This window comes from Cricetulus griseus, chromosome 6, assembly GCF_003668045.3.
Source record: "Cricetulus griseus strain 17A/GY chromosome 6, alternate assembly CriGri-PICRH-1.0, whole genome shotgun sequence".
NCBI lineage: Eukaryota > Metazoa > Chordata > Mammalia > Rodentia > Cricetidae > Cricetulus > Cricetulus griseus.
The window spans coordinates 114,730,751-114,982,527 of NC_048599.1; the positions used below are offsets into that span (position 1 = coordinate 114,730,751).

The window sequence follows — 251,777 nt, forward strand, 5'->3', positions numbered from 1 at the left end:
AGAGGCCTATGTGTCCTTTCTGTAGCTGTCATTGCTCCTAAAGTAGGGGCTGAGTGAGGGTCTGGTCCCTTCATTCCTAGAAGTGAAGCCTTTGAGTTTTGTTTACCCCTTTCAACCATAACAACAGTAAATAGTATCCAACAATAGTGTTATGAAATATAGCAAATATTTTAAAATATAACAACAGATTCCTAAAGAGATTAATGAAAAAATGATAAATCAAAAGGGAAATTAGAAAACACTTCTATCCAGGGGACATGAAAATACAGTGTACTTTGAAACCCCCTCCCCTCCAAAAAAAGAAAATACAGTGCACCAAAATTTTGAGAAGCAAGGTAGTATTTGCAGGTGACACAGCTCTACTTGCTTACATTAGGAAAGAAGGTAACTAGTTGTGTAGCTGAGTATGCTCAGCATTTTCTAGACCCCAGGTTAGATCCCATCACAGAAAAGAAAATTAACAAGGTCTAAAATAGACAGACTAAAATTACATCATAAATGAGATGTAATGAGCTACATGAGAAAAGACAAAGCAAATCCAGTAATAAAAGACAGATAAGAGTAGACATCAGCGATCCAAAACCAGAAAGTAGATAACCCAAAGTTGGACTCTTTGAACAAATAAAACTTCTGAGCTACGTGTGACCACACCTATAATCCAGCACTGGGGAGGCTGAGAGACCAGCCTGAACTATGGGTAAACCCTCCCTTAGAAAAGCAAAAACAAGCAACAAAAAAACCTAAACAAAATAATCCTAATTTTTTTTTTTTTCCGAGACAGGGTTTCTCTGTGTAGCTTTGGAGCCTGTCCTGGAACTAGCTCTTATAGACCAGGCTGGCCTCAAACTCACAGATCCGCCTGCCTCTGCCTCCCAGTGCTGGGATTAAAGGCCTGAGCCATCAACGCCTGGCTTGAAAAGTCCTAATTTCAAATATTCACAAACATTTTAGAAAATGGAAGCTCTTGAAAACACAGTTCAGTATAAAATTAGCTATAACACCAAAACCTTACAGACATTGCCAAAACAATTATTTCAGGGTAGTATCTGTTATGCAGAAGTATAACATAGATCAACCAATGGATAGATCATTAGCACGACGGACTTAGTGCAGCAATGTAAGGTTCAAAGTCAGCATGCAGCACTGCTGATGATAAAAACTCTATGCTAAAAAGAAAGACTACATGATTTCAAAATGTGCAAAGAAAACCGACAAATATTAACACACATTTGTAATAAAAACATGGTACATCAGAAATACAGGAACTTTCTTCCTCATATTTAGAAAACCCTCAGTTAATATCATACAGTTAGAAAAAGACCAAAGATAATAAACATGGAAACAGTGACTAATGTTACTATTCACATTTACTGTTGAACCAAATTAAGATTGATATACAGGAAGATCACAAGTGAGTAGGTAGCATCATGGCTTTTCAAATGTTTTACTTAAAACTTTAAGGAAGCTGGCTGGGGTTTGGTGGCGCATCCCTTTAATCCCAGCACTTGGGAGGCAGACACAGGCAGATCTCTGTGAGTTCGAGACCCACCTGGTCTACAAGAGCTAGTTCTAGGACAGCCTCAAAAGCCACAGAGAAATCCTGTCTTGAAAAACCAAAACTTTTTTTTTTTCCAGGTGGGAGGTCCTGGGTGTTGAATCCAATCTCTCATATGTATCTAAGTGTATGCTATATTTCAACTCCTAGATTTTGTTTTGTTTTTTTAATTTTGCTAGATAAATAGTACTTAGGAATAAGACAGAAACATGCTTTCTAGCTGAAAATTTTGAAATATTGTTCACAAATTTTTACTGTATGCACTGCCGAAGAAGGCGTAAGTTGAAATTTTTTGTTTTGTTTTTGTTTTTTTGAGACAGGGTTTCTCTGTAAGTTTAGAGCCAGTCCTGAAACTCTCTTTGAAGACCAGGCTGGCCTCAAACTCACATAGATCCACCTGCCTCTGCCTCCCGAGTGTTGGAATTAAAGGGGTGTGCCACCAACGCCTGGCTGTAAGTAGAAATTTTTAAATAACCTGAAATAGCAGATACACTATGTTTATAGGTTATAAAACTCAAGATTCTCGAGGTGCTACTTTTCACCATATTGATCATTCTAACTGACACAGTCTCAAAATTCCAGTAGGGAATTTGAGAGAACATGATAATTGGATCAAAAATGAATCTGGGAATTAAAGACCAAAACCAAGAGTAGGATATGTTCTTTTTAAATCATACATGCATATGTAGTGAGTTGTCACCAAGGACATGAATAGAGCATCTTCAATAAATGTTGTTGACACAAGTTGTCCAGTCCACACAGCATAAAGAATAGCTTTTCCCTCACTGAGTGAACAAAACTGCAAACATTGACTTAAAATTTAAACTGTACATCTCCAAGTTAAAACAAACAAACAGCAAACTGTTGGACAGTGGTGGTGCACACCTTTAATTCCAGCACTCAGTAGGCAGAGGCAGGAAGATCTCTGAATTTGAAACCAGCCTAGTCTATGAAGTGAGTTCCAGAACAGCCAAGGCTACACAGAGAAACCCTGTCTCAAAAAACCAAACCAAACCAAAAACAACAAAAGCAACTTAAAGGGAATAATTATTTGTTCAGTTTTCTTTTTTTATTTTCTTTTTATTTTATTTGTTCAGTCTTCAAGCATTTAGTACATGCGGTTGCTTGGCCCGATGGATTTAGGCAGAGTGTCATAACCCTAGGAATATATAGTTGATGTTGATGAACATTTTTACCCTGTGGTAGACAAAAAGCAAAGAGAAGGATCCCAGGACAAGATGTCTACTTCAAGGACACACCACCAGTGACCTACTTCCTCCAGCTAGTTCCTACCTCTCTAAAGTTTCCAGAACCTTGCAGAAATAGTGCTGCCAGCTGCAGACCAACCCTTAATATATGATATAAAAGGCTGTTGGGAGATATTTCATCATATCCAAGTGTAATGAAATTGAAAATGGGTATGTAAATATGTAAATCTTTTTGTTTGTTTCTGTTTTGGTTTTCTTTTTCTTTTCTTTTCTTTTCTTTTTTTTTTTTTTTTTGTGTGTGTGTGACAGGGTTTCTCTGTGGCTTTGGAGGCTGTCCTGGAACTAGCTCTTGTAGACCAGGCTGGTTTCGAACTCACAGAGATTCGCCTGCCTCTGGCTCCCGAGTGCTGGGATCAAAGGCGTGCACCACCAATGCCTGGTGTGTTTTGGTTTTCAAGACAAGGTTTCTCTGTAGCTTTGGAGTCTGTCTGTAGATCAAGCTGGCCTCAAACTCACAAAGATTGCCTAACTCTCCCTCTGTTAGACCCCTGGAAAACTCAGGTATCCAGGGTCCCAGGCCACGACCGAGGTCACCCCAATCACCAGGCAGATTCGAGAGCTTGCTGCAAACTGCATGAGGCTTTATTGTAATTTAACGAGCTAACCCATGTTAGCTTGGGTCTTTTGTCCACCCACCATGGTGATAGCTACAAAAGACACCTTGTAAGGGGAGTGTCTAGGGGTACGCACAGGCTCAGGATTGGTGTGCCTCCAGGCTTGGAGGGCTTGCCCTGTGTTGATTGGCCAACTGGTTGTTATGGCCCATAGGCCCTCCCAGGGTGGTTGCTATGCTCTGCGCATCATTGCTGTGCGCTTGTCCGTAAATCACACCCAGAGTCGTAAAGCATAGCACCACCAGCTAACTTCTGATTGGTTCCTTGCCATGAGGCAGGGATCTGACGTTCTAGTGACTAGGGCAAGGTCATAGCGAGCACATGTTACTGTCATGGCTGCCGAAATGGGGGGCGGTCCCTTTACCTCCTGAATTCTGGGATTAAAGGCATGCGCCACCACTGCCCACTACTGCCCAGCTAGGTATGTAAATTCTTATACAGCTGCACTCTTCACAGTAGCCACAAGACAGAAACAAACTACATGTTCTTTACTAAATGAATATATGAACAAATGGCGGTGTGTTCATTATGGTAAAATACTATTCAGCAAACAGAAAGGGATGAAATGCTGATAAGTGTGCTACAACACAAAAGAGCCTTGATACCATCATGTTAAATGAAAGAAGCAAGATATAAAAGCCATGTTTGTTAGTTCTGTTTATATGAAATATACAGAATAAGTACAAAGTAGATTGACAATTTCCAGTTCTTGGGAAAAGGATGGATAACATCTGTTTCATAGGTATGATATTTAACTATGTCATAATAAAATGTTTGTTATTAGGATTGCTGTTTCATAACATTATAAATGTACTAGATGCCACCAACTTGTTTCCTTTAAAATGGTCTATTTAATTTTTACCTGTGTGTGTGTACATGGGTTCATGTGTGACCCTGCATATCTAAACACAGAGCCTTAAAATTTGTGTTCTCCCACTGAGATGTATCTCAAAGCCTAACATGGATAATTTTATATTGCATAAATTCCCACATTAAAATGCATTCAGAGAGACAAGCTCACAAGAACACACCTTTGCAATGAAATAGATATAATTTAAAAGCCCAGTTCAGTATTGCATCTTGTTACCCATGCAGAGGAACTGAAATACTTTTTTGCTGCTCACAGGAATATAAAATTTTAAAATCACTTCGGTAAACAGCTTGTCAATTACATAAAAAAAAATTGGATGTAGGCCTGAGGAGATGGCTCAGTCAGTAATATGTTTGTCACATAAGCATGATCTGTCTTTAAAAAGAAACACAAACACACACGCACACGCACACACAAGAAAAACAACCTAACAACAACAATAAAACAAGCACAGTGCATCTGTATTCCTAGCTGGGGTGGGGAGTGTGGGAGTGGGGTGAGGGTGGGTAGGTTGGTGGCATGTATACAGGGGGTTTCCCATGATTGGATGACTAATCGGTGAGCTCTAGGTTCAGTGAGAGACACTGTCTCAAAAAATTAAGGTGGAGAGTGATTGAGAAAGATATGTGACATTAACCTCTGATCTTCACATGTATATACACATGCGTCCACATGTACCCCATTCACAGATGCACAGATACACGTGAACATACACCCCAGATTTCAACACAGATGAACCACATGATCCACAGTCATTCTTCTCTTAAGAATTTGCCCAAGAATAAAGAGTGTTTGTCCACACAGACTCCTGTACTCTGATACAGTGATGTACATAGAAGCTTTATTTATACTTTCTCATATTGGGAACATTTGAACTGTTTAGTAGTGGATACATGAATAAAGAAATTATAGACAAATCCATGCATATCATTGAAGCATAAAACAATTCTGCTAAATGAAGAAACCCACCCGTTTTTATTGTATGATTTCCTAAATAATGTGTCTGTAATTGCAGCACTATGATCCTGCTGTGGAAGACATAACTAACTGACTAAATGAATAAATAAATACTCTTTGAAAATAGAGTATCCCAGCATTTGTGGTGCACACCTTTAATCCCAGCACTCAGGAGGCAGAGGCAGAGGCAGGCAGATTTCTGTGAGCTTGGGGCCATTATAGTCAAAAAGCAAGTTCCAGAAGAACCAAAGCTACACAGAGAAACCCTGACTTGGAAAAAAAAGAAATATTGAAAAAAAAGTTGAGTGAAACATTCATACTACTTGATGTATCCATATATCAAAATGGGTTACTTTTTTATCATTATTGATTTTTGTATCTGTTTTTGTTTGTTTGTTTGTTTGTTTAAGACGGTGTCTCATGTTGTCCAGGCTAGTCTTGAACTCATCATACAGTCAAAGCTAACCTTGAACTCTTACAGTTTTGTTTTGTTTTTTTCCAAGACAGGGTTTCTCTGTGGCTTTGGAGGCTGTCCTGGAAATAACTCTTGTAGACCAGGCTGTTCTCAAACTCACAGAGATCCACCTGCCTCTGCCTCCTGAGTGCTGGGATCAAAGGTGTGTGCCACTGCCCGGCTAACCTTGAACTCTTAATTCTCCTGTTTGTACTTCACAAATGCTGGCCTTACAGGAATGTTCTGTCATGTCTACCTCATAATGCTAATTTAAAATTAAATATTGGAGAAGATATGGAGTAATTGAAACCCCCATACAATACTCACTGCAGTGAAAAAATGAACAATTGCCTTGTAAAATCAATTTGGCTATTCCTTAAAAGACTAGCCATAGGGTTATCATATAATCCATCAATTTTATACTTAAATGTGTAGTTAACAAAATGAAAATGTGACTGGGCTTGGAGGTACACGCCTTTAATCCCAGCACTTTGGAGGCAGAGGCAAGAGGATCTCTGGGAGTTTAATGCTAGCCTGAGCTACATAGATTCTGTCTCAGAACAACAAAACCCCCAAAATGAAAAAGTACCTCTGGAAGAAGTAACAATATAATATTCATAGCAGAATAGTTTGTAATAGACAAAAGGTAGGAACAAATTTGGTTTTACCAAATGAAGAAATAGAAACAAATGTGTTATACACATACATGAAGATGAATTAAGAACTGATGATACAGCTGGGTGGTAGTGGTAACATATCTTTAATGCCAACACTCACGAGGCAGAGGCAGGCAGATCTCTGTGAGTTCTAGACCATCCGGGTCTACCTGGTCTACAGAGAAAGTTCTAGGACATCCATGGCTACACAATGAAACTGTCTTGAGAAAAAATTAAAAAAGAAATGATGATACATGGTTAGTGGTAAGTGAAATAAGCCAGACATAAAAGAAGAAATGGTATATGATTACATTCATGTGATAGAGAATATCATCAAATTCTTAGGGCAGAAAGAAGAGTAGAGTTGGAGTGACATTATTGCTTAATGAGTACAGAGTTGCTGTTTGAGATGTTGAAATCTGTTTGGAAATCAGAAGTGATGATAATTGTATAGTGTTGTGAGTGCAAAGTGCCACTCAAGTGTGCAGCTAGAAATGGCTAAATGGTGTATTTTTACTTATTGTATCATGAAGTAATATACAAAATCATTATCGCATAATGAATAGGGACTTAACAGTTATATCAAGGCTATTCCACTCCACAATAAAACAAAACAAAAAACAAAACATTGAGAAAATTATTACTCCTTAAGAACAACCATAGTTGGGACAACCATATGTTGGGAAGCTATGGTCTTCTTACATCTCTGGCTCCTAGGAACATGGTCAACCAAATGTGAGATGTAGACATCAGTGCTACAGCTGAGCAAGTGCTCAGTGGTGGGGCACATGCTAAGGCTGTGTGAGGTTGTGACTTCTTTTCCCATGACCATTCAGCTAAGAACAGGACAAAGGGTCTTCTTTTGGCCTGAGTGTCATCTACCTCTTCCAGGCTCATGTATTGGTGTGCAATTAGTGAGACGTGGGACTTTCCAGAAGTGATTACATCATAATGGCTCACTTAATGAATGGATTAATCCATCGATGGACTTAAAATTTGATGGTATTGAGAAGTAGGGTCTGATTGGAGGATATGGATCACAGGTAGCAGATTTTGAAAGCAGTTTCTTTTCTTTGTCTTTTCCTTTCCATGTACCTCTCTTTGCTTCTCAGGATCAAAAAGTGAGCAACTTTGCACAGACTCCTCTGTGATGCTCTGTATGACTAAAAATACTGAAATGACCTGTACATGGTGAAAAAAAGACCTCTAATCCCAGCACCCGGGAGATGAAGCAGGAGTATCTCAGGTTCATGGGCAGCTTGGGCTATTTGGTGAGACCTTGTCTCAAAAAAACAAAACAAAATGAAAACAACTAAAAACATTATAAGGGAAGTGCCACTAAAACAACAAAAAACATTCATCAAAACAACGAAAACACATTTTTTTTTTTCCAGACAGGGTTTCACTGTGGCTTTGGAACCTATCCTGGCAATTGCTCTGTAGACCTTGCTGGCCTCAACTCACAGAGATCCCCTGTCTCTGCCTCCCGAGTGCTGGGATTGAAGGTGTGAACCACCAACGCCTGGCTTGAAAACACATTTTATAGATAAAAAATTTTATGAAAAATAAGTTACATTTCACTAGTTAAAAGGCAAAAATAATATATTCCTACCAATCCTAACAGCTGATCTCACAAATGTACTTGGGAAAACAGAGATACACAAAAATCTGCAATACTGAAGAGTGAACAAAGAGGGCGTGAGAGCTCAACAAGGAGTTCCTGTGAGAATGCACCAAGGGTTTTCACTAAGGAGAAAGAAGGTAGAATAAGAAAATGTAAATCACACGTTTATTAAGGGCACAGACAGTTTAGTTATTAGATAAAAGATGATTTGCAGTGGGTAAAGATGGTTTCCACCAAGCCGGATGACTTGAGTTCAATTCCTAGTTCACAAGGGTAGAAGGAGGGAACTGACCCTGCAAGCTGTCCTGTGACAATACATCTGTGCTACACACACATAATAAATAAGTTAAAAGGTAATGTAAACATTTTTAAAGGGCCAACATTTTCATCTGCTTCTAGCACCCCCTCTGATTGAAATGAGTTTTGTATTGTGCAGAAAGGTTCCCAGCTGTCCCATTAGTCCCTTTTCAGATAGCAATTATACTACAGCAACCCATTCTGATTTTTCTATATTCATACTCTATATTCATAAGAGCAATGATGAAATAAATACATTACAGACTTGAATATTATTTGTTAGAGCAGCTTACAGGCTGTGGGTCTGGCTATTACAACAATGGCTGTTTCCTGACAGAAAGCCAAGAATTTAGTAGTTGTTCAGTCCATGAAGCTGGATATCTCAGTTTGTCTCTGATTTATTTTGGAATCTCAAAGAGGTGAGTCTGTGCTGGTTTGAATCAAAATGGCCCCCATAGGCTCATAAAGAGTAACACCATTAGGAGGTGTGTTAGAGTAGTTATGGTCTTGTTGGAGGAAGTGTGTCACTGCAGTGAGCTTTGAGATTTCAAATGCTCAAGCCAGGCCTAGTGACTCTCCCTGCTGCCTGCCTATCCTAATGTGTCACTCTCAGCTACCTCTCCAGCACTTTGTCTTCATGCTGCCATACTTCTTGCTATTTTCCATTGCCCTAGGAACAAGAGGGGCAGTTAGGGTGTGTCAGTTCAAGAATCTTTTGAGGAATCCAATTCCTTCAATTCTTTTCTATTGTCAGAAAAGAGGTATTTTCCTGCCAAGCATCTACCATTTTATGCTGTAAATTGCTGTGAGCACTGTCCACCCTTAGGACTCCACAGGTAGTTCATCTGAATTTATGCAAGCCATCCAGGATAGAGGGACTTGTCCTTTACCCCAGGGGAGAACCCTTCAGAAGGAGGGTAACTTCCCTTAAAATGCCCATTTGGGCAGCCAGGGGTGGCCTTTCACCAGGAAGCTTTCAGGATTGCTTCCATCATTGAGACTTAGGGAGATCCTGCAAGCTTTTGTCAGTCAGGAGAGACTTCAGGCATTAGACAAGAGTTGAGAGAAGGCTTTTATTATAAGGGAAAGTGCATGCTCAGTGGTGATCACAGGAATTCTTGGCACCGGATTTCCACCAAGCTGGGGAGCACATCTTGTGGGCACATTTAGTTTTTTGTCGGGATAGTGTCAGCAAGAAGGAAATAAAGACAGTGTGGGCTTTTATTGGGGAGAAAGGGAAATGTGCAAAGAGGGTCTCTGGTGCAAAAGTGGAGCCTGCTGTTTCCCTTGTAGCTAGGGCTCTTACACAGAGAAAGGTTGGTAGGAAGGAGATTAAAAAATTTCTTTTTTGGAGCCTGAGGTTGGCCATTTCTAGGAGTAACCGGGGCATATTAAGTTAAAATTCCTTGGATGATGTAGACATCTCTCTTGGCTTATATACGATTACTAGGAGTTGATAGCACAGAGAAGATAAGAATCCAGAGAACAAATTATTTTTAGGAGACAATTTCCTGTAGGCACTTTTTTGTTTGTTTGTTTTTGGTTTGTTTGTTTTGGTTTTTCAAGACAGGGTTTCTCTGTATTGCTTTGGAGGCTGTCCTGGAACTAGCTCTTGTAGACCAGGCTGGTCTCGAAGTCACAGAGATCTGCCTGCCTCTGCCTCCCAAGTGCTGGGATTAAAGGCGTGCGCCACCAACGCCCAGCTTTCCTTTAGGTTTTGTAATTATCATTGTCAGACCAAACTGGAGGAGCTTTACAGGATGTCTTAGCCATGGTTAACACCAGGGGTTTTTCATCCCTTTCTTTTAACAAATGAAGAAAGGTAAAAGTCTAGTTCTGAAATTTTTTTCTTCCTTGTAGGTGCATGATGTAGGAAAGCAAGATGCACTATGGGTGTCTCTTAAATTAGAAACTGGAAAATGTGCAGGATCATCATTTTCGTGTGGGACTTTTGGAAGTATGGGAGTATGGAAGCTGTATATTTGACAGGTTAAAAATGAAAGAATTGCCATGTGGTAGTGGCTTGTGCCTTTAATCCCAGCACTTGTGAGGTAGAGGCAGCCACATCTTTGTGAGTGGGAGGCCAATCTGGTCTACAGAGCTAGTTCCAGGACAACTAAGGCTACACAGAGAAACCTTGTCTTGAAAAAAATTAAACTAAACTAAACTAAAAAAAGGATGAAGTATGAGGGGAGTGGAAGAGTCCTTACCAACCTGTTAGGTTGACTTCTTAAGTGTGGCTCAAATTGAACATTCCATTGTCTTTTCTTACTTAATGGAGCAATTGAGTTTTGTTGTATGGCCTTTATACCTCTTCCTGTGTCTGACTTGTAATGTTAATGAACATACAGCAGGAAGTATTAACAAGGACACAATATCTGCCTTGCTTAGATAGGATCCAGGGCACAGTTGTCCAAAGTCAGCATGAACCTATGAATGAATCTCATCACCTGCAGTGCTTTGAAGTCACTACCCGAAGGTCATATAATGGCATAAACATTGTGACAGTCTGTGACAGCCAGCATTGTTTGCTGTTTCTCCAACTGCCCCACTCAGTGCCATGGTGTAGATTGCAATTCTGATTATTGCAACAAGATGGAAGAGTAGTAGTGAGAATGAAGGCTTGTAAATAATTATGCTCTCATTTGAGAGGCCCAGTTGATTCACATGTACACTTTATATATCCCAACCTTACCCTGCCTGAAATTGATCATTTGAAGCAGAGGAAGCCATTCCCCAGAACTTGAAGGCTTGTAAATAATTATGCTCTCATTTGAGAGGCCCAGTTGATTCACATGTACACTTTATATATCCCAACCTTACCCTGCCTGAAATTGATCATTTGAAGCAGAGGAAGCCATTCCCCAGAACTAAGTTTCACTTGGAGGTAAGGTGGACTTTTGAGAAAAGAGGAGGAGGGCAATGAGTAGTGGAATCCAGGAACAGGCTGCTAAAAGTATGCCTTGATGAGAGGCTATGGTTTTGGTCCAGTTGAGCCACCTGTTTGGTGCCTCTCAGTATAGTGTAAGTATGTTTTTGATACAGGACAGTGTAATGGGAAGCTTTATCACACGTACCTGGGCACACCGTGAAGGGAAGAAATATGTAACACACCTGAGAATTATGGAATTCCTGAGGACTGTGTACATGAGAAGGTTTCGGGTCTCCTGGGGTTATCTGTGTAACATGAGCTCTTTTATATTGATGGGTCTATAGTGATACTGAAGTCAGCTCCAACATTAGTATCTGAAATAAAGTGTTTAAGTTGGAAACAAAAGGAACCCTTATCCCCTTTGTTGGTGTAAAGGGTACTGTATCATTAGTTTGAGGAAAGTTTGTTGGACTACTGTCCAAGAAGGCATCACTTATGGTTTGCAAAGGTTCCAAGAACAGATGGCCAGATTCCCAGTTGTGGTTGCTGGTTGTGTTCTAGGTGTGGATTTGAGTCCCAGGATACCCATTGGAGCACCAGAGACATGATTAGAAGGAGAAATAGAGACAGTTTATTAAGAAAGGAACACACTCCAGAGAAATGGGAGTGAGGTAGTCAGCTGAAGAAAAACCTGCTCAAAAAGCACTACCTCTCGCATGTTTGTATACTCCAGGCCTTTCTAAGGTATACTGTTTGTTGTATGTAGGCCAGGTAGGAGAGGGTTTTCAGTCTCTCTGCCAATTGTCTTTCATGTTAATGATGGTGTCTCTTTTTCCAACCTCAAAAAAGTGGTCGTATTTTGGCTCTTAAGTAAGAAAGGAGGACATAGACATTACTCCTTTGCCTTTGTTCGGAAGGCCTGGGGTAACATGAATAGGTAAAACATTAGTTGAAAGACCCAAATGAAATGGATCATGAGTGTAGACTGGACAAGATGGGCAATAGGAAAATCAGTTAAAGCACCTGGGGAGTGTATTGGGCATTTGCAAAAATAAATCAAATTGTCAACAGTGATGATTCAAGGACTTCCAGCTAGAAGCTGTTGAAATCATCTAAATTCTAAATGTTTACTTTTATGGTCCCTCATGGAGAAGGCTTAGATACTTAAGGTTATAGGTCCTGGCACAGAGGTGTTTTCTGTTCCTTGAGAAACCCAGAAAGATAGGTTTTATTTTAGAAAAGCAAATCCAAATGCTATTCTACTTAGCTTGACAGCACAGACTGTATTTAAAGAACCTGGTATGGCCAGGCAGCATGGCTCATGCCTTTCATCAAGCAGGATGGTGGTGGCACATGAGAAACCCTGTCTTGAAAAGCCAAAACCAGCCGGGTGTTGGTGGCACACGCCTTTAATCCCAGCACTCGGGAGGCAGAGGCAGGTGGATCTCTGTGAGTTCGAGACCAGCCTGGTCTACAAGAGCTAGTTCCAGGACAGCCTCCAAAGCCACAGAGAAACCCTGTCTCGAAAAAAAAAAAAAAAAAAAAAAAAAAAGAAGAAAAAAAAAAAAAGCCGAAACCAAAACCCAACCAAATAACAATAACAAAACCAACCAACAAACCTGGTGTGGCTATGAGAAGATGTGACTCTTATATGATGCAGATCTAAATCAGAAGTTCCTGAGTGAGGAGCTGTTTATGGCCTTGCAAAAAGTGATCCAAGTGAAGTCTATTTGCCATTTCCTACTAAGTAGTTATATCTCCTTTGGACTGAGTTAAAAAACAGTAGCTGACTTTTTTCTTTTTTCCTCCCTCCCTCCCTCCCTCCTTCCTTCTCTCTCCTGCTTTCTCTCTCTCTCTCCTCTCTCCTCTCCCCTCTCCTCTCTCTCTCTCTCTCTCTCTCTCTCTCTCTCTCTCTCTCTCTCTCTCTCTCTCTCCTCTCTCCTCTCTCTCTCTCTCCTCTCTGTCTGTCTCAGTGAGACAAGGTTTTACTATGTAACCCTGGTTGGTCTGGTACTTAGTCGCCTGAGTACGATCTTCCTGTTTCAGTCTCCTAAATGTTGGGATTACAGGTGTGTGCCACTGTGCCCAGCTGGGACCTTCTTTCCATATTATATTGTAGCTCCCTCCATCTATCCTAGATTCTCTCCATAATTGACAATCTCATGGTTCTCTGAGTCAAAATGTAAACATTTACTCAGGAAGGGCCTCTACATAGCATATCAAAAAGCTAAATTGCAAGGTATCTTTAGGCACTCTTATTCTGGGAAGGGCTGTGGGTAGCAATTTTAGCCAGGACTAGAAGTTTACTGACAAGATCTTTTAAAGGGTATGATTAGCCTTTCCAGTCTTTCTAGGGGACAGGTTTTCCATGCTGCAGGAAGGTGATAAGTGATACCAGGTGCAGTGGGAACTGTCCTGTTGTTTTTGCTGGGAAGGAAGATTGCTCAACACTCTGTAGGAATGATCCCTTAAAGTAACAGCCTTAGAAACTTCAGGTACCTTTTCAGTCCTATAGAATTCATTCCACCAGGTGAAGGTGCCAGTGAAGGTCTGTTTATAGTCTTGCACTATTTGAAAGTATTAGAATGTTTAGGAGGTGTGGCCTTGTTGGAGGAAGTGTATCTTGGGGTTGGGAAGTGGAGGGTAGCTCAAAGTCCTTCTTTCCACTGTCCCAGTCCCTGCCTGCATGCTGCCATGCATCCCACCATGATGATAATGGACTAAATCTCTGAACTGTAAGCAAGATCCAAATTCAGTACTTTCTCTTATAAGAGCTGCCTTGGTCATGTTGTCTCTTTACAGCAATAGAATCGTGTCTAAAGGCATTGGTTTTGTTTTACTGGCAATACAACAGTAGATACAAATAACTTCAAGCACAGGGACCAAAGAGGAGTAAGAAGTGATGAGGTCTGAAGTTTGTTTGTAATATATTGACTTTTAAGTTTGAAAATACTAATATTTTTAGTAGTAAATTTAGTAACCATCTTAAAAGGACCCTGAAAATTTTAGCATTTCAGTATCTTATCCTAGTGTCCATAGAGGATTGTTTTAGGAGCACTTCCATATTATGCATATGAAGCTGTAAATGCTTCAGATTCCATCCCCAGCATTGCAAAAGAACATCAGTGGGCTGCTCTTCCAGAAGACCTGGGTTCAACTTGAAGCACCCACATGACAGCTCACAACTCACTATCTGTAGCTGCAATCTCAGGAGATTTAACACCCTCTTCTGCCCTCCTCTGACACAACTTTGTTGCACAGACATACAGACAAGCAAATACCCATACACATAAAAGAAGCAAACAGATAAAAGAATAGCAACAACAAAACTGTATGGAACAAATAATCACTGGTTCCTGTTACACTTGCGAAAGAAAAAGTCCCCCTTAGGCTCATGAGTTTGAACTGTTGTTCTCCAGCTAGCAGAGTGTTTTAGGAGACTGTTCCCTTAGGAGGTGGTGCCAGCTTGAAGAAGTAGATCTCTTGGTGGCAGGCTGTGAACTTTATATCCTGGCTCTACTTCCTGTCTGCTCCTTGCTTCCTGTACATTGTTTCCTGTGGCCAACGGGAGATGTTCATATTGGTCTGCTCAAATCGGCTTCCAGGTCCTTTTGACAAGGCATCAACAATTGATAATCGCTTCCATACTTAGTATGGCAGGGTATTCCAAATCCTCTCCCTCCCTCCCTCCCTTCCTCCTTCCCTCCCTCCCCTCCCCCCCTCTCCCTCTCCCTCTCCCTCTTCCTCTCTCTTTCTCTTCCCGAGAAAGGATTCCCTATAGCTTTGGAGCCTGTCCTGGCACTAGCTCTCTACACCAGGCTGGCCTTGAACTCACAGAGATCCACCTGCCTCTGCTTCCCCAGTTCTGGGATTAAAGGCATGTGCAATCACTGCCCGCCCATCCTAAGCATTTCTGCCCCAAAGTTGGAATTAGCTTTCGCTTCTGGGAATTCTCACAAGCAGATGGTGTTTAGAGACTGTAACCTGAGTACTATGGTTGTGTGCTCCTTGAATTCTCACTAGTCCCTGCTTCTGGATATTTGCAGTGGGCAAATGCTAAGAAATAGGCAGTTTTAAATATAAACTATAGGATGAGTTGTTGATATTACCATAAAACAGTTTTTCATGTTTCTCATTTGTACCACACCAAAAGTTAATTTTCCCCAAACACAAATTCATTTGTTTACTCATTCTCAGACTATGCTTAAAGAGTATTACAGTAACCGTACTGGCAATAGCACCAGTGATAGAACAATGATATTGTTACTGTTAACCGAGTTGTTTTTGTTGTTAACCTTGAAATTCTTTCTTTTAGGTATTGCAGGAGGATTATATTGTTAGAGAAGATGATTCAGTTTTGTTTTCTTGGTGGCTGCTTCGAACTGAACATAGGCTCTCACACATATTAAGCATATGTTCCACATTGAGCCACATCCCCAACCCTCATTATAGTGTTTAAAAACGGCTCATTTTTTTCCGTACAGTTGTGCCACTAAACACAAGTTCATTATTTCATGTAGGTGTTTTTAGTACTCGAGTCTTTTATAATAGTTATCTTATATAGTTTGCCAACAATGTCTACTGAACAGATTTTATAAGAAATTCACAAACTACTTCTGTTTCTTTCACTGCTCTGCTCCCCTCATTCTCGCATAGGTAACTTGCTTTTGTTGTTTTACAATGTATCATTTCACTTGACATAAACCTCTGCAAAATATAGATTGTAGATAGCATACAAGTTTTTCCTCTAACCTGCTTTGTTTTAAATGCTATATTTTCCTAAATTTATGAAGTTATGTTAAGTACTCCCTTTCCTGGTCATTATCATTTCTGTGCATAGTATTTTGCTGTGTGGGTGTGCCATGAGTCATTCATCCATTATCCTACAGCAGACACTTGGTTTATTTCTAAGCTTTTTTCTATAACGAGAATGCTTCACTGAATAATCTCCTATATACCTATTTTCATCATTTTTTAGTCAGATTTTTAAGTGAGATTTGCTATCCCAAAAGTACATACATATGTAACTTCATTAGAAACTGTCAAATTCTCCCATGTTGGGATTTTCTTTTCTATTTTGTTCTCCAGTAAGCTAAAATATAAAAATGGGGTGTGGGCCACCCTATTTCTCACAAGAGCCTTACTAAGAGGCTGTGCAGTGAAACTTAGATTTTTTGTCAAACTAATGGATTAGAAACATATCTGAACAGTTTTATTTGTATTTCTCATTACAGAAAAGTTGTGATTGCTTTTATTTTTTATGTAAAAATGTTCTTTCTGTATCAGGTTATTAGTTGTTGGTATATGTGGGAAAGTGCTTTTCACAGTTTATCATTCATGTTTGTACTTTGCTCATCAGGGGTCTCCCTTTTTTCTATAAAGTTTACTTGATGTGATGAAATCCAGCAGTTTTTCACTTTATTGTATATGATTTTGACATGGCTAGGAAAGAATTTGCCTATAGTTGTCCACTACAAGATGTACATTTTGTATTCTCTCTCTCTCTCTCTCTCTCTCTCTCTCTCTCTCTGCTTTTTGAGGCAGAGTTTCTCCAGGCTGGCCTTGAACTCACAGAGATCTGTCTGCCGCTGCTTCCCAAGTGCTGGGATTAAAGGCATGCACCACCACTGCCCGACTGCATTTCTTTTTTAAAATTCATCTATTTATTTTACATCCTCCCCTAATCCTCCCCTCTCAGTCCCACTCCCCCATCCCCCTCCCTTCAACCCCCAAATCCCTCTTCTGCCTCCATCCAGAAATGTTAACTGCATTTCTTAATTTTATTTTATTATTATTATTTTGTGTTTTCTTTTCTTTCTTTTTTTTTTTGTTTTTTTTTTTTTTTGAGACAGGGTTTCTACAGCTTTGGAGCCTATCCTGGCACTCCCTCTGGAGACCAGGCTGGCCTTGAACTCATAGCGATCCGTCTGCTTCTGCCTCCTTAGTGCTGGGATTAAAGGTGTGTGCCACCAACGCCCAGCTCAAACATGGATTCTTAGACTCTTAGACTCTCCCCTCAATCCCTGACCTCTTTTTGTCAGGTAAACTCTCACTATGAGACCTTGTTCAAATGTAGTCTTTGATAAAGCTTTTGAAAATCTTGTAGTTAGAATTATTAACTCCATTTTTATTCTCACACAACTTTGTCATTTGTGTCTTTATAAAATGGTTTGTCTCTCAGGAATTCCACGCTTTCAACATCAAACAGAAAGTGAGTTCTTCATATTTCTGCAGCTTCTAACTCAAAGCATAGTATACAGCAAGCACTCAAATGTTTGTCCAATGAGTGAAAACAAATAGTGATTGAAACAGAATCAAGATATTACTTTGGACAGCTCAGTACACTATATAGAGCAGTGGTTCTCAAGCTTCCTTATGCTGTGACCCTTTAATACATAAAATTATTTTGTTGAATCCAGCGGTGGTAACATATGCTTTTAATCCCAGCACTTGGGAGGCAGAGGCAGTCAGATCTCTTTGAGTTCCAGGCCAGCTTGGTCTACAAGAGCTAGTTCCAGGTTAGGCTCCAAAGATACACAAGGAGAAACCCTGTCTCGAAAAGCCAAAATAAATAAATAAATCTTTTTATCATCTGTCATTCATCTATTTTTTGGTTTTGTTTTGTTTTGTTTTGTTTTGAGACTGGGTTTTCTCTGTATAGTTTTGGAGCCTGTCCTGTAGACCAGGCTAGCTTTCACAGAGATCCTCCTGCCTGTGCCTCCTGAGTGCTGGGATTAAAGGCGTGTACAACCAACGCCAGGCTTATTTTGCTACTTTTATGAATAGTAAAGTAAATATCTGATATTCTACCCCGGAGGGGTCATAACCCACAGGCTGGGAACCTCTGCTATAGCATTTTTCTTTGTTTAAACAGAATTCTTACTTGTTTGGGGACCACTGGCAGTAGTAAATGGGATCTGTCCATATCTCTGTCTAGGATCTAAAAACAGATATTTCTTTATGGAAACAAGTACCATATGCTAGTTCACAATGGTGGCATAATTAGTCTGTAGGGCAGGCAGATTATACATACAAGTTCAGAATTATCATAAGATTAGAAAAGATGGCTCCATCATTAAATCCTCTCACAATTGTGCACACAATTTAGGGCTAAACTAGGTTTTTTTGAACAGAAGACAAAGTGCTGTGGGAGGTGAATTATTGTATAACTAGAGTAATTTTATCTGATTTTTCTCATCTCTGTGCGATAATCAATGGTTGAATTTGTAAACATAAAAAAGGAACAACATGATCTCGACAAGACAGGAAGCATAGCTTTGTAAGGTGTTAAGTACTTGGAGTGATATACCTTAAGATTGCTAATACATCATTACTTTAAACTATCAATTTAAAAATAAAGGCTGAATTGTTCAGGTGTGGTGGCAAACGTCTTTGATTCTTGTACTGGGAGGTCGAGGCAGGTGGATCGATGTGAGTTCCAGGGCAGCCTCGTCTCAAACAAAACAATATGTATGTATGTATGTATGTTATATTGGATAAGTAATTCATTTCAATGACCAAATAAGATGAAGGACCTAAAGCTGTATTTTAATATTAAAATGTTTTTATTATTGATATGAAAATTTAGAAATTTATTTATAATTTTGGGTGTCAATTATTGATTTCCATCAAACTTTGTCTTTGAGAATGCCACAAAAATATTTCTGAGATTAGATAGGAAAGTCTTTATAAGTTTTCAGATTTTCTGAGAAGACATTTAAGTAAAATTCTTCACTATAATACTTTTCCTATTGTGTTCAAATCTTTTCAGGATGACAAGGCTTCTCACCAGGGAAAAGACAACTTTTTGCTGCTGGTGGCTTAAACTTAAATTGTGTGCATACATTTAAGATATTTTGAACTCTAGTTCTATAATAATCCAAAGGAATAATACCCTTTTATAGTAACTGATTACACACACACACACACACACACACACACACACACACACACACACAGTATGTTTCCACAATTTATTGTAAGAAACTTACCATAATTTTCCCCCACGGGTTTCCCCACCCCTCTAAAAGCCAAGCAATATAAATTACATATCCTTATGAAACCCATTATTTGGGGACCAACTTAGCATCTCTAGACCAAATTTTACTTTAAGCAGACTAACACTCCAGGCTGTACAAGTCATGGTGTACCTACCACTCCTCTGAGTTTAAGGAGAACTGCATCCCTAGTGAATTCAGAAACCAAGACAACTTGAAATCAGCCTAAACCCATGATAACTAGGCAAAGTGTCAGTAACATATACTAAAATAGTAACATTGAACTTTATGTACAGAAGTATCGATAAATTCCATTTGAGTAATCACCACCACTACAGAATAATACAAGAATTTTATAATGTGATTTAGGATCATAGTCTACATATTTACATTTTATTCTATTTTTCGTGCGGACATTATTAGTAAGTTTTGAGATGGTGGGATTGTTGACCTAGTCATACATGTCTAAAGCTTGGCCTCTGAGTTAGTTAAATATGAGTTAATAATATATTGTAAGGAAATTATTGTCTTTATTACAGTTATTAGGTAGTTACTGAAATTATAGTTTGAAAAGAATGCAGAGCATGGAAAACTGAGGATTAAATTATGCATTTGAACCTTAGGCCAGCTTTTACTATAGAGACAGTTTTCTGCTAAAAGAGAAATTGTATGTCATTGAAATTAAATGCTTTTCTGGGGATGGAAGATCCCAGTTTTTAATGAAATTACTGAGTGTGGTGTAGTGAAATGATTAAAATCTGTATTCCGGGAATGTGGCAGGGAAAAAATCAATACGTGCTAGCACAGCTTTGCTGCTCAATGTGAATCCTAAGATTGAAATAAACTACTACAAAAATAATAATTAAAAACATATCAGCACATTAATTTATTTAGCATCAGTCTCCGGAGACATCATCTTCACTAATTTTTAGCATACATTACTATGTAATGAGCAGTGTCTTTTCAGATGCCCCTATTAGACAGGCAGTATCTCTGCCCCTCCCCCAGGCTCCTGCCTGCAATCATTGTACTTGCGCTTATTATGTTACAAATGACCGAGGTAAGGCTGACATTCTCCGTGCATGCAGAAAGACCTAGTCTGCCAGCTTTTTTTCTTCCTAATGAAGCAGCTTTGTGAAATCTCCCCATGTGTTAATACTAATGAAGATCCTCCAGCACAATTAAAATCACAGCCAGTGGTTGAGGAGGAAACATAAAACAATAGCATCTTTTAAGATACATCTAGCCACATTATGTATGCATAAAATAATATATGGTCAAATATTCTCCAATAACTAAATTTTTACTTGGTCTTCATCCTGAAAACCAAATTACCTAATTTGTAACTATATAAACTTCAAGACTTTATTGTGTTCTAAAGGGAGAAAAACACCTTAATGAATATTTTTTTTAAATTACCTTTCTTCCTGGGTAATAAAGTGTACAATGGTTATGAATTTTTCTACCTTTTTTTTAAAAAATAGTTTTTTAGGAGGCCGCGGGTACACTGTTGAAGGGAACAGGCTGCACTTTACCTTTAGTTTAACTTGATTGGTTGAAGGGAATTGGGGAGTGGAAGGGTAAAAACTGAGTCAGCTGCCTGAAATTCTGGGGATCAGATAGTACACAGCGTGTTTAGTTGGTAATGGGCAACTGGTCTTTTAAAGTGTTTTTAGTTCTTACATTTAAACTAGTCCGTCCCCCCCCCCACCCCAACGGAAACTAGAAAAAAATTGAGACTGTGGCTTACAATTTATACCAGTAACTGCAAAAGGACTTAGTTTAAACGTCTTTAATTTGAATCTTAATCTTGACTCAAACCATGAACATTACAACCAGTTTAACTCCATGGAAAAGCAGTGGTATACCTTGCCTTGCGCCCTGCTTTTTGAGTCCTAGCATGCACAAATTCTTGGCACATTAATTTAGCTTGTTGGCTCCAACACAATTTCTAGTTTACAAACATAAAAGTTGGTGAAGATTGCTAATCTATGTTCCTTAATAGTCTTTACGTTTTTTTAAAAAATTAAATATTCAGTTCTGCCCCCTCCCCCTTTGAAAAGCAAAACAAAACATTTAAGTTTCTTAACTTTTTCCTGGGACGAGGAGCGGTGCAAACTCACATATACAGTATTCTTGGAATGAAGAAGCAGCCCCCTCCCCTGGATCCTTTTAGAGCTGATAGGTCATTTATTATTGGAACTGAAATGGTATAAACAATTCTCTCGCTCTTTTTCCCCTTGTTAACAGCAACTTTCATTGTTAGAGAGAGGAGAGAGAGAGAAGCCTTGTTGGTTGACGTCACTTGGTTCATGAAGCCTTCGCCTAGAAGTGAAGCTGCTGAACAAACCTTGAGAAGAATCATCTCCTGCTTCAATCTGCTGCTGGATAGGAACTAATCAGAGAGAGAGCGGCGGAAGACGGGGACGGAGGGAGCCAGGGCTTTCGCGATCACGGATCTCACCTCCACTCCAACTCCCTAGACTTTCTTGTAGAAATTATAAGAGAAATAAGGAGGCGGTGGGGATTCCGAAAAGCTTAACCTGCACCCGGGAAGGGCGAAAATCCCTTCCACCGCAACTCAGTTCGAAAGTGAAGGTGAGTTTGAGAGCCAGGGTGCAGGGGTGCGGGAGAGGTGGGATCCGGGCGGAGAGCGGCGGCTGCGGGCTGGAGCCCTCCCGAGGCGCCCGTCGCTGTTTACCGCGCCGCCTGGTGTGTCTCTTTGTTGTGCGGGCAGCGACGCCGCGATGGCTCTGGGGTCCTGAGTAGAGTTCCGGGCGGAGGGCGCAGGGACCTGGTCCCGGGCGGGGTGGGGGTGCGGGCTCGGCGGAACGGAAACTTTGCTGGGAGTGCGGGCGGGGATCGGGCGGCCGGGCCTCGTCCCTCCATTGTGCCGGCCGCCCTCGCCGCCGGCCTCGCGGCGTTCTCCTGCCCGGCCCGCTGCGGCGCCCCGCGGGGCAGTTGGCGAGGCCCCGGCCCTGCCCGCCTCCGTCCCCGGTCCGCAGCCTCGCGCCCGCGCCGCCGACCCTCGCCAGGCCGCCGGGTCTCCAGAGCCGGGGGGGTGGGGCTGCGGCCCGGCGCCGGGTACCTGGCACACCGGGTCGAGCGGGCTCCCCGCTTCCCGGGTCCCCGGCGGCCTGGCCAGCAGGTCCCGTCGTGGCGGGCTGGGCTCCCTGCCCTCGGTCTCCGCGCCCTCCCCCGCGACGTCCCGCTCCCCTCCCCTAAAGTAGTTCGGCGAACCCCAGAATTGGGATCTGGAAAGGCTGGGAAGTGTGCGGAGACTCGGAGCCGGCCCTGGGGGTGGGGGCTGGCTCCTCTGCCCCTTTCTCCCCTCAGTATTTATCTTTTGTGTGTTGTTTCCTTGTAAAGAGAGAAGCAGCTGCAGTCCGTGGCCGAGTTGTTGAAATTTATCCCTTTGTGTATATTACAATATCCTCCATTTTTCCCCCTGTCCTCTAAACAACAAGCGTTTCGCCATCTTGGGCAATTTTTATTCCCAAGTCTGTCTCTCTCTCTTTTAATTTTTAAGGAAGGGAAAGAAGCTATAGAAATGCAAAAAGTGTGTCTGGATAAGGCTCAAAGTTTAGGAACGGTTCAGGGGGCCATGTGACGTCATGTAAACTTTACCAGGAAAATTTCCCCAAAGTGTGTGTGTGTGTGTGTGTGTGTGTGTGTGTGTGTGTGTGTGTGTGTGTGTGTGTGTTTTGTGTTTTCCTCAAAATGTTCTCGTTTTATGGAATCGTGTTAGTTACTGTGTAAGTCTACCGATAAGTTAAGGGTTTATTTTTATTTTTTATTTTGCATTCAGAACGAATCGCAAAATCCGCACATTTAATGTTTGGTAGCAATAGGAAGATTATTTTAAAAAATTATCGAAACTTTTATTGTGCCACTTAGTATTCACCTAGTTTTGTGTATTCAGTTTTTATTCTTCAAATTTTCAAATGTATTTGTAAGAATATATTTCCTTTCTTATGTGGTTCCATAGAGTTAACAAATTTAGCTTAGTTAATATTTACATATCTTAGGTTATGTACCTTTCCTTTTGTAATTGTGGTCTAGTCTTTCGTGGGGTTTTTTTGTTTTGTTTTGTTTTGTTTTTTTTACATTTTAGAAGAACTATTCAGAATATCATGAGATTCTTGATGCTTTTACGTTTTAGTAGTAAATATTGAAGTCAAAAAGTTGGCAGAAAAACGTAGTTTAGCATATAAAAGGCAGAATTAACTTTAAAAGATAATTTTGCAACCTTTTGCTGTAAACTATCAACCATCATAAAAATAATGATAAAAAGTCTATTAAAATTGGTCTAAAGTAGTTTTTCACCTTACAAAAAAAAGTTGAGCTGGTCACATGACCACACTTAATGATACACTCACTGACGAGTATATAAATAGGCACAGTAAATTGAATGGGAAAGCGTAATTCTGTCTCCAGTAGTCATTTTCAGTCAGCATATTTACATCTCTTCTAACAAGGACATGAAACTGTCTGTCTTTAATTTGCATTCCCTTTGTCTTCTGTGTTGGGGAAAAACATTGACTACAATGAACTTAAAAAAAAAGCTAATAGAAAAAATTCTAAATACATTAAGATTTTCTAATATATGAAGACTTACATTGTAAATGGTATGTTTTTTAAAATTTCTGTAACAATATCCTTTGCTGTTTTCTGTTACTTATCCAGAAATTTGTTGAATGTAAAATGTTACATAGAAATCTTTACTGAATTGAATGTCTGCTATTTAGTGAATTGTAGGTAGGTGAAAAATGTTTAAATAGTTAAAAGCACATAGAACAGATGGTTCTAAATTATACATGCAACAAAGGACCAGAAGATTTGGCAGATTATAAATGGAAGCAACAGAGGATAAGCAGTTTAAGAAAATGGTAGTTAAGTACGGTGATGTCTCACACCTATTGTAAACACTGTGCACAATCAATAATTTAGATGACATTATGCTTTTGTGTGTTTCAGTAGAAAAGTAAGATTTTACAAATATTTGAAGCAAATGTTGAATGTAAAATTTTTTAAGCTATGGTGACAAAGAATTTTCTTTTAGGATATTAGATTGTATGTTTTTAAAACAGGAATTTGTTTATAAGAACTTAATATGGTCATATAATGGTTTACAGAGAAATAGGAATAGGTAAATATTTTTAAATCTAGATAATAGTATCTGTACTAATGTGGGTTAAACTAATAACATTGACTATGTTAACCTGTGCATTCTCTTTATACTAGTGAAAACAGTATCTTAGCTGCTCAATCTTGGGAAATGCATTGATTAAAATGCTGTCTGGCATCATTTGCTAAATAGTATGTAGTGAAAGGATATATTTTAGTTTTAATACTTGAATTTTGTACATAGGCTATAATACTGACTTGATGAATATAGTTTACTATTTATAAGTGTAAATATCTTGTGTAATTCTGGTCTCTCTGGAAGAATGTAAGTGTATTTGCTTTAAAAAAAAACATAGAATATCTTAAAAGTATTGAACTTTGCAGAAATTTGTTTTTAGTTTATATAAACCACTCATTTAAAATGCATATAAGCTGTAATGGAAAGCTTGGGTTTCTGATTCTGTTTCCCTTTCTCTCATTTCTTTGTTTGCATGTTTATTATAGAATTGCAGTGTAAAGGAGCAGATGTTTTGCCAAACATCCTGATGTGTTGCTTTTTCTTATGGGAGTGCATAGCTGCTCCTTCTGATGCATCAACTTGACAGCTGGTTGATTTCATGGAGCTGCTAAGAAGCCATTAGTGGTGTCATTGAATTGAAACAGAACAGTCACTCCCAGCTTGAACTGCAATTGTTAATGTCTTTGTTGCTACTTTTTTTGTTACTATACAAGATGTGGGATACCACAGTTGCACTAAGTTCAAGGTTTTTGTCTTATTTCCTTGAATTAGTGGAAGGTAGTGCATTAGACCTTGGTGACTCAAAGATGTAAAGTTTTCATGAAAGAAAGGGTTTCTGGGTGTTTGAACTAGCCCTTCTTAGAAAACTACTAAAAAAAGAAACACAGCATAGTATAAACAAAATCATAAGGTGGTATTGACCCCTGTAAGGAATTATGTAACCAGGGTTCAGTGATTTTTTAATATACTTAATTTCCTGAGGGATTAATCAAATTGTCTAGTAAGTATTTTAGGAGGTTTTTTAATTACATAAAATTAAATATTTTGAGTAATAAAGTCTTAAACTATTGTGGTTTATTTAACAAATATTGGCTCATTTGGCTTAATGTTTCTTTAAACTTTTACTGTGGGAAATGATCAGAAAAGAAATAATTATTGGCAAATAGACCCTTTTGCTTGTAATTTTCTAGTGAAGCCAAAATGCTGTTTAAAAATTCATAAGGTTGTTCTAATTTATTTTCCTAGTAGTTATTTAATGGTTTTCTTAAACTAAAATCATGTTTTTATTGTAGAAATAGTATTGTTTGTTTCAAGAGGCAAGGTCTTGCCTGTAGCTCTCCATCCGGCTTTGATTGAAGTCTATCCATGGCTTACCAAGGGCTGGCATCATAGGCTTGTTCCATTTCTACCTGTAGCTTCAGTTCTTACATAACTCAGTTTCCAAACATATTATTATCCTGGTGGTGCCTGAGCTTTGTACTTTTTCTAATTATTTGCATTATTTTGTTGGTGGAAGGAGAAAGGGTAAGAATAAATACTAATGGTCTCAGTAGACAGAAATATACTGTAAGAAAACTGGAAACAAAATAAAACTTTAAGATGATATGGTGCCAGAATGCATTGTATTTTCTTATTTTGTCAAGAACTTTTTTAGTCTCAGTATTTTTTCCAAAGTTTTAGATCTTAAAATAGAAAACAAATTTAACAACTCTTCAAAGAGCAAAGCTTACTTTAAAAAAAAAAAAGATACTTAAAATGTAAAACTGATCTTTGGAATATGTAATTTGCTGAAATAAGTTTAAGTCCTATTGAAAAGATATCTTTATAATATGAGCAAGTTTTCAATTTGTATGAGACATCTCTGAGTGATTCTCGGATTGTTTCTTGAAATCATAAGTTTGTGGAGTCTTTGATTTTAGGGAAGTCAGACATTAACTGTCATTAGAGCTAGATGTTAGTTATATTGAGGTAATGCAACATTTAAGCCTTTTTGTACTTTAGCCTTAACATTCCTTAAAAAGAAAACCATTATACTGCCTTAGACTGTCTGTGACTCATTTTTTGAGAAGGATTTATTTGTATTATTTTAAATTGTGTGCGTGCCCCCCCCACACACACACACATGATGGGTAGATTTTGTGCGAGTGAGTACAGGTGTCCCCAGAGGCTGGATGAGTCAAAGGAGTCAGATGTCCTGGAGCTGGAGTACAGGCTTTTATGAGCCATCTAATGTGGGTGCTGGCAACTGAACTCAGGTCCTCTGAATTGCTGAGATATCTCTCCAGCTCTGTGACTTGATTTTGAAGGAACATAACTATTTACCATGCGTGTATTTGTATCAAGGCAGATAGTCACACAAACTAAATTATGGTAAAATCAGTTGTTTATTAAAAATAAACTATTTTAAAAGAGCATGGAAGTTTAAATCAGTTAGAGACAGTATACCCTGCTATTTCAGTAGAGTTTTCAGCATGATGTTACGGGAGGACAATGGTGGACCAGTCTGTATGAGTTTGAACTTGAATTCACATGTTTTTCTGTTGCTCATATTACTTTGAAACTGTAGCTAGCTGGGTATGGTGGTGAACATCTTTAATTCCAGCACTTGGGAGGCAGAGGCACTTGAGACCAGCCTTGTCTACAGAGCAAGTTCCTTAGGACAGCCAAAAAGCCAGGGCTACACAGAGAAACCCTGTTTTGAAAAACCAAAAGAAAGAAACTATGATTAATAAGTATATTTATTTCATTTGCAAAAATAGACAATTATAAAATATTAGGAACATCTGCTGAAAGTAGGGAAATTAAATTAATTTATATGATTTTTACATCTGCTCTGAGTGTTGTTTGATTTGTGATAACTCAGAGATTGAGATGTAAAATACTTGAAAGTACAGATAAGTTAAACTTACAACATGCTATTCATTATGAAGTTTTAAGTTGTCAGTTAAGCATCCAGTTCTTAAAATTAATATGCTTTTATGAGAGTATAAAGTGAAATAGTTTTATCACACATATTTTGTTTTTGTTATATAGTTTTGAAAATAAAGTTTTAATAATATTTCTTATATAAAATTTGGCATGTAATTTGGCCTCTGAATGATTTTCATTCAAATAAAAATTGCCTGGCAGTGAGGATAATAGCAATGAAGGTAAGGTGTTGATATGAACCCTTAACTAATTTTCTGTAAGTGTAATAGTGTAAGAAAGTATAATAATAAGCGTAGTAAGTAATAATGTAAGAAAGAGACACATATAATTTGAAGACAGTTTCTGCCCTAGTACCTTCCTATAAGTCTACATAATTGTGTATTTTTTTCCCTCTTTCTGTTTTCTCCTCTTAACACTTTTCTACAAACATGCACTCATTAATCAAAGACCGTGCACTCCTGCTGAGGGCAGAGAGGTTCATCAAATTGGCAGTCAGCTTGGTGTAAAGAACGGTGTACTGAAGCTCTTAACTCACTGGGACATAAATAAATCTAAGGTCTTTGTATGCAAACCCTGGAGGTTAATACTGTATAATTCAATGTCCTGTCTTTGTTTTTATGATTGATGTTTTTAAATGTTTCAAGCTTAGTGCAAGTCTTCTAGTGGATCAGTTCTGCCCATCTGATTGGCTGTAGTAAGAAAGCATTAGGTTGTCAGAGGACTTTGGAGTATGCTGCAGAGATTTTGATTTTTTTCCCCCTGCAAGATCATTGTCATATTGCGTGAACTGTTATAGGAATGTACCAATGATTGACATTCCCTGCTGTGATAATGGACCCAGTGCATGAAATGCCAATAGTTTGGTTCTATTTGTTCAGAAGCTTACTGCTATTTGTATCCTTAACAGAGCTTACATGGAGAACAAGCAAAACTACTGGGATTTCTCTGTAGAAATAGTGCTGGGATTTGGCTTTAACATGAATTGGTTGCATATTCATAATTTAAGAACAGCTGGTTACAGCAAGCACATAGTCATTTGCAAGCTATTATAAACCATTCCACTCACATGGAGCCTGTGCTTGGTGATTTTTTTTTTTTTTATTGATCTACCTGCATTTAAAATCTAGTCACTGCTGCTATAGAAATTCTTCATTTTAGCTGTGTTTGCAACACAGAACAGCTTCAATTTTAAATAATCTACTTAAGTTGGATTTTGAATAAAACAAAGGACCTTAGAATAATACAAGTATAAAAGGTTGTATCTTATTTGCAAAATATTTAGTCTTGGCTAGAACCCAGCCAGCCACCTAACAAAACCTAAATTATACAACCATTACAATTTTGGACAGTAAGATTTTATAATTTTGTCCAGATAAATAACTGAGTTGATTTTAGTTGAGAATTTTATTATTAGTTATATTTTACTAGTTACATACAATTTGAGAAACAATAGATCAATACTAATTACTTTGTAAAATAATGTCTCATGTAGGAAAGAGGTAGTACTTTTAGTTTATAGGTAGTGTAAAAACCAGAGTAACAGTTGAGAAGACTTTGCCACTGGAAAAGCTATATAGCCACCCCAGTTTTTGGAAGTACTCGAATAAATAATTCTTTCTGCTTTGAGGGTATTTTACAAATTTTGGAAGGTACTGGTTAATCCAGCTTTCATAGCTTCCTGACTGTTGTCAGTCATAACTATAAGCAGAGAAAAGAAAACAAGACCTCAATATTCCAAGCTTCCAATTAGAGTGGGAGAAAACTGTGAAATGCTATTTTATATATCCTTTTAGGAATGACAGGGAGGAAGGCATTGTTTTATATATGTTACAGTAAGTACATACATGAGGGATTCATGATGATGCTGGTATCCTGAGCTTTCCACACAGCATGGTAGACACTTGTGCTTGCCTGTGTTTGTTCCTATGCTGGAATGATGAAGTAGCTCTCACACCTCAAGGTTGAGAAATAGTCCTAAGAGTGCATTTAGCTCTTTCTTGGCTTCACAAATGATTGGATATGTTGGTAATATAACAGAATATATGGCCAGGTTTAATGTGGTTGATAGTAGGTTATCCTTTTTTTCTAAATAATAAATTCAAAGGTTATTAAAGGACAAGGTGTTGCATTTTAGTTTTGGGTTGTATAGGATCACAATTTTATGCAGTTAAACTGCCATTATGTAGATTAGTCATTTTGTGAACTATTCTACGTCCTTCTTTTCCCTTTGGGCAATTGTCCATTCAGATATTTCTCTGCTCCACAGAGTTTCATCAATGAATAAACAAAGGAAATAAAATGATTTTGTTGTTGTTGTTTTGTTTTGCCCTGGGGATTAAACCCAGGGTCCCAGGTGAAGTAAAGGCTCAGTAACCCTGGCTTTCTCTACTAAAATGGAGAGCTGGGCGAGATTAGAGGTGGTGCACGCCTCTAATCCCAGCACAGAGGCAGGTGGATCTTTGACTCCAGGACAGCCAGGGAAACAGTGAATTCCAGGACAGCAAGGGCTACGCAGAGAAACCCTGTCTTGGAAAGCAAAACAAAACAACAAAAAGAGACTAAGATGTAGAGTTTTCCTGAGTATTTCACTGAAATGAAAGATTGGGATTTTGCCTTCCAGTTCTTATCACACAGGTAATTGAATGGAGAGAATCAGCAGGAGGTAAATCAGTAAAATACAAAATTTAGCATTTTTTTTAAATGAATGGACTCAACATCAGCCACAAGAGAAATTTTAGATACTCAATGCACTTTTATTGTTGTAGTAATAACAGAGGGAAGAGAGGCAGTGACTTTTAACTCTCCAAATTTATTTGAACCCTTTGTCTAAGCAAGCGTTTGGAGAGCTATAGATAAAAGCTTAATGTAAATTCAGAGTAGAAGCAAGGGAAATGTCTAAGGGAGTGAAAATGCTTGCTGTGCATGTCTGGCCATCTGAGTGAGGACTGAATTCTGATCTATGCCATGTAAAAAGCATGATTACAGTAGGCTTGTAACCCCAGTATTCCTATAGCTAGACAGGGCGTGGAGACTAGAAGATAGAGTGCACAGCCCAGTGACAGAAACAAGAGACCCTGCCTCAAGAACAAGATGGAAAGAGGGAACCAACTCCTCCAGGTTGCTGCTGACCTCACATCGATGCAGTGGCACACATTTGACTGCATTTATACACAAAATAAGTCTCTTTGACTTTCTCTGTAGCCCTGGCTATTCTGGACCTTATTATGTAAATGAGGTTGGCCTTGAGCTCAGCGATCCACCTGCCTCTGCCTTCTCCAAGTGCTGGGATTAGAGGTGTGTGTCACCACTGCTTACACGAAATAAGTCTTTGAAAGATCAAAACAGGAGAGAGATGGCTTATGCTTAGAATAATTTTAAAAGTCTCTTTGGAAGCACTAAATTAGTCAAGAAAAATGAATGAACTTTGAATACTCAGTGGTAAGGAGGGGCCCAACAAAAAGATGATAGTAGGAACTGAGCCTCTGTTAAGCACAAAGGATTCTACTGAGGATTTGGAGAGAGCATTGCAATTATCTTGAGATGATCTGAACTTACTTTTTTTTTTTTTGTTTTTTTTTTTTTGGTTTTTACCAGAAAGATGATATCATGGGAACTTTCCCTTCCTCCCTTGCTTTCAGAGTTGACTGGCTTTCTTTGAAGAAACTGGGTTAATGAGTCAGGCTATTCAGCTGTAGGCTTGACTCTGCAGGCCAGGTTTAAAAGCCTCCAAGCAGCAGCTTTTTCTGGTTAGAAGTATTTTGGCCTTTTTATGATGATTATTATTTCATTACCTGCTTTTGTGATTTTCTTTTTCTTTCTGATCTACTGTTCATACCTGCTATGAACAGTGAGCATGGTGGCTCAAGACCATTTTCTCCTTGTGGTATTGACAAGCTAACATTCTAAGAGAATTTGATAGCACTAACTTGAGAAACATTTCTCTTTCTTTTAGGCATACCAGTTTCGAAGTGCACCATAGCTACCTGTAAGGAAAAAAGGCAACAATACATGTCCCTTACTTTCAGTAGCACCAATATGGAGTTTCAATAAAACCACAAACTTGGCTGAAGGTCACCAAGCCTGATGACCTTAGTTTGATCCCTAGATCTGACTCTAAAGTTGTCCTTTGACCTTTACCTATGTACATATATACACATACGTACATGCACACAAAATAAAATAGGTAAGGTAATAAAAATTTAAGAGATAAGCTGGGGGTTGGTGGTGCACACCTTTAATCCCATCACTTGGGAGCAGAGGCAGGCTGATCTCTGTGAGTTGGACGCCAGCCTGGTGTCCAGAGTGAGCCAGGATAAGCTCTAAAGCTACATAGAGAAATCCTGTCTCTTGAAAAATCAAAAACAACAACTAAAAAGTTTAAGAAATGGCATTGAGTTCAGTGGAGTCATCAAATACTCAGACACAAAGGTGCGAAAAGGTCTTGTACAAAGTCTTGTTAGTTGGTAAAGGAGAGAAGGATGGAATATGGGGTGGTGGGGCAACAGCTCACCACCAGCCCTTCCAAAGGGCCTCTCAGTAGGTGTACTTGCCAAAACTAGGAAACTGCAGGAGTGTTGGGAGCATATGCAAATGTTTCTATATTATGTGTGAAATGAGAGGTAGGAAGAAAGGCCTCATAGAATGTGACTAGAATTTCAGGGTTTTTTTTGATAGCTCAGGCTAATCTAAAACTTGCCATTTTTTCCCTCCAGCCTTATGAGTATAGAGATTTGGTGTTTTTGTTTTTTTGTTTTTTTTTTCCCCCAGATGAAGTATCTTGAATTTGGGTTTTTCATTTTAATCTGAGAAACCTTTGTGAAAATTTTCAGCTTCTTACAAATTTTCAGTTGTTTTTTCTTTTAATGGATATCCTCATGTGTTTGTGTATGTGAGTGTATGTATACATGTACCACGTGTGGAGGACAGAGAACAGCCACAGATGTCTCATGTCTTGACCAACACATGTGTAGCCTAGTACAGCCTAGCGTATGCAGCAAGGGAGCTCAAGAAGACAGGAGCTCTTGTTTGCTGCTGCACATGCTAGGCTAGCCTGCACCAAGCTTCCTTCCCAGGAGGTGCTGTGCCCGCCTGTTAGCTGGCCATGGGAGCACTGGGACCAGAGAATGCTGAGAGTGGGATAGCAGAAATTTTGGAATATAAAACCACTTGGAAAAGAATAAACATGGGAAAGAGGTGATTGCAGTCATGATACTGGATACTCGGCCCTAATCCCAGCTACACCTAATGAATCTACAGAGGAAATTCCCACTTCAGACACACAGAATTGACAGGTGTGAAATATACCTATTAGAAAGATCTATCTGTATTGGAATTAACAGGTTTGTTCTCACTTAAACTGTTTACTAATGTGAGTTCTATAAAATAAATGAGTTTCATTAATTATCTTCATACATGTATATGATATACCTTGATCATCTCACCATGTGTATTACCCTCATTCGCCTACCTCCCACTGGCCCTTTCCCTCTTACATAGTCAGTCCCCCTTCTGCTTCCATGCTTTACTTAAGGTAAGGAGTGCCTGGAAGTTACTGTGCAGGCACTTGCAGTCCTCCCCCACCCTACCCCCCACCCCCGACTTCTGAGTACTGGGATTATAGGCATGCATCATCTACAGTTGTGTCTCATGCCTTGTTTTCATCTAGATTCTGTATTTGAGTTAAAATGTGATAATTCTTCTGAATATAGTTTTTCACTTAATATAGTCTCAGTTATATCCACTTTCCTGTAAATGACATGATTTTGTTCTTTATAACTGAATACTACATCATTGTGTGTATGTGTGTGTACGGGGGTGGGGAACACTTCTTAAGCATTGTTCACCATATTTTATGAGAAAAGATCTTTCATTGAGCTCCATGGCTCAACAAGTAGACTGGACTGGCTAGTCAGTGAGTCCCAAGGCTCCGCCTGCCTCCAGCTCTCTAGTGTGTTACTGGCACACAGTACTGTACCCAGCTCTTCATGTTGGTTCCAGGAGTTGAGCTTAGGTCCTCATGCTTGCAGGGCTAGTATTTTACCATCTGAACTATCTCCCCAGCTCCTATTTGTCCATGTATTAATTGTAGTATCCTTTTTCTGTATAATACTTATTTCTTATTAAATATTTAATATTCTAATATGCGTATGAGTTTGGGTTCATCCCCCATCCCCTTTCCTCCAATTCCTCTCCTATACTCCCCCAATTTCCCCCCCAACACTTTATGTGGTCTCTCTTAAAATGAATATCTACTGAATTTATTTAGTGCTGCTTGTATGTGTATGGGTGTGGGACTATTCATAGGAACATAGTTGGGCTCAGGGATTGCATCATACAGAAAAAGCAACTCTCCCTCCCAATAACTAGTAGTCATTAACTTCCAGTGGCTCCTCTGTGTGTATGTGTGTGTGTGTGTGGTGGCACGCAACTGGATAAGTCCCTCCTCCAACCATTTTGGGATTTTGGTTGACTTGAATCTTGGGTAGGTCTGGTGCATGCTGCCCTGATCTCTGTGAGTTCATGTGTGCTGTCAAACCCTACAAAAACTGCTTCTGTAGGACATCCACTCTCTGACTCCTCCAATCATTCTGTCCCCTCTTCCAAGATGATCCCTGAACCTTTTGGGGAGAGTGGGATATAGTCCTGTTGGGAGCTGAGCCGTCCACAGTCTAATTCTCTGCACACTGACTGGTTTTTACTCTCTGTAAATCGCCATCTGCTACAAAAAGCAGCTTCTCTAATGAGAGTTGAGACGCAGCAACTGTGTGTTCAAAAGAACTTAGAGACAGTTTATTACTGTGTCCATTTAGCAGGATAGGAGTTCTAGGGTCCCACCTATGGTCTGTGACCATGGGGTTTAGTGATATGGGCTCTATCTTAGGGAGTGGGCTTTTCTGAATTACTTATGTATTGTGGTTACTAATTCCCCATCAGGTGAGTAGTTGACAAATAGTTTCTCACATTTTGTGGCTCTGTCTATTCTGCTGATTGGTTTCTTTACTGTGCAGAAGTATTTTTAATTTGATGGATCTCCAATGTTAATTTTCATTATTTCCAGAACTGTTGGAGTCATTCATAAAGCAATTGTTTTCCTGTAGTAGTTTCAAAGCTCCAGCCTTATGTTAAGGTTGCTAAGGTTGTTGATATGTTTTGAATTTATTTTTGTGCAGGGAGGGCAGAAAAAGAAATCAGAAACCTGATTTCAGTTGTTTACATGTGAATCAGAAACTGAAATCAGAAACCTGATTTCAGTTGTTTACATGTGAATATCAATCTTTTCCAGCACCATTTCTCTCCATGAGACTGGGTTTCTCTGTGTAGCTCGGTAGACCAGGCTGGCCTGGAAATCAAAGATCCACCTGCCTCTGCCTCTTGAGAGCTGGGACTAAAGGCGTGCGCCACCACTGCCTGTCTTCCAGCACCATTTGTTAAAACTCTCCAAATGTGTTTTTAACACTTTTGTGGAGAAAATGATTGTAACTGGGTGAGTTTCTTTCTTAGTCCTCTGTTGCATTCTGCTGGATCTATGTTTCTGTTTTTCACCTGTACCAAGCTATTGTTACTGTGCATGTAGCATGATATGAAATCAGACGTTGTGATAACTGCAGCATGATTCTTTAAGTTCAGGGTTACTTTGGCTATTTGGAACCTTTTATGCTTCTATATGATTATGATGACTTTTTCTATTTCTGCAAGATATGTCATTAGTGTTTTGATGGGAACTACATTATTTCTGTAGATCACCTTTGGTAATATGGCATTTTTTACAGTATTAATTCTACCAGCACATGTTTATGTTAGGTCCTTTCATCCTGTAGTGACTTCTTTGTTTTCTTTCATTGTTATAGAATTTTCATTGTGTCTTATCTGCTTATATTTGTTTCTAGTTTTTTGATTGTTGTTTTTTGAGGCTAATGTAAATAGGATTGTTTTCCTCAGTTCTTTCTTGGCATGCTCAGTATTGGTATATAGAAAAGGTATTGATTCTTGTATGTTGACTTTGTATTCTGTTACTTTGATGAAAGTTATTTCTGAAATCTAAGGGTTTTCTGGTGGAGTCTTCTGAGACTTTTAGTATGGAACACTTGTGCAAATAGGGATAATTTGATTTCATCCTTTTTTATTTGAATCCTCTTTGTCTCTTCCTCTTGCTTTATTGCTCTGTCTAAAAATGTTAACACCTATGTAGACTAAGATGTTAGGAGTAGATCCTTCTCTTGGTTTAAATTAAGAATTTTTACCCTGGTTATGGTAGTGTCTTTAATCCTAATACTTGGGAGGTAGAGGCAGGCAGATCTCTTGAGTTCAAGGCCAGCCTGTTCTACAGAGTGAGTTCCAGGACAGCCAGGGCTATTACATAGAGAAACCCTGTCTCAAAAAATCAAAAAACAAGAAACTTCATTTTTTTTCTTCATTCAGTATAGTGCTGGGTATAGGTTTGGTGTATATGGCTTTTATGATGTTGACATGATATTTCTATACCTATATTCTTCAGGGATTTTTTTTTATCATTAAAAGCTGTGGAATTTTGTTGAAACCTTTTTCTGTATTTATGTTGTGTGATTTTTTTTTGTCTCTGATTCTATTTATATGCTCTAGTATGTTTATGATTTGTATATGCTGAAACAGCCTTATATCACTGGAATAAAAACTGCTTGACTCACTTTTAGAATTTAATTTTGGCATTTGTTCACTTGGTAGATGTGTATGGTATGTGTATGTGGGGTGTGGGAAGCACATGCTAGGCTGCATGTGTGGAGATCCAAGGACAGTTTGCAGGGGTACATTCTTGCCTTCCACTGAGTGGGTTCCAGAGATTGAATTTAGGCCTCCAGGCTTTGGAACAAATGTCTTTACCTGAAAAGTCATCGAACTGTTTCAATTTGTCTTTTTTTGATGAACTGTAAATTTTTCTTGTGGGGTGCTGTTTTCTTTAAGTCTGATTTGCTGGAAAATTTTAGAAATTTGGGGTTGGAAAGACGACTTAGTGGTTTAGAGCCCTCAGTGCTCTTACAGAGGACCCGGCTCTCACAGCTGCCTGTAACTCCATTTCTCAGGGATCTGATGCAGTGCTCTGACCTTTGCAGGCACCTGTGTACATGTGGTGAGCGCTCTCTCTCTCTCTCTCTCTCTCTCTCTCTCTCTCTCTCTCTCTCTCTCTCTGCACACACACACACACACACACACACACACACACACACACACACACACACACACACACACGTTCCTTACAAAATTTCAGAAATTCTTTCACTTATGGAATTGATTTTTCATGTGTGTGCATTGGGATTGAACCTACATCTTTGAATATGGATTGCATGTGTTGTTGGTTTGGGCTGCACCCTCAATTTACAATATTTTTCAGGATGAAGTCCTGTAAAATGGACTCTTTTTGGACTAGATTGTGCTTTCTTGTTAGAAAGATGCTTTGGAGTATGGATCGTCAACATAGGTATTTGTTTATAAATTGTGTAAACTTATCCCAGCAATTGATTTGTGGCTATACTATACACACAGTATAGCCACAAGTGTAAGACAGGATAGGCTAGGTATAATATAAATAATACTTTAAGATAATAAGATAGTTTGCTAATCGTGAAGACTTCTTTGTTATTTATTTATTTATTTTTTGGACATGATTTCTTTGTGTAGCTGTGTCTGCCCTGAGTATTCTTGAGTCAGGTCTCTCTTTTCACCATGTGGATTCTAAAGGTCAAAATTAGGTCGACAGCCTTGGCACCAAGTGACTTTACTCACTGAGCCATCTCACCAGTACAACTAGAAGGTATTTCTGATTTTTTTTGTTTGTTTGTTTGGTTTATTTGGAGACAGGATTTCTCTGTGTAGCCTTGGCTGTCTTGGAACTTACTTTGTAGATCAGGCTATCCTGCCTCTGACTCCCAAGTACTGGGGTTAAAGGTGTGTGCCACCACACCCAGCAACTAGAAGTATTTTAAATTCTTGAGTCCCCTCTCCTCCTATTATCTTTAAAGCCCTTTTTTCTTTATTTTGTTAAATGAAAGTTGACTTGAAATAGTTAATTTAACTTAAACATTTACCTCATGCATGTTGATTCTATGCAAGACATTGGGTTTCTCTGTAGTATGGACTCCATATTTTTTCCATCAATAGCTTTGGTATCTATATGAAACAAGAAGCTTGACATTCAATTCTGAGTGGTCTCATTCCACACATCATATGTCAATAGCACAGTTTTATCTAAGTCATGATAAAAATTGGCCTCCATGATTTCATCTTATACTAAACACTGCCTTCACTATTCCAATTTTACAAAATGTTCTTAATTTATTTATCATTATTTTATGTTTACATGTGTGTATGGTATATGTATGTGAATGTGAGCATGTGTGTACTAACTACATACAGTGCATGTGTGGAGGCCAGAGAACAATTTTTGGAAGTTGATTTTCTCCTTCCATTTCAACAGTGGAACTCAGGTCATTAGGCTAGGGGTTCTACCTACTGAACTGCCTCAACAGGTCCAATATTTCTCTTTTGTAAGCCACCATGTGGTTGCTGGGAATGAACTCAGGACCTTTGGAAGAGCAGGCAGTGCTCTTAACCACTGAGCCATCTCTCCAGCCCTCCAATATTTCACTTTTGAATGTACACTTTAACTTACCAAGAACAATAAGAACATTTTTTGTTGGATTCTACTGCTTCAGCCCAGCTTTATTGTTTTGTTGCCCATGTGAATCTCAGAAATACCATTTCTTAGTAGTGAACTTCAGACATGTAATGTTTTAGGAGAGCATTGGCAAGATAGGTCAGTTGATAAGAACACTTGCTGTGCAGGCATGAGGACCCGAGTTCAAATCCCCAGAGCCTACTAAAAAGTCATGATCACAATGTGCCTTTCAACTCTATTGCTGTGGGTGGATGGAGATGAGGATCTCTGGGACTTGTTGGTCAGGCTCCCCTCAGGTTCAGTGAGAGACCAGTCTCAATGGAATAAAGTGGAGCTTGTGAGAGGAACCCATGTTTTCCTCTGGGCTCTATGTGAATGCATGAGAATGCACACACATGGAAGTCACACCCAAATGCACACATTAAACCAGAAAACAAGTGGTAGATGGAGAATCTAAACCCATTTTTTTGTTTTTAGAGTTTGTGTTAGGTAAACTTATTCTAAGCATATTCAAGGTCACTTTCCTTTGCCCCCTGAGGGATTAAAGGCATGAGCCACCACACCTGGCTTTTGAAATAGTTTTAATAAGTCTTTTGTGATATTTGATTTTATAAATGTTCAAATGACCTCTTACTTATAATAAGTAATATAATGTTCAGGTACAGTACAGTATTGATATTCTTGTTTAAATTTTTTATCTTTTGGTTTTTCGAGGCAGGCTTTCTCTGTATTGTTTTGGCTGCTGTCCTGGAACTTGGTCTGTAGACCAGGCTGGCCTTGAACTCACAGAGATCCACCTGCCTCTGCCAAGTGCTGGGACTAAAGGCGTGCACTACCAACACCCGGCTAGTATTGATATTTTTGCTTAAATATTTTCAGTAAAACAAATATGACTGAAGTTGGTAAACTCAAACAAAGCATAGTGCATAGCAATTTTGTTAGCAAGTTTGTTTGTATATGGAAATGGCTAATTTGATTATATCTGCCAAGCAGATAACAACACAACAAAACAAGCAAATTGTTTGGGTTAGATATAAAATTCTAATTATAATGTCACTATTAAGATATAAATCATTAATAATATAAATCATTAATAAGTTAATACTTAAATGTAGTTTTATGCAGTTTTATGCCAGACTGTGGTGGTGCCTGTAATCCTGCTACACGTGAGGCAGAGGCAGGTGGATCTCAATGAGTTCGAGGCCAGTCTGGTCTATAAAGTGAGTTCAAGGATAGCCAGGGCTACACAGAGAAACCCTGTAGTCTTTTTTAAATATTAGTTTTATAGAAACAAATTAAAGTCCACAATTAGAAAAACAGAAAGGAGGGAAGAAGTGGAGGGAAGAAAGGATTCTAGTTCTGAATATTAAATCTGGCTTATTCATATTCAAAATAAAAACTTTCTGAGTTAGAATAGTAACAGTGACTTCTGTCATCAACATGCTTTAAATAGAATATATAAAGAAACAAATGTTTATTTAAACCAATAATGTTTTATTTGTTGAGTTTTTTCAGAGCCTAATATAGTCTGCCTTTGAATATTATTTTTCCTTTTGTTTTAAGAACTTGTTATTGTTTTGAAATTAGTAATCTGGTTTCTCTTTTGCTGGGCTCTCATTAGCCATACTCTTCATTGTGGATCCATGGTCAGCTTCTGATTGGTCTCTTTGAGACAGGGTCTAACTCTAACTCTGGCTGTCTTGGAACTCATATGTAGACCAGGCTTGCCTCTAACTCAGAGGCCTCCTCTACGTTCACCAAGTACTGGGATTAAAAGCATGCTTCATTACACCCAGTTAATTGATCTCATTACCAAGTACTGTTTTAGTTAAAAAAAAAAAAAAATCAGCCTCCTGTGTGTAGACAGCATGGGAACACTAATAACTGCCACTTTTGGTAGGATTTCTAAAGTTAGGAATTCTCAAACCCAAGTTTCCTCCTTCATCTGAGACTTTGATTCCTGTATTCACATGGTGTCCAGTTTAATGTGATCAGTGATGGGGAGTTAGACCAGTTATTCTCCCTAGTCTCTACCTCCCCACCAGTTTTTATCATCTTGGCAAGTGACAACTTTATTATTCTCCACAAGAATACCTCATGGGGGGGAGGCTTAGTGGGCAAATGTCATTTTTGCTACTAATCTTGGCTGTGTGAGTTTGAGTCCTGGGACCCACATGGTGGAACCAGAAGTGAAGGCCTTGAACTTGCTCTTCCCCCTCCCCCCACCAGCCTCCTTTGTGCTAGGATTGCAATCAGGAGTCACCATGTCCAACTTTACATGCTTTTTTAATACTTTATCTGGTTGACTTGGGCCAGCTAGATTAGCATCTTGGTTTGTTGGGTCAGATTTCAGACATACTCTTGTTCTAAGTTATTTACACTCACTATTCTTTGCTTTCAAACCCTTGCTGATATATCCTTCAGTGTGGCTTTCCCTTTTTATACTTTAATTTTTCCTCAAATATACTCTGCTTGTCTGTTTCCATAAAGAAAGTAAGACTTCCTTTTCATTTTTGTTTGCTACCAAGTAGCACTTTGACAGCAACTGTCACATTATAGGTGGCATACATTTTTTTTTTTTTGTATTAAATGAGTCAAATTTTACCTCTTTTTTTTTTTTTTTTTTTATACAAGGTCTCTACATAGCCCTGGCTATCTTGGAGTTCAGTATATAGAACAGGCTGGCCTCTAACTCAAATCTGCCTGCCTCTGCCTCCTGAGTGCTGGGATTAAAGGTGTGGGCTACTAAGCCCAGCCAGTAAAATATTTTATTATCTTTATTTTACTTGATACTAAACTGGAGAATCTTCCCCTACTCCATTAGACACTATCTAGCTAGGCCGGCATGGAACTCAGCATCTCCCAGCCTCAGCCTCCTCAGTGCTGGCATTACAAGTATGTGCCACCCTGCCCAACAATGCTAATATTCTTTTTTTGTTTGTTGGCTTTTGAGACAGGATTTCTCTGTAGCTTTGGAGCCTGTCCTGGAACTTGCTCTATAGACCAGGCTGTCTGCAACCTCATAGAGATTGGCTAGCCTTAGCCTCCCAAGTGCTGGGATTAAAGGCATGTGCTACCACCCAGCTAATGCTAAAATTCTTATGTGTATTATTATTTTTTCCCCCGGGAGTCTGTTCCTTCAGTGTTTAGCACATGTGGTTTGCATTGTACATCCGTAGTTTATAAAAGAATAATGCTTTTTTGTTTTATATACATCAGTCATAGCAAAACAACTTGTCAGAATTTTTTTCCTTTATGTGTATAAGTATTTTTGGTATTGTTGCTATATAGTCTATATAATTGTACTTAATACTGTTGAGTTTTCATATTATGTAGGCAGTTCATGAGGAAATTAGCTAACATTGAAAAATTCTCTTGGATTGAAGTTTAGTTATTTATTAATTTTTATGAGTATGTTTGTTTTGCTGACTCTTTCTTGTCACAAATAAGGATTAATGGGTGTTTATAAGTCTTTATTCCAGTCAGTCACAGATCAAGTCATAAGGAATGAAGATTATAGACGTCATATATAATAGACTGGGCTGTAGCTCAGTGGTAGAACTCTAGCCTAGCAAGAACAGACTTGGATTTCAATCCCCAGAACTTCAGTGAAGAAAAAAAAAAAAAAATGAATGTTTACAGTGTATCTACAATTTTTCTTTACTCTTTGTTTTTATTACAAAGGTTGCATTTTTATTGCAATACTCAAATATATCGGTTTATGAAGTAAACTGATTACCCATGATCTTGTCAGTTGCTATCCCTGAATTGTTTTTACTAGTTTGCTAGGCAGGGGATATCTTCGTAAGTTATGTGCTTGCTGTACAAGGATTGAGTTTGGATCCTCAGCACCCATGTCAAACTTGGAGTGTGTGGGTGGCTGTGTCTGGAGTCCCACAGCTGGGAGGTGGGAGGGTCTCATGGGCTCACTGGCCTCCAGACTAGCCAGGGTTGTGCTCCAGCTTCATCAAAAGACCTTGTCTCAACTAATGAGGTGAGAAAGATGGAGGAAGTGACACTGACCTCTGGCCACACATACATGCCCTCATGGGTATGTGCGCACACATCATTTGCTGTAGGCTCTTTTAGACTTTATAATATGTATTTTAAAAATTTGACTAATATGTATTAATTTGTAGTGTATTTTTTCTACTTGTGTTACAAAATGTCAGTATGTATAAAGCAATTTCCTCATAAAAGTACACAGTAGCACGTAAATATTTTTTAAGCATTCCTTTATGGAGAGCCACCAGAGACTAATACAGAGTTAAATATTTTTTTTTTTTTTTGCATTATAGATCTCCAAAGAGGATAAATGGTATATATAATTTTCTGAGCATACTTCACTATAGAATCACCCCCATCCCCCACCCCCCCACCCCCGTGTATTCTTTACAAAGAACAGACTTTACCAAGACAGAGTTTCTCTGTGTAGCCCTGAGTGTTCTGGAACTCACTCTGTAGACCATGATAGAGGTGCCTGCCTCTGTCTCGGGGAGTACTGGGACTACAGGCATGCGTCACCACACCCCGAGTAACTGATGCACCTTTACAAGTATTTGAGAATTAAGATCAAGTTAGTAGAAAGTCAGAACTGTAGTCCTAGCATCCTGAGTGCTGCACTTTTAAAAATTTTATTGCACTTATTTATTTGTTTGTTTGTTTATGGAGAGTGAGAGAGCAGATTTCTGAACTCTGAGCGTGTGCAGTGGCACATGTATGCAGGTCAGAGGACAGCTTTCAGGAACCCGTTCTCTCCTTCCCATGTGATGCCAGGACCAGATGCAAACCATCAGGTTTGAATGTTGGAGGAATAAGGTCCAAATGTTCTTTTTGTTGGTTTTGGTCTCTTCCAATTTTTAGTCTATTGACACTGTTTTAGTTTATCTTGTTTATTAGAGATCTAGAGTTCATATTTCTCATTTTATAGGTTAAGATCTTTAGACACAGAGAAGTTCAGTGATTAATTAGTGACAAATCTTTTTCATCTTTAAACAGTAATTTTACATATTTTATTTTGGGCTTTGTGGTGTTTGCCAGTTGGTGAGGCAGATTGCTAAGCTTCTCAACTTAATGAAGTGCCTATTCTATTTACTTTTATTTTAGTGCATAACTCTGTCTAGAATAAGCAGTTGGCCAATGCCTGCTGGATTAAACTCACTTCTATTTCCCCCATTTTTATTTGAATTCTTCATACTGTGAATTCTTACTGTGTGTGTGTGTGTGTGTGTGTGTGTGTGTGTGTGTGTGTGGTGTATTTGAGGCAGTGTCTTGCTGGATAGCCAGGGTGGTCTTGAACTTGAGTCCTCCTGCTAGTCCCATCTCCTGAGCCTTTAGATTAAAGGCTTGAGCCACTGGCTTGTCCATTGCACCTTTTCATTTTTTTTTCCCCTGCTATATTTCTTTAGGTCTTCAATTCTAATAGCTAGCTGTGTAGTGAAGAGTTTTCACTGAGTTCAGTGCCTTCCAGAATTCACACTGAACTTATAAATGCAGGTAAAAGAAAAAAAAATGATGCTAATTTAATTTAAATTTAAAGAGCAGTATAAGATCCAAATGTTTTAACGTTAATTCAATATCTATATAGCTTATATCCGAAGGAAGGTTTTGAAAATCCCATTGGTTTAGTACAGCCTGAAGCAGCAAAGCTATTTGTAATTCTTACTTAAAATATAATAGTGCTGCTTATAAATTTTTATAAAGATCTATACTGATGGTTTGGGTACTTTACACAATAATGCTGGAGTAAAACATAAAATCAAATAAGAAGCTTTTTCTGTGTATTTTTTTATTTTTCTTTTTAATGTACTCCTTTTTTTTTTTTTTTTTTGAAACTATGAGTGTTCTACCTACATGTTTGCCTACAGACCAGAATAGGGCATCAGATCCCATTATATATGGTTGTGAGCCCTCATGTGGTTGCTGGGAATTGAACTCAGAACCTCTGAAAGAGTAGCCATTACTCTTAACCACTGAGCCATCTCTCCAACCCCCAGTAGTTTATTCTTAATGTTCAAGATTAGTTGGGATACAGAGTCTCTAAACCACATGTCAGTCAACATTCATTTGTGGTTAATTTTTTAATTTCATTGCCAAGTCATGCATGCTATTGATTAAGCTTCTAAGAATAATCAAAATACTGAAATACTCAAAGTCAATCATGGAGATACATTATTATCTCCATGCATATTATTTTAAAATAGAAAGTGATGTCCATAGGGAGACATAGACTTCTCTTGTTTAGATCTTTGACATTCATTTTCTGAATTTATTCCTCAATTTTTGGAGACATTGAGATTTATTGTAGTTACTGAAGATATTTTAAGTAAATGCAAAGTGACAGGAAACTCTCTAAGTGCCTGTATTCTATCCATGACACGGTGCTAAGAATCCTGAGGGCTGTGAATATAGCTTGATTGTAGGGCACTTGCTTGGAGCTCTAGGTTCTATCCCCAGCACTCAAGAAAGAGGGGGTAAAGGGAGGGAGAGAAAGGGAGTGAAAGAGGCAGAGAGAGAGGGAGGGAGGGAGAGAGGAGAGAGAGAGAGAGAGAGAGAGAGAGAGAGAGAGAGAGAGAGAGAGAGAGAGAGAGAGAGGATCATGCTCATGAGTGCTGTGTTTGATAGCAAGACCCGTATAACATGATGGCTTATAAAAATCCTGACAACATGGGGCTAGAAAGATAGCTGCCAGTAGACTTATCTTGTAAGCATGAGGATGGAAGTTCAACCCCTAGAACCATGTAAAACTGCCAAATGTGGTATATATACCTGCAATCCCAGCACTAGGGAGGCTGTGACAGGAGCTACCTGGGACTAATTGGTGAGCTCCAGGCCAGTGAGAGACTTTTTACTCTCAAAGGAGTGGATGGCATTCCTAAGGATGACATCAAAGGTGGTCCATTGGCCTCCAGATGCACATGTACAGACTTGCATATACAACTACACATACATATTCCCATATACACACACTCAAATATATGCATACACAATTTAACAAAAAAGCAAAAGGAGCAATACCAGATATGTGTTATAGTAAGATAAATAGAAATGATTTCCATAATAATTATATAGACATATAAACTACTGTGGGAACTCTGTTAGGGACAGATGAGGAGGGTTTGTAGGCTTATACTGTGTAGTTATTAAGATGGGAGTCTAGATGAGCCTGGAAATTACCTTCGCTGTTATAATCCAGTTTGTGGCTTAAGCAGGTTTAAGGACGCAACTGTATAGGTTGATTGGGAACGCTGCATTCTACTGTAGCCTGTCTTGTACATCCTTGCTGTGCTGTTAGGTAGTTCTTTGGAAAGAACTTATTGCTAGCTGTGTGAGAAATTTTCAATCTTCATGTGAGCTTTCTTTGCAGAAATTGGCATACTGGCGCCCTCCCTTTGTGTTACTGTTTGTAAAGGAAATGACTCCTCCCACCCAGCTTTCACACTGTTATGGGAATTGGCGTATAGCTAAATGGTAGACAAAAGTGACAAAACCTGTATGTATATTTTCTTTTCTTTGTATTTATTTGACATCCTTTTTGTGAGTTGTTGACTGGACCTAGAAGCCTAGGTGCATCTAGGCTACCTCTACTGTGGAGATATTCCCAGACCAGAAATTGCACCTTTTTAAGTGTACCAAGCTGATTCACAGGCTCTTCATGGTGCTTTCTAAATTGCTGCTCCTCCTTCTCCTTTAAAAAAAAAAAATGACTTATTTTTATTTTATGTGCATTGGTGTTTTACCTGCATGTATGTCTCTATGAAGTTGTTGGATCCTCTGGAACTGCAGTTATGTGGTTGCTGGGAATTGAACGCAGGTCTTCTAGAAGAACAGCCAGTGCTTTTAAGCACTTAGCCCTCACTCCAGCCTCTCTAAATTGCTTCTTGATCATCTTGTTATTCCTCAGTACCACATTATTCACTGCTAACTCTGTGCATTTTGACTTTGCTTAAACTGTTTGCCATCTTTACACACTTACTTCAGCAAAGTTTTGGTTCATATACTTTTGCATGTTTTGATCATTTTGTCAGATTGCAGAATTTATCTGAACTTTAATTAAGACTGGGTTAAATTTACAAATTTTGCTTTGTACTACTGTCTTATTTAGTTTGTAACAATAAAAATTTCTTAGGTCATTTGGTTAGTGGTGGCGCACGCCTTTAATTCCAACCCTTAGGAAGCAGAGGCAGGCAGATCTCTGTGAGTTCAAGGCAAGCCTAGTCTAGAATGAGTTCCAGGACAGCCAGGGCTACACAGAGAAACCCTGTCTCCAAATCCCCGCCCGCCCGCCTCCCGCCCGCCTGAGCACCCTCACCCCCCAAAAAACATTCTTATGTCTTCATTATTTTCCAAGTATTGTCTTTGTTTCATGCTTTTAAATTTTATTGACTTTTATTGTGTATGTGCATATTCATGTGTGCACATATAATGTGCACATGTGGAGGGAAGAGAACAACTGTGGGGTAGCCTTTTTCTTTCTGTTTTTAGGCGGCATCCAGGGATTTAGCTCAGGTGACCAGGTTTTTCTGAGAAGTACTTTTACTCATTAAACCACCTTGTCAGCCCCATGCCATACCTTTTAATGACAGAATTTTTATTCAGCCCTCGTTTTTTCATGTGAGTGTGGGGAGGTTAACTCACCTGCATATAAGAGTATTCAGGCCATGCAATAGTTTGAATGACAGTGGCCCTGTAGGCACATAATGTATGTTTGAGTAATTGGGCCCCATTTGGTGGAACTGTTTGGAAAGGAGTAGGAGGTGTGGCCTCTTTGGAGGATATTTGTCACCAGGGCGGGCTTTGAGACTTGAGAAGCAAGACTCTTGCCATCCCCAGTGTGCTGTCTCCCTCCTCCTTGTGGTTTGAGATGTAAGCCCTTAACTGTTCCTGCCACCAGGCCTTTGGTCTGCCTTCGTGGACTTGAACCCTCTGAAACTGTAAGCCCAGTTAAATGCTTCTTTTAATAAGTTGCCTTGGTCGTGGTGTTTTATCACAGCAATAGAAAAGTAACAACAGTAATATGCATGTGAATACTTTTCAGCTTTCCCCTGCTGTTTGTCCACAGTCCTTGTTGGTATAGTTTTGTAGTTGTGAAAAGTAACTCTTCAGAAGACTAACATATATTTGTAGTTCTTCACAAGTATTTTTTATTTTAATTTTTGGATTTATTTTTCATTTCAAAATTATGTATTGGTGTGTGTCTGTGTGGGTACACCTAAGTTTGGGTGCCCTCAGAGGCCGGAAAAGGATATTAGATCCCTTGAAGCTAGATGGTTGGTTGTAAGCTGCCATGTGGGTTCTGGAAACTGGACCTGGGCCCTCTGCAAGAGCAGAAATAAGAATAAGCTGTAAGCACTAATCAGAATAAAATTGGAAGTAAATGCTAAAAAACTGCTAGGTTCATTTTCTTCCAGCCAAGCTTCTGCAACAGTGAATGTTTTGGATCCATGGCACGGGAAAGACTGGCAGGCCAGCCCTTCTTGGCTCCATTATAATGATAATGATACAAGCTAAAACTTGTCAGTGAAGAGCTTTCCCTAGAAGACTCAGAGCTGATGTCTGATATATTAGGCAATACTTACTACTTGTCTTCTTATTGAATTTCATGTGTGTGCTCCTAAAAAGTATGTTTGTTTTTCAAATCACTATTTAATTCAGAATCTTCTTACACAGTACAGTTTTACAAGTGAAACATGTATTTCTTGCAGAATGGTACAGAATGCAGTGCCAAAGCATCTGTGGTGCCATGAGGTGTCTAGGCAATATTGTAGAAAAAAATTTATTGATTTAGATCTTATAGGATAGTCACAGTACTGGATTTTTGCTTTTTGGTCTTTTCTCTTTCTTTCTTTCTTTCTTTCTTTCTTTCTTTCTTTCTTTCTTTCTTTTTTTTTTTTTTTTTGAGACAATCTATGTTTCACTCTGTATCTCTGCTTGTCCTGGAACTCATTCTGTAGATCAGGCTGGCCTGGAACTCACAGCGATTCACCTGCCACTGCCTCCTGAGTGCTGGGATTAAAGGTGTGCAACACCACTGCCGATCTCAAGTAGAATGCTTTATAAACATAAAATATTAAGTGGAATAGGGGGATCTAAAATAAGTAATTTTATAGTTTAATATTATTTCTCAGAACTTTCTTAAAAACTTAAAAATTTGTAAATATGTGTGTGTGTGAATAATACAATGAGCATAAATGTACCTACCACATATAAGGTTCAATGTAGATGCTACAAATTGCAACTGGGTCCTTTGTAAGAGCAGCAGATACTCTTAACTTCTGAGTGAATAGCTCCTGATCCGTTTCATCTTTTTTTTTTTTTTTTAGACAGGGTTTCTCTGTGGCTTTGGAGGCTGTCTTGGAACTAGCTCTTGTAGACCAGGCTGGTTTCAAACTCATAGAGATTCACCTATCTCTGCCTCCCCAGTACTAGGGTTGAAGGCATACGCCACCACCGCCCAGCAATTTCATCTTTTTTTAAAAAATTAAATAGTGAATAGACTTGGCCTTGGCTACTACCTTCTCAGTCTCCTGTGATATCTGTTAATTGCTCCTATGCAAGTATTTCTGCATCTTTGTACTACATGAGTATATCATTTGCAGGACTGCTTGGCATATGATAAAACTGCAAGTTGAGTATCTCTTATATAAGTGCAAATATTTCAGATTTCTTTTATTTTTAAATTTTAATGCATCCAGATATATATAATGAACTGTCTTAGGTTCAAGACCCAGCTCTAAGTATGGAATACATTTATGTCTCTGCTATTCCTTAATCTCATAACCTGAAGATAGTATTATATACAGTTGTTTTGTTCTTTGTTTGTTTTTTCCAAATGCCTACATCTTGACTCCAAACTGTTACATGAAGTCAGGTGTGGAATTAACAGTTTGTGGATTCCCATTGATGCTCAAATATTCTAGAATTGGAAGCATTTCAGATTTTGTTATTTTTTTAGTTTGGGGGTGCCTAATTTGTATGGCATTTTATTTCAACCTTGCCCTTTTCATAGTCTTTGCTCTTCATGTTTATATAGTTTATAGCTTGTGATTTTTCACTATTATGGTGTGTCTTATTCACTGTTTTATTTCTGTGAAGGGACACTAACCAAGGCAACTCTAAAAAAGAAAGCATTTAATTAGGGACTTGCTTACAGTTTCAGAGGCTTTGTCGATTATCATCATGGTAGAGAGCAAGGCAGGAGGCAGGAAGGCAGGGTACTGGAGATGTAACTGAGCAATACATCCAGATCTGTAAGCAGAGTGGTGGTAGAGGGAAGGAGAAGAAAGGGGAGAGGAAAGGAGAATGGGCTTAGCATGGGCTTTTGAAACTTCAAAGCCCATCCCTAGTGACATACTTCCTCCAACAAAGCCATGCCTCCTAATCCTTCTAATCCTTTTAAACAGTTCCATTTCCTGGTGACTAAGCATTCTAGTATATGGTTCTATTGGGGGTCATTCTTATACAAACCACATGATGAAAGGGATATTCTTTTTTAAAAAATTAATAAAATATGTGTTGATCATGTTTTTCTCATCCCAAATCCTCCCCACCCAATTTTATGTTCTAAAAAAAAAAAAAAAAAAAAGTAAGACCCCTCTCCCATGCACACATGCACACAAAAGTCAAAACATGTAAAATAGCTTGGTGGTAGCAGTGGTGGCACACGCCTTTAATCCCAGTACTTGGAAAGCGGAGGCAGTGAGTTTTAGGCCAGCCTGGTCTACAAGGTGAGTTCCAGAGCAGCCAGGATGTTACACAGAGAACCCTGTCTTGAAAACAAAACAAAGGAACCCCCCCCAAAAAAAAACCCAAGTAAAACAAAACAAAAGGTCCACAAAAACTATCATTCTGTGCATTTTGTGTTGGCAACTACTTCTAGGCATGGGATGTTCCCAGCAATATGGTTGGTATACCCAGTGGCACTCCATTGGAGAAAACTGATAATCTTTTTGCCAGTGTGTGCCAATTGTAAATAGCTCTTGGTTAGGGGTGGAACCCCATGTCTACTCCCAATCTCAGTGCAGGGACCCTACCTGGCTTGAATCTGTACCTGGCTTGAATCTGTACAGGTCTTGTGTGTATTGCCATAGTCTCTTAATGTATATGAAGGGACCAGCTCCCTGTTTTGGCAGCCATAACAGCCTAACATGTGCTTGCCCTGACCTTGCCTTGGTCACTAGGAGGTCAGATGCCTGCCTAGTGGCAAGGAACCAATCAGAAGTTAGCTGTTGGTGCTGTGCTTTACAGCTCTGGGTGTGCTTTACAGACAAGTGCACAGCAATGACATGCAGAGCATAGCAACCACCCTGGGAGGGCCTATGGGCCATAACAACTAGTTGACCAATCAACACAGGCCAAACCCTCCAAGCCTGGAGGTGTACCAATCCTGAGCCTGTGCATACCCCTAGACACTCCCCTTACGATGCCCTATAAGAGCTATGTCCCGTGGTTTCTCAGGGTCTTTTCCCAGCTATCTACCATGGTGGATGGATGAAAGGCCCAAGCTAATGGGGTTAGCTCGTTAAACAACTGCAATAAAGCCTCTTGCTGTTTGCATCAAGCTTTCGCCTCCACTTAGTGATTGGTGTCCCCGAAGTCCTGGGCCAAGATCCTGGGGGCCTGAGCCTCCAGGGGTCTTTCATATATGTGTATCAGACCTGTTATGTCTGGAAAAGGGATATTATTGAACTTGTGTTTTACAGTAAATAAAGGGTATTTATCTCAAATTTAGTTTGTACCCTGTAATTATTTGCTGTTGACAAGTTGATTTCTTTGATGGTTGAGCAGTTAACAGTTTATTAAAAGTATATGCAAGTTTTAATTTTTTTGCGATAAGGTTTTTCTGTATAGCCCTTGCTGTCCTATAACTTGTTCTGTAGACCAGGCTGGCCTTGAACTCACGCCAGGCGTTGGTGGCACATGCCTTTAATCTCAGCACTTGGGAAGCAGAGGCAGGCAGATCTCTGTGAGTTTGAGGCCAGACTGGTCTCCAGAGCGAGAGCCAGGATAGGCTCCAAAGCTAACCCCCCCCCCAAAAAAAAAAGAACTCATAGGTAGGCCTGCCTCTGCCTCCCGAGTGCTGGGATTAACCGCCACCTGGCCAAGTTTTAATTTCTTAAGGAGTCCTAAGTGAATAATTTAATAATGTTAAAATTATTAAATTTTTAATTTGACTGATTACAAACTGGTAGCTGATTATTTTTATTTCCCATCACCTCATTAGGTACCTTTTATAACTTTACTTTATAATTTACTTTATAATTTATTTGACAACTGTTTGTTCACATGCGCTTGATTCATTTTTTTATTTTTTTATTTTTTATTATATATACAGTGTTCTGCCTGCATGCCAGAAGAGGGCACCAGATCTCATTAAGGATGGTTGTAAACTACCATGTGGTTGCTGGGAATTGAACTCAGGACCTCTGGAAGAGCAGCCAGTGCTCTTAACCTCTGAGCCATCTCTCCAGCCCCTTGGTCCTTTTTTTTTTTTTTTTTTTTTTTTTAAAGTTCGTTTGTTTCTTATACAGTAGAATATTTTGTTGGAGATGTCTTTTCTCATCTCTTTCACTTTAGAGTGTTTTTGTTGTATGTTAGTTTTAAAACTATTCCATTAGGGCCAGTGAGATGGCTTAGTGGCTAAAAGCACTGGCCATGAAATCCTGATGACTTGATTTCTAGTACTCAGGGTAGAAAGGGAGAATTGACTCCTGAAAGTTGTTCTCTGACCTCCAGTACAGAGCCAAACTTACACTTGTGTCTTCTTCTCCCTCCCTCCCTCGTTCCCTCGTTCCCTCGTTCCCTCCCTCCCTCCCCTCTCTCTCTCTCTCTCTCTCTCTCTCTCTCTCTCTCTCTCTCTCACACACACACACACACACACACTTCACTTAAAAATTAAAATTATTCATTTAGTTAAAGTTACAAGGTTTTACACATATACATGTGGGGGCTTCATACATTAGTTATGCTTTTTATGTTTTGTTTTTTAAATCTTTATTATTCTCAGGAGTAGCTAAAAACTTAATGACTTGAAACAATGATTTTATTGTATGTCATGGTTTCTAGGTGTTAGGAATTCAGAGCCGACCTCGAAAGGCTGCTTTGTGTCTCTTCTGCAGAGCTCAGATTGGGGTTGGGGTGGGGGGTGGACAGCTGTGTCACATGGTTGACACTGGTGTGATTAGACTTCAGCTTGGCTTCCAGCCAGATATCCTACATACTTGTCCACATTGAGTAGCAAGTCAAAGGCCATGCTGAACAGAATTGATGGTAATAAACACGTAGTTTTTCTTGCCCATAATGGGAAAGCTCCTTAAATTCATCATTCATGACTGCTAATTCATGTTGGGTTTCCTGCTCCTAATCCTACTGGCCTCCTTTCTGTTACTGTAAATTAGATACGAGTTTTTAATCATGACTTGAATTTTTCCATATTTTGAAAGGATAATATAATTTTTCCATTTCATTCATTAATGTGGTCAGTGTTTATAGTATTTTTAAAAGAGACTTGTCCTTGCATTCTTCCAATTGAACTTACCCAATCATAAGATATTAATAATGTTTTCATATTTTGATGGACTTGATCTACCAAAACAGTTGGGTTTTGTAACTGAAATTGAATTTGCTTTGAAATTGTCCGAGCTTAATACAATGTCTTGCCTTTGCTTTCTCTCTTTTCACAATAATTCCAAAAGAATGATAAAGAAAAGAAGAAATAAAGAACATGTATAACAGAAAATGATGGTAAATTAAATCCAGCTATATCTCCAGTTAAACAGAATGTTAATGTCCTACATTTACCAATTAAGAGGAAATTGATTTCATCTTGGATGAAATACAAGATATAACTTTGTGCTATCAAAAAAGAAACCCATTGAAAATATCAAATATAAGTAGACTGAAAGTAAAAACTTCAAGATACACTCTGCACATATTAGTAACAGGAAACTGGAGTGGCTGTGTTAATTTCAGACAAGGTAGGTATTAGAATATTACAATAGAAGATAGACATTAATGATAATACCATCAGAAATTTCCAATAAATGACACATGTACCTAGAAAGTATATAAAATGATCAACTGTCTTAGTAAACTAAAACTCTGACCTAAAATGGATAATTTCCAAGAAATAGGTAAGTAAGCAAAATTATTTCAGGATTTAAAATCCCCATTAAATGGATAACCACTAAATAACTGGAGCAGGAGGTATGACCAGCTCATGGTAGAGCTTTTCATGCAGTACAAGGCTCTGAATTAAATTTCCAGCACTGAAAGAAAAATGATATTAGCAAGGCTGTATGTACACTTTAACAAAATAAACACCAATGATTTGTATCTGTTTACTTTTCACTCTTAATTCTCTAGTTCTATAATACTAACTGTGTGTCTGGCAATGTAAATCGTTTCTGACAGTCCAAGTTTAGGTCTTTTCCTAAAATGACTTCCCCCATCAAAGGTGTCAGCCACAAATGGGCATCCTGTCCATTTCATTTCTACCTGGATGACTACCATATTCCTTTATTTGGTAGACTGACACATTGAATTTTGGAAAGTGCTGTAGTTATTATTGCCAGTATTTTGAACAGATCTAAGTGAATACCTAGATAGAGGTATATAGGGCACGCTCCACAAGGGTATTGAGCATAGGGGCCTCTGTCTCCATGGAGTCAAGGTGTGCCATCCTCTCAATACCAATGGAGAAGCTCCCTAGCTTCCTTCCTTTGGCTTTTAAATGTGTTTCATTTTGCAAGAATAATTGGTTAAATTATGAGCTCCCATTCTATCTCCCCTTCCATCTCCTGCTGTTGGCCTTTCTATTGTGACGCCATTAGCACTTCCACCCCTTAAAAGTCATTTCAAGGTTGCAAAAGATGATATATTTTAGGGGTTTTAGGAGCTATGGGTTAGAAACAGAGGCCAAAGACTTGTGGGTAAACGTCTTGTGCATCCTGTTTTTCCAGATCCTCCAGCTTAAAGCACTGAGTGTGCCAGGGGTTTTATAGCAGGTTCTGAACTCTGTCCACAGCAACATAATTCTGACCACTGAGGAACTGGGGAGTCTAATGAAAGGAAACAAACTGGCTTCACCATTAGTGGGTTTGTTTTTGTTTGCTTCTTTGATGCTGGGGATGGAACCCAAGCCTTGGGCATAGAAGACTAGCTCCTTACTGCTGAGCTATATTCCCACCACTAAAAGGGAAATAAAACAAATTGATAAAGGAACAGTCTAGCTGGGCTTGGTGATAAATCCTTACATTTAGTGATAATCCTAACAATTAGTGGTTGGAGGCAGGAAGATTATGAGTTTGAGTAAAGCCAGTTCTCCATAGTAAGACTCTATCTCAAAAATGAAAAAAGAAACTAGTAGCAAGTTCTGACAACATTAAATTAGTGACTCTGGTGGTTATGTTGGTTGAGCCAGGACGAAGGAGATGCAGCCAAGTGTAGCTGCGATTGGAGGCTGCAAGGCAGAGGTTAAAGAGGTTTTTCTGGAGGATGCTGCTTTTCACAGCTAGAGGAAGGGGTGGGAGTCTATAGATGTTCTGAGCTATAGATGGCAGGAAAAGGTCAGTAAAGATAGGGCAAGTCACTCTCTCTTAGTGATGTGTATGGTAGATTTTCAAATTGAGTAACCCTAGTTTTTGTCTCTTATCCTTGTTTTAAATAAAAACTTAAACTCCTCTTACTTAAAAATCAATTTCACTCTTCAAAACTGACCGTTTTATTCCAGTATTTTAATGAAATTCCACTATATAGAAATGGTAAGAGACAAAAACTAGAGTCCATTTCCACACATCCGTGTTACACCACAGAGGAAGCAATTGACAACAACATCCTGCATGTTAGACACAATGCATAGGCTTCTATCACAGAGCTTCTGTTTGTGTTTTAATTGAGCTAGCATTTGGATTTAAGTAGAGAAATAGAAACATCTCCCAAGTGGATTGACTATTAATATTGGTCATTTTTTTAAAAAAATACATTTAAAAAACAGTATGACAATAAAGCAGTTGGAAAAGATAAGTCATTTAAAAAATTTGAGACCCAGAAATGCATTTTTATGAGTGTATTTTTTGTTTTTCTTTTAAAAAATCCCAACTCTTTCAGTTCCTTAAGCTAGTAAACATGTTTGTGGTGGTATGAGCTGATACTCATAGCACAGGGGTGCCAAGGCATGAGGATCATGAGTTTTGAAACCAGGTTTGAGTATATAGCGAGTGATTATAGAGACTAGCCTGCACTATGCAGTGGGGCATTATCTTCCCGAGGAAAAACAAAGTAAAATAGCAAATATTACATTTGTATCTTTTTGTGTTGTTTCTGTTTAGTGGTAGAGAATTTGCAGGTTGGTAAGCTAAATAATTATAAAATTATATAAAGGATAATTATAAAATTATAAAAAAAGTTAAGCCTTTTTGTACTTTTGTAGATCCTTCATAGTGTCTTGGTGTACAGTAGGAGACCAGAACACAGTCTGTTCATGTGACACTGTGTTGATGTTCTTTGAATTCTTCAAAAACAACCAATCTTTTTTTTTTAAGATTTTATTTATTTATTTATTATGTATACAACATTCTGCTTCCATGTATATCTGCACACCAGAAGAGGGCACCAGATCTCATAACGGGTGGTTGTGAGCCACCATATGGTTGCTGGGAATTGAACTCAGGACCTCTGGAAGAGCAGTCAGTCAGTGCTCTTAACCTCTGAGCCATCACTCCAGCCCCCTGAAACAACCAATCTTATCTTTAAAAAGTATTTATTTTTGTTTTGTTTTTTGAGACAGGGTTTTTTGGCTTAACTATTCTGGGTGTCTGGGAACTCCATTTGTAGATCAGGCTGGCCTCCCAAGTGCTGGGATTAAAGGTGTGCACCACCAGAGCCTAGCACCATTTTCATTTTTGATACGTCCACTCTCAATTATCTTAGAAACGAAGGTAGCTATTTTTTCTGAAGAATCCCAGCTTTTATGTTCATTTAATTTACTAGCAATTTGAAGACAATAATAGTTTTTTCATTTATTTCATTTTCTTATATTTAGATAGGGTTATATCATGTAAGTATAATGTTTCTGTATTATGGGTAGTATAATAAATACATGATTATATTAGAGGTCAAGACTTAATGGAGTGTGTGAGGGGATGACTCAGTGGCTGAGAGCGTTAAGAGGGCTTCCTGCTCAATTACGAGGACGAGTGTTTGGATACCAACTCTCATAGTAAGTGCTTATGACTGCCTATAATTCCAGCTTCAAGGGATCTAATGTTGTCTTCTGACCTCCTTGGGTACCTACCTATACATAGGGCGTCAGTCACATAGACACAAACCCTCTCTCTTCCAGAAAGTCCCTCCTATTCTCTTCTGCATAAAGCAATCAGAAAGTGCCTTAGGCAGAGACACATCTTCACAGTATACAAAATGATTGTTCCACAACAGGTGGTGGTGGTTCATGCCTTAGATCCTACCACTTGAGAGGCAGAGGCAGGTAGATCTCTGAGTTTGAGGCCAGTTTCGTCTACAGAGTGAGTTCCAGGACAGCTAGGGCAGTTAGACAAAGAAATCCTGTTTCAAACAACAACATAAAAACCTAACAAAAGAAAAAAGAAAGGAAGGAAGGAGGAAGAAAGAAAGAAAACAAAGGAGGAAGGAAGGAAGAAGAAAGAAAGGGAAAAGACATAATAGAGAAGAAAAAAATAGCCAGGTATGATGTCACATGACTAATTACAGCACTTGGGAGACTGAGGCAGGAGGATTGTCTTGAGTTTGACGCCAGCCTAGGCTGCACAGCAAGACTCTGTCTGAGCAAACAACAGATTAATTTGCTGTGGAGAAGAAGACATTGGTGTGTTCTTGAGTAAAGCTGCTTATGCATCTAATGGTAGACTAGGTGCAAGTAATGTGGGGACATCATAGAAACATGCATGTGAACAAACACTCTAAGTGGGACAAGAAAACTCACGGGCTTATTTACTATGACAGCGGTGAATTTAAAATGACATCTAGTAAAGTTTAGATATTCATCTACAAGTGTCAACCCGTCATTATCTTTCCTCTTCTGTCATCAAATCAAATCATATAATTTTAAATTAAGAAACTCAGTTAAGAAAAAGCAGTTAAGAAAAGCAGTTAAGAAACTCAGAAATCAAAGTAAGAACTTTTAAACTCATCAGTCTTCATGGAGAATTCTTTCTCATACATGACAGCTAAATTCACTCAGCTAACTTACAGTTAGCTTTATATAAATAAAAATATTTTCTGATTTATCAGTATTTGTTGCCCACCTTCATTAAGTGGGATCTGTAATCTACTGAGTTTGGTAGTTTCTACTGTGATGCAGACTGTTTTAATATCTATTTTTTTTTTTTTACTGAAAGTTTTAAGTTTCTGTTGAGCACTAAACAATATGCCTTTCTATAATACCATTTGATCAACAGGGCAATAGATCTTATGTGTGAGGGGAAGAGAACTTACCAGTTCTACAAAGTTCTACTTCTACAAAGAGTAGAAGACTGACTGCTTTAGTGATGTGTTTCTTTTGGTGGGGAGTAGTCATACAATACTCTGGAATTAGCCATGATAGTTACACCTCAATGTGTAAATTACAACACTACTGAATCACACTTTGAACTGATTAAAAGTTGAATTTTTATCTCAGTAAAAGGCACTGTAACTTTAAAAATTGAGTATTTCAGATCTTATTGATTTACAGTGATGGGCATCATAGCTGTTAAAGTGCTCAAGCCCTTGACTTGCTGACAGAAATTAAGTTGTTCTACAGAATGCATGGCTTTATCTTGTGTTTTTAAGAAGATGATTTTCCCTCATGAACATTGTAAATAACATTAAAGTGAAAACTGCACTGACAGCTCTTTCTTCCTTGCATTAAATGTAAATGTAAATGTAAAGGCATATGCCACTCTCCAAGTCATAAGTTATTGTAACATTGTCTTTGATTACAAAATTATTTTAGCTTCATTTATTTTCAACTTACTCAGTTCTCCTTTTATTTTGCATATTAAATTCCTTTATAAAATCTCTCCCATCTGATAGACTCAGGCAAATTATGAAGATACCAAATGCAAAAGAATCTTATAATTACAAGGAAAACATTTTTACATGTGAATTTTAGTAATGTACCTAAATTAATTCTATACCAATATGTAATTGATAGTTTTTTATAACTTAACTGTTTTTTGCTTTATTTTGTTTTGTTTTTTTCTTTTTGGTTTTTCAAGACAGGGTTTCTCTTTGTAGCTTTGGAGCCTATCCTAGCACTCGCTCTGTAGACCAGGCTGGTCTCGAACTCACAGAGATCCGACTGCCTCTGCCTTCCGAGTGCTGGGATTAAAAGCATGTACCACCAACGCCTGACTAACTTAACTGTTTTTTGGAGGCACGAGAACATGGTGGAGATCATGGGTAGAGGAAAGGGAGCTTGGAAGATGATGAATATTTGTATGAATGATGGATGAACTGTTTCCTCTTTGAGTGTTTGCTGATTTACAGAATAAGGGGATGAGGAAAATCGAAAAGTAGAAATGGGTCAATAAGAGTAGGACAAAGAAAAAGGATTGTGGAGATGCTTCTCATTCTTAATTGCTGCCATCACTCTTTGTCTAGTGTTGATCCTATTTAAATCCCACTGTATGTAATCAAATAAAAGCTGTGCTTGGCATTATTTTTATTCTCCACAGCTGCATGCATATCGTTTAGAAGGGCATTGTTGTCGTATCATGAGATACATCATTACACAATATTTTCAACATGACAGCCTCTATTATAAGATAATGTTTCTAAAGAAATTTTAATTTAGTTATCTATATGTGGTATATTCTCCCCAGATTCTCAATAGTTCTCAAATAACCCTTTAACTATCACATCTTATGTTCATTTATTTTACAGTAGCAAGGACAATTTTGTGCATTTATTAGGTATTTATTAATAATTAATCATGCTTCTGTAGCTTTTGCATCATTTTTCCTGTAGATCATATTGGCAGACAGATGTGCTGTCTTGGTCTTGTAAATTCAGGCCTTTGAGATCCTTTCCTTTTGAAAGTTATAGTCCCACCTGTGTGCCCTTCATGGGAAAATCCCTTGAAGAGTTTCAAGTGTGTGCTGCTTCATCCTTATCTTTTCTGCTTTGTTTACCATGCTCATGTCTTTGTTCTCTTGATTCCAGGAAAAACATTGTGGTCATGGATACCATTAAAATTTACCTTGCTAAATTCAGCCGTCAGGTGTTTTCCTGGAGGCATTTTCAAGCAAATTTATAAAGTTGCCTTTTCTATAAGTCTTCACTTTATTATTTAGCTTTGTGAAAACTAGACTCTTGATTTCTTACTCCTATCTCCAGGAGCATCACTTCCAGTGCTATGACGCTACTCAAGTATTCTGCATCTTATTGCTGGACAATGTAATCCTCAGTTCTTGTGCCTTTCCTCCAGTACTGACCATTGAGCCCTGAGCTTTGTACATGCATAAGTTATTCTGGTCTGTGTGCTGATTTTGAGGAAATACTTCCCAGAAGATTTCACTTCACTGATTCTAACCTCTTAGTGATCACAGCTGGTTTTTCAGCTTCAGCTAAGCATCCTCTGTTGTCCCAGGAAAGCAAAGTTTTCTCTTCTATGCTGCTGGATGCTTGTTAACCACAGCTGGTTCTTCAGCCCTGGTTAACCAGAAACCATGGATTCTTAATTCAAATGTATTTATCAAATGGATTCCCTGATAGAGTCTACTTCCTTCTGAAACTTCACAAGCCAGGTCTCTCTCATCTATAGTATTTCTTTCAACACTTTTATCTTCTAAGTGCCCACAGAACTGCACATTAATAGAACATTCAATGGCTTTTCCAGCTCAAACGCTTCGACAACATAGGTTTGTTACAGCAATACCCCAGTGCTGGTACCAGTTATATGACCTAGTTTGCTTTTCATTGTTGTGACACACTGTATGACCAAAAGTTACTTGGGGAGGGAAGAGTTTAGTTCATGTTACAGTTATAGGTAACAGTTCATCACTGAGGGAAGTCAGGGCACAAACTCAAGGCAGGAAGTGAAGCAGAACCACTGAGGAATGAATGCTGACTACTGGTTTGCTTCCCCTGGCTTGCTCAGTTGCTGTCTTATACAACTGAAGACCACCTTCCCTTGAGTGGCACCGCCCACAATGGACTCGGTCCACCTACATTCATCATTAATCAAGAAAATTCCCCCACAGACTTGTCTAACCAGTTCCTTCCCTGATGTTTCCTTTAGTTTGTGTAAAGTTGAAAAAAAAAATGGGCAGCATAATACTTTGTGATTTATATCCTGATTTTCACACATTAAAATTTGTGTTGTAACACATTAAATTTAAGATTTTAGGATGGGTGGTGGCAGTGCACATCTGTAATCCCACCACTCGCTAGGCAGAGGCAGGTAGATCTCTGTGAGTTCCAGGCCAGCCTGGTCTACAAAGCAAGTTCCAGGACAGGCTCCAAAGCTTCAGAAAAACCCTGTGTTGAAAAGAAAAAAAATTAGCCATTTAAATATGTGTTAGTGACTTTAAGCATATTCCTATAGCTGAACAACCAGTCACCCCTGTTTTTCCCCAGGACATTTTTTATATTCTCAGCTGAAATTCTGTACCCATTAAACATAACCTACTGTGTATTTTCCATATCTATGAATTGGACTTCCATAGTAATTTGTCTTTTGCGATTGGCTTATTCTACTGGTCATAACGTCATTGAGGTTCACCTACATTTTTGTTGTTGGTTGTTTTTTAGTAGCATGTTTCATCAGGTACATAGCAATTAATTGCATGTGGGCACACTGTTCTTTCATCTGTTTACCTCAACATATTTTATAATTCTAGTTAACTAAATTTTACAATTTCCCTGTGAAGCTAGTAATTCTAGTAAACTGAAGTACTGATAGATCACCTACACTTGAACATGTGGTCCAATTATAAGTAAGGACGAGAGTTACATAGTTCCTTGTTAACCAGAAAGCATTAAAGTATGATTTCTTATATAGCATAGCATCATTCTAAAAGTCCTAAGTGGTAAAAAAAAAAACCCAAGCCTGAGAAGTAATAATTGTCTAATATTCCTAATTAGTCATAACAGAATTAATTTTAATAGAAAAATGTTTAAATTTCCCACAGTCTAGTTCAGCTTAGTTCTAAGTATATATTTCTTTGACCTGTGTATTGTTATGTTGCACAATTGCCCCACCAGTCCTCCTAGCCAGCCTCTGAAGTGGATTTTTCATTTAAGTTGGAATAGCATCATTTCATTTTCTTAGCTATGTTACATAAAAGCTTTGTAAAATCTGTGATCATATGTTTGACTGGTTTCTGGCTTGTACTGTTACTGCCTACAATGTTTAGTTCTGAGGACCTTGTGCATGGGAGGCAAGCACTCTGCTCCCAAGCTAGTCCTCTAGCTGGGGGTCTTATGAATGGAAATAACTGTAGACCTGATATCTGTTGATGGGACTACGATGAGTTTTATTTGTTAAAATAAACTGCTTTTTCATATTCAGATTATGTGATTTAATTTAAAGTGGTTCTTGGATTGTTCCTTAGTTGCTACAATTTGAATTCCCTTAAGAACCTGTTGTTATAGAAATTAAAGGTATAGCTGAAACAATATATACTTATCTTCAAGTGAAACGCCTGTTACTTCTCGAAAGTGATTGGCTCACATTCGGATGTAACCTCTGTAATGTTTCAGCACCAGTTGGCAGTGCTCACACCTCCTTCCTCTAACGGATGCCCATTTGTGGCTCAGAAGTGGAACTGTGAACAAGTGAGTCAAGGTTTCTGAGACATGCTTGTTTGTGTTGAAAGAACAGAGTGGAAAAGTTTGGGAAGACAGGCAGTTTGTATGTACTTTTAAAAAAAGGTTGCCAGGTTCAGCAGACAGTTTTGCTCTGTAAGTTTTATGAACAACAGAAGGAAGCTGTCATTTGGATTCTAGCCAAAAGCATTGTACTGTATCCTAGAGAGGTTCTAGTCACATCATGGCAGTAGGTGAAGACAAATATTTGAAGATTCTGATACATTTTAAGAGAAGGAGTAGTGAGAGAGATTATTTTATACAATTTAGTAATTTGAGGAAAGAACCAATATAAAAATGTATAGTTATACTTAAAACAAATTGCTTAGTTTGAAGAAGTGGCCAAGAAAAACTTCCTCTGTTGTGTATGCTTCACTTGTGGAGGAAGCAGATGTGTTTCCCACACTAAGCCACTCTTTTAAGTCTGAACATCAGCAGCGTGTGTTGCTTAGAGTTAGCCTCAGATCCCACAAGTGAGACTCATTGCCACAATACTGCCCCCCCTCTTCAGATGCCAAATTCTGATCAATAAGTTGTGAATTAGGGGTTCTCCTTATGGTTCAGTAATTTGAGTTCACAGAACTCAGAAACATTTTCCTTACATTTACAGGTTTTTTAGAAAAATATTTATGTGTATGTACATGTGTCTGTGTGTGTATATGTTTGTGTTTGGGGAAGGAGGGTGCCTGCAGAGATCAGAAGAGAGTATTAGGTTCCTTGGAGCTGAGTTACAGGTGCTTGTAAGTCACCTTATGTAGATGTTGGGACTAGAACTCTGGTACTCTGGAAGAATGGCAAGCACTCTTATCCACTAGTCTGTTTGCTGGTTTTTATAAAGATTATTTTAAGGGATGCAGACAGACTGTCAAATGAAGAGGTGCATGGGACAGTGTCTTGTGTATGTCTAAAAGGGTTTGTTTCTCCTTGGAGTAGGGATGAAGTACCCTCCTGGTGATTTATTTAGAAGTGTATCAAATCATGTAAATCAGGTTTAGTAATCCCTGTAGCACTTAATCTCTAGTACCCATATCTCATTCCCTGAGATCAGTGGGTGAGCTAAAAGTTCAGACACTTGTTCTTTGGCAACTGACCCCATTCATTCTGAGGCTTTCCTGGGTGCTCTGCCCAGCCCTCTAATTAGCATAAACTCAAGTAAGATTAAAAAGAAAAGACTGGAAATTTTAAGAATTTTGAATTTTTAAAGAATGGGCATGAATAGCAAGTATATTTGTCATTTTATCAGTGAGAATTGAAATCTTGATAATGCATTGTTTTACATTTTTAGAGATTGTATTTGTGGTTCACTATTTTTCACCTTTGGTTTTATTTACTACTGAAGCAAATTTTCTTGTGAATAAATGTTCTTAAGAAAACTTAACAGTCTCGGGGCATTGGTGGCCTTTAAGCCCAGCATTCAGGAGACAGAGGCAGGTGCATCTCTGTGAGTTCGAGGCCAGCCTGGTCTTCAGAGTGAGTGCCAGGATAGGCTCCAAAGCTACACAGAGAAACCCTGTCTCGAAAAAAAACCCAACCAACCAAACAAACAAAAAAACAAAACAAACAAAAAAAACTTAACAGTCTTAGGTTGTGATTTGACCATCTGAGAATGGTTAAATAAGATTATCATATGATTTATTTCTAGACTTTTCATGAGAGGCTAGCTTTTTTAGCAACTCCAAATAGTGGAGTTTTTAAAGAATTAAGTAATTTTTTTTTTTGAGACTGGGTTTCTGTGTGTAATAGTCCTGGCTGTCCTGGTATGCGCTTTGTAGATTAGGCTGGTGGCTGGAATTCACAGAGATCCCCTGCTGACTCTGCATTCCCAGGTACTGGGAGGCTATATTGGACTCTGATAGCTCACCATTGCTGGACTATAATATCGGATTCTTAATGAATTCCCAGGGACAGATACTGAATTAGAGGTCTACATATCCTGTTACAAAAGCCCACTAGGGTCACCAAAGTACCCAACACAGAACTATGATATTGGTATTCTTGCTTTTGTTGATAAGGAATTGCCAACTGACTGCTCTTGCAGAGGACCCGGTTTCTGTTCCTAGCATATACATGATGACTCACAACCATCTGTAACTCCAGTTCCTGAGTTCTGACACCCTCATCTGGCCTCCATGGGTACCAGGCATACAGACACACCAGGCAAAATATCCATACGCATAAAAAAAAATGATAGCTTTGTATTGGCAAGCCCATAAAAAGTAAATTCCATTGTTACAGTGAATAAGTAGATTCAGTTATTCCCAACTTTAAGGCTATATTCTTTTATTAATTTCATTGTAGCTCAGCAGGTATTCATTTGCAACATCAGGAATCTTTGAAACTGTTGCCTTTATACCCCCTGTGAACCTTAAGTCATACTTTAATTTTGCCCTTCCTTGACCTGCAGTTTATACTTAAGAATAACCCAGTTCATTCTTGTACTACAGTGCAGGCTTGGAATTGGAACCATACTCATGCAATCTGGCTATTTCCCTTCTCTTTTTATTTTGTATGTGTTAATGGTTCTGTTTGTTTTGTAAATTAGGAAGGCAGCTCCAGCACTTTAAATAAGGCCCCCACCCCCACCAGCAGATGCGCAGTATTAATAAGTAGACATCAGAAACTGGAGGCTTTCTAGTCAGACTCTTAAGTGTAAGGATTCAGGCATTATGCTGGCTTGTCTCTGTCGCCTGGCAGAATGCACTAGTCTGCCACAGATGCAAAAGACCCCTTTAAAAGACAGACCCCCCCCCCCCCCGCGCCCCGCTTACGCTCTGTTTATGTTCTCTTTCCAGCTCTTTTCCCCACTTTCTTTCTGCTCTTTTCCAGCTCTCTTCCCAGTCTCTCTTCCCACTGTTCCTCTAGGACAGACAGGACTTTTCCTGTGTCCCTCTTCTCTTCTGTCCTCTTTCTGTGTCCTTTACCTCTTTTCTCTCTCCTTCCCTCTCCCTCCCTTTCTAATAAAACTTCTCACTTAAGCTCTGTCTGCCTGGCGTGTTTGTCCCCTGCCTAGGTCAGGGTCGCCTGCCATGGACTACACCATGGTCCCCCACCCAAGATCCCCCTAAAACTTCATCCTAACACTAAGTACCTTAACGCTGGACCAGGTCATCCAATCAAGTACATGCATCTCTTGTCTTCTTTCACTTTTGTCTTGGGTCCTGTCACTATGATAGAGCCTTCAGAACCTCTGATTCTGAGTGCAGCTTGCTTCATGAATTCCTCTTTGTTTACATGGCTTCTGTTAATGCTTTATACAATAGTCTATTTTTATTTTATTTATGTTTGGTGCTGGGATTGAATGTGTGGTCTCATGTATGCTTAGCTGTCTACCTCATAAGTCAGCCTACCACTGACTTCCACTGACTCTGTAGCCCCAATAGCTTCTTACTATTTTATGCTTGTTTTCTTACCCACATGCTAAAGTTAAAGCTCTGCCTGAAGTGGGGGTGTCAGAAAGCTGTAGTCCCAGCTCTTAGAAGACTGAGGCAAGAAGATAGTTGCGTTACAGGCCAGCCAGTGTTATATAGGGTAATCTGTTTCTAACAATAAAAAACCCACAAAACTAACAACAAAGCTCCAACTTTGCCTTGCTGTTAAAGCTGCTGACCTTTTTTCTATTATACAGAAACAGGAAGTAATTTCTAGTAAATGAGGTTCCCAGTGGTCAAAACTATTCAGAGTGTTATTAAAAATCACCTTATTGCTTTCTGTGTTCTGTTGAGATTTTAGTCCTTACCTTAGCATTGCTTAGAGAGGTAAAAGAATTATAGCAAGTTTACCTAGCTGAATACAGTAAAGCAAATTGAAATTTAAGTGGCAGGCAATAGTGTTGCAACCTGAAGAATTTTAAAACACACTTCACCTGGGTGTGGTGGTATACTTCTGTAGTCCCAGCAATTAGGAAGATCACTTGAGCCTTTGCTAGTTTGGCAACATGGCGAGGCGCCGTCCTTAAAAGTAAAACCAACAGCAACAGAAAGCCTTGGTTCTCCAAAACAAAGAATATTTCCCGTTATAACCGCTATTTTACATTATTGATTTCTTGGCAAAAATACATGTTTTATTTTTTTCCCTAAAGGTAAACTTGATAATTGTTTGAAGATAAGTGGGGGCCGGAGACTTGGCTCAAAATTTTAAGCGTACTTGCTGCTCTTGAGGATCTGGGTTCAGTTCCCAACACTCGGCGGTGGTTCACAACTGCCCCAGAGTCCAGTTCTGACCTCAGGGGGTACCAGGCATGCTCATGGTACATATACATACATACACACATGCAGGTACTTACACATACACATAGAATAAGAATAAATAAAAATTTAAAAAGATAATTCCTTTTCTCCAAATTTGGGACTGTTTTACTGAAGTGAGTAAATTCTACCCCACAGAGTTGAGAGTGCTTCTTCTCTGCCTTATTAAAAATAGAGAAATTTATTAGTTCTTGAGCTTGAGCTCAGTGCCTTGTTTTTATTGAGCACATACTGAGACTTGCCCTCAGTGCCTAGAAGAAATAAATCTGCAAATATTTAAAAGCGTGATTTTAATTTGATGTTGGTATGTTATTAATAGATTCAGAAATGCATTATTTTTATTATTATTCAGAAATAATCGATTATTTGTATCAGTTCTGGGATTCAAACCCAGACTATACATGTCAGGCAGACATATTACCTCAGAGGTATTTTCAGCCATGGTTTTCTTTATTATATAACTACCTCTTAAAAAGAGTGTACAACACAGGAAAAAAATAAACAGAAACTATTGCTTTTAGTGACTCTAGGTGTGATCAGTGTTTATTTCTGTTTTGAACTGGTTGGTGAATAAAATAAGTAGGTTTATTTCTTTCAATCCTTTCAGTAGACATACATATCCTTACTTTGCAGATATGGAAGGTTACAGAACATTGTCAAGTTCAAGTTAAGATAGCATACTAAAACTGATTACATAAGAAAGTCCTGGGCAGATGAGATGGTTCACTGGGTAAACATGCTTGCTGCTAAAACTAATGAACTAAATTCAGTCTCCAGATCCTATGTGGTAGAAGGAGAGAACTGATGCCCCCAAATTTTTCTCTGACTTCCACACATATGCTGTGGTGCATCTGAAATCTCTCTTTCTTTCTCTCTCTCTCTCTAAAAAAAAAAAAAAAAAAAAAAACCCAAAACAAAACAACAACAAAAAAACCTTAAAGTCCTTCTGATTTGGGGCAGAGCAAGAGTAAAAAAATGAGTAGGTTGGTGGTGGCGCATGCCTTTAATCTAGCACTTAGGAGGCAGAGGAAGGTAGATCTCTGTGAGTTCAAGGCCAGCCTGGTCTACAGAGTGAGTTCCAGGACAGTCAGGACTGTTATATAGAGAAAACTTGTCTGAAAACAAAACAAACAAACAAAAAGAGGAAAGATGAAAGTAGTACATGCTAATTTCTTGAAAAATGCTCATTATGTTATAACTAAAAATTGTTCTTTCATATCTGTAGGTGGGAACATTGGTATGTATTTTCTGAGGCTAAGCACAGTTGAAGGATCTCTGTGTCTACTATAATGGTGACTTGTAGAGCAATGGTACATAACCAATATATTAGTTGAATTATATTTTCATAAAATCACACATTACTTTTTATATGTGTAATTTGAATACATTTGCTAGTTTTAACATGATTTTAAAGAGTTACCTATTGCTTATAAAAGCCACTTGATTTTTATGAGAAGTTTTAGTATTTGACTTTATTCATTGGAGTCAATTCAATTCTGCTCAGTTTTTTCCCCCATGCAAGTACCTGTTAAGTCATGTGTAAAAAATGGTATGACAAAGGAGGAATAACTAAACTTATTTATAATACTGTGAGCTTAGTGTTTTAGTAAAGCATATATATTTAACTACATATTTTAAATAAAGTGTATATTTTAATAGTCATAAGTTTTTAAAAATCAAAAAGTGGAGCATTTACTTTTATCTTTTTATCCAGCTATAAATATTCCTTCTATTTACACAAGTTTTAATACCTCTTCAAAATTACAGTCTTGTAGAAAGTGTAGTTATTCTTGAACTGATTCTTACTCTTATTATATTGATTAAAGGGAGAGCATATTGTTTCCATTAGTACAAAAGAAGATATCCATGTCTACAAAACTCTCTGGAAGTACTGAGAGAAATGACAAATACCTGCTTGTTTTATTTATCACCTAGTTCAGTATGGAAACAAACACCTGAAATTCATTCCAATTAGTAGTCACCTTTTCTATTTGAAAGGCATGGTGTTCCTTGGGGGCAGTCCTTTGGGTACAGACAGTACAGTGATGTTTGCTCTGTGGCGCCTCTTCTGATCTGCTTTGTTGGTATAAGGTGGTTTCGAGGGCAGTGTGTTCAGTCTCATCTTCCTGCCTCCTGTCTACATCATTTGAATCTCCTCAGTCCACTCTCCTCACCAGAGATTGTTCTTCACTTCTCTTTGCAGTCTTTCACATTTTTCTGTTTGAGTCAGCAAGCCTTATGACGCCCCTTCTTTGTTTCTCATGAGCCTTATTTACAAGAATCCCTCAAATTCCACTTCATATTCTGTCCTTTCTCTAGTCACCTTAGTGACACATCTTCACTCTTGATTTGAGCTATAATTTCATACGACTTATTTTCAAATCCTGGATTATTTTATTTTAAAATTTTAAAATAAGGGCTGGAGAAATGGTTCAGAAGTTAGCACTAGCTGCTTTTCCAGAGGTGTCCTGAGTTCAATTCCCAGCAACCACATGGTGGCTCACAACCATCTGTTATGAGATCTGGTGCCCTCTTTTGGCATGGAGGCACACATGCAAACAGAACACTATACATAATAAATAAATCTCTAGAAAAAATTGTAAATAAACTTTATTGTAAAAAAGATTTACAAGGAAATAAAGATACTACATACTAAAATTAACCAGACTCAAAGTCTAGACAACTTAATGAGCTTCTTTATTGAAATGGAAGCTATGAAGCATCTCACCAATTTATTTTTTTTTTTGGTTTTTTGAGACAGGATTTCTCTGTGTAGCTTTGGAACTTGTCCTGGCACTCCCTCTGTAGACCAGGCTGGCCTTGAACTCACAGAGATCTGCCTGCGTTTGCCTCCTAAATGCTGGGATTAAAGGTGTGTGCCACCACCATCCTGCTCACCAAGTTTTACACTTTTGGTGTCATTTATTGTTTTAAAATTTACCTGCTTGTGGAAACATCTCCACTTGAATGAATGATAGAAACAGGACCTTACCGGCTATTCAAAACAAAAGTCACCTTGCTCTCCCAATGTGTGTTTATTTCATTGTGTAATTTAGAACTTTGAATGCTCTTTGCTGTCATTATTAATTTAATATGAATTCCTCTCGTGTCTGGCACTAAGGAGATGGCTCAGTGGATGAAGCTTTTGCTCTATAAAGATAAAGACCAGGGTCTGGGCCACATAATCCACATAAAGCCAGGTGCTGTAGTATTCATCCATAATCCCAGAGCACCTACCATGAGATGGGAGGTAGATGTAGGAAAACCCCTGAAAAATTGTTTTGTCCACAGCTGCCTTAAACAGGTGGGAAGCAAGGGACTGATACAATGTGATACATATCTCCTGATATGTACTGTCACTATCCACTCTCATACATGACACACTAGCATATCCATCCACATGTGATACATATACACACCAACTCACCAATTTTTAACAAAAAATATATCTTGGATTTTCAGTTCTTTCTGCAAATTTTAAATCTTAGTTATCTAGACTCTTATATCCTACTGTAATTCACAACTCCCAGTTTTCCATCACACACTACCTTGTTTTGCTTGATTTATTTCCTTAAATTATCTATCTATCTATCTATCTATCTATCTATCTATCTATCTATCTATCTATCTCTTCAGCTTCTGTTTGTAGCCCTGGCTGTCCTAGAACTAACTCTGCAGACCAGACTGGCCTCGAACTCACAGAGATCCTGAGTGTAAAAGTATGCACCACCACCACCCAGCAAATTTAAATATTATAAATGCTTCCTGCAGTGACTTTTCAAAAGTTCATTGGGTTGCTGTAGTTTATTTTGCTTAAGTAGGCAGTAGTAATTTTGTGTTTTCATTTACATTTGTATCTCTATAGAGCTAAGAACTCCACAACTGCTTGTTCACACATTTATTTAACAACTGTGTAATGAACAGTTGCTGGGTTCCAGGTATCAAAGCAATGCTCCTGTGATCTTCCCTCGAGGAACAAGCTAACAGTGGATAGTGGGACAGCAAGGTGGCATTCATTTTTTATTTTGCTGCTCTTTCTTATTTTGTTTTCACGAATGTTTTGCCTGCATGCCTAATGTCCACAGAGGCCACATTCCCTGAAAATGGAGTTATGGGTAGTTTTGAGCTGTCTTGTAGGTGCTGGAAAATTGAACCTGCGTCCTCTGGAAGAGTTATGCCAGTGGTCTTAACTGATGAGCTGTCTCTCCAGCCCATTTATTTTAATAACTGACTGAAGTGAGAGAATCCATTTATCTGAAGCTGCAGAGATCAATTCCTTCAGGTCAAGGGACTGGCAAGTGTCAAGGTTTTGAAATGAGAGGTTTCTTATGCTTGGGGGTGTATCATGATCATTGTGACTAGAGTGCAGCAGAGAGAGTGGCATGAGACATAGTGGAGGGCAAGCGTAGGCCTCATAAGCCTGAGAAGTATTGTGAGAATTCTCCTAAGCAGTGGTAGATCTGTGGCATGGTTGGGAAGACTAAAGGTGCAGCTCAGTGGTAGAGCACTTTAGCTATCAAGAAAGCGGCACTGTGTCACTTTCAACTACAACTCAAAACAAAACAAAAAACCTGATCAAAAACAGTAAGATACTGTTCCGTTTTCAGTGAGGCAGTGATATGAGATATCAAGAATGGGAATAGGAAGACTCTATGTGATAATATAGGTAAACAATATCTTCTAAACCTGTATTTATTGGTTTTATGTGTTTGTGTGTATGTATGGGGGTGGGGAGCACATGCATGCTATGTTGTGTCATGGCATGAGGTGAGGGTAGAGGTCAGAGATCAGAGTAGTACATGCATGAGTCTTCTCCTGCCAACGTGTGGCTCCTGGCTATTGAACTGGGGTCCTCGGGCTTGGCAGCAAGTATCTTTACCTCCTAAGCCATCTGTTGGCTGTTGAGCAGTATCTTGAACTAGTAGGATAGCAGTGATAGGTTTTATGTTAAAGACAGATGAAGGAAGGAGTGGGATGAATTGTGTGGAGAGTATAAGGACAAGGGCACCTCCCTTGTGTTGGACCAGTTCACGTATCCTGGTGCAAGCTCCTTCGTGACTGTGTAATGAAGATTACTCATCTTCTGCTTCTTTGAAGGGATTATTATGAGGATTTGTTAAAACAACACAAGAAAGCTATTAACCTTAAAACACTGAAGTGTGTTGTTTTTTTAATACTAAAGCATTTAAGAGATGTCTTAAATAAAGCCTTGTTAATGAAGAAGTTTCTAGAAGGTCAGATTTCTCAGGGATAAACTGTAAGTCATTAATAGCTTAGGAAGTGGCTTAGTGTACCGGTTCCCTTGGGTTCACAGCTTACACTGGATCTGTCCCAAAGATATGTCTTATCTTTGATAAGGATTAGTGTGTAGCAATTTCTCTGTTTTCAGTAAATGACATTTTGACTGTAGGTAAGGCTGTTAATCAAAGGGAAAGTATGTATAATCAGTCCCTCATTGTGATATATTTAAGACACAGAGTTCTTTCCTTGGTAAATATCTCAAAATAAACAAGACCTGTAACAAATGTCCTATAGTTTATTTTTAAGTATGCAGTGTTGCTGACTATGAACAAGCCCACACTGCCATACTAATAATCATCAGGCATTTTGTAGTTATTGTGTCTTGCCAGTTTCATTTTTCCTTCACTTTAGGTTAATGTGAGTAGAATGAAGACAAAGTTCTAAAGACATTGTTTCTGAAATTACTTACTCAAGTGAGATTCAGCTGATTGCTAATTCTGTTTTCCTGTTGCAGGTTTGTCAACAGTGATGTCACAAGACTGACCACATTGATCACAGTAAGACCCAAATGACAGTGCAGCTTCAAAGCACACTGTTGTCATCGTCCCCGCCACCCCCCACCCCCACAGAATAAGAATGAGCTGGGAGATATTTGTAACAATGGGCTGCTCCTGCCAGCTCACTGAATGTTTACATTTTCAGTGACTCACATTTCATATTTCTAGTTACTTACCACTTGTAAAATGCCTTAAAGGACTTTAAAGTCACTTAAAATGAAAATTTATAACTAAAATTATTTGCATGCATATTTCACTGTGAATCATGCTGTCATCTTTTTTCATTTGTTTTTTTACCAAAATGTGGCAAAAGATTTAAGGTTATTCCATATTAGGGAAAAACTAGAAAAATACAATTACTTGAGACAGTTGTGGATTATTAAGGACTGGTTATGAAAGCCTAGCAACTTCAAAGAATTCTCAGACTTCTTCCTTACAGTCTTATTGGTACCCAGATACTCTTACACAACCTCCCCCGTGGCAGTGTTTAGAGAAAATAATTCTTCTGTTTAGTTTTATTTCTATGTCAAGGAAATGTGTCGCCTAAACATAGCCCCTTAGCGACACCTAGCTCCACAAGTGTTGGTTTTTGGTTTATTTGTGGTGCTGATATTGAACACAGGCTTATACATAGGAAAACATGAATTCTGAGACATGACCCAGGCCTGGCACAGGATTCTCAACTAGGAAAGGCTACATTGTAGTAATGAATTTTCCCAGCATTAAAAAGGCTTTTTTTTTTTTTTTTTTGGTTTTTCGAGACAGGGTTTCTCTGTGTAGCTTTGGAGCCTATCCTGGCACTCACTCTGGAGACCAGGCTGGCCTCAAACTTACAGAGATCCACCTGCCTCTGCCTCCCGAGTGCTGGGATTAAAGGCATTCACCACCAACGCCCAGCCAAAAAAAGGTATTTTCATAAGTAATGAAGGAATGAGCTTTGAGTAAATTTTTATTGATTGTGGCTACTTTAAGTATGCTTTAATTATTAACCAAGCATAGAAACAGTAGTGAAGAGGCATTAATTACAGTTATGTATAAGGCAAAGCCATGTGTAGATGATCTGTGTAGTAATGTTCAGAATTTCTTCTGGAAATTGTTTTAAATTTGCTGTTTTGTACTGGCTAGAGAATTTTTATTGTATCTTGAAAAAGTTTTATGATTGTTTTGTTTCACTGAGGCATAGGGAGCTGTTTTACTTTCTGTTTAACACACCCCTGCCCCTTCTCCCTTCCCCTTTCTCTTCCTCTTTCTTTCCTTTCCTCCCTTGGTTTTCATTCTTTGTTGTGGTAAGGATCAAATCCTGGCCAGACATATTAGGCAAGTGCTGTATCCCTGAGTTATGTCTTCAGGTTTGTTTGCTTGTTTTGTTTGTTTCTTTTTTTTTTTTTTTAATAATCAGAACTTTATTGATGTAAGAGAGTATTTTACTACAACATACTAAAACATTCTGTGTAGCTTGTCCTGCTTATAATCAAGTTAAAATTATCAAGTAGCTAAATGCAGTTATTTTAAATCCGAGAATTTCACAGCAAGGCAATGTTCAGTGTTAGATATTAAATAAAGACAAGAAATATTCCTTTGCGGTTAAGTAACTGCAGTGAGAAATGTACTTTCTGATGATGGCAGGGTTGTGAGCCTTTCTTCACACCCTCCAGTCAGGAGAGGAGAATGGATATCAACCCTGATTCATGGGGAGTGCTAGTGAAAGGGTAGTTTACCCCTGTCTTAGTTAGGGTTTCTATTGCTGTGAAGACACCATGAGCATGGCAACTCTTATAAGGGAAATATTCAATTGAAGTGGCTGCTTACAGTTCAGAGGTTCCTTTATCATCAGGTAGGGAGCATGCCCGTGTGCAGGCAGAGTTACTGGAGGAATAGCTGAGTGTCCTACATCTTGTGGGCAACAGGAAGTCAACTGAGATACTCAGCAGTATCCTGAGCATAGGAAACCTCCACAGTGACACGCTTCCTCCAAGAAAGCCACACCTCCTAATAGTGCCACTCACTATGAGATTATGAGGGCCAATTACATTCAAACTACCATAGCTGCCAAGCCTGGGCCTGAGGTACAGTACTGTTAGGAAAAGGCTGATTTATTCCAAGACAGTGGGAAGCCAAGGGCCTAGTCAGAGATCCATAAACTGGTATCATGAGATGACATAGTTATTAAAGTTGTAGGCTTTAGCTATTTAAGAGCTAAAATAATAGGCAACATTCCTATTTTCTATAATATATAAATATATTTTAATTTAAAACATTTTAGCAATTAAAAAAAAGCGAGAATTACAATTAATATTCTTTCCCTCTATACCACAGTCCACACAGACAACAAAACTGTTTCACTGAGCTTTTGGGGGATTGGGCATTGTCAATTCCATCAAAACTTGTACATGATCCTCAGTTTAGTCTTATTAAAAGATTTGCCTATTAGACATTTGGTGACTTCCTGTTTTTTACTAGTTCAGACCCATACTCTAATTTGATGTCCTAATTGGCTCCTGTATACATTATAATAGTCAAGAATAAAGGCTTTATATTGTACTCAGTATAAACTACATGTTACATTAAATATTTTTATGCCATTCTTATACCATTATTTTTATATAGAATATTCTTCTATCTTTTCAAGCTTTAAAAGCATTACTGTGATGAAAGCTGCTCTCCCTTTTAATGCTCTGTCTATATTCAGTCATCTCTCTGATGTATTCTCTAATCATCCTAAGTGAAAGTGATTCTCTCTAATAGTTTAGTAACACTTAATTCTTGTTAGTACTTTGTCACTGATCATTGACTCTTATATTTTGGATTGATTTTAAGTACATAAACCTTTCTACTATACTCAGTGTTGGTAGTCATAAACATACTGAAAGTGTTAAAATACTTAGTATCTTAAATTTTGCCTATATTAGAATTGAAATGAGGATTTTAGCATATGCATTTGAACATTATGGTACAAGGTGAATAGGAAGGACGATAGGTTTTAGGTCCATGTAGAATGCAGTCACTGTGTGCCATTTTGCAACTTTATTCCTATGAAGTGATGCATTGCATGTATTTGAAAGGATTGGGCTAATATTTAAATAGAATGTCATATCTTTCTTGCCTGTTACTTGTGTTAACTTTGCTTGGTCCTTTATAGATAGATAAGAATCATGACATCAAGTATAAAAACCTCCATATCAAAATTTATGCTATTCATTGTAGCCCTTTGATGTATGTTTCCATAGATTGCTACCTTCTTCGTGTGTTTGTGCATGTTCCTGTATGTGTGTGTGCACATGTGTGTTCAGGTTCATGTGTAGAAGCCTTAGGCCAACCTTGGTGTCATTCCTCAGGAGCCATTCACTTTCCTTTTTGAGTCCCTGTCCCTGGGACCTGAGGCTCTTTGGTAGTTTAGGCTGGCTAGACATTGAGTCCTGCTTCCTCAGTACTGGATTACAAGTGTGTCTATCACATCCACCTTTTTACATGGCGGCTCTGGGATTTGAGCTTGAGTCTTCATGATTGAGTGGCAAGCTCTTTACCAACTAGTTTTATCTCTCCAGCCTGCAGATTTCTACATTCTGATATGGATACATGTACAATTATCGCAATTACACACACCTCAACTTTCCAAATTCTTTGATTTCTAGCCAAGAGGAATTCAATTAGAATTATTGATGTAATGTCCTTTTATTTGGGAGAAGGCAGTTATACTTGGCTGGAATGCTAACCTCTTAAAAGACCAGAATGAACTTTAGATAGTTCTGGACACTGTAATATGGATAGAGTTTGAGGGAAGGTAGTGTGGCCTGTATTTTAGGAACATGGACTTGGGCCAGAAAATGCTTATGTTTTCCCACTGTGGTTTATATTAGTTTCAGTCTGTGCTAATTATTAAAGATCTAGGTTTCCCTTCTCTAGGAATATGACTTAGATCTCACACAACGGACAACACATATAATTTCTTTTGACTCTTATCTGCAAAATTACTTGCCCAAGATATCTACTATCTAGTTTTGTTGTGCTATAATTTTTATTATTGTTTTATGATTATCCCTTTTTGATTAAAAATCACTGCATAGCATCTATACAAAGTATAATAGAATAATGCCAAAATAGTTTCTCTCTCTCTCTCTCTCTCTCTCTCTCTCTCTCTCTCTCTCTCTATCTCTCTCTCTCTCTCTCTCTCTGTGTGTGTGTGTGTGTGTGTGTGTGTGTGTGGTCTTGTGCAGGAGGTGGAGGTCATGTTACAGGGAGCATAAGGAAGCCGCTAGTGGACAACATGCAAGAGTCAGTTCTCTCCTATCATGTGGGTTCCAGGGATGGAACTCAGGTCATCCTGCTTGGTGGTAGCACCTTTACCTATTGTGCCATCTCACTGGTTCAGAGTAGTTCTATTTCTTCTCATATCCCCCAAATGTATACATTTTTATTTACATCCAATTTTGTGTGCACTGAATTTTATTACAGTGGCTATTACTATACCGTTACTTGCATTTTAAAATAATCCTATTTAATATTTTGCTATATGCTTAATCTGATATAAACAACTAAAGTACTCATTCCTATTCTGATTAAAATTATTTTTTGATTATTATATTACTTCAGTTTTGTAGAATAGTTAACATCATAATTGATATTTAGAATAATAGAATTTTATAGTGTTCCCATGATTAGAAATGTCAGTGTTAGGTTGTAAATTTTAATTTTAGTTAGGTATTTGTCCCCAGATAAAACATGATCAGATATAGCAATAACTGATAAATTTCCTGATACTTTTGCCTTTCTAATTTATGGCCATAGCACACCACTACCTGGAATAAGAAATATCCATTCTCCTTGCAGCTAAATGTAATGAGTAAGTAGCAATAGTGTGTCCTGTTATGTTTCTGTTTTAGACAGGAGGAGTCTCTGTGTGTGGCTTTAGTTGGCCTGGAACTCACCATGGAAGGCCTGGTCCTCCTATGTCTGAGAGCTGGGGTGATAGACTCCACTGCCCAACCGAGTAGAAATCATCCCACAGGAAGAGGTGGGCACAGCCTCTTCCTCCTTTCTCCTTTCTTGTTGAAATGTAGCTGTGGTAACTGAACCCTAGCTGGAAGCCATGTACTGAGAAGAGGAAACAAAAACAAAGTCTCCAAACCTTCATGATGCCACCTGGCTTGTTCTGGCTTTTCACATCTTCACTTCTTTTTAAATCTGTGACAGAGTTAAATTTCTGTGTTGCATTAACTACTGGCTTTGTGTTACCATTCATGTCTTAAATTAGCTTTGATTACACTAAGTTAGTTTGTTGTTTGTTTGTTTTTTAATTGTTTTTTCAAGACAGGGTTTGTCTGTGTAGCAGCCCTGACTGTCATGGAACTCACTTTGTAGACCAGACTGGCCTCGAACAAAGAAGTCCACCTGCCTCTGCCTTCCAAGTGCTGGGATTAAAGGTGTGTGCTGCCACCATTGAGCAACACTAAGATAGTTTTTAGAAAAATAAATTATACCATTGCAAAAAAATGTTATAGGGCTGATTTGCTTGTTTTTCACTTATTTGAATTCTGCTGTTATTTTTGGTGGTTTTAGTTTTAGGATATTGGATAAATGATAACGGGTCACTTTCTTTAAGAGAGAATCAAGCCATTCCTGGAGGTTTAGTCTGTAATCCCAGCTACCTTGGAGGCTGAGGCTATGAGGGTCTTAAGTTCAAGGCCAGTCTCCAAGTTTTGTGACCTATCTCAAAAGAAAAAAGAAAAAGAGCTATGCATGTAGCTCAGTGCTAGTACTTAGTATGCATGCATAGAGAGAAGTTGAGATTTACAGATGCAGGTATTTTATTCCAGTATTAATGAAATATAAAGTTTGTATTAGTGAGAAAGATAAAAATTGTCAGGAAGGAGATCGGTGTCTAGTTATTGACAATTTTAGTATTACTTACTGTTTTTCTGTTAAGTATTTTAAGTAAATATATCAATGTGTGCATCAAGGCTTATCCTATTTGAACCTTTAACAATCTAGATGACATAGTATTACACTTTACAAATGAATAAGTTGGAATGTTCCCAGTATTTTAGTGGTTGTTAAAATGTCTGTAATCAACCATTTCCATAACAGTTATCTAATAACTATCCCCCCCCCCTTAACACCAAAAATAGAGTAAGTAAAGTCTACACAGGAATTTCAGTTTTTATGTAAATCAATAATCTAACATTCTTAAAATGTCAATAATATAAAATAAAGCTAAATAAAGTATAAGGCAGTGTATAATATATAGTAGCTGTAAAATATCTTAGACATTTTGAAATCTAAAATCTGAATATTTTGAAAAAGATCTTATGTATACAACATTCTGCTTCCATATATAGATGCGCACCAGAAGAGGGCATTTGGTCTCATAATGGATGGTTGTGAGCCACCATGTGGTTGCTGGGAATTGAACTCAGGACCTCTGGAAGAGCAGTCAGTGCTCTTAACCTCTGAGCCATCTCTCCAGCCCTCCATTGCTGTTCTTAAATGTGTATTTGAATAGGAGAAACTTCCCATTCACCAATGCTGCGTCTTCTAAAATTTTGCACTACTTTATCATTTTACAGTTAAAGGAGATGGACAATACATCTGGTATTCTGAAGTTTACCAATTGCAGGTATAAATGATACTGTGTTTCACAGACTCAAGTTATGCCCTTGATTGTTTTAAAAATAGGATCTCTCTAAGTAGTCGAGGCTCAGCTCAAATCCATGGTCCTCTTGCCATGCTTTCCAAAAGCTGATATTGCAAGTGTATACCACCACATCTGTCATCTTTTGAACAAGTGAAAGTGTATAAAGTTAAAATATTTGTTGATTTATGGATACTTTCTTATTTATATGCCTGCCCAGAAAAGAAAAAAATTAAAAGATCAAGAATAATCATATTAGAGAATGTAGAAGAAAAACATTTGTTTTTGTTTTTGTTTTTATAGTGCAGAGGCAAACACCTAAGTCACACAGATATTTTTAAATTAAGGCTGCATGGAATTTTATTTGGTTAGCATATTATTGTCTTCTCTAATATTTTGTAGGACACCAAGATGCACTTGTTCTACATGATGTATCTGTATAGACAGATGGAGAACAGGAAAGTATATCAGAATAATGTAGCAAGAAAATCAGTGTTACATACTGAGATATGGGATTTTGGTATTTCACATTTTTGTTCTTTCCCTATAAACAAGAATAATCTGTAGTAAAGAAAGCATTTTGATAAAAATGGAGAAAAACTTTATTGCATAGTCATCATCTAAGCATGGTATGGATGTTTAAAAAAAGTCTAACACAAATATTGTTGATGTTTCTTTAAAAAATCACATCCAAAGGTGTATTTACATGGCATGTAAGACAGTATGTTTAAACCTTGCAGTCCACAAACAGCACTACATCTAATGATTGCAGTTATGTTCCCTATTTTTTAATGTTCAAAAGCCCCCTAAACTTTTGATAAGAAAATTCATAATTTTTGTTTCTTCATTGCTCTTATCAAATATTCCTGTGTGTGTAGGTGTGTGTGTGTGGAGTGTGTGTGTGTGTGTGTGTGTGTGCATGTGTTTTCTCCAATAGCTTCGTATTTTCTGTGTTAGTTTTGTGGAAGGAAAAATTAGAAAACATACAAGTGGCATTAATACTGTATAGTTTATTTCAAATTTCATTGTTCCCATAGTTAGAACTGATCTCTCCATCATATTTCTTTCTAGTATTTGTTGTTTCTCACAGCAGTGTTCTTCTGTACACTGGATTCTGGAAATGTGGACTAAATAAGCCTTTCTCTCTTAAGTTGCCTATTTATAATGAGTGTAATGATTTATTTTTATAAAGCCATCACGTGATACCAAATTGAATCTAGTTTCCTAGCTTTTATGAACATAATCATTGATTGGTTTGATATTATATTTGGATAAGATCCTGGCCCCAAATTAAGATTTCACCCCATCCAGTTTTACCTTTCTACCTTTCTACATTTCTTGATTGTAAGAATCTAATTAAGTTGGTATAGGCCATTTCAGGTTTTGTTTTCTGTTTTTGTTTTTGTTTTTTTCTTTCTGTAAAAGGGGTTTGTGTACAACTAAAGTTTTGTAACATTATTATAGAACTCTTAGATGCTGTGGGTGTTCAGCTGTTTCCTGTATTAATTGTAGATCCTTTCCAACCTAGTGAAGACATAGATGAATAAGTGACCCGTGCTAAGTATGATGTAGAGAGAATTTATAGACCCTATGCTTTCTTAGTGTGCTGATAATCTATCACATGTAAATATAGAGAAGAGAGAAAGATGGGGAAGGGGAAGAAGGGAAGGAGAGAAGATGTGCATTGTTGTAGAGTTGGAACTCGGGCTTTGCACATGCTAGGTGAGTGTCGAGTTAAACATCTGGCAGGATTTTGCTCATGAGTAGTTTGCTGTTTTCAGTTAAGTTGAGATAAATTCATCTTTTTTGTGATGCACAGGTTTTGTTTCAGACCACCCTAGTAAAGCAAATATTATAATAAAGTAAGTAACCCAACTTTTTGGCATTTTTTAGTGCTTGTAAGTCATATTTACATCATTATGTGATCTGTTAGTTATATTAGTAGCATTAGCTGTAGCAAAAAAAATATAAATGTTTTACTTAAAAGTACTTTGTAACTCTTCTTTTTTGGGCCATGGGGGTGGGGAGAGGAGACAAGGTTTCTCTGTGTAGCTCTGGCTATCCTAGAACTTGTTTCTGTAAACCAGGCTGGCCTGGAACTCAGAGATCCATCTGCCTCTGCTTCCCTGAGTGTAGGGATTAAAGGTGTGTGCCAGCTAGTACTTCATTTTTTTTTTTTTAAATGCCATCGCCCAAGCTTCAGCCATTCTTACCTTCCTTTTATTAGAGGGTCTTACCCTGACAAAATCTAATTGGTCCTGACTGGCTACAGAAGTTGTCTGTGGCAGCTTCTTGAACTAAGGTAATAAATTCGAAACAGATTTCTTTGTAACATCTGGTGCTGTTTGATGGCATTTTACCCAAAGTAGAACTTTGAAAATTATAGTTGTCTAAACCCTGCACTGCTTTATCATTAAGTTTATGTCATATATTCTGTATCTTCCTTGACATTTTAGCACTGTCAGTAATACCTTTACCAGGAGGGGATTCAATCTCACTTTCTATTATTTGCTCATGCATTAGAAACAGCTCATCACATTTTATGGTAGTACTGTAGCATTTGAGTCACGTTTTCATGTTCTACTTAAAACTCCTTTGCCAGTTCCACCAGACACCTGTATTTGTTTCCCTCATTGAAATAGCAAAAACTTAAAGTCACCCCTGACAGCTGTAATCAACTTCTTCCAAACTCTTGGAATTGCTGATATTTTGAATTCTTCCCATGAATCATGGATGTTCTTAAGTGATATATAAAATGGGGAATCTTTCAAGATATTTTTCCTTTTTTTGAGACATAGCCCAGGATGGCTCCAAACTTACGATCTTTGTTTCTCAGCCTTCTGAATGCTGGGATTATAGGCATGTGCTATCATGCCCTGCTCCTTTCAGTTTACTTTCCCAAAAATTTATTATCTGGGACTGGAGAGATGGCTCAGAAGTTAAGAGCATGGCTGCTCTTCCAGAGGACCTGGGTTTCATTCCCATCACCCACATGGCAGCTCACAGCCATCTGTAACCTCAGTTCCAGAAGACATGATGTTTTCTTCTGGCCTCTTCAGGCACGAAGAAGGCACATGGTCCATAGATACATATGCAGGCAAGACACCATGTGCATAAAATAAAATAAAATAAAATAAAATAAAATAATTTAATTACAGAAGTAGTTATCTATGCGATAACTAAATGTATTTCTTCCATAGTGATACTTGAAAGTTAAAATCACTACCCTATCATAGATTACAGAGTGAAGGTTATTGATAGGCATGGAAGTAACACTGGCCTTATTTTGTATTTCACTGGGTAACTAATATCAATGAGTGATGAGGGATAGCCTTCTGTATATATGTTCCTGTTATTGGTTAATGAACACTGTCTGGCCAATGAGGCAGGAAGATAAGTGGGACTAGGAGACGAGGTAGGCAAATGGAGCCTGCCATGTATAGCCCAGGGAAGAGAGGAGGTGCTAGGCATTCTCTGGTAAGCTAAGACCAAGTGGAAATACATAGATTAATAGAAATGGGTTAATAATTAAGACAGAGCTAGCCAATAAGAAGCCCAAGCAACTGACCAACAGTTTTATAACTATTAATATAGTGTCTGTGTGTTCATTTGGGGCTCAAGGGGAGTGGGAAAGAACCTCTGCAACAAATGAGCAGTCATACTCTTGTGCAGCATATGCATATATGTGAAATGTACATGCTGGTGTGCCTGTCTTTATTTGTAGAGTACAGAGGTTGACATCAGGTTCCTTTTTCTATCATTCTCCACTTTAGTTTCTCTACTAGTGAAACTTGAGACCACATCTGAGCTGGACTTGCTTGTCAGTGAGATGGGACAAGTTCCCACTGTGGTCTACCTGTTTCTGTGCTGCCCTCTAGTATTGGGGTTACAGATGTGAGTTACTGTGGCTGGCTTTAATGTAGGTGCTGGGGACCTGAACTCAGACCCTATGTTTGCACAAATACTTTACTCACTGAATCATTTTCCTTACCTCAAGTATTCATATGTTAAAAGGAGTCAACTTTCTGTGAGCAATAGGTCTCAACAGTGGCCTTATTCATTAAACCTTGCAAATTGATGTGTTGTCATCCAGGCCTTTCCATAGGCAAAAGTAGTTTTATTTTTATAACATTTCTCATAAAAGAGAATTTTCTAATAGAGGTGACAGAACATTGAACCCAATACCATTCCTAAGATAGTTTCCTGAAAACAAAACAAAAACTTACTCCTATTTAGTATAACTTCCCCACTGTTCTGTTTATTTGCTTGTTTTTTGTTTTTTAAACTGAGAATTATTCTTGCTTTTCCTAACACTTATACTAAAGCCTTTCTAAACACAAATTAGTTTTACATTTCAGTACATTATAGGAGAAACATCATTGTCTCTGATTAAAAATTATGAGTGTAAACCTTGGCTGTAACCCTTCTGAAGTTTGTCAAATTGAATTGTTACTTTATATTATTAAATATATTCTAGGTATTTAAGAGTGTTACAGAAGAGAATTATAAGTAAGCTAATTTGTTATGGTTTAACGGTCTCCTCCAAGGGTTATCGTATAGATTAGTTGCCACTGTGATAATGTTAAAATGTGCAGACTTTAAGAGGGGATTAGGTTATAGGGCACCACCCTCCCGAATTAAAGGCCTTGACTATGATAGTAACAGTAGGTGGGGAAATTTTGATCTCTCCCCTCCCCATACTCATGAAACTCTGTCTCCCATGTATGTATGTATGTATGTACGTATGTATGTATTGCTTTCTTCCATGTGATGTTGCAACAAAAAGCAAAACGGAAGGACTCTTCTTGTACTTCCAGCCTCCAGAACCATGAACCAAATACACTTATTCATAATTGACCAATTCTGTTGATCAGAAGAAGCAGAGTAAGACACACAGTGGCTCCTGAGGTAATTTTGAGTCACATAAATAAACCAGTTTATTCTCTACTAATCTCTCTTTTATTTAGCTTTCTCTTTGTGGAGCTCAGTTATACTATAAATACTAATGGAAAAGATATAAAGCTAGATGCCAATGGAAAATTGATTGCTCTCAAATACTTCCCAGGTAAAAATTATGAGCCTTCATTAATTTAATGAAGACTCTCTGTGTGTTCACATTCAGTCATTCATTCATGCATGTTTTTCATTGTACAACTATTTACAAAGTATTGGTCTGTGTTTTCCTTGTCCACATGTTGGGGAATCAATAAGACAGAGTTCTTTTGTCATTACGTTTGGAGTGTGGGAGAAGAGAAGAACAAATATTGATAAATACTTCAAAGATGAGGGAAGGAAAGGTGGTCCTGCTTACTGGGGATGGAGTTGAACCTAGGGCAGTATACACCTAAAAGTTAGGAGTGGCCCCCTTGGTGACGTGTTACTATGTTGAGAAGTGAATTCCCATGAGGGTCCAGACACATGAAGACTGGAGGGAACAGGGGCTGCATCAACAATAAGGTGGGGATGCTGTAAGCAGGGAGAATAGAGGTGGAAGATCTGTCAGAGCGTGGGTAGAGCATTGACCTGGCAGTTAGTCTTAGGTTCAGTCCCTAGTGCCATATCCTTCACATGTGCAGTAAAGCCATTGGAAGGATTCCTTTCATTAGATTTGTACTCACCTCCCTGGTTAATGTTTAATGAGATTGTTTTTATACTCAACATTTTTCATATTTGATATTTTAAAGGAAGCAATTATGTTTAATTCACTAGTGACATTAAGTCATTATTATAAATCCTCAGGCTTTGTATGAATTTCTATTTTTGTCAATATTTTATGATTTTTGTAGCTTATTTAAGAAAGTTCAGTCATCATGATTTAATAAATATTGTATTCTTTTTAGCTTGCTAAACTTATAAAAGTAGATAATACAGTATTCTATTCTGTCAAAGTTTATAGTCTAGTGGAAAAAGAGACATAAAATGTTTGTTATAAGTTTGCTATATACCATGAGAAAAGTATATGTAATATGTCTTATGAACATGAAAAGATGGATGAAGGGATGAGTTGATGGCTCAGCAGTTAAGTGCTCAAGCATGAGAACTATAGCTCAGATCCCTAGAATATGCCATGTAAATGCTAGGTGGGTGTGGTTACTTACTTATAGCTTCACCCTGGAAAGGTGGAAACAGGATCTCAGAACAAATTGCCTAACAAAACCAGCCAAATGAGGGTGCTTTGGTTTCTAATGAAAGACCCTGCCTCAACTAGGAACCACCAAGGATCTATCTACCTTGGGCCCCCACATGTATGTGCACATGTGTGTGCTTTTTGAAACAGAGTAGGAAGAATTAACGTTGTTTAAACCAAGGATGCTGATATTGTAACCTGTATTTGAAAGAGCTTATGATTTCTGAATTTCATAAATTTCCATATATATATAACTTTATATATAGAACAACTGAATTGCTTTTCTAAGCTAAGGGCAGAAAACCATATGTCTCTGTGTGGTAGACAGTCCTGGACCTAGCATGGTTCCTTCACAGTCTTTTAAGATATTGCAAAAGTAACATGCATTCAGTAGAGATGGTACTTGCATTTTGAATTGTGATCTCTTCCCAGCCTGGTGATATTCTTATTGCTGGGCAATGGCAGTGAGTATAGCCATGCATTTACACCTTTTTCCTATCAAGGGGTATGTAGAAAGTGTCTGTTCATGACTTAGAGAGCAGCAGTGCAGGGGTCATTTTTAAAGTGCTGACTTGGCCTTTAGTGTTTGGGTAGTTGTGTAACTTTGTGTACCTGTTGGAGAAAAGTGACTCTTAGTTTTCCTTTGTTTTGTTTGATATAGTGTTTTTTTCTTAAGTCTTAAGTCTGTCAGAATTAAGGTCTTTAAAAGATGGACCACGCCTCCATAACTGTTAATCTTTAGGGAAGGAAGGCAACGTATTACGCATAAAGCTGAAAGGTCTTAAAATGCATTGTTAAATCCAGTGTCCTCACTTTGGAGAAAAGAAACCTACGAGTGACACTGTGTGACAGCAGTATGGCACAGACTGTGACATTAGTTCCTTAATCCTGTATTTAGTATTCTTTTCTGAATATTAGGTGACTTTATTCTTTTTTGGTGTCTCTCTCTCTCTCTCTCTCTCTCTCTCTCTCTCTCCCTCTCTCTCTCTCTTTCTCTCTCTCTCTCTCCTTCTCCTCCTCCCCCTCTCATATTGTTTTTAAACAATTTAAAATAGAACAAAACAGTTTAAACAGTTTAAAATAGAACAGAAATTCTATTTTAGTTATGCTTTTATGATTAAAGTCACTAATTTCCACATCAGATAGGATATCTTGGCATCTCTGGATTACTCTCTTCTGACTCCAGGCAGTCAAACCTTAAAATGATTTGTGATGTAGCCCCAAAGTCACCTAAGTCCTTTGTTTTCCTTCCTTCTCCACCACAGCTATCTCCAGCTCATGCTGAGACAGCTCTGTTCACTTAGCACTTTCTGTTTCTAAGACCAAGACCATGTCTTCTCTTCTCACACTGTGGATAGCATTGCCACATTAACATATCTGAAGTCATGATTTCTTTTTTCTCACATTTATTTATACTATTCTCATTTTTTGGAAAAATCTTTTCCCACCTCTATGTGTAGTCAAATGCTGCACATCCTGGAATACCCAACTCAGATTTCATTTCCTTCTGGGTTCTGGCCAAAAGGGAGTGTGAATTGCAAAACCTTGTGTCGAGTGGCTTCTTTATCATTTGACGACTGGACACTTGGTGTTCTCTTATCATGGAAGGCTGTAGACGTCATCTCTTCCACTGGCTTTACTTTCTGGTGAATAAGTGCCTTTCCTGCATCATAACTCTAAACAGATGCAGCTCTTCTAATCACAACTCCAGAGTGCTTTCTTTTGTCTTTGACTTCCTCTCACTGTAAAGTACCTTGTCATTTTAGATACCTTTTCAAGAGAGAATTTATTATTTGCGTAGCTTGAGACCAAGAACTTTGTTTTAAACTCTTTTGTATTTCCCATAATAGTTTGCATGTCAACAGACTAATTCTTCCCTTATTTTGTAGAGAATACTTAACTTTTCAGATAAGAGCAATGGTTTAAGCCTGATGTGGTTGTACATACTTGTTATCTCAGCCTTTGAGAACCTAGGCAAGAAGCTTCTGACTTCAAAACCAGCCTAGGTTATTTAGTGAAACATGTCTCAAAATAAATACATAATAGACTAAAATTTTAAATCAGAATGTATGTCCTTTTGTAAGATATTAATGACCAAATATTATGGCATATTTGTTTAAAAAGGGACCAGGGGATATTTATTTATTTATAAATATTTTTGAGTCAGGGTCTCATATATTCCAAGCTGGCCTTGAACTCATCATGTAACTAAGGGTGGCCTTGAACTCCTGATCTTCCTTCTTTATCCCCAGTGGGATTATAGGCTTGTATCACCTCAGAGTTCATATGGTGTTATGGGTCAAACCTAGAGCGTTTGTATATGTTTTACCAAGTGGGCTACATGCCCTGCCCCAGAAGCATTTCTAATAATTTTGATAGTAACCGTCTGTTCCTAAAGCTTTATTGAACTCAGAATAGTCGGAAACATCACAATATAACTGAAAACATTTCGTTTTATTTTGGATTTGGCTTGTTTTGCAGTGTTAACAATACTAACTTAAGTCCAAAACGAGACATTATATCATCGTTGTAATGTCGATTTCTAAGGAGATGAGCTATTTTATTAAGAAAAAATAAGTTTTGAGTAGCTAAGAATTTATTGCAGGAGTTTATTTATAGTATGAACAAGGAAGGCACTTGATCCATAGCACTGCCCCCCAAAAGTAGCAATTTTATTAACTAGAAATATGACATAATTCTTTAAATTTTTTTATTATTTTGTGTATGTGTATATTTATATGGGCATATGCATGTCATACTATGTGTGGAGGTCAGAGGACAACTTGTGGGAATTGGTTTTTTCTCCTTCCACCACGTAAGTCGGGAGGATCAAAATCAGATTGATGGCTTGGTGGAAAGAGCCTTTACCCACTGAGCGATTTCACCAGCAGAAAAATGTGATGACATCCTGTTGTTTTGGTTCATAAGCCATTATTGAGAACTGCCTTGTGGAGTCTTGGGTTTTAACATTTTTTGAATATGCCTGTTTTAAAATATGTAAGTAAAGCAACTAGAACCATAGGACATGTATGTACTCTCTAATTCCTTTGCGACCCAGAATGAATAAAAGTGGGCATTAGAGGGCAACTTAAATACCTCTTGAGTGACTAAAGCACGGGTTTTGTGCCTGTAGTCGAGGGGATTCATCATCTGCTGTAGCTGTATTACAGAGGTGACACCAAGGTGAAAGCAGGCTTGCAGAATGGTCTGAAATCATTGATATTCTAACTTGGGAGGCTGTAAATGGCTCAGTGGCAGATGGAGTCTTTGTCAAGGAAGAAAAATGGCAGCTTTCTAGTGTGTAGATGCTTTGCTAGCACCTCAGCACACAGGCTTTGACCTTCTCAGATTCAGAGGCTCTTCTGGTGCTAATAAATTGTCCCTGCTTTTATTCACCAAAAGTAGATAAATAGTAGTCATTACATTTGAGTACAAATTGAGGTGTTTCATTATGAAGAAGCATAAACATGTTTTATTGTTTACTCTGTAAGGAAGTAAGCTTTTAAGGGAATTTGCATTTCTCATCAGAAATGCAGAGTTTCTCATTTGATTTGCAAGATTAAAAGCACCTAGCATGGTATCAAAATCTTTGTTTTAAGATAAAAGGCATTACAATTTGAAAGTATTAAAAAGTCCTAGCTAGACACACTCAGTTTACAGATGAAGAAACCAAGACTCAGGCTGATGTATTCAGGACACATTTTGCCAGTTCACTGTTAGGTCTCAAATCCAGGATAAATGTATAACTAAGGTGCCTATTCCAGGTTCTCCCAGCATCCTTCCGTCCCTTCCTGTTACAGGATATGACTGGCAAACCCTGGCCCCTACCCTAAATTTCTTCAGTCCAGGGGCTGGACTGCCGTTCCCCCAGCTGTCCTTGCCTATGCAATCCAGCCATTTTGGTTACCCTCCTGGCCTCTTGGTCTCCTGGCTTCCCCTTTCCTCACGAGTCACCTCCCATGGTCATGTCCACTTTCGACTCTCTCAGATGTCTTTGCCTCTGACTGTGCTCTCCCTCATATCTATAATAAACCTTCTCCTCCACCAGACCTAGGAATAGTCATGTTCTCTTTTTTTTATTTCTTTCTCTCATTGATTCATGACTCACAGATTGATTGACTATGACTTGTTGTACTTACATGTTATTTTTAATTTTAGAGATACTACTTTAAGTAAAAGTAAAAATTACCATAGAACACACACACTTATTTAATAGCTGCATAATAAAAGCAATTGTAGAGTCTTTCATTTATTATTCAGTTTCAGGTATTTTTTTTTTAGAAAGAATTCCAGCTTTCATTATAATTTGATCACTAGAGTGAATAACAATTTTGTAGTTGTCTATCCATGGAATAGGAAGTGATGTAGCATCAGCTTTGTTACCTGCTAATAAATACTTGTTTGTGTCTTAACCAGCTGAGTCACACAGACAAGTCTCAAGCCTAAAATGGTTCATCCTACAACTTTCAACTTTCTAATGCACTGTGCATTTGGCAGTTACTGCACTTTGAAGTTTGAAGTTTGACCTTTTGCTGTGCTAGCAAAACATGGGAAGATACTATTGGTGTCAAAGAGCCAGAAGTGAGCCGCAGGCCTATCAGCTGGAAGTCACAAAGCTAAAAAGCAGTAGTCTGTGTTACACTGTGTTGCTAACTTTTGATATCATCGGTGAGACTATAATGCACATTTCCACTCGCAACATTTCTATCTTCCACTGGGATATAACCTGATTACGAATTGAGCAGAATTTGTTTTGTATTGTGAATTTTAGGAATACTTCATTTGATATTAAAATACTTAATAGTTTTGTAGGTTGTATTCTGAAATATTTTGAAAAATTGTATGTGTCAGTGAGAACTTATTTTGACTTTTAGTGGAATGTTGGTACCTGTATTTGGAGTATGTTCAGTTGAACAACTAACCTATATTGGAGAGTAATGGCAGAATGAAAAATGGAAACACCACACACCTGAAATCTACTATAGCACTTGGCAAGCTCTAGAGCAGTGGTTTTCAACCTTCCTAATGCTGCGACTCTTTAATATAGTTCCTCATGTTGTGGTGACCCCAAACATGAAATTATTTTTGTTGCTACTTCATAACTGCAATTTTGCTACTGTTATGAATTGTAATGTAAACATCTGTTTGGGTGCCCCCCCCCCAACAGGGTTTCTCTGTATTGTTTTGGAGCCTGGCCTGGAACTCATAGAGATCCTCTTGCTTCTGCTTCCCGAGTGCTGGGATTAAAGGCGTGCGCCGTGCGCCACGGCAATATCCCTGTTTTCTGATGGTCTTAGGTGACCCTTGTAACAGGGTCGTTCAACCCCCAAAGGGGTCATAGCCCATATGTTGAGAACAGCTGCTCTAGAGTTAGAGAAGGGAGCATGGATAACTGTCAGTGAAGAAAAAGGTCCCTAGCCTCAGCGGCCTGTGCCTTCCCATTCAGGTCTTCATATGCAAACTTGTCCTCTCGTGTCTACAGAAGTGCAGCTACAGGAGGGAGACACACTAGCATGCTGTCTGTACATTTATAAAGCTAAGATTATAACTCTTAAAATTGTTTTGAATAAGAGAAAATGAGATGTTCAAGCTAAAAGTTTCCAAAACCTTGAAACGACTTTTTAAAAACAACAAACCCCAATCCTGTGTTTTACATAGAATGCAGATATGAAAAATATGAACCAGAATATCCAGATGTAACCACTCGTGATTATGCTGATAAGTAGCTGTTTCACCTGTTAACCACTTTACTATTAAATCATTATACTCAGATGGCCATTAAATGAGTTATTCAGCAGCTGATTGGTAAGTACCTATGTATAGAAAGTGATAAGGTTAATGACTGGACAACAAAAAGACTTACTCATGTGACTTATTCTATGGGTGAAAGACAAACGAGCTTGAATTTGCTGTATGACAATCAGCACTGTGAAGAAAAGTAAAGTGAATTAAGGGTCATAAATGCAGGGTGTAAGCTGACACCTGCTAGAGATGTGCCCATCAAAGACTTCTCTGACAGGACACCAGCCGAGCTGCATGAGCAGCACCCAAGGGGACTGTTGGGCACTGTCCCAGAAGGGGAAGTGAGCTGGGTGACTGGCATTCTGTGAGCGACACCGAGTGAAATGCTAGTGGAGAGGGTGTGGATTACTTGGGTTGGTTTTTTTTTTTGTTTGTTTGTTTGTTTGTTTTTGAGACAGGGTTTCACATTGTTGCTCAGGCTGTCCTAGAGCTCATTATGTAGCCTAGGCTGCCTTCAAATTCATGACAGTCCTCCTTCCTCTTGAATGTTGCCATTACCGGCTTGAACCCACTGTGCCTGATCCTTGTTGTCAAACCCATGTTTTCCAAAGTAATTTTGTCAGAGCATTGATTGTGTGAAAAGAAGGTGACATGGTTAAGTGGACCCTGGCGGTGTAAGGCTAACTTTAGGCCAGGCACACAGGTGCTACTTTCTGCTAATGGCAGTTTGGAAAGCTTAGACAGGAAGATTGTGAGTTGGATGCCAAGATCCTGTCTCAAAAGAGAGAAGGGGTGGTGGGAGGGAACTAGGAAAGGAGAGAAGAGCAGTGGAGGGAAGGGAAAAATGAAAAAATTCTTACACAAGCTTTGTTTTATTTTACAGCTGTTTCTGGGCATCTTTTAAAGTACTAATGTGTTTATGAATTACAACATATTTGACTCTTAAAAGAATATCTGATGAAACTGCATCCTTCATGCTGTGATAAATGCATACTAGGCAGTACTAGAGGCTAACTATTGCTTAGTAAAATAGTTTCCCAAACTTGCTGCTGCAGTCAGTGTCTGCATTCCCTTGGCAATCCTTCTGAAAGACCCCTGGAGGCTGAGGCCCCCAGAATCTCAGCCCAGGACCACGGCCACTCCAATCACCATGCGGAGGCAAAAGCTTGATGCAAACTGCACGAGACTTTATTGCAGTTGTTTAACGAGCTAACCCCATGTTAGCTTGGGCCTTTCATCCATCCACCATGGCAGATGGCTGGGAAAAGACCCCGAGAAACCACGGGACAGAGCTCTTATAGGGCAGTGTAAGGGGAGTGTCTAGGGGAACGCACAGGCTCAGGATTGGTGTGCCGCCAGGCTTGGAGGGCTTGCCCTGTGTTGATTGGTCAACTGGTGGTTATGGCCCATAGGACCTCCCAGGGTGATTGCTGTGCTCTGTTCGTCTTTGCTGTGCACCTGTCTGTAAATCACACCCAGAGCTGTAAAGCATAGCACCAACAGCTAACTTCTGATTGGTTCCTTGCCACTAGGCAGGCACCTGACCTCCTAGTGACCAAGGCAAGGTCAGGCAAGCACGTGCTAGGCTGTTATGGCTGCCGAAATGGGGAGCTGGTCCCTTTACTTCCAGCCTGTTCTTTCATTCAGACATTCCTCTTTTTTTCACCCATTCTTCTTTTAAATATTTCTCAAGTACATTTTTATGTGTTTATGATATTTAAAACCTGACAGATCTCTCTCTCTCTCTCTCTCTCTCTCTCTCTCTCTCTCTCTCTCTCTCTCTCTCTCTCTCCTCTCCCCGTGTGTGTGTGTGTGTGTGTGTGTGTGGTGTGTGTCTGTCTGTCTGTCTGTGTCTGTGTCTGTGTGTGTGTGTGTGTGTGTGTGTGTGTGTGTGTGTGTGTGTGTGTGTGTGTGTGTGTGTTGTGACAGGGTCTTATTCTGTAGTCCAGACTGGCCTCAAACTTATGGAAATCCTCTTGCCTTAATCTCACAAGTTTGGAGTTCCAGGGGTGAGCACCCACACTCACCTGGATGCCTAAGTATTTGTGTAGACTGATGTCTCATTCAGCCTGTAGCAATAAGCTGAGTAACTGGTACCTCTTGCCTTGCCCTGTTCAGCCTTGTCTTAGTGATGATTTAATTGATACCACTGATCTAACTAGGTCATTCACCTACTCAAATCCTGCACTGACTTGCAGTCACTATAGAGTTCATGCCACTCCAGTCTCATGGAATCATTCATAAACTGTTCCATTTATGTGAAGTTATACCTCAACCTCTTGTTCTTACTGCTCCTTACATTTAAAACCATTTAACTGTACCAGAGCAGGTTCTGTGTATGCATTCCCCCTCCTCCTTATTCAGAGCTGTGTGGCACACCCTTCTGCAGGGAGCCTAATTTGTTTATTCCCTCATCCCCACCCCTTTGTTTTTTTTTTTGTTGTTGTTTTGTTTTGTTTTTTTGAGACAAAGTCTCTATATATAACTCTGACTATCTTGGAAATTACTGTTGAATAGGCTGGCTTCAAACTTGCAGGCATCCACCTGCCTCTGCCTTTGAGTGCTTGGAATTAAAAGTGTGCACCATCACACCAGGATAATTTTTATTTTTAAAAGTTTTAGAGTGGATGCCATCTGCAAGAACTTTCAAGATCTTCCTGAGTAAACCAGGTACTTATGCATAAATTGCATCAGAACACTGAGTGTGATGAAATAAAAAGTCAGTCTGGGTTTCCCCCACCTCCATGCACTGCACTTTATAATTGTGTTAAATGCATAATCACATGAGCAGATATTATAAGAGTTGAGATTAGCTAACTAATTTGAAAAGCATTCTGGTGAAAAGACCTCAAGTTCTCTTTCTCAAAAAACTGATGGATTATAGATTCAAATGTATATACATCTGGAAAGTTCTAAAATCAAAACTGGAAAATTATGAGCTCAGACTTGGGAATGAATTCTCCTATGTGATACACAAAAAAACTGTTATCTCTAAAGGAAAACAGTAAATTGGGTATCATCAAAGTTAAAGAAATTTACTTTGTGGAAGATCCTATCAGATTGTTAAAGGTCCAACGTGGAGTGAGGGGGCAAGTCCCCACCCATAATTGAGGGGCTAATGATGGCTGCCCAGGAAAGAAGAGCCTGTATGTTGTGGCTACCCCAAGCCTCCCTGTCCCCAACCCATGATGCTTCTAGTATGCGACAAGGACAGTAACAGATGGACTCAGTGTGTTTAAAAAAGAGGTCTATAATTTTTTTAAAGATGATAAAAGGATATTATAAGGAAATATTTTAAAGCTATATATTTGAGAATATCTAGGTTATAAAATAGTGCACAAATAAAATACTGAGAATATTAACTGTGACATTAAGAATGGACAAAAGACAAAAATAGTTTTATCATGTAGATACTTTATGAGTCTACGAAGAAATGATTAGTTTCACTTGGCACCAGGAAAACCCCAAAATGATCTTTCTTCACTAATGAGAACAGTTGAAACAAAATTTAGAGACTGTGAAAATGGCTCAGTGAGTAAGAGCATTTGCTGGCAAGTTCAAATCCCTCAAATCATGTTTAAAGCCCTAGTATTGGGGAGTGTGGAAGACAAGGGGATACCTGGGGCTTGCTGGCCCCCAGCCAACCTTCAGGTGGTCTGGTCTCAAAGGAATGAAACAGAGACTGACAGAGGACACCAGACATCCTCTTTGCCCCTCACACATGCACTCCAGGACACACATGCGTATACACTGCACATAGATACCACACACACAAATAAAAAAAAAATGTTTTATTGTAGTGATAATACCACATCCTGCCAAGAATGTTGAGAAATTGGGTTCCAAATACATTGCTGGTGAGTAAGTAAAATGATATAACTGTTCTGAAAAACAGATTTAGCTGTTTATCTCTCTTTCTCTCTGTGTCTGTCTCTGTCTGTCTCTGTCTTTCTCTCACATGCACACACACATAGCACACATTATTATATACATAGCAGTCTGGGCATTTATTTATCCCACAAAATAAAAAAGCTTATGTACACATAGGAACTTGAACATGTCCAGAGTAACTTTATAATACACCCAAACTAGAAACAACCAAAAAGGGCTTACAACACATAAATAAATGTAATATGATACATTCTACATGGAATATTACTAAGCAATAAACAGCAGTTACCTACTGGTGCATTTACTTGAATACATGTCAAGTATATTTGAGTAAAGGAAATGAGCCAATCATAAAAGTTGATTGATTGTATGAGTCCATTTCTGCCCTACCTCGAAAGGGCAAATATGATTGCAATACATAAGCCAGAAAAAAATGTGGTTATTAGGGGTTAGAGATGTCAGAGGGAAAGGGCTTGAGTGTAACTCGAGTACAATGAGAGGCCTTTCTGGTCGTGTTGGTTACAGGACTAACAAATGACAGTTGTATCTGGCGTCTTGGCTTTGGAGTGCAGGCAGCATATACAAAGTGTGGTTACTAGGGAAACAGTGACTGGTATGTGGCTCTAAATTGTATTGTCTTGTAATTTCCTACATACATGCTTATTTAAAAAGAAAATGCTTTTTAAAAATTGCCGTACTATGAATTGAACCCAGGGCTTTACACACATTAGGCAAGCAGTCTACCACTGAGCTATCTTTAATATTTTATTTTGTTAAGAGTCTCACTAAGTTGCCTCCTCTGGCCTTGCGATCACTCTTGGTCCAGGCAGCCCTTGAACTTGGAACCTTCCTGTCCCAGCCATGTAACAGGCCTCTGCTGTCACACTGGGTCATTCCCTTTTTCTTCACACCTGAGAACAAAAGGGTTTCATATCCTCATTCAAATTGAGACTTTTTTTTTCTTTTGAAGCATTTTGCTTTATTCTCATTCTTAAAATCTGTCAGGTATACTATAGTCATCTATTGTAGGTGCTATAAATAGCATGATATTGACTTTTTCTAATTTATTTTTAAATTTTACATATCAATCCCAGCTCTCCCCACCCCCCATCCTGCTCCTTCCACCTTCCCCTTACTCCACCTCCCACCAGCTCCTCAGAGAGGGTATGGTCTGCTGTGGAGAGTCAAGGAAGCCTGTCCAGGATGAGGCCTAACTAAGGTCCTCTCCCTTGTGTTTAGGTTGAGCAAGGTATCTCTCCATAGGAAATAGGCTCCAAAAGGCAGTTCATGAACCAGGGATAGATTTTGACCTACTGCTAGTGGCCTCATAAACTGTCCAGTCCACCCTCTATCACCTGCATTCAGAGGGTCTAATTCTATCCTATGCAGGTTCCACAGTCAAGCCGAGACTTTATCTATCCTTTATGATTTGTGTACAGAGATTTTCTTCACTGATATACATAGCACATGCCCACTGTTTCCCTCTTAAGTATTTTTCTTCATTGTCAGCTGTAGATTGCCCTCTCCTAAATAAGATGATGAGCAGAAGCATAAGTGTTATTCTATCCCTGACAGAGAAAAAAATATCAATCTCAATCTTTTTAACTGCTGTGTGCTATTTCATAATAGAAATGTCTTAATCTTTTAATTTATCTTATAGCATTGCCGGCCTTTTCACTCTACCTTCAACCTGCAATTTAATTTCTTAGTATGATTCTTTATGTCTACAATTTCTGAACTTTCCTTGCTTAGGTACCTGTAAGTGGAATTACCATATTATAGGTTTCATGCAGTTTTTACTTTATAGCATGCCTGCTAGCTTTGTATTGTTTGATTGCTTTCTATATTTATTTTTACCAGATTATACCACCTGTGTCAAAGGGTTTCTGGCTCTGCATGTTAGGCATTTGCTTAGTTCTTCTTTGCCCAGTACCTGCCTAGAACCTGTTATAAAGTGTAACAGATTTTAACAAGTAGGTTTCTATCTTTTTTTCTTTTCTTTTTTTTTTTTTTTTTTTTTTTTTTTTTTTTTTTTTTTTTTCCAGACACGGTTTCTCTGTGGCTTTGGAGGCTGTCTTGGAACTAGCTCTTGTAGACCAGGCTGGTCTCAAACTCACAGAGATCCACCTGCCTCTGCCTCCCTAGTGCTGGGATTAAAGGCATGCACCACCAACGCCGGCAACAAGTACGTTTCTATGGCCATATTACTGAACTTTCCCAGTCTTGTCTGATATTGGAAGATAAGCAGAGTTTTGTTTGCTTTGTATTGGATGAGAGGTTTTACTTCTGTTATTTATGTTGTATAATAGGTATTTTGTACACAACTGCATATGTAATTTTTTTCTACTCTGATCAGTCAAAATATTAAAAATGCATTATTTTCGTATCTTTGCTATTCATCTCTGTCTATATCTTTAAGACTAATTACAGAATTCTATTCTTGCTTAAACTAGCTCAGTAGACAAAATATCACACTATCCTCCTCAGAAATTCATTCCTGGCCTGGTGATGGTGGTGGCACATGCCTTTAATCCCTCCCCCTGGGAGGCAGAGGCAGGTGGATCTCGGAGATACGGGCCAGGCTAGTCAACAGAGTGAGTTGCAGGACAGCTATGCCTTTATACAGAGAAACTCTGTCTTAAAACTCCATCCCTTCTCCCCCCCCAAAAAAAAAGAACAAAAAAATTTATTCCTGTTCCAGTTTGTCTTACTTAAAAGCATTAGGTTTGTATTTTACATGTGCTTGTGTGGGTGTGCATATACCTGCCATGGCCTGTTTGCAGAGATCAGAGGATGTGGTGGCCCTCTCCTCCCTCTGTGTGGGTTCCGGGATTGTTTGCTGCAGTACCTTTACCCGCTGGTCATTTGACTAGTCCTTGCTTTTTAGAACCTTTAGCCATTCCTTATTCTAAAAACAAACCATAGTCTCAAAAATCATACTTGTACTCTTGAATTACCTTTATTTATTTATTTTTCTGTACTGGCCTTCATGGCATTTTATTTAAAGAAAGGACTTTCCTGCTCAGACCACTTAAAATTGTTGCTTTTAGCTACTTAACATTTTCCAATCTATTAGAGAAGGGTTTTTAGTCATTCCCTAACTCCTTGCATGACTGCAAATTTCCAAAGAGAAATCTATATGAATGAGGTTTTAAATAATTAAGCAGGAAGTAGTCAGTAGATTAGGGTACCACAAATGATTTATTTGCTGAGTATTATGTGTTTCAGTATGGATTTTAGGAGCTGTTGTAGTATCAGAATGACTGGAATTGATGTTTAGGTTGTTGAGTACATTAATGTACTTTCATACATTATTTTCCCTCTCTCCCTCCTTCCCTCTTTCCCTCCCTCCCTCCTTCCCTCCCTCCCACCTTCCTTCCCTCCCTCCTTTCTTCTTGGTTTTTTGAGACAGGCTTTCTCTGTGTAGCTCTGGCTGTCTTGGAACTTGTTCTGTACACAGACTGGCCTTGAACTCAGAGATCCACCTGTGTCTGCTTACCATTTGCTGGGATTAAAGGTGTGTGCCACCACTGCCAAGCCATAGATTAGTTTCACAATCTTTAATGCACAGAAGATTCTGGTTGTTAAGTGTGGGCTGAGTCTGAGATTTTGCATTTCGTAAAAGTCCTTTCAAGGGTTTTTGGCTTGTGGCGTATGTTTGATTAGTTAAGAGCCCAATGAACTCCTGCGTGGTTGTCACACTAAGGGTTGCTCCCTGTACCCCAACTAAAAGTAATGTTTTCACATTGTTATACACATGTTTTCTTTAATTCTGTATAGTTTAATTGATATTTTGCAATATTAATGGATATTTTGCAATATTAATGGAATATTTACAATATTTACATATTTTAGTAAATACCCTGATTATGAGATAGTTATTGCTCTGAGGTTTTTGCATCATCTGTTTAAAACCATCCCTCAAGGTCATCATCATCATCATTTTGCTTGAACACTATTGATTAACTGAGGATGTCAGTGCTGAGTGACCCTGTCAGCCCCCAGATTTTATAGTGGCCCCAACATCTGTGAGACAATCACAGGCAGCTCCCAGAAAGTTGAGCTTAACAAGCAGTGTCTATGTATTTCACTTATTTTTCTGGTAGAACTAGAATTCATAAGTGTTATTCATTATTTTTAGGATATTGTTCTAATTTAGACATCAATATATTACTAAAGTGAGAATAGGAAACAGTTTTCCATTTAACTTTGGCCCTTTGAGGCTCCCGAAAGGTGTGAGGTAGTGGAAATCATACAACAGAGGCGCACAGCCAGCCTTGTCTGCACTGGAGGTGAACAGAGACTAGTACGTCTGAGTGGACAGCCAAGGTAAAGGGATGGATTGCTCTGCACTTAAATAAATAGATCATACTTCTTAGGGTGTAAGCTGATTTTGGAGTTCATACTTCAAGATTAATAATACCAAATATTCTCCTACTCTACTCACAACAAAATCATAAATCTTTGAGTAAAGTGCTCATTTTCCTTACTTTTTGACAAATGGGAATTAGTAATCAACATATGTAGACGCCAAAGTAGAACATTTTGGGAGAAACATGTTTTTTATTTAAAAGTATTAGACTAATTTTCATGTTGATAGTTAATATTCAACCCTATATTATTGCATTTATTAATTGTCAGTAGTAGAAAGCCCTAGAGGACTTATTAAAAGTGACTTAAAATTTACTTAGTATTTCTTAATTCTTATTCATTCACATTGCACTGAAAGTGTGCATGGGGAATTTATGTCAAATGTTGATAAAATTTTCAGGTCTAACACTTGTCTTTAGAAGTAACCTTTCTTTGTTTCTGTTGGTTGCAGCCATTGATTTTCTTTTAAAGGTACACTAATAGTGCTGATGAAGCAGTACAGTTAGAATTTGCATTAAAAATAAATGTGGGGAATAAAAAGCAACTCTGTATAATATTAGAGTCTTGGTTTTCCTTTCCCAGTAAGTTCTTCAATCTAAAGGACAAAAATACTGAAGAGGTCAGGGGGAAAACAGGCCAGAGAAGGAACAAATGATGCAAAAAGAAAATGACACTGAGGTCCTAGTTTAATACATATGTATTTCAGGTTGATAGTTGCTTTCATTAGCAGATCTCATTGTTATGCAATGTCTGTTCCTCTGCAGCAAAATGGATCTTGTACTCACAGACCCTGTGTGTGTGTCTTCTGTTACAGTTACTGGGATGTACATCTATCTTTGGTTTATATTTACCATTTTGTTAAGGAAAAGAAGGAAAATTGAATTCTATTCTTTTGTTGCTAAATTTGTTTTTAAAAGCTCTTTAAATTTGTATTATAGATGTTTTCTGTTTTTGTTCTGTGGTGTAAACTATTATACAATGGTTAATAATGTAAACATGTTAATTATCATATAATTTTTAAGTGAGTAACAAACTCAACTGATTTTTATTAGCTAGTAAGCATATGTTTTCTAACCTTTTTAAATATTGGGAATAATTTTTTTTATTGCAACAAAGTATGGTAAGCAAGATCTGAAAGCTGCTACCCTTTTGGCAACAGCAAATATATATATATATATATATATATATATATAATATATAAGAGAGAGAGAGAGAGAGAGAGAGAGAGAAGTTAGTACAGCTTTTGTTTTCATAAAATAGATTCTGAAATAAACTATTTCAGTGGTATTTATTACATTTGAGATGAACACTTGATAGCAATGCAGATAGGCTGAGTGACTTCAGCCAGTGAATACAGGCATGGATCAAACTAGAGAGGACACAGTTGTCATTTTAGTCATTTTGTGGCTTGACAGTACTTTACGAAGTCAGTTGGTTTGGCGTAATGTTCTCAATAATTGGCCCCACATGAGAATCTGGGTTTGTGTAAGTACAAATTAGTTTTATCACATGCAAAAGTGTATGTGGTAATAACTGACCTTTTGGTGCTCTTAATGCAATCCTAACAATATCTTGGCTACACTGCCGAAACAGGATCTACTATAATATGTACAACAAGTTATTAATGCATCATGTTGAATTAATTTGTACTGAGGGTGTTTGCTGCATCTTGAGTTTTATTCATTGTGAGCTATGTAAATGAAAAAATTTCTAAGTTATGCTAGAGTTAAATAACAAGACTCCCAGAGAGGGTCACTCTGGGTTTGATGAAACATGAACTGATAATGAGTGGAGAGAAGGAAGCTATGGGAAAAAAAAAAAAGAATAACCTGGGAAGTTAAAGGGCATAAAGTTAGCATCTTTACACGATAGAAAGACCCACCCCCCTGTGACTGTTTGATTTGCCAAACCTATTTAATTCACATGAAAATCAGAGTGTAGCATTGATAAATTTCAGTTGTATTCAATCCAGGCACATTGCAATAGACATATTAGAGAGTAATGTTTGAGGGTTTTCTTTTTGATGTAGTGGGGTATAGGAAGTTTCCTTATTCTTTGTTTTGTTGCCTTTCCCCGGACTAGTAACATAAAAAGTAAGCTCTGCAAGTGCAAACACAGATGTTAAGTTGGTCAGGCTCTATGTGGATATGGATTTTTCTCCCAGAGTTAGGAATGCCAGACTGAATAGAAATAAAATTCATCATAGATTTGCTCACAGGCAAACAAGCCCATGAAAGACTGCAAATGAAAGAGGAGCTAGAGTTCTCTTGTCAAGTACCTGGGTTTACATCCTAAAATCCTGATGTTCTGAAACCACACCTTATACCTACATACTCAGCCTGCAGGAGAGACTAAATTTAGAAGAGACTGATTTTGGAATATGATACTGAATTTAACAAAGATATTTAAGGATTCAGATTAGATAAATTAGAATTCCTGGCTACATGACTTGTGTTTTTTTTTATGCTGTGACTGGCTTTTGCTGAGGAAATAATAGAGGAAGATGGCATAGGAAATTCATTGTTCTAAGTTTTGTAAATATGCTGAGAAAACTTCTGTTGAATAAAAGAAATATGTCTTCATTGTGGAAACTAGGTAAAGCTTTGGGTTTGGGAATCGGCATGTTATGGACGAGGGCATGGATTTGGAAATTATTTGACTACTTCCCCTGCTGTCTAAACTCAGCTATAAGCCTCATATCATGATATGTATGAACCTAGCAACAGCTTTTCTGTATTCAACTTACCTTGTATTGTGTTTCTGTTACTTTTGAAAATTTCTTGAGACAGTATCTATATGGGCCAGGTGGGTTTCCAACTCATGATCCTCCTGTAGCTTCCTTAGTGTGAGGACTGCAAGTGTGTCTCCACATCTGGATGTCATCTTCTATTTATATAAAATTACGTTTAAAAGACACTCTTTCCTATTAGTTGTAAGCCACTTTGTGTTCTTTTGATATAAGATGGGAGATAACTAGTGTTTATTAAAGACCAATTTCATTTACAATTATGTGTGATGTGGGTGTGTGCTTGAGGGCACTGACCTGCCACTGTGCACTTGTGAAGGTGAGAGGACAAACTTGAAGAATCTGTCTCTCATGAGTTCCAGGGAACAAACTGAGGCCATTCATTCTGGGTGGCAAAGCCTTTTATTCACTGAGCCATCCATTGGTCCTTTCATACATCTGTTAAATCTCTTTAGTGTGGTTAGACTTGCCAGGGAGTGGGGGATCTTTCTGAGGCCTTTTGTCTTTTTAGCCCCCATAATTATAGTTAGCTATGTTAAATGCACCCTTTACAAGTGTCTGAGTGAGTATATGGAAGGGGTGAAATACACCTGAGAGAAGAAGCCTTTTGTCACAGAGTACCATGTATATCAACTGTCCCTTTTGTCTAAACTATAAGCTCTCTTCAAAATTATGTTCATTTATTTACATGTGTGCCTGCGCATGGAGAGTCAGAGAACAGCTTGTGGGAATTAGTTCTCTCCTTCTACCATGTTGGTTCTGGGGGTCAAATTCAGGTTCTCTGTGTTGGCAGCAAGCACATTTGCCCACTGAGCCTTTTCTTGAGCCCCGAACTATTAACGCCTAATAGTAAGGCTCACTGACTTTTGCTGGAAGAGCCACTTTGGATGACCAGAGTGTCACACTTATTTTCTGTTACTCTTCACAGTTTTCTTTATCATTTTCAAAATGTGAGCTGTGCTGAGTCCATAGTCATGGACCTTTGAAATAGTTGAAATAATAATTTGTAATTTAAAACTTAACTCTTTTGTCTCGGCATATGAACACATAGCCCAAAGCTACATGTATGGTCGGAATTACATTTACTGTTTTCTCTGATGGGATAAGGACCATGTTTGCATGCTAGGTGAAAACAGGTATTTGTGTTACTGAATTTGGCCATTCTGAAAATTGACAGTTTCATTGCAGTAAAAGCATTGGTGATGTTAACAACAGTGTTAATGTGATTCAGTACTCTTTAGTAATTACACAGTTGGCATTTATGACCAGACTTCTGAGATCCTGTCCATCTGGCCCAGAGTTTTCGCTTCAGGTGGATTTGGGTTTTTTGTATTGATTTTTGTAGTTTTCTGTTTTTCCTATTTCAGTATATAAAAATGTTATTTTGTGAAATGAGTTAATATAAGCTTAATTTATTCAACATGTTTGATATGCTTATATTGTAAAATTGTCTTTAATCACTCTTTGCATTAAAATTATTGACTGTTGTATTCATGAGTGCAAATATAATATTACTAATATTATAGTTTTAGTAAATAGAAGGTTTTTAAGGTAAGTATAAGTTTTACAGAGTTTTAAAAATCACCTAGATGCTTTTTGAAAGTAGTACCGTGTTTTTCATTGCAAGGAAGCTGAGGATTTTAGATTGTGTCATGATAATTTAAATCAACCTCCATCCAACTGTATTACAAATTTCAGAGAAAAGGCAAACTGGGAGGGAAAAACTAAGAAATGCAGTTTTCAAATTAATAATTGGATTTTTTTTTGGTGCTCAGGTGAATATTTTAAATTTTTGAAAAAAAAGCTTAAAATGTAGGAAGTCATTCTACCTTATGTAAACTTTTTGATGCATACCATTATTTCAAAGATTGCTATATATTTATACAGTAGTATAATTGCCCTACGAAAAATAGACTCATGCTTTGACTAAATATAATTTTAATCTTGGAATAATTCCAACTCGGAAATTTCTTGTAGCTTCTTTCTTAAAGAGGTTGAAATTTAAGGGCAATTCTTTAGCAGGTTCTTGAGCAATTATTTTCTTGCATTTAAAAAAAATCTTGTTAGCATTGCCTTAATTTACAATTTGTTTGCAAAACCAATGTTTGAAAGCTGCTTAAGGCTGCCAGCTTTCTTTATTGTAAGTTGAGTTCATGCCTGTCAGAAATAAATCCTCCTTCAAAAGGAAGGAGAGGATTCTTCTCTTTATTGTAAGGTTTGACCTCAACCGAATTTAGAAGAGAACAATTACCTGAGCCGTCCTTTTACCTGGCTTAGTTTCGTCACGTGAGCATTCCGGTTACCGGTGAGCCAAGTGCTCCACCTGCCTCTCAGTTTGTTTACCAGGAAATCAAGATGTGTAAACTGCAGGAAGTACTATTTGACCCTCTCCGACAGTATCTCATTACAATAATTGCTAATCTCTGAATAAGACAGCCATGTTTTGTGAGAGAGAGGTTCTGTTAGGTAGATTTGAGGTGTTTCAGCAACCAGAGCATTGCAAATGCTAACTTGAATTGTGTTTTCATTAGAGCGCTTGATAAAAGACATTGTGACCTTTGGGGTCAGCAGAGCTAGGATACAATAGTAAGTATTCTTTCAAGCCTTTCAACTGAGAATATCGTGGCTTGTTGTGGAGTGCTGTCTCTGCTCTGAATCGAAAGGATAATGGCTACTTCCTGATTAAACCCTCTCCACAGTAAGCTGCGAGTGTTGTGCTGAATGTCTTTCTCCTCCTAACGAGAGCGGTTGCTGTTTTCTTTATTGTGTATCATCGTGTTTTCATTGACGAGTCTTTTAGAAGTATTGCCTGAACTTTGAACTTACATTTTGAGTAGAAACTACTGTTTTAAGTTTGGAGACTTTTTTTAAAATTCGAAAGTATTTCTGTTTTGTATCTTGAATCCAACCATCTCATATATATACTGTGTATTTTGGTTAAAGAAATAAGCTTTAAAAAAAAAAATTAGCCTGGTAAGTTATAGTAAGCTGCCACTTGCATAGTGCTCTCAGCAAAATCCTGAAATAACATGGAGTAAATCAGGTTATTTTCAGACTCTGGGATAGATTATAATTTATTTTTCTGTAAGAAATTCTATTTCCATGCTGTCATAATGTATCGATAATTGTTTTAATTATGTATTAATTTTTTACATTAATTACGAGAGCCTGTGCTATAAAAATGAATGTTAAGTACTCAAAGCATAAGAAGGAATAAAGAACCGCTTAGCTTTAATCCTGGAGCTGGCAGCCACCCCATCTGTGGCCTTGGGATGTTGTTTAAACTGCTTACCTCCTTTTCTTGCCACCTACTCTGGTGCTTAAGTAAAATGTGTTTGTTTATTTATTGCAGTATGGAAAATATAAAGGAAACAGGTTTTACAAGTGTTTTATAAAATAGAGAATTAGTTTAGCAGATAGGAGTGTTAGTACCATGTAGTATATAGAAAAGCAGAAGATTCACAGCTTTACAATGAAGTGATCATCTAACTTAAAACAGAATTCTGTTTTTCTTAAACCTTCCTTCCCAAAGAATTATGCCTATTGTTGGATCCATGACTAAATAAGAAGGGAAGTAGACAGTTAATTCAGTAGGGTCACAAGGCATGCTTCTGGCCTTCTAAACATGAGCTTGTGTTCACAAACTAGAGAGGAAATGCAAGTTATTTAAATATTATCATCTGTAATATTTAAGCTCCAATCATAGGTATTTTGTTTATGTAAGAGGTAACATTTTCAAATTACTAAAAATTAAATGCAGTTTCTGAAGAAGACTATAGAATCTAAAATAGGCAAACATTTAAAAGTATTCTGGGGAAATAGATAATCCAGCTTGTGTTGTGAGAATTGAGGTTCCTCCTTTTAAAAATGCTTATCAAGTTTATTTTGACTCAGCAGTTTTTAATGTAAGTTATTGTTGTATCTCAAGAAGGTTCTAAATATTAAGTTTAATGTCAAGCTATTAAAGTAAAATTTACAGCAGTGCCTTTTTCATTTTATAATGATAAGTAATAGATACCATTTATTGTTACAAAGAAACCACTGATCTAATTTATCATTTTATAGTCATGTTGATCACATTAGGCATGATATCATTGCTTTCATTTTCGTTGCTGAAGAAATAATTGTAGAGAATTTAAATAATGTGACTAAGGTCCTTTTGCTAGTGTAAGAGTCAGGTGAGAATAACAGAACCCAGAATCCAGTACTCCAGAGTCATACAGAGTGTTAAGGAAAGACACTTTATATTTGGTTGATTAAAAGGGGCTCACATCTTTGGTTTTAGATGGATTTATTTACTAAATATTATAGAGTACCCCAAAGTACACTGTAAGAAGTACAATTATTGACAGTAGGAAGCCAAACAAAACCCTTGTCTCACAGTGTACGGTTTTAATATAAGAAGCAAGAACTTAGCAGGCTGTGATAGTACAGTGTGATAACTGATAAAGTGCAGGTAAACACACAGTGCTAACTGCTGTATAGAGTGATAGCCAATACATTGTTGCTACTGAGGATTATTATTGTTACTCTTACTATTTTGACATTCTGATGATAGGCCCCCTTAGGGAGCCTTAGACAGAATTCCACCACTGAGCTATTCCAGCCCACTTCATTTGCACATTGAATTTCATGTCTTCTGGAGTAGTCTAGATACCTGGTGTTAGGTTTTTGCTTAAATTAGAAATAAAGAAGAGGGGGCACAAGATGAAACATGAGACTAAGAGAGTTTATTATAGCCCCAGCAGAGTAGAGAGACTAAGAAGAGGAACAGGGTTAATGGCTGCCCGCCATGGCCAGTCACCATAGAGAAGCAGAGAGAGTGTAAGAGAAGAGAAGAGGGGCAGAGAGAGCGTAAGTGGGCAGGGGTCTGTCTTTTAAAGGGGTCCTCTACACCTGCGTGCAGACTTAGTTCCCATGGAACCCTGGGCTGACCAGGATACCTCCTGAGTGGATTCTATCAGGTAACAGGGGCAGGCAGGCATAATGCCTGAACCTTTCACCTGGGAAATAGCTGTAAATAAACCTTCCAAAGTTGACTTCTGTGTAACATATAGTTCAGGTGGAGATAAATTATAATGAATGATTTGTGAAATATATGGTACATTAGACTCTAAATGTTAATAAAAAAAAGGAAACTAAAGAAAAGGGAACAGGGTAAATTTTGTGGTTGTTCTGGGCTCTGACCACGCAGAAAGCTTTTGGCATGAGCGTGCCTGTTAAGACCTTAGGAAATAAATGGAGGCCATTGTGATTGGAGGTCCGAGTGAGGAAGAGGGGAGAGTAGGAAGGTGTCTTATAAGGAAGTAGGAGAGGCTGTTCACAGGAGACTTTTCAGACCCCTGTTAGGACTTAGTGGGACTCGGCCTTTTGCATAGATCTAGTTTGTATTTTGAAAGGATTATTCTATTGACTATGTTGAGAATAGACTGTAGTCATGGAACATTGTTACAGAGTTCTTTAATCTAACAGAAGGAAGTGGCTCTGTAGAATTTAAACTCTGGATGTTCTGAAAGGTAAATCTGAAAAGATTTCTTGGTCAGATAAGAGGGAGAAAAGACAGAAGGATGAAGTTGCCATCAGCTGTGAGATACAGAGGTTTTCCAGGTGAACCAGGCTGGGAAGGGATAAAGAATTAGGACTTTTTCTATGTGGTACATTTGATGTACCTAGTAGAAGTGCAAATAGATGTAGGAAGGCTTCACTGAAGAGCTAACAATCTACATTGATACTGAGGAATGGATTGACTTGTCCCAGCATAAGAGATGTTTTCTTTTTGATAAAACTCACACACGTTCCCTGTAAAACACCTTGGCATTGTCTTCTTTACTTACTAACTAGAGTAGTAGCATCCGATCATTTGGAAAATATTATTATTATTATTATAAAATTATTTTATATGTATTTGTGTTTTGCCTGCAAGTACAGCTGTGTGAGGGTGTCAAATCCCCTGAAACTGGAGTCATAGACAGTTGAGAGCTGCCAAATGGGTGCTAGGAATTGAACTCATGTCCTATGGGAGAGCAGCCAGTACTCTAAATCACTGAGTCCTCTTTCCAACCCCAAGGATTATTACCATCACCATCATCATCATTATTATTATTATTGGTATTTTTATGTTAAAAATTTTAATGATTTTTATTTTATAATCTCAGTTGATCTCTGTACATATGACATATTTTATTTTCTTTTGTTTTAGTTTGTTACATTTACAATTTTTCCCTTTCTTTTTTTCCCTTTTTTTTATTAGAAAGAAAATTATTTTACATGCCAATCCCAGGCCCCTCTCCCTCCTCTCCTCCCTGTAACCCCCCCCCCAAATAACTCCCTACCTATCCCATACCCTTTCTGCTCCCCAGGGAGGCTGAGGCCTTCCATGGGGTGTGGGTCTACAAAGTCTGTCATATTCTTTGGGATAGGGCCAAGGCCAACACCCTTGTGTCTCGGCTCAGGGAGTATCCCTCCATGTGGGATGGGCTCCTAAAGTCCATTCCTGTGGTAGTGATAAGAACTGATCCACTACAAGAGGCCCCTATTATTGTTTGTTTTGAGACGGGGTTTCTCTGTGGCTTTGGAGGCTTTCCTGGAACTAACTCTTGTAGACCAGGCTGGTCTTGAACTCACACAGATCTGCCTGCCGAGTGCAGGGCTTAAAGGCGTGAGCCACCACTGCCTGGCTAAGTATTATTATTTTAAATGTAATAAAATTGTTTGTCAAAGAACTAAGTACCTTGGGTAGTTAAATTTTCATAGTATTTCAGTGGCTAATCATGAGCTGTACCTGAGTGCTTTAGCTGTTGATTCTCAACATAGTGTTGCAAGACAACTATTATTCTCATTCTACATGGTGAGAAAGTGAGGACAAGAGAAATTAATTGTCTAGAGTCCTTCATGGTTAGCTAGGTCATTGATATATAGATAGCATTGACTATGCCCCATATTTTAAAAAAAGTATGTTCTTAAGGTTAATTAAAAAACAAAAACAAAAACCTTGTTTGAGGACCCAAGAAGGTTTTTTGGAACATTAGTTCCCATCCTGTATTATAATGCAGTGATACTCATTCAGAACAAGCTTGTGAGTTCTTGGTCATGGAGTCAAGCCATCTGTGGGTCTTTTAAAAATTCCTATGGTTTCACCCCATCCCTCCCCCATTACAGAGGTGCCATCCTCTCCTGCCCACACTACCCCTCATAGTGCTCAGTAGAGTAGTTGACAATTTCAGCTGCCATTATCTTCATTTTTTCCCTAATACATTGCGACCTTTGAAATCATAATTCAGTCCTGTGAAAAATGATATCAGAGATTAAAAGGGTGTAAGGACTTTCTTTTCTTTTCATTGTTTTTACATTAAACAAAGTTTATTACAGGTGGGGGAGGGGAAGAGCAGGAGAGAGAGGAAGGCACCAGAGAGAAAGCAAAGAGAAGAGGGCATGAGAGTAGGAGAAGAGAGAGTGTAAGAGAAGAGAGGAAAAGAGTAAGAGAGCCTAAGTGGGCAGGTGTCTGTCTTTTAAAGGGGTCCTCTACACCTGCGTGCAGACTCGGTTCCCATGGAACTCTGGGCTGACCAGGATTTTCTAATTAATAAAGAATGGGTTTTAACTTCTGTCTTGCCAGTTTACAGACTAGCTCTGTTTGCCTCTTCTTTGGCTTTTGTGGTCTTGTGGCAAATGTTTTTCTTCATTGACTGGAACTAATCTCCAAGATGCTAGTGGGCTTGTTCATGGACTGCGATTGATGTATTTCAGTGCAGACTCGTACTCTACCTTGGTACAAACCCATTGGAATGGGTTTGCTTTGGAGACTATGTCTAGAAGTGCATGCCTTTAACTTTTGATACAATGCTGATTTTTAAAGGAATAGAAACAGTTCATTCAAACTTATTATATCTTTCTTTAAAGTCTTCTACTTTATTGTCATACTCTTAACAAGTTTTATAAGTATAATTTATTTAAATGTCATAATCATTAAATAATCTATTTGGTTGACCTGAAAATTATCTTTAAAATAATTTTAACTAAACTATCTGTAATTTTCAGATTCTAAATAACCCTGCTAAGAATTAGAATTATATATGTTAACTACATCTATGTAGGCATAGAAAATTAGCAAACACATTGTCAGTGTGTTACTCATTTTAAGAGTATTTATTTGCTGGGTGGTGGTGGCGCACTCCTTTAATCTCAGCGCTTGGGAGGCTGAGCCAGGCAGTGAGTTCCAGGCCAGCCTACAGAGTTCCATGACTGTTACATAGAGAAAACCTGTCTCAAAAAAAACCAAAACAACAACAACAACAAAAAGAGCGTTAGTTTGGACAGCATTTGTTTCTTATTCAATCAGGGAAAATGTGAGCCAAGTGGTTGTTAATACCTAAAATTCCAGCACTGAGGTTCTTTTAGAATGATTGCCTTAGAGTAGAAGGCCAGTCAATGGTATGATTTGTGTAAGGCCAGTCTGAGATACAGTGTGAGATACTCAAAGATTTTTTTCTTAAAAGAGCAATCAAAATCTTTTTGTTTGTTTGTTTGTTTTCGAGGCAGGGTTTATCTGTGGCTTTGGAGGCTGTCCTGGAAACTAGCTCTTGTAGACCAGGCTTGCCTCGAACTCACAGAGATCCTCCTGCCTCTGCCTCCCCAGTGCTGTGATTAAAGGTGTGCGCCACCAACACCCCTCGGCAATCAAAATCTTATGTATTTCTCTGGAATGCTTTTCCTTACCATTTGTTATTGAAATTGTCACTTACTGAGTTTGTGCAACTGTAGGACTGAATTTATATGTTGCTTTACATATAGTGTGTTATTAGATCCTGTTTTGACAGCCTGAGCCACTATGAAATCCTAACAAATATTAAGCATGAGTATTGATTTGATAACTTAAGTAATTTGCTTGGCATTTTAAGCAATGAATAATCAAATATTAAATGTGTTACAATAATTTTAAAACATCAGGCATCTCAAAAATGGTCCAAGATTAATTGCTAAATGAGTGAGCTATAGAAATAAAACACTGTGACAATAAGGGAAACCTAGAGTAGAATGCCAGAGGAGACATTTTCATTAAATAGACCAGAGTGACATTCCTGATCACAAAATAAATAAATAAATAAATAAATAAATAAATAAATAAATAAATAAATAAAACAGCTTCAAATACTAGTTTAAGAAATAGATTTCCTGCTGGCGTTGGTGGCGCACACCTTTAATCCCAGCACTCGGGAGGCAGAGGCAGAGGCAGAGGATCTGCAGGCGGATCTCTGTGAGTTCCAGGCCAGCCTGGTCTCCAGAGCAAGTGCCAGGATAGGCTCCAAAGCTACACAGTGAAACCCTGTCTCAAAAAACCAAAAACCAAAAAAAAACAAACAAACAAAAAAAAAACAAAAAAAAAAGAAAAAAGAAAAAACAAAAAAAAAAAGAAAGAAATTTCCTGCAAATCACCCTACAGTACACAATTCAATAATTACTTGCCATTTGGACTATTTCTTTAGGGACAGAGCCTCACTATGGGGTGCCCCGACTAGCCTGGAATTCGCTGTGTAGACCAAGCCGCCATAGAACTCACATCACAGAGATCTATCTGTGTCTCTGCTTCCCAAGTGCTTCAGTTAAAGCCTGTGCCACTATGCCTGGCTCCTTGACCATGTACATAATTCACTAGCATTAGTCATATTCAGTATTGTGCAGGGATTTCTATTATTTCCAAAATGTTCTAACACCTCAAAATTCTGTAATCGTCAAGCAATCCTACTAACTCTAATCTGTTTTTTTTTTTTGTCCTGTAAATCTCTCATATTCACACAGTATTTATGGTTTTATTGGGCAGGTTTATTTTCCTTAGCACAACGATTTCAAGGATTGTCCCACTTCTAAAATCTTTGGAACCTTATTGCTTTATATAATTCAATTATGTAAATAAAAGAAGCATGATCTATACTTGTGTAGCATCCATTTATCTATTTTGTTTTGGCTCTTGGTTTTTGGGTTGTTCTGTTTGCTTTGTTTTTCAAGACAGGGTTTCTCTTTATAACAGTCCTAACTGTCCTTGAACTAGTTCTGTAGACCAGATCCGACTGCTTCTGCCTCCCAAGTACTGGGATTAAAGGTGTCTGCCACTGCCACCCAACCCATTTATCTGCTAATGGATAGAATCTTTATTAGTATCTGCCTTCAGTTCCTGTAGTCATATCATGCTTTGCCTTAGAGAATTGTCAAGTTTCAGTTGAAGAAAACATTCACCTTGTGAACTTAGTGTTATATAGAAAGCATGGAGGGTGTGGATCTCACTAAAAGCTGAAAAAGCCTTTGACAAAATCCAACATGCCTTCATGATAAAGATCTTGGAGAGAACAGGAATAACAGGAACATATCTAAACATGATAAATGCAATATACACCAAACCAATAGCCAACATCAAACTAAATGGAGGGAAACTCAAAGCATTTCCTCTAAAACCAAGAACAAGACAAGGCTGTCCACTCTCTCCATACCTCTTCAATATTGTACTTGAAGTTCTAGCTAAAGCAATAAGACAAGAAAAAGGGGATCAAAGGGATACAAATTGGAAAGGATGAAGTCAAATTTTCACTATTTGCAGTTGACATGATAGTCTACATTAGTGACCCGAAAAAACTCTACCAGGGAACACCTACAGCTGATTAATATCCTTCAGCAAGATAGCAGGATACAAAATTAACTCAAAAAAATCTGTAGCCCTACTGTATACAGATGATAAACCCAATGAGAAAGAAATCATGGAAACATCACATTTCACAATATCCACAAGCAACATAAAATATCTGGGGATAACACTAACAAAAAAAGTGGAAGACCTGTACAATAAGAACTTTGAGACTCTAAAGAAAGAAATTAAAGAAGATACCAGAAAATGGAAAGATCTCCCATGCTCTTGGATAGGTAGAATTAACATAGTAAAAATGGCAATCCTACCAAAAGCAATCTACAGATTCAACGCAATCCCCATCAAAATCCCAACACAGTTTTTCACAGACACTGAAAGAACAATATTCAACTTTATATGGAAAAATAAAAAAACCCAGGATAGCCAAAACAACTCTTTACAATATAGGATCTTCTGGAGGCATCACCATCCCTGACTTCAAGCTCTACTATAGAGCCATAGTTCTGAAAACAGCTTGGTATTGGCACAAGAATAGACAGATAGACCAATGGAATCTAATTGAAGACCCAGATATTAACCCACGCACCTACGAACACCTTATTTTTGACAAAGGTGCTAAATCTATACAATGGAAAAAAGATAGCATCTTCAACAAATGGTGCTGGCACAATTGGATTCGGACATGCAGAATATTGCAGATGGATCCATACCTGTCACCATGCACGAAACTTAAATGCAAATGGTTCAAAGATCTTTCCATAAATCCAGCCACACTGAATCTTCTAGAAGAGAAAGTGGGAATTACCCTTGAACAAATTGGCACAGGAGACCGATTCCTTAACATCACGCCAGTAGCACAGACATTGAGGTCTGCAATTAATAAATGGAACTTCCTGAAACTGAGAAGCTTCTGTAAGGCAAAGGACACAGTCAGTAAGACAAAACTACCGCCCACAGAATGGAAAAAGATCTTCACCGACCCCACATCTGAAAGAGGGCTGATTTCCAAAATATACATGGAGCTCAAAAAGCTAGCCATCAAAACACCAAACAATGAAATTAAAAAGTGTGGTGCAGAACTAAACAGAGAAATTTCAACAGAGGAATCTGAAATGGCTGAAAGACACTTAAGAAAGTGCTCAAAATCCTTGGCCATCAGGGAAATGCAACTCAAAACAACTCTGAGATACCACCTCACACCTGTCAGAATGGCTGAAATAAAAAATACCAATGACAACCTATGCTGGAGAGGATGTGGAGAAGAAGGAACACTTCTCCATTGCTGGTGGGAGTGTGAACTTGTAAGACCATTCTGGAAATCAGTATGGTGGTTGCTCAGAAAAATGGGAATCAGTCTACCTCAAGATCCAGCCATTCCTCTCTTGGGTATATACCCAAATAGTGCATGTTCATACAACAAGGACATATGTTCAACCATGTTCATAGCAGCATTGTTTGTAATAGCCAGAACCTGGAAGCAACCTAGATGCCCCTCAACTGAAGAATGGATAGAGAAAATGTGGTACATTTATACAATGGAGTACTACTCAGCAGAAAAAAAGCAATGGAATCTTGAAATTCTCAGGCAAATGGATGGAACTAGAAGAAACCATCCTAAGTGAGGTAACCCAGTCAAAAAAAGACAAACATGACCCCTAATCCAGTGGCTGATGGAAGCAGAGACAGACATCCACAGAAATACTCTCTTTGAGAGTAGCCAAATTTGGTTCCCAGCATCCAGGTCAGTTACCTCCTGTAACTCCAGTTCCATCCTCTTCTGGCCTGTGCACACATGTGGTGCACACACACAGACACACATATATAAATAAAAATAAAATAAGTTGTAAAAAAGAAATCAGAAAATGAGACAGTGCAGCCAAAATTTTTAAAAAATTACCTTTCTTTCTCTTTCTCTTTCCTTTTTGTCTCCCTCCCTCCCTCCTAGAGAAAAAGAGGGCAATAACACCAAAGAGTGAGTGTGTGTGTGTGTGTGTGTGTGTGTGTGTGTGTGTGTATGTGTGTATGTGTGTGTGTGTGTGTGTGTGTGTGCGCGCGCGCGTGCGCACATGCAGGCACATATTCATTCTCTCTCTCTCTCTCTCTCTCTCTCTCTCTTTCTCTTACACACACACACACACACACACACACACACACACACACACACACACACACACACACACGTATGTTAGAGGACAACATTGGGCATCATCACAAATGCCATCCATCTCCTTTCAAGACAGTCTCTTGGAGCTAACCAATTAGACCACACTGGCTGGACATTGAGCCCCAGATAACCTCCTCTTTCCATCTTCCCAGCACAAGGATTATAAGCATATGCAATCACACCTCCAAATTTTGGGTTCAGGGACTCAAATTTAGGTCCTTATGCCTGTAAGGCAATTGCATTACCAACCAAAGCCATCTAATATTTTTGGTTGTGAGCCTAGCCTTTAACGGCTGAGCCATCTCTCCAGCCCACCCAAAGCCATCTTTCTTGTCCCTTTTTATGTCAAAGAACCCGAAAAACCTCAAGGATAGAATATCTATTTATATGGCTTTGTCATATCCCATAACAGTCATATATGTATATATTCACCCCCCGTGTAGTGTTTTTATTTCAAAGCATTTGTACTTTGAGTTAGAAATTGGTGTTTTTTAAATTTTATTATCATATATATTACATTTACAAAGAACTAAAGCAAAGTGTAGGCGTTTGGTTTATTTTATTTAAGTTATTTGACTAGGTTGTGAGATGATTCTCAAGTCTGGCTGTATATCAGAAACACCTTGTGGTTAGATTCAACAATATACATATGTAGCCCTAGCTACTTAAAATTTAGGTAGCATTTATTCTTGAGCCCAGATTGTAAGCCTGAACAACATAGCAGGTTAGAAAGGAAAAAGAGAAGTGGGTTTAATATAGTGACATTGTGTAGGTCATTTTTATAATGTTACTTCTTATTCATAATTGTGATATATGATAAACATGTATTATTTTAAATCAAATCCTATGTACTAAAGTGAATTTTTGAAAAGATCATTGTACTATGTACCTTGGCCTAAGTTAAGTTATATTTCCAATTTGGCCAAAAAAAAAAAAAAAAAAAAAGAAAGAAAGAAACCAAATTAATCATGAGAAATTGACAACTCTAAATGAGCTTTGATGTATTTTATGTATTTAACTCGGGAGAAGTAGCTGTGGTAGCACAACCTTCGATCTTGGCACTTAGGAGGCCAAAGGAAGGTTGTGAGTTTGAAACTTCCCCATATTACATTTCAAGACTGTGTCTCACAAATTAAACCAAAACTAAATTTCATAAAATGTAGTTGCATGTGTTCCTAGAGAGATGGTTTGGCAGTTAAGAGCATTAGCTGCTCTTCTAGAGGGCTTGATTCCTGGCACCCACATGGCAGTTCACAGTCGTCTGTAAACTCCAATTCCAAGGTATTTGATGCCTTCTTCTGGTCTCTGAGGGCGCCAGGCATGCAAGTGATGCACAGACATACATGCAGGCAAAACACCCACATAAATAAAATAATAAAATTAGATAGAATTTCTCTTTGGAGTGTTGGCTGCCACAGAACTTACTATGTAGTCCAGGCTGGCCTTGAACTCAGAGAACTGCCTTCCAAGTAGTGGGATGCTGAGATGCTGGGGTTAAAGGCATGTTCTGTCACCACCCTTAAAATTTTAATTTTTAAATAAAAAGTTTAAATTCATAGAAAAGGCTTTTGTGCCAACAAGAAGCTATCATCAGAAGATTTTATATGATATACTTTGTTAGTCAGGTTAATTGAACAATAGGGCAAATATACAAATCAATATAATATCTTTGTCTTAATGATGATGTACAGTATACTTACAGAGATCAAACATATATGAATATTTGGTTCGTCTTGTTAAAGTCACTTGATTAGTTTATGGTAACACTTGGCTTTCTTAGGTTAATGACTTTGGAAATGAAATGTCTGCAGCATGTCAGCCTTTGTGGATGGTTCTCCATTCATTCATTCTATTCATTCTTCCTCTGAAAGTTTATTGGGTGTATTTATGTGATTGGGTCATAGGCTTCTAAGGTACACAAAACAGATGCAGTATTTAACATCGTACTTGCAGGAGACAGACAATAAATAATAAAATTGGTAAAGTACATAGAATGACATTTTTATGATAAGTTCTAAGATGTGCTGGTGGTGATGGAGTTGACAGAAAAAAATACAGGGATATAATGGGTATTAACTATGAGCCAAAATGTTTTGTGTGTTTCAGTAAAATAAAACAAAGTAGTAACCAACAGTAAACTGTTCTAAAAATGAGCTGTGTAGTACTTGGGATGACTCTGAAAGTATCTTTAAAAACACTTTATTAAATGATTAAGTTTAATACAATTATCAAGAGATTATTAATGTTAATGGAATCTGGTGACTGAACCAGACAGTACAAAGTAGTTGGAACTTTAAATGCTCCACTGCAAATCTTCAAAACAAAGGTTTTAGTCACCCAGTCCTTCCTTCTGATAATGCACTTAAGTGCCCAGCCCCTTGCCTTTTCATATATGAATACATATCTCTCTCTGGACAACAGGGTAAGAGTCTCCCTCCCTAACAACCATCAAATGAGACAGTTTCTAGTCAAATATATTCCCAATCTGTGTATGAAGGAAACCGAAGCCCATCTGAATTGTTTTGGGGTGAATATGAATTAAGACCAACTTCTGTTTTCAAGTAAACATTTATCGGGAAATCTTATGTTTATACATAATTGGGCATGCAAATGATTAAAATCTGATGCATGGGGGGACAATATGCATAATATATAGTTAGTACATATTACTTAATTTGTAGTTAAAGTGCAAATTATCAGTGTCCAAACAGAAAGAACTTGGTCCCTAAATTACTGAAAAAATAAGAACACTGCAGTCTGAACAAAATTCACTTTTGATTTGTGAACTTATAAAATTAAGCATAAACATATAAGGAAGAAGGCAACACAGTTACTAAACTTTGCAATTATCTAAAGTTCACACAAGATTATTCTCTTTGGAGGGCAAACTTGCCAGGGTATAGGTAATCTAGTGATAAGCATGTGTGCAGGTTTACCTGTGAGAGAGGTGAGGTGTACTTGCTGTTGTAAATCCTCTGGACATTTCAGTTACCTTTAGTCACATTTAACTGATGAAGAAGTGATGTGGACTTATTGAGCTTTCCTATTCCTCTATCTTTCCTTTGGCAAATCAAAGCAGTTTTCTTCTCCACAGTGGCTAATGTAAGAACAAAACATCTAGCTGGAAGTGTGCTGGGCCCTCCCTCTTATGATGATAGCTCTTTGAAGTATAATTAACCCCATTTTATTGATTCAGAAACTAAGGCTCAACAGACATTCTGCTGTGTGCTATATAGCATGGTGAATTTGGGAACTACAGAGCAATAAAAAGTCAGTGTAATTAGCAGCCTCCTGGGTAGACGCTGAAGCTCTCTGTAATTCGAAGACTGGGAGTTGTGACCTGGAATTAGTCAGATGCAGTTTAAGAATAAAGCAACTCTTAGCTAAGGTGCAGCTTTCTTCCGTCATCCTGGATCTGGTTCATCAGATGCCAGTCACCTCCACCATGCCACCCAGGTTTGAAGCTGTGTTGTGCCTGAGGTGTACCTGAGGTGAGATGGGCACTACATTTTCCTTGGTCCCCAAGATCACTTCGGGTCTGTCACCAAAAAAAATTCATGGTAACATTGTCAAAGCACCCAGGAACTGGAAAGGTCTGAGGATTACAGTGAAGCTGACCGTCCAAACCAGACAGGCTCAGATAAGGCAGAACCCTCTACCTCTTCCTGATCATCAGAGCCCTGGAGGAGCCACCAAGAGACAGAAAGAAGCAAACAAACATTAAAGACAGTGGAAATACCACTTTTGATGAGATTGTCAACACTGCTCGGCAGATGTGGCACTGGTCTTTAGCTAGAGAACTTTCTGGACTATTAAGGAGATCCTGGGTACTGCATTAAGTACCATTAAGATTAAGGAGTACTGCATTGTCTGTGGGCTGCAGTATGGCCTGTCTCTATCCTCATGGCATCATAGATGACATCAGCAGTGATGCAGTGGAATGCTCAGATAGTTAAAAAGCAACAACTGGGACTGGAAAGATGGCTTAGAGGTTAAGAGCACTGGATTCTCTTGCAGAGTTCGATTCCCAGCAATCACATGGTGGCTCACAACCGTCTGTAATGAGATCTGGTGCCCTCTTCTGACCTGCAGAAATATATGCAGGTAGAAGATTGTATACATAATAAATAAAATCTTTAAAAAAAGAAAAAGAAACAACAACTACAATTAAAGACAAATAAGAAAAGACTCTTGGGTCAGTACTCACTGGAATGCAGTATTTGAACTATTGGAAGGGAAAAACTATCTCAGGCATATAAATAGCCTGTGCAGTGATGAAAAGAAGCTAGTGTGGCATAATATTTGTTCAGAAAATTTCTGCTAGCCTCTTTAGGTTGCAAGGAAAATAGCTCACAAAAACACAAGCAAAAAGATGGGTATGCATCCAAACATTTCTGAGAATGAAAGAAACTCTGAAGGATAGGTCTAAGGAAGAGAACCTGGGATTAACTGCACTTACCCCTGATGGTCGCTCTTTTTCTCTGTGCATGTGATCTTCCATTGTCCCAGACAATTGTGTGCTGGTTAATTTTTGTCATCTAAACACAAACTAGAGGCACCAAGGAAGTGCCCCTATCAAAATGGCCCAGGGCCATGTCTGTGGGACCTTTTCTTGATCAGTGATGGATATAGGAGGTCCCATCCCACTGTGGACAGTTCCATCCCTGGGCAGGTAGGCCTGGTCTATATTTAAGAAAGTTGGAGTCAGGCAGTGGTGGCACACACCATTAATCTCAGCAGGTGGATCGTGGTGGGTTTGAGGCCAGTCTGGTCTTTTAAATAAGTTCATGGACTGTCAGGGATATAGAAAGAAACCCCTGTCTTGAAAAAACAAAAACAAAATAAAACTTAAAAAAAAAAAAGAAAAAGAAAAAAAATTTAAGTTGGATAGGCAAGCTAGGGTAAGTCAGTAAGCAGGATTTCTTCATGGTTTCTGCCTCCAGGTTTCTTACCCAACTTCCCCTGATGATGGACTGATTGTAAGTGGAAATAATCCCTTTCCTCTACAAGTTGCTTTTGGTGTTGTAGCACATTACTTTTGTTGTCTGTCTCTTTGTTGTCTATCACCACCCACCCACCCCCACCACCCATCCATCCATCCATCCATCCATCCATCCATCCATCCATGCCTGTTGTGCTTGCTTCTACCCTGGGTTTCAGGGCTATTCAGGCAGTATAGGACATGGGCTCCCTTTAATGGCATGGGCCTCATGTTTAAGGAGAGCTTACCACTCTTGTTTAACTTGTATTTCCGGTTCACAGCCTTGATTGCTCAGCTAAAACACTTCACTTGTTCTTATCAGAGAAAACTTGATTAGATTATAACATCTTTTGGAGGCAAATAACATATGTGGTAGATTTCTGGCCAGCCATTATTTCTGTGAGTCATGCCTACTTAAGGTTTTTTTCATTAGTGTAGGGGAGTGATGACTTCTGGGAATTAAAGCTAGAGTCTTTTACATATTAAAGCACTTGGTTACATGCCAGTCCCTGTGTTTTCAACAGCATGATGTATGATTTTTCCTACTTCTTGAATGGGATTAGGAAGAGGATATAAACTGGTTTTCTGAAAACTTTTATCATTTAAAAATTTATCACAGAACCAGATGGTGGTGATACACACCTTTAATCCTAGCACTCGAGAGGCAGGGGGATCTACAGACAGATAAACATTTTCCAAATGTTCTTTATAAATGACCTAGAATATATTGGTGCTTTAAAAAATAATCCCATTAGCCTGGCGTTGGTGGCACACGCCTTTAATCCAGCACTTGGGAGGCAGGTGGATCTCTGTGAGTTCGAGACCAGCCTGGTCTACAAGAGCTAGTTCCAGGACAGCCTCCAAAGCAATACAGAGAAACCCTGTCTCGAAAAACCAAAAAAAAAAAAAAAAAATCCCATTATGTAGATTTCATGATTTCCAAGGGGTTATGACTCAAAAATTTTAACCTATGATTATACTTGTGTCTATTCAATAAATAGCTTTCTAGGTCTTAAATTCTAGGGTTGATAGCTCATGTTCAGGTTAGTAGCCAGTGTTTTCTACATGTTTCCCTGGACCCTGGGAGATGTTCATATATAGAGATAACAGTATGGACTGAACATATTGTATTTATGTACTTAAGAATATATACACATATATATGTAACAGCAATTAAAGAAAAAGAAGCCATGACCTTGAAAGAGAGCAAGAGAATATGGGAGGTATAGAGGAGGAAATAGTAGGGAGAAATGATGTGACTATGCTATAATCTCAAAAAATAAAAAAATAAAAAATTCTAAGAAGACATTGACATTCTTCTGGAGTTCTGATGTAAGGTCCCATATTGAAAGGCTCTGGGTTGTCAAGGCTTCAGCCTAATCAGCCCCAGTGAATGGGCAAGTCTAAAGTGTGCAGCTAGCTGCTTCTGTTTTTTTTCTCTGTTGCCACCTTGTCCACTTGCCGCTTGTTCTCTCTGAATACAGTTAGAGGTGCCAGTGTGTATTTGTTTATGGACTCTTCCACCAGTGATAACTGGACTTAGCAGTGTTGCAAAAAGCACAGAACTTTTGTGATTTTTACTAGGGATATCTTGATTGAAACATTTGAGAAATGGTGAAATACATAATTAGGATCATTTGACATTACTTTCTGAGTGACTTTCCTAATCCTTGATGATGGCCAAATAACTCACCACAGAAAACATAACAGCATGGCAATTGGTGCAGTTTTGTCATAGAGGTAACTGCCAATTCAGATAATTCCCTGAACCAACATTTCTTAAGAAAACTTGAATAAAGTAGTACCTACTACAAAGCTACCAATCCGTTCTTTGACAGTTTTAACAGTCTCCTTAATATGTGACAGATTTCTTTACTGAGCAAGATGTCAGTCATTTAGGTCAGTGTGCTATTCAATAGTATTTTCAGCAAGGATGTTGTTATAATTATTAAACACTTGAAATATTAGTGCTGTGGCTTAAAGCTACTCAGTTTAAATCTTCAGTTTAAATCTATGCATGTGATTAATAATAACCATTGAATAATAGGATGTCTATGAATTACTTTTGTTTTGATGTGTCTTATTGTTCTAGGCATAATCTCACTCTATAACCCAGGCAGGCCTCAAATTTATGGCAATTCTTCAGCCTTAGTCTCCCAAGTCTCCCAGTGTGAGCCACCACATCTGGCAATACATATTGCTTGGCTTTCTGTTGTTGTCTTTTGTTTTCTGAGAAGGTATAGTGTGGAGCTACAGAGACTGGCCTTGAACTTTCTGTACACTGAAAGTTATTTTGAAATTCTGGTCTCTTGCCTCTACCTAGAAAGTGCTGGGATTTTAGGTGTCAGTCATTACATCTGGTTTATATGGTGAGAGGATCAAATCCAGGAATTTGTGTTTGGTAGGCAAGTATTGTACCAGCTGAGCAACACTCCCAACACTTTGGGAGTTGCTTTTGGACACTGATTTTGTGTTATTAAAAATTCTCACTGTCACTGGTGGCACATTTAATCCCAGTACTCGGGAGGCAGAGGCAGGCAGATCTCTGTGAGTTCAAGGCCAGCCTCGTCTGCAGAATGACTTCCAGGGCAGGCTCCAAAACAATACAGAGAAACCCTGTCTCCAAAAATAAAAATAAAAAAAAAATTCTTGCTGTCTAGTTGAATGCTGTCCATAAACACTGTAATGGGGGGACTGTTTTTACATGTAGGTGAAGGAATAGCTACAGTGAGGATTCTGGATATTATAGTTTGATTTTTTATGTCCCAATAGAATATATTCTGGGAATCAAAAGAACTATATTTATTAATCTAGCTATTGTCATTCTGAAGCTGTTGGTTGCAAATTGTGACATAAATAAGTAGTTATGGATTGTTGTGTTTTTTGGTTTTTGTTTTGTTTTGTTTTGTTTTTTTGTATTTTGAGACAGGGTTTCTTGTTTCTTTCTCTTTGTAACCCTGGCTGTCTGGCAATTGGTTTTGAAGACCAGGTTAGCCTGGAACTCACAGAGATCTGCCTACCTCTGCCTCTAGAGTGCTGGGATTAAAGATGTACACCACCACACCTGGCTATGGATTGAATTCTAAAACTGCCAACTGATACTTTTGTTGTGTGAACTGAGATTTTTTTTTTTGACAAATTTAAAAATAAGGACTATAGATATAAAAATTGATAACAATTTGTAGTTATGATTTTGAATTGGAATTTATGGTTGATGTTATTAAAACAAGTTACTTTTATTGAACCATTTTGTTTGTTAAGTGTGTAGTCATTCCAATGTTTTACCATGTATCTTAGCTACTTTTTTCATTGCTATGATAAAATACATTGACAAAAGTCGCTTAAGAGAGAAAGGAAAGCCTGGTGGTGGTGGCACAACACTGGGGATGAAGAGGCAGGTGAATCTCTGAGTTTGAGGGGGCTACACAGAGAAACTGTCTCAACAAACAGAGAGAGAGTGACTTCCCTCAGTCATAGACTATTATCTGGAAGCATAAGATGAAATAAACACTTTACTCCCCAAGTTGGTTTTCGTCATGGAGTGTTATTCTAACAGTAGAAATGCTGACTCAGGCACATTACAAATTCAGCTTCTACTCATGTAAGCTTCTAGATTGTTAGGCATATTTATTCAGGGTCATAATTGTAATCAGAATGCAATATGGTAAGTGCAGTGACTGTTGGGAAACTGTGATTTCGTCCAGTTTTCAGTTGTCTCTCTACTGGATGTGGCACAATGGCTTTCCTCTTGGGTAGTGAGATAAACCCTGAGTTTTTCGGAAAAAAAAATTTGATTTTGTGGCCACTACAACAGGAATTAAGTTTTGGTTAGTGAGTGAATGAAGCAAGTAGGTGATTCTAGCTATGGTTTTAGTGTGGTTGGAGAATATAAAGTTTTCAGGTGCTTAGTGAGTTTAGCAAACACAAGACTCTGGCCTCTCTACCCAACAATGTGAAAAGTGAAAGGAGAAAAAAGGGCAGTAGTTTTGTCAATGTCAGTGCAAGAGCCCCTGCCTATAAAAGTTTGTGGTTCTTTTGTTACTAAGGGAAGGAATAAGGACTTGCTATCACAATGATTTCTCCCCCTCAATTCCCACCCCCAAGATTATTTGTTGAGGAGCTAAGGAATATTGAGATGACCAGTCAGGCAAAAAAAAAAAAAAAAAAAAAAAAAAAAAAAAAAAACCAAACCCAAACAAAAACAATGGGAGGAATAATATATGATACTAACAGTGGCTCTTTCTAGCAACAGATGGCTATAATAGATATTAGAGAATTTGATTTCTATTTCGCTAAGATTTGGTTATGGCTAGATAAGTTGCATCCATATTAGTAAATTTTAGATTGTGGGCAGATTCCATTGCTATTTTTGGACTGCTATAGTATAAACTTTTATGTGAAATAATGACTACTTTAAGCTTAAATTTAAAAATGTGACAAGGGAAAGATTTGATTACCTTACACAGTTCATATTTATAGTTTTATCTGGTTTGATCTACTTTTCTAGTTATGGATCTTTGCTACAAGTAAATTTAATATTTCCATGAAGAATTAAAACATGGATTTTGCTATATATTAAACCCTAGCATTTCTGAAATTTAGGGAAAAATTAAGAATCATTCTCTGGTTTACACTAAAAAGAAAGTAAAGGAGAAAAATGATACAGTTTAATTGGAACACTTCTCTTGCTTTTTAGAAAAAACAAACAAACAAACAGGTATTTCTTTGAATTTTTCCCCCAAAGTAGTATCTCTATTTCTCAAATGGTAAAACTTGAATCCATTTGGTAAAAGAGGTATATTTGGTTGAACAGTTTTTATTTCTGTCTAGAGCTTAACTTTTCTTTGAATTTACTCAGTCTGAAGTTTTCTCATTTTCTTGTATCTTATAGTGTGTTACAGCCACTTTGTGTCTATGCAGAAGCAGTCATCACTAGGAAAAGGAAACCAGTACCTGTTTATTGACAAAAACAGACTCTGCCTATAGACTCTAGTTTGCTGGATCTTTGGTCTGTGACATAGTGACATAATCAGTACAGTAACTATGGTATTGAAGAAAAATGGATAAATTTCAAATTCATAGGAGAAGTAAAATTGAGGTGAATCGGATCTGCGGGGACAGAAAACTGGGCATGTTCATTTCAGCCCTCTGCAGGGAGCATCAGAGTCATGGTTTACATGTGGGATCAGTTTCGGGATTGAAGATGCCATTGCTAAACATTTTCATCTGATCTCTATTTGCAAAGTATCCCAGTCCCATTCAGGTTTGTGCCAACTTGTACCAACAGTTCTTTTTGTCTCCTGCTTGAATTCTGTACTCTTTCTGGCAGATCCATAGGTTCACATGACCAGATTTTGCTTAATTTATCGCCTTACTGTGATCTTCCATTAAAGTCATGCAATGACATATTACAGAAATAAATGTAGATGGCTAGACTAGATCAATTATGGAATATTTTGAAGGGTAATTTTCAGCCATAACAAAACATTCTCCTTTTATTTATTTAACTGTCATCAATACAAGAACATGGTTAAACATTTAAAAGGTATATAAAGATGAACAATGAAAGCTAATTCCCTCCATGAAGACTCCAAGCACATGGTTCTTTTTCCTACAGTTAACAGTTTCTCATATTTTTTTTTCTAGAAACATTCTGTCAGTGTGCATGCAGTAGAATGCCATCCCCTATACTGAGCACAAATTCAATCTTGCAGGCTACACCTTGTCCTTTTTACAGAGTCTTCTTATTCTTTAAAAAAAAAAAAAAAGCTGTAGTTATTTCAAACTTGAATAGTTTTTATATTTATTTATTTTGGGTTTTTCAAGGCTGTCCTGGAACTAGCTCTTGTACAACAGGCTGGTCTCGAACTCACAGAGAACCTGCCTCTGTACCCCCACCCCCATCCCTACCCCCCAGTGCTGGGATTAAAGGCCTGTATCACCACTGCCTGTCATTAGTTTTTATTGGTAGACGTGTATTGTTTACTCATTTGCAGTTGTAACATGCTAATGAATATTCCTTATATGTTATCCATTTCTGTAAGTATGTTTTAGTATAAGTGCCTTTGAAGATTCTGAGCAGGGAAGTTGTAATATTAGAAAGAGAAACCTGATTTTAGGGTGACCAGGACAAAGCCAAAATTCTAAATATACTGTTCATTATTTTTAATCATTGTTCTTTAGAAAGTTTTTTTTCCCGTCTAATGTGTATCTTGTCTCTTCTTCCTGAGAAGAGTATTGTATTTACTTCAGTGCATTTCTTAAACTGCTTTTATGTTTTATATAGGGCAAAATCACTTCTATGTGATAAGTTGCTTCTTTTGTTCCCTACCTTGGTTGCTGCTGTTTTCAGAGCAGCCCTTACTGTTTCTGTTAGAATGTTAATTGTCTTTCTTAGCTGAATAAAGCTTCCTATCTCCTGTTTGTCCTTTGCATTGTCTTGTGTTTGAGTGAGTTAATCTGACATTGTCAGTCTTTATCTTTCAAATCTTTGTATCCTTGTTAGAAATCTCTAAGCTTAGTCAATATTTAAAGCCATAGATTATACCTATGGTTTAGTTGATCTACAGATACTAAGTCTTGTTCAAACCTCCGTTAATATTCCCATATATCCATTTTGTATGTGTAGGATAACCTCTTCCTTACAAATATTTCATTTCAAAGGAATACTTAATCTTTTGAATAGAAAAGGAAACTCCCTGAATAGATTATTTACTGAGCAGCATAAAAACCAGTGCTTTGCTTTTGGATTATTTTCTCATGTTCAGGTCTCTGAGGTCTCAAGAGCAAATTTTTAAAAGATTTAAATTACAGAACCTGTAATTTAGCACAGTGTGTATTTGAAGATAGAAAAAAAGGCAACACTGGGCCATGGAGAAATCTCAGTTGGCAGAGTGCTTGCCATGCACATGTGAGGACCTGAGTTTGGATGTCCAGAAACCACAGAAATGCTGTGTCTGTAACTCCAGAGTGAGACTGGGGTCAGGGGACAAGGGGCAGAAACAGATTCTCAGAGCTCATTGACCAGCCAGTTTACACACACACACACACACACACACACACACACACACACACACACACACACACACACACACACAGAGAGAGAGAGAGAGAGAGAGAGAGAGAGAGAGAGGGAGGGAGGGAGGGAGGAGGGAGAGAGAGAGAGAGAGAGAGAGAGAGAGAGAGAGAGAGAGAGAGAGAGAGAGAGAGAGAGAGATTGGTTGATTCTTACTCTGTAACCCAGAACCCAGACTGACCTGGAATTTGCTCTGTAACGCAGGCTGGCCTCACATTTGTTTTTGCCTCTGCCTCCCAAATCCTGGGATGACAGTTGTGGGCCAGCACACCTGGTTTGGGAGTTTTGTTGTTTAGGAGAGGGCTGTTATGGAACTAACAGGTTTGTAAACTTGTTTGTAAACTTTTGTTAGACTTGAGGAATAGTTTACTTGAGTCTTCAGGCACAGAAACTAACATTTAGGAGAATCCAAGACTGTCCAAATCAGACTGAGCACAGAGTGCCTGATCACCAAATATCTTCTGTTTAGGATGTAATTGGTCATCTCATAATTGAAAGTGTGAAGTGACAAGGGAATAGATTATTTCATATATTTGTATTTGAAATCATCAGACTACCCAGTTACTTGAAATAATAACATTTTTAAACTGTAGGTAAGTGTCTTTTTTGTTTGTTTGTTTTGTTTTTTTGAGACAGGGTTTCTCTGTGTAGCCCTGTGTGTCCTGGAACTCACTCTGTAGACCAATCTGGCCTTAACTCTAGAGATCCATTGATTGCCTTTACCTTCTGAGTGCTGGGGTTGAAGGTGTGCATCACCACCAACCCGCTGGTAAATGTTTCTAATTATTTGCCTATGCATATATTTTATTCACAGTAATGTTGTCTGCTATTCAGTAAGATTTTATTTTTCCACATATTTCCCACCACACTCTCTTAATAGAAACATTTTTTGTTGCTTTTTTGGCCGTTGTTTCTGTCTGCTACTTGGTATCTTGGAGTTTTATATATCCAACTGTTTAATTCCTTAAAAGATTTTAAAATTTTATTGTTGTTGTTGCTCTGTGTGTGTGTGTACATCAGAGCACAAATACGGAGTTCAAAGGACAATGTTGTCGTGTCAGTTTTCTCCTTCCTCCTTATATGGGTTCCAGGGATCCCAGGCTCATGTGGTAAGTGTCTTCACCTGCTGTAGTCTACTTACTAGCTGTAGAAGAAATACTTGAATAAAAGCATTTGTCAGAACCTCTTGAAAAAAATTAACTTGTAGCACAATAGTGTTTGTGGATCTACTAAGGGAAAAGAAGTAGTGTACTGATTGTCTCCTGGTAATCTTCCTAATTGGCATTATGTAAAAAAAGAAGGCCTCGCCGAGTCTGCTTCTGTACTTTGGATTTCCACAGAGAACTTTTGGGGTATTAGCTCAGGTTCACTGTTGAATAAGCATTTCCTTAGAGAACCATCAAATCCTGTTCTTTTATAGATGGATGTCTAAACCAGTGCTGCCCACACGCCTGGGACTCCTGGGGTCAAGTGATTCCCTCCTGAAGCTAAGTTTGTGGGTATTGCCATAAGAACTGCCTTTATAAAAAGTTCCTCATATCCCAATGAGGAGATGAATCCCAGGGCTTCCCACATGCGGTGAAAGCACCCCACCTTTGAGTTACAGCCCCAGACCATACAACTCCGTTGTTTAATAGTGAAATATTGGTGCATATGAAACAAGGAAGATAGATGACATTTATAAGTTTTAGTCAACATGTCTCCCTTCCCTATTGCACCTGTTCAGGTTTATGACTACCAGATGTCAGTCAGCATTCATAAATTCTGTGGATACACAAAATAATATTTAGTGTACATGAATTTGAACAGGAGTATCTGATCATTGATTTCTTCTTCGTCATTTTATGTACATAAAATCATCATACAGGGAAAAAAACCTTTGTGGCCTTCTGTTTTCACAAATCCTTATTTTAGTATGTCCTCAGATCATTTTAGTAAAATGAAGTAAACTTATCTTTTCTCTTATAAGTATTATGAAGGCCAATTGCATGTCATTTAGTATAGTTTTGTACAATTTGGAAAAATTTAAAAATGTTAGATTCTTAGTGGTACTCTGACAGAATATGTTGAATATAATTTTTCCATTTATTTGCACTGGCTTTAGCTTATAAAAATCACCTTGAATCATTGTACTATTATAATTATTTATTATTATTATTATTGTTGTTTGTTGTTGTTGTTTAGAATTATTCCTTCAAAGAAGAGCCATCTGATTTGGGTGCTGGGAACCAAGCCCAGGTCCCCACAAGAGCAGAAAGTGCACTTAACTACTGACTTAATCCCTCCAGCCCCCAATTTTATACTACAATATTATATGTTTTCAGTTATAAGCCTGGCAGTGGTGGCATACTACTGTAATCCCAGTACTTGGGAGGCAGAGGCAAGCAGATCTCTGTGAGTTCCAGGCCAGCCTGGTCTACAGAGTGAGTTCCAGGACGGCCAGAACTGTTACATGGAGAAACTCTCTTTAAAGAAACAACAGCAACAACAAAAAAGTTTTCAGTTTTAGTAATTTTTATCCCAATTTATTCCCTCCCTCTCTCCCTCCTACCCTCCCTCCTTACCTCCCTCCCCCCTCCCATCCAGAGTTCCATCTTGGTTTGTTACCTAAAGAGTACCCAACTTCTGGGTCTTAACCCTCTGAGCGCATCCTTCCAGGCAGGTGGTACTATAAACACACATCACTGGACCTGGTTAAATTTCTAAATAAAGTCTTAAGTTATACCTTAGAAACTAGGTGAAGACTGGTATAAAGATTCTATAATACATAGACATACTTAGCATAATATTGACATCTAAGGAGGTGTTTCACTGGGAAATTAGGAGTAGTTATTGAATTCTTTAGGAGGTGCTGTGAAGTGGTCTCACTCAAGATACTTAGAGTATCACAAGATTACCCTTCCCTGTATGATTCTTCTATCAGGAAGAAATGTGTGTCCTTTCTGTATTTACTTGGTACTTTATCCTTGCATTCTTTTAAGTAGTCTAAGTTTTAATGTGTAACTGAACAATTTCTAAAGAAAATATGTATCAGTGTGAGTTCACTATGGAATATTATACAGAAACCTTTTTGTACCAAGATTTTTGTAATGGTGAAAGCTTATGTGACTAATCATACATTCACTAATAGATGAGCACCATCTTCTTGTAGCTTGTACTTCTTAAAGCATGAACTTTGTGATATTTTTGCTTAATTGTGAGATCAAAGCATGCATTAAAGTGACCATAGTATATTAGGTCCTTAAATTTGAATATCACCATTATAATGAAAATGAAACCTATGTAAGATTGAACCTACAGAAGCTAAGTACATTAATAAGGATTCTAAGAAGTGATTTGGTCATTCATTATAAACATGGCATACTAAGGCTATTTTGAAATCATAGTGGAAACTTGGCTCTGATAAAACTCTAAATAGGATTGTCTGTCTGTCTGTCTTTCTTTCTATGTGTCTATCTCTGTCTTTGACTGTTTCTCTTTGTCTGTCTCTGTCTTTCTCTATCTCTGTCTCTCTCTTTCTTTCCAGGGTGTAGGAAAGACTTATTACGTGGGAAATGACTGGTCACCTAAGGCATACAAGGATACATCTATCTAGATTTAGAAGATGAGGATACAATTTGTTCAAATTGGTGTTTTCTTTCTGTTCCTGCCCTCTCACTCCTTCCTATCTTATCCTTCTCCCACTCTCCTTTCTCCTTTCTTTGAAAAAGGGATTTCCCTGTTGTTCAAATTTGCTTTTAACAAGTGAATCTTCCCCCTCAGCCTCCCAAGTAGCTTTCACACCCAGCCTTTGATGCCTTCATCCTTTATGACAGTGGTTCTCAACCTTCCTAATTCCGTGACTCTTTTATACAGTGCCTCATGTTGTGATAACCACAACCATAAAATTATTTTGTTGCTACTTCATAACTGTAACTTTGCTACTGTTATGAATCATAATATAAATATCTGACATGTGATCCCCAGGCTGAGAACTGCTGCTTTACACTAATACAGAATTTGGTTGCACTTGAGATGATGAAGAACCCCCCAAAAGATAGGAATGTAAAATTAATTTTCCCAAGTTGATGGCATCACAATTAGGCCAGTTTTAGACACACAAACTGTGTGATTCATTAAAGGATATGGTACACCTCACATTCAATTTGTTTCAAGCTCCGTTGCAAGGACACACACACCTGTAGTCCCAGCTGTGGGACTGAGGTGGGGGAATATCTGAGCTTGGGCACATCCTTGTCTCAAAAATGAAATAACTTGCTTCATAGTGTCCATCTTCTTTCACTTTCTATTACTACAACAATATCTAGAACTGAAGCTTGGGAAGTAGATAGGAAAAGTGAGCAGCTAACCATGTAAGGTCTCCTCCCTGCACAGCTATCTACTTCACAAAACGTGGATGGGTTTCTATAAGAGCAAAGAGTCAGCTCGCTTCTGCCCAGCCCCATGAGACAGGCTCCACCTCCTCCTTTCACACTGAGCGCTCAAGCTGTAACACGAGTTTGGGCAAGGGTACTTTGTTTTCAAGCCACAAGGGTATTTTTTGTCCGTGTTTCCCCTTATACTTAAAAATAAGCAAAATGCACAAACATATCTAATTCTTTTGAGTAATTATGGCTAATAGAGCGTTTTCCTTCTGTTGTAGACATGGAGTCTGGAGAACGGCTGCCATCCTCACCAGCCTCCTCTGCTATACCAACGTCATCTGCTTCTTCTGTGGCTTCAGCAGTTTCCAAAAGCGGCCTTTGCACAGGAGCCGCTTCACTGAGCTCTACGGTCAACCCATGTGGTGAATATCCTTTTAAACTCGATTTTAGAACACTGTTGTTTCAGGGTTCTGTATTTGTAACCCTAAACTCTGAATATGGTGTTGTTCTTCTAACCTGTTGAATATTCTCTGGGTTAAATGTGAAATTTTTTTGCATTGTCTGGATTTTACTCTGGTTCTATACACTTTGTAACTCTTCCCAGAGAGTGTAGTCTTATTTCTTGATAATCATATAACCAATACGTTAGTAAGTATAGAATCACAGGCACATGAAAGAGGGAAGAAATAGAGATGTCCTTGATGCTAATTATTCTTTGTTTTTACCATTTATGATATTGCACTTCATATTTAAAATGAAGTGTTTTAGATTGAGTGCTATATCTTAGAGGTGGAGATCGCGCTTAGTGTCTACAAGGCCTTTGGTTCAACTCTGGCATGGCAAAGTCCATACATGTACAGACCAATTTTTTGTTGTCTTCCAACACAAAGATGCCTGAGAAGATTCTGTCCCACGTGATTCAGTCTATTCTGTTTTCCTGTCTTACTTGGTTCATGTTTTTGGCCTATGTGCTATCTTTTAATTTTTTTCCACTTAAAAATAAAATCATGGAGTGACAAGGGGTCTAACATGAATTTTGCTTAAATAGTTGACCTCAACATTTTCATCATTAGAGAACAATAAAACAGAACTTCCTTCCGTAAAATATCAGAAAAACCCAAGAAATCTTTCATGGCCTATTGAATAGATCATTTTTCTGTTTAAAAAGTTACTCTGAAGTTTAATTTCATATTGTCTTAACTGATAATAGTGCCTATAGAAATCCCTTTATGCTCTGAGGAGTCTAAGTTGAGTTTGCTCTCAGATCTACAACAATGCCCAACTATTTCATGTTGAATCAATTCCTTGCCTGTGTCTGAAAATATACTAACTTCTAAATTAGACTGTTGCTATCATGGATACTGATGGATCATGTGAGACTCCTGGGTTAGAGGCACAGTAAACAGCAGTAGCCTTGTGGCACAGGTTCCCTCTGTCTTAAGTCAGCATTGTGGACCAATGATGCAGTGGGTTTGTGAGACAGCTCAGGAACGCCATACTTGAGAACATCACTTTTAACTTGAAAAAGCATAGGCCCACTCTTTAAAGATATGTGGGTTTTTGTGTTTGTTTTTTTTTTAATCACCTAAAGTTGCTCATTTTAAGAACAGCCCTGAAAAGTAGCTCAGTTAAGGAGGGTCGAGGCCTGCCCTCTTGGGATATGCAGCAAAAACATTTATGGACGTTTAGCACCCATGGAACATTGCTCCCTAGAACATACCTTATGTTTTATTGCCATATTTTATATATTAAAAAGTATCATTGCAATAAGAACAGTTAGGGCTATCAACATATGGGTTTTATTGATTTTTGTGAAAAGAGGAATATTTCTTTTCCCATAAAGAATAATATTTAGGGCTGGAGCGATGGCCCAGCGGTTAAGAGCACTGACTTCTTCCAGAGGTCCTGAGTTCAATTTCCAGCAACCACGTGGTGGCTCACAACCACCTTAAATGAGATCTTGTGCCCTCTGCTGGCATGCAGACAGAAGACTATACAAAATAAATAAATAAAAACCTTAAAAAAAAAAACAAAAACAAAAAATTTAAAAAAAGAATGATATTTAAAAAGATAAGCCACCTGTTGCTAAAAAATAATTTTGATCAGTGCTCACCAAACATATTGCATAAATTAGGTGCATTAAATAAGGACAGTTAACTAATGTATTAAAAGATGGGCACTAAAACATGAAAAGCTCTTCCCTGAAGGAAGACACAGATTTTTTTTTTAAAACAGTGTCTAATGATGTTAATGATATAGCCTAGACTCCTTCACCTTGATGTAAGTGCTGGGATTCCTGGCATTAACCATCACATCTAACAAGCCATGTATATGGAACAAAACCTGTAATGAATAAGAGGCAAGCCAACAGGAGGACTCAGCTCACTCATCCAAGTGCCTATAAGGATATTTGTTGGTCAGGAAAAGAAGCAAAGCCAAACTACCTGTTCTCTGTCCTGAGCGAGGCAGGTACATGTCATTGGTGCCTTTATATAGAATAGCTATTGATGCACACCATAGCCAGGCTTATAGACAGTCAGGTCCCTACCTACATATTGGCTCCAAGTTAAAGAGAATAACATTTAACATAATTGAATAAATCAACATTACAGAGTGTATTTGTTTGAGATTTTGGCTATTTGAACTAATACCAAGATAGAACTTTAAGAAATTTAAGTAATAGTTAATTTGTGCCATAGTCTGCTGCTTTTTTGTGAGTGGTAGGTGTCCATGTTGGAGGTAGATTCCTTCAAACAGGCAGAAAAGTCTGCTATGGTTAAGGCTAAAGTAGGCATGCTTATCTTTAAAATTAACATTTATATCATTATCACTATTCTTTTCAAATGTGTGCCCAGTCAGTATACACTGAGGAAATTGCAAGGTGATTAAACTGCTGTTAGGATATATGTTAGGTACAGCAATGATTAACTATGACAAGAAAGCATGGGACCTTGGCTTGTCCACCTATTGGCTCTATGAATTACTTTTTCTTAAGGTTCAGTTGCCTCATTTGTAAGGCAGGAGTAACAGCTGGTTTCAATATTATGATAAATGAAGTAATGACTGACATATAGTTGGTGCCTTGTAAATTGTAAGCATTATCTTTTCTTGTATGTGTGCATTTGTTTCTTTTTTGAGATAGTGTTTCTCTGTGTAGTTCTAGCCATCCTGGAACTAGCTGTGTAGACCAGGCTGGTCTTAAACTCACAGAGATCTACCTGCCTCTGCCTCCCGAGTGCTGGGATTAAAAGTATGCACCACCACCACCCGGCACATTATCTTATACTCTGTCTAATAAGAATAGTTTGGTGTAGTAGCTGTGCTCTCAGATGACACTTGTGTCTGTGTGTGTAGCATCAGTTTGTAAGAAGAATGAAACTATGGCTGAAGAAGGCCTTAAATTTATATTCATGTTTATAGTTAGATGTTTACATGTATTCATATGAAAATGATGAGGGCCCAGATTAGGGAGTACTGGAAATAGGGTAAGAAACAAGGCTCCAGAGACGTTTGATAATAGATTCATCCTGGATATAAAGACTGCATTTGTGCGAGGAGGCATATATAGAGAGAGAAGCCTTGACATAACTTGGTGCATTTACTGAAGGGTGACATAATGAGAAATGTAAAAGGGGGGTGTATTTGTAAGGATACAGAAGTAGATTATATTTTTGTTTGGTATACACAAGTAGTATGTATATTTGTGTGTTCACGTTACTATTCGTAGAAGTTTTCAAATATTTCCAGTTTTTTTGGAAAAAAAATAGGCAGGGCAGTGATGGCGCACACCTATAATCCCAGCACTTGGGAGGCAAAGGCAAGCAGATCTCTGTGAGTTCAAGGCCAGCCTGGTCTATAGAGCAAGTTCCAGGACAGGCTCCAAAACTACATAGAGAAACCCTGTTTTAAAAAACAAAACAAAACAAAAAATCCAGTTTTGTCAGTGGTAAATACATATACCATAGTATCACCTTTTCTTCCAGTCATGTTTTATAACCCTGACATACGCACCTGGCACTGTCAGACTGTGTGGTATTTTTGTCAGTGAAGTAGTGCTTAGTTGAGGTAGCTTTAGCTTTTTTAAAGATTTTTAGCTTTCGGAGTTTCTTCTTTTTTTAATGCCTGTTTAGGTCATATTTCTGATGAGTCACATTTTTTTCCATAAGTATTTATGAATTATCTTATATATGAGATGCTTTTCAATTTTATGTGTGTAGACAGCTTTTCACAGCCCAGTGTGTGTATATATCTATTTGTTGTATTGTCTTTTGATAATAAAACTTTCACATTTGATAGAGCCAATTTCAATGGTTTTATTTCTAGTTGCTTTTGTTTCTTACTGAAGAAATCCTGCTTTGTATCTGAAGTTAAGCATTTCTATACTTAAGATTTTACTAACCTCTTGGCTTAGTCTAATCTCGATACTGTAATGAAGTACCACAGAGTAGGTAATTTATAAGTATTAAAAATTTATTATTCACAGTTCTGGAAGCTGGGAAGTCCAAGATGAAGGTGCCGCCCGACTCAGTGTCTGGTAAGTATCTCACACCTGTTTTGTGTTAGTGTTGCAGAATCCTGGCTCACTACTTATCAAGTACTTTATATGGAAAGAGACTTATATGGGATTTCACTCTGATGATTAAAAATTCTAAATGTTATTATATAATATCTGGTGAATGATCCCTGGCTTAAACATGGCAGCGAAGTAGAAAGGGAAGTAGTCATTTGGAGAAGGAACCAAACACACAGGGAGGCATTGCTTTATATGGTGATACTCTGTAACCAAGCAGTCTTCCATTAGCGTCTACATCTTAAAGATCCACCTTCTTTGAACATACTGAGGGCTGAGCTTCCAACCCATGACATTTCAGGGGACAAAACATATCCAGCACACAGCATTGAAAGCCTTTTTCCTCAGTAATTGAATCTTCTTGCTGTATCCTCTCTCACATGGTAGAAAAGGGAACAAGACATTTTGTTGTGTAGTTTTTTCAGTGGAATAAAGTTCATACCCTCAAGAAGTCACTGCAAACGTGGAAAGGTAAGAAGGTGGCAGTGTGTGACTTTTCTTGGGGAGAAATAAGCAAACATCTATTCACTCCAGATAGGGCAGCAACAGCAGACCAAAGAAACAGTTCACCCGACTCTAGCCTAATGGGCATATCAGGGTTACTTGTAGGAGTGTGGGTGAAGTGTTATTATAGGAGCTTGGGTAACTCAGTAGCAGCTGCATCATCAAAGCCCAACGCTACCATGGATGGTAACTCTTGAAAGCCCCATGGATCTCTGAAGCTCTGGCATAACTTGTGAGTAGCTGTACATAATGGAGAGTCCAGTCTCCCAAACAGTCATTACTGATTTCATTATCTTCCAGAGGAGTTTTATGAATCCTGTTAAGTTTCAGGAGACATCTGAGCCCTGTAAATTTCCTTTGCTTCCCAAGAATGCCTATCCTCTTCACCGAAGGGAATGTCTGAGTTGGAAGGCAATAGCTACAGAACATAGTTCTTTTAACCTCTTCTATAAGAGTACTAGTCTATTGGTAAGGATAACAGCTCTCCCAACTTAGTTCCCAATGACCCTGCCTCACAATACTGTATCATTGCAGTTCTAGCACCAACATTCTTATTTCTACTACTTAGAAAAGCACATGTTAGGTGTCAGGCCATTGTGACAGGATGAATTTAGCTGTTGTGTTTTGGGATTCTTACCTGTTGGATTTTGGTTATAATATGTGTCAAATCAGTTAAAGATAACATACACCACCAAAAGAATATTAAGTAGAATGAAATTTAATTAAGCTAATTGGGTACTTAGAAAACTATAAAATAACTCTGATTCCCATGACTGGCTTAAGATATTGTTGCCTAAATGACCTGTTAAGGAAGTCATTTATGGCCTGTCCCAGCCAGTCTCACAACTGCTGACTTCAGGGTTGTACCATTTACCTACAATCTAGATTCCAACCCTCTCCCTGCCCTCCTTAAATAAATAAATAAATAAATAAAGTAAATAAATAACTGTATTTACTCCTTAAATAAATAAATAAATAAATAAATAAAGTAAATAAATAAAAAAAAAAAACCCAGGCTGGCCTGGGGTTTGAGGCAGAAAGTTGACAAAGTAGAGGCCTGCCTGTGGTACATAATAAGTTCCAGGAAGACAGCTCAGACAACTTGGCAGCTGTCTAAATTCCAAAGGGCTAGTAAAGTATTTCATGGGTAGAACACATGCTTAGAAAATATTTGAGTTCAACCCCAGTAATGAAATGGAAAAGGTGAGGAGGGAGAGAAGAGAAGGAGGGAAGCAAAATGAGAAGGAGACAGGGAAGAGAAGTCATCTTGTGTCTGTGTACTTACTCATTTCCCCATGCACTCTTTGTGTAATAAAATAATTAAGTATAATAAATGCTTAAAGAAATACAGCTTTTAACTTTTACGGGAAACATAAATATTTTTCTCTTTATAACAATTATTAAGAGCTTTTCAAGTACTTCATTCTTTCTATATACTGTCATTAATTTTTAATTACTGGCTCATGTTTGTGAGTATGAGAAGGTGCTCCTATGTCACCTGTCCTAAAAGGCAGACATTCCCAAAGCCTTCTTTTTTCCAAACACTCTCTTGACTCCTGCTCTATTTTCTGCTCAAGGTTTTGCAATCCTGCTTTCTCAAAGAGAGAGCACCGTGTGCTTTCCGTTTCCTTGCCTTGTACATATCGAAGCCCCTAGCAGAGCCTTCCCTGTTCACATCCCGTCACTTAGCAGTTGACAGCTGACCAGTCTTGCCTCCTAGGTTCCAGGATACCTCTCTAGGTTTTGTTTTTTTGTTTTTTTGTTTTTTTGTTTTTTTTTTATTATTTCTCTAGCTCCTGCTTTTTAGATTTTTATTCATTTGTTTGGTTGGTTTGTTTTATTTAACTTTGATTTTAGTTTCCTTACAGATTTGCTTCACTCATAAATGTGAATTCTCCTAGGTTTTGGTTCTGAGGTCTTTTATCTCTTGGCTCTTTCTTCATTTAAATGTACATGAATGAAAACTGTGAACTTTCTCAGATCCTAATTGTACACATTTTGTATGAATGTTTTATAGACATCTCAACCTTAACATACTGAACAAACCCAAACCAAAAGTTTTCCTTTTCTACTAAAATCAGTTTTTCTTATATTCATCCTCATTCATTTAAATGTTAGAGCCACTGTTTGGGAAGTCCAGTGACTTCAATTGTATTTTTTTTTTTTTCATTTGCTCTCACATATTAATCCCAGTAGTTCTGCTTTCAAAACAGAGCTTCCATTGGTACCTTCTTTCTGGCCTACTGTCACTTAAGTAGGTGGCACCAGAGCCTCCCTCTGTTATTGTAATTCATCCTGAGTGCTCACTCCACTTCTTGCTTTGTCATTTTTAATTCATTCCTCTCATAAAGCAGTGAAAGTAATTAACAAAAATTCTCATTTTTGGTCTTTTCCTTAGTTATAATTTATATACAGTAATAATTTCAACATTCAATAATAATTACAGATGTTTTATAAAACTATGTGATGGGCAGGGGATCAAGGGTGGATCTGGGAAGAATTGCTGGAGGGGAAGTCAATATGATCAACACATTGTACAAAACTTTAAAGAATTAATTTCTCAAAAAGCCTACAATGCTGTTAGACTGTTTTGAATGATTTGGGCATTTGGGAAAGGAAACTCTTGCTCCATATTAGAGTTTACTCATCCTAGTTAAAAAAACTCTAGAATTCTGAGACCATACAGTTTATTAACACTGGAATATGATAAGCAGTCAAATTTAGTTTGTCCTCTGCAATTCATGATGAAAGTGTAAATATACATACGAAGAAAACCTTTGTGTACTCATGTAGCCCCCAGGTTACATCCACCTCTTTGGGGTTCCATCTTTTATCTCCACCCTGGCAGTCACGGCCCTGCTTTCTGCTACTTTTTACTGTTTCTGGACTTTTATGTAACTTAAGTCATGCGTACTTTTGTGGCTTGTGTCTTTCGTAATTCTTTTTAAGTAGTTGTATCATTGCTAGCTCATTCTTTTATCTTACTAATTATATTGTTTTATAACTCTGCCAGAATTTGTGTAATCATTCACTTGATGATAAACATTGCAGTTTTAGCTTGAGGCAGTTAAGAGTGTTCAAGTTACAAGCCCTTGCATTTACACATGTTTTTATTTCTCTTGAGTAAATCCCAGGATTAGAATTGCTAGAGAATATTCTAAGTATATGCTTAGTTTGATGAAATTTGGCAAGTGTTTTTCTAATGTCTGTAACATTGGTTCTTTAATTCTCTAAAAGCACCATATGTCTAGCTTTGATTTTGGGTTTTAATTTTTTGAAATTAAATCTAAGTACATTGTTTTCCTTTCCCTTTTCTTCCATTTTCTTCTCCAACCCTTAAAATGCATCATTCTATACCCCATTCACTCTCAAATTCATATAAATACAGACTGCTCAGTCTATATAATGTTACTTGTATGTTATGATCTCAGAGCTGGCCATTTGGTGTTGTCTTTAATATGTATTTCTCTGAAGACTGATGTTTTGAGCAAATTTTCTCAGTATCTATTTGTCATTGATATACTTTCTTTTATAATACATTTACCCAGATATTTGCTAATTCATGATAGAGGTTGTCTTTCTTTCCAATTTGTGTAATTTTTGTTTCTTTCTTCATGAACTTTTGCTGTTTGGTACAATATTGAATAGAACTGATAATAACACACATTATTGGCTTTTGAGTATTTTTTATTTAATTTAGTATTGATTTTGTCACATGGTTGTATCTTGTGAGATGCTGACACAGCCTTGATTTTTAACTTGCTAATAAGGTTAAGTAATTGACTAATTTTTTTATATGGTAAACCATTATAGCATCCAGGGACCAATTTCCAATTAATCATGCTCTATTAGTCTTTTAAAACATTGTTGATGTGATTTGTTGAAATTCTATTAGGCAACCTACATGAGTGCTCACCAGAGTTATCGCTCCATGTTTCTCTTTCTGTCATTCTCTGTTGGAAATTGTTTGCGACAGTTTTGGAAGAGTATATAATTGTTTTTACTTTTCTAAATGGTAGAAATTAGCAATCAATCATCTAAGCCTTGAGATTGTTGTGTGTGTTTAAATTTTTGTTATTATAAGATACTAAGTCATAGCTTTACCTTGGATGAGCTTACTGGTTGGTCACCTTTCTACATTCAAGATTCCCTGGTTTTCCTACCTACTAGCAAATGTGCAAACACCGAAGCTTTCTTTGCATTTAAGTGAGATTTAGTTGGTATCTTTGAAGGAATTTATCTGTTGTTATATGAGCTCAAATTGTGGTGCTTTCTCTTTTATTGTTAATATTCACAATTATGTCTTTTCTCATTTTGTAGAGGTACACTGATTTCATTGATCTTTTTAAAGAACCAAGTGTGGGTCTGATTGAATTTCCTTAAACCTTTGTGTTCTGTTTCAATGATTTATGTCTTATCTTTATTATCTGCCTTTTTTATTAGTATGATTTCCTTTTTTTTTTTTTTTCTGTTTTTGTCGTTCTGTCAGTCTGTCTGTCTGTTTATTCTGAGACAGGGTTTCTCTCTGTAGCCCTGGCTGTCTTAGAACTCTATAGACCAGACTGGCCTCTAACTGATACACTTACTTCTGCCTCCCAAGTGCTGGGATTAAAGGCATGAGACACCACCACCTGGCTCCTGTATTTTCCTTTGATTATTCCTCTTTGACTAACAGGTTTTATAGGAGTGAGCAATTTAACATGTGCCTTTTCAAAATTTTTGCTTACTTGGTTTTATTGTGATCTGAAAATTCATTGCTGCTGTCACATTCTTCTGGTCACTACATGCTGATGATCTTTGCAGACAAGCTCCCATTGGTCTCTGTTCGTTTGAAAATGCTTGGGTCAGTCAGCAAAATGTTTTAAGCAGAAACGAGTCTCCTGTTTGTGGTTTCCTTGCCTCTATGTTTACCCCTCCCTTCCGCTGTTCTGCCTGCTTTGGACTCTGTTGTATGACATGTGAGACTCTGCTTCCTGAGCCAGGCTCAAAAGTGTGTACAACAAAGCAGTATCCAGCTCAACAGATCTGCAGGGCATGGCTTTGCCTTTCAAAAGCAGATTTCTGTCTGTTCTTTGCCAGCTCCTCTTCCATTCATGCCCAGTACTCACAGCTAGGCATTTGGGCTTTTGTTCTGTCTGTGGTCACTCACCATCACCAGCATTTTACCCCTCCAGATTCCCAGATGTGACTTCTGTACCTCATGACCTAGGCTTGTGTTTGTTGAGTTCCACTGTTTTCTGTAGCAACTGGGAGATTGTTTAGGGAACCACCATTGCACACTTCTTACCCCCTTTTTGTTACCATTTTTCATATACTCTGCTTTGACTTTTCCCTGCTTTTGGATGCTTTCTGATAGCTTTGGTGTGTGTATGTGTGTACAAGTGTGCATGTGGGTGAGTGTGAAGCTTACAAGTGAAAACTGGGAGGTCACTTCATGTGACATTCCTCAGGGGCTGTCTACTTTCTCTTTTGAGGCAGGGTATTTCACCTGAGGCTTGCTAAATTGGTATGCTGGCTGACCAGCAGGTGTGCTTGGATCTTCCTTTCTTTTCAGGCACACAGCACTACACCTAGAGCTAGGAATATAATTCAGGTCTTCATGAAAGCACTTTGCTGACTGAGCAACATTCCCAGCCTCTATGTTGTATTTAAAGGGGGTTCTTATATGGTCCATTCTGGCCTTGAAATCTGCTATGTAATGGAGGTTAACCTTGAACTCAAGATCTTCCTGCTTCTATCTCCCAAGTGCTGGGATAGTACCCTACCGGACCTGCCCAGAGTTTTCCCTTAATGAGTTCAGTTAAAATCTTCTTAGAAACAATAATCACCTTGTATAGGATGATTGTGGCGGCATCAGTCCTCTTCCAGTATTTGAAGTTGTTTTCTCAAAAGTAAAGTACTTTTTCAAAAAAAATTTTTTAACCTGAGGTCCCATATTCCAGGGACTCCATGTGATGTAGGCAATGTAAGCATCATATTTTACCTGGTAAAAATGCTGTCACTTATGGAATGGGCACATGATACAAACCAGACTATTCAACGCTAAGGAGATTTTAATGGGGATTCTTATTGGCACTAAGATATTGGAAGGAAGGACCCATCAGAGGGAGTAGAACCAAAGAAAGGAAACAAGCTGCGTATTAGTCAGTCCTTAAATATAGCTTCTTCATCTGAAGCAAATCTTTCCCAAGAGCTTTTGAGGCATGAGAGTCATCAAATTAACCTTTTCACATAGCCAGGTTGAATAAGATGTTTTGTGTATTTCAAACTGCATAATACATAAGGTTTTATACTGTCCTTCACCCAACCTTCCCTGTTTCATCACATTTGTCTGGTGCTCTTCTCATTCTGATCCATTATATATCAGCCTCCTGACCTTTCACTTCTTCAAGTGTAAAGCTCTCTTTTCTAGATCACTATCTGAAGTACGCTCCCATCTTGTCTGAAAAATCTTCCTGTGGCTGTTCATTTCTCATGCTTTGTCTCAGTTATCCAGACACAGAATGACAGCAAAGTTTGTGTCCCCTGGCTGGGGATGCAGGATGCCTCGAATTAAACATTATTTCTGAATGTGTCTACAAAGTATTCTTTGAGATTAGCATTTGAATCTGTGGATTGAGTAGAGAAAGGTGACCTCCCTAGTATTGGGAGGTCATTCAATTTCTCAAGGCCTGGACAGAATGAAAAGATAGAAAACTTGTTTTCACTCTTTGGCTTCTTGATCTGAGATGTCAGCTTCTCCCATGACTCAACTTCACCAGCGTTCTCTCTCTCTCTCCCCCCCCCTCTCTCTCTCTCTCTCTCTCTCTGTGTGTGTGTGTGTGTGTGTGTGGTGTGTGTGTGTGTGTGTGTGTGTGTGTGTGTGTGTGTACCACCAGCTTTCCTCTTGGGCCACCATAATTTTATTTTCTGACTCGTCATAATAAATCATTGGTTCCTTCAGGTCCCATGCCTCTGAAGAATGTTGACTAATACTGGCCTTAATTATATATGATTCCACTGATCATAGTGTCTAGGTAATTGCTCTGCTATTATCTACCCCTGTACCTATTAATTTCCTCCATAGAGCTCTTCACAATGTGTAATTATACATTTGATGTTGTTTATTCACCCTTTCCCTATGTCTAAAGGGCAAGGACTCTGTTTCCTTCTATAGTATGTGTCCAGTTAGTACTTGGCACACAATGCATAAGAAACCATTATGGAAGAAAGAGAGGCTGGAGAGATGGCTCACCTGTGAAAGGCTAGGCTCACAACTAAATATGTAAGAAAGAGAAGGAGGGGTGAACTTTGTGGGACTAGGACTTGAAAATTGGAAAGTTAATAGTTTTCTGGATCTTTCCACCATCTTTCAGAATCTAATATAGTGATGCACTGGATGTCCTGGCTGATGTCTTCAAGTATCAGCAATGCCCCAATGACATCAAATGCCAGGTTCCTGTTAGGTCTGCTTCACAGCCATTCTTAGGCTGTGTGAGGATAAATCTTGTTACTTTGCTAGGTCTAGAGAGATGGCTCAGCTGTAAAGGCTAGGCTCACAACCAAAGGTATAAAACTTGTTAAATAGAATCATGAAGGATCACAAAACTGGTGGTGGTGTTGTGATTCCCACAGGTGGGGTAAACATGGAGTGATAGACTCAGATTGATGTGCAGTGCAAAAAGACTAAAGAAGTACAAAACAATGAGTTTTCTTACTTTGGTTTCATTGTACTGACCATCTTATCTAAAATTATGGACCAGGAAGAAGCAAGACATCATGGCAACCCTCAGGTTTCTAAGTTCTAAGGATGTAACAAACATGTAAATAAAATACTTGGGGGGGGCTTTACATGTAAATAAAATACTTTACATGTAAATAAAATACTTGGGGCTGTGCTATGAACTATTTTGGTAATTTCAAATGACTATGCAAATTTTGGTTGGAGACTTAAACATCAAGAGCAGCAGTGTAAGGAACTGTGGAAAAATGAGCTGACCAACCACATACAGCTTTGAAAAAAAACATACTTATTCCCAGCCATCTGGTCATTTGCAAGAAAACTTGTAAGCAGCTTCCCTCTAGGATTTCCTTTCTCATTTGTTCCCAATCAGAAACAAGTATTCAGTGTGCTTGCTCTATGGAAGAGGATGTGATATTTTACAAAGGTGAAAGGGAAGATTCCGAACCACTTCCAGTTCCTGCAGGGTGTAAAGTAAAGTGCTTTCAGAGGCTCCCAGAGGAGTGCCACTCATGAGGACAGTGGGTCTTTCATCATTTGAGGTCCAGGGGACTGAGAAGAACTCTGGCTGCAACAGTAGAATATCACACAACAAACCAGTGTCATCCCTCCTGTCTGTGGCAGTTCACTAACACATCCGTGTGAAATCCTTCTGTGAGGAGCAGCCAGAGGAGGTGCAGACAGTGTTCAGGTCATTGTGGGCTGTTAGCAAAGAGGCCAGTAAGTCTCTTAGGCCCTGTCTGTTTTATACCAGAGGTGTGGACTTCAGCTACTTCATTTTGGCTCTCTAAGACAATGAATTCTGCAACTGCATCTTATCTTTTCAGGTCTACATCTGTTCTTCTGTTTCTGCCAGGGCGTATTCTTCAAGTAAATAGAAAATCTAAAGGGATATTTGATGGGAGTATCCCAGATGTAGCAGAAAGAGGGTCTCTCTTCTCAGACATTTTGAAGAACTATAGAGGAGGTGACAACCCCCTCCAAAAAAAAAAAAAAAAAAATCAGAGTCACATCATCTGCTTCAAATTCATTGACACCGTGAAACACAAGTGGGCCATATAAAACAGCATGAACACCACAAAGTAGCCCTGCCTGAACAGCACTGACATACTGAATGGCTTCATGAAGCTGGATCAAAATTCCAGTAAACAACCTGCAGGAGCAATCTATCACCAAGACATGTTCCAAGGAAGCAGGAGAGGGACCAGAGAGCATCCAAATAAGTCACCCTGCCAGCATCATTTGAAGTTTTTTTTTTATTATTTGAATTTTAAAATCTTTAAATCTATTAATATTTAACATTGTTTATATGGAGACTATACATTTACATTTAGATGAATTAGATGTATTTATAATAGCAACTTTTAGGTAGTGAAAATGAATGTCCATTAATATGATTCTTATTTAGAATTCCTGTGCCCTTTTTCACTTGACCCTTAGTCAATTAGGCAAGACTGTGTGTTTGCAGGGCTTAATCTCAGGGGCCAGCTAAGCAACTGACGTAAATCAGATCCTATTGATTATGCATATATTTCACTTGACAGCACAAGGAACACATAACTAAAATGACACCATCAGGTGTTACTTGTTGGAGAATGTGACAGCGTTAATGTATCAGACAGTACTCAGTGTGTTAGGTGGTAGGGCCTGTCCCCCAATAAAAAAACAGCATCCTAGAGAGTCCATATCTGGTGTTTCTGAAAATTGAAAACTGTGACTACACCCAAGTTGAAAGTAACTTGTTTGTTTAGTTCAGCACTATTTAATACATATGAATAGAGCACTCTTTTTCAATTGACAGAAAATATCAGTTGACTGTGCTGAAGAAGCAGGACATAAAAACCAACTCTGAGGCACATTTCAAAAGCAACCAGGTTTTAAGTTTACAGTCAGAGGCTCACTAGGGAGTGTGAGAGATGTTCTCTAGATGTTTCGTAGATAAAGCCAATTTAAGGATTTACATCACACCCTGAGAATTTTTATACTACCATTTTTCTCTGCAGTTGCTTTGCTAATTTTGTAGATTTCTGCAAATCTTTGATGAAGGCTTTCCATTGTCTTTCATTTCTTTATTGTGTGCAGGCACACACATGTCCTTGTGAAAGTAGAGGACAAATGTTGGGAGTCAGTTCTTGCCTTCTACTCTTGTTTCTGCTCCAGCCCAGGGCACTCCATGCTCCAGGGAGGCAGATGTGCACCTCTTGCTTCTGTCTTCCTCATGGGTCCTAGTATTGAACTCAGCTCACCACACTTGCCCAGCAAGCATGCTTACTCTCCGAACCATCTTTTCAGTCCCTGTCTAGCACTTCTTAACAGAGGTATATTTAATGGCAGGTTGAACCTCAGGACCTAAGCATTTTTGAAATATTACTTTAATGTTTACTAATAGAACTTCTTAATTTTAGTTTCAGACTTTAAGTAGTAAGTTACTGAAGAAAAAAGTATGTCCAAGTCAATTAAGTAATTTTGATAACTTAAGTGGTACAGGTTAGATTGTACCTTTCTGTTACAAAGAAAAAATGATGTGAGCCCAACTCACAGTGCTTCAGAATGTTAGCTTAGTTGGAGATGAGCTTTTACAGAGGTCATCCAGTTAAATTGAAGTCAGTAAGTAGGTCCAGTTCTACTGTGACTGTCCTTAGACATGTCCACAGTGAGGAAAAAGGGGACCATCATGAAAGCCTAGGAGATGAGCATGGAACACATCTTTCCTAGTGCACCAGAGCTAGCCAGGGTGCATGGCCCTGCCATCATCTTGACCTTGGACCTCTAGCCGTTGTTTCTGTTCTATGCCACCTAATCATGTAAGCTGTTATGACAGCCCTAGCAAAGAATACTTTCTGTGTTCTTCCTTCAAAGCTGATATTAATAGTTTCTGTTCATTGTGGGGAAACAGATTTTCTTGATTATTGGAAAAACAATACTTTAAAATTATTCCTAGTTATTTTTCTTTTTTAATAATATCGTACAATCATATTTGAATGTTTTTAAATATATATTGTGGGCTTTTATGCATTTTAATGGGATTCTAAGTTCTTTCAGTAGATTTAAAAAAATATTTATTACAGAGAAGGAATTAACTTTTTCCTATACCAGTGTTAAAAATTAATAGCTTCTGTTCCCAAAGCAACCTCTGCTTTTAATGACTTGTTTTTTCATAAAACAATGCTTGAAGAGAAATAGTTAATTTCACATGGAGAATCCTGGCAGGCACTAGTTTAATCAAGTGATCAAAATTAACGTCACCAGTGCCACTTAGAAACATCCTGGGACTTGAGTGTCTCCTTCTGAGAAGGGTTCGTTGAGTATCATTCTCAGTGATGTAGAATTTCTTCTGATCATTACAAAGCATTAGACACACTCAGATCTCTTTGGTTTATCCATCATGAAACACAAGACAGAAATTGTAGCACACTGAAGGAAGTTAAAAGCACAAAATTTAATGTAATACGGGATTTTGGAAACTTGGGAAAAAAGAATAGTGTTAGTGGGAAATCTGATTAAAGCTATTTTTTGCCTAGTTAATGAAGGGTAATTTCTTGGCTTTGAAGATTGATCTATGGTCATGTAAGATGTTAGCATAGGAGGGGCTAGCGAAGCATCTACCAGCAATTTGCTGTTACTTTTGCAATGGTTTTTAATTTAAAATGATCTCAAAATAAATAGTTAAAAAATAAAAATAAGCTAGGTTAGTTGCATGCCTATAATCTCAGCATTGCGGCACTGAAGCAGAAAGACCTCAAGTCCATTGCCAATCTAAGCCACATAGTGAGTTTGAGGCTAGCCTGTGCTACATTATGAAATCCTGTCTCAAGAAATACAAAAGATGCAATCGATCACACCTTTAATTCGAGCACCAAGGAGCAGAAGCAGGTGGATCTCTGAGTTTGAGACCAGTCTGCCAGGATAGCCAGGGTTACACAGAAGAACCCTATAAACCCTGAAAAACAAATAACCAAATAACTAAATTTGTTTGCATTTGATACATCTTTCTAAATATTAAAACATAAAGCTTAAATGGCTCTAAATAAGAGAATATACTAATGAAATGATTATTTGAGGAGAAATGTTCTATCCATATTAGCTATAGAAGTTTTTATACGTTGCTCATTTTGAGTTTCAAAATACTTAAACATTGATATGGTTAAGAATTACTCAGTTTATAGCAATTTCAGTTATGTTTGTTTAGATTGATATATGCCATTGTTACATGAGATCTGTATTTAAATGAACTGACATTTTTTATGATTTGCCATGCTTTACAGATTACAAACCAGAGACTAACTTTGCAATGATGTAAAATCATGTTGGCAGTTTTAAAGAACTGAAGACATGATGCAGCAACATTGTGTAGCATTTAAAGATTAAGAACAATTTTGGCCTACAGAAAAGCAGCCTATATAGTATCTTTGGTTTGGTTTGGTTTCTGATTTTAAAGATTAAATGTTTTGCCTACTGTTCCTTACATTGATTCTGTTTACAGTGACTTCTGGACTTTTCCATAGCAATAAGAGACTTAGTCTCTGACATTTTAATTGTAGGACATTAGTTCTGTGTGTGCATTGTTCCTTACTTCATGTGAAGTGGAAACACATTATTGTCCACTAAGATTAACAAAGGTTCTTATAATTACCATTCCTCAGACTGACACATTGGTATTTGTCTCCTGCTTTTAATGAATTCTTGTGTATCAACTAGTAGAGCAAGCTTTATTTTAAATGTGATTTATATTTTTAATTGTATTGATGACAATAGGAGCCATCCTGCCATCCCTAGTCTATGATGAATTTAAAATTTCCATGGAGGACTGGGTAGATTCCTCAGTAGTATGAGAACCTTAGTTGTGCTCTCTTATTTAACAAAAGCAGGTATGCTAACACATATTTACTGTCTCAGTGCTGGGGAGCCAAGAGTTCATTGGCTGATAGGCCAAGGCAAACCATAGAGTTCTAGATTCAGTGAGAGAACTTGTCTCAAAAAGTATGTTGGAAAGTGATGGAAAAAAAAAAAAAACCACTGAATGTTGAGCATACACATGGGCTTGTGTACCCAGACAGACAGACACACACACACAGACACACAGACACACACACACACACACACACACACACACACACACACACACACACACACACACTACAGTACAGTATAGTACAATACACACAGATCAGAAAAATAATTCCCTGTGAGAAATAGCTTCACATTTTAAGAGAGCTTACAATGAGGACCTTCTTGGCCATGGGAGCACAGGTGTAATCCTAGCAGTACTTTTGCTGTGTAAAAAAAACCTAAAGCTACAATACAGATATTATTGAATTAGCTTCTATAATGACTAAATGAACTTTAGTGAATGTCTTTTGCAACTAGAGTAGAGAAAAAGGTGATAAATATTTATGGGACTGGGGGTTGAAAAGATCTTATATTTTTAGTCATTTTAAGAACGACTCTTGATTTAGTTTAGCCTTTTGTTTTGTTTTGTTTTTTGTTTTTCAAGACAGGGTTTCTCTGTGTAGCTTTGGAGCCTATCCTGGCACTCCCTCTGGAGACCAGGCTGGCCTCAAACTCACAGAGATCTGCCTGCCTCTGCCTCCGGAGTGCTGGGATTAAAGGCATGCGCCACCAACGCCCGGCCTAGTTTAGCCTTTTAAAAGACAAAAGATTTAAAATTTTTTTGATATTCCCTACAGTAGCTACTGAGATCTTTACTTCGTTTAGTGTTTTGTACAGAGTAAAAATTAAGAAATGGGGGTTGGAGAGATGGCTCAGTGGTTACAAGCATTTACTGCTCTTTTGAAGGACCTGGGTTCTGTTCCCAGCACCCACATTGTAACTTACAACTGTCTATAACTCCAGTTCCAGAAGACCTGACACTGAATGCAAACACCAATGCACATAAAAAAAAAAAATGTGATTTTTCTTTCATGACTTTGTATCCTAGCCGTGGTATGATGTAAACAGATGTTTAATAGTATAAATATTCAAAAGCATATCTGGGGATATTCAGGGACCTTTCTTGGACAATGAGCAGTATTTTTTATGATAGTAAAGAATACATATATAAAGCAGAAGTCACAGAGTAAGAGTATATTGGCTTGGAGATTTTGAATTGGAAGAAAGAGTGTGACAAAAATGTGCAATAATGGGACACATATTTCAAGTTCCCATTGTGCTCAGGTTGTCCAGGAATGGAGGGTACTGGTACAGTGAATTCAGTTTCCATTCTCATGGGACCAAGGTCCTGGCATAGAATCTATTTGCACTGAGATGTTAAACAGTTATAGTGTGGAGGTTGGAAGGGGAACACAAACAAGCTGTATAAAATCTTTAAGAAAGCTACATCTGTAGGAAGTAAATGAAACCCAATAAAGACATCACACCTTCGTATTCTGCTTACATATCACTTTTTCATTGTTAAAAAATATTTATTGTGGTCAAATACCTTGCTGAGTTTTAAGTGCTGCTACAAGAGTACGAAGCACTCGGGAATTGTATATTTTCTGCCCACGAGACTCTTAAGATTTAGCTCTTTTGCTTCTTAATGTGTAATTATGTATTTCTGAATGTTTCTTACTGCTAATTCATTAGTTCTTATAGAATTGTTTCTGGCAGTTTTCAAACCAATATTTTCAGCACTTCCAAATTTTTATAATTTATAAATTTGCCCCACAGATTTTGTTTTTATTAAGCCATGGCTACATACATATAGTTGGCAAGTAAAATTGAATACTACTTATTTTTCAAAGTATAAATAAGCTTGGAGATAATTCTGTCAGTAAAGTGCTTGCAAACATAAGGACCTAATTTTCAGCTTCTGAACTCATATAAAAAAGAAAAAATCCAAAACCAAAAGCTTAGTGTGGTTGTTCACATGAGTAATCCCAGTTCTGGGGAAATGGAGATAAGTGGGTCCCTGGTCCCTGGCCACCCACCCTGTATATTCAGTGAGCTGCAGAACAGTGAGAGATTCTCTCTCAAAGGAAAAGGTGGATAGTGCGGGACCATGATACTAAGGTTGTCCTCTACATCCACATGCTTTCACACTCACACATATACATATACAAATGCACAATACTATGTCTTTACTTATATGTAAGTATATATAGTCGACACAACTGAGATTTTGAGTTTACCTCATTTGTTAAAAACAGTCAGAGAAGGAAGTGCATATACTGTATGTTGTTAAATCAAATGTTTGATTGGTACAACTAAGTGAAGAAGTTGGTTTAGTTGATGAGAATCAGATGGTTTAAGATAACTCTGTCCTTGTCCTAGTCTTTGAACTCAGCTTCAAAGCTAATGTCTAGAACCCTTAATAATTCAAAAGTACATTCAGATTTTTAAAAATTCGCTAATTTTCTGGATTTAAAGAATAAACCAGACTGATTAGAATGGAAACACAAGATTATATTCTTTGCCAGGAATGGTGCACACACCTTCAATCCCTGCACTCAGGAGCCAGAGACAGGCAGGTCTCTGTGAGTTGGAGGCCAGCTTCCAAGTTCCAAGGTAGACAGGGCTACATAGGTAAACCCTATCTTAAAAACAAACAAACAAACAAAAAACCCTACCAGTGTAAAAAACAAAAGCAAGCCAAAGAAAAAACAAAAAAACCTTTGTGTCCATTTCTTGTTCTCTCATCTCAGAGCTTTTGTACACTGTCCTTGTAAAAACCTTCTGAAGGCTTTTGGCTTTCCCTATGAGAGGAGTTATTTTTTTGCTATATGGGGCACCTCCCTGAATCCAGACTTCTTCTTATCAAAGATAAACTTTATGCAACCTATTTGAATATTCCTACTTTAATAAAAATATTAGCATTGTTTCATTTAAAAACATAAGTTTTGGTTTTTTTGTTTGTTCGTTTTGTTTTGTTTTTTTTTTATCAGCCTATGGGGGTCTTTGGGGCCTGTATTCTTTCTTTTTTTTTTTTTAAAGATTTTATTTATTATGCATACAACATTATGCTTCCATGTTTATCTGCACACCAGACGAGGGCACCAGATCTCATTAAGGATGGTTGTGAGCTACCATGTGGTTGCTGGGAATTGAACTCAGGACCTCTGGAAGAGCAGTCAGTGCTCTTAACCTCTGAGCCATCTCTCCAGCCCCTGGGCCTGTGTTCTTAAGGACCAGAAAAACAGAGTTAACATTTGATAGCTAAATGATAAACAAAGGTATTCTCATTCATAACTCACTTTTTCATTTACCTCAGACATACTATGTAAAATTAATAAAATTGTCATCCATCATCACAATTGGCATAGACCAGAAAAATTTGTAAGATAACAAAGAAACAGTATAAGACAATTAAACACCAGACTGCAGTACTATACACAAAGTAGATGGGCTTTTCCTCTAGTCTAGGAGATTCTAACCTAGAGCAAGCACTTGACTGCCATTCTCCTGTATCTACATCCCAAGTCCTCATTGTTTGACTAATTAGCACAGGCTAGAAAGGCCTCCTCATGCAGCCCAGACTGGCCTAGAACTTTGAATCCTCTGGCCTTAACCTGAGAGCTGGGTTACAGGTGTGTACCACCGTTCCCATATTCATAAATAATTTTGTTTATTTATTTGTTTATTTTGAGGCCAGGTCTCATTATGTAGTCCTGGCTGGCCTGGAACTCACTGTACAGCTCAGGCTGTCTTTCACTTATGGAGAACTTCCTAGCTCTGTCTCCTGAGTGCTGGGATTCAAGGTACTTACCATTCAAAGTAAATTCTTTAAGGACCCTTGAGTACTGGGCTATTTCGTAATATTTTAGAACAGAATAATAATTCTGTTTTCATAGCAAGAAGCTGAAGTGTTCTAGTTATTTCCTGTAAGTAAAGGAAAGATTTTTTTGTTATTGTTCTGCAGCTGACTACAAATATATTTGTGGATCCATTTAGCAATGCTATAGTAAGTGTATTAATTGTGCTGTCTTTGGCACTATTTGACTACAGTGGCATAAGCTGTCTTTTGGGAATCAGGATGCTCTTCTCAACAAAATATTAGACAGGGAACAGAGCTTTGGCTGTGCACATGAAAACCATGGCTCTTTGCATTGAGTCTGATCATTTGAATGCCAACTTGGTAATGGAGTTGGGATCTGTGTCATTGGTTTTCAAGGTTAGAGTCATAGAATGTTTTTATTTTTCTCAAGAACAAAAGAATGTAATGTGACATTAATGTACATGTATTGACATAAAACCAACTTCACTTCCTCAGGTCAGGTATGAGAGTTAGTTACTTGGCATCTGTTCTAAAATCTGAAATTCAAGCTAAGAGTCTTATAGTCGTTTTGGTTAATCATACAATGCTTTTGTGTTTCTAGAAGCATTTTATAGGGTTTGAAGAGTAGAAATTACAGAAGAAAATATAAAATAAAAATTTAATAGATAAGATATTGTTGTAAACCTTGTGAATGCTGAAACCAGGTAAATCTCATCTGTTTTATCTAAACAACTTTAAGTGTGTTTTTTTCCCCTCCCAGGACATTTATTCAGACCAGCTGGGGATCAGCCGTTTAACCTGTCCACAGTGTCGAGTGCCTTCCCAATGGTCAGCCACCCAGTCTTTGGTCTACATTCAGCCAGCTCAGGGCATTCAGAATTTGGTGGTTTGGGGACACTTGGTACACCCACAGCCTTAGCCGCACATCCCCAACTAACATCTTTTCCAGGTAAACATCTCCTCTGGTGTTCAAGGAAAGGAGGAAACCCTGCAAATGCTCAAGCAGTAATTGTTTGTTAAATTGAACAGCAAAGCATAGTGTACTAGATTCAAGAGCAAGAACTGGCCCAGTTTTACCACATACAGATGTGTGTAAGAGGCTATAGCAGATCAGGTGTTCAGATGTTTGCCTACCTAATAAACACTTGTCATAGAACAGAATATTTAAGGCAAGTCTTTATGGTGCATTTTACCAAACTGTTGTGTGTATAAAACTGTGAGTGTACAGTTTTAATTTTTCTCAGCTTTGGTTTTCTTTGGGGGAGCTGTGTGGGTGTATGCATATGTATACATGTTAATGTGTCTTTCTGTGTGTATGTTGTGTTATGTCCTATGTCTACATGTGGGAACGTATTTATGGAAGGCCAGAGGTTGAAGGCAGGTGTCCTCAATCGTGATACTCCTTAATTTTTGAGACATGGTCTTTTCACTGAACTTGGACAAGCTCACTGGCAAGCCAGTTAGCTTCAGGGTCTCAGTTTCTGTTCCCAGATGTGTGCTTAGCTTTTTACACTTGCTACATGGGATTGCTCTCTGGTCGTCATGCTCTTGTGGCAAGTAATTTATCAACTAAACTGTCTCCCTTGTTCCCTTTATCTAATATTTAAATCAAGTATTTAGTTTGCCTTGAAATGTGCTCATGGTAGAGTACTTGCCTAGCATGTACAAGGCCCTGGGTTAGATATCCCCCACTGGCAAAAATTACCCCAGAGTCTAGCTTTTCTAACAGCTACTTTAGGTTTTCATTTTTCTCTACTTTGTTGGGAAAATGAGGCTGAATCTTAAATTTCTGTAATTTCTCCTATTTGAAGACTGTTTCCAAAGCATGTTTGGAATACATGTTTCCACAGCAGTTATGCAGTTGGCTCATGTGCCTGGTCAGCTCCAGTGTGACATGGAATTCTGTAGACTGTGGTCACATAGTTGAATTTACACAAATTTAAGTCCAAATATAACATTAATCTGCACAATACAGTTCAGTTTTAGTAAGGAAACTTGGTTTCCTGGGACACTGTTTAGAATAGCAGAGCTTAGATCTAGCTAGAAATTGACCTGAATTTACATCTGGCCTTGGACAAATCTCTGACCTCTTGCAATCAGGTTTTTTCAAACCTATAAACTGAAAACTGTAAAATCCCCTGCTTTCTAGGGCTGTGTAAAGATTCCAGTAGACAAGCATGTCTAGTGCTGTCTGCAATGTATGGCATGTATAATTAGTCCAGGATGACTAATTATTGCTTTTGTTGTTGTTGTTGTTGTTGCCTGCCCACTTTAGTGGCAGACAAAGTATCTACTGGTTCTTTATAAAGAATCAAGTATCTTTTAAAACACCAAAAACCAAAATGGTTACAAGTATGTTTCAAGTATTTTATTATGAGTCACATTAATTTCATTGTGTTGGAGAGGGGATGGTGGGAAAACTTTATGAACAGACAGTGTTGATCAAGTCTGAATATTTCCTTTAATATATTAACAGGGACTTAAAAAATTGTTTTAGACAGAGTCTTACTGTGTATCTCTGCCTTGCCTGGGACTCTTCTGTGTAGATCAGGCTGGCCACAAACTTGCAGAGATCTACCTGCCTCTACCTGTTGTGCAACACCATGACCGGTTCATTCTGTCTTTTACATGGTTATTTAGTATCAGATATCAAATCAAAATCTAAATAATTAATGTAAATAGTTACTGATATCTTCAGTACTTTTAGTTTTGTGATAATTTATAGTACTGCTTTTGAACGTTGCTAAACTAAAGTATATTATATTAAATTTAAATACTGAAAAGATGGTTAATGAGCATTAAAAATAACTTGTATGGGCTTTCATAATGTTATCTCCAATATATAAAGACCTGCCTAAGACCAGCAAGACAGCTCAGTGGGAAAAGCTGCTTGTTGCCAAGCCTTAGGATCTGAGTTCAATTTGTGGGACCCACATGATTCAAGGAGAGGAACTATTCTCTCTAGTTCCTTCTGATGTCTACATGCACTGTGACATTCATGCACATACATGTGAATGCACATGGGCACACACACAGAAAATAAATGAAAAATATGTAAGAACATTCTACATATACAATTAACATAATTCTTGAATCTACATAAGGTGTTTACTCATTTCATTGGTTATGTTCTGTTATGTAGGAACACACCAGTACAATATATTTTGTGGCTTACTAGAGATAGATAATTATAAGGCAGAAGCATTAGTGAAAAAAGCAGGCATATGTGTATATACTTCTTTGCCAAATGTGTAGAGATTATGACTGATTTTAGAGAAACCACTTTGTTTAAATTACACTTTGGTGCAATAATTTAAATATATAAATTCTCTATAATTCAGAAGGGCAACAAAATGGCCTCTTCAGCAAAAACGTCTCCCATAAACACAAGGAATTCACAAGAAGATTTTAGCAATTTTAAGTAAGGTGTCATTTTTTTATGAAGTTTTATTTACATCTAAAGTATTTTTAAACAGCCAGTGCATCCTTGTGTAATGGATATTAATATGATCAAAGTTTAATTTTACATTGAAATAGTATTTTATGAAATTTATTTAAAAATACTTAAAATTCTTAGTGTTTACACTTTAATGCTATAATTTTGGGATGTTTTCCATATATGATTGATGTTTAAATTCTGCCATATCAGAGGCAGGCATGCAGGCACATGACTGTAATTCTAGAGCTTGGCAGTTAGAATGTCACAAGTTTGATGCCAGCCTGGGCTAAACAGTGAAACCCTGGTGGTCAAAAAACAAAGAACAAGAAACCTACAAAGAAATGAACTGCATGATAAAATTGAGATTCAGTGTATACTCTAAACTGTTAGCATCACACCTGGAAATGATTGTTGTGGCTGTTATAGTGTTTCTTAGGGACTTAGAATTTGCTTAGGCTTTCAACCTTTCAATGTTGAAAATGTTATTTTCCATTTTATAAGTTAGCTTGTGACTAAATTTATTTTCCCCAATTTGAAAGCTACTTAAACTTTTCACTGAAAAGTTGTAATTTCCTGTGAAATAATATTAGAGATTTGTCTTCATTAAAGTCCATTTTCTTTATTTTATCTAGTTAATCTTGTATGTTTGTCTCTGGGCTGTCCTATCACTGTGAGCTTACATTTTTTCCTGTTATTCTCTAGTACCTACTGTATATTTGATTACTATTAGCATTCTGAGATACATTTTAATGCTGTTTTTCTTCGTTTCATTATATCTATCACATTTAAAATCTTATGCTTTACTACCTTATTGGCTTCTTAGTTGTTTACCAAATCTTTATATCTAACCTTAAGACTTTGGTCACAATTTAAGTGAAACAGTTATTGCTGGGAAACTGGAGTCTGTTTTTGTCAACTAGGTGGAGACTAAGTTGCAAACCTGCAAGTAGGGATGGTGTGTGCAGATAGCCCCTCCCCCAAAACACGTTCCCTTTTATCCATCTAAATACAATCTAGAGAGTGGTTAAGTAACTGATTGAGTAACCGGAATTTTCAGGTTTTCTGCTTCAAGTCCCAGCATTCAGGCTATCTTTCGCCAGCTATGCCATCTTGCAGTTCTACTACAGGCCTTTGCAGTGTTTTGCCTATACTGTCTCTGGGAATGGCAGGGACCTTGAAACACACACACACACACACACACACACACACACACACACACACACACACACACACACACACACACACACACTTTCTCTGGGAATGGCAGGGACCTTGAAAAACAGGGACTTGACACACACACACACACACCACACACACACACACACACACACACACACACACACACACTGTCTCTGGGAATGGCAAGGACCTTGAAACACACACACACACACACACACACACACACACACACACACACACTGTCTCTGGGAATGGCAGGGACCTTGAAACAGGGACCTTGAAACACACACACACACACACACACACTGTCTCTGGGAATGGCAGGGACCTTGAAACAGGGACCTTGAAACACACACACACACACACACACACACACACACACACACACACAGTCTCTGGGAATGGCAGGGACCTTGACACACACACACACACACACACACACACACACACCCCTCTGGGTTTCTATGTGTGGCCCTGGATGTCCTTGACACACACACACACACACACACCACACACACACACACACACACACACACACACACACACCACCCCCTCTGGGTTTCTATGTGTGGCCCTGGATGTCCTTGAAACACACACACACACACACACACACACACACACACACACACACACACACACACACACACACACCACCCCCTCTGGGTTTCTATGTGTGGCCCTGGATGTCCTAAACTAACTCTGTGGACCAGGCTGACTTGGAACTCACAGAGATCCCTCTACCTCCCGAGTGCTGGGATTAAAGGCATGTGCCACTACAGCCCAACTGAACAAATACCACCTTTACATAACGAAGGCACATTCCTAGAACTTTCTAAAGATCTTGTAGTACAATCTCCTGATACTATTGTGGTGTTTCTTTTAATTTTCTGCATTTATTCCAGTCAAAGAAATAATGCCCTATTGTTTAGGAGACTGGTATGAAAAAGAACTTACTTTGAAATTTACTGGATTATCCCATTGAAAATTGTTTCCAGGATGTGATATGAGGCAATACAAGAGGGTTCTTTGGATAATTTCCAAATCGCTTTTAAATCTTCACTCTTCCTTGAAAAAACATATTTTATAAAAATTGGCTTTCCACACTAAGAATCTTAATGAAGTACTACTGTTTGAATATCTGAATTGCATTTTATTATTTTCTCCAATTTAGATGTCTGATATGTATTAAAAAAATCACTGTCATCTATAATTTATGAGAAGTGTAAAGGAAAAGTCAAGCTTTCCATATCAATTTTAAAGCTAGAGGTTTATACGCCCTTTTTCTTTGCTTTTTTGTTTTCGTTTTTTTGAGACAAGGTTTCTCTGTGTAGGTCTGGCTATCCTAGAACTCACTTCATAGATGAGGCTGGCCTCGAACTCAGAGGTCCACCTGCTTTTACCTCTTGAGTGCTGGGATTAAAGACATGTGCCACTACTACCTGGCTTAAGCCTAACATTTTAATGAAAAATTACTAGCTTTGAAAATTTTCTTTGAGAACATGTTTCTTAGTCTAAAACCAAAAAGTCTTATTATTTAGAGTACTGTATTTTTGTTTTTATTTGACTACAGAAATACTTCATCCCTAAATGCATTTGAGATGCTCATCTGATATTACCTACCCCCCAGATTTATATTGTATATAATTGGAGGAAAATCTTAAGAGGCTGCCAATGTGAGCTTCAAATCTAAAGTCTTGAAATAGATTAATATAGACTTAATTCTTTTCCTTATTGGCTTAGTAAATAGATGGTATAGGTTATTAAGTCAAAGGGTTCTTTTCCTATTCTAAGTTTTTAAGTTGTGAAAAGCATGTTCTTTTTTTAACTTGAATCTAGGAAACTGTTAAGGGAAGATTCTTGAATAATGGCCTGGTAATAAGGGTGGATTATACAAATTACCTGTTTACAGTGGAAAAAAATGATCAGAGCTATGTGCCTTGAGCAGTTCTATCCCAGGAGAAACTTGAAACATTGTTTCTGGAATAAAATGTAAAAAATAATCACTGCATGAGTTTGAAAATTAATCAGTTTCTTTTTGTTTGGTTTTGAGGTGCAGAATGGTGGCGAACCACAGACGTTCACACTCGTGCAGGAGCACCCTTCTTTCCACCATTACTGGGAATTCCACCACTGTTTGCTCCTCCAACCCAGAATCACGATTCTTCATTCCACTCAAGGACTTCTGGAAGGAGTAATAGAAACGGTCCTGAGAAAGGTACTCAAGTGAGCATGAGTGAAGGCAGAAGCCTCAGTCTATGCTCTGTGGGGCAGTTTGCTTCTCAGATCATTTTTACAGCCTTGTGCTGGATGCTTCTCTGTCATCTTGCTTGGTCCTCATAATAATACACATCTCTTGATTTTGCAGCCAAGGCTAAACACTTGTGCTCGGAAATACTGCTTGCTTATACATTAATGTGGGTTAGCCAGGATATGAACCCAATCCTTACTCCTTCCCCCTTTCCATGTCATTAATTCCATGTACCAGACTTGATAGATTGCTGCTGCTTCTCAACTTAAGCATTAGTTTTATCCAAGCTAGTCCCCTCCTACTGTGTTATTCTTTAAATAATCAGCATTTCTATTGCTTTTTTTTAAAATGTACTTGGTGCTTTGCCTGCATGTCTGTCTATGTAAGGGTGTTGGGTACCCTGAAACTGGAAGAGCATCCTGCTCAAAACCACTGAGACATCGCTCCAGCCCTGCCCATTGCTTTTTTAAATTCAGTGTTTCTAAAAGCATAATATTTACATGTTATTTATTTTCTAAACATGTTTAACTTAAGTGATATTCACAAAGCTTAATGCTAGTGAATAATTCAGTTGAATTTAATATGTTCATAATGTTGCATGATGGCCACCCTCTATCATACTGTAAAATTTTATCTCCAAGAATTCTGTACCGTTTAAGTAACCACCCTTCCCTGGCCTATCACATCTGTTGCTTGTACTTTGTCTCTGTAGTACTCATTATGAATCATTCATGTAGAGGAGTCATGTGACTTTTAATGTCTGTTTTTTGTTTTTGTTTTTGTTTTTATGTTCACTGTCAGCTTGACCTGCATTACACATGCCAAGAACTCTATTCCTTGTTCTGTCCAAATAATGTCCCATTATATAAACATGTTTATTTTCAAGGTATAAATGGGTCAGTTAATGGAAACAGTGCATCTTCTGTACTTGGTGTCAGTACATCTGTACTATCCACTCCTGCTTCAAGTTCCATGGGACAGAATCAAAGCACAAGCTCAGGTGGAGGAAGCCTAAAATGTCATCAGGAACAAAGCAAAAGTCAGCCTTTGAATGCCAGAGCTGACAAAATCAAAGACAAGGTGAGCTGTACATTGTGGATCAGTATATATGGGAAATATTTTACAAGTCAGGCCCCCAGAATGTGTGAATTAATTTTCTATAACCAACTCTGTTTTTGCAGATGTATATTTTTATAGCATAATGCTGATATTAGAATAGATATCTTGGGCAATTAAAACTCACAGTACCTATACAAATGGTATGTTTGGTAATAATAATTATGAGTTGAGCTTTTGTTTCTTTTAGTTCTTCAGTGGTGGGATTGAACCTAGGAAACTAAGCTTGCATTGTACACTGAGCTATGCTCCCAACTCCAAGAGAACTTGATGGAGACACACTAGATGTCAGCTCTATTCTAATTGCTTTACATATCCATTTCAATTTTTCAGGTAACCTATATTTAGTGGTTGTTAGTGCAAATTGGAAATTAACACTTAAATAGTTACTCACTAAGTGGCTGAGTCAGAATTTGAAGCCAAAAATGTTAGCTCTAGAGTCTATAGTTTAAGGGAACACAACGAAGCAACCTTTTATTATGGGGAAATCTTAGGTAATCTCAATAGACCAATTACTCCTGTACACCCATTATGCATATTGAACAGGTAACCACATTGAACTAGTTCTGTTTCTGTATGCAAGTTGCCAATTTATTGTCTCTGAGTACTAAATACATTCTTTCTGCCTTTGTATTTGGCATAAGATTAGTTAGGCCTTTTTAAGGGAGAGCTCTTAGCTGGGCATGGTGGCTGACATCTTTAATCCCTGCTGAGGCAGGCTTAGTTCAGGCTGTTAGAGAGACTCTGACAAATATGAGCTATAAAAGCCCAAGAGATGGCAGGCAGTGTCCTAGAAGAGGGTTTTTTGCTACTGATTTAGTATTCCTTTCTCTTTATCTCTGTTTCTGTCTCTCTTTAAATTCTATGTATGTAGGTGTTTTTGCCTTCATTATGTCGATGCACCAACATTATGCCCACGGAAGCCAGAAGAGGAAGTTGATCTCCTAGGACTAGAGTTATAGACAGTTGTGGGTACTGGGAACTGAACCTGAGTCTTCTGAAGAGCACCCTTTGCTATTAATTACTGAGCCATCTCCCCGGCCCCAAATAGAGTGTTTCTTTTTAGGCCGTGCTGTCAATGGATTACTTCCTTGTCAACTGATGGCCTCTTGTCCATATATAAACAGTGGTATACAGGGAACTCAAATGGTGCGTGCCATCTCATGAATTGCATTGGCATCACAACTGGTTTATTTTGAGGAACTACAGTGGCTGCACCTGAATCTACTGCTGTTTCAGCTACTGTCTGCTAATCCACCATTACTGTCCCACTTCTCAGACAGTGGCCTGGCAAGACCTCACCAGATTTGCTTCCTGACCTTGCCACCAAATGTCGATTTTAACTAAATCTCTATCATTCTGTTTACCACTTGGGTGTCAAAGACTGGGTTGAAAACCTGTTCCTTAGAGAGGTTGAGGAGCAACTAATTGACCTTCCCTCTTTGCCAGTGTCTCAGAAAGAGAGTGTCTCTTCAGTGGTTACAACCCAGAAAAGGCCGCTGCGCTCAAAGTCCCTTCCTCTAGTTCCTGTGTGTCTCTCTGTCTTCCAGACCCCCTCTGCCTCTCTATTATTACTTTCTGTCAACTAGTTGCTGCCTCTGCCTCCTGACCCAAGGTTGATTTTATTTATTTAGCACAAATGCATACTCAGGCTTCACAGTATGATCATATATCCTGCAACACAGTTTATAAGCAATTTTTGCTGAAAAATTAATGGGTACCTTGCTAGATAATTTTCCTGGTACCCCAGCTGGCAGTGTTCCCTGTGTGCCAGTTTCATTTATCCAAGACACCTTCAGTATATTTTTTACCTTTCTTTCTTTTCTTGATCTCTTTTTCTCAGTAAGAAATGAATATTTCCCAAATATAGTACACCTATATAAGAGCTTGGGGAAGGTGTCCTGGTGTGTCTAAGAAGCTTCTTGAGTATCTCAATAGTCCTGTCGAAGGCCCCAAACAAACATTTTCTTTCTGCTTCAGACACTGAGCCCCTGAGAGAACCTGATGAAAGATCCTTAGTTCTGAATCCGGTGATTCAGTGTCAGGTGCTGCCTCCCACCTGCTGCTCTTAGATCTCCGTTAGGATGCGTTTCCAAGGGCAGTCCCATCAGTGTAAGCAACAAGGGCTTGTTTCTAAGCTTCTACTAGCTCCTTTGTGTGACACACCACCTTCTCTTACCTCCCTTGCTTTGTGAAGCTAACCCCATGCATTGTGTTATTGGATATATGTCTATATTGTATTTCTAAAGGCCAACTTCTGTTCTTTAGACTTGTCATGCTACCTCGTGGAAGTAGTGATGAAAAGTCTAGTGAAACTTGAAGTGTTCTACAGGTTCAAAGCATTGCACAAAAACCTTGGAAGGCATGAACGTGAAACAACCCTAACTTGTTTTTAGTGAGGAATTTGCACTGATATTCTTAATTAGAACTAGCACTTCTCACTAAACCCTCTCTCCAGGAGCACATATTCAAAACTTACCTATAGCCACCCCTTTCATGAGCTGTACAGACAGATTGGTACTATATTGGTGCATATAAACAACTCAATAAAAGTAATAGTATATGGAGACTGTTAAGCAAAGTTTTAAATAAAGTAGAATTTAATCGTAATGTAAAATTTATGATTTCATATAATCTTAAGCACTTTTGAGTAATACATGTGCCAACATGTGTTATGGTAACAGATTGTGTACATAAATTGAACATAAAATCCTGTATTTTTACTCATTATTTTTCAAAATTAAAAGCTTTATAAAAATCGCCTCATTAGCACTTTCCTGTACAGTTGGAAAGAAATTTCCTTAGATAATTTTTATGTCCTTCCTCAAGGGTGGAGTACTGATTTCAGGCCTCCTCATTAGAGTCACTGATGACTAATTTCCTCGTGTAGCTTGCTTATAGTTCAGACCAGAGTATATAGATAGACAGCCTGGTTTGAATATAAAACTACTTAACATTGAAACTGTTTTATTCTTGTAGTTATATAAATTTCTGCGTGGGCAGCCAATGAGATTATTTGTCTATTTATTTATGAATTGAAGAAAATTTTAAGGAATATAAAATCAATGAGTTGCCATGGACAACATATACAGCAAATCCCTAAATGTAAATTTTAGTTATAATATGGTCCAGCCCTTCTATTTGTGGATATGTGCCCCAGAGATGTGAATTAAGAGTATCAAATATATGAACATCTAGTTTAATTAATCATGGTAGCTAAAAAAGTATGATTCCTTCTAAGATAGATTTACGTGTATGTGCAGGTGTGCTAGGTGTGGAAGTCAGAGTATAACTTGGAGTATCCTTTCCTTCTTTCTTCCATGTGTGTTGTTAGGCTCAGTTTGGTCTCTGACCATCTCCCTGGCCCAGGAGTTGGTATCTAATGTTTTTAGTGTTCCTGTCTCACAAGATGAAAATAGTTCTGAAGGTATATTCTGACAATTAGGTGCCAATCTGAGAGTATTTAATAGTAATGAGATTTGCACTTATAAAGGCTTAAATGTTTAAATTAGAAATGCAGATTTTCTGTGGACTTTAAGGAGGCTCTCCTGTATTATCACTCTTGCAAGCAGTATCTGCTGCTCCCAGAATAAAATGCACACGCCCTTTGCTCTTAAGAACTGTCTGAGCTGAGGTCTGTTGGTCTACCCTCCCTTATCTCCTGCCACTTTGCTCTGACTGGCCCAGCTGACTTTCTCTTTTGAATATGCCTAGAGGCCAGTTAGTGACTTTTTTTCATTGCCATTCCTCTTGTCTTGCAGTGCTCCTATCTTACAGCCGCATAAGGGTGCTTGTCCTCCATTGGGCCTCAGCCCACAAGGTACTGATGACTGCAACACAGTCCTTACCTTCACCCTCTAGCACATGTTTTGGTCTAAAGCTCGTGTTTTATAAATGATACTTAGCACTCACAATTTTATGTCCCATGTTATTCATGTCTCCTGTTCTCACTAGCAGATTTTAAGTCCTTTTCTCCAGATTTAGGTACTGCTACTTGGCAGATAACATGTCTTTATTTTGTTACTGAAAAAAGCATACAGTGAAATGAAAGTTCAAGAGACTTCTAAGAAACTGTGATCAGATGGGATGAAATTAAGCAGCTCTCCTTTGATCATTTGTATGAATTCAAGATGATTTTTAAAATTTTCATGAAAGTAAAGAGAAACTTCCTAATTAATTTACAAATACAGCATATACACCATTCCTAGGAACTTTGGAAATGAAATAGTTGATTTGCAAACCTATTTCTGCCTTTCTTGAGTGCTACTGTAGTTCTGACATGTCTGCTAGCTTCCCTGGGGTTGGTTGTCGCCCTTTCACATTGTCCATACATGCTTTTCAGAGACCACCTCCCTCAGAATCACATTAACTGTTTATAAGTGATGATCTCTCCTCTTTGTTCTTGAATGGACTCTTACCTACTCTCAAGTTTGAGAACTTTCACTACCAGATGTATACTTGAAGGGGAGTATAGTCCCTGTTCCCATGCTATTTTTAAAAATCAAATTGTATACAGGTGGTATGAGCATTGAAGTAGTTTTTCACTCCAAATTATTGTTGAGGCTGCACTCCCTTGCTTCCCAGCCTCTGCTAAGCCAGAAGTGTCCATTTTAGGTTAGATACCTGTAACAGATCCTGACTGCAAAGGAGTTGCCTATATGTACATGGGGGTAGGGCCATCTATTGGAGCATGAGTAACCCTTCACTGCCTGCATCTCTAAGAAAAGTGGTTTTCCCTCTCCCAGTGACTATCAGTTGTCAGTAGTTTCTCATATATGGGTTGATCTTCAGGAGCCCTTTTCCCATCCTTTCTGGGATTTTGGTTGGCTTTTTCTTCTTCTGGTCTCATACAATACACTTTCACATCCTGAAAATACTCTCACACCTTCTGGCTATTTCTTAAACATAAGCCCACATTTATTTATTTATTTATTTATTTATTTATTTATTTATTTATTGTTTTTTTTTTTGTGACAGAGTTTCTTTGTGTAGCCCTGGCTGTCCTGGAGCTAGCTCTGTAGATCAGGCTGGCCTCAAACTCTGGCCTCAGGAGATCTGCCTGCCTCTGCCTCCTGAGTGCTGGGATTAAAGGTGTGAGCCACCACCACCTTTATAGTCTTATTTCCTGTCGGATAAGTTAACTAATAATAACCCTTATGATAAATCATTTCTCTTTCCTAAAATGGTGTTTTGATATTGAAGGCATCATTTGACAATTAGAAGAACATGTCTTTCATTGGAACCTGAATTTCTTCAAAAGGATAGCTTACCAAATAACGGTTCTTTCTCCAGAAACCTAGGAAGAAAGCTATGGAAAGTTCTAGCAACAGTGATAGTGATTCGGGAACATCGTCAGACACCTCAAGTGAAGGCATTAGTACTAGTGACTCAGATGATCTCGAAGAGGAAGAGGAAGAAGATCAAAGTATTGAGGAGAGTGACGAGGAGGACTCTGACTCAGAGACTGAAGCACAACACAAAAGTAAAAACCAGGTATTGTTCTGCCTGTGTCTAGACCTCATTCACAGGAATTAGAGCCTTCATCTCAACGCATAGCCTGTTCATGTTAATTACCTTCAGTTCTATCATACAGAAAATGACTTTTAAGAGTGTTTGGTTATATTTTAGTTAGCATGAGCATAGTGTTAATGTCTATTTTAAGTGGTTAACAATACCTTCTAAAATATTCTTTTTCTCGAAGTTTTACCACTTGATGCTCTTAATGGATGCCAAGATAACTATCTTTTAAATTTTATTTCTAGGTGCTACTACATGGTATTTCAGACCCAAAAGCAGATGGACAGAAAGCGACAGAAAAAGCCCAGGAAAAAAGAATACACCAGCCATTACCTCTTGTGTCTGAATCCCAGACTCACTCATCATTCCAATCCCAGCAGAAGCAGCCTCAGGTTTTGTCACAGCAGCTTCCATTTATTTTCCAAAGCTCTCAGGCAAAGGAGGAATCTGTGAACAAACACACCAGTGTAATACAGTCTACGGGATTGGTGGCCAATGTGAAACCTTTGTCTTTGGTAAATCAAGCCAAAAAGGAAACTTACAGGAAACTCATAATTCCTTCTCCTGATGTACTTAAAGCAGGGAATAAAAATACCTCTGAAGAATCTAGTTCTTTGACCAGTGAATTGCGATCCAAACGGGTAAGTTAAATATTATGTAGACAAGAATCTTATTGCTAGAGTTTTATTACAAATGGGGCTAAGGTATAGCTCAAATAGCCGTGGGCTTGATTTTCAACTCCAGGAAAGGAAAAAAGATTTTATGCTGTGGATGTAGCTCAGTTCTAGAATAAAATCTAGGTTCAATTCCCAACACCCCCCCCAAAAAAAAATTTGTGTTTTCTAGTTTTATATTCATAAATACCCCTGTTTCATGTGCTCTGACAAAACAATTATATCATCCCACTCCCCCAACCCCAATCTACTGTTTTGGCTACTTATTCACTATAGGTGAATAAGACTTGTTTTATAATTGCTTTTGTTAAATAATTTCTCTTTATTTTAAAATTAATATGTTCTCTATTGAAGAAATGAACTTGCATGTAATCTTTACTCCTAGAATTTAAGTGTAAAGACCTCTTAATAGAAAATCCTTTTTCAGTACTAGCACAGTATCATATGCCTATATTTTTTGTCTACTCTAAATCCCAAAGCAACCATTGTTTTGTTGCTTTTTATTTTTTAATTTTATATGTCTGTGTGGTGTGTGTACATTCTAATTAAAAGTTTTAATGTTCTTACTGTCTGGAGATCATTCCATAAGTATACACAAATTACTGAAATGATAATAATTAATTGCAACTGTTTTATGCAAATAGACATTTCTTTCTTTAATGTATATGGGTGTGTGTGTGTGTGTGTGTGTGTATGTACCTGGAGCCTGTGGAGGCATCAAATCCTCTAGAACTGGAGTTACAGACAATCATAAGCCACATGTGGGTGCTGGGAACCAAACCTGGGTCCTCTGGAAGAGGAGCCAGTGCTCTTAACCGCTGAGCTTTGTCTTAGCCTGTGAATAGACATTTGTATTAGACTCAACTCTAAATGATATTATCCAAATGCCTTATTTAGTATTAACAGACATAGTTTTCTTTATAGAGCACTGTAACATTGAATTTTGCTTATTTCTTATGACAATATTTCTTTTTTTGTTCCACACTACCTGCTATTGATTCATCAGTCTTTTCATTAATCTATGAATTTCTGATTTATTTTATCATTGATTCCTTCAATGTTTACATTTTGAACCTGCTTCCTGAGTGCTGGGATTAAAAATGTATGCCACCAACGCCTGGCCTATAGCTACATTCTTAAGAGATGAAACACATAGGTTTTTCTGCCAATAAATTATATCTAGGATTTATAAAAGTATTAGATCTGACAATCATAGTATTTAAATTCCTTTCACAAAAGGAACACATCGAATAAATACTAATTAAAAACTTAGTGATGGTTTGCATTTAGTATGAATATAGTAGCATTTGTTTACAAGAATTATTTGAAGAATTTAATTTTTTTCTGTATGAGTGTTTTGTCTGTGTTGATATAGTTTGTGTGCCACATGCGTGCCTGATAACCCGAGGAGATCAGAAGAGGGGGTGAGAGCCTCTCAAACTGGAGTTATGGGTGGTTAAGAGCCACCATTTAGGTTCTGGGAACTGAACCCTGATCCTCTGTAAGAACAGCAAGCGCTCTTAACTGCTGAGTTTCCTCTCCAGCCCCTAATTCTAAAGATTAATTTAATATATTTTAATAATTCCATATCACTACATATTAGCTAAATCATACTAATAAATTTTACATTTTTAAAATTTTCAAATATTTTTGTTTGTTTTGTTTTTTGAGACAGGGTTTCACTGTGTATTAGCTCTGCCTGTCCTGTAACTTACTCTGCAGACCAGGCTGGCCTCTAACTCACAGAGATCTACCTCTCTCTGCCTCCCTAGTGCTGGGATTAAAGGCATGTATCACCTCAAGGATTCTTTTTAAAGATGTAATATTTTCTTATTTTATATGTATGGGTGTTTTGCCTACATGTATGTCTGGGCACTGCATATGTGCGTGATACGCATTGAGGCTAGAAGAGATCGTGGGAACCCCTGTATTTGAGTTGCAGACAGTTGTGAGCTACCCTGTGGCTGCTGGGAATTAAACCTGGGCCCTCTGAAAGAGCAGCTCATGATCTTAATCACGGAGCCATCTCTCCAGCCCTTGAAGTAGTTTCTAATATCTTATTTCCATTTTTATTCATAGAAGTAAATTTTATGGTTTGATTGTCTATAAATTTTTCCCAAGTTAATTGCTATTCTTCTGACAGTTTGTTTTCTTCTCATGCTGGGCACTAAACCGTGTGCAAGTTCTCAGCTGCTAAGCCTAGCACCCAACTCCCCATTGGCCTCCCAATATCTTAAAATTTTGCTTTGAAAACCTTTTATGACTGGATATGATGGGTCATACTGTAATGCCAACTGAGGCTAAAGCAAGAAAATTATAGTGGGTTGGAGGACACTTTGGATGATCCTGAGTCCCAGGGTGACCTGAACTATGAAATGAGATTTTATCTCAAAAGGCAAGCAATAAACAAACAGAAGACTCTCTTCCTCATGAAGCCATTTGGTAATCTAGTACTAGTCTCAGGTGTGTTTCAAGCACAGGACTATAGGTAATGTTCTAGGAAGACAGTTTTTGCTACAGACATTTATCAGCAATGGAAGGAATCTTACTTAGCTCTTTAGAGTATTATACATACTGACCTGACCTTTGTATAATCAAAACAAAATTAGAGAATTCCATGTTTGGGGCGAATGCTATAATCTGATAACTTGGGATGTAGAGGCATCAAGGCCAGCCTAGCTACATGAATGGTTCTTTATCTCAAAAAAGGAAGAAACAACAACTAGTATGTTGTTAGACATCTGTCAGGTAGATCACTGCGGTGATGGAGCACGAAATGTTTCTGACTGAGACGAATGTGGAAAGTTACTGAGTTGGAGCTCAAAGCCTGGACAGTATTTCATCTGTTTGAAACAGTTTATGTAAACAAACAATTTTAGCAAACTGTGGGAGGAGTAAAAATGTGACACAGTACTGGCCTTTGCAGTAGTCCAGTCTAGCTAGAATGGTAGGCTAGTGATTTGCATGTTACTGCCCTCAGAATGGTGGCAGTGCTCCCAGTAGCTAATAAAAGAAAGTTAATGTAACACAAAGTTTGCATTCCTCGTATTTGTTGTGAGTTGGGTAGGAAGAAATAACAGTATGGCCCAAGTCCAAGCACTATTTAGTGAATGAATCCAGACACTTGGTAATAGACTAGTTGGTGGTATTTTTAGAGCTTCGGGACTGGATTTTTGTGAAAATGAGAACAACGGTAAAGAGAGGGGACAGTCAGAAAGCACGTGCGTTTTGAGTGCTTAGATGAATAAAAGTGTGAATATATTAAGTATTGTGGCCAGAATTCAGCAGCCAGTTGACATTGCTGACAGTCATTCTCCAGCCACTTGTACGTCACACTTTAAGGTTCTCCATGAAGCCATACTCTGATACTGATGAATGGAAGCAGTCTTTGTTTTCTGGTCTGTTTCATTGTTTTGTTTTGTTTTGTTTTGTTCTTTACTTGTGTTTTATCAGGAACAATATAAGCAGACATTCCCATCACAAGTAAAGAAGCAGGAGTCGTCGAAGAGCCTGAAGAAGGTTATTGCAGCTTTGTCAGATACAAAAGCAACCTCTAGTTCACCAGCACATCCCAAACAACCAATAGAAAACAACCACCCCAACCCGTTTTTGACAAATGCACTTTTAGGTAATCACCAACCAAATGGAGTTATTCAAAGTGTCATTCAAGAAGCTCCCTTAGCACTCACTACCAAAACTAAAATGCAGAGTAAGATTAACGACAGTGTTGCCAGTAGCACCCCGTTTTCCTCACCTGTCAACCTGAGCACAGGAGGAAGAAGAACTGGCAGTCAGGCTCCTGTCCTGCCCTCTGCCTCCCCCATACTGCACAATCAAGGCAAGGAGAAAGTGGTGAGCAACAGTGTGACACCGGTGAGAACACAGCATCACCCTCATCCTGCCAAGTCTTTGGTGGAACACTTTCGAGGAACGGATTCAGACATTCCCAGCAGTAAAGACTCTGAAGATTCAAATGAGGATGAAGAGGAAGATGATGAGGAGGAAGACGAAGAGGATGATGAAGATGATGAGTCTGATGACAGTCAATCAGGTTATTTTATGTTTTAAAATTTAAAGTTTATTTCTAAGTATATACCAAAACGCTTGAAAAAAATCTTAATTTACACGTGAAGTCATATTTGCTATTTCTTATAGTTGACAAAATATAAAAATAACTGATATTGAAATTCTAAGTTAACTCTTAGCTCATCATTCACCTGGATTTAAATGACTAATTGTAAAGTGGGTATGATGATGCATGAATCAAACAGTTTTATAGGCTTGGTGAATTTTCATTTCATTCTGGACCACTTATCCACAGTATAATTGTTATTCTTTTTAAAAATAATTTTTAGTCAGTTGGTGGTAGTTCATGCCTTTTGCCTTTAAAACCAACACATGAGAGACAGAAGCAGGCAGATCTCTGAGTTCAACACAGATAAACTCTCCATAAAGACCAAAATAATAATAATAATAATAGCCGGGCGGTGGTGGCGCACACCTTAATCCCAGCACTCTTGAGGCAGAGGCAGGTGGATCTCTGTGAGTTCGAGGCCAGCCTGGTCTACAGAGCGAGTGCCAGGACAGCCTCCAAAACAATACAGAGAAACCCTGTCTCGAAAAACCAATAATAATAATAATAATAATAATAATAAGTAATTTTGAGTCTTGCATAGTTGTGCATGCCAGCACTCAAAAGACAGATGAATGTCTGTATTTGAGGCCAACAAGACAGATGTACACAGAGAAATCCTGTGTTGGGGAGATTAGTTCCTTGAGAATTTCATTCAATATGTTTTGAATATAGTCACCCTGTCCCTTTCTCTTCCCTTATTATGCTCCTTCCCTTATTATGCTCCTTCCCTTCGCCCCACCTTTTTTTTTTCCTCATATCAAGGCCAATTTTTGTTTCCAGATATTCTTGCATGTGTTTTATACTCTCCTGGTACTTATAAAAACATTACTGGATATCTTTAAAATGGAAATTATTCACCATGGCCATTGAAAAAGAACCAAGACGTTAAGTCCTTTTTGATATCAGAATTTACTTAAAGTATCATGGGGTCAGGAACTTACGCCTTGATTAAATTTTCACTTACTCTCTGGTGTTCTCTTCCTTCTTTTTTCCCTCCCTCCTTGTCTCCCTCCCACCCTCCCTCCCCTCCTTCCTTCCAAGAGAGATTGCTTTAAACACATAAAATGCAAGACAACTTAAAATTTAAATGCAGAGATTACATAAATGTGTTTGTATTTTTGTTTGTATGTGGATTTGTTACAGGTCAACCAGAAAATTTTCAGTAACCAATGTGAATAGGGAAATAGTCATTATATAATTTAATGCCCTAATAGTGTAAAATCCTGAAAGGTGCTGACTCTCAGTAGTTGTAGCTTTTAAAAACTAGGTTTTATTGAACGCCAGCACAAGCAGTGGTACCACAGCTAACAGTGCCATCTGGACACTGTTCTGCTCATCTTTATGGTATAGTCCTGTGTTTATATAGAATTTAATCCATTCTTGTATGTTACATGTCTAGAGGAGTATGTACTAACATATGTATTAACATGTTGGACTTCACAACCAAAATAGAACTACCTCCCCCAGCCAGTCTTTCATCCCCACACAGTTATTTCTGTGAGCATTGTCTGTGAATCTCGAGAAGCCTGATGAGGTCTTTACATAACTAGAAAAACTATAGCTATAAATGCAGAACACCTGATCAAACCCCTCCCTAGAAGATTGTTTTCTTTTGTGCAGAATCTCATATGACAGGCTGATGGTTTTTTCAGGACAGTGAGGTTCGCACAGGAGACTGTAAACACTGCCATCTGTCAGTTTGCTCGTCAATGATAATCCCTCTTTTTACCTAAATTTCTCTATTAGGTTGAAATTAATTTGAAAGCATTAAGCTGAACTGAAATGTGAATGATGTCATGGGAACTATTTTATGATTCAAATGTTAAGTAAAACTGATCATTTTAAGAGAAATGTGAGGAGCCAAAGTCTATATACACTTAAATATCTTATGAGATGGTAATTTTTACATTATACTTACTCTTGGGAAATTGTTTCCTTGAATTCTAAGTTGCAAATACTGGTTCTGAAATACTCCCTTTAGGTTCAAACTGCAGGTGATTGGTTGTGACCTAGTTGTAATATCCAAGTGCTTCTCTACTTCCCAGAATCAGATAGTAATTCAGAATCAGATACAGAAGGCTCAGAAGACGACGATGAGAAAGACCAGGAGGAATCAGATAGTGACACTGAAGGAGAGAAAACTGCCTCGAACCTGAACCAGACAACCTCCTCTGCCAAAAGCCCTCCCATCAGTCTCACAGCTCACTCAACACCTCACAACCTCCACATAGGAAGCGCCCCAGGCTCTGCTCCTGCTGCCCTGTGCTCTGAGTCCCAGTCTCCTGCTTTTCTTGGCACTTCTTCTTCCACACTCCCTTCAAGTCCACACTCTGGTACCTACAGTTTATTTTTATCGATGTAAAGTCAAGTCAGACTGCAGCAAGATTGCTAGTTACCCAGTTTTTGGGAGATGATCTCATTGTAATCATATATTGATCTAGATTTTAGATTGCCTAAGGAAGAAACATGCATTTTGAAAAGATTTAATCCATTCATTGCCTGGTACATTAATTTTTTTTCCCTTGTGGTTTTTATTTTAAGAATCTAATTGATGATTCCTCTTAATTTCTTGTTTTATGTTTATCCTTTATTTTAGTATGGAATTCTATTTACACTTTGATTTTTGTGTGTGTGTGTGTGTGTGCGCGCTTTGGTTAGTTAAATGCCTGTCCACTTGCTATACAGTTCAAGTCTTTTTATCATTTTCTTTTTGAATGAGTAGCAGTCTTAGTCCATAGCATACTATCTTTTTACATATTTGATTTCTTATAAACTTCTAGGCATTTTCATTTTAAGAGTTCCTACATTTAACAATCCAAAGCTACTTTGTAGTCTCATCCAATAACTAAAAAAAGTATGGGTCTGTATAGTACAGTATTTTACTACTGTTTTTACTTCTTTTGCTTCCATTGGCAGTTTCTAATTTTTGCTTTTATTTACAACAAACAAGCATGATATCCTACTAATTTTATACTTATCTGTATTTGTCTTAAAAGTGTACATATAACCACAGTCTTCCTGTGTGGTTTTGATTAATTAAAGGACTGGTACTTTCTTGGGCCATGGATATAGATGTATAGAAATTAAGTTGTCTTTAAATATTTGAGCCAACATTTAAAATTTGTAGCATCTATCTGAAAAATCATAGACTTCCAAAGAAGACAATGAATTGGTTTTGAAACCGGTCAGCTGTTTCCTTCCTGATTAGTGCTTCTACTAATGACAAGAGAAAAGCTAGAGAAATCTAGTGCCTGTCATTAGGTCAAAAGGGGAAAATGCTTCTGTCTTATGTAGTATGCTTTGTTAAAAAAAAAAAAAAAAACACCTAGAAATAATGAAGTTTTCATAAATATACTAATAATCTGTCATTAAAACATTTTAAAAGAAAAAATTCTGAATTATCAGAAAACTGTCATCTGTACAGTTGAATATTTTATGTCCTGGTTTTCTTTTCTTAAAGGTACATCCAAAAGAAGAAGAGTGACAGATGAACGTGAGATGCGTGTCCCTCTGGAATATGGGTATGCTCCTCCATTAGTTCGTGCATGTTTAATATATACTTGATTGCCTATTCTCTCCTCTCTGTTGATTAGAACAGAAGAGTCATAACAAAGGGAAAATGTTGACTTACTAGAAAACTGAAAGTGCACCTAATGTTGCATGAAGGTATTGCAGTGTGGGGATGGGCTAATGTGACTGGAATGAACCAACAGCCAGTCACATGTCTGGTAGGAGCAATGCTACCAGAAAGTTTTGACAAGACAGAAGTAAAGGACAGTGTAAGATGTCATGGCAAAGGCCGAAGTACTCAAGGAGAGATGAGTTGAACTGGTTCTAGTTACAAGTATCAGTTCAGCCTGGGTGTTCAGGGCCCCAGGCACACAGAGGTGTATGTGTGTGTGTGTGTGTGTGTGTGTGCGCGCGCGCACGCGCGTGCTCTTTGTACTTGGAACTTTCTGCTGTTAAAAGAAACAATCCATGTGCAATGATGAGTTATTCAAATGTGAAAGTCCTCAAAGTGATTCCAGCTGTAATTTCTATAAAATTTGGTAGTTTAATGTTTTTGAGGCAAGTCTTTAATTTGTAGATGAACCAGTTAGCTAAAAATCAAAATAGTTTTAATAATAAATATATTTGGGTTATATGATTACATTTTTTTATTTTTTTGAAGAGCATGTGTATTTTTTCCAACTTTTTAAAAGTTTTCGTAATAAAATTAAGTATCTTCTAATGCTCTTTTCTGTTACATGTAGCTGGCCGAGAGAGACGAGGGTAAGAAACTTTGGTGGGCGCCTTCAAGGAGAAGTGGCATATTATGCTCCATGTGGGAAGAAGCTTAGGCAGTACCCTGAAGTGATGAAGGTAAACATGTTCCTCCACCTTCTGAACATTTGGTTCTGATAAAGCATTCTAATGCAGAGGGAAAATGTTCTCAGATGAAGTTCCTTGGTACAAAATATTCTCTTGTATGGGTCTAATGTGCTTAACCTAAATTGCTCTCCTAAATATAGCTCTTTATGAAATATGCAAGACATTACTGCCTTGAAAGCTAGCTGCACATCAAAGCTGGCTTGTAATTATTATAACCTGAAGTGGAAAAACATGTGATTTTTTTTCACTGTCTCAGCAGAAATGGAATAGTAGCTATCATAAAGGGACAATTTCAGCTTCATTGCAAAAGTGAGAGTGGGTGGCTTCTACGAAGTCAGAAATGGAACACAGCATCTAGCTTTTAAAGTAGTCTTTGAACCAAAAAGTAATACCATAACCTAAATGAAGTAAATCACACTGCTTCTAGAGAATTACCTTTGTTAGTTTCTGGTATAGTAAGACTTACAGTGCTCTGACCAAGACTTCAGTGCACTGTTCCATCAGCAAGGGCTTTGATGTAATCAATGTGTCTTTCCTATTTAGTAAACTGTTTCCTGCTTAGTAATGGTAACAACCATTTTGTCCTTTATATGAGTATAACAATGTCTGCTTTGCTAGTGTGAAGTCTTACTCCAAATAGATAAAACAGTTTTAGAAAAACCAGTTTAAACAGCCAGTTAATGAGACAGTGCAAAAAGTTTGAACAGCACATGGTTTAGGGACAGGATCTTGTCATCTGATCACACCACATTGTTTACATGTTTTGTTTTGTTTTGTTTTTTATATTGGGAAGTAGGGATCCTTAATATTAGGTGAGTGGAAATTCTAGTGTTTTGCCGGAATTGGGTTTTAAATTAATTATCCACATATCTGAATATATCACCTAAGTTGCCTTTGAACTTGTGGATTAAATATACAACCTTATACTCATTCCCCAAAAACAGTTTCCCAAGGTGTCATTTCTGTGTTGTTTCCTTGGAAATCGCCCCTTTGCCTCTTACATTTATTTACCTGTAAATACTTAATAAATTCCCGTTTTCCTTACCAGCCCTGTTGAAACCATTTATAGTTTAGGGAGTGATGACATGTAGATTCTTGTCACTCATGCATGGTTTTGTCATCATAAATAATAAAATAATGTCCATTTTCCTTCAATTTCTTCATCTATAATATTAATAATAATAAATATTATTATTATTTCTGCCTTGAGATTATGGCTAAGTTAAAATGAAATAATATGCAAGTTTCAAATATGTTCAGATGCTCAGGGAAGCACAGTAGACACTTGTTTTTTTTGATTGAGCCTCTTCCTCTTGAGACCAATTATGAGGTCTCAAAAATGCTTTCGTTTTTGCTTATTTATTTTTTTTTTGGTTTTTTTTGTTTGTTTGTTTTTCTGAAAGTAACTTTCTTTGTGAAAAGTCACACGTTTCTATATTGTCTTACACTTTTAGTATAGAGAGTTAGATTGTTCAGAAGACTAAGCAAATCCCAAGGTCACATAGCCTCAATAAGGCAGAGCTGTGAATGAATGATGAATGAGTGAATAAAACAATGAATGAATGAGTGAACCAATAAGGCAAAGCTTAAGGTTCTGCAAATGTGTCCTTTGCATAGGTCACATAAGCCTCTTCCTGTTGTCCTGCTGAGGACCTTGCTGTGTTCAGCTTTGTCTCCTTACTGGTAGTTTTACAGTACCTAAAAATCTTAATTTTTTTTTTACATTTCTTTATAGAAATACATTATAGAGTATTTATTTATTTATTTATTTATTTATTTATTTATTTATTTATTTATTTATCCCTTTCTTGATTTTTGAGACAGGGTTTCTCTGTGGCTTTGGAGGCTGTCCTGGAACTAGCCTTTGTAGATCAGGCTGGTCTTGAACTCACAGAGATTCTCCTGCCTCTGCCTACAGAGTGCTCGGATTAAAGGCTTGCACCACTACCACCAGACCTAGACTTTTTCTTATTTTGACTTATTTTTTAGTTAAAATGTTTTATTTCAACTTAGTTTACCACCCAGTTTTTTGTTGTTGTTGTCGTTGTTGTTTTAATCTTAGTGAGTAACAGTGTTAAATAAACTCCCTACATACCTGCTCAGTTTTTTTTAGTCACAAACATTTTGGAAGGCAAAAACTTTTAGATATTCTTATTTTTAACCTTTGGTTCATGTTTCAGATCTTTATAACAGAATCATCTTCATGTTTTTAAATTCAATATACTTTTGCTCTGAGAGGAAAACTAATTACCATTCAATCCGTGAAGGATTTTTGGTATTGTATCAATAATAATTAGACTTAATCTATAAAGCCTCTTTACACAAAGCAGAATGTTCTTTGACATTCTTTCATTTTTTATTAAACTTAGTGTTCTTCCAAATGCATAGTTTCTTGTTGAAGTCACTGCAGTTAAGAACTTAGATGAGTCATTGGATCTGTGCCATGTTGAGCAACCAAGTAAGTGCACAGGGAAGATATCGTGAATTCTGATTTCAATTTTCAGTTGTTACTAAGTTAAATCCATTTCAAGGCACTTTTAGGTACCCATGAAAATGTTACACTTAGTAAATTAGAAATGTTCATGCTTTCAAAATTCATATATATATATATATATATATATAATACCATTTATATGTTTAAACATAGAATTAATCAGAAATTTACATAATTATGTAAGAATTTTCTATAAAAATTAACAGGTTATCTTTTTGTTAAAGTAACTGATATGGAAGAATTTTTTATTTCTTTTAGTAATTTAAAAAACAAACAATCTAAATCAGAAGTTGTCTTGTAGCACTTCTTAGGCTTTCTCTAGTCTGCCCAACTCTCCTTGTACTCCAGAACTGGGTCTCTGTAGGCATCCCTGTTGACCACAGTTTTGTCCTAGGGGATCCATTGAGTACCTTGTGGGCTTTCACCAATGACTTGATCTTTGACTTTCTGGTGGTTTACTTCTTGGCCCCAGTGGTCACCTTTAGGTCACCTTTGTTAGGTCCAGCCACTACAGCATGGCGTAGGTGTATGGCATATGTGTATGCCACCATCAGTTCCCTTGTGATAAAGGCTTTGCACTGGTCCAGTCAGGACGAACGCCACTTGCCCAGGTTTCCCCAACTTTTTCAATTTAACAGCAGCCAGCAAGCACAAAACAGGAAGCATATGTGATGAGCTAAAATTCTGGAGGTTATAAAATAGTTTGCCACAAATGCGTTATTGTCACACAACAATACTTTTCTCTGTGTATAAAGTATCTCTAACTTTATGCAAGTTGTATAATAGTTTGATGACTAACCATATATTAAAAACAAAATTTTATATATCAAAAGGAGCCTAACTAGTATGGTGTTGCCTGCCTTCAATCCCAGCAGTGGGTGGCAAAGGAGGGAAGATTGTAAAATTGAGGCCCTCCTGGTCTGCATATTGGATCTGTGTTTTAAAGTATAACAACAACAAAAATTCAAAAAGGGGGATAACATAAATATATCAAAATTCACAATGTCTTTAATTGGTCATGGTAGAATGGGCTTTTATTCTTCTCTATTGTGTTCTTTCTATGTTCTGAAATTTACTTGAATCAAGTATAGAATGTGGAAAATTGTTTTGTTTTTTCAAAATAATACTTCTCTACTTTGTAATGCAATGAAACAAAGAAATTTTTATTTTTCAAATTCAATAAAATTGAATATAAGGATTTCAGGTACTCCACATTTGGTACATACATTTGGTGTTTAAGAGGAAATAAATGCTTTTTGAATAAATTTACTGTCATTTTCACTACTCTTAAATTGATAGCTTTCATTGGGAATATATTTTGTATTTTACATTTATTTTTATTCTTCCTTTTATGACATGCCAGGGAAACATCAATTGTTAGTTCTAATTTTACTTAAAGCAGTCATTAATTAAAAATATTCCAAAACTCTTATCAGACAGATAAAATTTAGGGGGTAATTTCTCCAAGACGGTAATGTTTGGAGTGGTGAAAACATCATTTTGTACAAGATAATCGCCATTTTCATTCTCTGTTCCGAGGCTCATGGTGTGTATTTGACGATAATAGCAAAAGTTGGCTGAAAATAGTGATTGTGTGTATTACAGCAAGATGAAAACTTTTAAGCATGTCAAAGTGTAAGTGGAGAACAGCATCGTAATGGTTGTCTTTCAGACAATTAAAGCAGATGCCCTTAATTGAAGAGAGTAGGCTCTAAAGGGAAGGGGGCTGAGCAAACTTGAATTCATGAAGAGTTTTCTTTGAGTTCAAGACGTGAAGTGAGCTCTGAAGGATCAGCGAATGGTTAGCATTGCTGCTAGCTAGATTTCAAATGTTTTTTCAGTTTCCATAAAAAAACCTCATCATAGATGACTGACTTTGTGAAACAAGTGGCTATACTCTGAAGGCCGTTCTCTGCCATCGGCCTGTCTCCAGCTGGAGCTCTGTTACTATGGCCTCTTTGCAGCTCTGTGGAAAGGATGCAAATAGATGTCTTTACAGAATTCTGTTCCATTGCATCATAAAAAAAACTTGTTGGTCCTTATGTTTGTCATCATTTTTATTTTATTTTACTGTTTTTGGTTACCAAAGTAATAGAAAATATGTTTGTGCTGGCTCGATTTTGGTAAGTTTGAGAGAGTTATTTCTTTTATACATATTTGCCTCTGGGAATATAGGAAGGTGTCCCAGTAAGTAGCTGATAATAGGGGTTGTTTTCAAGTGTCTCTCATTGCACTCTCACAAGTGTTGTGTGACTTGTAGTAGGTAAAATATTTAATTAAGCATAACTTTTAAAAATAATTCTGTATTCTGCCCTAAGTAACTTCAGAGGTGTTTAGGACATTGGAGGTCTACACTAACTCTGTGTAAGAAAAAAACAAAACAAAAAATAGCAAGGAGATCCCCAAAGAGGGAGGGCAAAAGAAGGAAAGATGTATAAAGGGCAAGTGAGTTACACACCATTCAGAACCTTTCTGAGATTGCTTTTTGAAGGACTCTGTTTAATGGCGTTATGCCATAAGAAAAGTAAAATGTGTTTCTTTCAGAAAATAGCCTTTTAAAAAGTCACTTTATAAATATTTATGACAAATAATGTCCCCAGTTTTTCCCCAAAGACATATTTTTTCTCACAAAGGAAATTGTGAACATACCTGTTGCTGTAGAAGTGAACTTGAAAGTCTAAATTTGAAGAAAAACTAATGTGAATGGAGAAACCAGCTACGATGTTATTATACAAGCTACAAAAAAGTGTATTACCTGGTGAATTTCATGTCAATCTGTTGCTGTCTAACTAAAATGAAAGGGCTTTTTGGATGAAAATTGAAAGGAGCAATCATAATAATTTGGACCACACGTTGTCTCAGCACAGTTACAGTGCTGGTGATTCTTTTAAATTACATAAAGAACAAAAGATTGGGAGTCAACAACCAGAGTTCTACACCAGCTCTGCTGTTAACTGCCACACCTGTGCAACCTGGCTCTGGCACATATGGACTCTGGGAACATGAGTGATCAGCTCTGGCAGGGGAGGAGTCTGGAGATTAATGTCTCTCGTTTATCAGGTAGGATTTTAATGGCTAAAAGAGCCCTGTACAAGACGGCCTACCATGTAAGCCCATGTGTGGATCTACTGAAGGTCATTCTGAGTCACTTTAAAGTCCTCTCTTCCCTTTCCATCCTCTGTTTTCTGGACTAAGCACAGAAGTCACTTAGTCCTCTAAAGTTGTGATCTTCGGGATCACCTATTTGATCAGTTGGACAGCATAATCAACATTGTGGAGATACTTATATCAAACCACACCTTTCTCCACCGCATTTCACGGGTGACTGCCCTGTTCTCCCAGAGAAAGCTATTTTGGTCTTTTATATCTCTTAAATGCTACTCAAAATAGTATGTGGCTCTAATGAGCTGTGTAGCTGGAGAGATTAAGACTGCCTAGTGCCCTTTGTGTGAAGTACATTGAGCTCTCTGTGCTTCTCTGAGGGTAGAAAGCAGTGGAAAGTAGACACCGGGCCTAGGTAGGAAAGCCCAACAGAATCCCACTTTTCTTGTTTTTTCTTTTTCTTTTTTTTTTTTTTTGTTTTTTTTTTGTTTTTGTTTTTTGATTTTTGTTTTTTTTCGAGACAGGGTTTCTCTGTGGCTTTGGAGACTATCCTGGAACTAGTTCTTGTAGACCAGGCTGGTCTCGAACTCTCACAGAGATCCGCCTGCTTCTGCCTCCTGGGTGCTGGGATTAAAGGCATGCACCACCACTGCCCGGCCCCACTTTTCTTCATGTCCACTTTTATTCAATTGTAACTTGTCAGAGTCTTTCAAAAAGTATTTGATACACGTGCTTTGCTCTTGCCCTTCAATTTTTCTGAGACTTCTAACCCTTGTAATTCAGCATCCCATGTCACTTGAAGCACTAAGGCATATATAATTCCCTTGCCTGGAATGGAAATGCAGATAACCAGGTCTTTCCTAACCCTCCTCTTCTGAGTTAGAGAGATGGCTCAGCAGTTAGGAGCACTTGCTGCTCTTGCAGAGCCCCTGAGCTCACTTCCTAGCATCCACTTGGCAACTCACAGTCACAGATGACTCAACTTCCAGAGGATCCACACAACCACAAATAACCTATGTTCAAAGGATCCAGCACCTTCTGGCCTCTGTGAGCACCAGGTATACATGCACTAAGTACACTGTCATAGGGGCAGGCAAAACATTCATAAACATGGTGTAAAAATAAGTTTTAAAATGTTTGAAAAGATTCTTTGTCTTTTAGGTATGACATTTTGAAATGTTTCATGTAAGCGTTTAGAAAGTAAGACTCAAAGTACACTTTCAGAAGGAAGTTGATTTCAGGTTTGTTATTTTAAAGCAACTTTATTTTTAGGCTGTTGTTAATTTTACAAAAAAAATATCTAGTGAAAATCTTTTTGGTGAATAATCTAATCAGTAAATGACTATGAAATCTAACATTGTCACAACAAATGCATTAATCTAGATTTCAACCGTAGACCACAGTTATTTTATTTCCAAGAGACAGGGATATTAGATGATAAAGATCCCATCCATGCAGGTGTAGTTAAGCATACCATTGACCTAAGCAGAGACAGGTGGATCTCTTTGCGTTTAAATCCAGCCTAGTCTACAAAACAATTTCTAGGCCAATCAAGACTACATAGTAAGACCCTGTCTCAAAGTAACGGAAAAGAAAATAGGAAAGAAAAGAAACAAGAATTTCCTCATTTATTTTAAAAGTGCCACCCTCTCAAGTGTTAACTGGAAAAATCGGCCTTTAGAGGGGTGGAATTGTAAATCCACACCAAGTGTTTGTGATACTAACACTGAGAAAATCGATCCTGAGAAATTTGGCAGATAGACCACCTAGGTTACTCAGCCCCCATGTACTCATTCACTATTAGGACGCAATATCAAGCAGGATTGAGATGTGGGAGCACACCCATGCCTATCTAAGCATGATGGTCCTGTTTAGTTTTCTTCCTGGTTCGCTTCAGGCTTCCCTTTTCATATCCAGGTAGTCTTCAGCTTTTGTTTCTTCTTCTGTAAGACTTAAGCATTTGCCTTTCTTTCTGCTTCTAATCCCCATTCCCAGAGTTTCATAATGTGTATATGGTTCATTGAGACAATTTGCTGTCCAAACTTCTAAAGCTTTCAGTCTGTTAACATTTGTGATGTGTCCCTGAGTCACCTACACTAGAGTAGCCTGAGTCTGAGGTACATTGTTATACATTCTGTGGCTTTGGAGCTGGGGATATGCCTCCACAGAAAGATCACTGGCTGCTTTTCCAGAATACCTGTGTTTGCTTCCTGGCTCCCAGATGGTGGCTACAACCTCTTGGAGTTGAGATACAGGGGATGCAGTGCCCTTTCTGGATTCCAAAGGTACCATGTGTGGTGCACATGAATACACTCAAACAAGACACACATACGTACACATAAAAAATGTAGTGATAGATTATTTATGATTTATTAATCATAATCAGAGTTAGCCCCAATGTATAGAGATCAGGCAGTGGTGATACATACCTTTAATCCCGGCAGTCTGGAGCTAGTGGTACACACCTTTAATCCTAAGATTAGGATTAAGAGATCTCTGTGAGTCCAAGGCCATCCAGATCTACACAAGAGTGAATCATTCTAAAAGAAAATTATAGCTCACACCTTTAAATCCCGGCACTAGAGGGGTATAAAAGACCGGAGCAAGTATTCAGGAGGCCACACTGAGAAGAGGCAGCAGTTTGAGACTTGGTGAACAGTTCGTGCATGGATCTGCCCTTTGAGCCTGAGCTAGAGGTAAGAGCTAGTGGCTGACTGCTTTTCTTTCCTGATCTTCAGGTTGAACCCCAATATCTGTCTCTGGGTCTTTTATTTTTCACATTACAAGAAAATCTTTTAAAAATTATATTCATTTTTATTTTATGTGTGTTGGTGTTTTGCTGGCATGTCTCTTCAAGGGTGCCAGATCCCCTGGAACAGTAGTTACAGACAGTTGTGAACTGCCATGTGGGTGCTGGGAATGGAACCTGGGTCCTCTGGAAGAGGAGTTAGTGTTCTTAACGGCTGAACAATCTCCTCAGCCCCTAAAAATAATTTGAATGTTTTTTTGTTTGTTTGTTTTTGTTGTTGTTTTTTCTGTACTGGAGAGATGACTTACTGGGGGCAGGAACTGAGGGATCCAGGTCATGGTAGTTGAAGAGAACAGGTTCCACGAAGTTGTTTCACAACACAAACACATTAATAAGTAATAAAAATTTAAGAACTTAGAAATGCCTTTTCTTTTAGGGAAGGAATTCTAGATCACCCTTAGATATTGTACCAAATAACTTTAAAAAAATAATAGATTGTAGTCTTATAGTATAGTTTCACTTATCTCATATTTCTTTATGTTAAATTTTTTTAGTCTTCTTAAATAAAATGTAAAAAAAATATAAATTAATAGTCCTTCAAAAGGGACTATAAAATAGTGGACATAATCTTTGATCATCTCTGTATTTTTGATCATCTCCGAAATGTCTCTTTTTTTTTTTTTCTCGAGACAGGGTTTCTCTGTGTAGCTTTGGAGCCTATCCTGGCACTCGCTCTATAGACCAGGCTGGCCTCGAACTCACAGAGATCCACCTGCCTCTGCCTCCCAAGCGCTGGGATTAAATGCATGTGCCACCAACGCCCAGCATGTCTTTTAAGTCTGAAGAGATATTATTTCTAGTAAACTTTCTTTCTTTTTTTTTTTTTTGTTTTTGTTTTTTTTTGGTTTTTTGAGACAGGGTTTCTCTGTGGCTTTGGAAGCTGTCCTGCAACTAGCTCTTGTAGACCAGGGTGGTCTCGAACTCACAGAGATCCACCTGCTTCTGCCTCCCGAGTGCTGGGATTAAAGGCGTGTACCACCAACGCCCGGCATGGAAACTTTTTTGTCTTAAAACTTAAAAAATTAAAATAAAAAATAAGCAGCCAGGCATAGTGGCACAAGCCTTTAATCCCAGCACTTCAAAGTCAGAGGCAGGAGATCTCTGTGAATTCGACGCCAGCCTGATTTATGGAGCTACTTCCAGGACAGCCAGGGTTAACCCACAAGAACCCTGTTTCAAAAAAAGAAAGAACAAAAAATAAACATTTTCCACTAATGCTGGGGAACCCAAGCCATCCTGGCACATAAAGTAACTTTTTAACATGTAAATTTATGACTCACAAGAGCTAGTCAAGTGTTAGGAATTCAATTCACTTCTCCACAAGAGATGGCCACTGATAGCTGGACTGTATGGCTTTACCCACATTAATTTAACTATTCAGTGAATTAAAGTAGTAATATAAATCTGATATTTCCTAATCTACCTTTTTTTGTTTTTGAAATCAAAGAGTTAGATGACAATATGTCAAATCCAATATATGCAATCCTCTTAAAGTATTTGCTTTCGGCCAGGTGTTGGTGGTGCACGCCTTTAATCCCAGCACTTGGGAGGAAGAGGCAGGAGGATCTCTGTGAGTTTGAGGTCAGCCTGGTCTACAGAGCTAGTTCCAGGAAAGACTCCCAAACAACACAGAGAAACCCTGTCTTTGGACACCAAAAAAAAAAAAAATTCCTTTCTAAATGCCATGGGCACCAATGTCAATTACAATGGCACTGTTGTCTGATAAGTTTTAAAAACCAACATACTCTGCTTGCTGATAGTAGGAAGTTTTCTTAAGTGACTGTGAAATTACTGTATAAAAATCATATTTAATATGAAAAGGTACTCATATAAAACCCCCATATTGTCTTGAAATAGGTTTTCCTACTAATGAGATATTTTAAAAACAGAATGCCGGTTTGCTTACAGACCCTTATGCTCTCTTGTCCCTGAGTCACAAATGTTACTTTTGCTTATTTGATCTGTGTTATACATGCTGCTTTGATGCCTAAAATCATAACAAAGGAGTGAAAAGCTAATAAGAAACTTCCCTTGATGGTGAGCACAGCTTACTCTAACCTATCTGTACTGGTGGCTTTCTTCTGAAGTCGAATGTGGCCTGAAATGTACTTGATGCAACTGTTGATTCTATTGACTTTAATCTTAATCTTTAGAGTAAACAAATTTTTCTCAAAGTAGATTTAAAAGTTGTTTTCACATGCAAATCACTGAAGAGCTAGTATTAGATTTTTACTTTTAGCAAGCAGATGTGGAATATATGCTCTAGTTTTTTAGCCACAAATTTGGATTGATATAGGCCTAAAAGTTATGATCAGGCACTCATCAACTTATATATACTTATATATCAAAAGATATAGGAATGTCTTTGTAACCTCAGATACAAAGTCAAGAGCACATTGTGTCTGAAGTGTGACAGTTGCTTTCAAATTGAATCACAATTTTCTTCCTTGCTTTCGTTGTACCTCTAAAACAGTTACCACTGCCATATGAGTTAGAAATGTTATAAAGATCAAAGTGTATGACTTCAGAGTGCCTGAACAAGAATAGGACTTCTCTTGTGGATATGTAGCTATTTTCTATTCCCTTAGCAAGTGTGTTTGTAATTAACAGGCCCTTCAGCGTACTCTAATGTTGCTTTCAAATGTCTGTGTTTGTTACAATATTCAATTGTTAAATTTTCTCAATAGTTTCTTTAGATCAATTGCCAAGTAAGACTGATGAATTGGGATTAATACATCTTTTAAAGTCTACTTAATTTTCTTGTACTGTTGGTTAAGCTTGTCACAATTTATTTGTTGAAGAGGCCATATCATTTGTTGATTTCCTACAGACTAGGTTTTGCATGTATTTTAAAAAGATGCTTCTCACCCTGTCTTGCTATTAGTATTCAGGCATCTGTACTGGCCTGCCCTTGGGGTTCTAACAAGATATGGCCTCAGCTGCTGCCATTAAGAGCACCACCTGTGCACATTCACTACTTTTCCTTTTAATAGGTCCCTCCTCCTCCCTCCTCCCTCCTCCCTCCTCCTCCTCCCTCCTCCCTCCCTGCCTCCCTCCCTCCCTCCCTCCCTTCCTCCCTCTCTCCCTCTCTCTCCTTCTCTGCCTGTCTCTCTGTTACTCCTCTCTGCCTCTCTCTTCTCTTCTGGGGCTCCTTTCCCCAGGGGCCGGTCTCCCCTCTCCGCCTACTCCTTTTCCCAATCACTTTCCCCAAATAAAAACCCCTTCAACCCAAGCTCTGTCACATGGTGTCTTTCTCTCTTGCACTGCTTTTTAAAATTACAACACTTGCCTTTAAAATTACAGTGATTAGATCTCGAATTTTGAGCAAGTCCAGGTTTGCTAGGGATAGGAATAAGATGACTTTACAGGTGGCATGAATATCCATCAGGAGGAGAGTGTTGTCCTGATAGTCTCTTTTTTGATGAAGTGCAACCCATTCAAGGGCAACTTATTTCATGAGTGATTACAAAAGACTAATATTTTACCTTTCTTTTTCATGTATTAACTATAATATTCATCTAAGAAAAAGGTTTGTCTCATATCTGGGTTACCTGATATTTTTAGTGAACTTTTAACACACAAGAATAACTCATAGGGAATTTATCACACAACTCATACTTTCAAATGCCTCCCAACTTTGTCATAATTGTATTAAGAAATGATTGTTATGTTGCCCTGTGTATGCTTATAGATATAGATACAAATCCGTCTATGTACTTAATGAAGAAATAAATAATATGACTAAGTATATTAAAGATTTACCATAAAAATCACTAAACTAAATTTAGTTTTTAAAAGTTAAATTTTATACCATCCTTATATATTTTTTTAAAAACTATGATTTTTTAACTAGAATTTTCTATTATGCTGATCCCTTGTTTTTATTTTGTTTGTAATATTTATTTCTGTAATTTATTAATTAAAAGGGAATGCAGTGGTGTCTTTTGAAAGAAGAGGATGTCATTCCTCGTATCAGGGCAATGGATGGCCGAAGGGGAAGACCACCCAATCCAGATAGACCAAGAGCAAGAGAGGAATCCAGGATGAAACGCCGAAAGGGCCGCCCTCCCAATGTGGGCAGTGCAGAATTCCTCGATAACACAGATGCAAAATTACTAAGGAAACTACAGGCTCAAGGTAAGATGCACTTATTCTCTGTCACTAATAATCATATGAAAACCCAATAGTCATCCTTCTCATACTTTTGACTTGGAAGTGATTGACACTGCTCTCAAATCAGAGTTCTTTGAAGGCTTAACTGTATTTTGAGTCATGCTTACAGACCCATCCTCTCCTGTGTGCTGCAGTTACACTGTTGAGGCTTACACAGAAGGGGGATCAGCCAGCACTTGGCACATGCCCTAAGGTTGCGCCTACCTGGGAGTCTCCTTTTAACAGCTCCCAATTCCTTAAAGTATACATGAGAGTAACTCTAAAATATTGGGTCTGTAGGTCAGTTTTCACACAGAGAACTCCAGTTATTGGTGACTAACCCCAGTGTTTTAGTTTGGAGTCTCCTGAAGTCTGGTTATGCAATTTCAGAATGCTGCCTTCAGCACTTAGAAGATGTGACAAGAGCACCAGAGATCAGGTTTATTAAGTTCTAAGTACTTCTAGTGATTGGAAATGTATTTACTATTCAAAATTATACATGAATTACCTTGGATCTGTTCCTTATAACACAGAGAAGACTAAAATAAAGTCGATGTTCTGCTGTGGAGCCCGAGTCATTTTGTACAAAAGTGACTCTTTAGACTGTCTTAAGCATATCATATTGTGTAAATATCTTGAACTTGTAAACATATATGTACAGATAACTGATGACTTAAATTTTTAATAATTAAGTTATATTCAAAAGGCTATGAGAATTTTATGTCATTTCAATAATGCTTTAGCTCTGTGAATATAAGACCTAGAGAAAAATATACAAAATGTATTTCTGTTCATTGTAAATAAATCATAATCCATAGGATAAAGCTCATAGAACAATATACTTTAAAAGAAAGTTCTTTTTCTCACTCACCAGTGGAGCCATCATAACAAGTTTTTGTTAGTCTCTAGAAATATGTACACACACATCCACATTCCATGTATACTTTATGCACCTTACACTTTGTCAGCTTGATCTCGGTCATCTTTCTGTGTTAGCACCTAAGAACCAACCTTCCAGTGGCTCTGCAGCCAGTGATGCTTCATTATAACATCAGTCTCTTCTGATGAATCTTTACCATCACAAACAGTGTAATAATAAACACCCTTGTAAATGTATAACATAGATCACACCCATAGTTTACATACAAATCAGCACTGTTTCTAAAATGGTTGTTCCAATTCATACTTCATCCAACAGCATTTACAATAACTACTGGCTAGCATCTAGCTTAATATAGCTTTAGTCTTTCTCTGCCTTAACATACTCAATTTTTAACATTATTTTCTTTATCTTAAAACTTTCATCTTCCAAATTGCTTAGTAACAATTAAAAGCAAAACAGTAAATATTTTAGAAGACATGCATGAGTTTTAAATTTAGTTTAAAGTTATTTTTATGTTATTGGGTTTTGTTGGTTTTTCAAGACTGTTTCTTTGTGTAGCCTTGGCTGTTCTGAAACTAACTCTGTAGAGTAACCTGGCCTCCTGAGTGTTGGGATTAAAAGTGTGCACCACCATAGCAGCTTTAGTGTGCTCAGCTTTAGTTTAAAGTTTTTAAAACTGCATTTTCAATTATTGTTTTTCCTCTGTGTCTGTGCACCCACATATGCACATATATGTATAGGTGCACATACCACAGCATATGTGTGGAGGTCAGAAGAGAGCTTCCATGAATCAGTCCTTTCCTTCTACCATGTGGGCCGCAGGGATAAACACAGGTTGTCAGTCGTGGTAGGAAGTCCCTTCGCCCTGAGGTTTAAAGGTCATTATCAATTAAAGCCTTGACTCTTGTGAGGCTTGTATAATGGTAGCTACATTGTATTAAAAATGAGTGCTTGAAGTAAACTGGTGGGCCAAAATGTCTTCTTTTTCTATATGCTTTCATTTCTAATACAGGTACTAATACATGCTCTAAAACAGAGCCTTTAAATTTGAAAAATTAACTCTTTTGTAACAAAGAAGTTAATTGTCCTTTAACCCAGAATTTTATTCCTCTAGATTACAAATTGACTTTATTCCATGACATGTAACATGTATGTCTCTGTTTGTAATAGGCTTCACTTTAGGCCCTAATTGTTTGTGTGTGTGTGTGTGTGTGTGTGTGTGTGTGTGTGTGTGTGTGTGTGTGTGTTTCTGTACGTGAACACAAGTACTTAGTGTTTCATGCTTTTTACATTTATTAATTTATTAAGGACAGTAGGGGGCACTTGTGTCCCCATTAATTGTGGATGTTACAGGACAAATTGCAGATATCGGTTCTCTCCTTTCCCCTTACTGGTTGTATGGATCAAATTCCGGTCCTTAGGTTTGGTAGTTAACAGTCCTCATACACTGAGCACCTCAGAGCATTCAATATTTAACAATGAGTGATTACTACATTTGGGCTAGCAAGGTAACTCAATGGGTAAAGTTACTTCCTGCCCAGTTCTTGTGATCTGAGTTCTGTCCCTGGGTACCCCACATCAAGGTGGAAGAGGCAAATGGTTCCACCAAGTCATCCTCTGAGCTCTGCATAGCTGCCATGGCCCACCCAACCACATACATACATCATACACTTATATACAACAATAAGTAAGTAAATAAATAATATTTTTATAGTTGCAAGAATATGAACTTTTATGTGCCCCTTTTTTAGAGATTAAGCAACAATGGATTGTTTAACTGTTTCAAACAGTTTAAAGAGATTATTTGAGAAGATTCTAGAAATTTCTGTTGTATATTATCCTACAAGGATTAAACTATGCTGAAAATCTTGATTAAGTTCACAGAATAATAATAATATGATAAATGCACATTTTGAACATATTTCCAAATACTGTAAAACTGAGAGAGCTCTAAATTATCAGAGGATAAAGATTAAAATCTGACCCAGTTTAGATATGGTAATGGCTTTCAGTGTGTGTAAATGAAAACTGCACGTTAACTGACCGCCACAAATAAATCAGGCTGTGGACAGCAGAAAATAGCAGATAGCACTGATGTCACAGAACTTAGATGTGCAGAAAGTGCTTTCCCAGTACCTGCCTTCTCAGAAGGAGTGCTCACAACTGTCTGACATCTGCAGATTTTAGTCATGCTACAGTGCTGTGGAATATCATGTCCAAAGAAATGACTTATGTCTGAAAGATCACTAATTCTGTGTGGTATGAGTTTATTTGCAACTAAATGCTTATCTTTGAAATTAAAGCAAATGTGTTTTTGAAAATTTTATTAGCATCTACTTATTGGAAAAATTACTGACTTTATTATGACATTTTCAGAATTTATGAGGCCCATGCTTCTATTAGAGAAAGAATTTAGCTTATAGCAAAAGATAAACTTATATAACTTTTTTATGAAACTTTTCCAAATCACATATGCTTTTCAACTGAAGACAAAGTTGAGTCATTAAATCAGAGTTCAACAAAAACCTAAAAAAAACCCACATTCAATTCTTAAATATTAATCTTTAAATATTGAAAATATATTATTTTTTATCATTATGTTCATCTTCTAGCATATTGTTAGCAGAGGTTGCTTTCTCTTCATGCCAGTTTAGAAATGTTTATTTCTAAGGTGTTTACTATATAAGAGATCTTTTTCATAACTCAAAGTGTTAAGGATGTCTATGAGTTCCAAATAGTGAACATTATTGGAAGGTCGAAATGTATTTTAGCATCAGCGTTCATTTTATCTTTCAGTAACATCTATAGTTTGCTACATAAAATTATGCTTTGCTTTCAGAATTGTTGCAATAGAAAATTAGTGACCACCAGCTCATAGCCTATATGTCTAACCTACTAGGACTTTGAATCATTCAAATGCTGCCTCAAGGTTTTTCTCATAGTGAAATGTATACAGGCAGTTTAGAAAGATTGGAGTTTGTGCTTTGACTGCTCTGTAACTTCTATGAACCTTACACATTTTATTTATATACTGTGTATAAGATTGCTTACCTTATAAAATATCTGTGAAGATTAAATAAAATCATGTAAATTTAATGCATTACCCAATTAGTAAATGGTAGACATACATAATCATTGTCAATTAATATAGTTTATAGGTTCCTTACATCTTCATCAGCTACAAAATTTAGAACTATTGTTTTGTATTGTAAAGTGGTACTTTCTAAAATTATTTTTCAAGTAATATTATGATACATCCCTTTTAGAGTTAATAGCATTCAGATTGCACTATTGAGGAGAATAATGACATTATATGGTTTCTGTATCCATCAGACCCATTTCCACACTAACAACCAATCACTAAATTCCAGTGACACAGGGTGCTAAAAACTAATCACTTTTCCAGATGGAATCAGAGAACAGCTTCATAGATTGTCCACATGTGTGGGCTCAATTGGCTCTGTGTGTTCAATACACAACAGCCTATGTCCTTGGCTGGTGGGCAAGGCACAGGGCAGTAGAGAACACATGCTCCCTTGAAAGCTCTGCTTTCACTTCAGCTAACGTTCTCTTGACCATGGGAGAGATTCAGAATCTAGGGGCAGAGTTTATTCCATGTCTCCATGAGAATGATGGGGATCACATTTATACAGTTACTCTTTTCTTCATATTTGATTAAATAATTTGGCAGTTCTTTTCTAATTTTTGGTTGCTTTAAAATTCATGATTTGTTTGTTTCAGCCACTTAAATGCTGGGATTACAGCCCTGAGTCAGCTTGTCTGGCCACTTCTAAGGGGAGAATGAACATGACATGCTCTCCCACCTAGTATAAATCTACCCACGATTTTCATAAGTGTTTTGTTATTCATGGTGACACAGCACCAGTTTCACAGTTATTCTTTGAGATTTATCAGGTGTGTCAATAATACCCTTTGAAATTTTATGTTTTTCAGAAATAGCCAGACAAGCAGCACAAATAAAGCTTTTGAGAAAACTTCAAAAGCAGGAACAGGCTCGGGTTGCCAAAGAAGCTAAGAAACAACAAGGTAGGTGACTTACATGCATGGATTCGAAAGATGGGTCCTGAGAATTCATAGAGGCTGCCCTTCCTGTGTTTCTGTGATGGCAGACATGCTTTGGTTTCTCTTAACAGCAATAATGGCTGCTGAAGAGAAGCGGAAGCAGAAAGAACAGATGAAGATTATAAAGCAGCAGGTATGTTATGTGCTGGAATGGACTTCTAATGTGGATCTGCCTTCCATGTGAATCTGCGTGAACACGGGAACTGTTTCCTACTGGATTTCCTGCATGGCTGCTGTTATGTGTGAATGTCTGTCTGTTTATTAAGCTACCATCTTAAAACTTTTCTTTTTCATTTTTTTATATTTCAAGAGATACTCATTTTATATGAATGTTTGTCTACTTGTATGTATTTGTACTACATCTATGCCTGGTACCTATGGAGACCAGAAGAGGGCATTGGATCCTCCAAAGCTGGTGTTGCAGTTGGTTAAGAGCCACCATCTGGGTACTGGGAACTGAAGTAAAGTCCTCTGCAAAGGCAACCAGTGTTCTTAACTGCTGAGTCATCTTTCAAGACCTGCCCCCCCCCTCTCTCTCCCTCCCTCTCCCTCTCCCTCTCCTTCTCCCTCTCTCTCTCCCTCTCCCTCTCCCTCTCTCTTTCCCTCTCTGTCTCTGTCTCTATCTCTGTTTCTCTCTTTCTTTATTTAATGTGTGTTCTGATAGTGGAACTCAAGTACTCATGTTTGCAAGGCAAACTCTACTAACTGTGTGTGCATGCGTGTGTATGATCTCCACTCTCCTGAGTCCAACTAGTGTTGTTCATATATATGTACATGGGTATAGGGCTGACCTCTGGGATTTGGGCAACATATCAAGGGGACTCATCCCTGAAGAAAAACTGACTTTCCCTCTTAACTAGAGGTAAGACCTTGTGATCTCTTCCTTACCTATGGTAACATGTCAGCTGGTATGGTCTTGTAGTAAGTAAATATTGTTGAGTTAATGCTTGCGACATTTCTGTCATTTCCAATAGACACTATTTTGCAGCAGTCCTCTAGCCCTCGAGCTCTTACAGTTTTCCTGATCCCTCTTCCATGATGTCTCTGAGCCTTGAGTGGAGTCATTGTCTTGAGAGATGGGATCCTCCATCTGGGCACTAAACAGTCCCTTTTTTCTACAGTTTAACCAATTTTGGTTCTCTGTTACAGCCTCCTTCTAATACAAATAGAAAGTGTTTCTGAGGGTGAGAACTGCAGTTCTTTATTTAAGCATAAATATTTAGAAAGCAGTTACATACTATATCAATTTAGCAAAGTGGTAAAGAACAGCTAGTCTTTGAGAGGTGCCCTGTGGTACAGCAGTGACACTAATGTCTTGGAGGTAACTAACAAGTGACTCACTGGACTTAAGACCCATTTAGTAAGGGCAGCTCTGGTCTCGTACTATAAACCTAGCCAAGAACCTGTAGATGGAAAGATCATAGGCCGTAGAGGAAAACCTATAACTTCCCTCATTTTAAAAACCAAGTTCTTTTTCTTAAAGTTCTTTAAAAAATAAAATTTTATATAAGGCATTATGTATTTAATATTTATAAGTATCATAATATTCTTGTAGACTTTGTATTCAAGTTAGTACCCTGAGACTGTTTTCAAACTTTAAATTAGTGTATCAGTGGATAGAGGATATTGCTTGAACATCCAAGTTTTAATAAGGAAATTTGGCAGTTTAAAACATGCACAGTATAAGCCTCACCTGAGTTTAATCCTTTGAAGCCACATAGTAGAAGGAAAGAACCAACTTTACAAATGGTCATCTGACTGACAATGTGCCAATGTGCACCCCACACCTATGGTAATGCACACACAATAAATTTAATTAATGATAATTAAGTAAATAATGCATTACCCTATTTATTAAAAAACTAAATCTTGCTGTTTTAGATGACAGTTTGCCCTCATTGCTTCCGATTTTTTTGTTTTGTTTTTTTGTTTTGTTTTGTTTTTTGAGGCAGGGTTTCACTGTGGCATTGGAGGCTGTCCTGAAACTAGCTCTTGTAGACCAGGCTGGTCTCAAACTCATAGAGATCAGCCTCCTCTGCCTCCCGAGTGCTGGGATTAAAGGCGTGTGCCACCAACTCCCCGTGCCACCAACTCCCCGAGATACTGAATATTTTCAAAGAGTATTATTCACCATATCCAGAGTTCTCTCTTCTATTTATATTGCCCTTCTCCTTTCTACTTTTCAAATTAATTTTGGTAAAATTAAGTAATTAAGAAATAGAAAAATATTAATTGGTAAGATGTGTGAACTGTTTTCCATCTCCATATCTCCAACACCAAAACAAGGAAATGGGGAGAAAGTGTATTGTTTTAAATGAAATCACTTGTGTTACTATATAAATAGATGCTAACTAAATTGCTTGACTTTAATCCCAAGTGCTGGGATTAAAGGCATGTGTGATCCCAGTCCAGCTCTTAGGATATTTTTTAACACAAAATTTGACAAAAAATATCATCATAGTATTTTTTCATACATTTTTTTTAAAGATTTTATTTATTTATTATGTATACAGTCTTCTGCCCACATGCCAGCAGAGGGCACCAGATCTCGTTCAAGGTGGTTATGAGCCACCATGTGGTTGCTGGGAATTGAACTCAGGACCTCTGGAAGAACAGTCAGTGCTCTTAACTGCTGAGCCATCACTCCAGCCCTCATACTTTTTTTATACAGAGTTTTTATTGAATTTTTCTTGGCAATTTCTAACAGCAGTAGCCCCTCTCTCACACACACATTCTTTCTAATTTACCTCCTACCCCGATTACCCCAACTCTGTTCCCTGTAAGTCATTTTTCTACATTCATGTTTTTTGTTTTTATTTTATTTTGTTTTGAGTCCCCTGAGTTCAACCAGTATCATCTGTGATTCTGGGTTTGGAACTATCTGTTGGAACCTGGTGGATTTCTTAGTGGTTACACAGCTTACAACAATGACTGCCTCTTTCCCAGAATCCACAGCAGCCAGGAGTACAGTATGGAGAGGTCAGGCCCTGTGATCCTTTCCCTGATTCACAGCTGATTGCTGACCAATGCCATCTTGTGTGGGCACAATACAGGTAGCCACAGCTCTTGTGGGGTCATTACTGTACTGACTCTGCCATGTCCAGAAGACCACATTTTGCAAACCCCCAGCCCCATTCCCTCCTTGCCAGTCCTGGGGATAGAACCCAGGACTTTGAGGATGCTCCATAAACACTTAACAACTGTGGAGGCTTTGTGTCCACATTCACAAGAATCTTCAAGGCAATTTTACAGGCTGTGAAAGCATCACAGTGAAGTAGGGTGAGCATAGACAATAAGTCTAGTATGACTCTGTGAACTAAGTATTAGCATTACAGCAAAATATTTGCTGTATAAGAATTCAGTGCCTTCACTTACAAAAAGAATATAATTTCAACCACTCTTTGATGATAAACAAGATATTGTATATACAAGTAACCATCTTAGTAAATGGGTACATAATATTAAAATTTGTAAACACTTATAAGTGTTAATCTTCATGCTGATATTGTCTCCAAACATCTTTAGTGTATATATTTTTGGCAGTTAAGATAAAGATTTAAACTGAATATACTTAAGCCCAGATTATTTTAATTGAAGAGACTATATCTGCACATGAAAGAATGGTGGAATGCTTTGGCTAATTGTCAGTTATACCCTTAAGTCTTATGATTGACAAGAACAGAAATTTTTCATCAAGAATATGGTCCTCAGGGCTCAACTTCTAATATAAGTAAATAATTTAAAAATGGCTTCTTCAGTCCATTACTTTGAAATAACATAAAAATAAAGTGCTTGAGGTTTATTTTTGGTAAGCTGCAGATAATATTCAGTACCAAGAAAGGATCACCAGTAGCAAAGTCACAGAGTGACTTTGAAGAGAGTCTTCTGAAGTAGATCATTGATTCCTCAAATCTCTTGATTGTATTATACACCTCAATTATACAGAATGAAGACAAGTCACAGTAAAGCACAGACACTATCTCTGGAAACTGAAAAACAAACACAGTAGTGTTTGATATAGATAAAGTATGTTTGATATAGAAATTCTAAAACAAATCTAATTATAAGTAGGAAATGTCAGGCTTCTTGTTGTGGTTGTTGTTAGGAATTTATTCCTATCCAGGCCAGTTTGAAACTTTCTGAAAGACCATTTTAAAATAAAATTTCTTTACTGTAATTATAGCATATGAAGTTAACTTTAAAAATCAAAATGTATGTTCTTATCAATGCTAAATTATAAAATATAATCAAATTTAGATATTTTACATGTGAGTTATCTAACGAGTAATTTCCTGGATTATAAAGTCAAATTGTCATAAAATCTTGCGTGTTTATTCTTGTGGTTGAAAGCATTGTTCATAGCATGTTGTCAACTTGTGAAATAAATTTTAGAATCGAAGAATATTTTTAATGATGACCTGATAGCTGTGTAATGACTATATAGTTATGATTTTAAAGTATTTAAATTTATGACAAGCTGACAAAGTCATGCATATAAATTATTTTATAGAAATATTGTTCTTTGTTCAAGTTCATTCAGTAAGTAATAGCAATCTATCAGTTGCTTTATGTATTTCTGTTTCCTGTTTTATTTGTACTTGAAGTTACTTATAAAAACTGCCTGTCTGGATGTATAACTTTAATCAGCTTTGTTATCTCATCTGTATGTTCGTTTAACAGTTATAGTTTACAATTATGAGAAAATTTCTAAATTCATATGAATATAAATCACTTTACAACAGGTAATTGAATTTCAGGTAACTGAATTTCAGATCCAGCAGGGATAGCACTTGATAATTTGGTATTCATGTCTTAAATTATCTGACTCCAGTTAAAACTTTTCACCTAAATAATAATTTCATTATCTCAAATTTTCGTAATGTTTCTTTTCTACAGGAAAAAATTAAAAGAATACAGCAAATCAGAATGGAAAAAGAACTCCGAGCTCAGCAAATTCTTGAGGTAGAATTTTTAATTTAGTATAATTAAGATAAATACTCCTAAAGTGCAAGAACATTTAAAATGCTTTATTGTTCCCACATTTATTCAAATGAGTATGTCCACTAGAAAGTCTCTTCAGAAATGTATAGATTGAGGCATTCTTTGAACCTTTTTAGCAAGTTCATCCATCCTAGTGGTAAATGCCAGAAAGGAAAATAAAAACAAATAGCAAAAAACAAAAAGACAAGAAAGGGAAGAGAGCAGCCAGTAGGTTTATCATGGTGCTTACCTTTAGAAAAGCCCTTAAGGCAGCATATAGTTAGACATTCTCTTTTCAGTTAGAAACCAGTGTTTATAAACAGAAACTCTTAAGTGCATAAAATGATATTACTAACAGGTTCCTAGTGTACCTCCCTTCCCTGCAAGCGGCCTAGAGTTAGGGATGCAGGGTGTGTTAGCATCAAATTAGTAGGTAGTAATCCGCAGGAGGAAATACTGAAGAAGTGGGGTTAGCACATACAGGACTCAACTCCAGCAAGAGTGTGAAACTTTTTATGTAAACAGCAGTTTTCAACACCGTGTGCCACCTTACATTGTGAGATGATAAATGATCTTAGAAAGAATTACCCCATCATCAAGACAAGGGCAAATTATGTTTCATGTCCTGTATTTCCTTCAAATATAGTGAAAATATACTTTTTTTTTTTTTTTTTTTTTTTTTTTGAGACAGGGTTTCTCTTTGTAGCTGGGGCTGTCCTAGAATTAGTTCTGTAGACCAGGCTGTCTTTGCCTCCCAAATTGTCAGGATTAAATGCATGTGCCAACACTGCCCAGCAAAAATAAATGTTTAATACTTGCAATTTTTTTTCTTTTTTTTTATGGAAGGGGGCCCTGGGATCTGGAAGGCAAGGTGGTTTTGGACAGGGGTCAGTTACAAGTGGTTAATCTGACTCCAGGAACCTGGAGTTTCTTGGTGGTGAAATTTTTTTTATCATTTTTTTATTTGAATTACAAACAAGATTGTTTTACATGATAATCCCAGTTCCCTTCCCCCTCCCTTCCTCCCCTACCACACCCCAACTAAAACCCTACCTATCACATATCTTCCATTCTACACCTGACTCAACCTTTCTGCTCCCTCATGACCTCTACATCCTTCCTCTTCTTCCCTTCTCACTCTCGTAGCTCCCTCCCCCCTCTTCCCAAGCTCTCAATTTGCTCAGGGGATCGTGACCCTTTCCCCTTCTCCAGGGGACAAAGTTTGTCTCTTTTATAAAGGGTCCTTCTTGTTTACTAGTTTCTCTGGCAGTGTGGATTGTAGGCTGGTAATCCCTTACTCTATGTCTAAAATCCACATATGAGTGAGTACATACCATGTTTGTCTTTTAATACTTGCAATTCTTTTACCCTTAGCTGTTCATGACCTGTTGCTTTATGGAACACTGTGTAGCCTGAGGTACACAGAGACTTGGGCATTTTTGTATTATAGTTGTTTTCTCATAGGACTATACACATATTCCCTCACCCAGTTAAAGTTAATTTTACACCTCCCAAATTCAAAGCGTTTCTTTTCAAAAACAAATGACCAATAACTAGCAGATAGCATGCAGCTAACAGATGGTAAGTAACTTCAGGTGGTATACTGTGCTGCTGGTTGTCAGAGCACAGGCTCTGTCCTGGTCAACAACAAACACTGAATCAAGACCCAATGTACAGAGGTAGTAAAAATCAGATTTACTAAATAATGTCCACAGCCAAATAATGAATTTCCTTATCTAAAACATCAAGGATTAAAGGAAATTCTAAAAAGTAGATATGTATTTTAAATGTTACTGATCAAATTTTTAAGTTCTTTTTATCCATTAATATTAATTCTTTCTAGAATTTTTTCAGAAAGTAAATTTTCTTTTCAAATCCTCCAAAATGTAATACATGACAGACTTTTTTAAGTGTCAAGATAAAATAATGTTATTTCAGAAGTTTATCGAAGAAAATGTCATGATTTTTTTTAAAAGTGGTGCATATATATATATATATATATATATATATTATATATATTAGCACTGATTTACAGATTGAAAAGAATGTGATGTGAGGCGGGGATATTTGTAATTGTCTGCATATGTGTTACATGATTGTTTTGTACCTTGTGAGGCATGTAGCTTCGAGTCTGAGGTTATTTGCAAGTCCTAGCGGTGCTGTTGCATGACTTGAGACCTGTTTTGCATGCACAGGCTAAAAAGAAAAAGAAGGAAGAAGCGGCAAATGCCAAATTATTGGAGGCCGAGAAACGAACAAAGGTTAGTTTAGCTGAGAATCAAGAGTTTTTATTTCCAAAAATAAAAACTTAATTTACATAACTCTGATCATGAAAAAAATAGTTTTTCTCAAAACTACTATTGTAAAATATGTGTGTAAATGTGTGCTTTTATTTTTATGTATATTTTGTATGTTTTTTTATTTCTTACTGTAGGTTTTATGTGCTTTTTGGTATATGTAAATGGAAGAAATGCAAACTATTGCATGGCATCTGGATTTAAGTTTTGCTTGATAAAAATGACCACCCAGACTAGCTTATGTGTCATTTATGTCTATGCTTCAAACCATGCCCCAAACCCATGTCCCCTCATAACTCTCTCTTTGTTAGTGTCCAGTAAGTGTTCTATTTACTTAAAAACAAAGTACATAATCCTAGGCATTGTAATACATACCTGTCATGCTTACAGTCAGGAGGCAGACTTAGGCTTGGAAGCCAAGCCCAGTGCCATAGCAGTACCCTGTCTACAAGCAAACAACAAGTAAATAAGCAGGAAGAACCAGACAGAAACAACACTGTTAACTGTCATTACATAATAATAAAATCAGTCCATTGTATTACTGTAGCAAAATTGTGGAGGTGTTTTGACCACAATTCCCTGGCATGAAGCACAGAGAGATGTTCTATTCATTCTATTGCTTCTCTACTAAGCTCTTCCCTTCCCCTGAATTCTGAATGGCGGCAGCTGAATGAACCTGCTGGAGCTCTAGTTGGCAACATAGCTCTACCAAATAGAGCCATGAGAATGCTTTGCTGTTTGCTCATTGGTTTTTGTTTGGGGGCACCTTGGGAGTGCTTGGAATGAGTCAGAGTTACTCAACTGAGCAAAGCACTGCTTCTAAGTTCAACCCTAGCTCTAGTTTGCAGTCTTTTCAACATACACTCCTTTAGTTTGTTCTCTAGAATAAAGAATAGTATTAATTCTTCCATATTCCTTTATGTTTACCCTTAATGTTAATTTCACTTAGATTTTACCTTGCTGAACAATTTTCTATAGGTACCAAACTTATATAATTGTTTTTGCAGTTGTTGGTAATGTGAAGTGCTGGTGGACACGGACCACACGCACGCACACAGAGAATATTTGGGACTTTATGTTTAGATTGGGGAAGGGCTTTAATAAGCTGGTTTTGAGACTTGAATTATAAATTATTGAGTAATGTTAACATACATGTACTGTTTTTAATATGCCATATTTGACGATCTATTTAGCCAGTTGAATGAATTTGCCATTCAAGTATGTTTTTTAGTTAGCCATTGAATTTAAGTTGTAATGACTACCCCGAAAACATCCTCGCTACTGATTATGCCCATACAGTTTGTGTTAGCTAGCCTTATCAAGGTAAGCAAGATTGAATAGTGAACATTTTCTGTGGTTAAAGCTATTAGAAGGCTAAAAATTTATCAGAAAATGCAATTTGTATTATTTCATGTGCTCTAAATCTCTAGTTTCTTGTTTTTAAGGAAAAGGAGCTGAGAAGACAGCAGGCCGTCCTTCTGAAGCACCAGGTCTGTATACACAGAACCACAGCTGTGGAAAGTACTTTATCATTGTGCTTACCTATTTGGGGGGCGGGAATCTTCAAAATACATTCTTTAAAATTTCTTGTTAATTCTTGCTTAGGTTTTCCCCTTGTCTTACAGTTTATTGCCTTGCTTTGGTATTGGTGTCTTTGGGGGGTTAAAATTGGTTTTATGACTCTGTGATTTCTGTTTCATAATGTTGTGCCAACTCTTTCTACCAGGAGTTGGAGAGGCATAGACTAGATATGGTATGGGTATGTTTATTTTTGTACATCTAACACCGCATTGTGATTTGGTTGTGATATGGTTGTCATAGCAATGCATAAAGTGTAGCACTGGCTGCTGTCATATTACATACTGCTGCATGGCTTTACAGCACAGTGCATTGCATACATCTGCTTGTCTGTCTTTAAAGAAGTGTGATACATCTCCAAGATTTTTCATTGAATTGCATAAAACTTCTCTCTAAAAATGTACATTACTGATGTCATAGGGAAAGTTGACTCATTATATATTTAGATACAATTATGACCCATATTCTCCCATCCTTGTAGATGCAAAACTGCCATTAAGTACAATGGGAATTTTGAATTTGCTTGATGAGAGAATATGAAATATAATCTGGTATTACAGTTAAATTTAAATATATTAAAAACCAAAATGTTGATTAAAATTAATAATATGCGATTTTTACATTAAAAATAGCTACCAAATTAAGGTATTGCTTACCTTATTCCTATACTGGGCATTTTAGATTACTCTTATTTGCCCATGGTACAGCTTTTATGCCTTTAAATAGTGCATCAAGCATCAGACATCAGTAAATAGGAATATCACATTTCATTGGTATATGTGTATGAACCATGACTAGTTTAACTTTTAATTGGTATAAACATTTTTAAAAAAATCTTTCTAATTTATTGGTGGACTATTGGATTTAAAAATGATTTTGTACTTGAAATTAACTTAAATCAATTCTAAAACCACGATGTAAAAGTGATTATGGATTAATTTCTGCCTGATCTTAAATTTTAAGAACAATATAACCTTGTAAAATTGGCTATAGTATTTTGTGGTTTTTCTAATAGCAGATGTAAGGTAACTGACCTGTTCCAGCCAACCATTATGCTTTTTGTTCTGGCAGCTTTTGAAGGAGCATCACAGCTGACCATAAGTAAACCTTGTATGCTCTGTTTACACTGTCTCCATGCTCATTGCTTCACCTTTTTGCTGTTGATTGCTCTTGTATTTGCTTTCTAAACCTGAACTAAAACATGCACAGAATGGCCATTCTTGTCTTATATTTAGTATTTACTGTGACCTGTCTATAAATGCTAAACATGCTATATTGAGTTGTTGTTGTTGTTGTTGTTTTGTTGTTGTTGTTGTTGTTTTCCATTTGAAAACCAAACAGTTTACTGTGGTTGAGTTGTTCTTTTAATTTCGTCTGGCCTAACAGGAACGGGAACGAAGGCGACAGCATATGATGCTTATGAAAGCTATGGAAGCTCGTAAAAAAGCAGAAGTAAGTATGTATTTCTAGAATACTACCTTAGAAATTACAGGCTTGTTTTCCTGAAACAGTAGCTAGTGTGTTTTTTTCTAGAGTACAGGTTTGTCATGATTTTTAGTGTGTTTAATGTCATGGATTCGCTAGCTGTAGCTCTTTATTACTGTAACCACAATGTCACAAAACTAATGTTATGGCTTGTGTAGAGGTCCCAAGCACCTTCATTCAAATACTAAGCACACCAACCACAAACTTCTTAAGCATGTTCTGTGTATGAAGTTAAACATACCAGGTGTGTCTAGAGATTGAACCCAGGTCCTCTGGAAGAGAAGCCAGTGCTCTCAACCCATAAACCATCCCTAGATGATGCCTGTGAAAAGGATGTTTAGCATCTCCTTGTGCTAGACAGAGCCAACACAGAAGAAAGGAAATAATGCCATAATTGGGGATATAAAATAGTTTGACATAGAATTTGAAAGTGAGAGATGAGGTTCAAAAGGAAGGGAATTCAGAAGTTAGGACTAAGACCTTATTTTACAAGAAAATAAAAAGGCCAAAGATGCATTGGATGTCTTTTCTTGCAGTTAGTGTATAAAGTTTATGGAATTGTATGATAGGATCCTTTGAAAGTTCTGATTTTTAAAAATCTTTTGTGCATATGTACATGCTAACATGCAGAGGTCAAAGGACAAGCCTTAGAGGTTGATCCATGTCCCACACACAAGTCTTGTGATGGGGTTTTTTTTGCTTTTAGTTGTTTTGGGGTATTTTTCTATTGCATATGCCAGCCCATAAGCTGCTAGGGGTTCTTCTGTCTCTGCTTCTCATCTTCCAGTAGGAGTGCTAAGGTTATAGGTGCACATGATAGTATGTCTAACTTCACAAGTGCTTTTCTCACTAAGCCAACTCCCTAACCTTCAGCGGTTATATCTCCTCGGAATGAATGAGATTTGTATTTGGTATGTGACATTAAAATAGTGATAGTAATAATAGAAAATTTCTTCTTTTTTCTGACAGTTTTATTCCCTGCATCAAAGATGGTCATTTCTATATAGACATTACCAAAACACTGCAATTACCTCCAACATTGTTGTTTTAGATTGTCTCTCTTGTTTATGATGATAACTAATATTTCATCACAGGTGCTCATGAGACTGAGCAATTGACTTTGAAAGAGCTGTTTCTACAAGAAAGGTCCACTTCTTCATCTCCTTCTTTTGTTTTGTTTTGTTTTCGAGACAGGGTTTCTCTGTGTAGCCCTGGCTCTCCTGAAACTCACTCTGTAGGCCGGCTGGCCCGAACTCACCAAGATCTGCCTGCCTCTGCTCAAGATTTTCACACTCCTGTTAAAAATTTGGGACTAACCTAGACTTTTTAATGATGTGCACAACAGCAATTACTAATATAGCAACTAAGAATACACTTCACTCCGGGCAGTGGTGGTGCACGCCTTTAATCCCAGCACTTGGGAGGCAGAGGCAGGTGGATCTCTGTGAGTTCGAGACCAGCCTGGTCTACAAGAGCTAGTTCCAGGACAGCCTCCAAAGCCACAGGGAAACCCTGTCTCAAAAAAAAAAAAAAAAAAAAAAAAAAAAAAAAAAAAAAAACAAGAATACACTTCACACAAACTTGCAAATTATTATTAACAAAAAAAGGCGTATGCTACCTACCATATCCCAGCTTTTGGTACTCTTCTTAAGGTAAACTTCCTGTCCCATCTAGCAACCACACATATATCTGTGTTGATACCAGTTATCTCAGTTTTATAGATTTCTTGTTCCCCTTGTGCCTTGAGTAACAATGATTTTCATCCAAAGGATCAAACAAATTTTGAATAATAGAAGTCTACACTGCATCTAATATTGAGTGTATATAATCCTAAGATTTAAAAGTTTTTGGTTATATAGTAAAGATATATAATGTGATTGTCAACTGTAAGATTATTTTAAAATCCAGTAGCTGACAGTGTTGAAGAAATAGTGCAGTAGTTTAGAATGTGTAATACTCTTGCAGAGGACCCAGGTTCAATTCCCGGGACCCATGTCAGGCAGCTCATAAATGCCCACAACTCAGCTCCAGGGGATCTGAAGCCTCAGTGAGCAGTGTGCTCACACATGCAGGGCCACACACAGTCCTGCACATAGCACATACAGAAATTCAAAAGTCAGAATGTTAAAGTAAGTCTTCATTTCTACACAATTCTAAACTTATTCCTAGTCTTCTTAAAGATGATTTTATTCATTGAAATATAATAATTTGATGGCTTTGGAGATATATCTATTAGAGTGTTTTCAAATACTTGTTGAGATTAAGCAGAGGTGTGCATTATTTTCTCTTTAAGGAAAAAGAACGATTGAAACAAGAGAAACGCGATGAGAAAAGATTGAATAAGGAACGCAAACTAGAGCAGCGGAGATTGGAATTAGAAATGGCAAAGGAACTAAAGAAGCCCAATGAAGACATGTGCTTAGCAGACCAAAAGGTGATTATCCCGCCTCAGCCATTTCACTGACAAACCTCATTTCTCCAGTTTTCTCACCAGATTGCTTGTCCGAACTACCACAAGTTTCCAAGCCCAAGTTAGTTTTGCTTGGATTGTCAGCTGTCCTTATGGTGGTCCTTGCATCACTACAGACCTTTCAGTTTTCCTAGGTAACACCACAGAAATCTACCAAGAAAAATCAGAGACGCAGATGCATCTTGCTGGCTCTCTTGTAGTATCCAGTGATTGAGGCACAGAAAGTCTTGACATCTCTTCACACCTCATAGATATTTAAGTAAATTAGATTTACTGTGAGTTCCTCCAGCATGTTAGCCAAATTTTACTAAATGTGTCCCCTACATGCCTGACCCTGTGCTGGGTGCCTATATGAATTCTTTGAATTATATGTTTTGATGGAGTCCTCCATAAAGTCCCATGGCTCTAGTATAGATTTGTCTCCATTTATTGATGAAAAAACTGAGACAATAGAAGAGACTTGCCCTTAACAAATAACTGATAAACAGCTGTATATTGAAGACAGTTTGTCCGCTGTTAGAGGCCGTGCTCTTTATTATCTTGAAGTCCATGAAATTGCATCCAGTCACAGTACACAAGAGTAGCTATTCGGAAAGATCAGAATTACCTTGGAAACAACATGGTGTGCTGGATTTTGGAGGAGAAATAAGTATAATTTTGAATACAGCTAAGAACATGGTGCTTGTAGAAAGTGATATCAGTAATGCATACAGTTTCTCTAACTACCCCATAATATATCACCGTGCGTGGTTTCTGACAGCTGTATGTGTCTGCCATGTCCATCTGTTGTGTACTATTGACCTGGTTTGTACAGCCCCCTCCAGTAGTGTGCTTAACACAAACATTTAGTTCTCAGTAGGTGTTGCATTATATTAACATTCAATTTGTTTTCCTTAGCATAACTGTTTTATGATAAAAATTAATGTATACTTACCAGTTTTACTTGTTTGGACCTTTACATTTTCCTAAGCAGAATGAGTTTTCCCTGTAAGGTAGCTAACACATTTGACAAACTTTTTAAATTCTAAATGGACCTTTTTTATTATTGTGCATTTTTTTATCCCCTTTCCAGACAGGGTTTCTGTGTGTAACAGTCCTGGCTATCTTGGAACTCACTCTTTAGACCAGGCTGGCCTAGAACTCACAAAAATCCACCCATCTCTGCCTCCCAAGTGCTGGGATTAAAGGTGTGCACCACCACTACGCGGCTATCTTGCATCTTTTATTTGCACTTAAATCATATGCAGGTTGTCAAATGTGTATTTATTTTAAGCCATATTTTTTTAGCTTTGTTTTATAGGCTTTTAGAATTATGTAAAAGTGTGTGTATCTGATATGGTTCAGGAAAAATGAAGACTCAAAATTAACTGGCTTTCAAATAGAGCATTAGCTATTATTCATAGTTCAGTGTTTTCAAGCAATGTTAAAAAAATTTTTTATTCTAGCCGGGCGTTGGTGGCACACACCTTTAATCCCAGCACTCAGAAGGCAGAGGCATGTGGATCTCTGTGAGTTTGAGGCCAGCCTGGTCTCCAGAGCGAGTGCCAGGATAGGCTCCAAAACTACATAGAGAAACCCTGTCTCGAAACCCCCCCCCCCAAAAAAAAAAATTCTTCAGTGAGTTACCTAAGTGCAGAGCAAAGGACTTATTTAGATAATATTTATAAATCACTTTTTCATATAAAATTTAAATTACTATTTAAAGAAATCATACATGGGCAAAATATTCCTAACATAGATTATCTATTAACTGAATTTTTAATGTCTGAATTAAACTTAATGTAGCTTAATAAAGTGTGTGTGTGTATTTGAGAAGTGGCAAAGAGAATGATGCTTCAGTTAACACAGGGAAACCTAAAGCCCTAACCAGACTCCTGAGTTCCGAAAATGTGGACCCATTGACATATTTCAGCCATTAGCTGTTGTTGGTACCACTCTTCCCAACCAGAATGCCCAGGGTGCACACTCACAACAGTTCTGAGCAACCATTGAACAGTTTGGATTTCAGCTTCTGTATCATTAGAACTCAGTGCATATCTTATTAATTACATAGTGGTACAGTACTTTTGAAATGCTTATTTGTTTTGTTGTTCTTGGTTTGTTTGTTTTTGGTCGCTTGATTGCTTTGGTGTGATTTTTTGAGAAAGGATCTTGTGTAGCTCAGGCTGGTGTTGAATTCATTGTATGCCAAGGTTGGCCTTGAAGTACCTCACCTATTTATTGAGTGCTGGGATTTTAGGCATGTACCAAAAAATGTGGCTGATATGAGTGCCTGGGTTATTTAATTTTGCTCTCAAGTTATATAACCTTATTTTATCAATACATAAGAACATTTAAATTCATGTTTCTGTTGTCAGAAATGTGAATTCCTATTGAGCTCAACCCAGATTTACAGGTTGCTTTCAAACCACTTTACTTAGTACCATGGGAACTGCAGAAATGTCCACAGGAAATCTGCCCTCCAGACAAGAGAAAGAAATATAGCAGCTTAAGTTACTTTAGATGATAGAAAAAGCATGATTTGGGGGATTGGAGAGATGACTCAGTCAGTGAAGGGCCTGCCACACAAGCATCAGAACCTGAATGTGCATCCCCAATACCCACATAACAAGCTAGGCACAGGTGTGTCCATGTGTGTCTGTAAATCCAGAACCAGAACAGAGGGGGAAGACAATTCCTGGTCAGCCTGTCTAGAGATGCCAAATTGATGATCCCTGAGGGGCTTGGCAAGAGACACTGTTTTAAAAAATAAAGTGCTTGATTAAATGGGGGCCAAGGGATGGCTGATAGCATTGCTTGATGAGTACAGTGTTTGCTATTCAACCCTGATGACTTGAATTTGACACTTCAGAACCCATATGGTAGAAGGAGAAAATCTACTCCTACAGGTTGTTCCCTGACTTCCACAGGCACACTGTTGTATGCACATACCTGCATGCCTACAACACAAACACATATATAAATAAATAATAAATGCTTACATGTAAATATATACATAACTCTGTATACACAAAGAAAGTCCCAATTTAACTCTTAAAGGTATTTTAATTTTCCTTGTGTTTTGTTTGCAGCCCTTGCCAGAGTGGCCTCGAATCCCAGGACTTGTCCTCTCTGGAACTACATTTTCAGACTGTCTCATGGTGGTGCAGTTCTTACGAAACTTTGGTAAAGTTTTGGGCTTTGATGTGAATATTGATGTTCCCAACCTCAGTGTCCTTCAAGAGGGATTGCTAAATGTAGGGGACAGCATGGGTGAAGTACAAGACTTGCTTGTGAGACTCCTCTCAGCTGCTGTGTGTGATCCTGGTCTAATTACAGGATACAAGGTAAAAAAACCCAAAATCTAACCAATTGCTTTAATGTTTGTACTCTCTGTGCATTGCTGGTTTACTTTTCTATGATAACAGAAGATTGTGTAGATTTCTTTTTATCTTGATGTTCACACATATCTCTTGGAGTTAGTTATATGTAGATTTATACTAGGTTACTATTGGGGCAAATGTAGCGGAATCTTGTTAGACTGAGGAATATGGACCAGTCTCTTGGTTACTGTTTATTGCTCTAGCTGTAGGCAAAGTTCAAGTCTGTTTAAGGAGATAGGCCAGTGGTGTCTGTCAAAAACAGTTCATTATTTCTAAAGGATTTAGAACTTGCATGCTTACTCTGAAGTTCTCCTTTGCCAATCCTAAACATCAAGCTAATGAATTGCATATAGGGCACTGTGTTGATTCTGTATTGGTCAGTAGGTACTCCATTTGTTCACATGTGTCTTTCTTTCTGCTCAGATATACATGCAAGGTATCTTTTCTGTAGATAATACTATAGAAAGATAAGCTTCCAGATACATTTTTTTTCTCTCCATGTGCCTACTCACTGATCTGACATATAAAACATGTGCCATAAATAAAGGTAGAAAATATACATAGTGCTTTTGATCATCCTTATCTCCATTGCTTGCAAAATGTCTTCACACACAAAGACTACTTGGTGAACTACTTAAGTCTTGCTCCAGCCAATATTTAGGCTCTTCTCCCTACCTCAGTTCAGTAAGGGTTTAACAAGGGGATAGAACAGGACAGACACTCAAATATCTGTCTATCATGATGTCTTTTTTTTTTAATCTCCACTCCAATTCTGTGATAAAGTCCTTATCAGTAACATCTAGAGTATATAAGCCAATATTTTGTCCTTATTTTTGAATCAATGAATATGATTGATAAAATATGATTTTACACTGATAAAAATGCCAAACTTTATAGGCCAAAACAGCTCTTGGAGAACATTTGCTGAATGTTGGCGTGAATCGAGACAATGTGTCTGAGGTTTTGCAGATTTTCATGGAAGCTCACTGTGGACAGACAGAGCTGACTGAGAGTCTGAAGACTAAAGCTTTTCAGGCTCACACTCCAGCCCAGAAAGCTTCAGTTCTTGCCTTCCTCATCAATGAACTGGCATGTAGCAAGAGCGTGGTGAGGTAAGTCAGCTCTTCCCTGTTTGCAATGTGTCTAAGCCTAGGGGACACAAATTGTTTATAGAAAAATTTGGAAATTAGAAACTAGCACCAAGAAGAAAATCAAATACTTGAATCACCATTTAGAGATGGCCTCCAATACTATTTCTGTGCTCTATTGACAATAACAATCTTTCTATATAATCTGTAGTCTTTGTTAACTGTGTTGTTTAATCAGTTTGCTCATTCTTTATTGTTTGCTACTGTGCTAGAATTCAGAACCATTATAGCAAACCAGAACTTTACTTTCCTTGATGGCTTTGAGGACCTGTTTTTCCTTAGAAATTCATAAAACGATCCAGCCATTTATTTGGTTTGTATGCTAATATAACCTTAGATTACTAATTTGTCGGTAAAGTAGTTTATACTTTTTTTCAAAAGTACTTAATCTTTGTGGGTTTTTGTTTGTTTGTTTGTTTGTTTGTTTGTTGCTGTTTTTCAAGGCAGGGTTTCACTGTGGCATTGGAGGCTGTCCTAGAACTAGCTCTTGTAGACCAGGCTGGTCTCAAACTCACAGAGATCCGCCTGCCTCTGCCTCCCAAGTGCTGGCATTAAAGGCATGCGCCACCACCGCCCAGCAAAAGTACTTAATCTTATTTAAGATTCCAAGTCCATCTGGCACTTTAGTACTTTGAACAAAAAAGTTAGCTAGTGTTCTAGCATTTCAGGTTCACCATTCATGCTTTGCTTGGTCTTAATTTGTCTAAAAATTCGTTTTACTTTTAGTTTTTTACTTTTTTAGAAAAAAGGATTGTAAATTTATTTTTACCACTAGTGGGCATATTAAATTTTCTGTACCTATCTTAGCTATGATATATTAATATGATTATTATTTTTTGTATTCTTTTCAAATATCTCCAAGAATATAATACTACATATATTTTGAGTCAGGGAATTATTGCATTATGCATAAGCATGCTAACAAATAGGAATGGTGAGTGGTACTTTAAAATATATGTATACACATGTAAACTCAATATACAGAGAACACTAATGTTTTCTGTTTTAGAAGAGTAAAGTTATACATTCACAGAGATTTTGTCTGTACATAGGTATGTATATATACTTACGTAAATATCCATCTGCATTGTAATTTCCCAGTTGAATTTAGAAATGATTACTCCCTAAATATATGCTAACCATATCAGATTGCTATTTTTATAAGCAATTTTGAGAGTGTATTACAGCTCTCTTGGCTTAAAGTAGAAAACAAAGTAATGCTCCTAATAGTCACATTGTATCCAATGAAGAAATGATTAATTCTTAAAGTAAATGTCCATTAATACAAGAAAACCTGTCTCAAACCCCCCCAAAGTAAATGTCCACATTAGTAAAGCCATGTAAATGTGAAAATCATTTTACCTACTAAAATATAAGATGTTGCACACTAAATGCATGCATTGCAATGGACTTTATCTTTTCATATCTTTTTGTATTGGCAGTGAGATTGACAAGAACATTGAGTACATGTCAAACTTGAGGAGAGATAAATGGGTAGTAGAAGGTAAACTCCGCAAGTAAGTCCTATTTTGTTATTCTAATGTGTTGCCTTCTTTTAGTTCAAGTCTCCAATAAGGCATGTGGGTTGGAAAGACAGTCTAAAACATTACTCTTTCTGCAGGAAAAATACTACTTAATCTGCAGTCTGAAATGAGTGATGGAATCTAAAGTTAATAAAACTTTGGGTCAGAGTCTATAGCAAACAAGAAAAATAAAATTAGATTCATTGAACTCGTGCTTCAAACTTAAAAAGAGACATTTTCTCTTTTGTCTTTCATTGAAGTCAGGCAACCATGTTTTCTGTTTGTTGCTATTGGATGGCTTTTGTCTTAGCTAATATCTATCTGAGACTATCCTTTCTCTCATTGACTTTTTTAAAATTAAAATCTGCTTCTACAAAATCTAATAAAAATTATTCAACATTAAAATGTAATTATCTTCCTTCAGGAAATAAATAACAGTATAGATATTCAACTGCTGTGTTAAAATGGTATATAGTTCTCAAAGAAGATTGCTCACACCTGTAACCTCAGCATTTGCATTTGGAAAGCTGAGTTTAAGACCAGAATTACATAGTGATATCTTTTCAAAATTAAAATAAATACACAAAAGGCTGGACAAATGGCTCAGTTATTGGGAGTGCTTATTGTACTTGCAAAGTACCTGGATTTAATTCCCAGCACCTGCATGGTAGTTCAAAGACCTGACACCCTCTTCTGACCTGTGGGCACCAGACACTCACATGGTATACTTACACGCATCAAATAAAAAAGGAATAAATGTAATTTTTAAAATGTTGTGAGATTAGTTTCTTTGCAGTGATTGAATTGAAATCTAGTCAAGCACATAGAATAGAAATCAGGAAGTCTCATTTGATCATTGTTGGAATTACTCATCTCAGCTTTCATGATTTTTTTTGTCAAATATGTTCTAATTACCAAAGATAATTCATAGAACTTTATATATTCTATAACTTGTGGAAATATATGTCTTAAATTTCCTTAATTGAATTTTTTACTGCCATTGATATATTGCTTGCTACACAAGTGTAAGATATTGTTGCTTAAGACTCACATTATGATCGGTTGTGGTAGGGCAAACCTGTAGTCACAGCACATAGGAGATGAGAGCCGGACATCACAATTTCTAGGACAGCCTGAACTACAAAGTAAGACTCCGCTTCAGATGCCGAGTGCTGGGTGGGGGAGTGTAGCTTAGCAGTAGATGATTACCTAGGAAACACTTTGTTGAATCCTCTACCCTGACAGAAAGAGGGTGAAAAAGAAAGCCTAGCATTGTACTCATAAACATTAGGGTTTTAACCGTCACAAGAGGAGCTTTATATTCTGTTTTCTTTTAATATTTCAAGGCTCAGGATAATTCACGCTAAGAAAACTGGCAAGAGAGACAGTGCAGGGGGTATTGATCTCGGGGAAGAGCACCATCCCTTGGGCACACCCACTCCAGGACGCAAGCGGAGAAGGAAGGGAGGAGACAGTGATTATGATGACGATGATGATGATGACAGTGATGACCAAGCTGATGAGGATGATGAAGATGAAGAAGATAAAGATGACAAGAAAGGAAAGAAGACCGATATCTGCGAAGATGAGGTAATCAAGTTCAGTTTCATGTGTAAGATAGGCCAAGGGTCTATGATTTGAATTCAGTTTGTACCATTTACTTGTCCCAGTTTCTTCATCTGAAAATTATTTCCTACTCCTTCCTTTTCTTCCTCCTCCCCTCCCCCTGCCAGTCTTGTCTGTGCTGTGCTCCCAGTCTGAAGGTAGTGTTGTATTTATCTCTTAAAGTGTTTTGTGATAATTAAAGAAGCCTGGCTGAGCATAGAAAGAAACTTGGACTAAAGTAAAAGAAGTTTTGCTCTGAGTGTACAGACATTTTACTTACGGCAGTGCTCCCCTAAGCTTTTGCCATCTTGTATTGTTTCGGTGTTCTCTGTGATGGTCAAGTAATGAAATCACTAACAGTATATTGCTCTGAATGTATCCCTGTTATTAAGTGACACATGACTATCTTTATCCTTGGAATTGTCTCCAGAGTTGTGTAGATTCTGATTCTCAGACATTCTCTCTGACACCGCTCACATACCATGTAACACTTGCTCATCTCTCATGCCTCAGTGGTTTTGTCAGATTTAGTGACAATGATGTATTTCTCACACACTAGCTTCCGGCAGCTTTAATAGAATATTGATACAGCACTGAGAGTCCTCACTGTTAGTGAAGAAGTTTTGTTGCCTTTTTTTTTTTTGAAAGATAGAATGTTAATTAGTGTGCTAGGGAGGATGTTTGCAGTATATGTCAAGCCAATGAAGGACATTTAGACATTTGGAGGAACAAACTCTCCCAAGAGCTTGCCCCACCCATTAGCTGAGAACTGCATGGTGGGTGGATGTTAGCACAGAGAAAGATCTAGAAAACAGTGTCTGTGACAGCTACAATGATACTGAGTTTCTTATGTGTTTGGACATTATTTCCTTATGAAATGTAAAGGGGACTGTCTTTTCCATCTGTCCTTCCTTTTGCTGTGCAGGGATCTTTATCTGATATGGTCCCACCATTGAACTTTTTTTCTTTTTTTGATGTCATAATCCTGGAAAGGAGATGACATTGAGATTTGTTGCAGAAAGAAATTGTTCCAGAGTGCTGTACTTCCTCTAAACTTTTATGTTACCACTGCTGGCTTCAAACTTGGGGTCAAGAGGCCCTCTTGCCCGAGACTTCTGGCCACCCTGGGACTGCACATGTATGCCCCTGTCAACTGATGTAATGTACTTTTTTAACCCCCCTAGGTCATAAACATTCATCTTGTCACAGATTATGTAAGAGTATATAATTTGAGAAGCAGAGACCCATTCATCAGTTATCTGTTTCATTTGGAAAGGAGAGCTGTTCCTATAGCAAGAGTTAGACTTTTCTAACTAAAATCAGTCACCTTTCCACAGATTTGGTGTCTTAAATATTTAATATTATAAATTGGCTTAAATGTTGACACAAATTTATAGCCCCACTTTGGGATTTCTGTGTATTCTGCTAAGTAATGTCCCACTAAATTGGGTTGAACAAAATTATTTGATTCACCTGGCTTTGGAAGGGAAAGGGAAGATAATCTACTCATGTAGACCAGGAGAACTTTGACTGTCCTTGAGGTCATGACCCTTCTGGTCTTAGCTTTGTAAGTATGCAAAGTTTGAAAGATTAGAAAAAATTAAGTCTTCAAAAGATTAAAGATTATAGCTGTGTACCACCCTAATTATGAGCCATAGATTAAATTCTTTGTACATAGAACACTTGAAAATTAACATTAACATTTTTTAGAGTACATGTCACTTAACATAGCCACAGTATGAGTAATCATAGTTAGAGTGTAGGGCTTATTACAGCTGTGTTTCTTATTATTAACATGAGAAAATGGTATAAAACTTTTAAAAGTAATAAATATTTGGGGTCTTAAAAACCCAATTTATGTTTCCTTTAGTTGGACAGAGTGACACATGCTTGTATTACAGCACTTTGGAGACTAAGAGGAGGAGAATAAGTCCAAAGCTAGTCCAGGCTACATACCAAGGCCCCATTTTAAAAAAGAAGTTGCAGCAGGAGTGGCTCGCACTCTGCCTTCTGGAGGCCAAGGTGCAGAGCATGTCTATGAGATCAAGGCCAGCTTAGTCTGCAAAGCCTTTTCCAGGGCAGTCAAGGCTGCAGTGTAAAGCTTTGTCTTAAAAAGTTTGTTCTTTTCTGCCACATTATTTTTTATATCACTATTATTTTTTGATATTATAATCATCTTTTCCCGCTTTTCTCCCTCTAAAACCTCCCATATGCCACTCTTGCTCTCACATTTATGGCCTCTTTTCTCATTGTTATTGTGTACATGTATGCATATTAAATAATCTTTTTTTTTTAAAAAAATGAGCTTTTTCCCTTTGAAATGATTGGAGGGAGTCTTTATAATAATAAAGACCTGGTAGACATGAATTAAATGTTGACTAGTCTATATAGTATTGATGATATCCAAGAGCAACCTTGGCTTCTTGCTTAAATTCTAGTTAGTGTGTCAGGATAATAGTTATAGTCCTTGAAGGATTAATTACTGGGAGTTTTTCCATTAAGGCCCATGTGATCCTTCCAATTAGAAGATGCAGCCCTCAACTAAATCATACCGTTTGTCTCAGTCAATTCCCTTTTGTTCCCACACTTACTTCTTCACACAACCCCTCTAATTGTTGAACCTGTGTTGAGACTTAGCTCAGCTGTGCCCTCATTAGGTGATGTGCATGAGGTTGTGTTGAACATTAAATCTCAGCACAAAGGTGTTTTTGATTAAGAAGCAGTAGAGAATCATGGTGAGGATAATTTCTGTCTTCAGTTTGATAATTATGTTGCACCTCCCTCTCTGATCTTCCTACTTTTGTATTACTTAAAACCATGGGGTTTAATTTTATTGTTTGCTTGTTTTGTTTTTTGTTTGGGGGTTTTCCAGACAGGGTTTCTCTGTGTAGCCCTGGATGTCCTGGAACATTCTCTGTAGACCAGGCTAGTTTCAAAATCTGCCTCTGCTTTCTGAGTGCTGAGATTAAATGTGTGCGCCACCATATCCTGGCTTTGGGTACACTTTTTGTTTGTTTGTTTTGTTTTTGTTTTTGTTTTTGCTTTTGAGACAGAGTTTCTCTGTGTAGCCTTGACTACTCTAGAGCTCACTCTTTAGACCAGGGTAGCCTCAGACTCAGAGACCTCCCTGCCTTGCATCCCAAGTGATGGGTTAAAGATGAACACAATCACCACCCAACTAAAATAATGATGAACCAAAACTCCATTAATTAAAATTTAGTAGACTATCATTTCTTTCTCATCCTGAGAGAAGTCTTAAAAATTACATTTTGTAGGTCACAGTGTTCCACAGTTGTAGAATGCTTGTCTTGTTTTTGCCAGGCCCTAGAACAATCCTACCACCACAAAACAAGCAGAAAGGTGACATTTGGTTGATTTGGCTGGTGTGTTACTACATTGTTACTTTATTCCAATTACCTATTGATTAGAATGTAATTCTTGCTTTAGTAAATTCTTAAACATTTGCCCTGCTTATAAAAAGATCACTTTACATCAATATTTAAGTATCTAATTGAGAGTCAGGATTTATGGTTTTGGGAGCCTATTGTCTTTGAGGTTTATTTTATCACAGTGAGAATTCATGTTACTTTTCGCTTAAACAGTCTACACAAAAGCCAGAATAACTCTGTCCCCTGACTCAGGATAAGAAGTGCATAAATAATAGGTAATGGTAAAACTATGAAAGTCTTTCCTCCCTTCACTTCTGTTCACTATGTATAAGTCTCTTTTCTGATGTACATGAATGATTGGTTGTGACTTCACAAAAAAATGCATCTTTGTGAACAGGAATGTCAGAAAGAATGATCAGACGGTATATCAAAAATTGAAGGGCTAAGGATGTAGCTCAATGATTGAATGTTCATGTTCATGTGTCATGCACAAGGCCCTCACTTGAGGCACCCACCTTATAAAGTGGGTCTAAGGGTACAGCTCAGTGTTAAAACCTTATATAGCATGTGAAATTCAGAAATTCAACCCTCAGCACTGACAAAGAAAAACAAACAAAATATCCTCAAGAGACCCTTGAAGAGACCACCATGCCTCCTCTACTGCTTTATATATTTTATATATAAGTGTGTGTGTGTGTGTGTGTGTGTGCACTCATACAGTATTTGATGATTAAACAATGAAACTTTCAAGCAGATGAATAATCCTTTATTTTGTACATCTAGGATGAAGGTGACCAAGCAGCAAGTGTTGAGGAGCTAGAAAAGCAGATTGAAAAACTGAGCAAAGTAAGCATGTTCTGATGTGTGTTCAGTGTACAGTATTCTAAAATCCATGTTGTATACGTTTCGGTTTTTTTGACTGCTAAGTAACAGACAGTTTTCTATAAGTAATTAAACAGAAGAAATCTGGAAACACTTTCAGTTAAACCTCACTGGCTCAGTGCTAGTATTGGAAGCCTCTGAAGGCATTATGCTTAGACAAATCTATGAAGAAAGAGTTGTAGACTCCTCAGTTGTACTTTTAAATTAATATATCAGCAAAATCTCTTGGTACTAATCAACTGAAAAAAATTTCTGTAATAATTTAAATATTCATATTTCATTTTATACTTGTGGATTTATTTATTTATTTATTTATTTATTTATTTATTTATTTTTGGCTTTTCAAGACAGGGTTTCCCTGTATTGCTTTGGAGCCTGTCCTGAAAGTCATTCTGTAGACCAGGCAGGCCTTGAACTCACAGAGATCCTCCTGCCTCTACCTCCCGAGTACTGGGATTAAAGGCATGTGCCACCAACACATGGCTCGTGAATTTATTTATTATACTTACATTAAACTTATAAACTATATATACTTATCTATTTATCATTAAAATTTACATTCTGCATTCAATATCATTAATGAAATTTAAGATGAGTCTTTTTAAGAAAAACTAAGTTGTTTTGTTTTTTAGATTATATTGTAATTACATTTCTTCCTTCCCTTTCCTCCCCCCAAGCCTTTCCTTAGACCCCTCCCTACTCTCCCTCAGATTTGTAGCAGCAAAATTAGTTTTTAAGTAGTATGAGATGCCTTTCTATTATTGTATTAACGTTTAGTCCCCAGCTGTATGTCAGGATTTAGGCATATGCTGACAAGACATAGAACATGTATATAAAGCTAAGCAAATATAGGTGTAGTTAACTATATGCAGAAGTATTGGCAATGTACTGAAATCAGCCAATTTCTTTTGGTTTGGTAATGTATTTGATGGCATGCAATCATGTTTTCATGTGTTTAAGTAGATCCTGGTAAAATAAAACTCACCTTTTAAGCCCTTGGTTGAATCCAAGATCTTTCTTATTATCCTCATTTGTTTTGAAATTATTCTTAAAGTAATTTTTGTCATCAGTGTGACTAGAATTGTATTACATAACATTTAGCCCCTTTGTTGTGCAGTATAGTGACACAGTAAAAACAGAGTACCTTTGTTAACTTTTAAGGCACTTAGTGTCTGTGATATAATGCTATGGATGGCTTTTTAACAGCAACAGAGCCAGTACAGACGAAAGCTCTTTGAGGCTTCATACTCATTACGCTCGATGATGTTTGGTCAAGATCGTTACCGACGAAGATACTGGATTCTTCCTCAATGTGGAGGGATTTTTGTAGAAGGCATGGAAAGTGGTGAAGGTGAGAACTACTAATCTCCTAAATGGGATATTGTATTTTTTGTTGTTGCTGTTCATTTGTTTTTGTTTTTTGAGGTAGGACCTTCTCTGTGTAACAGCTCTGGCTATCCTGGAACTTGCTTTGTAGACCAGGCTGGCCTTGAACTCACAGAGATCCACCTGCCTCTGTCTCCCGAGTGCTGGCGTTAAAGGCATGCGCCACCACCGCCTGCCAGGATATTGTATTTTTAAAAAGTATATTGCTGCTGCCATGTCTTGTGTCCTTTCATAATCAATTGTCCTTTGTTACTGGGCATAGTGAATGTTCCATTCTTACTCTGTTAAAGCCTCTTATACTGATGAGTGCTTCCTTCACACCCATGGCTTTTCTTTTGCTGTCAATCTCATGTGAGTCTGCTGCACTGTGGGCAGTGGTCCTCACTGTGTCACCTTGGAAGTCTGCTGCAGGGTATCTCTTCTCCTACTGTCAGAATTTGATACCTGTGGCTTATGCTCTCCCTTTCACAGCAAATACAGTCCTGACAGAATGGCAGAAGATTAATTCTGAAATCCTTACAGAAATCTTCATTTCAGTTTGAAATCTTGTTCATATTTGAAATTTATGAGCACCTAAACCCTTCTAACTTCTCTCTTGTTACCACCAATTTTTGATATTTTATCTTTTTTTTTTCTTTTGGTTTTTTGAGACAGGGTTTTCCTGTGTAGCTTTGGAGGTTGTCCTGGAACTAGCTCTTGTAGACCAGGCTGGTCTCTAACTCGCAAACATCCACCTGCCTCTGCCTCTGCCTCCTGAGTGCTGGAATTAAAGACATTAAAGACATGCACCACCACCATTTGGCTCAGATCTTATAATCTTTTAGAAAAAAAAAAAAAAATCCACAAATGAAAATCCACATCATAAAAAATGAAAGCACATATATATCATTTATTGTTAATAGTGGATAATAATGCTCTACTGGTGTGTCTCAGCAGATTTGTCATGATCTCATCCATTCAGCATCATATAGATATTAAAATTATGATGTGGTTATGTATTTATTGATGTTTCATACATAGTCTCAGTTAATTTAAACAGGTAAACTAGACTAGATTACCATTTTCAGATTGCATCAGCTGAAATGTACATGGAAAGCACCTTGAAGTGTTATACAGATCTAGTAGTTCTTACTGTGTAAGTTTTGTTTTTAATAATTGTACATTTTTAAACATTGTTGAATTTTATGTGTGTACATAGGCTTGTGTGTTGTATGTGAATCTGTGCTAACATGGGGAGGTCACAGGAGGACATAGGATGCCTTTCTTTACCACTCTCTATTTTATTGCCTTGAGACATGGTCCCTGGCTGCAGAAGAAGGTCACTGTTTCTGTTAGCCTGGCTGGCCTGCAGAATCCCCTCCAACACTTGAATTCCAGGCATGCCTGGAATGTATGCCTGCTGTTTTATATGGGTGCTGGGGATTCAAACTCAGGTCCTCTTACTTGCACAGTAAGCATTACCCACTAAGTCATCTCCACAGCCCCTATAGTTTAATTTTTTAATAGTAAATACATAATGTTTCTAATGACTGAAAAAATCTATAAAAAAGAAAATATGAGTAATATAAGATGATGTAGAAGTTTGATATCTATGTATATAACGTGGTGAATAATAAAACTTAACTACAGTAATGGTTTGTGTAGCAATTGCTTACTTGAATGGCTTCTTTCACTTTTGCAGGCCTAGAAGAGATTGCAAAAGAAAAAGAAAAGCTTAAAAAGGCAGAAAGTCTCCAGGTCAAAGAAGAAATTTTTGAGACCCCTACAGACACTTTAAACTGTTCCGTTCCAGATCACTGTGAGCAGAAGGATGACCTTAAAGAAAAAGACAGCACAAATCTCTTTCTTCAGAAACCTGGCTCTTTCTCCAAGTTAAGCAAGCTTTTGGAAGTAGCTAAAATGCCTCCTGAGTCTGATGTTATGACCCCCCCAAAAGCAAATGTTAGTACAAATGGATGCACATTGTCTCATCAGAACGGAGGGAAGCATTCACTGGGGAGCCTTCCCTTGGCAACAGCACAGAGCGGCATGGAAAAGACAGAGGCCGGTCTGTTTAGCACTACCTCGGGTAGTTGTGGGAAGTTGTATAACCCTCTCCCCAACGACCAACTGCTAAAAACACTGACTGAAAAGAACCGACAGTGGTTTAGCCTTTTGCCCAGAACACCTTGTGACGACACTTCCTTGACCCATGCTGACGTGTCCACTACTTTAGTGACTCCTCAGTCTCAGCCACCATCTAAGTCACCTTCACCTGCTCCAGCCCCACTTCTCGGGTCATCATCTGTTCAGAGTCCTGCTGGACTGAGTCCATTTGCTTTATCGCCTCTTCAGGTTAGTAATGCTAACAAGACACATTGTGATGCTACTTTTTTTTTAACCATTGCTGATCTTCATGGAGATCTTCACTTCCAAGTTAAAATATCCTAACAATCTGAAAACCAAAGCAGTCAGAATGTCTGTCACCCAGCTTCATTAGCACTGCTAACATCTAACCTCTGTCTAAGTTGGCCTTAATTTCAGTTTGTTACAGTTGCAGTATAACTAAATGTAATTACTCTTGGGGACAAATAACATGAAAGTTAAAATTGTGGCTAATGTATTTGGTTTTTCTGGTAAATTAGTATTGTTTTAGAACTTGAAAAATAGATTCAGTTTCTAAACATCCCCCCAACCCGTTGGATACTGGGTGTTTTTTTGTTTTGTGAATGTTTTATCACATTGAGTATATGGAGATTGCAGGAGCCAGTTCTTCCCTTCCATCATGGGAGTGGTAGGGACTGAACGCCGGAGCTTTTTCTCTCTGAGCCGAAGTCTGAGTTTAACATATTTTGTTTTGCAGGTGAAAAGTGGTGTGTCCATGATGGGACTTCAGTTCTGTGGGTGGCCTGCTGGTGTACTCACTTCCAATGTCCCATTTACATCACCTTTGCCCAGTCTGGGGTCAGGGTTGGGACTGCCAGAAGGAAATGGTAGTTCATTCTTGACCTCCAGTGTTGCTTCAAGTAAAAGTGAATCTCCAGTCCCTCCACCAGAAAAGGCATCTACCACTCAGCCAGCAGCTGTTGAAGTAGCAAAGCCAGTAGATTTCCCTAGTCCAAAACCTATCCCAGAAGGTAAATAGAAAGCGGTGGCTTGCAGTCATTTACCCTATCTCATGGTGACAATTTTTCTTTTGTAAATGTATCTCTGATGGATTTCTGTGTGGCTAACAAATCTTGAGATTTTCTCTGTGCCATTATTTCCAACTCAAAACAATGTAAACTATGTGTATAATTTGTCCTGACTTAGAAATGCAGTTTGGTTGGTGGAGAATTATTGACCCAGAGGACCTGAAAACATTGCTCAAAGTATTGCATCTCAGAGGAATAAGGGAAAAGGCGTTACAGAAACAAATACAGAAGCATTTGGATTACATTACTCAAGCCTGCATCAAGAATAAGGATGGTAAGTGCCCAAGACACTTCTGCTCTTTATTTTGTTATTAAAATTTGTTCTTTTTTTTTTTAAATCCCAACCTTTTTATTTGTACCTATTTGTTTGTTTGTTTTATGTGCACACTTGTCTGTGTGAGGGTGTCAGGTCCCCTGGAACTGGAGTTACAGTGTGAGCTGTCATGTGGGTGCTGGAAATTGAACCCAGGTCCCTTGAAAGAGCAGCCAGTGAGCCATTTGTTCTTTTAGCCTATAACCTTTTTTTAAAGATTTATTTATTTATTATGTGCACAGTGTTCTACCTGCATGACAGAAGAGGGCACCAAATATCATTACAGACAGTTGTGAGCCACCATGTGGTTGCTGGGAATTGAACACAGAACCTCTGGAAGAGAAGCCAATGCTCTTAACCTCTGAGCCATCTCTCTAGCCCAGCCTATAACATTTTATATGTATTAATTCTTTATTACTTTTGTTTATTTCCAATTTCTTATTATTTTTAGTTAAGTATGCGTATACATAGACCAGAGCTTGAGTTAAAGGTGATTGTGAGCCAAGTAATGTATGTGCTGCGAATCAAACTGGAGTCCTCTGGATGAACAGTACATGCTTTCACCCACTGAGCCATCTCTCCAGCAAGCGCGCGCGTGTGCATGCACACACACACACACACACACACACACACACTCACACACACTTTATTATTTTAAATGTTGCTCAACAGTGTCTAGTCGCTTTTCTCAAATTGGGTTACTTTTTATCATTTTTAGTACCTATACAATACTGTTTTGTGTGTCTTAGACGATTTTTTATTCAGCAGTGAACTGTCTGCATGTGCTTGTGTATTTGTATATGTTAACAAATTTGATGTACGTAGTGTCCCTAGCATTTTACTTATTTAGGGGGAAAAAATCATCATGGGGTAGTGGTTAGAAATGAAACAGATTGAAAAACTACTTTCTTTCCAAATGTAGTTGCTATTATTGAATTGAATGAAAATGAAGAAAATCAGGTAACTCGCGATATCGTAGAAAACTGGTCAGTAGAAGAGCAGGCGATGGAACTGGATCTGAACATTCTCCAGCAAGTAGAGGACCTGGAAAGGAGGGTAGCATCAGCAAGTTTGCAAGTGAAGGTAAAGCTGGCTTGGCCTAAAATCTGTTTTTATGGTAATGGAAGGTAATTTTTATTATATGCCTTGTATAATCTAGTTATTGTACTAAATGTTTTCACACTGTTTCATTTAATTCTCAAAACAGCCCGGAGTTAATCTCTCCTGTCTTACAGGTAAGGAAACAGGCTCAATATAAATAACCTGGCAGTCATCATTTAGGTGACAAAGAATGTGTGCAAGCCAAGTCTGTTGACTGTGTAGCCTGTTTGGGTTTTTTTGTTGTTTTCTTTTTACATCTTGTTGCTACCCTAATGGTATTCACAGAAATCATTTCTGGTGTAGAGTTCTTTACCTCAAGCATATTTTTTATTTTACCATGATAAGTACAGTTTTCTTGTATAAATCTTAGTGTTTTGTGGAAGACCAAGAACCCCCTTACTTACAACTGTTGTTTGTCAGATTTTTACTTTGTGCAGTCTTAATTGGAAGGACAATCAGACACATCAGGATCCATGTTCTAACAAGAGGCAGACCCAGATCTGTGTAAAGCACACATGTCTTTATCTGATGGGTGTGGTATGTCTCAGGCAACGGTCAGACTTCCCTGCTGCAGAGGCAGAAGGGAAGTCTTACATACTACACAAGATGCTTAGGTTTGGAAAGAGGGCAAGTGGTGCTGTTGGGCCAGAAAGTAGGTAGCTGGACGCTGACTAAGCAGAGAAACCTACAGAGGTTTAATAAACCAGGATTTCTTATGTCCTTTCACTTGATACTTATATTCTATTCAGAAAGAAAATGTGTGGTATAATCCTATCCTGCCCAATAATTTAAATTTTGCCCAATAATTTAAGTTTTGAAGGTCTCTAAAAACTATCATTTTCCAGAGCTAATATAATATCCCTTTTTTGCCACAAATGTAATTACTAACATTAGAAAACAAAATTTATTACTTTCTAAATCTGTTGTGCTATAAAACTGTGTATCTGCTGCCCAGCCTGTGCACTGTCCACACGCCTCATTTATCTGGCATCTTCACCAAAGGAACTCTTCCACACAAGTTAATTTTCTGGAGAAATGAAAATTATTCCATTTAGCGCAATAATTTTTAAAGATGTTTGTTGGATCTTGTGGTTTATGCATTTCACTGCCTCCTTAAATTGAGAGTAATGAGTGTAATTTAAATTGTCTTGGTGACACAATATCTTTAGCATGAAGACCAATTATCAGGCTATAGACCCATAGGAAATGTGGAGGGGCTTTATACTGAATAGTTGGCCTGCTTCCCCACGCTGCATCTGCTTTCCCTGCTCTGATTTTGCCCTCTCTCATGGTCACTTGTTACTGCTTGTTGCTTTCCATGGTTTTAATTTTCCTTCAACTTATTCCATCTAATTTGCTAGTACTAACTGACCTCCTGTTAGGAAAACATGTCAAATGTTTATAGAGTGTGGCCTGAAACAGAAACACTTGGATGTCCTGATCCCACTGCATTGCTGGCTTCCATGCTCTTGCTAGGGTTCTTAGTAGCTAAAATAAGTGGAATTTGCTTTTGAGTGGAGTGTCTTCTTGTGCTGTATTATTCTGAGAACTGAATTATAATTTTACTAGTCTTGAACTGTCTTTAAGTGATGAAAAAGTGGTAAAAAATAATAATAAAATGTTTTACTATCTATTTTTTCTTAAAAAGAAATACTTTTAGCCTGAGGAGCTTGCCATTATAAAAGCACATTTTTATTAGTTTTATTTGAGTGTACTTTTTAGCATACAGAGCTACTTTTATCATAGTCTTTATCATAGTCTGTTACCCAAAATATTAAGTTTTCTTCCTAGTTTTAAATTTTTCAGACTTGCAGTGGCCAGCTAAATTATTCACTCATACATGTATTAACAGAACAAATCAAATGAAGAGGCTTTGGACCCTGGCACTAAGGTCTTTTTCTAAAGTAACACATTTTAGATAGAATGTACCTATCTGTCTTTTGATTTCCTAATTCTAATTTAGTTCTTTTTTTTGCTGTCTTGATGGTTACTTTGCAGTAATCAAAGTATCATATTTGCAAAGTTTCTGTTATTTAACTGTTTTGCTTCCCTTTTAGAATGTGAGAAGGTTTCTTTGATATAAGGTGTTCCTAGGCCTATCTGTGTACCCTAAGTATTTCTCCCCTACCCAGGTCCTAATGCTGGCCAGCAGCCCACAAACTAATGGTCCTCCTCCTGTGTGGCACTGTGCATGATTTCCCGTGCTTCCTTTCTAGATACAAATATTCTGTTGAGATAAAAGAATGAAATAATTTCTAAAGAGATTTAATTTGCAAATAATTCCTTCTGTTTCTTATTTAATATACTTTGCTCAGTAGCTTTTTAAAAATCAGACAATAGACACTACAGAATTGGATAAAATGTGCTTCTAATTCCCAGAAAGCTTGCTTAATAATAGGAAGGGGCACATGGGTGCAGAATCTAGTGACTAACCAAAAAGAAATACAGTTTAGTGTGTGAATTTTAAATAGTGGACTGATTTCTGCTGGATATTTAAGAGAGCTGTCCAAACTATGTAGAGTTGAGACAGATTTTGTTGTAAGAAAATTAGTGAGATTTTTGACTGACAGGGACCAAGTAAATAGTACACTAAGAAACTGAACAGAGGACCAGGGACTAAAACTTTACTGTTTTTAGAGAGGAGCACGTCATACAAACTGAACGCAGCATTGACGTTTGAATAGAATGTGAAATGTATGACGGTAGACTGAGGTACTTGGATGTCAAAGATAGAGAACTTGTTTAAAACAGGGCAGTCTTTGATTTGTAGACAAAGGATCAGTGTGAACAAGCTTGGTTATAAAATTATTCATTGAGAGAGAGAGAGAGAGAGAGAGAGAGAGAGAGAGAGAGCAGTATTTTACCTTCACTGTGCCATAATAATGAGTAAAGGCCAACATGGCCCCCACCCTCATGATCTCTCGAGGGAAGAGGATGTTAATCAAATCATCATGCTGTTGTAAAAGTACAAACATGGCAAGGCTATGGAGCATCCTAGGAAAGCCTACAGCAGGAGGACTTAGCCTCTGAAGGAGTTCAGGGAAGGATTTCCTTCAGGGAATGTTTTTATAACATGAGCACTGTGAGAAGAATGGATGACTCTGTAGGCAAAGGCGGGGAAGCATTTCATGGGCAAGGGTAATAGCATATGTGGAGTTTTGCAGCCAAATGGAAAGTAGTGGGTAGTAGACATTCCCTTTCGATACATGTATAGCATTAACGGGCATGTTAGTCTAAACCTTTACAATCATTTGATGAATTTTACTGCTTGTGTAATCAGTGTTATTTTTCACACACTTTCTTACCAACTGCTTTTCCCTTTCTTTGCTCTTGTTTTAACCTAGAATTAGGAAATGCAAGGTAAAATCTTTTAGTAAAGATCCTTGATATCTGCTGGTGATCGCTGCTGACTTAAGTAAAGGTAACGCACCGGTCTAACATTTTCAGAAGAAACTGTAATGACATTATTCTCTTGATGTATAGGGTTGGATGTGTCCAGAGCCCGCGTCAGAAAGGGAGGACTTGGTATATTTTGAACATAAGTCATTTACTAAGTTGTACCAGGAGCATGATGGAGAACTTACTGGTGAAGAAGAAAACAGTGCACATGCACTGACACGGAAGAGTGACAACCCCCTAGATATAGCTGTAACCAGGCTGGCTGATTTGGAGCGGAACATTGAGAGAAGGTATCTGAAGAGCCCCTTAAGTACCACCATTCAGATCAAACTGGATAATGTGGGCACAGTTACTGTCCCTGCTCCTGCACCATCCATTAGTGGTGATGGTGACGGGTAGGTTATTGAGATTAACTTGACAAATTATTGTGCTTCTTTGCTAATTGGAGCCTATTTTCTATTGCCTGTTATCTATGTATCTTCTTGTATGTCTGTGATCCATGTGGATCATGCTATTGCATGGTGCTTTGTAAAACCTTTTTGTTGTTGTTTATTTTTCTTTCTTTCTTTTTTTTTTGTTATGTGCATTGATAATCCTGCAAAGTGATCTTACATTTATCTGGTTGTGACTAAGCTTCAAGGCACGTAGCCACAGTCTGTGCACTACATCAAATTTAGTTGCTTAAACTTTATACTTATTGGCTGTTACATGTTTTTGTCATTGCTTGGCTTTCAGTGTGATGATTGTTTCACATTCAGTGACCATAAATGTGGCCATGACCTACTCAATTTCTCTATATCTCAATGCAGAGTTGAAGAGGATATTGCTCCAGGGCTCAGGGTCTGGAGAAGGGCGTTAGCAGAAGCTCGCAGTGCTGCACAGGTAGCCCTGTGCATCCAGCAGTTACAGAGATCAATAGCATGGGAAAAATCAATTATGAAAGTTGTAAGTGCTTTTATTTCAGAACTACTATGACTGATTTCCACTGTCTTGTTTTTTTTCCCAACCTCCAGATCTTTAACTATATATTGCCATATTGTTACAATAATATATACTGTGCTTGGGAGTGTGTCTAATTCTTAAATACCTTATAATCTATCATTTTTTCTTGAACTTTTTGTAGCATCCTGCCAAATTTGTCTTCTCTTTGCTCAACTTTTGTTTTTGAATACTTGTTTATAATCATAACAAATTGCCTCCTATACTGTATCAGCATAATGGTTGTTAATGAAATATTTTAAAGGCTGTTCACTCCTGTAAGTACTTTATATGCTAACATTTTCTGCTCCATTATGTCTTAATTGTTTTACTTTTCTGTCCCTAATCAGAATACCAAATGTAAAACAGAGAACTTAGACTTACCTATTTATATCAGATAGGTTGGCCATAAGAACTTTTAGTTTTTCTCCTGATAACTAAAACTGACTTTTCATCTTTGGAAACCTGCAGGTGGTAATTGCATAGCAAGCATTCATTTGGGCATCAAAATGCCACATATTTAAAATAACAACTATAGCTCACATACTTTCAAAAAGACGGTTGTTTCAAATCATGTACAAAGTGCCCTATTAGCTATTTATATACCGTGCATGGAAGTATGTATTATATATAGACTTTTATGAATTACTTTAATATTTGCTTTTGAATTAAAGACCAGCTTTAAAATTCAAGTATTTGAGATTTTTTTCATGGATAGCTAAGTTTGAAAAATCCTTTACTTGAAATAACCATTCCCCCAAGAGAAGAAGAGATCCTCATAGTTAGAGCATCCCTTTCTTCAGTTTCCCCTGGGTGCTTGCACTGCTCAAGAAGACCTTGTCTGCAGTTTACACAAACATATTTTGTTTCTTCTGGTTTTTCATTTCTTCCTAAAGATGCCTGTAGAATCAGAATCTGCAGCTTTTTACAGAATGGTCAAACCGAAGTCTTTTTTTTTAGCTCATTAATTTATTATAAGCCTGAAAGTGCTGTTCGGTTCTTTTGGGACCATTTTCTTAAACATAAAAGTATATTTCTCCTCAGATTATTTAAAAAAAAATCTAATTCTCCTGGAAGTCTTAAAGCAAGCTTGATAATCTCTTTAGGCAAATATATTTGTTGAAATCTAGACTACATTAAATAAAAACATCGTAGTTTTATATTAAAATTTATAGTGATTTTTTCATATCCTCCTCTAAAGTCATAATAATGGTCATTTTGTTATAAACCTAAACAAAGAAACCTCCAAGCCGGGTATTGGTAGCGCACGCCTTTAATCCCAGCACTCAGGAGGCAGAGGCAGGTGGATCTCTGAGTTTGAGGACAGCCTGGTCTCCAGAGCAACCCCACCTACTTATGCTCTCTTTCCCACTATTTCCTTGGGGTAGACAGGACTTTTCCTGTCTCCCTCTTCTCTTCTGTCCTATCTCTGTCTCTGTGTCTCTTTACCTCTTTTCTCTTTCCTTCTCCGCCACCTTCCCTTTCTAATAAAACTCACGTAAGCTCTGCCTGCCTGCCGAATTGGTGGCACACGCCTTTAATCTCAGCAGTCGGGAGGCAGAGGCAGGCAGATCTTTGTGAGTTCGAGGCCAGCCTGATCTCCACAGCTAGTTCCAGGATAGGCTCCAAAGCCACAGAGAAACCCTGTCTCCCCCAAAAAAGTATGCAAACATGTTTTTGTGCTAGTATACTTGCTTCTTTTTTATTGTGATTTTTGAGGCAGGTTCTCTGTGTAACCCAAACTGTCCTCACACTCACAGTTCATCTCCTGTGCCTCCCAAGAGCTAAAATGAGAGCCAGGCGCCACCACACAATTGTCATTTTAAATATATTCATTAACACATTATTTGTAGCTTAGCACATAGCTCAGCTGTGGAGCACTTGCCTAGCAAGCATAATGCTTGTGGGTTCCTTTCTCAGCACTGCAAACTATGGTGGTGGTGGCGGCAGTGGTAGTGGTGATGATGATGATGATGATGATGATGACGACATAGATTGCTATCGATAAAGATGCATTTTGTAACCTTTGATTAGATAGATGTCAGCATCCATAATAAACTCATTAATAAATCAAAATAAAATGTTAAAGTGCTCAGTAACTTTTAAAAAATGCCATCTTAGCCAAATAGCAAGCTTATCAGGAAAGAGGAAACTGCCAGTTTGCTTCTAGGAAATTCTCTGCATAAATTTGCTTTTATAGCAAAGGAGCTCAAACTAAATATCAGTGTACATGCTTGCACCTAATAATTGTGAGCTTTTACTGTGATTTTTTTTCAAAAGTACTAGAAGTTTGTTATTTTTCACCTTTTCTCTAAAAAGATAAGAAAATATTTATTTTAAATTGGACATGAAGTGTCAAATAGACTTTAGTATTTCTAGTGTTTTTCCAATAAACAGAATATTATGTTCATGAATCTTATTAATATTGTTTTAGAGACTTAAATATCACCTTGCACGTGTTGTTTCTGAATAAATGTTTTTACCATAGAGTTTTTAAAGGTAGAGTGTGGATTCGGGGAAATACCATCTTAAGTTGCTCAGTGGTGTGCGATTCAGAAAGTCCATCTAATAGAAACTTATTTGGGGGTTATTAAACTCTACTGCTTTTGCATTTACATACATGACAGTTTTAATATCGCATATATCTGATGCATTTAGTAGACAGTTGTCATATCTGTTCCATTGAATAGTATGTATCTCCAATTTGGATTACATTTTTAAACCACCTTGGTATACATATTAAGTTATATAAGATGGTTTTAGAGCTAGCATTTAATGTATGGAAGTTAAATGAAGCAATTTTGAATTGTTGAACCATTTAATGTAACTTAATGGTTAATTTTAATGTAAACGAATTTCCATTTAAGTATTGTCACTTTTGAAACACTGATTGCAGGGTATTTTCTATTATGACTGGACTGGGCCCTGAATTCAGATGAAGTTAGTACATACTGCTTTCACAGCCAACTTGGATGCTGTGCAACTTTTCCTCTTCTCTTTCTGAAACTTGTTATACAAACTGTCTATATGGGGGGAATACTTTCTCTCTTCATACTTAAAATAATTAGTGGTATTATACAGTTTCCAATAAAGAAGGAATTTTTAGTTATAGGAAATAAATCATGACTGTAAATTCTTTAACTTGCTGTTTTCTTCCTTGGAGATAATTTTTAAGATGCAGTTTCTATATTTGTGAAGTAAAATTGATTTGGGTTTGTTTTTAGAGTTTCCTGTTTTAGACATTTTTAAGTCAGTCATAAATCATGGATGGATAATGTACAATTTAGGATATCATATACATATATATATACATATACATATACATATATATATATATAATTACACTAAGACAAGTTTCTGAATTTCATTATTAAACTATTCTAATTCTTATTTCTTTCTCAGAATATCATAAGGACAATAAGATAAGCAAAAGATGAAACATTAAAAATCCCATGTATTAAAGCTATTCATTGCTTCGTGTGCTCTGATGTCATGTTGATGACTTCATACGTTGATGTGTACATGCTTCTGAAGTGTGTGAAGGCATTCAACCTCTAGCTTTGTTCTATGCAGTGTATCTGAAATGTGCATTTACCCCAAAAGAATTGCTCGCACGTCATGTGGTCCATATCTGTGTAATGAGAGATACATAGATGTGTGTGGCTATTATATATTTGTTATCAAGCGGAATGTTCATTATTAATATACACAAGGAATTATGACTTGTTAACATTCCAACAGCTAGTACTCATAGCAGAGGATTGACTTTAAGTGATTTTGTGTATTTGTAGTACTGCCAAATCTGTCGAAAGGGAGATAATGAGGAACTGCTTCTACTCTGTGATGGTTGTGACAAAGGCTGCCATACATACTGCCATCGGCCCAAGATTACAACTATTCCAGATGGGGACTGGTTTTGTCCAGCTTGCATCGCTAAGGTAAGAATGGTGGGAAACTGGGCTTTTTAAATTACCAGAGTTTTTTTTTCTATTTTTTTGTTTTGTTTTGTTTTTTCGAGACAGGGTTTCTCTGTAGCTTTGAAGGCTGTTCTGGAACTGCTCTAGGCTGGCCTCGAACTCACAGAGATCCACCTACCTTTGCCTCCCAAGTGCTGAGATTAAAGGTGTGTACCACCAACGCCCAGCTAAATTAGCTGAGTTTTGTGGCTTGTTTTGTTTAAAGAGTTAAATCGCAATTTATAAAATTCATCTTTTTTAACAGTCCATTGTTAATGCATTCACAATGTTGCACAACATCACCACTATTTAATTCCAGGACATTTTCATAATACCAAAAGCCTTTTTACACATACACAATGTGTCTACCTTTTTTTCTGACACAAAATACTTTGAAAGTTCATGTTCTAACACAGTTCAGTACTTTTTATAGTCAAATGTGGTGGCTCACGCCTTTAATCTCAGCACTCAGGAGGTAGAGGCAGGCAGGTCTCTGAGTCCGAGAGCAGTCTGGTCTACAAGAGCTAGTTCTAGGCAGCCTCCAAAGCCACGGAGAAACCCTGTCTCGAAAAATCAAGAGAAAAAAAAAAAAAAAAAAAAAAAAAAACCTCTATTCTTATATAGACTTAGTACATTTTGCTTATTCAGCCATCAGCTGATAAGCATCGGAGTTGTTTCTGCCTTCCAGACATTGTGATTCTCTTATCATTGTGGACCACTTTTTGTAAGAACTGTATTGGTTCTCTTGGATATGTGGCTTGCAAAAGAATGCCTAATTCAAGTGATAATTAACACCTGAATTTTAGTCATTTTCCAATCACATTTAAAGTACAAACCTATAATGTAAATTATGAGAAGAGTAATAGGCTGGGCAGTGGTGTCACACGCCTTTAATCCCAGCATTCAGGAGGCAGAGAAAGGAGGATCTCTGTGAGTTTGAGGCCAGCATGGTCTGATCTGCAGAGTGAGTTCCAGGCTCGAAAGTTACACAGAGAAACTTTGTCTTAAAAAGACAGAGACAGAGGACAGAGAGAAAGAGAAAGAGAAAAATAATAAATTAAAAGATATGACTTGGGTATGATGACACACCTATAATCCCAGCACTCTGGAGCTATTCAGGAAGATGAACTTTGGGCCACCCTGTGCTACATAAATAGACCCTGTCTTGGTAAAAGAAGGGGTAAGGATTTAGCCAAACTATACAGTACTTTTTGTGTCATTTTCAAGCCCTAAGTTCAGACCTTAGCACCACAATAACATAAAATAGGAAGGAAAAAATTTAGTTCTGGAATTAAAAGGTCAGGACTATGAAGTGTGTAGAGATCAGAGTGTATTGAAGACCTGACTCTTCAGTAGATATTCTTACATCTCACAGCCTTCTAACTTTATCCTTGACCTAATGCTAGCCAGCACCTACCTCCTGTTCATAAGCTCAGTTCTAAATGTGCATTTCCCAGGTGTCTCCTCCTGTCACTCCAATGATCCTCTGTTCTACTTCAGTTATAATCACTGTTTTCCTCCCTTATGACTTAACATATCAGTCACCCATCATTAGAATGAAGCATCATTTTAGGTCCTTTGCCTCGCTCAGTAGGTTATGGTAGTTATCCCATCATTCTGGTTGTTCCAACCTTCTGTTCTTCTCAATGCCTTTATCTTTGTTTGTATCTGTATGTGTCCAGTCGTGCACGGTGACTTATTGTCTGTCTGTCCCTTCCATCCTCATTCTAGTTTACCATACTCTTATTCCACTGAGAAAAGGCTTTCAGAGTCTGTGTATATGCAGTGTCAAGGCAGTGAAGCAGCATTCAGTGGAGGACCCTCACTATTCATGAAACAGTCTCTTTTGCCATTTCATTGCCTATTGTCTTGGTGCAAAGTATTAATTTGATAGAAAATGATCCTAAGTCAGAAAGAAAATGGTGCTAGGTAATCTATTAGTTGAAGTAGAAACTAGAGATCTTCATTTATTGTTCATGAAATGTTACTACATTTTTGTTTTTATTTATTCCATGAAATAAGGTCTAAGTCTACAGTCCAAACTGGCCTGGAATTCACTTAGTAGCCCAGGCTGTCCTCAGACTCAAGGCAGTTCTCCTGCATCAGCCTCCTAAGTACTAAAGTCATAGGTTCAAGCCACTACGCCCAGTTTGGAATGTTTTAAAATAACACAACGATCTAACTTAATCATCATTAAGTGAATTGTTTTATTGTAGGTGCTTTTCTTTTCTAAAGAGACATCTGATTGTTTAAATTCTAAGTATTAAGAACACTCAAAAGGAAACTAAATGAGGAAAAGACTAAATTAAACATTTAAATTATTTCAGTTAATGACAAAGTAGTAGTTCTTCAGTAAGCTGTAGGAAAGTGTTGCATTTACAGCTGGTTTTGTTTTTCATTTTAGTGAGTTGAATTAAAGTAGCTCCTTAACTTTTCTCATAACCTGTCAACAGAGAACCAAAACTTTTAACTCCTTAAGTACATTTTAATAATATCATTGGTCAAGGTAATTTTATCCTCAATGAAATTGCTTTAAAATAATCCAAAAAAAAAATGTTTGCAGTTGGCTACATTATTGTCAGAGTGGTCATATCATTCTGCAGTGTGGGATTTCTGGGCAAGAGAATGTTCTGAAAGACATTGGAAGTGCCTTTGCATTGGTAAAGCAAAAACTATAAATTCCTAGTACATTACATGTATCTTTTATGACATATTATATGTAGCCTAACTTTTAATTCTCAAAAGAAACAATTCCCTATTTCTGAATACAAGTCCCAGGATCTTTCGGTAGTCTGGTTGGATGTGTCAGTCTTGTGGAGCATGTAGCTGTAGTGTGAATGACCTTACCAGATATGTAGCTGCTTTTATTTTACAGAAGAGAAAACAAACCACTTAGAGATTTAACCCAACATTCTTTATTTAGTAAATATAGCAATACCTTCATTTACGATACATGGTATTTTATTTTACTTTTTCTCAAAAACAGATTTTTTCTCCCCATCTTTGTCTGTGCTTTAAATCACAACTTGTAAAACTTCTCATCACAGACACATTTTATTTTTTATCTAGAAAATAATTAATTTTGAGTAGTTTTGATCACTTAAAAAATATAATTTTCCACCTGGTGCTGCTTGAGCTCAATTCCCTGTTTGTTCTAGCTTTCTGTTCCTTTTTGTGGTGTTACTATTAATCAGCTACATGGTTTTCTTTATAGAAAAGACATATTTGCTCCCAGTTGTGCTGGGCTCTAAAAGAGCCCTGTGTACCTCACTTGCTTAGCAGCCTTGACTTCAGGAATACTGACAGTCAGGGCTACACTGGTGGATCTGCATCTCCAGCTTTAGGAATTTTTAAAGAGTTTTTTCCCCAATGCTTTACTAGGTGTCACTCATATTACAGGAGAGAAAATTCCCAGATCTCTGTAAAAGAATAGAATTATCAATCTTGTAAAGCAGTACAGTTGGTATTTCTTCTTGATCCTATCAAACATTTATGATTTAACATAATAGAAAGTCTATAAACAGTTGTTTTCTTATACTCCATCTACTGTTTTTTGTTTTGTTTTGTTTTTTTAATTAAAGGCAAGCGGTCAGACTATAAAAATAAAAAAAATTCATGTCAAAGGAAAAAAGACAAACGAATCCAGGAAAAGCAGGAAAGGGAATGTTGCTGGGGACACTGAAGATGAAGACTCTGCCTCCACAAGCAGCTCATTAAAAAGAGGAAGCAAGGATCTCAAAAAAAGGAAAATGGAGGAAAACCTTTCCATCAACTTGTCAAAAATAGAAAGTGCTACTTCTGTTAAGAAGCCCAAGAAAGATGACTCCAAGGACCTGGCTCTTTGCAGGTATCTTTTTTTTTTTTTTTCAATAGTTAAATTCAGTTTGGGGAATTACAAGGTATAGGTAACAATTTCAAACATGTTTTCATTAGTGTGATCCTGACTGAAATGGAAACTCATGAGGATGCCTGGCCTTTCCTACTTCCTGTAAACTTGAAACTTGTACCTGGCTATAAGAAAGTTATTAAGAAGCCTATGGATTTTTCTACAATCAGAGAAAAACTAAATAATGGACAGTAAGTAAATCATCTCTGTTCAGCAGATACTGAGAATGAAAGTTTAACATGGTGACTTAACATGATGAATTTGTGGAAGCTGTGGAAGCATAATTTTTATAGTGCGCAAGAAATGCTTCCCCTCTCTTGACAGGTGTGACTTTTGGATGAGGGTTAGGAAAGTGGTAGAGTAAGAAAGCCCTCCAGCAAAACAGTAAGAAGTCAGATAGCAGATGTTGTGTGGGAAACACTGGGGCAGGTGAAAAACATCTTTTTGACTTTGTTTCTGTTTTTGCTTCAAGACAAAGTCTTACTCTGTAGCTGAGGCTGGACTCAACCTCGCAATCCTCCTGTCTCCACCAACCAGGCACTGGGATTACAGTTACATGGTAGCACGCCTGTCCTGGGAAATACCTTAGTTTTGTAACCAAGAGAACAGTTGGTTTTTCTACTGACCATCTTTGATCTGGCATTGCGGAATGTGGAATGCAGTTGAATGTTTTAGGATGTTGTTTTCCTAAGAGGACGTAAATGTGGTCAAGTGTGTTTCTCCCGATCTCATCAGCTTTCCTCCTTTCCCTTCATCTTTGACCCTCAACGTCTCTAGTTACAAGTCCCAACCAGTGAAACCAGACTGTAACCATGTGTTTCCTTTCAGGTATACCAACTTTGAAACCTTTGCTCTAGATGTCAGGCTTGTGTTTGACAACTGTGAAACGTTCAATGAAGATGACTCCGACATAGGCAGAGCTGGCCACAGTATGAGGAAGTACTTTGAAAAAAAGTGGACAGATACCTTCAAAGTGAGCTGAAGTTGTAATCTACTTTTTTTTTTCCTTTTCCCTTTAAATAAGGACAAATAAGACCAGCAATGTGAACTGCATTTACACAGATGTGCAAGGCACATACATATTAACTTTTTTCCTTGAAATAAGTATATATATATATGTATATATATATATACATATATATATATATATATTTAAAAAAAAAAGATGAGAAGAATGATACCAGTTTTAGAGGCTTCACTCCTCCAGCCAAGACCATTGGTCACTGGTCTGTGTGATTTATCAGCTAACTTAGGTAGAACAGGGAGGCACACCCAAAGAATGTTCACAGGAAAGGGTGTTCTAGTGCAATAGCAATTAAACTCTATCAAATCGCACTGAATAGCCAACACCAGAGCTCTAACATGGGAAATGGTTCTCCTTTCCCTCTCAATAAATATCTATTTTTCATTTTTTTACTTTGTAGTTTATTTTTTAGTGAATGTATTTAATTTTATGAATTATTTATGATTAAACCACATCCAGAATCTTCGTTTTCTGTGAAAAGGAAGAACTAGAAAATTGCTTTAAATCTTGAAAATACAACAAGGAATGTTTTAAAATATAAAACAAAGCCAAGTTAAACTGTTTACACTGATGTGCTCTGAAAGCACCAAAAATAAACTTTACTGTAGAGTTACAAGTACATTTATATATATATATATATATATGTTGCGCATCACTTGTGTAGTAAAATTGTATTTCAAGCCAGTGGAAATTGACGTGTATATATTGTTCATTATTGTTTATATTGAGTCTTGTTTTAATATGTATTATGTGTATATATTGTTTGGAGACATTATTGTTTATGCCTTAGAAGGACTGTAGCATTTGATCGGAGTCTAAAGGTATTTACAGCTCTACAGCTTGTACAGTAATTATCCTCTACCAACACTGTGGCGTCTCCCTAATCTTGGTAGTGCCTGCCTTTGAAACAGGGTGTAGGGGATAGTAGTTTTCCATTTTTCTATTTTGTTATATAATTTTAAGCCACCAGGGCCTAAATTAAAGTATAATCATTTGTATCCATGTGGAATAAAATCGTGACGATTTCCTACACACACAGTATTTTTTCATAGAGACACTTCCTTCCCATCTGCCTTGCCTCAGAAATAAATTTAAAAGACATTTGTAACCACTGTGTTTTATCTACTGTGTGTTGTGGCCTGTTGGAGGCAAATAGATCAGAGTTTTTTTGTACCTATGTAAAAGTACTTGAAGTTTTATTTAAAATAAAATGTTGTGAAAAGGTAGCATTCTTTTTTCTTTTTTTTTTTCTTTTTTTTTTTCTTTTTTTTAGGGGTGTTATTTGTCACTACCATGTGTGTCACAGATACAATAAAAGAGTTTACAAAGCAGGTAAACTCTTTTCTTGTTGTTTTTCTCAATGTACCTGACCATGCATTCTGTTCAAAATGCAGTTAATTTAAAGTTGATTCTTGCAGAGTCTTAGCAGTGTGTGTATGCTGACTCAGAGAGCAGTAGGCCAGGTGCAAAGCCTGGATTAAAGTCAGGTCTCTGAGCTAATTTATAAGAATGTAAATTTCTCTGGACCTCATTTTGTTTCTCATTTTCAATATGAAAGCATTAGAATACTTCGCTCCATGTGAGAGATATCTGTTTATAGATGCATAACCCAGTTCTCTAAAGGAAAGTTAATCATGTAAATTAAGCCATGAGATTCATAGTTACAAATTTTGGTGGGCCAAAGCTGGGCTTTGGGAAGCCACTGGTGAACAAGATAGGCAGGACTGGGGAGGGGACTCGGGGTAAAGTTGCTCAAATCTAAGCACCTGTGTTCAGATCCCCAGCCCTCACATGAAAGCCAGGCACAGTGGTGTTTCTGTGACCCTCACTGCAAGGTGATATCAGAAGGATGGGTCCCAGGGCTTGCTGAGCAGCCAGCAAGTGGTGAGCTCCTGGTTTGGTAAGAGACTCAAGAAGTAAGATAGGTTTCCATAAAGAATGAGACTTAACATCAACCTCAGACATTGTCTTCCAACAGGGTGGAATGAGCTGGCGTACCCACAAAGACAAAAGCATACTCCCACCCCCCACCCCCCCCACACACAGAATAAGTAATAAAAAGCCAGATGTGATAGTGCGCACCTTTAATGTCAGCACTCAGGAGGCAGAAGCGAAGTGGATGTCTGTGGGTTGGAGGCCAGCCTGATCTCTGTAGTGAGACACACAGAGGCAACGAGGGGGAAAGGGATGGAGGGAGAAAAAGAAAAGACAGCAAAAGGAAAGAGAAAAACAAGCCTGGCATACACGCAGATATACACACACAAGGGGCTGAGGAGAGAGAGGAGAGAAATAAGACAGGCTATGCCCCTATTTGCAGATGTGTATGTTGGGGTGGCAGGCATGAGGGGGTAACTGCAATTGAAACCAAGGCTTTGTTCATGGTAGGCAGATTGGGGGGTTAGTTTTGATGTGAGTTTTTTCTTTGTTTCGGTTTTTGGTTTTTTGAGACAGGGTTTTTCTGTGTAACAACCCTGGCTGTCCTGGAACTCACTCTTGAGTGAGATCAGAGATCCACCTGCCTCTACCTCCCAAGTGTTGGGATTAAAGGGTGCACCACCACTGCCAGGGTATAGGCAGATATTTTACTGCTGAACTATGTCCATGCCCACTGCTTTTCATAGTGAAGGAAAAATTAAAATTTCCCAAGAAAATGACTCTTGCTTAAAAATACTTCAAGCCAAAAAATCTTTGAGCCATAAGTACTTTCTAGAATCTGTAAATAGGACTCTCTGTGAGCATCAGCTGTCATATAAACATGTCTGTCTCTATTTAGCAGATACTGCAACTACTCTCTGGGAGCTTGATTAAAAATAGACATGTGGAAAGAGAGTGAAGTGGTGCTGACTTGGGCAGAGGGGCTGTCTGAGGAGTCTCCCTCCCAGCAGCCTTTGCTTCAGGTTAATCTGTATGAGATGACATCACCTCCAGGGTCTAGGGTAAATGAGAAAACACTTAAATCTGTATGTATAATTCTAAAAGCAGCCATTTGCTTTTAACAATGCAGTATCCACACATGGAGGCACACACCGTAATCCTAACAGTGCTAAGACAGAATTGTGACTTGGAGGCCAGCTCTGGCTGCATTTGGAGACTCAAAATGAACAATCAGATAAATAATATGAGTTAATAAGCGCTCCCTGGAACAGGAAAGTTTGACAAATATTGGCTACCTTGGACTGGTGTCTTCATTGTTGTAACTAGCCAGAGGTAGCCACTGAAGTGGACAGTGGGTGATATCCTAGAGGGATTGCTACCAGGGGACATCTTTAGGTGTGTTCTTTTATAAGTGAGTCAGGACAGTCACACTGCTCAATCTCAATAAAACCATCTTCATTGTTCTCAGATATATATAAAAAAAAACACCAATCCAGTGCTGTTACCTGCACACAGCACACTTCCAGAAAGACAAGTTAGGATTGACCTTTGACCTTTTCTTATTACTAAATGTCCTGTGCATTTAAAGTAAGTAGCTTGCCTTCAAGTCCAGATTCAGAGAGTCAAATAGTGGCTAGCCAAAGGAACCTTCAATCCACCACTACTAAACCCAGGAAGATTAATGAGTGCATGTACAAACTGATGTTTGTCTTTTGACAAACTCTTGTATAAAATGTTCTGCAAACACTAATTTTACTCAAGATTATGAAGGGTCAGTTTTGTCTTTTGATTTTGATATAAACCCCCACCCTCTCTCCATGTCCTCTTGCCTCAGCCTCCCCAGTGTTGGGATTACAACTGTGTGCCACCACCCCTACTTCATTATGTTAATGTACCCTCTCTGTTTTATTCTTTCCCTGTCCCATTCACTGCCACGTCCTTGCAGAAAACTCAGTCCTAACCCTTTAGTCTTCTGCCAGCCAGGAAACCTGAGATAAATCATTTGTTCATTATTATGCATTTAATTTCTAGGCTACTTTTCTCCAAGTTATTTACATTTTGAAGATCTCTATTTGAGAAATACGAGAGATCTGTGAGGTGGGAAGATAAGGTGCTTTAAGAGAAATGAACTTTCTCTTTGATACACAGCAGAGGGAAATGAATAGAGCCTTCCATGCTAAGAGTCTAGCATCCTTTGGTTTCTTCATGTGGTTGGACCGCTTTACAACTCTACCAGCAAAAGGGGTTTAAGCCTCAGCTGAGGTGATAAGTTTTCATTTCATGGTCTATTTTTCACATTGTTGAATCTCTTTGTTTTTCTTCACTTACTTTTTTCTCTCTGATTCTCCTATTCATCATGTATAACTACTTTTAATGTTTTTCTAGCCATTTTATCCACTTAGCAATATGTGTATGTTCAAAAATATATCATTTATACACACACACACACACACACACACACACACACACACACACACACACACAAAATTTATACAACTTTAAAACACACCAGTTAGGTTCTGTAATGCTTAGTTATTTTTTGATCTTTCTGTTACTTCTGACTTGAAGTAACTTTTAATCACTGAAAGGTATTCCATCACAGGTAACCCAAGTTTTATCAATAAATTCCTGTAGGGGCAAAGGCTACACTGTGCAGCAATCTCTGTGCAAATAATACCACTGTGATTGGACCTTCTACAGAAGCCAGGATGACCCCAAGTACTCTTAGCCTTCTAGTTTCGTGTTCATATAGAATCCCTTCCCATGAAGGTAGTCTTTTATCTTGAAACAGGATCTTTTTTTTTTTAAGATTTTATTTATTTATCATGTACACAGTGTTCTGCCTGCATGTCTGCCTGCAGGCTAGAAGAGGGCACTAGATCTCATTACAAATGGTTGTGAGTCACCATGTGGTTGCTGGGAATTGAACTCAGGACCTCTGGAAGAGCAGACAGTGCTCTCAACCTCTGAGCCATCTCTCCAGCCCCTGAGGATAGTCTTTATAACCAACATTATATGGAATGGCACCAAGAGAGTTCCCAAACAAAGTTATACAACCCATTCCTGCTTCTGTCTTGGATCATTTGCCCTGGGGCAGTCCTATGAGACTTTGTAGATGCCCATCCCACAGCCAAAGTGAAGTCCCAGCCGGTATCCTGATAACCTCTTGAGAGACCCTGAGCCAGAATTTCCACCTCAGCTATTTCTGAACTATGACACAATGTTGTGTTTATTTTCATTTAAGCCATTCATTGTATTCTGTTGCAGTATACAGAAAAACAGAAGGGACCCATATACAATTAATTAATTAGAACTGGTTAGTGTCTATGGAAGGTGACAAGTCCTTTCGAGTTTATATCATAAGATTGCCAGTTTGTCATAGAATCAGTTAGGTGCTAATGTCCCTGCTGGAATGCTTTGAGACAGGAGATTCTGTCTTACTAGAGATAAGGTCATTTTTGTTTGTTTGTTTGTTTGTTTATGTTTCAGCATCAATTGATTTGATGACATTCACCCATATCTTCAAAGTCTGTCTATTCTATGTAGTGACCTAAATTTTTTTGTTGTTTTTGTTTTTCTTTTCCAAGACAGGGTTTCTCTTGCTTTGGAGGTTGTCCTGGAGCTCACTCTGTAGACCAGGCTGGCCTTGAACTCACAGAGATCCGCCTGCCTCTGCCTCCCGAGTGCTGGGATTAAAGGCCAGCGCCACCACCGCCAGGCCCTGAGTGTTTGTTTATTTTTTTAAAGAGTTTTTGATATGATTAATATTTAGACAGAGGCAGGCAGATCTCTGTGAGTTCCAGGCCAGCCTGGTCTACAAGAGCTAGTTCCAGGCCAGGCTCCAAAACCACAGAGAAACCATGCCTTGAAAAACAAAAACAAAAACAAAAAACCACTCAGAATAATTTTGGTCAAATATTTGGAGCACCATCAGGCTGACAGATGAAGTTAATCTATATCAAACCTACAAACCTGTTCTTTTGGGGTAGAACCAAGTTTTATGAAGATTTAAATCTAAAACATTGGGCTCCCTCTCAATAAGTACATGGAATTCTGTATTAATAAGTACTTACATGATTCCTTATACACTTACCTATTGTACTTTTCTTTATTTTTAAAAAAAAAATATATCATGGGGGCTAGAGAGATGGCTTAGCAGTTAAGAGCACCAGCAACTCTTCCAGAGGTCTTGAGTTCAATTCCCAACAACTGCATGGTGGCTCACAACCATCTAGAATGGGATCTTCTATCCTCTTCTGGCATGCAGTTGTACGTGCCAATACAGCACTCATAAACATAAAATAAATCTAAAAAAATTATATTAAAAAATTACATCATTTCTCTTCCCTTCTTCCCCTCCCATGTCTAACCCCTACTTTCAAATTGACAGTATCTTCTGTCCCATTGTTGTTACATATACATATAAATGAATAAACAAATATAGTCTGCCAAACACCTTTTGTGTTGCTTGTGTTATATATTTTTATGGCTGTCCAATCAGATGGCTCATCCCTGGGAAAGAATAATTTTTCTGCTCTCAGCAGATGTTAACTGTAGTTCTTCCTCTAGGGCCCCATGACATTTCCCCATCTCTGTTGGGTCATCAACTGTTGCATTGTCTGGATCTTGTGTTGAGATGGCTGTGTTCTTGAGAATCCATGGACCTAGCTTTCCTGTTAGAGCTGGAAGGCACATTCTCACAGCAGACTTCTTAGTCCTCTGGGTCTTAAAAATCTTCCTAACCCTTCTTACATGATGGTTCTGAGGCCCTGGCTGTCAGGGTTATGTCTTCTTTTATCAGTTTGGGCTGGCACCCCACAGTCAGTACTCTGTGTTTTGCTCTCTGTAATGTTCTTCTGCCGCTGCAAACAGAAGCTGCTTTGGTGAGGGGGAGAGCTCCACTCATGCTGGGCCAGAGCAGAGGATGTCCCATCCAGGCTGGGCCCAGAGGATGGATATAGGGACAACTGGGGAAGCTCCCTTGTTTGTGATTTGCCTTTAAGTAGTTGTTACATTTCAATAAATAACTAGTACTGTGTTAAAAGTTTCTCTGGGACTGATTCCTATGGAAAAATCCACAAGTTGTATGTGTGTGCTTCCCACAGCTTTGCTGCACTGCTCTGTGGGTGATGACACCCCCCCCCCCAGTGTGCTCTCCTTCCTTCCTTGGAAGAGAATGGTATTCCTGCCTTCAAACCAGTCCTTAATATCTGGGAATTTTTCACTAATAAACCTTCACAGATTTTGCATTTTGGAATGAGGCTGGTTATCTAACCATCTGAGAAGCTCCAATATTGGCTTGTTCTCTCACAGGTTTTGTCCACTGTGGTTAGCAAATCCAACCATAGCTGATGATGTCTTTTCTTTGGTCAGTCATGCTCTGCATGCATTCTGGTAGCAAGTGTTTGGTAACAAGGTGAGTTCCATTTCGGTGATGAGGCTGGCATTGTTAGGATCTTGTGCAAGGATTCACAAGCTCCTAGGCGGGACGGAAAAAGGGATAGGAGATAAGAGTTATAAGTTACAGTAATAGTCGGACATCCAGAAATGTGCTGGTGACAGCTCACTACATCCACTTAAAGGATCTCCTTTGGGAGAGAATTCTGCACTTTAGTATTTAACCTGGGGGAGCTGGTTATTGATATCAAGAGAATTGATAGCTGCTGCCCTTTGAGCTTCTGATCTCACCATGTAGCTTGTTCTCGATGGATGCCCAAAGAAAGCGTGCAGAGTAAGGCTGACACCAGGTGTTGGCCTCAGCCTCTGTACATACACATTCAGGGCAGCTCAGCTTTGCTCGAGTACATGCAAAAAACATCTCCCAGACACGTCCACATTCACTTTCCTGATTATTTCAAATATCTCAATGCCCTTTTCTACCAAAACACTGCAAGAACAATGTGAGTCGTGAAACATTATGGAATGGATTTTGTAAGTGATGCAACACATTTGGAATAAAAAAATCTAAAAAGAACGAAAGCAAACATGCACGTGAGGAAAGAGCTGGGACTAACATTAGACCCTGGGCTGTAAAAAATGCCATTGGACCTAAGGAAATATTTTCATCAGGCTACATACAGGCAGCGTAAAACCAGCATCTGTAGGTACCTGGTCTGTAGATCTTAACTGTGGCCACACCTTTTTGGGTGTGGCTTCAGGCCATAGGAAGAGGAGCTTGAGACATGGCTTTCCTTTGAGCTCCTGCACTTTCTGGTGGGTCATCGGATCCCTAAGGAAGAGCAGGCAAACGTTCCAGCGGTTCTTTGTATTTTTCTGTGTAATTGTTCCCCAATAAACACCCATTTATCATTTATCTTGGGTCTAGTAATGTAATTACATCTTCTTCAAGTTTCTGAAGGGCAGTGATGAACACTGGTCTTCTGTTTACCCAGGCTTCTACTCAAAGCCATGTACTAAAGAGACCACAGAAATAGCTGTGTTCAACTAAGCAGAGAAGCATCAAAATGATAAGGGTGCCAGGGGCATGGTCATATATGCCTATAATCCCATCACTGGGTTGTGAAACAAAAAGATTACAAGTTCAAGGCCAAATGATTACATGCTGAAAACTGAGAGCGTATTTTCTTTGCATCTTTGTTCAGAGTTAGCACATCTGTTGAAGTTACGCAGACAAAGTGTTAGTATGTGTACAGCACTAAGCTAAGTATTTTATGTGTATTTATTTATATAGTCCGTTAACTCCAAGTGAATATACTACTGGCGCTGAGCCATGACATCACTGTGAAGGACAGATGACTGCCTAGCAAAACCAACTAGGCTCTGCAGACTCAAGGCTTAGGAATCAATGAGACTCATGGTTGCTACCTCATTAACAAAACCATGACAGACTATCAACTAAATCTCAATGGGAGGGATTCCTTTTCAGTGACCGGAGAACTATGGCCAGGTTTCCAATTTCATGCATGATACCTGGGTAGAGGGTGAGTCACCTGAAAGATGATGGGCACACCCAAGTCAGCATAAAGAGGTTGTGATGAAACTGGCAAGGTCAGGTGAACCGGCCCTTCAACATGAGATAGCCAACTACAACGAAACCTTTCTGAAACCTGGCACAATGCATATTTAACAGCCCATTCTGCTCTTCAAACTGTTGTTTGGTTCCATGGAGCTGTTAATGATGAGGAACTGAAACACCTCAGCTTTCTTGATTACACTTTCTAATTCTGCCTCTTTAAAATCCTGTCTGGCCATCTGAGTGCAATTCTGGATCATTCAGAACTCATCACGAGTCATGTGTTCATTGACATGTTCATTGACATGCTCGGAGCGTACATGCAGACATTCTTGGTAGTATTTGTGGATTTAATTATCTTTTCAAAGTATCTATTGGCAGTGAAGCAAGGAGACACATTCTCCACAACTGGAGGGATTGCTACCATTGTTCCTCAAAATTGTTCCTCAAAAGATTGTGCCATTGTACATTTTTAGACCTATCATTAATACAGCATTTTGAGTGCATCCTGAGAGCGGCGCCAAAACGGGCCTACATACCATTTAGATTCAGCTTCAGTGAGACAAATGTTTGGCTTCTCACAACATTTGCCTTAAGTCTGGCTTTATTTTTTATTCTTTGGAGGTAGGGTCTCACTATTTACCTAAGGTGCCCTACTAACCAGAACTTCTGCATCATACCCTCGAGCAGCAGTTCTCAATCTGTGGGTTGTGAAATTACCTTTCACAGGGGTTGCCTAAGACCATCAGAAAACACAGACACTTGCATTATGATCCACAACAATAGCAAAATTACGCTTATGAAGTAACAATGGAAATAATTTTATGGTTGGAGGTCACCACAACATGAGGAACTATTAAAGAGTCGAAGCATTAGGAAGGCTGAGAACCACTAGGCCTAGGGTATCCTAACAAGCCACCGGATTAGAAGGAAACAAAATTGTCCTGGTAGGGCTTTCATCCTGTTCCTCTAATTCCACCACTTAGTTGGATGTTGTAGCTCACACCTACGATCTCAGCATTCTGGAGGCTGAGGCAAGAGGATTGCTTTGAATTTAAGGTAAGACAGGTATACATAGCAAGAGCCTGTCTCAAAAACCCACTCATTGAAGAAAGGCCCCTAAAAAGAAGTAGAATTTACAATAGGGGCATCTAAGTAGACGATGAGGTTCTTTGAGAACAGTAGGTAACACAGCAGAAACCTACCATGAAATCAAAAATAAATGTATTTTGCCCTAGGCTCGGGAAGGAAATGTCATGATTAATGATACAGAAATACCAAGAAAAGGTGGAGGGGAGCAGCTTTTGACCAATAAACTTTTGGGCCATTGTAAGTTTGTCTGACTATAATAAAACACCCACAGTATTCTCAAACTTAACTGGGAGTCTCTGCTGTTCCCAGAATGCCATCAAGAAAGAAATGCCCAGTCAACATTGTATAGAGGTGCGAGCAGGGATAGCAAAGGAAACGAAATAAACCTGGACACTAGGAAGAAAAAAGTAAAAAACTGTTTCAGATGAAGATCTTATAATACATAATATACTAAAGAATCCACAAGAGAATCCATTATATGATTTTAAAAAATCAAGATGAAAATTCAGGTGTATTCTGTATTCTCATGCATGTGTGTTGATGTGTGTGAGCTGTGGCACACATTTAGAAGGCAGAGGACGACCTTAGGTCCTCCCATCCCACGTTCATTGACACAGGGTCCCTTGCTGCTTGTTGCTGTGTGCAGCGGGCTTCCTGGCTCTCAAGCTTTGGAATTCTCTTGTCTCCATTTCCCATCTTGCCACAGGGATGTAGTCCAGCTTTCTGTGGGTTCTGGGGATCAAAATTCAGGTCATGGCGCTTATACAGCAGGCACTTGTCTCACTGAGCCTTCTCCATCATCCTCTCTGTTCTAACAGAAAATCCGTGAGTAAAATTCAAACAGTTCCATTGATGGTAGAAAAAAGAGTAAAATATGTAAGAATAAATGTACCAACCAGCTGGGCCTGGTAACACATGCCTACAATCCCTGCTACTTGGGAGGCTGAGGCAGGAGGATTCCAAGTTCAACATCGGTCTTGGCAACTTAGTGAGACTGTCTCTCCAAATCAAACATGAGTGGAGGATGAGTGTAGAGCCCTTGCCTAGCATTCATGAGGAGTCCCTAAATTCAATTGCTAGGGAGACAGGACAAAAGAGAAATGAAGGAGAGAGACAGGAAGGACAGGAGGGAGGAAGAGGGACAGGAATAAAAGAGCATGTAACTTGTGCTATTAAAACTGTAGAGCATCATGGAAAGAAAATCATAGTTGATGGAAAGAAATATAGGTTTCACTGATTGAAAGACTTGATGTTGTTATAATGACAAAAAAAAAAAAAACAACCCTGAAGTTTGCCTATACATTTAACACAATCCCTATCAAAATGTCAAATAAAAATGTCAGCATTTTTGTAGAAACTGATAAACTATTCTTAAAGTTCACAATGAAATGTGAGAGATAAGAAGAGCCAAATATTGAGAGTATTTTTAGAATACTGTCATGAAATTTGGAGGGTCACACTTGATTGTTTTGAGACAGGGCATTTTGATGGTTGAAGAGTGGAGAAGGCCGACAAATTGCACTTTCCAAGATCTTACTGCAGAACAAAGGATGGCTACCAGCAAGACAGACAGGAACAGCTGTCAGGGATTCCTGCATTGCTGGTGACCTTGGGAACTAGCACAGCCAGTTTGGAAATCAGTTTGAACGTTCCTCAAAATGTGAAACTTACACTTATTGTACGACCCAGAAACTTCACACCTAGGTGTGTATTCAGCAGACTTAAAAATATGTCCACACAAAAGCATGTGTTCATAGCAGCATAGTAGCCAAGAATGGGAAGCAACTCAAATGCTGATACATGGACAAAAATGCTGTCTACTTATTCTGTGGAATATTATTTGGTAATAAAAAGGAAGAAATACATACTATAATGTGTAAGAGCACTGAAGATACTGTTCTGAGCAAAAAAGTCAGTGATAAAAACCACATACGATTTTCTTTACACATAATGACCAAAATAGGCACTGCTATAAAAATAGCAAGTGGATCAATGTGTTTGACTAGAGATTAGAGTAGGTCTGGGGGCTTTCTTATTAACTTCTAGGTAATGGGATTGTTATGACAGTTGCACAACTGTGAATATATTAAAAATTAAATGTTATATTTTGAATGGGTGAGTTGTATGATGTTTAAGTTATATGCCAACTGATCAGTTAAAACTATTAGGAGGTCAGCCAGGTAGTGGTGGGGCACATCTTTGGTCCCAGCACTCTGGAGGCAGAGTCCAGCCTTGTCTACAGAGTGAGTTCCAATACAGCTGGAAACTCTGTCTTAAAATACCAAAATTAATTATTTAAAATAAAAAATAAGAAAGTCACAGAAGAGATGACCCAGTCAAAAAGAAAAGTCATCCACCTCGTCCTATATGGTAGGGCCAGGAAGTTATCACCTCGGTGAGCGGGCAAGAGACATTTAAGCAATATGTATTTTTATCAGCCCTAGAAACATTAACTGCATAACTATCACAGGGCAAGACTCTGCAAATCTATCTGTATCAGCAATACATCTACATGGATTTCTTTGGAGTTGGATTAATACATTCCTTTGGATTCTTAGATTGTGGGATTGTGTCTTTTAATGTCACCCTATGACTTTCCTAAGAAGTTTGTATTCTTATTTTGGTCAAATAAATTTTGTTCATGTGATTTTGTTGCTGGGGTATTTTAGTTTTATTCTTTAATGTCATTGCAGAACCTCTCATGAACAAATGTGTTTGTAATCATTTAGAATAGCCATAACTAGAAAGTGATTATTCAGCTCTGGTTATTGGATGAATCTAGAGTTCATTTAATTGATGCCTTGTTTTGAACCACTTCAGAGTTTCCTGGGGGAATTTCACTGCTGACCTCTTTAATTAAGAATGACCCATAAATATGAAAGACGAGGGCTGGATATTGAGGGCTTGAAGATTTAAGGAAAGGCGGGAGAATGGGGATGGGGAAGGAGAGGGTCTGGGTACAAGAGTGGATTAACGAAGTGAACCTTTGATTATCTCACTAATTAGTAAGATAATTCCAAGCATAACTTCTTAAAGGAGTTCAAATGGAGACTACATGCATGGCCAATGCTGCTGCTAGAGATTCCCCCTCTATGAGTATTGGACAGGGAGGTCACAGGGTTCTCCAAAAGAACAGACCATTGTTATTGCTGGTTACCCACTATAGCTTTATTGTTACACTCCAAGAATAGGGCTCAGAGGTTAAGAGCACTGGCAGCTCTTCCAGAGGTCCTGAGTTCAATTCCCAGCACCCACATGGTGTCTCACAACCATCTATAATGAGATTTGGTGCCCTCTTCTGGCAAGTAGGCATATATGCCAGAACACTGTATACATAAAAAATAAAATACAAGAAAAAAACATTTTAAAAAAGTCATTTAAAAAAAGGATAGTTTTCAAATTTTAAATAAACAATAGTGGTGTTGAGTTTCAATCATCTCATTTTAAGCAGAGAGGAACTATGTTAGCATTTGTGGTGGTTTGAATGAGAACCCCCATGGGCTCATATTGGAATTCTTAGTCTTCAGTTAGTGACTGTTTTACAAGTATTAGAGGTTGTGGCCTTGCTGGAGGAAGTATGTCACTAGTAGCAGATTTTGATGCTCCACTATCATGGCCTCTAACCCCTTGGTACCATAAACCCAATTAAACACCTCATTTCTAAGTTGTCTTGGTCACAGTGCTCTGTCATAGCAATAAAAAAATAACTAGGACAGCATATTTCTCTAAGTAATTTACAAGAGTGAGGGCCAATGAAAAGTTGGCCTTTGGTTACTACACTTAAAGCCCTAAACAACTCCAGGGCATAAAGAAAAATCTGCCATCAGCACAGGGCCCGGTACTTGGCTATTGTCATGAGTGTGTTACTGTGAGGTGGCAGATAGATCTTCAGGGCTCTGTCTATTTACTGGAACCCAGACTGGATAGACAGATGGGGCCTTCATTCCTCTCCATGTGGTCTAGACTTCCCCAGAGTGAGGTGAGTAACCCCAGAACTGTCTTGCCTTTCATAACTACCAGTTGAAATTATACAGACCTATTTCTTGAGGCAGTCCCAGCATCCTGGAACTCAAGGCACGTAACAGCAATTGCTATGATTTGGGTCTGGAATATACCCCAAGAGTCCATGTATTAAAAGCTTGGTTCCAACTTCCTGGTGCTTTGGGGGTTTGGTGAACCCTGTAAGCAGCAGTGTCAATGGCAGATCTTCAGGTCACATCCATACCATCGAAGCCAGTAGTAGGATGCAGCCCCTTTTCTATTTCTTTTGTACTTCTTGGCCTTGAAGCTTTGGTTTTTGCTCTGCCATGAATTTCCACCAGTTCTGCGGAACTTTCTGGAGTTGGAATCCTACTAGAGCATGGAGATCATGCAGTTGGATCATGCAGTGGTCATTGAAGGTGGTAATATCTACTTTGATAGAACTGAAGCCAATGTAGAGACCAGGAGCCAATAAACTAAACTTGCCACCCCCCCAACTTATACCATCTTGTCTCAGGGACACAGGTGGCACTGAATAGGATATATCTGTCCATCTGTCCAATGGGAAGGCACAGAAAACCCAACTATAATGTTCTTTTTATAAATTATTCCCATTTGGCAAGATATTTTAGAAAATCTTCCAAATTCCAAGGTCTTAGGCAAGAGACCAGCTACTAGTTTGCCTCCTCTAATCTACCTGTTCCGATGGCCTTGGGGTGAATGTCCTACAAACATCTGGTGTCCGCACTCAGGCCCCATTAGCTATTTGTCTCATTGCTGTAATAAAACACATGACAAGAGCAACTTAAAGAAGGCTCACAGTTCCAGGAGAGAAAGAGCATCATTCTGGGTTCATGAGCAGCATGGCTTGGGGTGACTGGTCAGATTGCATCTGAGTCAAGAAACAGAGATGAACACTGTCCTTTCTTGTTTTTCAGCCCAAGACATTCTGGGGGATGGTGCCACTCACAGTTAGGGTGGACCTTTCCACCTCTATTAACCTAACCTAGAAAATTCCTCATACCCATGCGCTGAGGTTTATTTCCATGGTGATTATAGATCTGGACACGTTAACAAGATTAACCATCACGTAGGATTCTTTTATAGATGTCACTAAAGATGATTGAAGCCAATAAACTTAATGGAGATATGCTGCATCCTTGCAGATGGCTCTAGGGATTGACCTGACTGGGCCCTCGAAGAAATGAAGAAATGAGACACATTTGCAGATGCTGGGATCACATGGTCTGGGTTCTCATGGGAAAGACTACAGAACTCTGGCAGCTGGAAGCTCAGTGTGTTTATTGTATACAGTTGAACAGGGAGGGAGGTTATTATATTCACCTGCATCAGGGTGGCAGGGTTTATAGTACACAGCTGAACAAGGGGACAGACTTAGCTCATAGAAGTAGGGGCAGTCTCTGTAGGGAGCAGTCTTCAGGCCGCAAATATCCAGGACGACAAAGCTACAATGGACACTTTCTGCTTACTGTCGACATTGGAACTTGAGACAGAAGAGATGGGTTTCCCACTCCCATGGATCTAAGGCATTGGGCTCCTTAACATGGCTGCGCCCATATCAAACAAATACACATTCACTCAGAGCTTCATTCACTCACTACAGAGATATCACTCAAGTCTGGCAAGAATGTGGAGAGACAGACACCACTACACTTATCACGGAGAGTACAAACCATGCCTCTCTGAAGAGCCATCGGGAACTTGGTATGTAGTG

General features: G+C 37.9%; 1 protein-coding gene and 1 pseudogene across 11 annotated transcripts; both read left to right on the top strand.

Moving 5' to 3' along the window:
- Positions 1-21,642: 21,642 nt before the first annotated feature.
- On the top strand, positions 21,643-237,347 carry Baz2b (bromodomain adjacent to zinc finger domain 2B). Of its 11 annotated transcripts, none has more exons than XM_027420349.1 (38): positions 21,643-21,763; positions 71,713-71,755; positions 130,756-130,899; positions 134,961-135,011; positions 152,745-152,933; positions 158,653-158,817; positions 159,737-159,930; positions 165,259-165,459; positions 165,729-166,124; positions 169,611-170,208; positions 172,338-172,625; positions 173,753-173,813; positions 174,546-174,654; positions 186,995-187,205; positions 192,058-192,150; positions 192,258-192,319; positions 197,083-197,148; positions 199,362-199,427; positions 200,909-200,953; positions 201,190-201,222; positions 202,428-202,493; positions 204,820-204,960; positions 208,068-208,322; positions 209,256-209,470; positions 210,949-211,023; positions 212,376-212,619; positions 216,807-216,869; positions 218,112-218,256; positions 219,973-220,625; positions 221,134-221,407; positions 221,583-221,738; positions 222,700-222,860; positions 226,362-226,672; positions 227,087-227,222; positions 231,047-231,193; positions 234,793-235,058; positions 235,145-235,288; positions 235,926-237,347. In XM_027420349.1, exons 3-38 carry the CDS (start codon positions 130,758-130,760, stop codon positions 236,077-236,079), a joined length of 6,576 nt encoding a protein of 2,191 aa, XP_027276150.1. In that variant the 5' UTR covers positions 21,643-21,763; positions 71,713-71,755; positions 130,756-130,757; the 3' UTR covers positions 236,080-237,347. The 11 variants fall into 11 exon arrangements, with proteins under 11 accessions (XP_027276150.1, XP_027276156.1, XP_027276155.1 ...); XM_027420355.1 differs by having other exon boundaries at positions 226,362-226,567; XM_027420354.1 differs by having other exon boundaries at positions 174,546-174,564.
- Positions 117,503-118,022, top strand: LOC118239051 (annotated as a pseudogene).
- Positions 237,348-251,777: the final 14,430 nt, after the last annotated feature.

What these genes read in the sequence shown, in the direction of transcription:
- Baz2b (XM_027420349.1), top strand. Translation starts at nt 130,758, where the DNA reads ATGGAGTCTGGAGAACGGCTGCCATCCTCACCAGCCTCCTCTGCTATA. An exon ending in AGATTGAAAAACTGAGCAAA is followed by an intron (nt 216,870 to 218,111) that starts GTAAGCATGTTC and finishes GCTTTTTAACAG; the next exon opens with CAACAGAGCCAGTACAGACG. An exon ending in TTGCTTTATCGCCTCTTCAG is followed by an intron (nt 220,626 to 221,133) that starts GTTAGTAATGCT and finishes TTTGTTTTGCAG; the next exon opens with GTGAAAAGTGGTGTGTCCAT.